General features: G+C 44.7%; 3 protein-coding genes and 1 non-coding gene across 8 annotated transcripts; 2 read left to right on the top strand and 2 right to left on the bottom strand.

Moving 5' to 3' along the window:
• Window positions 1–166,878: 166,878 nt before the first annotated feature.
• On the bottom strand, window positions 166,879–268,651 carry LOC126293502 (uncharacterized). 5 transcript variants are annotated; one of them, XM_049986754.1, is made up of 9 exons: window positions 268,439–268,527; window positions 267,723–267,897; window positions 248,699–249,176; window positions 241,335–241,533; window positions 223,682–223,989; window positions 210,315–210,500; window positions 187,528–187,707; window positions 182,160–182,384; window positions 168,109–168,674 (listed from the first exon to the last, which is right to left on the bottom strand). In XM_049986754.1, exons 3-9 carry the CDS (start codon window positions 249,088–249,090, stop codon window positions 168,467–168,469), a joined length of 1,698 nt encoding a protein of 565 aa, XP_049842711.1. In that variant the 5' UTR covers window positions 249,091–249,176; window positions 267,723–267,897; window positions 268,439–268,527; the 3' UTR covers window positions 168,109–168,466. The 5 variants fall into 5 exon arrangements, with proteins under 5 accessions (XP_049842710.1, XP_049842711.1, XP_049842712.1 ...); XM_049986755.1 differs by having other exon boundaries at window positions 248,699–248,791; XM_049986752.1 differs by lacking the exon at window positions 267,723–267,897 and having other exon boundaries at window positions 268,439–268,651.
• Window positions 243,300–243,374, bottom strand: Trnal-caa (transfer RNA leucine (anticodon CAA)). Its single transcript has one exon. It is a non-coding gene; the product is annotated as a tRNA-Leu (tRNA).
• Window positions 268,652–268,799: 148 nt separating the features above from the next.
• On the top strand, window positions 268,800–270,905 carry LOC126293504 (uncharacterized). The gene is made up of 3 exons (XM_049986757.1): window positions 268,800–268,964; window positions 269,231–269,389; window positions 270,291–270,905. The coding sequence occupies exons 1-3, from the start codon at window positions 268,896–268,898 to the stop codon at window positions 270,705–270,707; spliced, it is 645 nt and encodes a 214-aa protein (XP_049842714.1). The 5' UTR covers window positions 268,800–268,895; the 3' UTR covers window positions 270,708–270,905.
• Window positions 270,906–273,773: 2,868 nt separating this feature from the next.
• Window positions 273,774–287,190, top strand: LOC126293501 (U6 snRNA-associated Sm-like protein LSm5). Its single transcript, XM_049986751.1, has 3 exons — window positions 273,774–273,904; window positions 274,094–274,290; window positions 287,062–287,190. Exons 1-3 carry the CDS (start codon window positions 273,859–273,861, stop codon window positions 287,092–287,094), a joined length of 276 nt encoding a protein of 91 aa, XP_049842708.1. The 5' UTR covers window positions 273,774–273,858; the 3' UTR covers window positions 287,095–287,190.
• Window positions 287,191–288,358: the final 1,168 nt, after the last annotated feature.

Below are 288,358 nucleotides of genomic sequence, written 5' to 3'. Positions count from 1 at the left end.
TACAAGCGTGGGCCTATGGCTAACAGTGCGCAAGTTACAGGAGCCATGCTCAACCCTTCACTGCCACTCAGCGTGTGACCTGAAGACTCCTCCTCTCCCCTGCATATTTTGATTTTCTCTATCAATAGAAGATGTGGTGGCGAAGGTTATTGTCTGAGCACATTTCCTTCACTAATTAATAACGTAGTTTTGTGGTGGCATTCTATTTATGCCTCTAACATTTTGTGTAGCTTAACAGGTTTATGCGCTTTTCATCTATTTTCTTCCTTACTGCGGGGGAGGCAGAATAGCTGCTGCACGACAGTTTTGCCACCTCCAGCAAGTGGCAGTTGTTGATATCAATGTGTGAAGCTGTGTAGTGACAATTTTGCTTTTCTCCAACACCATCACTATCAGTGGCGCTGTACACGACAGTTTCACCAGTTTCCAGCGCCCTTAGTCGCGCTGGCGCGGGTGGAAGCGTTGCACTAGTGTCGGTGCCGCCTCGATCATCTTCCCCTGTTGGCACGTCTGTGCGGCTGCCTAAATGCGTCCTGCAGATCTCGCCGCTTGCGCATGTCCGCTCTGCTCCGCCTCGAGTGTTTATTTTTTTTTCTCCATCTTTCATTTCTTACTGGAGAAGCGTATTACAGTATGGGGGCGAACAAAAGCTCTGTATGTGTAGATCAAGGTTTCCTTTTTGGCTCCGTTTGTCTTGCCTCTGAGTAGGTGGAGTAAGTTTAGTCTCGTTTTGGCTTTTGTTGTAATGTTCCCAACGTGCGCTTCCCACGGCATATGTTTGTCAAGGGTAATACCCAGATACCTCACAGTATCTTTAGCCTTTATCGTTCGTACCCAAAGCTGTAATCTGCAGCCTTCTGGATTCTGTTGGCGTGTGCAAGCGCGTTTATGTTTAAAAAGAATAAGTTGTCTTGGCAGCGTTTGGTTTGATCTTCCTTAGGTTTCTAGTAGTGATACGTATTCCTGGGTTTGTCTGGTGGTTTCCTGTGTTGTTGGTGCATGACACCAGTGCGCTGTGTCGTCAGCGTACAGCATCAGACCCTCATTCCACATGTTGGGTAGTGGGATATCTGCCTTGTATTATGTGTTTAGCAGGGGAGAGATGATGGCTCCTTGCGGGACTCCTGCTTTTGGCATAAAAGGGTCTGATTCCGCGTCGTTGATGACGACCTTCGATGGGCGGTTTTCATGGATGTTCGACAAGAGTATGGTGATCTTCGCAGGTACGCCCATTTTTATAAGCTTGTAGTGAAGGCCTTTGTGTCACACGTTGTCGAACGACCTTTCGATGTCTAAAAATATAGCAGTGGTGCAGTCCAGGAGGTTTAGGCCTTCGGTGACGCCGCTGCATAGCTGCACCATTGGCTCGATGGTGGCATGGTTTTTTTCTGAACCCTGATTGGCAGTCAGGTATCAGGTGGTTCTTTTCTGCAAAGGTAACTAGTCTGTTTTTGATTGTTTCAAAAACTTTCCCTAATACCGGAAGCTGAGTGATGGGACGATATGATCTGGGGTCATTGGGTGGTACATCACACAGTACATCGAAGACGGCTATCAGAGAGGAGAAGTAACTGGGGTCGCATTCCTGGATCTCAGTGCTGCATATGACACAGTTAACCATAAGATGCTTACCCAGAAAGTGTATAATGTCACTAAGGACTACACCCTTTCTCTGTTCGTGCAATGCATCCTACAGAACAGACGCTACTATGTAACTTTACAATCTAAAAACAGCCGATGGAGGACACAGAAAAATGGACTTGGACAGGGTAGTGTCTTGGCTCCAATATTATTTAACATTCATACCAATGATCTTCCCATCAGCCACCAGACACGAATGTTCATACGAGGGTCAGTCAAAAAGTAATGCCTCCTATTTTTTTTTCTACGTTTAATTGTCAGGAAATTTAAATGCAATTACATAGGTTGAAAACCACAACATTGAGGATCATTTTGTAATTTTTCAATGTAATCTCCGCCCATCTCTACAGTTTTGGTCCATCTTTGAACAAGGGCATGTATCCCAGCACGGTAAAAATCACAGCTCTGCTTCCTAAGCCATTGACGCACGGATGTTTTGACGGCCTCCTCATCTTCAAAATGAATCCCACGATGAGCTTCTTTTAGTGGCCCGAACAGATGGAAGTCTGATGGTGCCATGTCAGGGCTGTATGGGGGATGAGGCAAAACTTCCCATCCAATTTTGACAATCTCGTCAGAGTGTGACGACTGGTGTGTGGTCTTGCATTATCATGCAAAAGAACAACATCTGCCATTGATTTTGTTGGGCGAACTCGCTGAAGACGTGCTTTACGTTTTTTGAGGGTTGTGACGTATTGAACAGAATTTATTGTGCATCCCTGCTCCAAAAAATCAACCAGAATCACTCCCTCTGTATCCCAGAAAACTGTTGCCATAACTTTCCCTGCCGATCGCACAGTTTTGAATTTTTTCTTCCTCGGCGAGCTTGTGTGACGCCACTCCATTGACTGCCTCTTTGATTCGGGTTCAAAAAAATGCACCCATGTTTCGTCCCCAGTCACAATTTTTTTCAGAAACTCATCTCCCTCCAAACGGAAGCGCTGCAAGTGTTGGGAGGCTATTGTTTTCCTTGCCTCTTTATTCTGATCGGTTAACATTCTTGGAACCCACCGTGCACAAACTTTTGAGTACCCCAGTTGTTTAATAATCGTGATCACACTGCCTTTACTAAGAGAAATAATGCGACACACTTCATCTGCAGTCACCCGACGGTCACCACGAATGATGTCATCAACTTGCTGAATGTTGTGTGGAGTCACTGCACTCACCGGCCTGCCGCTCCGCTTTTCGTCAGTCAACGGTGTTTGGCCTTCAGCTTCCTTACAACGACGAACCCATCGTCTAACAGTGCTGACATCCACTGTCACAACACCATACACCTTCTTCAGTCTTTCATGAATGCGTATGGGCGTTTCACCTTCTGCATTCAAGAATTCAATCACACAACGCTGTCTCAAACGAACATCGATGTCGGCCATCTTACAAACTTCTGCTGTGCTGCCACCTGTTGACACAGAAAGTTACTACTGCAGTGGATTGCAGAAGAAGGTTTGAGGAATGGCGCCAAATTCAAATTTTTCACTTAACTTAATTTTTTTAAGTAGAAAAAAATGGGAGGCATTACTTTTTGACCGACCCTCGTATATGCTGATGATGCAGCAGTGGCCACACAGGATAAAATCTTTGAACAAGTGGAGGAGAATCTCACAGGAGCCTTAACAGAACTTTCTACGTATTACGACGGCAATAATCTCAAACCAAACCCTAGTAAATCTCAAGTATCCGCCTTCCATCTTAGGAACAAACAAGCCAAACGGAAACACCGAGTCATGTGGCAAGGGGAAGAGCTGAAACATACAAACAGCCCAAAATACCTGGGAGTAACATTGGACAGAGCACTTACTTTTAAGCAGCACTGTCACAACACTAAAAAAAATGTCTGTGCCAGGAACAACATACTGCGGAAGCCAACAGGTTCATCGTGGGGAGCTGAACCACATGTTTTGCGCACCACGGGTCTGGTGCTGAGTATCTCAGCACCGGAATGTGCGGCGCCAGTTTGGAGGAACTCTGCTCACACTAAGCAAATTGACGTCGCCGTAAACGGAACTGTACGTATTGCCACAGGATGCCTCAAACCAACTCCCGCAGACATACACTCCTGGAAATTGAAATAAGAACACCGTGAATTCATTGTCCCAGGAAGGGGAAACTTTATTGACACATTCCTGGGGTCAGATACATCACATGATCACACTGACAGAACCACAGGCACATAGACACAGGCAACAGAGCATGCACAATGTCGGCACTAGTACAGTGTATATCCACCTTTCGCAGCAATGCAGGCTGCTATTCTCCCATGGAGACGATCGTAGAGATGCTGGATGTAGTCCTGTGGAACGGCTTGCCATGCCATTTCCACCTGGCGCCTCAGTTGGACCAGCGTTCGTGCTGGACGTGCAGACCGCGTGAGACGACGCTTCATCCAGTCCCAAACATGCTCAATGCGGGACAGATCCGGAGATCTTGCTGGCCAGGGTAGTTGACTTACACCTTCTAGAGCACGTTGGGTGGCACGGGATACGTGCGGACGTGCATTGTCCTGTTGGAACAGCAAGTTCCCTTGCCGGTCTAGGAATGGCAGAACGATGGGTTCGATGACGGTTTGGATGTATCGTGCACTATTCAGTGTCCCCTCGACGATCACCAGAGGTGTACGGCCAGTGTAGGAGATCGCTCCCCACACCATGATGCCGGGTGTTGGCCCTGTGTGCCTCGGTCGTATGCAGTCCTGATTGTGGCGCTCACCTGCACGGCGCCAAACACGCATACGACCATCATTGGCACCAAGGCAGAAGCGACTCTCATCGCTGAAGACGACACGTCTCCATTCGTCCCTCCATTCACGCCTGTCGCGACACCACTGGAGGCGGGCTGCACGATGTTGGGGCGTGAGCGGAAGACGGCCTAACGGTGTGCGGGACCGTAGCCCAGCTTCATGGAGACGGTTGCGAATGGTCCTCGCCGATACCCCAGAAGCAACAGTGTCCCTAATTTGCTGGGAAGTGGCGGTGCGGTCCCCTACGGCACTGCGTAGGATCCTACGGTCTTGGCGTGCATCCGTGCGTCGCTGCGGTCCGGTCTCAGGTCAACGGGCACGTGCACCTTCCGCCGACCACTGGCGACAAAATCGATGTACTGTGGAGACCTCACGCCCCACGTGTTGAGCAATTCGGCGGTACGTCCACCCGGCATCCCGCATGCCCACTATACGCCCTCGCTCAAAGTCCGTCAACTGCACATACGGTTCACGTCCACGCTGTCGCGGCATGCTACCAGTGTTAGACTTTTTTTTTTCACTTGCTGCTTTATATTTAATGACCCACCGCCTAATTTCTTATGGTGGGTCTTATATAGCCTCTTGGCCGCTGTGGCTGGGTCCGGGGTCCGGAGTGGCTGATTGTGCCATCACCCCGGCTCCCGTCCCCACCCACACCGTTGCCCGTGTCCCGCCACGTGGAGGCAGGCTTTGTATGGTTCTTATCTTTTTTTTTATTGTGCAGCATATTAAAATCTTAAAACTAATATAAAATAAGTAGGATACAGACAGACAGACAAGTATACGAAAGAATTAAGAAAATAATAATACGAAAACTTAATAATTAATAGGATGTTTGGAAGAAGTAGAGAAAAGGGAAAGGAATAGGGAAAGGAATGGTGTAGTATGGGCCTGTCACCTGGTTGTGGGCAGCGTCCAGGGTCTGGGAATGATCCTCAAATCGCTGGACGTCGCTCACCATTCCTTCTAATGTCTGCCATTCTAAGTACTTACTTAACTATGGAAGGTTGAGGTACATTAGCCAACTAATCCTCCATGTCTAGTCTGCAAAGCTACCTTGTGATGAATAACAAATAATGCCCAGCTTTATGATCTGGCTCAGAAGTTATTGGTGGAAAGTTGTTATGGTAATGGTAATAGAGGTGAGATGGAATGTGGCTGTTTATTTCGGGCTTGCATGGCTCCTAATAAAGACTGTTCGGTTGTTAGCACCTCCCGGCCCCGCCGACAACACGGCCTGAACGGTGGTTTTCCCCGATCTACAAGATGTATCTGTCGGGTTGGGCTCAGTCAAGAGGAACCACAATTAAGATCCTTCCATCCAGGCCGTGTGCCGCCTCTTACCAGGAGGCGTAGGTCCCTTGAGGAGGTGCCTACCTTTAAGCTTTGGCTTCGATGGTATTGGTAAAATAGTGGTTATGGTAGCGGTTGTACAGGTGCATTAAAACTGACAATTTGTATTGAAGCAATAAGGCTTATGATACTGCATAATGCGTTAGTTAGCACCTCCCGGCCCCGCCAGCAACACAGCCTGAAAGGTGGTTTTCCCCGATCTACAATATGTATCCGTCCGGTTGGGCTCAGTCAAGAGGGACCACAATTAAGATCCTTCCATCCAGGCCGTGCGCTGCCTCTTACCAGAAGGCGTAGGTCCCTTGAAGAGGTGCCTAGCTTTAAGCTCATGTTAGACATGGAGGTACTATTAACTATATACATATTTACATTTAGGTGCAATCAGTTTTCCAGAATTTGTGACATATGCACCATTTGTCGGTCTTTCGGGAAAAGTCTTTGAGGCCACTTTAGTTGACACTATGGGTCATACGCGCTGGACGCCTCAATATCTGTGTTGGTGCCTTGGTCTGCATCTGTGTCTTCTTCTTCACTCGATGTATCAGTAATGTCTGTGATCCCCTGGGCATCCTGTTTGGTTGTGCCGACTTGCCTTCTGTATGGTCTGTTGCGTAAATATTCAACATGTTGAATCTTTGAGATTTCGTCAGTCAGTGTATTTAGTTCAGTCCACCTTTCAGGATCGCGTACTATGGCATGTAGTTCATTTTGTGTGTTCAAGTGGTCTACGTGTACTGTGTGTCTTGTGATCGTGCGTTGTCCGCAGAAAAAGACGATGTGTTCAGGGGAACCTTCTTCCCCGCATGTGCATCTGTTAGTCTGCTGCAGACTCACGCGGTTCAGGTGCGTGGGATAGGGGCCGTGTCCTGTGATGAAGTGTACCATACCGCGGCTGGGATCGATATGTTTCAGTTTTAGTCTTTCCCGGATGTCAGTGAAGAAGTTGTATACTCGGCGGCCCTTATCGCTGTTGTCCCACTCGCTCTGCCAGGTATCCACTAGCCATGTTTAAGTTGGCGTGTTGACTCAATCGGTACACCAGTGATGTGCCGAACCTGGTCTATTCTCCCCATCCTAAGCCAGTACATTGCTGCACGGTACCTGATTGTGATGTCTATTGGGAAGATTCCCATGACCACACATAGTGCATCAATTGACGTTGTGTTGAAGGCCCCAGTTAATCGAAGTAAAACACTTCTTTGTCCTCTACGTACGATGGTTCTGTTGGTTGAGAGACTCAATCTGTGGGCCCATGTACTGGCAGCAAAGCATAGTACTGACTCGAAGAGAGCACAATGGTATGTTCGTGTGACTGACAGGGGTAGTCTAAATTGTTCCGAATTTAGCCTTGCCAGTTTGTGTAGTAGCTTTTCTGCTTTGTTTGTGCATATTCGCATGTGTTCGTGGAAGTTCAAACGTTCGTCAATGTATACTCCTAGATAGCGTGTAACCGCGAGTCTTTTTATGTTTGTGTCCCCTATTTTGACTGTTGGGTTCCTGCGTAGGATGCCCTTTAACAGTGTGTATGTTGTTCTGGTTTCTGCTATCTTTAGTTTGTTCTTAGCACACCATTTGGTTATTGTATGAAGTGTTCCATTGGCTCTTTCTTCTAGCTGGGCCCGGTTATTTGCTGATACAACCACGAGTAGATCGTCAGCATAGGCGACAACTCCATCTGTCAAAGTGTGCTCCTCTAGTAACTGTAGGAGCGGTTCAATCACTATGTCCCAGAAGATGGGGCCGCAGATCGACCCTTGTGGACAGCCTTTTGTAATACGTTTGATTACTTTCTGATTGTCCATGTGCCAAACGACTGTCCTGTCTTTGCAATAGTCGATGAAGCTATTGTACAGGGATTCCGGCACCTGCAGGTGTCTGAGCCTCTTGAACAAGGCCGGCCACCACAGGTTATCGAAAGCACCTGATATATCTATCATAATGGCAAGTGTGTATTTGTTAGGTGTGTTATGTACTATTTGGAGTGCTCTGTTTATTGCGTCGTCTATAGATTTCCCTTCCCTGAAGCCGAATTGGTGTGGTGTTAATCCCCGTAGTGTTCTATGTGCTCGTAGTCGTTTACAAAGTAGTTTATCTTGTATTTTACCCAGTGTGTTGATGAGGCATATTGGTCTGTATGACTTGGGATCTGAGGGGTCTTTGTCTGGGGCTTTTTTGATGATGACCGCCTTCGAGGACTTCCACACTGCAGGCACTCGACCCAGCCTTAACGCGTCGTTTAGCAATGTTGTGAGATATGGGGTGATCTGCGGTGCAATTTGTTTTAGTACCTCAGAGTGGATACCGTCTGGTCCTGGCGCCTTTTTGTTTTTTAGTTCTGAAATCGCTATCGCGACTTCTTCCTGTGCAAAAGGACAGACGACAGTTGGTGTAATGTATGCTGTGTCGAGTTCGCGTCTCAGTGCTGCTTGTTCTGGTGTGTCAGTGTCAGCGATGTCATCAGGCAGGAGTTTGCTTAGCAGGAACTCCGCTGTGCGTCTCCAGCCCTTAGTCATCGCGCCGTCTTCCTGTCGCAGCGTTCCCAGAACCAGTGGGCTCTTTACTTTTTCTGTCACTATTTTGTATGGTTCCCCCCAAATGTTTAGTTGTGTTTGTGCTGCTACATGGCTGTTCCAGTGGTCTTTCCTGGTCTTATTCAGCTCGAGTTTGTACCTGTCCTTGGCAAGCCGGTAGTCGTGTAGTCGTATTTGTCTTTCTCTGTCTGAGATTGCTCGTTGATAAAGCTTACGCTTACGTTTTGAGTCCTGTTTGAGTCGCGTTAATTGTGTGGTCCATGGAATGTTTTGGTGTTTTATCTTGCTTTGTGTAGGTATGCAGGTGTTCTGTATTTTTGTGATGATGTCCGTCAGCATGTGTGCTCGGAAGTCAACGCTACCGGTGATGTCGTGCAATGTGTGCTCATGTATTGTTCGTCTGACCCTATTCCAATCCGTTTTGTTAAATAAGTCTTTTGGGTTGTGTGACTGAGTTGATGTTGGATGTACCATTTAAGGTTAGTGTGATGATGTTGTGGTCGCTAGCTGTGATCTGATCATGTACAGTCCAGTCTCGTACATGGTTAATGGCAGCATTGTTGGCGATGGTAATGTCTATGTTTGATGTGTAGCCGTTGTGTCCGGTGTAAGTCGGGTGGTGTCCTTCTTCGTTGAGTATGTGGAGTCCATTTTCATTAATGATGTCTTTTATGATTCTGCCTCTGTCGTCAGTTCTGTCTGAATGCCACAGGGTGGATCTGGCATTTATGTCTGCACAGATAAGTAGTTTCTTGTTGCCAGCATAATTTGCAAGATCTCTAATGAGGTCTGCATATGGTATAATGCTGTGACAGAATTGGGCGTACAGCGACGCGATGATCCACGTATCCCCCTTGTGCGTGACTTCGACTGTAGCTAGGTGTTCAGAACAGAGTTCTGTGGTTTTCACTGGGTATATTTCTTTGTTTAGAATTGTGATGGATGCCTTGCAGCCCGCCCCCTCCGCAACTGTCACCGCGCCTGGAGGGAGATTAGGGATTTGACCTATTCTGGTATATGGCTCCTGTAAACACAGAATATCACTTCTTAGTTCACGTAGGGCTTGTGGGAGCTCCGAGTTGACGAGTATACTCCGCATAGCATTAAGCTGTGCTAATAGCAGTTCGGGTGTTTAACAGTGGCGTAGCACTTGCTGCCAGTTTGACTATAATCGAAGTATGTTCTCCCATGAGCCCTAACGTGATCCTTATATAGCTTATCTAGGTCGAATGGCTCCTCCCTGCGCGCGCACACCTGCATGAGCAGATTAAGCAGGCTGTCAGGATCCGTCGGAATGTTTTCTGTTTTGAGAATGAGTCTGTCGGTTTGCTCCGATGTACGAAAACAGACCGAATCTCCATATGGATGTAGGGTGCGAATAAGCATCCGTTGTGCCGTCTCTAATATGTCCCTCTTTTCTAGCCTACTTAATTTTACATTTAGGTCTAACTTATCGTATTTAAAACTAGTGGTGGTGGTGGCGGCGTGTGTTGACGTGCCCGCTGCCGTGTCGTGCCGTGGTGGTGTAGTGGAGTCGTTGTGCGCCTCTGCGAGAAGCGCTGGATGGGTGCCCATGTTGGTCGTTGCGGGGGATTCCAATGGCGTTGACGTTGCGGTTGTTGATTTGGGAACTGAGGGTGTGTTTACACCACTGGGGGGAATCACTATTTTGACACAAGGTGTTGGAACAGCCGGCAATTGCCGCGGTTGGTCGTCACACGCTTTCACTTTTTTAACTCTCTTAGGCTGTTTAGGTTTATTACGTGGGTTTAGTTTCTTGAAGGCTGTGATTATTTTTGTGTGTTTCATTTGTGCTATCTTGTTGTGTTTTAGATGTGTTGGGTGAGTGTACCTTAGTTCTAATTCGGTCTGACACGAGTTGGTTCTCACAGGTCTGCTCTTCGTCATTATTTGCATCGGTCGTATCAGCTTTGAGTATGATATGCGCACTGTCAGCTTTAGTTGCGGTTGTTGCCCCGACTTTATGCGTGTCATTTGCGGTGTCGGTCAGTGCTGTGGCCTGTTCAAGATTGGCATTGGGATTTGGTGGATCATTTTTGTGTACGCTACAATCTCTGGCGTAGGGGCAGTGATAGACGTCATCTTCTTCCTCTGCCGATGAGTGTGAGTTATTATTCGTTTGGATTGAATGCAGCCTGGGGTGTCTGATTTGTCTGTGTCTTTCGTTTGAGTTCCAGTTTCGCTGGCTTGCATAACGGTAGGGTTCAAAGTCTCACCTAAAACGAACTTAACTGGTTTGATATATCCTTCGCATTTCGTGGTATCGTATGTGCGTCGTTGCGTTGGAGTAGAAGGGCCTCGTTGGGTCGTTGGTGGTGTTGTTTTGCATGGTTGCTCTGGTTGGTCATATGTGTTGTAGCATCCTGATCTGTCAGTGTCGGAGTATGGGGTTACCATGTCTAATCTTAGTAGTTCGTCTTCAAGTTCGTCTATCCTGTTAATGAGGGTCGTCTGAAACGTCATCCAGTACCTTATCTGTCTTTTAATTAGTTTGGCGGGTTCTGGTACTATTTGTCCTGTCAATGTGAGATCGTCAATGTATTCGGTAACTGCGTAAAGGCTGTCTTCCAGGTTTGTACTGTTCATCAAGCCTGGGATGTATCCATTGTTGGGGTAGTCGTCTGGTAACAGTTTTTGCCTCTTACGCCAGAGTATTGCACGTAGGTGGTTTCGGTTTTTTGTCGAAGGTGACTTGTATGACTTCGTTTTAGCAGGTGTGATTTGTGGAGCAGGTCAGTTGACGCAGGGGGGTGTTCAGTTGCCATAGTCAGTGCTGTCAAGCAGTTGTTTGTAGGTCTGGCAGACCCCACCCCCTACTCTTATTGCAAATTCTGTTTCTATTCCTACAGGGAATACAATCGATGGGTTCTGATGCACGGCACTCTGCGCGTTTGTGACCCTTCTTGCCACACCTTGAACAGGTCGCACTTGTGTCTGCGCAAGCTTTGGTTGTGTGGCCTAGGTCACAACAATTGTAACACTGGCTTACGGAGGTAAAGTCTTTGACGGTTAATGATTGAAAGTCTATGTACACCCTTCCTTTTTTAGTGAGATACCAATAAATTCTGAGTGTAACCTCCAACACCTGATGGTTATATCCCTTTCCTTTTGGACCTGTGCGGAATCTGATTTTGACGTCTTTGTCAAATTCGTCTTTTGTGAGATCGTCGCTGAGGTTCTGCTCGTACTGACACTCCAGAAATTCTCTATCTGAGATAGTGTCTGTAACTCGGTGGACTATCACCAGAGGTTGCCGTTTTCTAGGCCCTTCACACGCAATGTTCTCTATGTCTTTCGTCTTTTCTATGATTTTACGGCAGTCCTCCTGTGTTGCTGCTTCGACAATAACGGCTGTCTTCGTGTTTCTTATCGATTTTATATGTAAGTTATCACGTTTTGGGTTTATTTTTTGTGTCAGTGTTTGTTGTACTGTTTTTGTGTCTTGATTGTTTGTTGATTTTATGAACAATGTTGTTGTCTGTTTGGCTTTGGCCGCCTCAATGCGTTTAAGTTCTTTGGGTGCGGTGGATAGAGCTGCAGCATATGTTAATGTTTTGGCCTGTTGCTGCGCTTGTTCAGTGACTTTCCCTGTCAGTTCCCTGATCTGGTCTCTAAGTTCCTGATTTATTTCAACAAGCTTGGAGTTGTCCTCCTCTAGTTTATTAACCTGTTCGGTGAGTGTCTCAATGCGTAGGTCCTTTACTGGATCTGCTGAGTATTGCAATTCTCGCAGTAGATCTTTATTCTGTTCTTGCAGCAGTTCGACCTTGGCTTCTGCTGACGTAAGTTGAAATGCCAACGGGAATATTTTATTCCGTATTGTGTTCAGTACACTACTAGACACGTGTTTAGCCTTCAGTTCCGCTGCAATGTCATTCAGTAGCTCGTCAATTGCAGCGATCTTTTGGCTCGGCGACATGACGGCATATTCGTGAATACCAGACGCCATGCCTATTTGCGACACTTTGTTACTGATGTTAGCCTTCCAGGTGGCCCTCTTGTCGATGTCGGTGTGGTGCTTGCACCACTAAGTTGTCGTACTCGATCCAGGGTTGCGTGTTTATGTGGTGACTACTCGGTTGCCGCAAGGGCGCTACACTGTTACATGGCCGGCGGTGGAAAAAAAAGTCTCCAAAGTGATATGCCAAGGCGCTGTGCTAAAGCGATACGTCGTGCTGCGCGGCTGAGTGCGGATAAGGTGGTCACGCACGCGCGGGCCAGCTGATACTGCGCCTCGCGGTCTGGCTTCGCTCGGCAGTCGGCCACGCAGTTCACGCGCGTGAATAGATGCCGATTGTGCAGTTGTGCAGTTCCCGTGCGCTGCTGCCTCCCGCGGCTGGGCGCAGGACTACGTGTCGCGCTTAGCAACACGGGCACGCGTCGGCCAACGCACTATAGCCCACTTTCGGAACTTGCACGCAGCGCGCCTCTGCCAGCGCCCGGCGTTCTACTTACGGGACTTGCGTTCCGTCACTGTGTTCGGTATATCGGTTTGTGTCTTTCGTGTTTGTCAAAACTGTTTTCTGCTAAATCCGTTAATATTATAATTACCGAACCGAAACTTTTGCAGGAGCTTTGCTACACTGTCGTATGTCTTAGACTCGCTTTTGGTAGACTTTCATCATCCTAGAGCAGAAAACACTCCTGCCATATGTTATGGTCTTGACTCGCCACACGTGAACTTTTCCGTTCGTGGTTTTTCCAACACTTCACAAGCTATGGTTAGTAACGTCAATTGTTCCTAGGGGTGTTAGTAATGTTTCTCGAGTGTTAGTTGAAGGTGGAAATACCTTTGAAGAGGTCCACTGTAGTCCAATGGGTGCAGATGCGACGTCACATTTAGCACCTTTTCCCCCGTAAAACGCGAGGAAATTTCACTGCACTATATCACAGCACACTTAATCGATGCCTTGCACTGTTTTTAGGCACACGCTGACGCGATTTTCCGCGAAAAACCCGACACGAATACTGTAGAGACGGGAGCGCGCGCGAAACACGTCCGCTCGGCTCGGCTCGGCTCGTCTCGGCCGACTAGCGACTGCGATGGAGCTCCGTATGCCACGGCAAACTGGCTGACACTGACGGCGGCGGTGCACAAATGCTGCGCAGCTAGCGCCATTCGACGGCCAATACCGCGGTTCCTGGTGTGTCCGCTGTGCCGTGCGTGTGATCATTGTGCAGCCCTCTCGCAGTGTCCGGAGCAAGTATGGTGGGTCTGACACACCGGTGTCAATGTGTTCTTTTTTCCATTTCCAGGAGTGTATATAAAGGTTTTGCACAAATAATATGGTCCGGTATGGAAGTCCCTTGGTGGTTTATAAATGTAGTCTTGTTGTAGGGCAGTCTGATTCAATTCTCGATGTTTTCCAGGTGTGTTGTTAGTGTTATGCCGTTCCTGTTGTTTCTGGTGTCTTCAAATGTTTCCGATCTTGCGTTGAAATCCCCCACGATTATGAAGTCGCCTAGGTTTTCGATATAGTGTAGAAATTCGGTTGGAGTTAGTCATCAGGTGGGATGTATATAGTTACTAGATGTAGGAATTTGGCTGCACGTGTTCGTAGGTGGATTGCCCTGATGTGTAAGAACTGAGGCGGTAGTTAGATTCTTATTGCTGGGGTTATCTTATTGTGGAAAACCGCCACGCCGCCTTTCGGAGTTCTCCTGGGTACAGGGACGGCCTTTTAGTTCATGTGTGACGAAGTCGTGCAGGCGAAGAGGGTAGTTTGTTGTTCCCGTTTCCAGGATTCTTAGAATGGCTAGTTTCTCTTTGGTGGCTAGCATTTCCAGCATTGGGTGCTTCGTCCTGAAGCCGTTGGCGTTTACGAAGCCAATGTTTATATCGCGTCCTCCATCCTGGGTGTGCCTTCTGTCTAGCGTGTTTCTCTGGTTGCAGGTGTGACGGCCTTGTTTTGAACAAAGACGCTTCCTGTGCTTGTGGTGCCGTTTGTTGGCTATCCGAAATGCGTGTTGTGGGCTCCTGAGTTCTTGTTTCATTACTGGAAGTAGCTGGGGTCGGGGCGTCTTCTGATGTGGATGGTTGAATGATGAATTGAGCTGAGGTGTAACCAGTCTCTTCGACTGGCCAATTGTGGCGAGAAACAGTTTTCTTCGAGGTCTGCAGGTGGAAATGTACTGTTTCCTACCGTACATTGCTCTCTGATCAGAACCCGGATGTTTGGTGTGAGTTCCGAAGTGTTTCTTGATCCAATGCGGACCGCGCGTTCCAATTTGTACCCCATTGTGGTGAGTTCCTCTTCTGTCTCTGTGGTGGTGATATCGAAGTCGATGTTTTTGATTACCACGCACATGCATGGATAAGCGTTGGCCTTTCTTTCGGTGTGCGGTATTCTTTGGTGGTGCAGCTGGCTTCTGGACGGTGGTGGGTCAGGAACTAATCGCTTTTGCTTTCGTGTCTGGGTGTGTACTGTGTATAGTTCCGGACCTGTTTCGGTGCACCACTACATCAGTTATGCACTGCGGCGCGTGCAGCGCCTTCAGTGAATAGCAGAAGGATTTTTTAGTTTCCTCTGCTGCTACGTTTTGCACTGTCAGGGACATGCTTTTAGTGTGGAGTGTTTTCGGCTTTGCTCTCTTCTGTTTTCCTCTGGTTTGGATGGCTTTCTTTCGGTCACGACAATGTTCGTTGCGTTTGGTGTTAGCGTTTGCTTCGTATTTCAGGGTTTCGGCTCGTGGTGTTGTCGTTACATCGGTATATGATTTTCCCGCCGGTGTTGTTTGCACTTTTGTCCCTTTGGGGACTGTTGTAACTTTGGCGCGTATTCTCGGTTTAGTGGTCTTTGTTCTTTTATCCATGGCTGGACCGGAAGTGGGGTTGGCTGGTGCACAAAGGCAGCCCGGGGAAGGGAACGCGGTACGCGTCGTTCGTAACTGCTGTGTGATCGAATGTGTTCCTCTTCGCCTTGCTGCTTTGTCTTTGCCTCTGGGAGCGCGGGCTGGTTCGACGTGAACGGGGCCCTGGTTCGCGTATACCCTATCTAACCGCTCTATTTCCGGCTATCCGGAATACTGCCGTGTCTCTGACTCGCCCTAACGGACATGACAATTTGCTTTTCTGATAGACAAGATAAATTTGTCGAGTATGCTGTACGCTTGCTCGCTTGTCGAGAGCGTGACTGTGTAACAACCTGCTGCTGCGGAGTCTCTCTCTCGATTGCCGAGTGGGGGAGTTTTAGTGACGCTGAGGATGTACAAACGGTCTTTGGCCTTGGTCCGAGGTGCAGGAGTTTTGGCTTAGGTGGCAGCCTTTCCTCCTATTCCTTGCGATGTGCTGTTGTGGCCTGGCTTTATGATGAGTGTTCTCGCGTGGTCCGGTTGTTAGTCCTGGCCGCCAACATGCAGGCATGCTAGTGGTGGACTTTGTCTTCTTTCACCCGCGCGAGACGCTGTGCAGTGCTCTCTCTAGCTCTGCTGACAGCTTCCTCTCGCCGTCGCGAACCTCCTCCCGTAGCCGCACGACAGCGTCTTAGAGGATGCAGTCCCAGTCGCACGGCGAAAGGACGGGGTTCGCGTTGATGATGTGCCGATGCTTCTTATTGGTCGACACTTCTCCATAATAAGTTGCGAGACGTGAAAGCTCTTCCCTGTGCTTGGACCTCTTCCTCCCGAACGCGTCGTCGGGAGGAGGTAATTTTAACTAGACTCCGGATAGGGCACTGTCTTTTTAGCCATCGACATCTTTTAAGCGGCGATACTCCCCCACTTTGTCCCCACTGCTCTCAGCTGTGGACAGTAAGACACCTTTTAATTGAGTGCCCCTATTTTACTCCGTTACGCGCCCGTCTACAGCTGTCACCTGATATATCGTCCATTTTTAGCAGATGACACCCACTCGGCCGATCGCGTTCTCGCGTTTATTAGTGCCAGTGAGATGACGTGAGTCATTTGAAGCTCTTTATGAGGACAACCACCCCCTGTCTGTAGTGGATTTTTAAGCTTTCCTTCTGCTTTTAGTTTCTCCAATTTTTTGAGTTACGTTCCCATTGCTGCTGCTTTCCATTTTCGTTTTTTACCGTTTCCTAAGTCACAGACCGGGCGCTAATGACCGTAGCAGTTTTGCGCCCCAAAACCAAAACAAAAAAAGATCCTTCTTTGTAGCGAACTGGAGCATGACCGCCCGAAGTCCGCCACGTAGCTCGTACGACCTGTGCGAGAGCGATGGCTGCTGTTCCCCTTCGACCTGTGCGAAGAGATACGGGTTCTTGTGGGCGTTGTAGCGCCCATCCCGCGGCATAGTGGCTATCTTCTTTAGCACCTCCGGCATGTTGGTGCTCTCTGGGAATGGGTTTACGTCAGCACGTAGTTTCCCAGCCTGCAGCCACATCCGTTTTGCGGCGCAACGTTCGTCTGGGTCGCCGCGTCCAACCCTGCTTGTCGACCACCGTAGAGGTGGCGTCGTGGGCGGGTGCCTTCTTCATCGCCATTCTCTGTTCTTCTCGCAGGTGTTGAAGCTGCCGGTGAACGGCGACGAGCTGCACCTGCGTGGCTGCCCTCTCTGCCTCCATTGCAGCTTTGAGAGCAGCCACTGCGTCGTCTGTGGCGGCGCTGGGCGGGACTCCAGCCTCGCAGACTCCTCGGTGGCGCGGTCCTTTTCCCCCGGTGGAGTGGGATTTGGGGCCGCAATCTCTTCTCGGTGTGCCGCTTTCTCCCTTGCGGCGGCGTGTGCCCGCTTTACGGGATATCTCATTTAAACTTTTTATTTCAATTCTTAAGAATATTGCCATACTTCTACGCACTAATGCTGTCCATATCCATTCTCTTCCTTATCTTGCTGGGGTATTCTCTCTCCCTGTTTCCTTTGCCTAGTCATCTTTTGGATATTGTCCTCTGCTGCCTGGGCTTTGTCAAGTCGCACTTCGATGCTTCGGAGTATCTTCAGTGTGAATGCACCTGGATGGAAGCCTAATCTCTGCAGGTACTTAATCCTGACTACATTTCCAGTGTTGAACACTAGACAGGCATAACACGCAGTTATGTTCACAACGTTCGAGGACACACACACTGTTTTGGGACAACGCATCCATATAAGGTGATTGTAGCTCTCATTTGAATTTCGTGTTTTCCCACGTACACATTTTTTCAGCAGTTCAGGATTGGCTAGATATATGAAAGTTAAGACAGCAAGTGGCAAACCATGCTTATGGGTGTATGGCTTTCCACTGGCTTCTGCCTCAGGATATTTGCACCACGAAATGTCACAGAGGTAGTGTTGAGGAGTCTGATATGTGGAAAGTTTGTGGAAGAATATTGCCCACACTGCTTGCTGCATTGTTTTCACATTGTGTACATTGTCCTTGATGGCTTTCCCATAATATATTTGTAATGTGCGAATGTGTTTGTCAATCTGTTAACACCTCCCAGTGGCCTTTCATCTTCTAATTTTTTGCCCTTTTTTCTTTCTTAAGTCTGAGAAGTCTGCCACCCATTCGCTTTTGAACATGTCCCACACATTCAAACACTAGAATCTCCATCACCTAGGTACTTCACATACATAACTCCATATTGTTCTACTGACCTTTGGAATATTAGTTTCATCCCAGCTGCCTCCATCCCACCACTGGACCCCTGATAATTCTTCCAGCAGACTTTCTTGTGTATCTCTTAACACCTTCCTTCTTCACTGCTGTCATAATTCTTTTTGGTGTCACAATAAGTGCAATATTTGCTCGTTACTTGGAAGTCCAAAATTTTTCCTGTGTCAACACTGACGACAGATGACACACCATGAAGTGATGTATAGCCCCTTTTCATCCACGTTCCGTCACAGGAGACTCACAGATCTGTCCTCACATCACAATTACCTTCTGTCCCTTCACTGTTAACGTCTACAGCTTCCTCAACAGCCGCTTGCATTTTTTCCTTGCACTCAACTTCAAGAGCTCTGAGGAGTGTTTTGTTGTACTCATTTGTCAGTGAATCTAGCCACTGGCGGAGGCATATTCATCAAGCCACAAAACAAATTCGTGCCTTCTCTTCCTACACCCGAGCATCTCCTGGCATAACACAATCTTGTATTAGCTTCATACATTTTCCCATGGAGAGCAGAAGTCTTAAATTGAGCATCATATTTGCAGACGTCATAGAAAAGATGTATATTACTTACAATGCCAATTCTGACATTGTCATCATACAGTCTGAGGCCCTTGGACCCACAATTACCACATGCGCATAAAACATTAATCATATGGGCAAGAATTTCTAAGCCAATTAACCTAAATCCACTACAAAATTCATCTTTAGCACTGTACACTGCATCATTAATTCCTTCACTGATTTTCTTCTTCGACGAACTTGGCGATTTCATCGAAAACTGTTCTTCAGACATACAAGGAACATTTACATTATTATTATTTAAACATTATGTGCTCCTTACACGTGAAATTCGACACTTTCTCACTCTTTTGAATACACGGCCACTGTTACGAACCATTTTAAGCAAAAAAAGCTAATAAATTGCCAAACAACAAACTGTAACACGCACTATTCAAAAACAAATCATGTTAATAACCAAAGGAACAGGCATGTATAATCTTTGTCACAGCCTTCTAAATACGTCTGCTGCTTGTTTAGATTGTGTGACTGAAAAATAACACAAAAATATATTTAGTGTCAAGGAGTGAAGCACACCACTGATAAAGATGGGGCAAGCGCAGACGGTCAAAGAATTTTTTTTAAAAAATAGTTCTAGCCAGATTCCGATTACGAAAGTTACAGATGTTATTCTTTAAACATCAACTCAATAAATTATGTAATTTAAAAAATCGAATTTTTCACTATTTTTCACTATTTTGCCCTTAAGCGGAGTGCTGACTGTCGTGTGTTTGACGGTCTGCTGATGCCGCTTTTCTCAGACTGGACTTTGGAATAGGGTGCAGTGCTTTCCTAGAGCTTCCTTCGTTAGGTGGGATCTGGTCGGGTTGTGTGGTGTCCTGAGTTGCGTCTGTGGGTGTCTGGTTGTCCTCCACTGCGCCCGCCGCAGCCGTCAGGGGCCTATTGTATTGCTGCCCTGTGCCGACGGCGACGTTTGCATGGGTCGCGCCATCGGTTACGTACCTGGGTTTTGCCCGATGGGCCAGCCTGTTTGGTCTTGTTTGGTTTTCAGGCCAGCTAGTGGGCTTGGCTCGGGGTTTGTCAGGCGGTTTTTAATCCGCCTTCATTCCTCTGGCGCGTTAGACATAGTTTTTGTGCACTTTGCAGCCCAGGTAGCTGGAGACATGGCCTTCGCCGCAAAGTGCACACTTGATGCTTGGGTCGCCCTTTTTTACTGTGCATGTTCTGGAGTCGTGCCCCCTGCGCATTTCCTGCATGGGGGCGGGGGCGGGGGGCATGTCACTGTGTAGCGATGTGCCCTAGTCCCTGGCACTTAAAGCACTGTATAGATTTATTTTCCTTCCGTAGCAACTCAGTGGTTACTGGCACGGAAAGAACTTCTGTGATCTGTCTCCTGTTTTGTGGTGTGTACGGTATAACTGCTACATATAGGGGCCATTTGTTATCTGACCCAGGTTGCTTCATCTGCATTACCGATTTGACCTCGCAATCTTGGCGCATCAGGTCGTCTTTGATGGCCTTGGTAGAGAGTTTACGTGGCAGGTCTCGGATTACAATGTTAAGGTTTCGTGTTTTTTCGGTGTAGTGCGGTATTCTTTTCTCGACTAACACCTGTTTTACCTCCTTGTAATCCTCGAGGTTGTGGAGGACTAACTTGATTTTTTCTTCCCTCCGCGGATTTGGCCTTAAATGTTCTGTCTCCTAGTGTGTGTTTCATGAAATAGTACAACTCTTTGTAGTCTGTCGTACTAGGCAACTATTGGGGACAGTTGGGCGCGTTTCTGTTTGTGTCCCACTTGTTGGTTTTGTGCCACATCATCTGCGGGCTCGTCTGAAAGACTCGAGAAATGGCTCGTCGTAGGGGCTATCTCCCTAGCTGGTGGAGGGGAGGGGGTTGGCGGACAGTATTTCGGTCTAGTTGGAAACCGTCTTCGTCGGAACCGTTTTTTGCTCTACAATATCGCTTTCCTTCTAGGGCCCTGACTCGTCGATTATCAGGGCGCTCTCTGAATGGGAGTCACGTTTTTGTGACTCATCTTCAGTGGCCTTGGCGCTATCGTGGATCTTGGCTTTAAGGCTTTTGCTCCTGCTCCTATTTTTCTTCTGAGTCCTCGACAACTTGACGCGGGGGCGAGGGGGTGCGAGTGAATTTTACCTTCCTGGAGAGTTTAGTGGTGGGCTTGGGTTGCACTACAGAAGATGGTTTGGGGAGAATTTTACGGGAAGGTGGCTATTTTATTTATTTATTTATTTATTTATGCATTTATTTTACCTGGCAAGATTAGGGCCTTCAGGCCCTCTCTTACACCTAACCAGGCATACTCAGATTGAACGAGTTACAGTTTCTACTTAACATTAAGGACATATAGCCTATTATGCAGTATTGATGTTAAAGAAAAAAATAGATATTATAACAGTAGTACAATGATAATTATAACAATAAAAATAATTATAACAATCAATAATAATAATAATAGTAATAATAATAATAATAATAATAGTAATAATAATAGTAATAATAATAATAATAATGACTATGTATATGAAAGTAAACATACTTTTCTTTTCTGAATGTCAGTCACATTGTTAGTTGGGAATTTTGTCGTTATGTTCTTGCAGCTTGTGAGTTATTCTCATCGAGCACAGACATGAGACGATAGAATGGGGTGAATGAGATATATAAGAGGTAGATAGGTTAGAGGAAGAGAAATAGAACGGTAAAATTCGAAGCTGTGATGGAGAGGAGAAAGAAAGAGATGGGAGGGGCACAAGAATGGTGGCTATACCGTCCCTAATATGTATGTTTTGAGTTCCCTCTTGAATGTTGAGTAGTTCTGGATAAGACGCAGATCACAGGGGAGCGCGTTCCATAGTCGTATGGCTGAGATGGAGAATGACACGGAGAAAGATTTTGTGTTATGTAAAGGTACAGCCAAGATGATAGACGTATCCGATCTGGTGTTGCGATTGTGGAATGATGATAGGTGTTTAATGTGAGAAGATAAGTATTGGGGGCACCAGTGGCTAAGAAATCGATGAAGTAAGCACATCGTGTGGAGATCGCGTGCCGTATGTGGGCGTATCCAACCTAGCTGGGAGTATGAAGGACTGATATGATCATACAACCGAATATTGCACACGTATCTAACGCAAGCATTCATCACTAGCTCGAGGCATCTAGAATTTTCACTATTTGTGCCGTGTTGAACTACATCGCAGTAGTAAAGATTAGGCAAGACTAGTGTTTGGACTAATTTTTGTTTAACATGGGTTGGAAATATTTTTCTAAATTTTTGAATTGCATGTAGGGAGGAGAGCGATTTCCGGCAAGCTGTGACTGTTTGTTCTTCCCAGTTTAGGTGTTCATCCAAGATTATTCCAAGGTCTTTTAATGTTTTTTGGTATGGTAGTTGGGTACCATTGAGGAGTATTTGAGGGACTGTTTCGCGAAAGTACCGGCTGATTAACTTTGGATGAGATATAAGTATGACCTGGGATTTCTTGGGGTTTAGTTTCAGACCTAGGTTCTGTGCCCATCGAGAAACAGAGCAAAGATCTGCGTTCATACTCGCTACTGCGCCAGCAATGTTCTTGGGGCTTGCACTTATGTACAGTTGGATGTCGTCGGCATAAAGATGGTAGTTGCAGGAGTGAATCACTGAAGAAATATCATTAATGTACAGTGAGAAGAGTAGTGGACCAAGGACGGAGCCTTGGGGAACTCCAGAGCGCACGCTTTTCCATGATGACTTTTCCGACCCACAAATGACTTGTTGACTTCTGTTTTTGAGGTAGCTGTCGAACCATTGTATTGCGCTGTTTGAGAAATTCAGCTGTTTCATTTTAATTAGTAATATATCGAAGTCAACTGTGTCAAAAGCCTTGCTAAAGTCAAGCAGTGTTAGGATAGTAGCTTCACGTCTGTCCATAGCATGTTTAATGTCATCAGTTACTTTGATTAATGCGGTTGCTGTACTATGGTGCTTTCGAAAGCCTGACTGATATTCGTCATGGATGTTATGAGTTTTGAGGTAATCCGTCAGTTGTTCATGGACGACGTGCTCCAGGGCTTTAGAAATTGCAGGTAGTATGCTGATCGGCCTGTAGTCACCTGGCGACTTAGGGTTGTCAGTCTTGGGTATAGGCTTAATTAAACTTTGCTTCCACTCCGTAGGATATGTACTACTGACAAGAGACAGGTTGAAGATGTCTGTGATAACTGGAATAATACTGTCTACGACGTTCTTAATCATGCCAATGCTCACTCCATCATTTCCTACTGCCTCGGAAGAGATTCTCATAATTGCCTTGTGTACTGTGCCGGTAGTGACATGTTTTAGGAAAAACTTGTCTCTCGAGAGATTGATATCTTGGGGCTGGTAATTTGTCGCTGCGTGGCAGTTTGCAGCTGTTGAGAAGAAATCGTTTAATTCTTCTGCAGACGCTTGATAAACAGCGTCAGATCTTCGCTTCCCTATACCGAAACTGCGCAGCTTTTTCCACAGTGCAGCAGGTTTTGATATGCCGCATACGACAGAGCGGGCATGTCTGATTTTGGCATTCCTCACGCTTTGCTTGGTTCTGTTTCGGAGTTTCCTATAAGCTTCGTACGCCTCGGGAGTTGGGTTACGCTTGAAGGCCCTATGTGCAGCATCACGTTTATTCATTAACTGACGTAATTCAGTGGTGAGCCACGGAGCGGGAGCTCTCTTTACCTTAACAGTGCGTTGAGGAGCATGTTTATCATACAGTGCAATAATTTTGCGACATAATTGCCGAATTTTTTCGTCTAAAGTCGGTTCATCGCTTATATCATGCCAAGGGATGTCTGAGAAATCCTTTTGAAGAGCGTCATGGTTAACATTTTTTAAGTTTCTGTAGGTTACCAGGTGAGATTTTTCTTTGGTAGTATGCACTGAGTAATTTAAAAATATCACATCATGAGCAGAGAGTCCAGGAGCGGATGTCTGATTGGCGCGGATTATTTTATCTGGTCGCTTTGTTGCTATTATATCTATGATTGTGTGGCTGTGTGGCGTGTGATGAGTTGGGTCCAGCGTTGTTAAACTCATATCATTGGAGTGGAACAGTCGCCTTAGTTTTTCGGCAGAGGGAGATTTTAACTGTAAGTCGATGTTTGTGTCGCCCATAATGATTATGTGTTCATACTGTGTCACGAGTGAGGACAGGGCAGACTGAAAGGAGGACATGGCACCGACGTTTGGAGGTTTGTAGATTACTCCAATTAGCAGTTTCTGATTTGATGTATTTATTTCGCGTTTGTGCTTGAGAAACGGAATAAACGCACCTTGCTCGTTTGCTAACAGGACTTCAGTCATGAGTGGGGAGGGGTCGGCGATGGCACTGCACTTGCTGACGACGTAAGTCGCTGCGCTCATTTTCTGCGATATGGCGTTAGGTGCTGTAGTAACTTCGCTGGATGAGAAGACAAAGTCAAAGGCTGCCAACGGGGTGCAATCACTGCCTTAGTTGCCGACACCGTTAGGTTTCCGGCAGACGACCCTGGCCCCATCAAACTAGCATGCGTGGGTGACTGGCCAACGACCAGGTCCTGACATGCAGATTGCGTATCACTGGGAGGAGCAGAGCATGGATCCGCGGCAGCTGTGGTCCTCGACTCGGCCGGAAAAGCCGCCCGCGACAACAAGGAGACGACACGGTTGCCGCCAGCAGCAAACTGCTTGGGCCCCCGAATCGTCACCGAAACGTCTAATCGTAGACAACGATTTGCTCATGCTGCACTTGGCTCGTGTTGCGCTTTATTAAAAGTGAAGCCGAGGTCACACCTGGTTTTTCACCCATACAAGCAGGGGCCTATCTCTGACAGTGTGCGAGTAAGAGGAGCGATGCTCAACCCTTCACTGCCACTCAGCGACCGTTTTAGTGCTGCTGCTGCATATTTGATTTGATTTCCTCTGTCAATGGTGGATGTGGCGGCGAAGGTCCGAGGGCATTTCCTTCACAAATTAATTACGTGACTTTGTGATGGCATTCTGTTTATGCCCCTAACGTTTTGTATAGCCTCACAGTTAATGCGCTTTTCATCTATTTTCTGCCTTATTGCAGGATGTGTAGGAGTCTCTTTTAGTAGTCGTTGCCTACTAGGTAATTTCCCAGCCCATTTATTAGTGTGTTTTGTGATTTGCTCGCTGTTGTATAGAATGCTTCTGCGAGTTCTCTGAACCTATTTTTCAAGCATTCTGTACCCGCTGCCTCGTAGGTGTCGGCAGTGGAAAAGTGGAGGGAACATGTAGTGCTCTTCTGAGAGCCTTGTTTTGTGTTTTTTGTAGCCTGTTAATGTGGGGTTTTGGCTGCGTTCCGCCAGACAGGACATGCGTACTCGAAGATCGGTCTGATCAGTGTGCAGTAGAGCCACACTCAAGTTGTGGGATCTAGACTTCTTTCTGCGTTTAGTATGGGCTATATTTCGTTCATTCTGACGCTTTCTTCCTTCCTTAGTATCTCTATGTGGTGTGTCCATATGAGGTGTTGATCTAACGTTATCTCTAGGTATGCTGCTGTGTTGTTCCAGGGAATCTCCCTTCTGTGTAGCCTGAGGGTGGGTTCTGTTGCGTGCTGTTTTGGGGAAGTCGTTTCCCACATCGTTGCGTCATCGTCAGAGCTTCGGTTTCATCACTGTTTACTGTGATTCTCCACTTTTTGGCCCAGGTATATGTGTTGTTCAGGAGATTTTGGTAGTTTCCTGGTCACTAGGCGTCGATTGCTGCTAGTGGCAAAAAAATGCAGTGTCGTCCGCGTATTGCACCACTATCCAGTATTGCACCACTATCCAGTATTGCACCACTATCCAGTATTGCACCACTATCCAGTATTGCACCACTATCCAGTATTGCACCACTATCCAGTATTGCACCACTATCCAGTATTGCACCACTATCCAGTATTGCACCACTATCCAGTATTGCACCACTATCCAGTATTGCACCACTATCCAGTATTGCTATAGTTACATATCTTGCTAGTGTGAGTTTGGTTGTCATTACCTCATACATGTTCTTTTCAAAAAGCAGCAAATTTATGCGATAAAAAGCATGTATATCGCAAAATTGTGGATTGCGTTGTCTTGATGCTTGAAAATAGATTGAAGCAGTGCCAAATCCAAGGGTCCAGGGTTCATGTCCCTGTTCGGGCGACAATGTAAAATGACTCTTTTTTTTTTAAATATTATGAATATTTATATATGCGTTTGGAGAGAGAGAGAGAGAGAGAGAGAGAGAGAGAGAGAGAGAGAGAGAGAGAGAGAGAGAGATTTTTACTTTAAGTCGTAACTGGTACCTGAATTTATGGTTGCTGCCTCCTTGAATGATCAGCTTTTGCACCAGTTGTTGACATATTGCAATTTGGAGGAAGTTATTGTTCTTTAAGGTTTAAAATACGACTCTGTTAGTTACTTGGCCGTATTGCGGATAGCTTTGAGCCCAAGTTATCGTAGCTTTTCATACCTATGGGACCACTGTTGTAAGTAAGAAAAATCAAACAGCACTCTGCTTTTCGTGAGAAAAGGAGATTGCTTGACACACAAACTTCCTTCAAACTACACATCCTGCTACATCCAAATAGGTCAGTGGAGTCCAGCACCATACTATTGTACAAGAACATAATCCAGTTACTGTAATTAAGAAAGTGAGTGTTTGTTACTTATCGAATGAAAACTATAGAGAATGCATTTATTTTCCTGTATTTTAGTGAACTTTGTACACTTACAATTCTGTCAATTGATAAACGGCAATGGCAATGAAGTCCCGCTCCTTTTCCAAAAACAAGATATTTCTAGTCTTCACTTCCAAAAAATTTTGTACAAATGTTTGGCAGCTCTTACACATACTTCACTCGGTTTTATCGCTAGAATATTACAGTACGTTCTGAGCGACGGCCTAGCTACACATCCTGTTACCACAAACTACAGATTAAATCTTTTTTTAATAAAATCCATTGGTTTTTTAGTCCATACGCGAAGATTCTCTAATACTATCGTTGCGGGGATAGCGCGCTAAAGTGTGTCTTGCTGTCCAGCTGCCCTTTACTTAAAGTACTTTTTGAATCCAATTTACATTTTTGGTATTTACATACATTACTGAGCTTCTCAGAATAAAATCAGGCACAAATTAGTTAAAGGGAAAAAGCAGTGAGGCACACACAAGTGTCTGGGTGGCGGTCCAGCTCTGATGTGCCACTTAGTGGATTTGGTGGCGTCTGTTTTGACGCAGGATGTGCGGTTGGCTAGGTAGCTCTTCAGGAGCTTGTTGACTATATGCCCGAGGAAGCCTAATGTGTACAGTTCATGGAACAGTCCTGTGTGCCACACACTGTCGAAAGCCTTGGCTACGTCCACTAGTTGTAGGCCACAGTACCCTTTCCAGATAAAGGCTTCTGTGGCAGCTTCGACGACACTCAGTTTGCTGAGGCGCTGAATGCTTGTTCCGAAATCCAAATTGAAATGGGGGGGGGGAGAGCATTTCTTCACTACCAATGTATCTTTCGATGTGGACTAGTAGGCGCTCATTCAGTTTGCTTAAAGTTGGGAGTAAGCTTATGGGGCGGTAGTTCTGGGGAAAGATGTGGACTTTCCCAGGCTTGGCGATCGCCACCACTTCGGCATGTTTCTACGATTGCGGCAATTGCTTTTTGCGAGTGATCTCGTTGAAGGTGTTTCTGAGTATCTCGACCGCCGGTTGGGACAGGTGTTTAAGCAGTTCACTAGTGAGGTGGTAGTGGCCCGGGGCTTTCTTGTTAGGCAGTGATGGCTTTGGCTACCTCCTCTGTTGAGAACATAGGTGCGTTGTCATCGTCGTCGTCAGCTGCTAGGAATGTGGTAAGCTGTTGTCGGGCCATTCTTTCATGTTCGTGGTCGTGTGCCTCTGCTGGTCTGAACTGTTTTTCGAAGACGTCGGCGACTGCGTTGGCTTTATCATTTGTGCTGAACACTAGTCCTCTCACGCCGTGCAGGGACTGCGTCTGTTTGTGAACTGCTTAGTGGCTCGCCAGAGGCTTGTTATCCTGCACATTTAGAGTTGCGAGACGGTCTGACCATTGCTGGTTTCTGTGCTCAGTGAGCGTGAAGAACTGCCACATTGGGGTAGTGGCCGATATTAAACATGAATAAAATATATTAATGTGACAGTGACGGCTAACTACTACTAACTACTGAATCAAGAGCGATATTGTAAATAACTTGTATTTATTGTAAATATCTCACCATAGAAATTAGATCATATTGAACACTCATGAATGAAAACAAATTGTACACCGTTCTTAGATATGCTACACTGGCAAGATTGGCTCTCAGCTCTTAATGTTATTATGAAAAAGTTTATTTAAATAACCGCTACCAGTCACAAAATTTGTTACTACTGTATTATTTATTGAGCAACATGTTTCGGGGAATACCCCATCTTCAGGCTCAAAGGCCTTACAAAAACATATTTTAACATTAAAGTCATATTAAAGCCTTTTATAAGAGCTGTTGGTGTCCTGTGGAGGAAGAGAAATCTCAGTAAGGGCGATGTCACTTCGGAAGTTGCACTGATGTTTGTATGAAAATGTTTTGTAATGGTCACTCACTTTGTTCTTCAGGCGTCGCAGTCTCGTTGTGCTGGGATGAGGCGTTTCCATTCCTGTGGTTCTCTTGGTGTCCTTGGTCACTGGTCACAAGTATTCACTGACGTAACAGTAACTTGGAAACACGATCGCAAAAGCAAGTTTGTTTTGCGGTGGACAAGATGGCGGTCGAGAGTACAGCTGATTTGGATTTGACTATCGATCTGTCGATCTATGTGCTGTCGGATGTTTACATGCCTTCTGCGCGTCTTGTTATCGTATTACAGATGTATGTTGATGCGAAATTAGATTTAATGATGCCCTAGATAAGCAAATGGTGAATGCGATCTGACTGCGTTCCTATAATCTCTTTTTGTGTCTGAAATAATATGTACTTCGGAGAACACCACTAGCAAGAATCAAACCAAACAACATTCAAAAAAACAAATAACCAATAACGAATCGTAACCAAACTTGCACGGATGCTCAGTGGATGGCAAGAACACGATCCAACAACTATTTCTGAACTTTACTGCCGCTGCTGCAAGTTTTACAACACCGTCTATCAGCGTGATGGCTCCGTCGATACTGCTGGGGCGACGACTGCAGCTGCGAAGTCGCTGAATTACGATAAATCTCTCAAATATCTTGAGCAGAATAAACTACTCAGAAACTGCTTATACCACAAGCCCTATCTTTCCTCTAAATGGCATACAACGCTTTCAAGACAGGCTCAACAACCTTCAAGGTGCAGCCCAGTGTGTCTTGTACTAACGTGGAATACCAGTATGATAGCTCTGTGCACTGGTTGACTACCTTAAATGGTGACTGCCAGCCTATAAGACGGAATCAACAGCAATTATACTAGTAGTCAATGCAATGCCTATCGTGGACGCTGATGTCCTATTGTAGCTGCAGACTCTAGATCATACACAGCACAGCATTCAGAATCTAAGTCCCTATCTCAGAGCTACCGAACTTGGCCGACTGTCCGCTTTCACGGCACAACCCGCTCTCCTTTCTGCCTCGCTCTGCATGATGCTCTTGTGAAAGTCTTGCCGCCAAACTAATCAGCCAATCCCGACGCTGCAAAGGCGAGTTAGATGTGGGATCTAACTCGCTGAGTGATACAATTTCTCCACCTATCCAAAAATTTCTGTGTTCAAACAGCGGGCGTTGACCCTCAGCATTTCCCGCACTTTCTATGAACTGCCGAATTAGAGCTCGGCCCATTTGACGCTAAAACAGCGCGCTAGCGGGCGGCGCCAGCGCGTATGTTGGGCGCTCTCTGTCTGCTCGACATCCCCCCCCCCTCTCTCTCTCGCTCTCGCTCTCTCGCTCTCTCGCTCTCTCGCTCTCTCGCTCTCTCGCTCTCTCGCTCTCTCGCTCTCTCGCTCTCTCGCTCTCTCGCTCTCTCGCTCTCTCGCTCTCTCGCTCTCTCTCGCTCTCTCTCGCTCTCTCTCGCTCTCTCTCGCTCTCTCTCGCTCTCTCTCGCTCTCTCTCGCTCTCTCTCGCTCTCTCTCGCTCTCTCTCGCTCTCTCTCGCTCTCTCTCGCTCTCTCTCGCTCTCTCTCGCTCTCTCTCGCTCTCTCTCGCTCTCTCTCGCTCTCTCTCGCTCTCTCGCTCTCTCTCGCTCTCTCTCGCTCTCTCTCGCTCTCTCTCGCTCTCTCTCGCTCTCTCTCGCTCTCTCTCGCTCTCTCTCGCTCTCTCTCGCTCTCTCTCGCTCTCTCTCGCTCTCTCTCGCTCTCTCTCGCTCTCTCTCGCTCTCTCTCGCTCTCTCTCGCTCTCTCTCGCTCTCTCTCGCTCTCTCTCGCTCTCTCTCGCTCTCTCTCGCTCTCTCTCGCTCTCTCTCGCTCTCTCTCGCTCTCTCTCGCTCTCTCTCGCTCTCTCTCGCTCTCTCTCGCTCTCTCTCGCTCTCTCTCGCTCTCTCTCGCTCTCTCTCGCTCTCTCTCGCTCTCTCTCGCTCTCTCTCGCTCTCTCTCGCTCTCTCTCGCTCTCTCTCGCTCTCTCTCGCTCTCTCTCGCTCTCTCTCGCTCTCTCTCGCTCTCTCTCGCTCTCTCTCGCTCTCTCTCGCTCTCTCTCGCTCTCTCTCGCTCTCTCTCGCTCTCTCTCGCTCTCTCTCGCTCTCTCGCTCTCTCGCTCTCTCTCGCTCCTTTTGATGCTTGTCGGTCAGTGGCCCCATCCCCTGCGACTCCCCGGGCCCTGCACAATGCTCTTCCGGCACTCGCCACCCTTCGCCTCCTCCCTTAGCTGCTCCCTTCCACTCCTCACCTCCACTGGCAAATTTACTTTGCTTACACCTACAAGTAAATATTATCATTACCAAACCCCGTATTATTTCAGACATGTGTTTAATCATCAGGTATCTCTCTTTCTAATCCACCTAATAAGACTAATTAAAAATTACATGGGTTTATTTACTTCAGACATGCAGAATAATCTGCGAAATGAACGTCACAAATGAAAGCCACCTTTCAAGATACGCCTTCAGCTCTCTGTAACCTATTGAGCAACCTTCTGGTGTTCAAATTTGTGGTGAGTTTTCATTCCTTCGCAATCCTGTTTTTGTGTTTAATCCGGTCAAGCAACTGAGATGACAGTCGCAGTGTTTGTGGCAGGGTGCGTGGGTATTCTGGTGTCCCTTTGCTGCTTGCAGGATCGTATCGGTGAGGCTTTTAAAAGTTTGTTCTACATCTTCAGTGGGGGGCGGGGTCTTTTGGATTTCTGCTGTTACTTGTTCTTTGAATTTGTCCCACTCAACGCGTTTGTGAGTTGTGGGGTGTTTCGTGGGCGGTAGACACCCGCCCACGTTTATTTGGAAGATGACAGGATTGTGGTCGGACGATAGTTTGTTCAGTGAACTCGCGGTCACGAATCTTGCGAAACCTTTCGTAACTGCTACGTCTAGTATGTCTGGCCTGTTGCCGTTTTTGGGAAAATGTGTGGGCTCTTTTTGGTCCCACACGTGTAGCTGGTGTTAGCGCGCGATGCGTTTAAAGGCAGGTCCACACTGAGCGCGCCGCGCTGCTACACCCCGCGCACAGCTGTATCAAGAGACTAGTACGCCGTCCGCGGTGCGCTTTTGTGCGTCACGCAAACCGGGCCAGGCTTATCTTGTTGCTGCGCTGAAAAAATCGAGACGCGCGGCCTGCAAATCTTGGTCCAACGGTTTTACAGAATCTGTTCCGCAAAGAACAATTTATTTCCGAAATACTTTTAGCTTCATATGGCAGCTTCATGATGAAGTATCGATCATTTCGATAATGGTCATAACTACTGTGGTATTTCACATATGAGTATCAAATTTTAGAACGTTGCCATCAAAAATAGGGGTCGCTATGAATTTGTTTTTGATGCATATTATACATTCTATTGCTGAGTATGAAATACAGATGAGGTTTTGAAATTTTCGTAAAACTTTGGATCAATATCTGCTTCCAATATCGAAAATGTTGAGCATCTACAGCAAGCTCACTTCCGATCCCAACGCGCGGGAATGAAATATTCATAACGCCTCTCATATCTCGTAAACCGCCGGAGATAACGAAACTAGATTCTGGCAAATGATACCACGCAAAGAGGAGAGTATTCCGTATGGTTAAAATTCGAACTTTATCCATCGCGATATAGCAGAAGCTATAGTTCATAATTATTTTTTACCGGTGATGTAATTGCTTAAGACATATCAATAGCCAGTGAAAATGTACGACTGCGGCATGTAAATAATATTGCGATATATATGATAAAACAGGGTACATTTGTGAAAAATGCACTGTGATAAACTACATTCTTTCTGCACGAAACTACTATTATTTACACTCACTTGAAAAATTCTGCACTAATACTGTGTATAATATTAAATTCCTCTACCTTCAGTACCGACAAATCTATATTTCGTTTTCAAAATCAAAAGAAAGCCACTTGAAAACGAATATTACTTATTGCGGACTTTTGCTCACAATTTTAGTCAAATGTATCAAAAATTCAAGATATTACACTTGAAAAAATAATAATTGTACTAGATATATTGTTTTTACATACCTTCGTGTGCTCAGTGGGTTGGAAATTGTCCCGATGAATCGCTGAAAGCCATTTCCGACGCATATTCGCATCTTTCGGAAAGGAAAACATTACTTTCGGTCCAGTTCCGTAATTCCCACGACACCTTGGCACACAACTTGTAAACCATGTTCACAGTAGCTTCACTACACGTAAACACTGTAATCGCTAGTTTTAAGCACGAATGTAGCACTCAATCCAACAAACGAGTAGATACACAAAAGCTTCGAAACACAACATGGTGACCCGCTCGCAGTGACCCACTACCTGCTATGAATTTCGCGCCGCGGCCTTGTCTCTAGGTGGTAGTACTCCGAAGCGCGCACTGTGTTCCAGTTGGAGCGCGCGCATGGTCTGAACATGGAGCGAGCTAAGATTGTGAGTGCCGCATTCATTGTGCTGTTTGTTGTTGTAGTCTTCAGTCCTGAGACTGGTTTGATGCAGCTCTCCATGCTACTCTATCCTGTGCAAGCTTCATCTCCCAGTACCTACTGCAACCTACATCCTTCTGAATCTGCTTAGTGTATTCATCTCTTGGTCTCCCTCTACGATTTTTACCTTCCACGCTGCCCTCCAATGCTAAATTTGTGATCCCTTGATGCCTCAGAACATGTCCTACCAACCGATCCCTTCTTCTGGTCAAGTTGTGCCACAAACTTCTCTTCTCCCCAATCCTATTCAATACTTCTTCATTAGTTATGTGATCTACCCATCTAATCTTCAGCATTCTTCTGTAGCACCACATTTCGAAAGCTTCTATTCTCTTCTTGTCCAAACTATTTATCGTCCATGTTTCACTTCCATACATGGCTACACTCCATACAAATACTTTCATAAACGACTTCCTGACACCTAATTCTATACTCGATGTTAACAAATTTCTCTTCTTCAGAAACGCTTTCCTTGCCTTTGCCAGTCTACATTTTATATCCTCTCTACTTCGACCATCATCAGTTATTTTGCTCCCCAAATAGCAAAACTCCTTTACTACTTTAAGTCTCTCATTTCGTAATCTAATACCCTTAGCATCACCCAATTTAATTAGACTACATTCCATTATCCTCATTTTGCTTTTGTTGATGTTCATCTTGTATCCTCCTTACAAGACACTGTCCATTCCATTCACCTGCCCTTCCAAGTCCTTTACTGTCTCTGACAGAATTACAATGCCATCGGCGAACCTCAAAGTGTTTATTTCTTCTCCATGGATTTTAATACCTACTCTAAATTTTTCTTTTGTTTCCTTTACTGATTGTTCAATATACAGATTGAATAACACCGGGGATAGGCTACAACCCTGTCTCACTCGCTTCCCAACCACTGCTTCCCTTTCGTGCCTCTCGACTTTTATATCTGCCATCTGGTTTCTGTACAAATTGTAAATAGCCTTTCGTTCCCTGTATTTTACCCCTGCCACGTGAAGAATTTGAAAGAGAGTATTCCAGTCAACATTGTCAAAAGCTTTCTCTAAGTCTACAAATGCTAGAAACGTAGGTTTGCCTTTCCTTAATCTTTCTTCTAAGATAAGTCGTAAGGTCAGTATTGACTCACGTGTTCCAACATTTCTACGGAATCCAAACTGATCTTCCCCGAGGTCGGCTTTACCATTCGTCTGTAAAGAATTCGTGTTAGTATATTGCAGCTGTGGCTTATTAAACTGATTGTTCGGTAATTTTCACATCTGTCAACACCTGCTTTCTTTGGGATTGGAATTATTATATTCTTCTTGAAGTCTGAGGGTATTTCGCCTGCCTCGTACATCTTGCTCACCAGTTTGAAGAGTTTTGTCAGGACTGGCTCTCCCAAGGCCGTCAGTAGTTCTAATGGAATGTTGTCTACTCCCGGGGCCTTGTTTCGTCTCAGGTCTTTCGCTGCTCTGTCAAACTCTTCACACAGTATCGTATCTCCCATTTAGTCCTCATCTTCATCTACATCCTATTCCATTTCCATAATATTGTCCTCAGGTACATCGCCCCTTTATAGACCCTCTATATACTCCTTCCACCTTTCTGCTTTCCCTTCTTTGCTTAGAACTGGGTTTCCATCTGAGCTCTTGATATTCATACAAGTGGCTCTCTTTTCTCGTAAGGTCTCTTTAATTTGCCTGTAGGCAGTATCTATCTTACCCCTAGTGAGATAAGCATCTACATCCTTACATTTGTCCTCTAGCCATCCCTGCTTAGCCATTTTGCGCTTCCTGTCGATCTCATTTTTGAGACGTCTGTATTTCTTTTTGCCTGCTTCATTTACTGCGTTTTTATATTTTCTCCTTTCATCAATTAAATTCAACATTTCTTCTGTTACCCAAGGATTTCTACTAGCCCTCGTCTTTTTACCTACTGGATTCTCTCCCGCCTTCACTACTTCATCCCTCAGAGCTACCCATTCGTCTTCTATTCTATTTCTTTCCACCATTCCTGTCAATTGTTCCCTTACGCTCTTCTTGAAACTCTGTACAACCTCTGGTTCTTTCAGTTTATCCAGGTCCCATCTCCTTAATTTCCCACATTTTTGCTGTTTCTTCAGTTTTACTCTACAGGTCATAACCAATAGATTGTGGTCAGAGCCCACATCTGCCCCTGGAAATGTCTTACAATTTAAAACCTGGTTCCTAAATCTCTGTCTTACCATTATATAATCTTATCTGATACCTTTTAGTATCTCCAGGGTTCTTCCATGTATACAACCTTCTTTCATAGTTCTTAAACCAAGTGTTAGCTATGATTAAGTTGTGCTCTGTGCAAAATTCTACCAGGCGGCTTCCTCTTTCATTTCTTACCCCCAATCCATATTCACCTATTACGTTTCCTTCTTTCCCTTTTCCTACACTCGAATTCCAGGCACCCATGACTATCAAATTTTCGTCTCCCTTCACTATCTGAATAATTTCTTTTATTTCATCGTACATTTCTTCGATGTCTTCATCTGCAGAGCTAGTTGGCATATAAACTAGTATTACTGTAGTAGGTGTGGGCTTCGTATCTATCTTGGCCACAATAATGCGTTCGCTGTGCTGTTTGTAGTAGCTTACCCGCATTCCTATTTTCCATTTCATTATTAAACCTACTCCTGCATTAGCCCTATTTGATTTTGTGTTTATAACCCTGTAGTCACCTGACCAGAAGTCTTGTTCCTCCTGCCACCGAACTTCACTAATTCCCACTATATCTAACTTTAACCTATCCATTTCCCTTTTTAAATTTTCTAACGTACCTGCCCGATTAAAGGATCTGACATTCCACGCTCCGATCCGTAGAACGCCAGTTTTCTTTCTCCTGATAACGACATCCTCTTGAGTAGTCCCCGCCCGGAGATCCGAATGGGGTACTATTTTACCTCCGGAATATTTTACCCAAGAGGACGCCAGCACCATTTAATCATTGTGCTGTACCATCAGTTAAAGGAGAAGAGGAAAAATCGTCGTCATTGGGTAACTCCAGTGTTAAAGAATAGGTCATTGTACGGTGGAAATTATCTATTTAGTGAACTGCTTGCAGGCAGAAGTGGGCAGTTCGAAAACTTTTATCGAATGTCTTTCGAAGACTTTGAACATTTGTTGAATGTGATCGAACCCGACATAATGGAGGACACAAATGGCAGACGTGCTATATCTTGCAAAGAAAGACTGGCAATTAGGGGAGAGTGGGGGAAATACACGCACCTAAGGAAAAAATCGATGCGAACCATTCGTTACGTCATTAAAACCTACGAAAATAAGTACATTCCATACAATGGACATTTCTCCACATATTCCAATCGTCTGTAAATAGTTATAAACAGTACCTTAATTTTGAACATTAAAATGAAAGTGCAAATGCGTGGTATTCCCCACCTCTGAGGCTAATGACACGCAAAGTACTGGGTAATAACACACAAAACAAACCAACCATAAAAATGTACAATACTTGGTATTTTTATTTGCTTATTAGGTACTACAAATAGTAAACAGTATATTTAAGAACGAAATAATGTAATTCTACAAAAAACTCTTATAATTTTCGTTTTTTACATTTTTATTGATCTCATACAGCAAAGATCGCACTTGTAACCTTTTGGAATGTTCCAGCCACTACATTCTTCATGATTCCATCTGCTACAAGAAATTCATCGGTACCATAGTTCTCCATCTTTCCCAAACTCTCCACAACTGAAATCGCCAATGGATCAATATCATCCATTTCATCGTCATCACAAGTGTTCTGCAAGTCCTGATTTAGGTCATCCTCGCTGCTACTTTCACTTTCCTTGTGATGTTTCTTCTTATATAATGTCTGTTTCTTCTTCGAGACTCTTGTAAGTTGCAGACTTCTGCACTTCTCTGCTTTACCCTTAAGATTTCTTTTCTTGTTTCCTTCAGCTTTCTTTTTTACGGCTTCTTTTTGTTCCTTTATTGATAGCTCCGTTAGCAGTTTATTCTTCTCTGGAGTTGCTGTAAGGATCACCGACTTTCCCTTACGCTTTTCCTTGTCATGTTTCGTCTTAGGAAGAACTTGTTTTGGAATAGGAGATATGTCAAATACATTAACGTACTTGACACATGCACTTACGAATGCACTAAGGAATCAAATGTATTTGCAAAGGGCTGCAAAACCGTATAAGTTGAAGGTTCTTGGAGCAGAGCTGAATCGTGTAGACGGAGCGAGATAGAATCGTGTGGTTCACTGCTACTGCACGGTTGATTAGGAGCAACTGTTTGATGTGAGACGTGCACAGGTGACTGGGAGTGACTCGACGGAGAAGTTGCGCAACAGGACTGCATTGGGGAGAGGAGCAGCTCTTGAAATAGGACTGCATTGGGGAGAATGGACGACAGAAGTAGTATCTGATGTGAGGCACTCTGAATACAAATCAGTCTCCACATCGAAGATCAAGCGATTTAAAGTGCTTTATGGGTTTTTCCTCACTTTGTCTTGTGGGTTTGGAAAGGAGTTTCCTTTGTTGCAGGTGGAATTGTTTCCTCTCCTGATCCGTACACGTATCTGCTCTTTGTTCCCTACGTTTCTCCGTCCTAATTACTCTTGCCATGATTTTCCTCTCTTTGGGGTCTATGTGGGGGAGGATGTTGTGGATTAGTGGCTTGTTTAGGATGGTTGCTAATCCTTTGTGGTCGTTTCGTTCTATAGTGAAACCTGCCCTGAGGACCATGTAACCTCTAGTGTCACCGTGTCTTCCATGTCCGGCTGCGGATATAGGGCAAGGCTACCAAAGGAGTGTTGGGTTTAGATTAGATTTACTTTCATTCCAATTGATCCGTAGTGAGGAGGTCCTCCAGGATGTGGAACATGTCAGAAAAACAATACATTACAAATATTTACAACTAAAACAAATAAGCTATTGTACCATTCCACAGGTCCCAAGTGGAATGATCATTTTTTTAAGAACACTATATGAAAGTCATTTTACAAATACTAATGCACTGAATTTGAAATCAGTTTTTTTATTTATTTATAAGGTAATAAACATGTAATACAACTACTGTAATATTATTTACAATGAACACATTACTGCACTGAAATGGAGCAGAAGTTAGATTGTACTTATATACAAATCAGTTGGTTTTACTGAGAAATTCATCAATGGACTAGGAGGAGTTGGCCATCAATAAAGCCTTTAGGCTTCTCTTAAACAGAATTTCATTGGTTGTTAAGCTTTTTATGGCTGCTGGCAAGTTATTGAAAATGTGTGTTCCTGAATAATGCACACCTTTCTGTACATGACTAAGTGACTTTAAATCCTTGTGAAGATTATTCTTAATTCTAGTATTGATTCCATGAATTGAGCTGTTGGTTTGAAAAGGTGATACGTTTTTAATGACAAATTTCATTAAGGAATAAATATATTGGGAAGGAGTAGTTAGTATCCCTAGTTCCCTAAACAGGCTTCTGCAGGATCTTCTTTAGTCCACACCACATATAACTCTCACTGCACTGCCTGGAAAACTTTAGCTTGGCTTGATGAATTACCCCAAAAAATATTCCCATATGTTGTTATGGAATGAAAGTAAGCATAGTATGCCAGCTTTTTCATTTTTATATCCCCTATGTCTGACAATTGGCATTGCAAACAGAGGTTTGTTAAGACGCTTCTGCAGTTCTGTGGTGTGCTCCTCTCACGTTCAATTTATTATCAAGCTGTAATCCCAAGAATTTAACACTGTCCACTACTTCTGTCTTCTTGTCATTGTATGTTAGACATATACTCATGAGACACCCCTTACAAGTTCTGAACTGCATGTAGTGTGATTTTTAAAAGTTTAATGACAAAGAATTAGCTAGGAACCAGTGATTAATGTCCACAAATATTTTATTGGCTGATCTTTGTAAGACTACACTTGATTTGCTATTTATTGCAATGTTTGTATCATTGGCAAACAAAACGAACTTGGCATCTGGTAATGTTACTGATAAAAGGTCATTGATATACACAAGAAAAAGTAAGGGCCCCAAAATGGAACCTTGTGGGACCCCACATGTAATTGGTTCCCAGTTGGATGATGCCTGATGGCTTGATAAAGGTCTCGTTCCTAATAACACCCTTTGTTTCCTGCCAGAGGTATAAGATTTGAACCATTTTGCAGCATTTCCTGTTACACTATAATATTCTAATTTACTTAAAAGGATATTGTGATTTACACAGTCAAATGCCTTTTTGACAGATCAGGGGGCTGCCTTCGTTCGCACCGTTATTCGTACCCAGCAGCGCACCAACTCTAACGCGTCACACGTGCGGGTATCTGGCCAGAGACTGACGTGTTCAGTTCCCTAACACTCGGAGGAGCAGAGATAATGTCCGCGGCAGCTGAGATGCTCGAGGAGGCCGCAAACGCGGCCCGCGGCAGCGAGAAGACGCGCGCCAACGCACAGTTCGCAACACGCGACGACAATTTTGCTCACAAGCTGCTGATAAATCAGCCGCCTGCGCCTGTCTTCTTGCAACTCCGCTCCCGATTTAATAAAATCAGGAGCTCGGAAGCCTAAGTCCAAGTAAATGTTCGGCAGATCTGCGCAGACAAACGAGCAACTGATCCCGCAAGCGGGTTCCTATGGCTTGGTGCAGTACCGTATGCGCTCCTGCAGGACAGCACGCGATCACCGCACAGTACGGCTGTCACCAAGCGACTGTGACCAAAGAGCTGCTGCTTTCACTAGTATTTGGCCTCGTACTTGAGAGCCGGTTTAATGTGGAGGGTGTTGTCTGTAGACATTTCCTCCTGACTAGAGTGGGTTTTGTTTGACTATTGTTGGGCTACTTGGGGTATCTCCTGTATGTGCAGTATAAAAGATTCTTGTACACTACTGGCCATTAAAATTGCTACACCACGAAAATGACGTGCTACAGACGCGAAATTTAACCGACAGGAAGAAGATGCTGAGATATGCAAATGATTAGCTTTTCAGAGCATTCACACAAGGTTGGCGCCGGTGGTGACACCTACAACGTGCTGACATGAGGAAAGTTTTCTCATTGACAAACAGCAGTTGACCGGCGTTGCCTGGTGATACGTTGTTGTGATGCCTCGTGTAAGGAGGAGAAATGCGTACCATCACGTTTCCGACTTTGATAGAGGTCGGACTGTAGCCTATCGCGATTGCGGTTTATCGTGTCGCGACATTGTTATCGCGTTGTCGAGATCCAATGACTGTTAGCAGTATATGGAATCGATTGGTTCAAGAGGGTAATACGGAACGGCGTGCTGGATCCCAGCGGCCTCGTATCACTAGCAGTCGAGATTTATCCGCATGGCTGTAACGGATCGTGCAGCCACGTCTCGATCCCTTAGTAAACAGATGGGGACGTTTGCAAGACAACAACCATCTGCACGAACAGTTCGACGACGTCTGCAGCAGCATGAACTATCAGCTCGGAGACCGTGGCTGCGGTTACCCTTTGACGTTGAATCACAGACAGGAGTGCCTGCGATTGTGTACTCAACGACGAACCTGGGTACACGAATGGCAAAACGTCAATTTTCGGGATGAATCCAGGTTCTGTTTACGGCATCATGATGGTCTCATTCGTGTTTGGCGACATCCCGGTGAACTCATATTGGAAGCCTGTATTCGTCATCGCCATACTGGCGTATGACCGGGCGTGATGGTATGGGGTGCCATTGGTTACATGTCTCGGTCACCTCTTGTTCTCATTGACGGCACTTTGAACAGTGGACGCTGTATTTCAAATGTGTTACGACCCGTGGCTCTACCCTTCATTCGATCACTGCGAAACCCTACATTTCAGCAGGATAATGCACGACCGCATGTTGCAGGTCCTGTACGGGCCTTTCTGGATATAGAAAATGTTAGACTGCTGTCCTGGCGAGCACATTCTCCAGATCTCTCACCAATTGAACACGTCTGGTCAATGGTGGCCGAGTAACTGGCTCGTCACAATACGCCAGTCACTACTCTTGATGAACTGTGGTATCGTGTTGAAGCTGCATGGGCAACTGTACCTGTACACGCCATCCAAGCTCTGACTCAATGCCCAGGCGTATGAAGGCCGTTATTACGGCCAGAGGTTGTTGTTTTGGGTACTGATTTCTCAGGATCTATGCACCCAAATTGCGTGAAAATGTAATCCCATGTCAGTTCTAGTATATTTGTCCAATGAATACCCGTTTATCATTTCTATTTCTTCTTGGTGTAGCAATTTTAATGGACAGTAGTGTATGTCCTGTGGCTCAGATTGCCGGTTTTCGTGTTTTTATTTGCTTTTGCTTTTTGTCTTTTTTGTGTTTTGAAAGTGTTTTTTTGTTTTTGTTTTTAGTTTCTCGTGTTTTTAAAGTTTTATGTGTTATTTTAGACATAAATTTTATATTCTATGTATTTTTGTGGGGTTTTTCTTGTGTTTTTAATCTTCATCTAGTGCAAGAATTTTAGGCATCCTGCTCCTAAACTGTACGGGGTCGTATTGCCCTAGACCGCTGATACACTCATTTTGTGAGTGGTGGGCTTGCCTGTAAAATGCTATAGTGTTCTCTTTGAACCGTTCTCGTAAGAGTTTTTGGGCCTGTCGTATCGTGCAGACCTTTTGTAGGGAACAGAGTGTCAACGTGTATGGCTCTTTTAAGTGTTCTATTCTATATAGTTTGGCGCTTCTTCGGGTGGTATTTTGCGGCATAACCCCACACTGGACACTCGTATTGTAATATGAGCCTGACCAGGCTGCAGTATACCCTCATCCCTAGGTCGCCAGAAAGACCGCTACTAGTTTTTAGGACTGGATATAGAATTTGCAGTCCTTTGCTTGCCTGTTTCCTCAAGTTAGCTATATGAGTTTGCCAAGTGAGGTGTTTCTCTAACGTGACCCCAAGGTACTGCGTTGACTTCCTCCACAGTAGATTCCTGCCTTGGAAAGTCAGCACAGGGGGAGGTCTATATCTGGGAGGTCTTTTCCGTAGCTTGTTCGTAATCATTATTGCTTGAGTCTTGTCGGCGTTGAGCGTGATCCGCCACTTTTTGGCCCATGCCTCCATTTTGTTTAGGATACACTGAAGGCGTGCGGTGGCGACATTGCAATTCCCAGTGAGAGAGAAGGAGGCGTTGTCGTCCGCGAACTGTGCATATTTGACAAGCAGGGCTGTGGGGGTGTCTCCTGTGTAGCAGTTGTACAGGGTGGGCCCTAATAGTGATCCCTGGGGTACTCCCGCTCGTATGTCCCTTTTGGTGGAGCGTTAATGGTCGATTTTGACTACAAAGGTTCGTCCTCTAAGGTGACTTCTTTGTAGTTTTATCAATGCCCCAGGGAAACCCTGGGTATATAGCTTATACAGTAATCCTGTGTGTCAGACCGTATCAAAGGCTTTTGCTACATCTTGCATAACCACTCCACAGTAGCCTTTGTAGCTGTATGCTAGGGTACCGGTCTCTACTACCCTAATCATCTGTTGTGTTGCAGAGTGCTTTCTTTGCAAGCCAAACTACTCTTTCGGTATTATCTGTTCCCTACTGAGGTGCTGCTGAATAGGGAACAACAGTAGGCGTTCATATACGTTGCTGAGGGTTCGGAGAAGACTAATTGGCCTATAATTCTGTGGGAAAAGGGGTCCTTACCAGGTTTCGCGACCGCAATTATTTCCGAATGTTTCCAGGCTTTTGGAAATCTGCGTGACCGCGTGATCTCGTTAAAGATGTGCGTTAGGTGCTCGATTGCAACGGACGGTAGGTTTTTTATATTTGTGAGCACGTCGTGGCCAGGCGCTTTTTTTTTTTGTGGGTAAGGCTTTAATGGCGCCTACTACGTCTTGTACTGAGAAGGGTGGCAGTGCGTCATCTTCATCGTCTTCTTCTGCTGCGAAGAAGACCCTGAGTTGTCTTCTGACGATGGCTTCATGGACCCTATCCTGTGCTTCTGCCATTTGGAATTGCCTTTCAAAGACGTCTGCGAGTGCGTTTGCCTTGTCAGCAGCGCGAAACGCGCGGCCGCGCTCGCCGTGCCGAGGCGGCATTTTTGCGCGTCTTTTAGTAAATTGTTTAGTTGCCTGCCACAAGCTGTTGTCCTCCACCTTAAGGGCGGACAGACGAGCAGACCATTCGTTGTTTGTGTGCTGATCGAGCGCTGCTCTCAGCTCTCGTTGCAATCTATTTAGTAGTCTCCTAGTACCTGGATTTCGGGTCATTTTTCATTCTCTCGCGGTGTTGTATTTGCGCAAGCAGGTGTGGGGCGAGTTGCCTACTTCTGGGTGCACTTTCGGGGGGCCTCGGGAGTGGCCACTTCCACTGCTTGCAGGATCGTTTGAGTCAGGTGTTTGAGGGCATGTTCTGTGTTGTCCCTGTTTGGAGGCGGTATGTGGGCTATGTCCTCCGTTAGTCCATCTCAGAACTGTTCCCAGTTCGCTCGTTTGAACGATGGGTAACCGTTCTGGACCGGAAGCCACTCCCCCACGTGTATTTCGAAGAGTACGGGATCGTGGTCGGATGACATTTTGTTCAGCGAACTCGCGGCCACAAAGCCCGTAATCCTTTTCGTTATAGCTATGTCTATAACGTCTGGGCGTGCTCCGTTTCGAGGGAAATGTGTGGGTTCTTCGGGAGCCCACACATTGAGTTGGGGGGGTGAGCGCAAGTCTCTGTAATTGGCGGCCAGCTCTGTTGGTTCGCCTAGAATGCCAGTCAGTGTTTCTCACTGAGGTCTCCTCCAATTAGGAGTTTACCTCGTAGCTGGGTTAGTGCCGCTGTGTCGGATTCGTGGAGGATGATACTTGGTTGCTTGTAGACTGCCACTACCATGAGGGGGGCCGGTGGCAGTTTGGATTTCTATAGCCACCGCCTCCATTGACTGCGTGTCAGGGAAGATTAACTGGTGGTGAGGATGCCACGTTTTACGTGGATAGCAAACCCGCCTCCGTGTGTTTGCCTATCCTTGCGGTAGATTACGTAGTTAGGTGTCGAAGCTTTCACCCCCGCTTTGAGGTGGGTCTCCGACACACACACGTCTGCGACCCCGTCTTTCAGGAATTGCTTAAATTGCTGTACCTGTTTGTGAATACCTCCAGCGTTGAAGACGCAGATGGTTAGCCCTTGGATATGTAGGCGCTTATCCATGAGAGGGGGGGGGGGCGAGTGTTCGGATTGGTGGTTTTTCGCGGCTAGTTGCGAGGACATTTTTGCCATAGTGGCTGATATTTCGGTGAATTGCGCTGTTAGGTTCTGCATCATGGAGAGTGTTGTTGTGACTGCCCCCAAGTGGTGGTTCATAGAACTGGCTAGCAGTGCAATATCGCCTTGGCTTGCGGGAATTTGGCCACTGCATGTTTGCTGGCCACTGGCGGCGATGAAGCAAGTTTGCTCTTTGTTGAGTGGTCGGCTTATCATGCTTTCTGCAACCCGTGGCTGGCTGGCGGGCTCAGGTCCTTCCGGATTTCTGGAGTGGTGCCTATCGACGGTGAGAGGGCTGGTCGGATCGGTACTGGCTTGTTCTGGGGTATCGTGGGTTGGGCTCATTGCGTTAGAATATTGGCGACTGTCGACTACTCTAGTGTTGCGGCGTGTTGGAGCTACGGTCTTGCGCAGCGTTCGCTCTTTCCTGTTCTGTTAAGTTGACTTGGTTGCCTGGGGTTGGCCCCTCCAACCGTTTCTCGTACCTTTCCTACCTTTCTGTGGCTGCTGCTGCGCTGTGTGAGCCAGTTGCTTCTCTATAGCTCTTAAGGTGGTGGGGCAGCCGCCATATCTGGCGGGGTGAGGGCCCTTGCAGTTATAGCAGACTGATTCTCCTTCATCCTCTTTTTTTTGACAATCTCTGGACTGGTGGTTGCCTGCACAGCGCACACAGTGTGGGGGCATTGTACAGTCCCTAGCTACATGTTCACTCCCTGGCAGTTATAGTATTGCCTGTATTTGTTCTTCTGCCGAAGCTTTTAGACAGTTACATTGATCGACGTAAAGTGCTAGCCCTTCGTTCCTCCTGGTGGGTTGTGGGATGTCGTATGTGTATAGAGAGTAGAGCAATGGTGAAAGTATGGCTCCTTGTGGTACCCCTGCCACTGGATAGATGATGTTCGACGGTTTGTTTTTGAGTAGGGAGATAAGATTTTGAGGTAGTCCTATTTTCAGCAGCTCATAGTAAAGGCCAGCGTGCCACACCTTATCGAAGGCCCTACTGTGTCGACGCGATGTCGCATAGGTTTAGTCCTTCTGTGACTTGGTTGCAGAGACGTTGAATGTTCCTTTCGGAAGCCTGCTTGGATTTCTGGGATGAGTTCGTTTTTGGTGCAGTATTTCTGGATTTGGTTTGTGATTATTGTTTCGAAACATTTTCCTATCACTGGGAGTAGTGTTATTGGCCTGTAAGATAGTGCGTTATTATGTGGTTTTCCGGGTTTGTGTAGCATTTTCACTTTTCCTGTCTTCCACTTTTTCGGGATGGTTTGTGGCTTGATTGCTCCGTTGAATACGCTTTTCATTGCTGTTGTTAATTTATCTTGTGGGGCCAATCGAAGTTGTCTAGTGATTGTGGTATCCTGGCGCGTTGTTTTTGCCGTTTCCAATGGCTTCTGTGATGTCTTTGCTGCTCATTCCTTCCATGAGTCTTGCTTCTTTCGCATTGCATACCGTGGGGATGGACACTATGGTTTGTAGCTCCATGTTCACTATATTTTCGTGTTCTAGGTCGAATCTTTCATCCTCCGGGAGTTTGTGGATGTTCTCTAGCACATTTTTGAACACCTCCGCTTTGTCTTGCGTTATGATGCTGCCGTTGTCTATAATAGGTGGTTCGGATGAGCGTGCGTGGCCACAAATTTTTTTGAATGTTTTCCGGAAAACTCCCGCTGTCTTCCGCAGGTTTGTGTCCATCTTTGGTTTCCATATTCAGCGAGTTGTTGTCTTACGAGGGTGTTGGTCTGTTCCATTCTGTTTTCTGTTCGTCGTATTGTGTTTTTTTAATTTTATTTTTTTAGAGTTTGTATACTTTTCGCTTTAGCCTAATGTTTTCGAGTATATGAGAGGGGATTTGTTGGTATCCTGGGCGTATTATTTTTTCAGGTGCTGCTTCTTCTGTTGTTTGCGTTATTGCAGAGATCAGTTTATCGTTGTATTCTTAGAGTTTTTCTACTGTATTGATGTTGATGGGAGCTGGGAGGTTATTGGTATTTCCCTGTATTTCTGTTAGTTCATCTTGCTTAGGTCATGTATTGTCTTGATTTCGTTTCGTTTTGGAGTGGCTGCTTCTCTTTTTGTCCTCTTCCTTAAGAGGGAGTGTTGGTGAAGGTTTTTGTCGCGTTTGGACATTTCCTCCTCTTTTTTGGGTGATGTTATATGTGCTGATCTTTTGTTAGTTGCTGTTTTTTGAGAGTTTTACTTTATATTATTCTGTTCCTGTAGGAGTAGCGACTTGGGTCGTTTGTTTCTCCCTTTGTTGCTCTTATTGCCCAAGGGTGTTGAGTTCATTTTGCGAGTTTCGTGCTGTGGCGTAGAAGGCTTCTGCCAGGGCACGGAAACGTGTTGATAGTGGCTCAATGTCTACAGCTTGATGTAGGTCTGCCGCAGGGAAGCGCGTGGGGACGTCTAAGGCACGTATTAACTCTCTATTTTGTACTTTTTGTAATCGATCTGGCTGCTTAGCCCCATTTTATGGTTTCATTTGTTTGTAAACTGTTGTTTCCGTACGTGGCTATTTGTTCAACAAGTCTTTTTTCCATAGTCAGTCCTCAGCGTGGTATATAGTGTGGCTGTTCGTTCATTTTGCCTATCGACCTCATCATTCTCCCGTCGCAAGATTTGATTCTGTTGCATTGGGTTATGGTTCCGCACCATGCTATTGCGCCATATTCTAGGATCGGTCGTACATAAATTTTGTATAGGTGTAGTGCCACGGGTGTAGAGGCTCCTCCATTTCGATATTGGTGTAGTCGAATCCTCGTTAGTTTTGCATTCGCTATTCCAATTTTTTGTGTGCTGTTTCTCTCCAAGTTGAGTAGGTTGTCTTTCTAGTCCAAGGTACTTGCCTGTCGTTGTTGGTTCGAGTCTCTGTCCCCATAGCGTTATTTGGGCGTTCTTTGGGTCTTGCTTTTTGTCTTTTGTTAGATGTCTATGCCATATTATTAGTAGTTGTGATTTAGTTGGGTTAGGGCGGGTTCTCCAAGTTGACATCCATTCTTCTAGTGACTGGATGTATCTGTGTTTGTAGCTATTAGTGCTGTAGTAGCTGCTTGGCACCAGAAAGCCGTGTCATCGGCGTAGAGGGCTATTTCCTCGTTCAGTCCTATTGATTTTGGGATCTCAGCTGTGTATAAGTTATAGAGCAGTGGCGATATGATTGCTCCTTGGGGTACGCCTGCCTTTGGTTTGAATTTTTCTGACAGTTGGTTCCCTACTTTGATTCTGATGTACCGCTCCGTTATTACGTTCTGGATCAGCTTTATTGTTTCGATTGGGATTTTGCATCTGATGAACTTGATCAGTCCTGTATGCCACACTTCATCAAAAGCTCTTTCAATGTCGAGTAAGAGCGATGCTGCCGCGTTTCCGGTGTTTATTGCCTCACCGCTACTACTGATCATTCTCATTATTGGGTCTATTGTACCCCTGTTTTTGCGGAAGCCTGCTTGTTCATCTGACTGTATGTTTTTCCTGTGGGCGAACTTTCGTAGTCTGTCGGAATGCTTTCAAATTTTTTGGAGATGACTGGTAGCAGTGCAGTGGGTGTGTATGATCTGGCGTCGTGTTTTGGTTTGTTTGGTTTTGGCAACATTCTAATCTCAGCATTTTTACATTGCTGTGGTTTTTTTTTGTTTTAATGCTGTGCTGAATAGTATTTGTAGTGCTGGTATTATAATGTTTGCTGGTATTAGTCTCCGGTGTCTACGTGTGATGCCATCAACCTTGTTGATAAGGTAACCTGAATCCACCCAGCTTTCTCTCCCATACAACAAAGTTGGTCGAAAGATTGAACGGTGCACAGATAACTCAGTCTTGGTACTGACTTCCTTCTTGCAGAAGAAAGTAGATCGTAGCTGAGCGCTCACTGCATTGGCTTTGCTACACCTCGCTTCCAGTTCTTTCACTATGTTGCCATCCTGTGGGAATATGCATCCTAAGTACTTGAAACCGTCCACCTGTTCTAACTTTGTTCCTCCTATTTGGCACTCAATCCGTTTATATTTCTTTCCCACTGACATTACTTTCGTTTTGGAGATGCTAATCTTCATACCATAGCACTTACATTTCTGATCGAGCTCTGAAATAATACTTCGCAAAATTTCAAACGAATCTGCCATCACAACTAAGTCATCCGCATATGCAAGACTGCTTATTTTGTGTTCACATATCTTGATCTCACCCAGCCAGTCTATTGTTTTCAACATATAATCCATAAATAATATGAACAGCAGTGGAGACAGGTTGCAGCCTTGTCTTACCCCTGAAACTACTCTGAACCATGAACTCAATTTACCGTCAACTCTAACTGCTGCCTGACTATCTATGTAAAGACCTTTAATTGCTTGCAAAGTTTGCCTCCTATTCCATAATCAAGTAGAACAGACAATAACTTCCTCCTAGGAATCTGGTCATATGTCTTTTCTAGATCTATAAAACATAGATAAAATTCCATGTTCCACTCGTAACACTTATCCATTATTTGCCGTGAGCTAAAGATCTGGTCCTGGAAACCTCTAAGAGGCCTAAACACACACTGATTTTCATCCAGTTTGTCCTCAACTAATACTCGCACTTTCCTTTCAACAATACCTGAGAAGATTTTACCCACAATACTGATCAGAGAGATACCTCTGTAGTTGTTACAATCTTTCTGTTTCCGTGTTTAAAGATTGGTGTGATTACGGCTTTCGTCCAGTCTGATAGAACCTGTCCCGACTCCCACGCCATTTCAATTATCCTGTGCAGCCATTTAAGACCTGACATTCCACTATATTTGACGAGTTCCGACTTAATTTCATTCACCCCAGCCGCTTTATTGCACTGCAATCTATTGACCATTTTCTCCACTTCCTCAAATGTGATCCTATTTCCATCATTCCTGTCCCATTGTACATCGAAATCTGAAACATTACTGATCGTATTTTCACCTACATTGAGCAACTCTTCGAAATATTCCCTACATCTGCCCAATGCATCAGCAGGATTCACCAGTAGTTTTCCTGACCTGTCAAAAATACTTGTCATTTCCTTCTTACATCCCTTTCGAAGACTGATAATTGCACTCCAGAATGGTTTTCCAGCAGCTTGACCCATAGTCTCCAACCTGTTTCCAAAGTCTTCCCAAGATTTCTTCTTGGATGCTAAAATTATCTATTTGGCTTTGTTTCTTTCCTCGACATAACTTTCTCTGTCTACCTGAGTTCTAGTATGTAGCCATTTTTTATATGCCTTCTTTTTCCTTTTACAGGCTGCCTTGACTGTGTTATTCCACCAAGCTGTTTGCTTCACCCTACCTTTACACACTTCTGTTCCAAGACCTTCTTTGGCCACTTCTAGTACTGTGTCCCTGTACCTTGTCCATTCCTTTTCCAGTGACTGCAATTGACTACATACAACTAACAGGTACCTTTCTGTGATCGCTGTTATGTACTATTGCCTGATCTCCTTGTCCTGAGGTTCCTCCTCTCTTATCCTCCTACACATGGACCTGACCTGCACTTTCGGCCTCACAATCCCAATTTCACTGCAGATTAAATCATGAGCAGTGTCATCAAAGAATCCCCTGAATACACGTGTGTCCCTCACAGCCTTCCTGAATTCCTTATCTGTTATTATAGTCAATGACAGATGCGGTTCCCCTGCCTTCCCAAGTATACCGGGTGATTCTTATGTTTAAAAAAAAATAAAAAAAATGAGAGTTTGTGATTACTAAGCCCATACTGGCACAGAAATCCAAGAGTTGTTTCCCGTTGCTGTTGGCCTCCATATCCTCTCCAAATTTACCCATAACCTTTTCATACCCTTCTGTTCGATTTCCAATCCTGGCATTAAAATCCCCCATGAGCAGAACACTGTCCTTGTCCTTTACTCTAACAACTACATCACTGAGTGCGTCATAAAAACTATCCATCTTATCTTGATCTGTCCCTTCACAATGCGAATATACTGACACAATCCTAATTTTCTTGCTAGACACTGTCAAATCTATGCACATGAGTCGTTCGTTTACATACCTTACGGCAACTACGCTGGGTTCCATTTCTTTCCTGATGTAAAGCCCTACACCCCATTGTGCTATTCCTGCTTTGACTCCTGACAGGTAGGCCTTGTAGTCTCCCACTTCCTCTTCTTTCTCACCGCCTTACCCGAATGTCACTAACAGCTAAAATGTCCAACCCCATTTTACTTGCAGCCTCTGCCAGCTCTACCTTCTTCCTAGTGTAGCCCCCATTTATATCAATAGCTCCCCATCTCGTTACCATTGGTTTGCCAAGTCGTATCTTAGGAGTCCCTGGTTTGTCAATTAGAGGTGGGACTCCTTCACCTCCAAAGGTCCGAGGCGTTTTGCTCTGATTGTTGGCAGCATAATATTTATAGTACCAGGGAAGCAGGTTGCTAGCCTTACTTGCCCCGGGTCCAATTGAGTTTTACCCCTAACGGTTGAGGGACTAACCGGTAGATTTGGTAGTCTTTGTCGTCTGAGCACAAAGGTGACCACGACTCGGAATACGTCAGAGATGCCCAGCCTTATTCCAAAGTAACTGGTATCCCGACTGTCAGGACCACTAACTTGGCCACTCATACGTTGCCTGTGGTTCATGAACTAGGACATGACACCAGGATCCCACACCATGTCCCCCTCTGTGGTTATTTCTGCGTCACTTATTGTGAGATGTTGCGTTATGCGTTGAACATATCTTATTATGTCTATATTTTTCCTGTCTTTATACGTATTTTCTTCTGGTTTAGTCGTTTCGGGATGAAGTAGCGTTGTTTTCATGAGTATTGGTAGATGGTCACTGCCGACGCTTTCTCCCATTATGTCTCGTATGTGTCTCGCTATGTTGGTTGTAATAATTACGTGGTCCGGTATTGAGGTTCCCATGTGGTTTGTTAATGTTGGTTCCTCATTGGGGAGCTTTATAATGTGATCGTTCTTCCTATGATCTCCCAGGTTAACGGATCTGGCATTGAAGTCTCCAAATATGATACTAGGCCCCAATGTGATTGTGTGTTCAATCAGGTCTTTCGAGAGTTCTTCGGTTGGCGGCACATAGGGCATAGCTACGTGTACTGTCCTGATGTTGGTCGCCACTTATGTAACAATTATTTGTTGGCTGTCGTAGCATTGTGGGAGCTGTACCTATAGTGCTGGTACGAAGGTCAGTCAAAAAGTAATGCCTCCTATTTTTTTTCTACGTTTGTCAGGAAATTTAAATGCAATTACATAGGTTGAAAACCACAACATTGAGGATCATTTTGTCATTTTTCAATGTAATATCCGCCCATCTCTACAGTTTTGGTCCATCTTTGAACAAGGGCATGTATCCCAGCACGGTAAAAATCACAGCTCTGCTTCCTAAGCCATTGACGCACGGATGTTTTGACGGCCTCCTCATCTTCAAAATGAATCCCACGATGAGCTTCTTTTAGTGGCCCGAACAGATGGAAGTCTGATGGTGCCAGGTCAGGGCTGTATGGGGGATGAGGCAAAACTTCCCATCCAATTTTGACAATCTCGTCAGAGGTGTGACGACTGGTGTGTGGTCTTGCATTGTCATGCAAAAGAACATCATCTGCCATTGATTTTGTTGGGCGAACTCGCTGAAGACGTGCTTTAAGGTTTTTGAGGGTTGTGACGTATTGAACAGAATTTATTGTGCATCCCTGCTCCAAAAAATCAACCAGAATCACACCCTCTGTATCCCAGAAAACTGTTGCCATAACTTTCCCTGCCGATCGCACAGTTTTGAATTTTTTCTTACTCGGCGAGCTTGTGTGACGCCACTCCATTGACTGCCTCTTTGATTCGGGTTCAAAAAAATGCACCCATGTTTCGTCCCCGGTCACAATTTTTTTCAGAAACTCATCTCCCTCCAAACGGAAGCGCTGCAAGTGTTGGGAGGCTATTGTTTTCCTTGCCTCTTTATTCTGATCGGTTAACATTCTTGGAACCCACCGTGCACAAACTTTTGAGTTCCCCAATTGTTTAATAATCGTGATCACACTGCCTTTACTAAGAGAAATAATGCGACACACTTCATCTGCAGTCACCCGACGGTCACCACGAATGATGTCATCAACTTGCTGAATGTTGTGTGGAGTCACTGCACTCACCGGCCTGCCGCTCCGCTTTTCGTCAGTCAACGGTGTTTGCCCTTCAGCTTCCTTACAACGACGAACCCATCGTCTAACAGTGCTGACATCCACTGTCACAACACCATACACCTTCTTCAGTCTTTCATGAATGCGTATGGGCGTTTCACCTTCTGCATTCAAGAATTCAATCACACAACGCTGTCTCAAACAACATCGATGTCGGCCATCTTACAAACTTCTGCTGTGCTGCCACCTGTTGACACAGAAAGTTACTACTGCAGTGGATTGCAGAAGAAGGTTTGAGGAATGGCGCCAAATTCAAATTTTTCACTTAATTTTTTTAAGTAGAAAAAAAATGGGAGGCATTACTTTTTGACCGACCCTCGTACTTTTGACTGTTGAAAAGTAATGTAGATGGCTGCTAGCGTTATTGTCGCGCAACGGCTGACGCAATATTGTGACACCAGTCCAGACAGGCACGCCCCTTTTGTCTCGCTCCCACTCTCCACGTCAATCTTTCTTGTTTGGCTAATATGGCGACTGTCACAACCGTACCCTGGCACAACCGTAAACCAGTTTACCCTACTGTTTAGTGCTGTCTGTAAACGTCTCGTGACCAGGTTCCTGTTCGTGGAGCAGGAGAAGAAGGCAGTGTCGTCTGCGTATCGCGCTGTTTGGACGTGCTGCGTGACAGGAATGTCGGCAGTATAGAGGTTGTACAGGGTAGGAACCTGGTTTGGGTCAGGTGGTTGGGGTGGTTTGCCGGGATCGCAACAGTTGCGGAGTATGTGCATACACTCTGGTTGCCATTTGTTTTAATTGTAGGTAGGTGGGCGGTTTTTGAGGTGCGGTCGTATTTGCCGTTCTTAAAGGGCAGTCGCCGTGAGTTTGTTTCCCTCTGTGGCGATCCCTGGCTTGTCAGTATGCAGGGCACCCTAGGTAACTGGCAGGGTGTGCTCCTCTGCAGTTGCAGCACATTTCTTGCCTTCTCCCCTTGGTACCCTGCATTTGTCATAAGTGTGGTGCTCTCCACATCTGACCCATCTCATGGGCATTCCGCAGTGCCTTGCTAGGTGCCGTATTTCCTGGCAGTTGAAGCATCTACCTGGCCTGGATTTATTTTTCTGTTTTTCAGGAGTTACTTCTACTGCCAGGATTTCATCCACCTCCCATATCTTCCTGTGCTGAGCTGAGTCGGGGAGGGTGACCATGTGGAGGTTCCATGGCCTTTTTGGGTGGGTTTTTACTACTGAGCATACCTCGAAGCATTCTTCCTCGAGGAATGTTTTGATGTCTGACGTGTTTGTTTTGTGCGGCATGCCGTGGAACACTATCATGATGGGTTTCCTGGCCGCTATTGGGAATGTGTATAGTCCGTGAGACGAGTGATTGGTACTGACAGTTCCGGCGGGCAGACGGCGCTGTTGCCGAACGTGGCTCACAGCACCCACGGCGCCCTGTCTGCTACACGCATTCTCTAGCAGCAGAAATAAAAGCGAGACAAAATACAAGTCGTATTGGTACGCGTGAATTTATTTAAAGTTGATGCTTGAAATATATTAACTCGAAAATTGATACGAGCTATTTAGTACAAGTGTCTAAGATGCTGAAACATAATAAAGTTATTTGTTAAACTTCACAACTGAAATGAAAACTATTTTCGCAAGTTGTTGAACATTAGCAGTTTTGGTTTCCATTGTTAAGTAATTCATTCTACTACAAGCTACAGAATAATTGGGCAGTGTATTAAGAGTTATAATCTGAAGAAAGTACTCACAATATAATGATCTGGTTGTAGATCGATAGCAAACTCCCTCCTTACATTACTGAATACATTGTAGTTACTGTAATGGAAAAACACCACTCACATCACTGTCAGAATCTGATTTGACATTGTCTTCCTCAGCACTACTCGAACTATCACTGCTCTCTCCCAGATGTATAATTAAATTTTCGATGCATTCTTCCACAACCCCTCCAGGTTTGGCCGTCTCTCTGATGGCACTTGCAATTTTAGCCCACGTCTCGCTTGTCACTTTATTGATAGTTGCTGGAAGGAGAGTTTCCACTTCAGAGATTGTGAATTTTTTATTGTTTGCAGCAATGGAATTTTTTATCTGCGCCCATACTCCTTCAATTGCATTGAAGTGACAGTGGTATGGAGGAAGCCGAACGATTTCATGCCCGTGCCTTTAGCAATCTCGTCAATTACATGTGTTGGAAATTGGGGTTTATTTTGTGCCACAGCTTCGAGCAGTTCCGCCTTCTTTAAATCTTCTCTGAAATCTACTTTTCGCCGTTTCAACCACTGAATGATATCGTCTATTTTTGTTGCCAAGGTTGGTGCCTTACCGTGAACAACGGAATGATAAGGCGCATTGTCCATAACAATGACTGATGGACTTGTCAGATTCGTCATAAGCGATGTCTCGAACGATTCTTGAAATACTACACTGTTCATTTCTTCATGGTAATCTCCCATCTTTTTTTGACCGAAACATTTTCAAGCAGTTTGGCACAAAACCTTTCGATGTTCCTGCATGTAAGACAATAATACGCCCTCCTTTGCCAACAGGCACTGCCATTGTCCCCTCGGGCGTTCCATCATTCCAGCCTCTACGTAAAGAATGGCTGGCATTGACCCAAGTTTCATCTAACCACACTATACCTTCGAATTCCACACCCATGATCCTGTGCAGAAATCTGCACCGCGATGCAACTACATCTGTTCTTTCCATTAATATTTTGCGTCCGTTAAACAGTGAATACAAAATTGTTAAGACTTTCGTGGCCACTTGTTGACAAACTGCTTATTTGCTTCTGTCTCGGGTTCTTCGGCCGACGTTCGTGTGATGATTTTGCTGACGTTTCGCCAGCACGAGTGGCTGGCATTGTCAAAGCTTCACCCTCCATTGCCGGAGGTGAACTGGAGCCGGGCTCGCGGCCGCAGACTATATGTACCTTGCGCGCCAACGTCCGAGGGCTTCTCCGCGGTCATTTCCGCGGTCATTTCCGGAAATGACCGCGGAAATGACCGCGGAAATGACCGCGGAGAAGCCCTCGGACGTTGGCGCGCAAGGTACATATAGTCTGCGGCCGCGAGCCCGGCTCCAGTTCACCTCCGGCAATGGAGGGTGAAGCTTTGACAATGCCAGCCACTCGTGCTGGCGAAACGTCAGCAAAATCATCACACGAACGTCGGCCGAAGAACCCGAGACAGAAGCAAATAAGCAGTTTGTCAAACAGTGAATTGCTGAAGCCTATGTCTTTCAACACTGTACGCAATGAAAATTTGCTCCCTTTAAAAAAATCGTCTTTCTGAAGCGACACCAGTACTTTAGATAGTGGGATGTTCCCTTCTCTTATAATAGCTGTATATACGACGACGAATAGCGTCTTTCTGAAAATCGTCTGAAGCTGTCACCTGCTTATTTCTCGGTCGCTTCTTTCCTGGTGTGTGCAGCTTTGTTGTGCCACTCTCGTCACAATCTACACTATACTGTTCTTTCCCTATCTTTACAACAGTGTTCTTACTTATTTTCAATGCTGCTGCAGTTCTCTTCACAACCTGAACAACAGGAATTAAGGGCCTACCTTTGTCCTTTTCTTTCTCAAAGTAATCCCTCACAGAGCACACGAATTCACGGGCCTGGGTGTGTAGCACACTTTTCTTCCTCCGTTTCACTTCTTGTGTTGGGCTGGTACTACCCGCCACACTAGACATTGTTTACAATGAAACATAAACACTAAAAACAACAAAAACGAAATAAACTGCGAATTCAACTTCAGACAAACGACGAACGACCGCACCGCCTGCACGCGAGACACTGGGTAAGTTTCATAAGCGCGCGACCGGGTTTCAGAGCGGCAACGTGGCCCTTGCTACCCGCTCAAAGTCAGGCCGTCATTGGCTGCCTGCCTGCGGTCGCTAGGCAACGGAAAGACGCTACCGAGCTGTCAATACCAAAGACTCGTTTCCCAGACCATAGTAGTGTACTTTGTGATTCTGTAGCATTTCTTTTACTTGTTTACATTCGTCAGCTGTTTTCAGGGTTACTTTTATTCTATCCTCCCCTGTGGTTTTCACCGTGAATTTGCCGCCTCCTAGGGCTTGTTTGATTAGGTCGTAGATAGTTTTGTACGACCGCTCGTAATGAATTACGAGCGGGGGGATTCTGTATTTTATCACCTCTTCCTCTGTTCTTTTGGTCGTGTTTGTTGGTGTTACGTCACGTGCCGCTGACTCTGTGTTGTGTTCGTCTATTGCTTCGAACCTTGTGTGTGTGTGTGTGTGTGTGAGCGCGCGCGCGCGCGCTCCCATCCTGTACGTGGTCGGGGGACGCGGCTGGCTCGTGCAGCCGGCCACATACCTGAGTGCTTTGTTCGCGTGCGCGACCGTCCTCTCCGCTTCCGGAGTGGGCTGCCGCCTTTGTGTGGTGTTCAGCACTCGCTTGTGCGGTCTGCTGCTCCGCGCTCAGGTCTGCTACCAGCTGCGAGATTTTGCGTTTTTGTGTTCGTGTTTGCGCCTGTTTCCTGTGTGTTGGAGAGCTGCGCGATTTTTTAGTGGAAGTATTTTTCTGCCGCGCTCCGCTATGCTCGGTTTCGGTGGTCGCGTGGGGGTTGGTGACTGTTCTTCCGCTATTTTTGCTTTTAGCGCTCTTTCTAGATGCTGTTCGTATTTTTTCCTGTCTTTGCCCGTAAGTCCCGCGATGGCGTTGGCAAGCAAGAGGAGGACTTCGGGCTGATTTGGACCTGGCAGTCCGTGTGGTCAGTCCTTTGGACCGCGTAGCTGCCAGGCGTCTCTGCGTTTCTCGTGACCGTGAGGACCACTGGGGACTGTGTCAATTTCTCCATATCTGGACGGAAACGGGAGGCTGCCAAGGGAATGCCAGTCACCGCCTCGGTTGGCACCGTTAGGTTTCCAGCAGGTTGATCTGACCCTAACAAGCCTATCACGCCCTGGCGTGCAGTTTGCCCTAACGTGGAAGGAGCAGAGCTAGTCTCCGCGGCAGCAGGAGCACCTGTGCAGCTGAGGCACTCGACAACAGGAATGCGCACCAAACCGCGCCAAGAACAGCTCGCGAAACGCAACGACAAGTTTTGTCCACCAGACGCCGTCTTAGGTGCTGGTGCCAATTCTTAGTGAGTGCCCATCTACGTTTTAATAAAAACGCATCCGAGAACACCCCTTGTTTGTCTCCCGCACAAGCGGGGGCCTGTGGCTTTGTGTGACAGACTGACGGAGGCGATGCTCGACGCCAGACTGCCAAGCAGCGAATGTGTGTGGTGTGCCGGCGCCGGACTCTCTCTTCTCTCTCTCTTTGTCCTCTACCGTAAGAGGGGCGTGCTGGTGGAGGTTCTTGTCGCATTTGGACATTTCCTCCTCTTTCCTTGTGTGGTGTTGTTAATGCTGTTCTTTTGTAAATTGCTATTTTTTGTGAGACTTGTTAATTTATCTGATTCTCCTTCTGCGGGAGTAGCGACTTTGGTCTTTTGTATCTGTCCCTTTGCTGTTCATATTGCCCAAGGGTGCTGATTAGCTCGTTTTGTGAGTTTCGCGCCGTGGCGTAGAAAGCTTCTGCCAGGGCACGGATACGTGTTGATAATGGCTCGATGTCTGCAGCTTCATGCATGTCTGCCGCGGGGAAGCGCGTGGGGGCGTGTAAGGCACGTCTTAACGCTTCTGTAATCGATCTACCGTCGATCTGGCTGCGTAGCCCCATACAGGGCACGCATATTCCAGTATCGGTCGATTTAGACTTCGATAGATCGCTACCCGTGTTGCGGGGTCGAGGGAACTGGTGCTGTTCAATACAGGGTACAGAACTTGCATCCTGGCGTGAGCCTTTCTGCGAAGCTCCTCTGTGACACTTCCATGTCAGGCGCCTGTCCAGTGTGACACCGAGGTACCTCGCAGAATTTCTCCATGGCAGGTTCTGCCCCTGCAATTGCAGAAGTTGGTATGGCTGTCTTGGGGGTCGGCGTTTGCCGTAGCGTCTGGTGAGCAGCATAGCTTGTCTTTCGTCTGAGTTTATTGTGATGCGCCTCTGATTGGCCCAGTTATCCGTCCTGTTTAGGGCGGTTTGCAGACGCCTTGTAACCAGCTTCTTGTTTGTCGACCAGGAGAAGAATGCAGTGCCTGCGTATTGTGCAGTGTGTACATGCCGAGTCGTAGGGATGTCAGCAGTGTAGACATGGTAGAGGACGGGTCCCAGGACCGAGCCTTGGGGCACGCCTGCACTGATTCTTCTCCTGGTCGACAGGGATCCATCGATCTTAACTGAGAAAGTCCTACCAGAGAGATTTTTTTACGATTTTGGCGATCTTTCCGGGGAAGCCTAGGGTGTACATCTTATGTAGTATTCCGGTGTGCCACACTGAGTCAAAGGCGTTTCCTACGTCTAACAAGACAAGCCAGCAGTAGCCCTTTCGGTTGAAGCTGTCCGTGGCTGTTTCAACCACCCTCATGATTTTTTGGGGGCGGAGTGTCTTCACCGAAAGCCGAATTGGAATTTCGACAGTATCTGCTCTCTTGTGATATTGTCCTGTATGGGGATAAGTAGGAGGCGCTCGTAAAGTTTGAGGATAGGCAGCATACTAATTGGCCTACAATGTTGCGGGAACACTAGGTCTTCTCCTGGTTTCGCGATCGCAATGACATCTGCGTGCTTCCACTGCACCGGGAGTTTTTGTGATCGCGTCAGTTCGTTGACTATGTTGATCAAGTGGGTGATTGCCGGAGGCGGGAGGAGTTTCAGTAATTCATAGGTGACCTGGTCTTGTCCTGGGGTCATCCTGCTGGGCAGGGACTTGATGCAGCGCGCCACGTCTTCAGCACTGAAGAGTGGTATGTAGTCATCATCGTCGTCTGCTTCGAGAAAGACCATCAGTTCTCGGCGGACTGTTGCGCCGTGTTTTCTGTCCTGTACTTCTGCTGGTCTGAACTGCTTTTCGAACACGTCAGCTAGCGCGTTAGCTTTGTCGATTGGACTAAACTGTTGTACACGTTCACCATACAGTGGTGGCATTTTCGGGCGTGTTTTTGTAAACTGCTTGGTGGCTTGACATAAACTGTTTTCTTCTAGATTGAGAACTGAAAGCGTTGCAGACGATTGTTGGTTGCGATAGTCATTGAGATCTGCTTTCAGCTCTCTGTAACCTATTGAGTAGCCTCCGTGTATCCCTGTTTCTGGTGAGCTTCCACTCTTTGGCGATCCTGTTTTTGTGCCGTATTTGCGTAAGCAAGTGCGGAGGGAGTTCATGGAGCTGGGGCGCCCCGCAGGAGGCGGTGTGGCTCCCTCAGCAACTTCTAGGATCACTTTTGTGGGGTCGTCCAGCGCCTGTTATGCGGTCTCTGCAGTTGGAGGCGGGGTCTGGGCAAGTTCAGCAGCTACTACGTTGCTCAAATGCTCTTTATTGATGCGCTTGTACGTCGCGTGCCGTTGCGGGATAGGGAGCCATTCTTCCATGTCGACCTCGAAAATCACGGGACTGTGGTCCAACGACATTCTGTTTTCTGATGTCGCGGATACAAAGCCCACCATATTCTTTGTAATGTCTATGTCGAGGGCGTCCGGTCTTTCTGCGTTCTTTGGGAAGTGTGTCGGTTCCTCTGGGCCCCATGTTTTTAACTAGTGTGTGTGTGTGTGTGTGTGTGTGTGTGTGTGTGTGTGTGTGTGTGTGTGTGTGCGCGTGCGCGCGCGCGCCGTTGCAGTTGTTGATCGCCTTGATCTCGGTGTCTTGAGTTCCAGTCCGCGTGTTTGGCGTTTAGGTCCCCTGCTATTAATAATTTGTTTCTAATACCGCTTAATGCAGCTTGTAACTAACATGTTACACATGTTATTACGTTAAGAATGGGAATGGAAATGCTTATTGATTGTGGAATTAACGTGAGAAGATTAGGGTCGCCACCGACTCAAACCATACAACTAATGAAAGGTTTGGCCGAGTCGGAAAATAATTAAATTAGAACATAGACCAAAAACTCATAAAAATATGTACGTGATATCGCTCATAGTGGATGCGATATAATTAATAGTATTTCCCGTGCACTGTCCACGAGAATCAAAAATATAAAATAAAATAGCACCTGCATGAACACACTGCAGAAGATCAGCTCCCAGCAACACACCTGAAAATAAGACTAAATCTAAAGTATTTCTTTTAAAATAAAAGGGGAAACTAATCACTGGACCTGTCCGTAAGGAAATGCGTTGGATGTGCTAACAGGAAAGCTACGAGGTGAGTGGGTTAGGTGCAAAAACGTAACCTCGGAATGCAAGAAGAAATTGTGTATAAAATCATTTATTGCTAAGATATGGATGTGAGGCATGTACACAATTCGTGGTGACATTAATTCCTAAAACATTAAACAAAAGCATCGATACATACACCGTTATAATGTACACCTAAAATCATTGGTGTTAATCATTCATACAACAGCTGTTGTCTGATGACTGATCTCAATAACTCGTGAAACGGTACAAGTTTAGCAGTACACCCGCGTGCCCACGTGGTTTGTGGAGACCCAGTTTCTAGGTATCGTGGCCAAGTTGCAACAATATCATATATATAATATATCATGAACAGTTAACATTCTTTAAAACAAACATGGGACCGGACAGTTAGTAATGACAGTAGCCCAACAAAGTCTAATGTTCAACCATGTGGTCGGCTCCCCACGGACGAAAGATACATAAAGCAAGGAAAATTTTCGAGAAGGCAAAGCTATTCATATTTAGAAAAATGAAAGCTTATACAGGCACAGCTGAAGGCAGACACATTCATACAGAAGCGAGTGCTCACTTCTTATCGACACCTTTGTGTGCCGCTCTTCCGATGAATCCAAGTCTGCTACAGAAATTTACTAAAAGAAAAATCTGCCAAAGTTTTGCATTCCTTGCTGCGACAAGACAAAGCAATCTTTCAGAGTTCAAAAGCGAGACCAAAAAGTAAAAGCTCTCCCCTCGCCAAGTAACAACACGCCACGCGGTCAGTCTAACTCGCCCTCCTTTGACTGGAGCACAGCTGTGGACGCTTCCCATACCAGCGGCAGACTGCCTCCCTTTTTCATCTGCAGCCTCTTCCACGCTCTACGTGGCCTGGAAAACCCAAAGATGCCATTTCCGCCATCAACCTAGCACAGGTGGATTTCTCACAGGTAGTGCAAACCTCTTTGCCTACTTGACCACTACAAGAGTTGGCTATTCTGTACAATTGCTACTGAATCTGTATCACTATCGCAGACTGTCTGCAGCAGACTACGCCACTGTCTAGCAGCGTGATGCACAACCACATTCATTCAATCACACCACTATGAGAGTTGTGAGGAAAGGGAAACAGGGAAAAGAAAGAGAAATGCTATTGAAAATGGGCTACCAGACAAATAAAAGGTGGCCACAGGACCTTTTCAAGCTATGTCGTCCTCTTCTAGTCTGTGGGAAGGGGGGGCGATACACTGCAACGACTGTTAGGTGGCTGGTGACTGTGGCCACTTCTGTTGCCGCCGATTCTATTTCTGCTGTATTGGGGGGGGGGGGGGGGGGGTATATTTCGTGGTGAATGATTCCTTTTTTGACATATACCTTGATCCTGCCTCCGCGAGTGGGTCGGTCGTTTTTGTAACAATTGTAGTTTGGTACAGAAACTCTTAGTCCTGGTTTGAGGAATGTTTCTCCCACTAGTCATATGTCAACGTTTTCGTCCTGCATGAATTCTCTAAACTCCATGGGTTGGCGAGTGAGGTTGTCTGCGTTAAACGCGAATATTTTGAGAGCTTGTATATTAGGTCTTCTATCGATGATGGGGGACAAGCTTTCCTGTGGTTGTCGCTGCTACAGGCGACTGCTGTGGTGCCGATCTGTGGTAGCCGGGGAGCTGGGTCAGTGTTGCTAGAATACCTACTGACTGGGTCATCTGCGGCTGTAGCAGTCGGATGGATGGCGTGAGTTGTTGGATTGCAACAGACTCGGCTGCCTCTCACGGCCTGGTCTGTGTGGGACAGGGAGGACGGACTTCGCTGGGACTTTCGTCAGTTTGGAGAACCTGGTTACTGCTGTGTTGTGGTGGAGGTAGGTGGTTCGGTGGGTCTGGTTGGTCACCGACAAGTGCACGAGTATAGCTGGAGGAGGCGAAGACCTGTGTTTTGAGTGTCGTTTTGTCTTCTCTGGGGTCTGGGGTGGTGGAGGAGGTGGCCTGGATGCTGGTGTGTGTTGTTGTAATTCGGTGTTTTGTTGTTGTTTTTACCCTTTTGCCTGTCCCTTAAGGCTCTGTACTCGCTACATCCTAAGTAGCTTGCTGGGTGCGCTCTGTTGCAATTTGCGCACTTCTCTTTACCCTCCCCCTTTGGTAGTTTGCACTGCCCATAGGTGTGTTGTTCAGTGCATCTGACGCACACCTCTGGCATCGTGCAGTCTCGTGTGATATGCCCTAGGGCCTGGCAGTTGTAGCAGCGCCCTGGGCCCGATTTCTTTTTAAGTTTTTCGGGCGTGACTACTAATCGTAATATCTTCTTGACCTCCCAGATCTTTCGGTTTTGTGCAGAGTCTGGGAGGGTGACTGTATCGAGGGGGTCAGGGTCGGTTCAGTCACGTCACGACAACTGAGCTAACCTCGAACCCTTCCTCCTGCAGGAATTTTTTGATGTCTGCAGTCTCTGTGTCTCCAAGCTGCGCGGGGGAAAGGATTTCAGTTGCTGCTATTGTGTTGGGCACATACAGTGCGACGCCGCCTCTGCCGTCTCTGTCCTTGTGGAAACAGTTGCATTTTGGTATGTTGCATTGCTTTCCGTCAGTCACGTTTCGGTGATGCCGGCTACGTGTATGTTGTTGCGCAACGTCGTGTGTGTAAGGAGTGTCCGCCTGTCTTTACCTCCTCTCGCATTGGCGAAGTGCAGATTCAGCTGTTGGTGGTCGGCCATGTTGGTTCCGCGACTTAGCTGGGGAGAGTCTTAATGTGTCTTGTTTTTGGTTGTGCATGCATGTGTGTGGTGTGTTTTGTGTGATGTTTTATGTTCGTACGGGCGCATGTTGCGGTTGGGGTGTTTGTGTGGTGGATATCTGGTGCTGTGTGGCTGTTTGTGGAGTGTGCGTTATGTCCAGCGGTGTTGCCGGCCTGACCCTGTCTTCCACTGTAACATGGAGGCAAACTCCCGACTGGGTTGCCTTGACACTTTTGTGTAGTAACTGTTGTGACACCTGATTTTGACGATTTCTTCTCGCCAGTCTTGAAAAAGACTGACGAGTGCTCCAGTGTGTGTGTGTGTGTGTGTGGAGGAAGTCGTTTTTCAGGACGAACTCCTGTTGTAGGTTTTCTGCAGGTGGGACGGGTGTAGGTTCATCCATAATCTTGATAGGTGTCTGAGTTCTTCCTTTTCTGCAACTTTAGGCCGTTTGGGGCATTTGTACGACAAGGCCGAGTGGTCATCGTCGCAGTTGGAGCACTTCTTCGGGTTTTTTGTGTCGCACCGGGTAAGTTCGTGATTTCCACCGCATTTTTTTTAACTTTAATTCCTCCACCGGAAGGGTGGGTCGGGCTCATGGAGGGCTTAATGCCACTTTGGAGCCTTAGTTTATCCTTATGTTATGCTGTTGTGGCACTTTTTATTTGATAAATTGGGTAGGTTTGGTTTTATTTTCTGTTTTCAAATCCTATTATTTTATTAGTTTGTTTGGATTTGGGGACTATGCACAGTCCTGACATTTGTCTTACAGCTGAGCGAAACCCCATAAAACCTCAGCCAGGGGTGGGTGTCTTTTCTGTTTCTTTCTGTCCCTTATTTAGTCTGGTGTGCTGTGGAATTGCAGGTGCTCTGGTAGTTGTTTTCCTGTTGTAATTGCTTTTAAATCCTTGTGTTTTCCGGGGTGAATTTGTTCTGTTGCTATTTCGGCGATTTGTGGTGGGTAAGGATACTTATAGCGTGGTAGATTGCGGTGGAATTGCGGTTTGATGATTGTCTTTTATGGTCTCGTTCGTGAGAAGTCTATTTTCACCATATGTAGCTATCTGCTTTATTAATCGCTCTTTCATTGAGTCTGTATCGAGAGTTGTGTGCAGAGTTGTTCTTTCTCGTGGCTTTCTTGCTAGTGTTCTTAGCATTCTTCTATCTGTAGATTTAATTCGGTTACATTGTGTTATGTTTCCGTACCATGCCATTCCTGCATACTTTAGTTTTGGCCTTACGTACATTTTATATATATGTAGCACGATTGGTGTCGTGGCGCCTCCGTTTCTGTGTTGTAATAGTTTGATTTTGGCTAGTTTTGTGCTTGCTATACCTAATTTTTGTGATGTTGGTTTTCCAATTGAGTAGGTTGTCAATCTCTAGGCCTAGGTATTTGGCTGTTTACTTTGGCTCTACTTTTTGTCCCCAGAGTGTTATTTCCACATCTTCAGGGTATTGCTGTTTATGTTGCGTGAGGTTTCTGTGGTGGGTTATCAGTAGCTGTGATTCGGCCGGGTTTGGTCGAATTCTCCACGCCGACATCCACTTTTCTAGTGATTTTATGTATCTGTGGTTTTTTCTGATATCATTTCGGTTGTTGGGGCGTGCACCAGAACGCCGTATCATCGGCGTATAGGGCAAGTTCTTCATTTAGCCCAACTGGCTTTGATATATATATATATATATATATATATATATATATATATATATATATATATATATATATATATATATATATATATATAGTAGTGGCGATATAATTGCCACTTGTGGCATTCCTGCCAGTGGTCTGAATGTCTCTGATAGTTTGTCCCCTACTTTTACTTCTGTTTCTTTCTGTAATGATGTTTTGTATTAGTTTTACTATTTCTACTGGGATGTCGTTTTTGATTGGTTTGTTAATGAGCCCTATGTGCCATACTTTATCGAAAGCCCTCTCTATGTCGAGCAGCAGCGCTGCTACTACGAGGGTCAGTCAAAAAGTAATGCCTCCTATTTTTTTCTACGTTTAATTGTCAGGAAATTTAAATGCAATTACATAGGTTGAAAACCACAACATTGAGGATCATTTTGTCATTTTTCAATGTAATCTCCGCCCATCTCTACAGTTTTGGTCCATCTTTGAACAAGGGCATGTATCCCAGCACGGTAAAAATCACAGCTCTGCTTCCTAAGCCATTGACGCACGGATGTTTTGACGGCCTCCTCATCTTCAAAATGAATCCCACGATGAGCTTCTTTTAGTGGCCCGAACAGATGGAAGTCTGATGGTGCCAGGTCAGGGCTGTATGGGGGATGAGGCAAAACTTCCCATCCAATTTTGACAATCTCGTCAGAGGTGTGACGACTGGTGTGTGGTCTTGCATTGTCATGCAAAAGAACAACATCTGCCATTGATTTTGTTGGGCGAACTCGCTGAAGACGTGCTTTAAGGTTTTTGAGGGTTGTGACGTATTGAACAGAATTTATTGTGCATCCTTGCTCCAAAAAATCAACCAGAATCACACCCTCTGTATCCCAGAAAACTGTTGCCATAACTTTCCCTGCCGATCGCACAGTTTTGAATTTTTTCTTCCTCGGCGAGCTTGTGTGACGCCACTCCATTGACTGCCTCTTTGATTCGGGTTCAAAAAAATGCACCCATGTTTCGTCCCCGGTCACAATTTTTTTTCGGAAACTCATCTCCCTCCAAACGGAAGCGCTGCAAGTGTTGGGAGGCTATTGTTTTCCTTGCCTCTTTATTCTGATCGGTTAACATTCTTGGAACCCACCGTGCACAAACTTTTGAGTACCCCAATTGTTTAATAATCGTGATCACACTGCCTTTACTAAGAAAATAATGCGACACACTTCATCTGCAGTCACCCGACGGTCACCACAAATGATGTCATCAACTTGCTGAATGTTGTGTGGAGTCACTGCACTCACCGGCCTGCCGTTCCGCTTTTCGTCAGTCAACGGTGTTTGCCCTTCAGCTTCCTTACAACGACGAACCCATCGTCTAACAGTGCTGACATCCACTGTCACAACACCATACACCTTCTTCAGTCTTTCATGAATGCGTATGGGCGTTTCACCTTCTGCAACAAGAATTCAATCACACAACGCTGTCTCAAACGAACATCGATGTCGGCCATCTTACAAACTTCTGCTGTGCTGCCACCTGTTGACACAGAAAGTTACTACTGCAGTGGATTGCAGAAGAACGTTTGAGGAATGGTGCCAAATTCAAATTTTTCACTTAACTTAATTTTTTAAGTAGAAAAAAATGGGAGGCATTACTTTTTGACCGACCCTCGTACATTTCCTGTGTTTGTGGCTTCGGTGCTATTGCTGATAAGACGGAAAACTGGATCTATTGTACTTTTATTCTTCCTACATCCGCTTTTTTGTTAGGTAGATTTTGGCGGTTTTTCTGTAAACTTTTGTAGTTTATTAGTGAGTATCGATTCCAAAGTTTTACGTATTATTGGCAGTAATATCATTGGGTGGTATGACTTTGGGTCATGTTTTGGTTTTAGTAGTTTCGGCAGCATCTTTCCACTGTTGTGGCGTTTTCTGCAGTCTGAGTGCGACGTTGAATAGGTTTTTGAGTGGTGGTATGATGATTTCCTGTGGTATCAGCCTTAGGTGGTGTCGTGTGATGCCATCCACGCCGGGTGCCGTTACTTTCCCGCATGCTATCGCTGTTTCTATTTCCTTTGATGTGATGTTTGGATGAGTGTTGTTTGATCTTCGTCAAATACAGTGTTTTGCGGCTCCTCTAGTATTCTTATTGTTTCGGTTTCTATTGTATTTTCTGCCTCGTCGTTAAACCTCTCGTCTTGATGTATATATATTTCCTTAAGCACTCTCATGAATTCGTTGGCTTTCTTCTCTTCGCATGGTATAATATCGCTGTTTATGATCAATAGTGGCCCTTGGTTTTGGTTTCGTTTGTACTGCATTTGAATTTTTTCCAGAAATTTGCTGGTTTTTTGGATCTAGTTTCTGTATCTTGTTGTTGAGGGTTCTGAGTCTGTTTTGTCTTACCAGGAATTTAACCTGGTCATTTAGTCTGTTCCACTGGTTTTTTATTGTTGGGTCCTGGTTTTGTTAGAATTGCGTATATACTTTTCGTTTTTGCTTTATAAGTTAGAGTATATTTGCGGGAATCCTTTCGCCTCCTTCTGTAACTCTTCGTGTTGGGGCACTGGTTTCGATGGCATCACTGATTACTGTTTTGATGTGATCGTTCAGTTCCTCCATTTTCTCCTGGTTTCTGATCTCTTCATGTGTTATCCTTATGTGTTCTTCGATGTAGGTAATGTATTTATTTTTGTCTAAGTTTTTTCTGTCCTTGTATGTCATTGTTATCGGTTTCATTCGTTCTGGGTTTATTGCTGTAGTGGTCGTGAGGAGTGGGACGTGGTCGCTTCCTACGCTGTCTCCGATTTCTATGTCTCCTATGTGTCTTGCTAAGTCTGTTGTGTGTAATATGTGGTCTGGCGTCGAGTCGCTTGCGTAACACCAAGCCCACCTTCATAAATCAAACATTTTCAGAATGTGTGTATTTTCTTCTAGAAGTTCTTCCAATTGTCTTCCATTTCTATTTGTCCGTGTGTCTCCAAAGTTAATTGACCTTGCATTGAAGTCTCCTAGAATTATGCTGGGCCCTAGATTACAGATGTGTTTTGTTAAATCTTTTGGGATTTCTTCCGTAGGGCGGGCATATATAACTGCGATGTGAATTGTTCTAAATGGTTTGGCTGCTACTTTAATTACTATTACTTTGTGTTTGTCGAAGAACCTTGTAGTTAAACTTCGGCAGTCGCTAACTTTTTGTGATGTACAGTGGCTATTCCGCCATGTGCCCATCCTCTGTGTCTCGCCTCAGTCACATATTTGCGATAGCATGTATAATCCAGTATGTTTATTGGGGCTTGCCCCCCTAGTTTCTGTCATTTGTAGTAGCTGAATCTTTTCTCTCTTGATTAGTTGCTCGATTACTGGCTTTTTGGAAAGCAGCCATTCGCATTTACATACCCTATTTTGGTACCCATCCTATTGATGCTGGCGAACTTGGTGTTTTTCAGTTTGTTTGTTATCCTCCCCTATGTTGTCTTGGTTGCTCCCTGTACGGGAAATACTGAAATGGATGAGGTTCCATGCTTGAGACACATTCATTTTGCGTCTGAAAAACAAGATGTTTTCGATCCGGAAGTGTGTTTGAGTACCAGCGTTGTCGCTCGGGGGAAGTCCTCACACACTACCATTTGTATTTTTTGCTTGTGGTCTGTTATTTCAACCATTGGTTCATCTGTGCAGACAATCTTAGCTGTGGCTTCTTATGACATCGGTGTTTTTGGGCGTTTTGGACACTGAATGCCCGTTGAGAGATGTTGTCCGCCGCAGTTGACACAGGTTGGTTTGTTTGTGTCGTGTTGGCAGTTCACTATGGTGTGTGGCCCTCCGCATCTGTTGCACAGCGGATTGTTTTTGCAGTTTTCGGTAGCGTGTTCAAACGTATGACACCTTGCACACTGAGCCGGTTATGGTGGTGGTACGTGAGACTGTTCCACTAGATGGAATTTGTGGAAGATTCTGAAGTGATTGTCGAGCAGATTGTCTACTGTTGCTTTGTTGCGGGTGATGACCCTTACTTTTTGTATAGGCTTCCCATATTCTCTGGAAGTGATTCTCTTTACTTTCGTAAACTCGAGCTCTTGTTTTGTTAGTTCGTCTTCTGTCCTTTTCCGTGACATAAGTTACCTTCGTTATCACCACACTGAGTTATGGTTCTGTGGTCTGTTTCATTTGTGTTTGTCTGTTGGGTTTTTGTAGTGTCGTTACTTTTGCTTGTGGTCTGTATTGTGTCCAGATGGTCCTGTGGGTGATTGCTTCGATATCAGGGTGGAAGCTTGTTATTATTGCTGTGTGGTTTGAGTACACGGCCATGTCTTGCACATGTTGCAGCACATTTAGTATTTTGAGCTGTTCTTAAAGTGACTTCTGCGTTTCTCCTGTATTGGAGTTTTCAATTTTTAGCTTACTTTCTATTCCTACTGGATTATGGATTAGTCTGGGCTGAATGTGTGTGTGTGTGTGTGTGTGTGTGTGTGTGTGTGTGTGTGTGTGTGTGTGTGTGTGTGTTTTATGACGTCGAGGTGCGTCTTGGTTTCTTGTTTTGTACGGTTTGCCACTCGCTGTCATCATCGCCATATTAGTTTGTGTTGATGACGTCGTGAATTTCCTTTGTAGGGGCTTGTGTGTGTTCACTCCCTGTGTGGTCCTGAAGTGTGTCCTCTCCGCGCTTGGTATGGTTTATGCATTCATCAGTTGAGTCTTTTCGTGTTGCGGTTTTCTCCGTGCTGGGCCTGGTCTTGCGGATTTAGATTTCGTTTCGGTTTTGCCGGTGCTGGTTTTCTTTGTCCTGGGTTTTGAGCTGGCTGTTGTTGATTTCTTTGCCGCTTCCGATCTCCGGATTGGGAGCTTCGTCGTCGGTGGCGTCAGTGAGCTGGTTATCTGCGGGGGCCGGCCGCGGTTGCCTCGCGGTTAAGGCGCTCAGTCCGGAACCGCGTGACTGCTACGGTCGCAGGTTCGAATCCTGCCCCGGGCATGGATGCGTGTGATGTCCTTAGGTTAGTTAGGTTTAAGTAGTTCTAAGTTCTTGGGGACTGATGACCACAGATGTTGAGTCCCATAGTGCTCAGAGCCATTTGAACCATTTTATCTGCCGGGTTGAGGTCCAGTGTTTTGGTGTGCCGTGGGGGCGTGGCCTGCTGGTCTTGCGCCGCTAACTGTGCTTGTGTTGAGCCTTGTATGGTGCTTGTTTGGGCATGCGTTGACATGTCGGTTTCCGTGTAGTGCCCAGGGTCGTCTTGATTAATGTGAGTTTGTTTGCTTGAGTTCTCAGCCCTACCTTTTAGTCCTTTGCGCTGCAAACGCGGGCTGGTCTGTACGCAGACAGGGCCCTGGCTTGCGACAATCCCTAACTACAATGTTCCCTACGTTCTGGCTTTCCAGAACATCTCGCCTATCCTGATGTGTAGAACACGACAATTTGTTTTGCTTTTTAGATTTCGGTAGGCGTGAGTGTGCTTACACACGTGTGAAAGACATTCCCGCTTTAAAAACATGCGTATGTTAAGGGAATTTTCATTCACAAAGCAGACTTATCACATTCACACAGTTCAATACTGTTCTATCCTGATTAAATTGAGCTTGACTTAAATTCCGTAAGGCAGTGAAGCAATTTCGAAGTCTCGGTGCGACGAAAATTGTCAGTCGGTCTCCTGAAAACATTTGTAATAATTATTTACTTTCGGTGATCACATGGGGAAGACCGGAGATCTGCTGGTAAGACCGTGTTGGCCTATTTATTTGAAGTAACTGGATATCTTGAGCATACAAAACGGCAGGTTCGTCCAGTATAAATCAGACGTTCCCCATACCGCGCAACACAGCGTAGTAAGCAGACACTGTCAATAATGACCAGTTAAATAATACGCGAACACACTTACTTCAGTTTAGTTCATGTATTAAAATTCCTTCTCATACAGAATTTCATCAAGATGGCGACTAGCTCAACAATACATACATATATACATCGTCCTTCTTTCACGACTAATCGGCAAGAATTCCTTCATTCTTTTCATAAGAGAAAATATAGATAGCAGAGAAGCTATTCCATGGAGTAAATGGAAGCTCCAAGGAATAATTGGGCTTGAAACTACTTTGCATTGATAATCGGTAAGATAAGAAGAGATATTTCGAGATATGTACTGAGTTATACAATTTATAAAATTTCTGAAAATATCGCGGAGAGACCGCTGCAAGAGACATTACACTTTGTCGGAAGATCTCGAAGTACAGTCCGCTCTCAGCAACTGCTGCTGCTGCTGTAAAACACTGGCAACATCTGCCAGGTGTGGGGGCAGGGTAAGCAGCGTACTGCTTTTGCTGCTTAGACCTCAGTGTTAGGTTTAGGTTCCTAGCTGTTTGATCTGTCCTCAGGGAGTGCCTCTGATTAGGGAGGCTCCGTAAGTGGCGTGATAGACACCGCGGGAGTTTGGCTATTCCCGCAGGAGGTCGGCCCAACGTGTTTTCGGCCTGTGGTGGACCTGGCTGCCAAGCCCAAGAATCAGGCGGCTGCCAGAGTGTTCTGCAGCATTGTAGAACACTCTGGCGATGTGCCGGAAGCGGTTCCGCAGTATAGTCTGTCTGTAAACTCAAGAGCGAACAGCACTTTTCGTGGGGGAAGTGTCCTTTCCCGGAAGAGCCCAGCCACTGGCATACATAGCAACCCAAAATCAGTTGCCCGTTACCTACTAGCGGTGTAGTTCGGCGTGCAGTGATACACGTCGTTTCTGTTCGTGGGATCTTAGTTGCCAATCTCAGTCAGTTGACTCTGTGTGCTCACTGATATACTTCAGTATCCGGAAGTGATGGATAATTGCCTTGCATTGCAAGAAAATGTGCAGAATACAAAGAAGATACTTGCGCAGAACGAGCGTTCGATCGTCTCTAACGTTATTACAGTTTGTGTTAAGGAGGCTACACAAAAAGAACGGTTGGCTAATATTACGTCACACTAAAAGGGCTGCAGTTAATGCAAACGTCAGCGTCGCCAAAATAGGACGCATAAGGAAGGTACGCGAAAACAAGGCGCTTGGTTTACTGGAATCGCCGCGAAGGAAAACTAACAATTTAGGGAGGAAACCCATCGTTATAGAGTTTCACAAAATCGGTCATTCGACAAACGATGGAGGACTTCTACATAAACCAAAAAATAATGCCCACATTACGGAAATTAGTCACCGGCGTGAAACAAAAAATACATTTTCGTTGCCGAAAGATGTTTTACACAAGACATTGCGTGAAATGGGATTTACCTGGAAATACTTTTCAGACATGTTTACGAAGACAATGATAAAAAAAAGCAGTGCCAATCGAACTAATACAACACACGTAATTATAAATTTCTGGTTACTTTTTAAGCACTCTTCGTGTTGCAAGAATTATTAAGTTCTAATGCAGCCCTTCAAAGAAAACTTCTACCTTTTGGTAGAAACACAAAGTAAGAACAAGCCTTACATTCTACAGACTTATTGCGCTATATCTGGTTCGTCTTAAGAATAGAGGAACATACATTCATAGGAATAGGCATTCGGTTCTATGTTTGTAGTAGAATCCTGATTCCGTTATCATGTTAATAATATATACTCTATAATGTTTTGTTTCGAAGAAGCTATCCTCTTTTGTTTTCCTTTTAATCTCAACGCATTTGTCTACAAATAAACGCAGACGGGACGTATCTGTACACGGCGTCGTCACATTTAAAGCGCGCGCCGCGGCTGGGAGGTTACTACGTTGTGCAGCAGCCTGTAGGTGTGACGTAGGCAGAGTGGGGACTCGCGCGCTCACTCTTCAGTTTACCGACAGACTATAGCGGGCCTCGTCTAGTAGCCTCGTTGGAGGGCAAGGCGCAGCGCCCTGTTTTGGACGCGCTGAAGCACCGCGATGTGTGTGGCCGGCAGGCAAGACTCAAGGTTCACACGGAATTTGCAGTCTCCCCTCCACAACGGTCACAGGCCGGTCACGTGATTCCACCTCCACGCGAACAGGAGGCGGGGTGTGACTGCCAGCGCTCCTGGTATTACTTGAGAGTACCAGAGATGGGCAAACTGAAACACGTAACTGTTTCGAAACAAATGAAACAGTACAATGTAATGTTTCGATACGCTGTTTCGAAACAGTGAACCAGTTTGTGTTTTGTTATCTAATAAAGTTATACATGTTTTCATCTTGAATGTCCATATAAACACAAATGAGGTACGAGAACGCTAATCATATCGCAACTATGAAACTATCGCTTGGGCGTCTTGGCAGTTTCGTATTTCCTGCAGCAAATGCGCTGCTTTCGTGTCGTGTGACTTTCATACTTTTCGGTTCGCTGAGGACAGCCATAGCCTGAGACAGAAGAACCACAACGAACGGAACTGGAGAACTGCAGAAACAACGGATATGCTACTCGGATTCCCACATTCCATTAGTATGGGTAATGTTCCCACCCTGCTGATTTCCATGCACACAAAGGGAATCATTGTGGATAATAGGCACAGTGACTATAGTCTCACAAATAATGCCAAATAATTCGAATAAATAACAAAATATAACAGAAAAAAATTGTCTTTCAAGGTGTTTCGAACCGTTAATATAAATTCACCATGCTTGCCAGCCCTTCCCGTTCACCATTACACTATCAGTGATATGTCAGACAGTTTGCTTGCAATTATACCTACATCAAATTTATGTATATGTCTAATAACTCTCATTACGCCTTTTTTATTCGAAATATTGTAGGCTTACTTGCGTTTCTTAATATGATTACTTTACATGAACAGAGAAGCGTATGTTATAAAAAAGTGTAATTTAAGTGAACGATTTTCACATATTATTTTGAATGTGAATAGTATGCGTTGTTTTATTGTTTGGTTAGTGTTTATAAAAAGATGTTACGCCATGTCGGAATAGGACAGTCAGCTAGAAACGAAGCTTTATTTTCGGATATCTTAAGCTTCATGCTATTCCTTGTCAAAAAGATTTCGACACTGTTGAAAGTGTTTCACGAAGTGGTATGTTGTGGTACAGTACCTGTGCCGAGCCCGAATCTCGCCCGAGCGGAATGAAACATCACTGTTTCGATACAATTAGTCCGTTCCAAGCACAGGTGGACTGAAACAGCCTTATTTTGAAACAAAGATAGAATTTCTGTGTCTGGCTCGAGATCGAATCTGGTCCAGTTATCAGAGACAGGGGAGGAATGAAACACCACTGTTTCGAAACAGTGAACCACAGCCGTTCCGAAACACTGAAACAGTTCCACGTATCGATACACTGTATCGAAACATTGAAACAGTGGCCAAGTCTAGAGTGTACTATGTTTCCTTTCCCGCCAGAAAACACACACACACTCGCCTTCTTTGTGTATGTAAGCAAAACCAGCAAAGTGCACTACAGCCAGATTGCACAGATTCTTTTCATGTTTTTGCTACGAGTTGTTTAAAAACGTACAGCCCAAAAAGAGCCTAGAAGATTAAGTGACCTAACAAGAGTTTGCACTCTTTCCGTTTTGTTTCACAAAAGAAACCTCTTCCTTATCAACTTTGGTGTGTAGCGAACGTGAGTTTCTACTGTGATGTTTTTATTGCTCAAAATAAAATGTCTGTGAAAAAATTGCCGAAGGAGTCGGCTTCAATTTCATGTACGGCAATTAAAAAGGCTTAAGTTCGTGAAATTTTCACTTTAACGTGCTGTAACGAGTTGGCTATTTCTTTGTACATAAACATATAGCAGATGCAAACAGTTCATTGTTCGTTTCTTTATTAAAGTTGCTGTCTACTGGTGTTCTTGTGAGATTTTATTTCGCATACTTCAAGCATTATGTTCATAATATATCCGTGTCTTAGGCTGATATAACATTTAATGCTTAGTTTGGCAGTACATGGGATATGACTTTTCAGAGTTTTACAGCTGGCTCAAGAATGATTTTCCTACGTTTTATCCATTTGCTGCTCAAATAGGATACAATAATTATTGAACTGTCAATATTTTCCATACAGTCGTCCTCGGCAAACTGCTGAATGGATTTAAAGCTTTGTACAATAACCACATATATTTGCTGCCATGAGAAACTCTGTTGCCATTATTATGAATTACCTTATGTATCTATTGCATATCCAAAATATGTGTGTTATTAGTTTCGGAAACTTGTTCTTTTGAATAACATTGCACAGAAGGTATGTTGCTCCTGGCTTCACAGTCAAGAATTTTATTCACTGTAGATCATTTCACAATGATATTGACTTCGTCATACAAGATGTACTAGTAAATACAGAATAATAAAATAAACTTCTGCCAATACATTATAGAATACATTTGAAGGATGGCATTATACCAGATTACAAAGGATAGCTTTTAAAAGTTAACGCAACAAGCTATCTTATAATCTAATACAATATGGTATTTTATTGTTTATAGTATAAACTTTGTAATTACACACGATTAACCACAGCACAAAATATGTTCAACTACAGACAACTTTTAAATGCTTATATTCTCATCAGGCATCTCAAAGAATTCTTTAATGTCATAGAATGGATGATCTGACAGCCAGCTGTACCACTTAATTTTAAAAGAATTTGTATCCATAGACTGAACATGAACTGGCAGTTAATTGAACATTTTGAGTGGGTTTACTCTCTGGGAATTTCCTGTTCTCATTAATCTGTGGCGCAGTATGTCTAAATTACCGTTAGCCCTTCTGGCAATAAATTCTGAAAATTTTTTAATATAGAGTACTGACACATAGATGTATAAATTTATAATTGTAAGTATTCTGAGTCTGGAAAAAAGAGGTCGACAGTGCTGCCTATGACCTCTTTTACATATTACACGTATGACTTTTTTTTTTGTAATTTCAATACGTTTTTGATGTGAGGGGAGTGCTCCCATATAATCAGACCATATGAAATATGTGACTGGAATAGCCCAAAGTATGTCACCCTGAGGTACTCAAAGCTCACTACCTCCCTTAGTTTCAAGAGAAGGTATGCCACCCGAGATATTTTTTCACATACATGATTGACATGTTCCTCCCAATATAGTTTTGAGTCAATGTGAATACCTAAGAGTTTGACCGACTTATTGCCTGCTTCATTTGATGTTCCCATTAAAAGTTGTTGTTGTTTTGTCAGGGTTGCATAGGAGCTTATTAGCTGCAAACCAGTCCAGGGCCTTATCTAGTGTTTCTTTTGTTAGGTTATTCAGATCTGAAATGTTCTGGTGTGTGGTAAGTAGTGTTTCTAGTACATACTTATGTTTATTTAAAGACATTGAAAATGCCTTGTAAGCAACATGTTCAAAAATTGTAGACTTTGACAATTTTAAATTCAGTTATTAAAGCTCAGGTAAAATCATGATGAAGGCAAATAACATCTGTTTGTAGTAGGTCTAAGACTGAGCACTGGCAGTTCGTGTGGAGGTGGAATCACGTGACCGGCCTGTGGCCGTTGTGGAGGGGAGACTGCAAATTCCGTGTGAAACTTGAGTCTTGCCCACGGCAGCATACTCTAGTATCGGCCGAACCGGGGTCAGGTATAGAGTGAGGCCGTGTCGTGGTGGGAGTGTGGAGCAAGGGTTGAGCAGTGGGTACAGCGCACGAAGACGCCCCACTGCTCGCCCCCCCCCCCCCCCCCCTGACGTCACGTACGTGGGGCAGCCACGTCAGGTGCCGATTGAGCGTCACCCCGAGGTATTTTCCTGTCCGCATCCGTAGGATGGGGCCTCCCACGATCGTGACTGGTTGTAGGTTCGGAGGCAGCCTTTTTCTGCTAAAGACTATGGCCTGGCTCTTTGCGGCGTTAAATTTTAGTCTCCATTTAGTAAGCCAGGCACCCAGGACGTCACATTCGAGCTGGAGGCGACGGTGAATCTAGGCCGCGTTCACGCTACGGGTGAACAGCGCCGTGTGGTAACTCCACGCATGCCACCCACTGAGCGTCGGTTGTGTAGAGGGAGTACAGCAGGGGGCCGAGATCTGCCTTTCGGTGGAGATGCCTCCGTCTGCTCGGACGTGGAACGTTCGTCCCGAGAGATAGGAGCGCAGCAGGACCGCGTGTGACGTCGGTACCCCATGTGCAGAGTTTGTACACGAGGCCGTCATGCCACACGAGGCTCTTGACCCGTGCTACCCACGCCATCCCATTGTTGGTGCCATCCAGGGGTCCATTCACGCTCTTGAACAGCGTGGTCGTTGGATGCCGCAATGGCTCTACTGAGGCGGCGATGGTTGCTGGAATCTGGGCGATCTGTTTGCTGACTTCAGCGAGTGAGTTTGCCACTTGTGCAAGAAGTGCCATGATGGTCGCATAATCTTGTTGCGGCGGTGATGGTGCATGTGTGGCCTGCTGCTGGTGTTGCCTGGGTTGCGCCGGCGGCCTCTCTGATGACGTCGGAGGAACTGTTGCTGTCGTCGACGTGTACGGTTGAAGCGACTTCTTCAATGCTTCTGCCACGGTCGAGTCGTCCCGAATGCGGGCGGCGCGTCGTTCCATCAGCGTCGGCCAAGTTCGTCGTTCGGTAGTCGGTGATGGAGGTGGTGGTCTGCTGCGATTTCTGTTGTCGCTGGTAGGTGTCTTCATAAGTGCTGGCAGCCCTCTCTGGCGTCGGCTCTCTTGTTTATGCTTACTGCAGGAACGGAAGTTGGCTGGTTGTGCTCCCCCGCACAATCCGCATTTCGCTGGTTCTTCTCTTCTTTCTGTGCACTGGCGACTGTCATGCTCGCCACCACATTTAACGCAGCCTGGAGGCATCGTGCAGTGACGTGCGATGTGTCGAAAGCCCTGGCAGCGAAAGCATTGCACAGGACCACGAGATTTTCTGAGCTTTTCAACAGTAATGCTGAGGTCGTAGAATCTGGTTAACTGAAATATTTCACGATGAGCAGGTGTGTCTGGCAGAATCACGACACGATGTCCTGTCAGCTGGTTGGTTCCAGGCATCCGATGGAAGTCGACGTGTGTAGCGACGAATCTCATGTCCTCGAGTTCTTCTTTCAAATCGGCGTGATTTAAACTCTTGGGCACGCCTTTGAAGAGCGCCTTGATCGTTGGTGGGCGCACTGACGGGAAGGTATAATTCGGAATACCCATGCGTCCGAGCTTGTCCATTACCATGGTGTAATCTTCTGTGCAGGAAAGTGTTAGCTTTAGAGTCTCTTCTCCGGTCTGTTTTACTGTAAATGGCTGCTTACAGTTCTCTTTCAGCCAGTTTCTAAATTGCTTGTAATCTTCCTTGAATTGAAGGACGATCGGTGGTACTTTCCTATGTATTGGAGGCTGTGCTTGTTCCTGTTCTGGCAGTGGGTCAGCTTCCATGTCCCCTGTGTGTTGCTGCACGTCATGTTGCGTACGCTGCTGCGCCTCGCGTGCATTCTGCTGTCTGGCAAGTGAAGCTGCGGCCTCGTCCAAAGTGGCTCCCAACCCTTGGAGCGGTTGATACTGGTTGGTGACGTAGAGTTCTCGAGCGACGACGAGTTGTTGCTGTTTCGCCTGTTTCTTCTTGGGCGGCAGCTGAAAGCCATCTTCTCTCGCGTCATCGCGGAAATGTCTTGCTGGAGGACGGTCGCGGGTCGGTCTTCCCTCGCGCCTCTCCCGTCTTCTGCTCTCTACGAGCGCTGCGTCAACACCCTCTGCATCGATGTCCGAACTGTAGTCCATCTCGTGATGTGGAAACTGGCAGTTGACATGGTAGACTGTGCGTAATATTTTATTTTGTAAGGACTGTAGTCGTTGAATATGTGTTTTAGCAGCAACGCCCCAGACTTCGCATGCATAGTCAAAGGGCGGAGGTACATCCGGTAAATAAGGAGTCCGTTCGAGATAGATAGTTCAGACCGCTTGTTGAGTATAGGATACAAAGCCCCTAAGCGCTGGTGAATCTTCTTTCGAAGGTCTGTGGTCTGTGCTGGTACCACGTAAGTTTCTTGTCCATGATGACGCACAGGTATCTCACTGATGTCAGCCAGGGTAGTTGTGTTCCGTAGAGTCGTAGTTGTCGTTGTGGCATCGTCCTTTTCCACGTAAAGATGATGCATGGTCTGTGTCTTCGTCGTGTTGAAGCTGATCCTCCAGCGAGCTGCCCAGTCTTCTAGTCTGTTGAGGGCACTCTGCAGTCTTGGTACTAGTACCTCTCTCCATCGGCTGCTGGAGTACAGCATGGTGTCGTCAGCGTAGTTAGCCTTCTCCACCCTGGGTACTGTTGGCATGTCGGAAGTGTACATGATGTACAGAACCGATCCAAGGATCGATCCTTGGGGTACGCCGGCGTTTATGTTGCGCGCACGAGGGACTGAATTTTCGAGTCGTGCCACAAACGTCCGATGCTCGAGGTAAAACGTATAGTCTTGGCAGTCGCAGTGTGTTTAGTTTCCAAAGTAGTCCGTGATGCCAGACGCTGTCAAACGCCTTGGTTACGTCTAGTAGACTGCACCACAGAATTTTCTTCGGTTGAAGGCGTCTTTAATATACTCAACTGCTCGGAGAATTTGTTGTAGTCGAGTGTCCGCGTCGAAAACCGAATTGCTCCGGCGGTAGGATATCCAGTTGTGTCGGCAGAAGTCTTTCGAAGAGCTTGCTAACGTGGGGAAGCAAGCTAATTGGTCGGTAGCTGTTGGAGTGTTTCCTGTTTTTGCCCGGTTTCGGTACTGCGACGATGACAGAGTGCTTCCACGCCGCAGGAAACGTAGCTGTCGTAAGAATCCAGTTGAACAGTGCAGCAACATGAACGATCGCCGACCAGGGTAGTTGCTTAAGTACTTTGCTGGTGATGTCGTCCGATCCTGGCGCCTTGTTATTTGGAAGCATTTTGATGCCCACTTGCACTTCCTCAGGTGTTATTGGGGTGATCGGTTCCTCTTCTTCAACGTCTTCTTGTAGTAGTGCGGTGACGTCACGTTCGATATCAGCAGTACGCTGCAAGTCGACACGATCTTCAAGCGGCTGGAAGTTGGCTTCGAAGACGTCTGCAAGCATGTCAGCTTTTTCTTCGGGTCGATAGGCTGTTCGGTTATCAGCTGTCAGTGGTGGTGTTCTCGTCTTCCTGTTAGTGAAGTGGCTCACTGCCATCCAAGTGGATCGGGAGTGAAACAACGGAGCTTGCCTGCCCATCGTTGGTTGCGGTGTGCAGTAATACCGGCTCGTATTTCTCTTCTGAGTTGGTTAACCCTAGCATTACCAACGTATTTTTTGTTACATGTAATACCAACGGGGGGCCTCAAAGGCCCATAAAGAATACCACAATTTATTTTATCATAAATCAAGTTTATTTACTTCTGATACCTCTAATAACAATTCAAAATGCTTAGACATTGTTTTTGTATACTGGATAATAAAAGATGTTATTATAATAGGAATAAAATGAACAAATCACGAGATTCAGTTTATATATTTTTTGGACTAATGTTTCAAAATAGTGTTTTCTTATAAAAACGACTTTTTTTAATTCGATACACTACATGAAGCAAACAAAATTTACTGTCTCATTCTCCAACGCATTTTTCACACAACACTGTCTTCCTGCAGTGTTTCCCACAGACGTGTTTGTGGCACTGAGAGCAGGTAACAGTTGACTTTCCCAGCTTGTTGTACTTGATCTTTTTAGATGCAGCTTCTTGGCAGCATAGGTGGCACCGTCCACGTGTTCCTGCTTCTGCTGTTGAGGATGATGGTTCTACAGAGCAGCTGAGCTTCCGTTGTGTGATGCTTTCCATTGCCATTATTACTGGGTTCTGAAGTCAATACAAATTTTGTGCCCGTTTATCTACTTGAGATCTTATTAGTTCGAGACCTAAGTTAGTGATAAAAATCCTTCTGCGGTTTAGCAAATTCTTTTTCCAATTCGGAAAGTTGAGGAGGAAGAGTGAATATGCATTTGTTGCTGCTATGTCAATGAGTGTGTAGAAGAGGGACAAAGGCCATCTTCTTGTTCCTCTCTTTGTGCTGTAGTGTCTTGCCATCTGGTCTATGGTGTCCACCCCTCCCTTTGTAGAATTATAAAAGAGATTTATGTTAGTCTTTTTTGAGTCTTCATTCAACACCCCTTCTGAGTGATAAGTTGAAAGCATCAACAGCAGTCGCTTTGGCTTCTCGCGGACTAGCGTTGATGCAAGAGTAACTGGTGGCCTCTGTGTCTGAGGGTCAGTATAAGCAAAGATGGAAGAGTGTAAACTGCTGCCAGTTGTAGTCTTCAGCTCTTCAGGTATGTGTCGTCTGTTAGACTGTAGGGTGCCAACAAGTGTGAGGTGAAAATCATTCCATAGAGTCTCAGCAAGCTCCACTGAAGTATAGTACCGATCTGTGGTAACATTACAGCCTGATTTTTCAATAGGTTTTATTAGTCTCTTTACAATTTCCATCGGTCCATTTGAATGCTGTGTATTTCCTGACTTGCCTGTACAGATGTCCATGCTGATCACATATCTAGTCTCAGAATCAGACAGCATTCGAATTAGAATGCCGTATTTTCCAGGTTTTTCTTTTAGAAACACCTTGAATGGACAGCGACCACGGAACAAAGACAACATCTCATCCACTGTTGTAAGTAGACCAGGAATGAAATACAATGGAAGTAAAGAATTGAAGCTTTCAAAAATTTCCCTCATTGGAGCAAACTTGTTAGTCTGGCGACGAATTTCTCTTGTGTTCTTATCATCAAACCTCAATATTTTAGTCAATTCGAAAAATCGGGTCCGACTCATTGATCCATAGTACACTTGTCGGCCCTGAAGCAAAGACCATAAATCTAGGACAGGTATCTTATTGTCATGATTTGAACCCATGATTAGCAAGAGTCCTATATAACAAAATAACTCATCTTCATCTGTGTGCTGAATACCTAGTCGAGAAGCCTCTTCATTTGAGTGTAGTTTTATTAGATTCATAATTTGAGGTGTAAAAAAGAGCTCTATAGCCTCTTTCGGAGACGCAATTCTTCCTTGTTGTCCTAGCCCCATTCTTTCTCGCACTATATTTTGTACAGAACGCCGATATTGTCGAGATGGCTTCGTAATATACTCTCGTCCACTTTTTGCAATGAATTTATCACATTCCGTATCATTATCATCTGGTGGATTGGCTTCAACCTCGTCTTCATTCTCAGACGATGAATCAGTTCTAATTTCTTCCACATCATCATCCACTTCACTTTCCTCTAAATCTGATTCGTTCAAAACTACTTCTAGCACTCTTTCAGTGGAACTATCACGTAAACGTTGTCTACTAATGTTGCTGGTTCAACAGCAGCAGAAACACTGAAAATAACAATGGTCCGCTTCATAATAATATGTCTGAAGGCAACAATGCCAAAATTCGTTTCATGGTAAGAATTTGAAACGAAAGACTCAACCTCATAAATCTTTCCTTGCTATTACCAACGGATGGGCTTCTAAGGCCCACGGAGAATTAAATCAAGTAAATGAATTTTAATTACATTTTTATTCCGAAATTCTGTAATGACTAAATAGTACATTCAGTAACGAACAATTACCTTTGCTTTCAAGTCCATATATCAAAGGGTGTGGATACAACATAGAAAAACTGAGTCAGTGGGCCTACGAGGCCCCCCGTTGGTAATGCTAGGGTTAATACGTCTTTTGAGAGCTGCGTTGCGCGTAATGCGCCATTCTCTACACAGTCGATCCCGCGTTCGGATGGAGGCGAGTATGTCCTGTGGTAGACTGGGCACCACCGGTGAGGCGGCTGCGGCGGCGGTGTGGCTTCATGTAGGGCGTCGGTGACAATGTCAGTGAGTCTGTTAAATGATTCTTCGGAGATGTCTTCGTCTTCGTTGATGTCGGTGAATGAATGCAGAGTCTACATGCTCGCGGAAGCGGTCCCAGTTCGTTCGTCGTAAATTCAGTCGTCCAGGTACGTGTTCTGCTGTTACTCGTAAGCTGAAGAGGACAAGCCGTCTTTATTCCGAGGAATAACAACATATAAATACAATACATTATATTATTACAAAAGATGACATGTGTACGCCATGTCCACCACCGAGGTAGGGACTTACAGGGCGAATAAAATAACAACAAATATAACGTATTGAGGAAAAAGGAAGAAAACAAAGATAGACAAAGAGAAAGACAAAGAACAAAGAACAAAGACGGGTATTCCTCCTGTGGATAGGCCCCAGGAGTCAAGGCGAAGAAAATATCCAGCAGTCTATCCGACGCCGGCTCGTGGCATCGGCCTTGCGGACGTCATTCGTTCGTAAATACGGTAACTCGTGTAGCAGCTCTGCAGTACTCTCGTGCTGAGTACCGCCAGTTCTCGGGGTCGAAATCCTAATGCGCAGAGATCCTTCGCCGACGCTGGAGACCATACGCCCCTCCAGTTCAATGTCGCGGTGGACACAGTCACCTCCTCGACGTCACGGTGCAGATTGGAGATGGCACGCCGGATGGATGGCGTGTCGTAGTAGGCCGCCTTCTGAGAGTGACACCAGTCGACCCGGAGATGGTCTCCGACTGCCTGGGCGTCGATCACGCGGGCGGTGCCGTCTTTGACCGCCACCACGTCAGGCTTGCGTATCCCCTCAGGTGTACGGAGGTGGAGCTCCACAGAAACATTGAAGCCCCTCTGCGCGAGTCCACGAGCGACATAGCGCACAATTGCGTCATGACGCTTCACTCGGGACCCGTGCGTTCTGTAGCAAGCCTGTAATACGTGGTTGGCGGTCTCCACGGCCTGGCAGCCCGCGCGGCATCTGGTGTCTGCTTCCCGCCCCCGGCTACGCCGTGCCCTCGTCGGGAAGGCGTTGATGCGGGCGCGGAGAGCGTCGATGTAGTTACGCCCAGATAGAAGACGACTGGTGTCGGCGACCCACTGATGTTGCCCTTTGACGGCGGCGGAAGATGACAGCGCTGCGCCGTCGATGGCAACGTGTAGGCGTGCTGCCCACATTTCTCCAACCTGCGTTGACGATTTGAGGAGGTGGCCCTCCCACATAAGATGCCGCTCCAGTACCTCGATCTCACGCTGCACCTCATCCATGCCTGCACCGTCGAAGGCTGGCCCGACCTTCTTCAACGCCAGGAGACGGGACCGACGAAGGTTTGGCCCCATCCAACGGCACGATGGAATGCCGAGGCCCCCCTGGGCAACAGGAGCGTGGAAGTAGCCCAGGGGAGTGTCCGCCGGGAGGCGGAACCATCTCCTGACGGCGGCTCTGACGGTGATGTCTGCGGATTTTAGCGCACCCAAGCGGGTGCGGCTAAGTGCCAGCCCATGGTACAGGCCAGGAAGGAGCACATTCGTGAGAGCATAGAGGCGCTGTTGCGGCTTGAGCGGAGCTCGCGTGATGACATCCATCTGCTCCCCCAGATGGCGTCGGGGGTTGAAAATGCAGCGACCGGCGGTGGAGAATTGCAGCCCCAGGTACCGGAAGGTCTCACCCACGCGCAGGGCAGGCATGGTGGTGTTGCCTGCCCTGAAGGTGATGTCCCCGTCCACCTTCACCTTCTTCTCGCGTCCTGACGCGACCAAGGCGAGGGTGAAACATTTCCGGGCGTTGACCTGCAGCCCCAGATGTGCGAGGGCTGCGATGGCTGCGTCGATGAGGGACTGCAAGCCCCTCGCGGTCGATGCGAAGAGCAGGATGTCATCAGCAAAGGCCGCAGCGTTGATTCTGTGACCAAGTATGCGAGCTCCGATGTGGGAGGGCAGTTGTCCTAAAACATGGTCCACCGCAAAATTGAAAAGGAGGGGGGAGAGGGGATCGCCCTGACGGACGCCCCGTGACGGCTGCACAGACACGCCCACGCCGGCGCCGCCAGCTATCACCGTCGCGCTGCCCTCGTAGCACCGGTCGACGTATTCAATAAAGCTCTCCGGTAGGCCATGAGCCCTCAGCACAGGGCGAAGGGTTGCATGATCCACCGAATCGAAGGCTTTAGAAACGTCGATCGACGCCACAAAGACAGAGCGGCAGGAGCGGACTGCGTCGGTGAGAGCAGTGTCCAGGATGAAGGTATTCTCCAACATCCCATCCCGAGGGACGAATGCCCGCTGACGTTCGTCCACAGCACATGCATGCATCAGGCGTGACGCAAGAACCTTATGGAAGGTCCGCGCCAGCACCGAGCAGACCGTGATGGGGCGAAAGTCAGCAGGGGATGTTGGTGCAGCCGTTTTGGGGAGGAGGGACGTGCGTGCGCGAAGCAGACGCTCTGGAAGGGCACGGGCCAGAATGAAGAGGTTCATCAACTTCACGAGGACTTCGTGCGGCAGGCGCCGCAGCTCGACGGGAGTAAGGCCGTCCGGGCCGGCTACTGAACCTCTGGGCGGCAAGGCAGCGGCGACCTCCTCATATGTGACCGGCCCCCACAGGCGCTCAGGAGCAACAGGCTCTGAATGCGGCAGGAGGCGGTCACGGATGAAGCCCGCGGTGGAAATGGGCTTCTTCGTGAAGAGGTCCGCCCAGAAGTCCAGCAGACCGGGGATGTCAGGCGGCGGCTGCAGCAGGGTGCCATCCAGAAGGCCACGCACGCAGCGCGCGCGCGACCGCCGGAAGGCACTCTGCGTCTTGGCGTACTCCCATCGGCGCCGTTTGCGCCTCTGCTGCGGCGGAGCAGCAGGAGGCCGCTTAGGTGGTTGGCGCGGCCTCTGTGTCCTCGTGGCTGACCTCTCTTCTCTGGACCCGACCGACGCAAGGGCGTCCGGAAGCATGCCCAGGATGACTTCGGGCAGCGCTCCCGGCCCCAGACCGATAATTCGGTCTAGCGCCGAGAAGCGCTGAGCGGAAGCGGGTAGCCCCGCTAGATGCTCCCAGACGGCGGCGTCAGTCGGCCCCTCCAGCGGCGGCCCGGTGGTGTCGGCCGCGAAGTCCGTAGCTGCGTCATCGGGTGGCGCAGCGCTATCGCCCGCGTCTGGCGGCGGCCTCACCGCTCCCCGGCGGGACGCCGGCTCTTCCCCCCGACCGACTTCAAGCGCCTCCATGAATTGGCGGACAAGCTGCTTGTGGGCAGCCTTCCGCCTCTGGCACTTGATCGCCTCAAGCGTTCGGTCGGGGAATATCCTCGTCAGCTCTTGATTGACGAAGAAGAACCGTGCGTCCCTCTCAAGGAAAAGTTCGGCCTCCGCTTTGGCGAGCGATAGGACCTCTTCTTCCGTCCACCTCGCGCGATGCCTCTCCGTGATGATCTCCGCGTTGGCGGCCGCAGGATGTTGGCGGCGGCGATGGACCCCGAGACCGTTCTTGGTGGTGAAGCTGCGGTGGCACTCACTGCAGGCGTAAGAAGCTACACAATTTACCGTATTTGCGTCACGGCCGGTTGGCCGGATAGATGCTGGGGAAGCTGGGGTGGCTCCTTCAGCGGAAGGACCACCACTTGTATTATCGTATAAACTGCCCCCAACTAAAAGGGATAATGCGAGGGGGGGCTGGTAACCCCCCCAGGCCCCTGGTGCGGTCTTCTGCTCTGCGAAATCAGCGGGCCCACGTGAAGGGGAGAAGACCGCAGAAGTGGAGAGGCTAAGTGAGCTAGGCCCATGTGTTGCGCTTCACACTCCCTGTAACTACAACCCAAGGAAGGGACCTCGCGGTAGCAGCTAGACTACAGCAAAACCCTGCTTCGAGAAGCCGAGTTCGGATGCAGCCGCGCCGCCGCCACTTGATCGCCTTAAGAGAGTCATAGTTACTCCCCCGGAAGGTGGTCTGAATTGAGTCCATGGATGACATCAGCCTCTAGGAATTGCGGTATTCCTTTTTTTATGGCTATGTCGATGACATCTGGCACACCTCGTGAGGGGTAGCAGGTGGGCTCTTCAGGGCCACATGCGTGAGCATGGGCTTCTTCAACTGCCTGGAGAAGTATTCGTCCACTCCAGTTAGTTACTGATGAGTTCCATGCCGCGTGCTTGCAGTTCAAATCTCCTGCAATAAAGAGTTCGCCTGGCACACGTAGGAGCGATCTTGAGTCTTCAAGGGTGATGATTCTTCGTGGGCTGCGGTAGGCGGAGATAAATGTGATGGGTCCTGTTTGTGTTTCGAGAAGAACTGCTGATGATTCGATGTGTTGGGTGGTGGGTGGGTGAACTTCATGATGATGCTGGATGGAGTTACGAATGAAGATGGCGGTGCCCCCTCCGTGAGTCGGTCGATCTCTTCGATAGCAGCGATAATTGACAATATTGCTGCGTATGCCTGGTTTGAGAAACGTCTCCTTAACGAGGCAGACATCAACGTTGTGGTCATGCAGGAACTGCTGCAGTTCAGTAATGTCTGGGGTAAGGTTGTTTGCGTTATACGCAACAATCCTTAGGTCTTCCAGCCTTGGCGCTCTAGGCATGCTGGTGTGTTCTTGAAGCTTCAATGGCTGCCGTGACGGCTCTTGAGACCGCCGTGTCGACTGCGGCGGCGATGGTGTTGGGCAGCTGTGTTAGTTGCTTTGTAACGTCGGCTAAGGTGTGACAATGGTGGTCAGTAGTTTGATGATATCTGCATGATTCTGCGGGGCTGTTTGTGGCTGTTGACGCTGTCTTTGAGATGCAGGTATTCTTGGTGGTACAGAAGGTGCAGCTTCTGTTCGCTGGGCAGAGGCTGCAGCAGCGTAGGCTACTGTGAGTCGCGCCTGGGCCGGGTTGCGAGTGCGTAACGTAGGCCAGGAGCGTCCATCAGCAGGAGGCGGTGGCGGTTGCCGTCGCTGTTGGGTTGTAGGAGAGTTCGTGAGTGTGGTAATCCTCCTCCTGTTGTCTTCCTTGTGCTTCGGACATGACCGAAAGTTTGCTGTGTGAGGACCGCCGCATAGTCCGCACGTCGGTGTTTTCCCCTCTTCAAGTGTGCACGTGCGGCTGTCGTGTGCACCGCCGCATTTGACGCACATCAAGGGCATCGTACATTAGCGGGCAACGTGTCGAAGCCCTGGCAGCGGAAGCATTGGATTGTGCCTCACGTCTTTCGTAATTTTTCAATTGTGACAGATTGTAGAATCTCGTGACATTGAAGATACTGCGATGTTGCGGAGTGTCTTGTAGGATGACAACTCGATGGCCAGAAAGTTGATTAGTGCCTGGCATGTGGTGGTAGTCGACTTTGGAAGCGACGTATCCCATCTCCTCCAGTGCTTCTTTCACATCTTCGTGTGGTAGTCGCATTGGGATTCCTTTTATCAGTGCTTTGATGGTAGGCGGTCTGTCCGCCTGAAAAGTGTAATTCGGGATTCCTTGCTTCCCGAGTGTCCATTACTAGTATATAATCCTCTGTGGACGACAGTATCAACTTTAGTAGGTCTTCCCCAATTTGTTTCTCTGTAAACGACTGCTTGCAGTTGTGTTTCAGCCAGTTACGTAACTTATTGTAATCCTGTTTGAATTGTATGATGATTGGCGGAACTTTTCTTGAGGCTGCAGTTGGCGGCGCTTGATCGGTGTTTTCGCCGACGTCGTCTTCTTGATGTTGTTGAGCTTCCTCAGGGCGCTGCTATTCATCGCGGCCGCGCTGGTGGGTTGCCAGAGATGCAATGGCTTTATTTAAAGTTGCTCCTGTTCCTTGTAGAGGCTTGTACCGATTGGAAATCTCTAGTTCTCGGGCAACAATGAGCTGTCTAGGACGCGCTTGTTTCTTGGCCGGAGGCTGCTGGAATCCGTCAGTGGGCGGCTCATCCCGCACAAATAGTCTGTCAGTTGTGCGTGGGCGAGATCTTCTCTCGCGCTCCTCTTCACGACGACGCGCAATGCGTTCCGCTGCTGCATTGTCGGCAACCATGTCACAATTGAAATCCATCTCGGCGTCCTGCAGCTGCTCCGCAGCGTGGGTACTATTACTTCCCCCCGCTGCGGGTCGGTCAGTCATCGGTGTGTCGGCTGGTGGCAGGGCGGCCGATGGGGCGGGCCCCATCGGACCGCGGCCGGCCGACACGTGCTCGCTCGCTTCTCGCGCGCGCGCGCGCGCTGACACCCCTTCCGTACTGTGCGACATCTCAGTCGGCACTGCCCCTGGACCTCTACTTCCACTTCTTCTTAAGGCTGGAGAACAGCTATGGGGTGAAGGGTTTACCGTTAGGCATTGCCTTCTTCTTGAGAGGTTGGGGTAAATTTGTTTTCTTTATTTTCATGTGTTTTACTGGAGTGTGTGGGCGGGTTTAGGATCTTAATTTATTTTGGGCGTTTCTGTCTTCAGTTTAGTTCAATCTTAAGATTGCATTGCCTTAGCGATCGAGCAGTGCAATGGGTCGTCGATGTCTTTCTCTTGGTCTCGGCGGCGCTCCCAGGTTGCGAATTAGTTGATTTGCGGACGTTTGTGTCCTCTCGTAGAATCTCCGGGCGATGTCCTTGTGTCGTTGCAGCACTTCCTGCTCTTCAGCAGCGTCCTGAAGGTATCGGTGCGGGAACTGACTTTGCCCGTGGTATACTCTTCGTAATATCCTATTTTGTAGCATCTGAAGGCGCTGGATATGGGTCTTGGCAGCAACACCCCAGACTTCACAGGCGTAGTCGAACAATGGGCGAAGGTACATTCGGTATATCAGTAGGCCATTTGCGATGGAAAGTTCGGACTTCTCGTTGAGGATCGGGTACAAGGCTCCGATGCGCTGATGGATTTTCTTAGGAACGTCGGTGATATGCTGATGCCAGGTAAGCTTCTTATCCATTGTGACTCCTAGATAACGGACGGATGTCTGCCAGGGAAGTTGGACTCCGTAAAGACGCAGTTGACGTTGCGGCATGGCTCTCTTCCAGGTGAAGATACTCGCCTGTGTCTTCGTGGGGTTGAATCCGATACGCCAACGGGCCGCCCAGTCTTCTAAACGGTTAAGTGCGCTCTGCAATCTCGGGACGAGGACTTCCCGCCATCTGCTGCTGGAATATAACATGGTGTCAACGGCATATATCGCCTTTTCTACTCTTGGTACTGTAGGCATGTCGGACGTATATAATGTGTAGAGCACTGGTCCAAGGACCGATCCTTGAGGGACGCCAGCGTTGATAGTCCTTGCTCTGGAGACAGCATTGTCAAGTCGCACCACAAAAGTTCTGTTCTGCAGGTAGGACGCTACGAGTCGCACATACACTTTCGGCAGTCTGAAGGTGTGCAGTTTCCATAATAGTCCGGAATGCCAGACGCTGTCGAACGCTTTGGTAACGTCTAGCAAAACTGCGCCGCAGAATTCACGTCTGTTGAATGTATCTTTGATGTACTCCACTGTACGTAGAATTTGCTGTGTAGTGGAGTGCCCACTTCGGAATCCGAATTGCTCCTGAGGTAGAATTTCGAGCTGCGTGTTCAATCGTAGGAGACGTTGGAGTAGGAGACGTTCAAAGAGCTTGCTGATGTGAGGGAGCAAGCTAATCGGTCTGTAGCTGGCTGGGTGCTTCCTATTTTTACCCGGTTTCGGCACTGCGACTATTATTGAATGCTTCCATGCTGCAGGAAAGGTGGCTGTCTTGATGATCCAATTGAATAGGGTTGCAAGGTGAATAATGGCTGTCCACGGTAGCTGCTTGAGAATCCTGCCGGTGATGTCATCTGTCCCTGGTGCTTTGTTGTTGGGTAGCATCCGAACGCCCACTTGAACTTCTTCTGGTGTGATGGGAGCGATTTGTTCCACTTCGTCATCGTCTGTCTGGAGAAAGGCAACAACGTCTCGCTCAATGGCAGCAGTGTGTTGCGGGTCGACCCGATCTTGAAGTGGTTGGAAGTTGGCTCCAAACTCGTCTGCCAGCATGTCTGCTTTCTCCTCTGGGCGGTAAGCTGTCCGGTCTCCAGTCGTCAGTGGTGGTGTTCGCGACTTCCGGTTCGTAAAAGAGCTGACGGTCTGCCACCCTAGAGGGTCAGGTGTAAAGCTGCGTAACTTGTCAGCCCACTGAAGGTTGCGGTGCGCTGCGACACTGGCCCTGATCTCTCGTCGAAGCTGGTTAATGCGGCGTTTGAGGGCTGCATTGCGCGTGAGGCGCCATTCTCGGCAGAGTCGGTTCCGCGTCCGTATGGAAGCAAGTATATCTTGAGGCAGGCTGGGCGTCACAGGATGAGGCGTCCGTGCTGGTGGAGTGGCTTCATGGATGGCGTCCGTGATAATGTCAGTGAATCGGTCAAAAGTATCTTCAGTGATGTCTTCGTCGTCGGCGATGGCGGTGATTGCGAGGTCAACATGTTAACGAAAACTGTCCCAGTTTGTGCGTCGTAAGTTGAGGCGTCCAGGTCGATGTTCTGCTGCTATTCGAAGGCAGAAGAGGACAGGAAGATGATCTGAGTTGAGTTGATGGATTACTTCAGCGTCCAGGAACTGCATGATCGCTTTTGTGATCGCGATGTCGATGACGTCTGGCACTCCCCGCGTGGGGTAGCATGTCGGCTCTTCGGGGCCGCACGCGTGGGCATTGGCTTCCTCTAACGCTTGCAGCAGAATCCGACCACTCCAGTTGGTGACGGCGGAGTTCCAGGCGGCGTGTTTGCAGTTTAAATCTCCAGCAACAAACAGTTTGCCTGGGACGCGAAGTAATGTTCTTGCGTCTTGGAGACTGAGGACCCTCCGCGGGCTTCTGTATACTGCTATAAATGTTACAGGCCCAGCTTGCGTCTCTACGATGACTGCTGTTGTCTCAATATGGGTAGTAGCAGGCGGATGTACTTCGTAGTGTTCTATGGAGTTACGGATGAATATAGCAGTTCCTCCCCCATGGGTTGGCCGGTCCGTTCTATAGCAACGGTAGTTTGCGACGTTACTGCGGATGCCTGGCTTCAGAAATGTCTCGTTAACGAGACAGATGTCAACGTTGTGTTCGTAGAGGAATTGCTGCAATTCAGCGACATCTTGGGTAAGGTTGTTAGCATTGTATGCAACAATCCTCAATTCGTCCAGCCTGGGCAGCCTAGGCATGGCGAGCGACGGAAGTGGCTTCTATGGCTGCCTTTACGGCTCTTGAGACCGCCGTGCCTACTGCAGCGGTGATGGTAGCAGGCAGCTGCGTAAGCTGCTTCGTGACGTCACTTAAAGTGGTGACGATGCTAGTGAGGAGTTTTATAATATCAGTATCGTTCTGCGGCGCCGTGGAGGGCTGCTGTCGCGGCCTCTGCGACGCTGGCAGCCTTGTTTGTCCAGTAGGGCGTCCTGCTGCTGCTGCAGTAGATGTATCTTCCATTTGTTGCTGAGACACAGCTGTAGCGTATCCCGTCGTGAGTCTTGCCTGCGCGGGGGTGCGGGCACCTAGTGAAGGCCAGGAGCGTCCCTCAGTCGGAGGCGGCGGCGGCGGCGGTTGGCGCCGTTGCCGTACTGTCGTGGCGTTCCGAAGAGGCGGGAGTCCTCGTCGCTTCCTGCTGTCTTCTTTATGTTTCGGGCAGGATCGAAAATTGGCCGTATGAGGGCCGCCACAAAGTCCACAAGTTGGCCATTTTCCTTGCTCGAGGGTGCACGTTCGGTTGTCGTGTGCACCGCCGCATTTCACACACATCAGTGGCATGGTGCAAAGTCGGGCGACGTGCCCGAAGCCTTGGCAACGAAAGCACTGAATGGTGCCTCGTGTTTTTTCGTAGTTTTTCGATAGTAACAGTGAGATTTTTTTTTAGTATTTATTGTACATACAAAAACCCACTTACTAACAATTATGCGTTGGCGTACTACAGACTACACACAACTACTGTTACAAAAGTGGTTACATTTATGAAACAATAACAACTAAAATGAGCATTCTGCTCTCTAACAACATAATCGGCCTCTTAGCCTCCCTGGGCTATTCCCAGGGAGTTGCCCGTCCCTAGCCACGAGGAGGCGGGCCGCTACTATCTACAAAAACCACTACAAGAGACACAAACTTCCCTCCACCAACCCTTCTGATCTACTGTCTCTGTGTTACATCACTATCTACAGTCTTAAGATTGTAATTCCACCACAACTTGTTGCACTTGCATTCACCATCAACAAACACATCTCTGGTGTAGGTGGTGGCTGCCTCTCGCTGACAGACACATCCCTCTGACATCCACAAACATACAACCACATCCATCTTACCTCTCGCCTGCTCTTCCTTCTTCTCTCAGCGGCCAAGCCCCAGGCGGTCCAACAATTGTCGCCATTCCTGGGGAGGACCAGCTGTCGCCACCTTGATGTCAAGTTTAAATTGCTGTTTACCATGTTCAAGCCAGGAAATTTCGCTGAGCCTCTTTGGACACAGCATTAACCAACTTAGAAAAAACCTTATAGGTGTCAGCATTGATTACGATGTTGGCTAAGTCCTGCGTTGGTAGTAGCTGCCTCTCCACTGAGGCAGCTTGCTCATACATAGGACACTGAAACACCACATGCTCCGGCATACCTTGTGGGGACCCACAGTCGCACCCTGGTGTAGGTCTTTTCTTCCCAATCCTGTGTAAGTAATCAGGGTACGGTCCATGACCAGTCAAAAAGTGAATGACTCCCGGAGATGGCACCATAATCTTATTCTTAAGCCGTGCCCTTAACACTTGGAATGAAGCCATGCACTCGCCGTCCAGTCGTGGAGTGATCCCACTCCTCTTGCCATAGATTCAATAGCTGTTCCTTGATCGCCTTAATACTTGCAAAATGCGCACCCATAATGTCACGAACTCGTTCTACATCTCCCTTCCGCAGCCAGTAAATGGCAGCTTGCTGGCGAATTATCAAGTCTAATGGACACAAACCCATAATCACTAACAAAGCATCTGTAGGACTGGTGCCAAATGCACCAATACATCTCAGAAGTACATTCCTTTGGACTCGCCTTACCGCCATTGCTGGCCTCACCAGAGCCAACCTGTGGGCCCACACACTTGCTCCGTAACCAACAATTGGAGCCAATAAACAGTTATGATACATTTGGATAGCCTTCAGCGGCAGATGAAAACGCCGCTGCCCAATAGTTATTAACTTGTTGAATAACGCCAACGCCTTTGCAGCAGTCTGCTGAATGTGTACCCCAAAATTCCAGTGTTCATCCAAGTACACACCCAGGTATCTAGCTGAGCCACACCTAGCTACCATCACATCATCGATTCTTATGGTTGGGTCTCTATTGAGCTTACCCTTCAGTAACATATACAAGGACTTCCTAGGCGCTACCATTAATTTGGAGCGACCGCACCATGTCTGCAAGAGCCCAACAGCTACCCTCGCACGCTCTTCTATTATAGCTCTACTGTTTCCTTCCACAAGTATGACCAGGTCGTCCGCGTAGGCCACGGCACCCAGGACTGAAGCATCCCCCTGCAAGATGTTCAGCAGCGGTTCCATGGTAATATCCCAAAAAACCGGACCAAATACTGATCCCTGGGGACACCCCCGAGATATCCTCTTAGACACCACAGTCCCAGGAGCCGCAATCCTAGCCAGTCTGTCATTACAGTAGGCCTCCAGACAACGATACAGCAGCCCAGGGCACTCCATCTCCCGCAAGCGGGAGAAGAGTGCGGGCCACCACAAGTTGTCGAAGGCCCCTGAAATATCCACCATAATACCCAGAACATACTTCGTATTGGCTGAGTGGACAATCCGAGAAACCTCGTTGATCGCGTCCTGTGTGGAGCGACCCTTCCAGAATCCGAACTGTCGATCACTCATGCCATACAAAGTCCTGTGGCTCAAGAGTCTGTCAGTGAGTAACTTCTCAAAAGTCTTACCAAGTACATCCAAGAGACTGATCGGTCTATAAGACTTGGGTGATTGAGGGTCCTTGTCAGGACCCTTCTTGATAATAACTACATCTGCAATCTTCCATCTGGTTAGATAGACTCCATGGTGTAAACACACGTTGAAAACTTTAGCCAGATCTGGAGCCAACTGGGGTGCTAAGTACTGCAGAATCTCGGCCGGCACCTTGTCAGGACCAGGCGCTTTCCTCTGTGCAAATGTGTGAAGTGCAGCCACCACCTCCTCTACGGAGAAGGGGTAAACGTGCACCTCATTCACATATGGCTCCAACAATGCTTGTCGTATTCTCCGCTGCTCCTCCGTATCCTCTTCTTCAACATCATCTGGTAGCAAAACGTTCAACAGTACATTAGCAGTCTCCTCCCACGTTGTAGTACACCGACCATCTTCCAACCGCAAAGTTGACAGCATCCCAGGAGATCTGATCTTCTCTCTCACGAGCTTGTATGGAACCCCCCATGGGTCCAGACCGAGCTGCTCGTTAACGAAGTTCTGCCATGATTGCCTCCTTGCCTGCTGAATAGCATGCTGATATCGATCCTTCAGGCGGCGATACCTCCTCAAGTGAAACTCTCTCTCTTCATGCCCAAAGCTCCTTTGATAGTTACTCCGCGCCCGCCTGACAGAACGCTTGAGCGCGGTCAGTTCTGGGGACCACGGAGTAGCCTGCGTGCGAACATACCTCGCCACCCGGGGAACTGCTGCAGCAATAGCCGCCTCAATGGATGCCAGCAGATCAGCAACCACATCATCCACATTCTGTATTTCCGCCTCAGAGCCCAGCCCTGGAGGACGAAACTCCTGTGCTAGTCGGTCCCAATCAGTTTTCCGATAATTATACCTTTCCTCCCAATCCCCAGTATCTTCCACAACCTCAGTACAATACTCAAAGAATATGCAATTATGATCACTCACTGTGAGATTGTCAACAACTCTCCAGTCACAAACGTGCGGTACCGAGCTCTGAGTTGCCAACGTCACATCAATATTAGAAACAGCACCCGCCCTCCCTGAAAAGGTAGGTGGGTGTCCACCACATCAAGATGCATTTGCATAATCAAGTTCTCGAGCTCGACATCCCGCTCATCCTGCTACGCACTGTGCCACAGAGGAGACTTGGCATTCGCATCCATACAGACTATTACAGGCTTGCCTTGTAAAGTTCTGAGTATCCAGTCCAACTGATTCAAAAATCCAGTTATATGCTGCCGAAATTGACAGTATACATTAACAATGAAAACTAAATTCATCAACAAATTAAGCTGTACCACAATCACATGTTTATTACAAAATTGTGTTAAAACAGTGGTCTTGATCAGTTTATACAGCACTACAATAGCAGTCATGGGATTCTCCCCTGAGGACACCACTTGCGCGGACGCAGGAAATCCGGGAATCCGACCAGCACAGGAGGCCGGCTCTTGGATCACAAGAATATCCAGTAATTCTTCCTCCGCTACCTTTCTCAGCTCTTGCGCAACCAGATGGCTACGCATGGCATTAATCTGCAGCAACCTGAATCGCCCCATTAACTGGGGGGATAGAAAACCTGAAGGCGGCTAGCAGGCCAAGGCTTCGAAAAATCCGAAACATTTCGTCCATACATCTTGACCATATCTCTGTAAATTTTCTCTATGTCAAATTTCCGGCCCCTTCTAGCAAACACCTTCTCCACCAAACGTTTTAGTTCATCAGGTTGCGTTGGAATATTAGCAGCATGCAAATGAATGCAGTCAACATCCTCCAAGGCTGGGTAAGTAATATCTTCCCCACCCCTATGCACTGTTCTAACAAGCTGCCTCAGTGCAACAGTTAACAATGCAGGCTCTTCAAGCCTTGACAATCGCAACTTGAGGTCGAAATTATCATAGGTATCACCTGGACCAACTGCATTGTAAGATACACCTCCACCATCACTATTTACACATTTTACATAGGTTACATTATTCACAATATTTACATCTGAACCTCCACCACCACCACCACCACCACCGACTTCAGTAGGGACTAAAGACACACCATGTTGATCTTGCTTTGAGAAATCTTGCGTCGCAGGCCCCTCCACACTGGCACTCAATGGCCGACAAGTTAGCCGACCCATAGCTTCCTCCAAGTCGACCTCCGTCTGGACGCCGACCTCCACCACCAGACTGCCCGTGGAACCCCGAACAACGTCGGGGCAGAGTAAAGAACCTGTGGACAGAGCCTTATGAATTAACCTACCCCTCTCTGCGTCCCTCTTTTCTTTACTAGGTGACTTCTTCTTTGGCGCCTTATGGGTCGCCATAATCTGTCCTCTGTACAATCCTGTCTAAGAACATTCGGTAGGTGGGGCAATCCTTCGGTCCTCCACACTTCCTACCACGTTTCTTACACGGTATGCACACAGGAGGTCTGTCCTTATTAGGGCAGTCCCTCATTTCATGCCCCACCAGCCCGCAGTGGGCGCATACAGCCTGATCTTCACTACAATATTTATTTGTATGGTTTAAATCTTGGCACTTGGTTATTCTGCATTAAACATTAAGGATTACTTGGCGGTACCACGATGCACCAACATATAGCCTCCCGATTCTTGTTAATGGCTTCCACAATTCGGGTGAGACCTCCACCACATGATGCACAGTTAGCTTCTCCCTCGGCCCTACTTTAAATCGCAATCTAAACTGACTATCAAACTCCTCCCTCGTCATAGACACGTCAAAATTCTGTGTATAGATCGCATCAAGTAGGCTGTCCGCATTCATGTAAGTAGGAACATCATACAGGCACATCAAAGGCCTGCGTTTCCTTGGCGGTTCGCACTTAACCTTTTCCATCAATTCCTGATTCGCCATTATCCTCTGACTGTCTTCTTGCGTAGCTGTCTCAACTATCAGTACATTCTTAGCAGTCCTTACCGTGTTAATTTTGATTTTGTCACGTTTGGGATCAATACATTTCTCAAAAGCAGTTTTAACAGCACGAATATCCTCGCCTGCCTGCCTTCGGTTTAATAAATACAGTCGGGTACGTCTTTTTGATGTTTTGCTCAATAGTTTCCTTTGCCGACGGCGCTTTAACCACAGGGGCACTCGCAACCGCGGCATAAGACCGTGCCACTACTGGCTGACCTCTAAGACGCTCATTCTCCTTCTCTAACTCTAACAACCGACCCTCAAGTTGAGAGTGGGCCATCGCCCATCGAGCTACACAATCCCGAATATGGTTGATCGCGTAGTTGCTAATCTTTCCATTCTTAACACTGGAATCTAGCAACTTCAAAAACCGCGTGTGTCGCTCAGCGACAGTCAAATTTTCCTCCAACACCGAATCACCCTCGAGCGCATTATCACTCTCTACGTTATCATCCATATTGACGAATGAGAGAGTGAGTAACAGTGAGATTGTAGAACTTCGTGATATTGAAGATTCCTCGATGTTGTGGGGTGTCCTGAAGGATGACAACTCGATGTCCTGTGAGTTGGTTCGTGCCGGGCATGTGGTGATAATCGGCCTTGGTCGCAACGTATCCCATTTCTTCTAATTCTTCTTTGATGTCTTCATGTGGAAGCCGTTTTGGTATTCCTTTTATTAGAGCTTTGATAGTTGGTGGTCGGTCAGCCTGGAACGTATAGTTGGGAATGCCCTGCTTCCCGAGTGTATCCATCACTAGGATGTAGTCCTCTGTTGACGACAAGTTAAGCTTTAGGAGGTCTTCTCCGATCTGCTTCGCTGTAAAGGGCTGCTTACAATTTTCCGGAGTTTCTTATAGTCTTCTTTGAACTGTAGGACGATCGGCGGCACTTTTTTGTTTGCCGCAGCAGGCTGTGCTTGAGCTGGCGTGGAAGGAGTGTCAGCAATGTCTTCTTGGTGCTGCTGTGCTTCTTGAAGGCGCTGTACTGCAGCGCGATCACGCTGATGGCTCGCCAGGGATGTGATAGCCTCGTTTAAGGTTGGTCCTGATCCTTGCAGTGGTTGATACCTATTTGAAACTTCAAGTTCCCGGGCGACAATAATGTTTTGGCCTCGCTTGCTTCTTGGCAGGGGGTTGCTGCGCCGGCAGGCGCTGGCTGCTCTCTCCGCCGTCCGCTCCCCTGGACGTCCGTGGGGGGGGGTCTCTGGGCCGGTCTCGTCGTCGGTGCCGCAGATGCAGGGGCAGCCGCCGCGAAACTTTTGCCCGCTTGCACAGGCCTGGAAGGCGCTGGTCGCCCCCTGGCCGCTGCTCTCTTGAAGGCCTTGCAGCCTCTGTAGTTGGCGACATGCGCCTCCTTGCAGTTGCAGCAGATCGGGGCGTCCTTCCTGGGGAGCGGACACTCCCTGCTGGCGTGGTTTCCTGCGCATTTCACGCAGCGCGGCATCATTTGGCATCATTTGACAATAGTTGGCAATATGGTCGATGCCTTGGCAGTTGAAGCACTGTGGAGGTCCTCTTCTGCGCCGCAGTTTCTCCACAGTGACTTCAGCACTGCCCACCCTCTTCTCCTGGGAAATCTTCCGATTAACAGGATTGTCATCCAGGACAGCGAGGAAAAGGGGCATGTCACTGTTGTCCCTCGGTGACTTCATCCGCGATGTGCTGCGGATGACATACCCCTTCTCCTCCAGTAGCTCTCGTAGGTAGCCGGGATCCATGTTGAAAGGCAGCTTCCTGAAAACTACCTTGAGTGTTTTCACGGGTTCCGACGAGTACGTGAAGGAATGGAGTCCCTCACGCCTCGCCAGTTCCATTACACCACGGTAGTCGTCCGCGGTGCGCGTGATAACGCGATACAGGTCGCGGCCTGCCGTCCACGTTGTGAACCTGCCTTTCACCACCTGCTTGATCTTCGTTTCGAATTCTTTGAAGGCGCCCTCCCACCGGATGACAACCGGCGGGGGAGGGAGTGCCCTCTTCTGCTGCTCAGCGTCGGTCGCCTCCGCTGCTGCGTCAGGGAGGCCGCTGTATCGGTTGGCAGTGTTCACTCCGTCTGCTGCCGCTGCTAGCACGACCGCCCTGGCCGTGTGCTTCCTTGTGGGCTTTGTAAACCCGCCTTCATCCGTCTCGGGCGGGGTCCTGGTCTCCTTCCGTGACGTCTTCTGCTTAGTGCGCATTTCCGGTGCGCTGCTGGAGGTGCCGGCGGCCGGGCGCTTTGCGGACGCATCGTGCAGTGTATCAGCGCGACGCTTCCGGCTGGAGCGCTCCAGGGTCGGGTTTTCTGCCTGGTTTCCCGATTTTTGAGCTCCAGGGATGAGTCCCATCAGAAATTGGAGGTGTTTGTCGGCCTCCGTCTTAGCTGTTGCGCCCCCATTTTTGCGGACCGTCGGGCGCCGTTGCTGGAGTCGTCCACAGGTCGTCTGGCGGCGGCTTCTGTGGTCTTGGTGGAGGTGGGTGAGGGTGTTTGCGGCCCTCCCACGTCCAAAACACGCGCTACCGTCGACGACGGCAAGCCGTCGCTTGTCGTCAGGACGCGCCAACGTGTCGTCTTGGCGCCACTCTTCGTTCGCCGATTTGCCGTAGGTGGCGGGCGGGACGGGCCCGCCGCACCACTCGCCTCGCCAGCCAAGGCTGGGTCCGCATAACGGCTCGCCGACTCTGTCGGAGTGTCGCCAGTCTCGGTGTCCGTGTCCTGGTCGTGGTCCGTCGTAGGTGGCGGACAGGAAGCGGCTTCTGCCAGAGCAAGCTCCAACGACAGCCGCCACCCCGCGCTACTCGCTTCAGTAGCGTGAGCCACCTCAGCTTAACGACTTCCCACTACAGGATCGTCATCCAGCTCATGTACCTCGTCCATGTGCCGGGTTGGGCCGCCGACCGAGCAAGCTCGGCCGGACAGCGATCCGCCACACCCTTCGCTCCGTCGCTGCGGTCCGCACGCGATGCCATCTCAGCTCGGAATGCTTCCCTCTCTCGCCCAGCGTTCTTACCTATAAAGCCGCGGTGCGGACGGCTAAGGGAACGCCTGATCAAATCTGCTCTCCCGACTAGCTGCTGGGTTAGTAGTGCACCACTTCAAGTTATCGAATAAATCATTGCTTCCTTTGCTGATGAAGCTCTCAATTTAAATGTGCAATCAGCACACAGATAAGTAATCATAATAAAAGTCTGACGTGGCTAAGTCAAATATTTTGGGCGAGAGAATTAATTTAATTACACTACGCGCAGGAGACGAGCTCTGAACTTGCTCTTTGGAGATACGCTATAGCTATACTTTTATAGTTATTCTGTTGAATCTTCTCACATTCGTTCTCCCTTCTACTTAAATTTAAATATCCTCGCTTTATTTATTTGCCTACTTAATCTATCTTGCTTCCTTAGTTTCTAAGACAAAAACCAGAAAAATCATGAATTTCAACAAAAATTTTAATTTGTGAGATCCAAAATACTGTTTCTACTAAATTATTATGCAAAAGGAATCTAAATATAAATTTTTAAGTTTCTAGCTCTTTTCTGTTGCGCCAATGATTTTTACAGAAAAACATCCAAATTTCGAAAGTGGTTAAAGTTATCGAACTGATATCCAACACACAATGATTTTGTGTTCCTCCTAACATACTAGAAACGTTTCAGGTTATTTACTTCATATTAAAGTACTACGCAATATTTATGACGTCAGAGCTAGTTACAGCGGACTGGCTGGTACAAAATGGAAAGAATGGTGTGAATTTTACAAGGTGTGAGTAGGCTGCTTCCCTACAGTGTCTACGAAGGAAGCGCTTGGCGGTCCGCCACGGGATGCCGTCCGTCGTCGTGAGGGTGGCCACAAGGCCCGCCCAGTCTCGGATCCTGTGTCCGTCGATGGCGGCCCGAATCTCACGCCGCACCCTGTCGAGGCGGCGTTTCGTTTCCGGCGGCCGCGTCAGCTGCCACTCCCAAAAGAGGCGATTTTTGTCGATGATCGCCTCCAGGATGTGCGGCGGGAGTTGACGCGCGCGCCGATGACGTCCGTGTCCAAGACGAGCGGGAGGTGGTCAGACAACAGGGCGCATCGGACGGTGGTAGATCTGAAGTGCCCAACACCTTTCAGTACAGCGGTGTCGAGCACGTCGGACTGGCCTCTGTGGGGGAAGATCGTGCCATGCCGTTGCGTAGCGCGGAGGAGGCGGCGGCGGCGGCGGCCACTGGTGTTGATGATGCGTGAGTTCCATTGCGTGTGTTTGGCGTTAAGGTCGCCCGCAATGAAAATATTCCCGCGCAACGCCAGTAGGGCATAGAAGTCAGCCTCCTGGTGCAGTCCCCGCGGCGGCCTGTAGGCGGCAACGAAAGTGATGACCCCTGCCGTAGTGGTAACAGACACCCCAGAGGCTTCCACAGCGGCGAGGGGCGGAAGCTGGACTTCGTGGTATTTTAGGGAGACCTCTATGTACGAGGGTTGTTTAAGTACGGGCCATTTTTATGTTTAAAAAACGATACAAATACTTTTGTAAAAAAAAACTTTTACTTTCTGATTCTACACACACTTTTTACCTATTTTGCTACATAGTTGTCTTGTTTATTTAAGCACTTGTCATACCGTACAACTAAGGTTTTAATTCCCTCTTCAAAGAATTCGGCCACCTGCTCCGACAGCCGAGAGTTCACGGCCGCTTTCACTTCATCGTCGTCATTGAAGCGCTGGCCGCCGAAGTGGTGTTTCAGGTACCGGAAAAGGTGAAAATCGCCAGGAGCGAGGTCGGTGCTGTATGGTGCACGGTCCAAAACTTCCCAGCCAAAAGAATCGATCAAATCCCGAGTCTTTTCAGAGGTGTGAGGCCTAGCGTTATCGTGCAGGAGCAAAACTTCTTTTGTCAGTATGCCGCTTCCTTTTGTTTTGAGTTGCTCTGCGGAGCTTCTTTTAGAGTTGGGCAGTAGGGATCTGAGTTGATTGTCGTTCCTCGTGGCATAAAGTCCACTAGCAAAACACCGCGCCAGTCCCATAACAGAGTTGCCATAATCTTGCGCTTTGACAGCATCTGTTTGGATTTGACCTTGACGGGTGAGGTTGTGTGTCGTTATTCCATCGATTGTCGCTTGCTTTCGGGAGTGATATGGGATACCCGTGTTTCATCTCCAGTGACAATTTGACTCGACATGTCATCCCCTTCTTCCTCGTAACGAATCAAAAAGTCCAATGAAGTGGCAAATCTCTTCCCTTTGTGGTACTCTGTTAGGAGTCTGGGTACCCACCGAGAACACAGTTTCTGAAAGTTTAGTTTTTCAGACAAAATTTTGTACAAAACTGATCTCGAAACCTTTGGAAATTCCAAAGAAAGAGTGGAAATTGTGAGTCTTCTGTCCTCACGAATCTTTGTTTCGACTGCAGCCACCAAATCATCAGTGATCAGAGGGCCAGCCTGAGCGTTCTTTGTCACGGACCTTTTGACGGCCATTTTTTTAAACTCCCTAACCCATTGACGCACTTTACCTTCACTCATTGCATTATGTTAACTGACTATGAATTTCTGCAGCTGATAGGCTTCTCGCGGTCAAAAAACGTAGCACTGACCGTATCTCACACGCGGCGGGCGATTCAATAATCGTAAACATTATAAAGTAGCACAGCGTACACGTCAGCTACATAGCTGCAACTTGCATCAGTTTGAACGGGAAGGATGCCGGCAAGTGGCGCGGCGGCTTGTTGTGGCGTCCGCGCGAACTACGGGACTATCCGCGCGAACGGCCCGTACTTAAAAAACAACCCTCGTAAACGGCCGTCCCTCCGCCATGGGTCAGTCTGTCAGTGCGGTAGCACCGATAGTTGACCACCTTTACATGCACCCCAGGCAAAGATCTATTGCCTCATCGCGCAAGAACGCCCCGAATCCCCCTTGCTGTGGGAACAGACTTTTTTAAAAATTCTTTATTTCATAACATAATAATTATACAAAATGACCCACCACCTTAATGATTAGTGGGTCCTATAATTCTAGTTTTATAATAGCAGCTTCTACTTGACTACAGACAGTACTATACTTATTACTAGGTAGACTACATCTAATTTTACTAGTGTTAGCATAATTTCTAGTTTCTACGAAAGGTTAGTATTAACTGCCTGCAGTGTTACAGTTGTGCCAGTGTTAATAATATAAACCTACTTGGATGCCTCGCCCATAGAGCTAATCCCTATGAGCATGCCCCTGGCACAGGGCAGGCAAGATGTTATCTATCGCTGCAGGTTCCTATTCTAATTGACTAAATCTACTTCCTATCCTACGTCATAATCGGTGCGTTGTCTCAGTTCAGGGTCACCCCAGTCTCCCTGGTCTTGCACGTGGCAGATTCCAACTGTAAAGTCGACCTATACACTAACAGGCGGTACGGGATTGGGGAAGTGGTCACAATCGTTTGACGCTGACGCTGTAAAGACGAGCCGATCCTTGGCTCGAGAATGGTGCAGTCTAGACAGATTTGTCATTCCTGCGGTTCCTATGGAAGAGAAGAGAAAAATACATTAACACACTTGTCGAATTTTCCATGCTGGTGTGACCTGTAAGAGAAAAATAACACTCTCTGCTGGGGGATTAGTAAAACTTATACCCTCAGCAGGTCAGGCCAACGCGTGGTTGGCCTGTGATGCGGTTGTTGGCCCAGTCCTCGGATGAGCCGGTTGCGGGAGTGACCCGCCTTCTCGTAAAACTTCTTGGCGATGGTGCGGTACCTATCTCGGAGATGCAGGATCCCGGTGTCCTCGTGGAGTTGGCGCGTCGAGTATCGCCTCGGAAGGTGCATGGCAGTCTTCAGAGCGCGATTCTGTATCCTCTGCAGAGTCACAAATGTGAGCATCTGCGGCTTTCCCCCAGACCACCGCCGCATACTCTAATAGTGGGCAGACCACTGTTAGGTACAGCGTGATGCCGTGTTGCGGCGGCAATGACGACTGCGGGTTTAGCAGTGGATACAGGGCGCTGAGGCGTCCTATTGCTTTCCCTTTCACATCACGGATGTGATGCTTCCAGGTCAGCCTGCGATCTAGGGTGACCCCTAGGTATTTCGCCGTCCCACTCCATGGGATAGGTTCTCCCAGGATTTCGAGCGGCGTAAGCCCTGGCGGCAGAAGTCTTCGAGTGAAGACGACTGCCTGGCTCTTTGTGGCGTTGAATTTCAACCGCCACTTTGTTGCCCATGAGCCCAAGGCGTCGCACCCGCGTTGGAGGCGGTTTCTCAGCACCTGGGCATTCATGCTGCGCGTGAACAGGGCTGTATCATCAGCGTACAGCGCCAGTTCGACTCCTGCCACTTTCGGCGCGTCTGCAGTGTACAGGGAGTATAGCGAGGGGCCGAGAACCGACCCCTGCGGCACTCTCGAACGTATCTGCCGGTCTGTGGACGTACCGTCGTCGGCCCTCACGTGGAAGGTTCGTTCAGACAAGTACGACCGCAGTAGCGTCATGTGGGACGTCGGTATCCCTTGTTCAAAGAGTTTGAACTCGAGACCGTCGTGCCACACAGTCAAACGCTCGGGAGACGTCGAAAAACACTGCCCCAAGATATTCTCTTGTTTCCAGTGCCCTCATTGCCGGTTCTACCACCCGCAGGAGCTGGTGAGAAGTGGCATGTTCTTCTCGAAACCCGAACTGCTCGTCCGGGATTATGCCCTCCTGGGTGACGTGCCGCATCAGTCTTCTCGGGTACAGCCTCTCGAAAACCTTCGAGAGGGACGGCAGCAGGCTGATGGGGCGGTAGCTGGATGCCTGGCGTGGGTCCTTGCCGGATTTCAGGATGGCCACAACCTCCGCGTGTTTCTACGCAGTGGGGTATACACCTGATTGGAGGATCTCGTTGAAAACGTCGGCAAGTTGCCGGTGTAGTTCCGGCGGAAGGTTCTTCAACAGGAGGTTTGTGACGCCATCGCTGCCTCCAGCCTTCTTGGGGTTAAGCGAGCGAAGCTGCACGTCAACTTCTTCCTCCGTTATCGGCTCGATAACGTCGCCTTCTTCCCTTGCGGCATGGAAGGTTGGTGGCTGCTCGTGGACCTGCTGTATGTGCTCCACGTCGATGACGTCAGCCACCGGTGTGAAGTTCGCTGCGAACGCGTCAGCCAGAACGCTGGCTTTCGCGTCTGGGTCGCTGGCGAAGTCGTTCCCGACCTGTAAGGGTGGTATTCGCTGTCGCCGGCGTAGGAAGGAATTTACCGTCCTCCATGCCCTACCGTCCTCAGGATTGAGCGTAGACACAAGGTCTGCCCATTCCTGGTTCCGGTGTTGCTCGACTGCTGCCTTGATCTCCCGTCTCATGCGGTTTAATCGGCGCCTCGTGTCTGGTTGGCGGGTGAGCTGCCATTCACGAAACAGTCGGTTCTTCTCGGTGATCGCGTCCCGAATATGGCGCGGTAGCTGTCGCGAGAAGTCTCGTGGTCCTTGGCGGTGTCTCGGCGTGGCTTTGTCGGCTGCTCGGAGTATTCTTCGGGTGAAGAATGCCAGGGCGGCGTCTGCCCCTACGTCTGTGGGGTTTGGCGCGTCCTCGAGCAGTTCGAGGACGACTACCTGGAAGGGAGGCTCCGACCACGTCGAGGCCAAAAATGACCGGCACGTGGTCGGAAGACAGAACGTTTCGCGTCTCGGCGGTCGCGAGTTGCCCGATGCCCTTGAGGAGAGCAATATCGAGCACGTCTGGTTGTCCCCGTACAGGGAAGATCGTAGGGTCAAACGGGCCCACAGTGATCGCGCCATTGCGGTGAACAGCGCGACAGAGGCGGCGCCCGCTGCAGTTGACAGTTCGCGAGTTCCATTCGGTGTGTTTCGCGTTGAAATCCCCGGCAATGAAAATTCGCCTCTCCAACGACAGCAGGGCGTCGAAGTCGGCTTCGTCTAGCTGTCTGCCAGGCTGCCGATACACAGACACGAAAAGAATCTTTCCGGCCGTGGTGCTGACTGCTACTCTTGTAGCCTCTAGCGCATTAAGCGCCGGCAGTTGAACCCGGTGATGGCGCAGTGACTTCTTCATGTAGATGTCAGTACCGCCCCCGTGGGTGGCTCTGTCGTCTCGGTAGCAGCAAATATTTGCCGCTCGCACGTTCACCCCGGGTTTGAGGAAGGTCTCCTCCACAAGGCAGATATCGACCGCCTCGTCCCGTAGGAACTGGCGAAATTCGTGCAAATGGTTAGCCCATAGATATGGACGTTATCCATTTTAAGGCTGGCTTCTCCCGGCGGTGGCCTGGAGGGCCGCCGTCACTGCTCCCACGAGCACCGGTAGCTGAGTCATCAGCTGGTTGAGCGACTGCAGAAGCGCGGCCAGCTCGGTGGTGTCATCCTTCACTGTTTCGGGAAGGTTCGACTCCATCGCGACGTTTCCCGTAGTCGGCAGCGGAGCGGCGTGCTGAGAACGCCCAGCCGACACCCCCGACCGCAGGCGGTACCGCCGGCGAGGGCAGCTGCGACGGCTGCGGTGCCGGTGCGGCCTCCCCCGCGGGCGGCCCAGGCCGCTCGGAGGGGGCGGCCGGCTTCCCCTTAGCTACGTCCGCAAAGCTGCGACCCGGGTTTACGCGGCTGGCGCGCTTCCCTCGCTTGAAGGCGACGCACCCTCGGTAGCACGTGACGTGGTCCCCGCCGCAATTGCAGCACGTCGGCCGGTCTTCTTTGTTCTTGGGGCAGTCCCGCGACTGGTGTTGCTCTCCGCATTTGCAGCAGCGCTCCGGCATCCTGCAAAATTTAGACACATGGTCCATGCGTTGGCAGTTGAAGCACTGGGCTCGCCTGCCTTTTGCACGGAGTGGTTCGACTTCTACGTCGAAGTCGGCAATGCTGTCAACCTGAAAAACTTTCCGGTTGTCAACGTTGTCAACCAGAACCACTAGGAACAAGGGCATGTCCCTGTGGGTCCTGGGTGGCTTCATCAAGCCGATGTGGCGGGTCTGGAAGCCGATCTCTTCCAGCTGCCGCTGTAGGAACTCCGGTTCCATCTTCATTGGCAGATTGCGAATGACTACCTTCAGCTGCTTCAGCTGATCGGTGCTCTGCGTAAAGCAGTGCCACTTTTCGGATTCGCAGAGCTGCATGATTTTCGCGTGGTCCTCTATGCAGTCTGGTCGAACCTTGTACGTGTCGTTGCCCGCGATCATCTTTCGCGGTTTTGCGACAGCGTACAGCTTGTCCCTCAGCTCGGTATAGCTCCCGCGAAACTGAATAGAGATATGCGGCGGGCGGCGGGGCGGTTTCGTCGCCGTGGTCGGCTGTGTCCCGTCCCCGTCGGTCTCTGCTACTTCCGGCAGGACCGCGAACCGGTTTGCAGCCTGGACCGCTTCTGGCGTCACCAGTTCGAACGCCCTGGCTCTCGCTGTGTGGCGCCGGGGAGGCGCGATGAAGCATTCTCCATCGGGGTGCCTCGGTGACGTGTCGTCCTACGGCGCGCCCTCTTCTTCCGCCTGGCGCGACCGGAACTTGCCTGGGGGGAGGGAGTGTCCTCTACGGCCGGGGCTGGGCGCTTCTGTGAGGTTTCACAATCGGTGATTTCTATTTGTCATAAGGTCTCTCAAAAAAGTTTTTAATACTTTTTGTGATACCTCGTTGGCTAGCGTGTTCAGTCTCTGAAAGGTCTCCTCTTATCTTAGGTCATAAGTGTTTGTTCTTCGTAGTTGTCTCAGTGTGTAGGCTACATCATCGAAAAGGAGGCACTCGTAAACCACATGGTCAGGAGTACCCTCCGGTGCGCCACAGTCGCACGCAGGCGTCGCCCTTTTCCGAAACCGACATAGATAAGCCGGATAGGGGCCATGACCAGTGAGAAAGTGGAACAATCCCCGAGTTGGCTCGAAGTATTTCATTTTCAATCTTTCCTTAACATCTGGTAGGAGCTGAAAGGTTCTTCTACCAGTTTCGTTTGACTCCCATATCTCCTGCCATAGATCTTTACCACTTTCCCGTATTTCCCCTTTTACCTAACTGCTGCCCCCATAATTTCCTCTACTTTGGTGATATTATCTTTTTTGGCCCAGTACCATGCAGCCTGTTATCTTTATATCCAGGGGACAGAGCCCCATTATAATTAACAGGGCTCCTCCCAGAGAAGTTCTATATGCTCCCACAGACGCTAGTATCATGTTTCTTTGTACTCTTCTCAGTGCATGGAGCAGTATTTCGAGACATGGTCCAGCCGCTGGCAGGCCCTCTTGCCTTGACGCGACCGACCCGCTGCACCTGGAAGATCTTCCGATTTTCCAGGTCGTCGGCAAGGACACCTTGGTACAGCGGCATGTCGCGGTGGGTCCGAGGAGACTTCATGAGGTCCGTGGACCTGATGCCGAAGCCCATATCTTCTAGTTCAGGGATCCCCAAACTATTTTGGACAAGTGACCCCTTTTCCAAAATGAACTGTTACCTCAGACACTCATGGCCAAATTACCTACTTTTAAGATCAACCCCCTTATTCATAATGCTAGGCTAACTTAAAACAGCTGCTACAGTGTGTTATTTTTCGTTCTGACTTAGGTCCATAGAAGAGTGAGAATTAGCAGTGCTTTACGTTAGCAGACTATTATGAATAAGGGGGCCTATCTTTAGTTTTTTTCCCACTGATACAAAATACCTAGGTACTAAGTAACTATAGTAGGCAATTAGGTATAGAAAATTCGTATTAGGTAAGTAGGTACTTATCAGCATAAGAACGAAAACCAAAGCAAACTGAACACTTCTAAGTTTAGGTACCTACCTACTTAACAACTTAAGTGTAAGTAATTTTTAGAAACACTTTTATACCTACCTATTTAAAATATGTTGTATGTTGTGTTTACCACTTCTTCAGTCACTTTACTTCACTTAATTTAGCTATGTAATAAATTTGTAATCTCTTGTAATAAATGAGTACTTATGAGTTGTTATCGTTCAAGCTTAAACGAATTCCAAAACGCAAATGAACTTTCAACTTAAGTGCAAGCTCGTTAAATAGTAAAATATCAGGAACATGTTTGGACTTAATCCTGAATTCGTTCGTGTTAAATCGCGCAAGCGTCAAATAGAGAGCAAGTCAAAACGCGCCTGAAAGACGTACCCTCGAACTCATCTTGCACAGACTTGTCCACACGGACTTGCCGAGTTTTTCATCTTGTACGAACTTGAGACTTTACATTACTATAAAAATGCTATTTCCTACAAAAATATTAATTAATCGTAGTACACTAACATAACATAAACAATACAGTACCTACCTGTCTTGAAAGTTTTAAATAAGAACTTGTGTTAATTTAATAGGGGTCGATTTTTAGACCTCGTCGATCAGTTTTTGTTCGTCGAGACCCCTAGGAAACGGATATCTACCCCAAGGGTAGCACTTTGGGAATCCCCTGTTCTAGTTCCTCGCGGAGGTAGTCCGCACCGAACTTGAGGGGAAGGTGGCGGAATACCACCTTCAGGAGTTTGAGCGCCTCGGAGGGGTGAGTGTGGCAATGGAGGCCGTCCTTGCAGATGGCGTCCATCACCGCACGGTACTCTTCGTGTGTCGCGACCTCGGGGTTCTGCCGTGAAAATATAAAACAGAAAATCTGATTGGGTTTTGAATTTTGGTGGAATACGTTACGGATAAGGCGGACTTCGTATTACTGATTGAGATCGTGCTGTAATTTGACCGTGCATGACAGACCGGACTCTACGGAATAGCGTCACAACTAATTGGAATTTATCTTAAAATCTCGTTATAAACGCAGTACTAATTACAATATAGTCTTTATGGCTGTCCCCCTAATTCCCTTGTAGGACGACGCGTCTTCCACTTTTCTCCGTCTGTTGCAAACCTCTTCAAGTTGTCACTGTCATGATCAATTTATAAATTTGGCGATAACCCCACGAATCACTATTTAAACAACTTCGTTTCGTAATATAATTTTAATTTCCACCCAAAAGCATATTTAAGACAGCGCCGAAAAATACACATTTTACGTATGAAGCCAGGAGAGAGAGAGAGAGAGAGAGAGAGAGAGAGAGAGAGAGAGAGAGATCAACTAGTTGTTAAAAACAAACACCTACGCAAAAGTAAAAAAGACGAACAATTATTTATAAAAATCGGTCGCTGGCGCAGCTCTTTTGCGTGCGCGATCGTAAATTATATCTTTGACTACCGCGCCTCCGCCAGTACAAAGTACCATTACACCCTGCGAACGCATTTGTGGTCGGCAGCGGCTGCAGTGCGGCAGCCTTGGCGGTGTGTCTCCTCGGTGGGGCAACAAAACCGTCCTCATCAGGCTGCCTGCAGACAGCATTTGCCGCAGTGGGCCGCTGTGGCCTCTCCGAGTGTAGCGCCTTGGCGGCACTTTGTGAAGAACTAACTTCAGTCCTCCCAGCCGCTGCAGCGGCAGTGCGGGAGGCTCTGTGTGCCTTCTTCCTCGGCCTTGCGGAGTCAGAGGTCGAGGAGTGTGTGTCAGAGTCGTCGTGAGTCGTAGCCCGGCGCTTCCTGGGCGCTCGGGCGTTGTCGCTCTCTCTCTACGCATATTTGACGTACTCGGACGATGAGTAGTCTTCTGGTGGATGTCCTTTGACATTTCCTACAAACTAGTATGTTAAATTTTGCATGTGACTTGCACCTTACTTTTTGTTTTACCCTTGCTTTTTATGCTGAATTTTGTGAACCGCTACTTCCTGTTTATGTTTAATTTGGTTTTTAGTTTAGGATGCACTTTGGCCTCCTGTATTTTAGATTGTCGGTGGGGTAATTCCCTAAGTTATTTATCAGTTGGTTTTCAGAGTGGCTCGCGGTTTGGTGGAATGCTACCGCTAGTTCTCTGAACCTTCTTCTTTCGAATAACCCATTTGGAGGGTACGATGAATCAACTTTGAGGAAATCTAATACAATGAAGAGTAGCCAGTTTCCAAATTTTCTTCACCCTTTTAGAGTGTTGTTCCCTTTCTTCTTGAGTCCACTTTCGTCTAGTTATTTTCTTTCTCTCCTGAAATTCTGCCTTTCTGAAATGTGTTCTGTTTTCTATTGTGCGTATTGTAACTCCAGCATTTTCAATGTCCTTTGCAGTCGCTATGAACCATGCTGGCTTGGATTTGTAGCTATTGAGTAATGTGAATATCCGCTTGGTTAGTCTGTTGTTATCCAATCTGAATATATGTCCAAAAAACTGTAGTCTCCTCTTCCTCATTACATCAGTTAGTTTCTCCGTTTTCAGATATAGCTCTCTGTTTGGTCTTAACCTGTATTCAGCATTATCGTTTCTTTTAGCTCCCAGTATTTTCCTTAAAATTCTTCTTTCGACCTTCTCTAGTTTCTCAAGATTTCCATTTCTTGTTAGTTTAAGCGTTTCTGCCGCATAGAGAGCTTCAGGTCTGGCCACTGTTTGTCCTGGAACACGAAATTAAGACACTAACAAAGATTTTTTATTATAAACGTTTTTGGTCATATGAAACGCTCTTTCCATTTTGTGCACTCTAGTTTCTGTAGCTATCTTTTCTTTGGCATTGTATGTAATCCACTCTCCTAGGTATTTAAAGGAATCTGTTTTGTGCATTGTGTTGTTGTCAACTGCAATATTTTGAGGTGTATCACAGATGTTTGTCATAAACTTTGTTTTTTTCATAGGATATTTGTAGTCCTACTTTGGCTGCTTGTTTTTGTAGTTCTCTTATTTGTTGTTGGGCATTGTCTAGTGAATCTGTAATCAATGCCATGTCATCTGCGAAGGCTAAACAGTCGACAGTGATCTTGTTAGGATTTCTCCCTAGTTGAAGCCCTTTAGTATTGATGGCCTTCCTCCATTCTCGAACTACCTTCTCCAAGACACAATTGAAAAGCAGTGGTGACAGACCATCTCCCTGTCGAACACCTGACTTTATTTCAAACGATTTTGAGAGCTCTCCCCTAAATTTTACTTTCAATTTTGTATTTGTCAAAGTACCTTTAATTATTGCAGTTGTTTTAGCGTCGAGTCCCAATTCTTTTAAGATATCAAGCAGTGCATTTCTGTCAATTGAATCATAGGCTTTTTTTAAAAATCCACAAAAGTAATTACATATTTTAAGTTCCTGATTTTCCTCATTTCTTCGAGGGTCAGCCAAAAAGTAATGCCTCCTATTTTTTTTTCTACGTTTAATTGTCAGGAAATTTAAATGCAATGACATAGGTTGAAAACCACAACATTGAGGATCATTTTGTCATTTTTCAATGTAATCTCCGCCCATCTCTACAGTTTTGGTCCATCTTTGAACAAGGGCATGTATCCCAGCACGGTAAAAATCACAGCTCTGCTTCCTAAGCCATTGACGCACGGATGTTTTGACGGCCTCCTCATCTTCAAAATGAATCCCACGATGAGCTTCTTTTAGTGGCCCGAACAGATGGAAGTCTGATGGTGCCAGGTCAGGGCTGTATGGGGGATGAGGCAAAACTTCCCATCCAATTTTGACAATCTCGTCAGAGGTGTGACGACTGGTGTGTGGTCTTGCATTGTCATGCAAAAGAAGAACATCTGCCACTGATTTTGTTGGGCGAACTCGCTGAAGACGTGCTTTAAGTTTTTTGAGGGTTGTGACGTATTGAACAGAATTTATTGTGCATCCCTGCTCCAAAAAATCAACCAGAATCACACCCTCTGTATCCCAGAAAACTGTTGCCATAACTTTCCCTGCCGATCGCACAGTTTTGAATTCTTCCTCGGCGAGCTTGTGTGACGCCACTCCATTGACTGCCTCTTTGATTCGGGTTCAAAAAAATGCACCCATGTTTCGTCCCCGGTCACAATTTTTTTCAGAAACTCATCTCCCTCCAAACGGAAGCGCTGCAAGTGTTGGGAGGCTATTGTTTTCCTTGCCTCTTTATTCTGATCGGTTAACATTCTTGGAACCCACCGTGCACAAACTTTTGAGTACCCCAATTGTTTAATAATCGTGATCACACTGCCTTTACTAAGAGAAATAATGCGACACACTTCATCTGCAGTCACCCGACGGTCACCACGAATGATGTCATCAACTTGCTGAATGTTGTGTGGAGTCACTGCACTCACCGGCCTGCCGCTCCGCTTTTCGTCAGTCAACGGTGTTTGCCCTTCAGCTTCCTTACAACGACGAACCCATCGTCTAACAGTGCTGACATCCACTGTCACAACACCATACACCTTCTTCAGTCTTTCATGAATGCGTATGGGCGTTTCACCTTCTGCATTCAAGAATTCAATCACACAACGCTGTCTCAAACGAACATCGATGTCGGCCATCTTACAAACTTCTGCTGTGCTGCCACCTGTTGACACAGAAAGTTACTACTGCAGTGGATTGCAGAAGAAGGTTTGAGGAATGGCGCCAAATTCAAATTTTTCACTTAACTTAATTTTTTTAAGTAGAAAAAAATGGGAGGCATTACTTTTTGACCGACCCTCGTATTATGTTCTTTAAATTTAGTACTTGTTCTGCACATGACTTTCCCTTCCTAAATCCAGCCTGATACTCTCCTAGCTGTTTGTCAAGTATCTCTTCTGCTCTTTTAACCTATCTTTTAACATCTTTACTTCCGTTGCCTCGTGGGTGCCGGCAGTGGGGAAGCGCGTCCTAACGTGAACTGCCCGTCTGAGTGCCCGATTTTGGACTCTGCAGCCTTTGCAGGTGCGTTTTGGCTGCATAGCCCCAGACTGGGCAGGCATATTCGATGATAGGGCGGACAAGCGTACAGTACAGCCTCACTCCTGTACTTGCCGCCAAGCTGCTTTCTGTGTTTACGACATTCCCCCCCTTCTATAGTCTGGCGCTGGCCTTCCTTCTGATGTCGTTGGTATGTACGCGCCATGTCAGTCTTCTATCAAGGGTGACACCCAGGTATTTGGCCGTAGCCCTCCATGGGATGTCGCGTCTTTGTAGTCGTAGTTGTCTGTTTTGTCGTGGGCGGTGGGCAGGATTGCGTTTGCCTCTCCTTTGGGTGAGCATTATCGCTTGTGTCTTCTCCCCATTTATTGTAATCCGCCATTTCCTGGCCCAAGTTTCACTATCCTCCTCTTTGTACTAACGGCGAAGAATGCCATGTCATCGGCGCATTGGGCTGTCTGGGTCTGTGGATTAGACGGTGTGTCGGCCGTGTACAGGTTGTACAGTATTGGGCCTAACACCGAGCCCTGTGGTACTCCAGCTCTGATAGTGCGCTTTGAGGACCTCGCAGTGTCCACTTTGACGCAAAATGTGCGGTTGGCAAGGTAGCTCTTCAGAAGCTTAACGACATGGCCAGGGAATCCTAACGTGTAAAAACCGAGCGAGGTGGCGCAGTGGTTAGCACACTGGACTCGCATTCGGGAGGACGACGGTTCAATCCCGTCTCCGGCCATGCTGATTTAGGTTTTCCGTGATTTCCCTAAATCGTTTCAGGCGAATGCCGGGATGGTTCCTTTGAAAGGGCACGGCCGATTTCCTTCCCAATCCTTCCCTAACCCGAGCTTGCGCTCCGTCTCTAATGACCTCGTTGTCGACGGGACGTTAAACACTAACCACCACCACCACCACCTAACGTGTAAAATTTGTACAGTAGTCCAGTGTGCCACACACTGGACTAATGCTGCTAGACGTAGCCAAGGCTTTCGACACAGTTGCCTTTCCGGTTAAAGGCTTCTGTTGCGGCTTCGACCACTCGCGTGAGTTGTTGGGGTGCTGAGTGTTGGTTGCGAAATCCGAACTGGAATTTGGGGAGCATTTTCTCTCTCCTTACGTGCCTATCTATGTGCACTAGGAGGCGGCGCTCGTACAGCTTTCTCAGTGTTGGGAGTAGGCTTGTGGGGCGATGGTGCTGGGGAAAGATGGGATCTTTTCCAGGCGTAGCGATCGCGACCACTTCCGCGTGTTTCCGCTGTTTAGGGAATTTTTGTGATCGCGTGATTGCGTTGAGCGTTTGTCAATTTTTCTATCGCTAGCTGGGGAAGGTGCTTAAGCAGTTCATTGGTGCGGAGATCGTGACCTGGGGCTTTCGCTACCTCCTGCGTTGAGAAGGCAGTTGGATCGTCATCGACGTCGTCATCCGCTGCCAGAAATGAGGGTTGTTGTCTGCGGACCATTGTTTCATGTTCGTGATCCTGCGCCTGTGCTGGTGTGAACTGTTTCTCGAAGACGTCGGCGAGTGCGTTGGCTTTATCTTGGGCGCTGAACACTAGTCCTCTCTCGCCGTGCAGAGGCGGCATTCTTGCGCGTCTTTTAGTGAACTGCTTGGTGGCTCGCCAGAGGCTGTTATCCTGCACTTCGAGAGCTGTAAGGCGGTTTGACCATTGCTGGTTTCTGTGCTCAGTGAGCGCTACCTTAAGTTTTCTCTGTAACCTATTAAGCAGCTTCCTGGTGTCCGGATTTCGCGTGAGTTTCCATTCCTTCGCGGTCCTGTTTTTGTGCCTAATCTGGGCAAGCAGCTGGGGCGGCAGTCGCTGTGTGTGGAGAGGGGGCGGAGGTGCTTCTTGCAGGACCGTGTCAGTGAAAGTGCCCAGCGTTTGTTCTGTATCCTCTGTCAGGAGCGGGGTGTTCGTAAGTTCTTCCATTACTTGTGTTTCGAATCTTTCCCAGTCGATGCGTTTGTTCGAGATTGAACGCTGGTTGCGCGGCAGGCAGCCGCCCATGTCAATCTCGAATGTGACAGGATTGTGAGCGGACGACATTCTATTCAGTGAAAGCGCCGTCACAAATCCTGCGAGACCTTTGGTGATTGCTACGTCGATTACATCCGGGTTGTTTCAGTTTCTGGGAAAGTGTGTGGGCTCCTCGGGGTCCCACACGTGCATGTGGTGGATGCGCGCGATGCTTTTTATTTGTTGGCCGGCTTGGTTCGTCGTCCTGGAGTTCCAGTCGGAGTACTTGTAGTTAAGGTCTCCTCCAAGTACCAGCTTGCCTCCAATTTGTCCTAATTTGACGATGTCGTCTTCAACTAACCTGTGGTTTTTGGGTTGTCGATATGCTAACACCACAGTTACCGGTCCTGTAGATGTCTGTACCTCTAGTGCTACTGTTTCCAACTGCGTCATTTCTGGTGTGTGAATCTGGTGGTGCGGAATCCCCTTTTTATATAGATTGCTACCCCGCCCCCTGCAGTTAGTCGGTCTCGTCTGTAGCAGGGGTAGTTTGGTGCAGAAACTCTGATTCCCGATTTCAGGTTGGTCTGTTTCTTCTTCCGCCAGGAATTGTCTAAATTCTAGACTCTGAGGGAAGAGGCTCATGGCGTCAAACGTGCATAGTTTAAAATCCTGAATTGCTGGCCTAACCATGTTGCAGTGTTGTTGCACTTGTTGTCGCAGTGGACTACGAGGTCAAATTTCTTTGCCATGGTCTGCATCAGCTTGTCCATGAGCTTGATGACTTCCGTCAGGGCTTGGGAGAAGTGGTGTATGGGTGTGTTTTGTGTGCTGCTTGTTTGTGTTATTGCTGCTGGGTTCGTATTTTCTGTTGGGGGGGGGGGGGGGGGGGGTCTGTGCCGGTGATACTCCACTTGCGTAAGAGCGTGTGTCGTCCTGTGTTCGTGTACTTTGTCTGGAAGTTTGCGTGTTTGTGTTGTCTTCTTTTTCTTTGTTTCGTGGTTTTGTTTTAGTGTCTTCTGTTTGCGTTTTTTGAGTGGTGCTGGTTGGTTTGTTAGTGTTGTTTCGTGTTAGTGCTTGGTTTGTGTTTCTGTTGTTTGTGATGTGCCCTGTTTGTCGGGCCTTGGCCCTCTTGTGTGCTGGACAGCCTTGCTAACGGGCTGTGCAGGCGCCGCTGCAGTTTGCGCATTTTGGCTTGTCTTGGGGCGTCATTCGGCACTCCCTGGACGTGTGGGTGCCAGCGCACCGCACGCAGCGTGGTGGCATGTCACAGTGATAATGAAAATGCTCAATGATTTGGCAATTGAAGCACTGAGGTCTTGATCTCTGCTTTAGTGGTTCTGTCGTTATTCCAAGGCCCATTAGTCGGGTTTCCTGGAACAGCCTCCGGTGCTATGGGGTGTCAGTTAGTGTGGCACAGTAGAGTGGGTCTCGGTTGTTTGTGCCCTGTTTGCGTACCGATCTTACGTATCCTTTCGCCGTTATATCGGCGGGATCGGTGCGTGTGGGGAAGCCTCTCAAAACGACTTTCAGGGTCTTCTGTGCGCCTGTTGGGTACGTGTAGTGTGCTACTTTGTGTGTTTTTAGAGTGTTTTTGATGGTGGTGTAGTCGTCTAGGGTTTTTAATGTGATTTTTATCTTATATCCGCCGGCAGATTTTACGTGGAAGCGCTCGTCGCCTATGGCGCCGGTGATAAGATCGTACATCTTTTTTTAGGTGTCAGGAAATGTGGCAATTATGGGTGGCAGTTTGTGTGTGTGTGTGTGTGTGTGTGTGTGTGTGTGTGTGTGTGTGTGTGTGTGTGTGTGTGTGTGTGTGTGTGTGTGTGTTGTTGTTGTTGTTGTGCGTCTTCATCGAGCGCGGCGAATTTATTTTGTGTGGCGCATGCAGTGCCGGCCGCGGCTGGCGGTGGCGTAGCCTTGGCCGTGCGCCGCGCCAGTTCAAAGGTCCCGTTGGCTTCGGTTCCTCGGTTGTGGCGGGCGAACTCTATGCTGCAGCGCTGGTGCCTGTGTGTGCCGGCTCTGGGGCGAGTCAATGGCCGGTGTGTCGTGTATGGTGTTTTGTGTGTTTGGGAGGACGTGCCTGCTTTTGGTTCGTCATTTGCGGTCTCGTCTGTCACTAATGCGTCTGCGGGAGGCGCGTCTGTCCCAGTCGATTCCCTCACAGATATGTTGGTTGGGCCTGGAGTGGCCGTCCCTGCAACTGTGTCCGCCCTATCTGTGTCTGTCTGTGTTTGGAAAACTAGAGAAGGAAGCACGGGCGCCCCTGCTTTGTGCTTTGGTGACTTGGCGCGCTTCTTTTTCTCCCTGACGAGCAATTTTGCTGTCGTCTTTGGGAGAATTTTTTTTTCTGCTTTCCTCTCTATTTCCCTAGTGTATTTTGCGTCTTGTCTTGCCTGTTCTTACGGTGTTCTCTCCTCCGTTCCCTACGTTTTTCCGTTCTAATAACTCTCTGCATCAGCTTCCTCTCCTCTTCAGGGCCGAGGCGTGGGAGAACATTCTGAATTAAAGGGCTATTGAGTATAGAGCCCAGTCCCCTGTGGTCCCTCCTTTCTACCGTGAAACTCGTCCCTGCTCTCGCCACGTGGATCACCACCGAATCCTCCATCTCCGTGCGCGGGGTGGGGACAGCAAAGTCAACGGCTGCCCAAGGATTGCTGAGTGTGGCCATTGTTGGCACCGTTACACGTTTCCGGCCAACACTCAGCCCTAACACCTGACGTGCGCGAGTATACTGGCCGGCGAGCAGTTCCTGGCGGATCTGGTCGCCTTCCAGGCCCTGACACGCAAATGCCCTATCACCCTTCTCGGGGGAGCAGGGAGATACCCCGCGGCGCTGGGGCGCCCGAACCGGGCCGCAAAGCGGCCCGCGGCAACAAGAAGACGCGCCTCGCGTCGCGGCGGTAATAACTGCAACGACTCCCAAGGTGCTGCTCCAACTCGCAAAACACAACGACAATTTGCCCAACGGCTCCCGCTGACGCTAGAAAGCTCAGGGTGCCGCCTTGCACGAGTCTAAATGAGCCCGCTGGCCCTACAAGGCGCGTTTGCGTCCTAACAAGAACGCAACCGGGACACTTCTCACTCGGGGCTGCACTGGAATTCACCAAATGCCCCCGCAGTGTTCCTCGCAAGCGAGGTTCCTAAGGCTTCCAAGTCAGCGCTGTCGGTGGAACTAGCGTAGCCTAACACGGGTGTGTTCGCACCGGCTGCTGCTCATCGTCTCGGGCGTTGTCGTCTCGTCTCGCTAAAATCACGGACATCCTTCGTCCGGAGATGGAGGAGGCTAAGCAGCAGTGCTGCTATTCCTCCTTTATCAGCTCTGTTGTCATATGTGTGGCCTCTCGTGGGAATGGGCCTCTGGCTACCCCGCTGTGTTTAAAGTAGCGAAGTAGTTGATTGCTGGTAGGTCTTCTGGGGCAGGCTGACACCTGCCGGAGCGCCACTCTTCCTTCACCCACTTCTCTGTGGCCTGGGAGGTGTGGTCCCAGTCCGAAGGGGTGAAGATGGGGCGGCTGTTCAACGATATAAGCTCCTTCCTCGTCATTGCCTCGCGCGACATGCCACGCGTGTGGCGAAGGTCGCACGGTTCGTGAGGGAGTGGTGGTTTCGCGTGCGCCGGTGTCAAGGGTACGTCCCGTCCTTCAGCGACGCCACGATCCTCAGGAATGGCTGCACACTCCGCTCGTCTGGGAGCAGCCCTTCGTCGGTTTCCGCTTCTCCGGCTTGCGAAGAAGCGGTCGGCATCTCTTCCTCAGATGATTCTTCGGCGTCTGTCTCCAGGTGAGAAGACAGTGCAGGCGTCCCTACGTCGACTTCCATGTGAGACGCCGCCTGCATTGCTGGTGCACGTCTGGGTGGCGGCGTCTACCCCCTCTGGCTGCCTCTCAGGGGCGGCGGGAGCAGGGACAGGCGGCGCCTTCTTGAGAAGCCGCAGCTCCTCCCGCAGCTGTTGAAGCTGTCGGTGGACAGCCACGAGTTCGTCCTTCGTTGCGACCCTTTCGGCCGCAATGGTTGCTTGTAAGTCGGCCAGCGCTTGGTCAGTGGCCGCTTCGACGCGGCACGAAGCGGGCCTGTCGCCGGAGCCGGGAGGCAGTGCGACCGACGTGGCGGCAGGCACCTCAGAACTTGGTATGGTGTGCTGCCGACGGTAGCTACAGCTACGCGAGTTGGCGGCGTGAGGACCGCCGTAGTTAGCACATCTGCTGGCTGCTCCGCCTGGTTTGGGGCAGCTACGGGTGTCGTGTGCCGCCGCGAATTTCAAACACGCGACTGCGTTCCGGCAGACACCCGCCACGTGCCCCAATTGCTGGCACTTGTAGCGCCGGACACGTTCCAGTGATCGCTGCTTGCGCTTCGGCTTCTGTTGTCGTCTGCGGCCGCTGCCCAAAACATTGATGAAGAGATCCAGCGCGGCTGCTAACTTGTTGCCCTTGCGTCCTGCCATGACTTGTGGATGGAACAAAGGCGTGCGCGAGCGACGGTAACGATGTGAGCCGCAGCGAGTCGAGCAGCGGAGTGCGTTCGGGTGTCGTCACTCGACTACTGCATTTGTGCTGTCCTCACTTTCGAGGAGAGCGTATGTGATGGAGGGTGTTGTCCTCCGGGACATTTCCTCCTCTATGCTGTGTGTGTATTTTGTCTTCGTGGTGTGGTATGTCATTTTATGGTGCAGTGTGTTTGGTGTATCTGTGCTGCGTTATAGGCTGTCCTAATTTGTTATCATGATTTCTGGTCGTCTCTGTCCATTGTTGAGTCGTACTGTCCCAAGTTTTTGATAAGTTGGTTGTCTGATCTGGCCGTGTTTCCATAGAAACTTTCAGCCAGTTCTTTGAAGCGCACGTGGAGGGTTGGTATGCCAGCTGCTTCGTGTAGGTCAGCAGTGGGAAAGCGGAAGGGAAGGTGTAATGCCCTTTTAATTGCACGGTTTTGTACAGACTGGAGTTTGCGGAGGTGCCAGTGCGCTGCATATCCCCAGACAGGGCAAGCGTACTCCATTATTGGTCGTATTAATGAACAGTATGTTCTGACTCCTATGTCAGCCGCTAGGGTGCTGTGGGTGTTTAGGATAGGATACAACATTTGCATCCCACCACTAACTTTGCGGCGCAAGTCCCCGATATGAGCCCTCCAGGTGAGCCTGGTGTCGAGAGTGACTCCAAGGTACCTGGCGGTACGTCGCCACGGAAGTACTTGGCCGTTCAGCTTAAGCAGTAGCGTCTGACGGGCGGGAGCCCGCTTGCCCAATTTCCGGGTGATCATTATTGCTTGCGTTTTGGTCTCATTAATTGTGATGCGCCATTTTTTAGCCCAGCGGCCAGTCTCGTCCAGCGCTGCTTGCAATAGCTTGTAGAAGCCTGGTGTGCCAGACAGAGTCAAAGGCAGCGGCTACGTCAAGTAGCACTACCCCGCAGTAACTTTGGCGTCCGCCGCAAGGAATGTGGCGAGCTGACGTCGAAAGACGGCTTCGTGGTCCCTGTCCTGCGCCTCTGCAGCGCGGAATTGTTTTTCAAAGGCATCCGCTAGTGCATTTGCCTTGTCTGCTCAGTGAGTGCGACCTTGAACTCTCTTTGTAGGCGGTTCAGTAGCCTCCTAGTTGCGGGGTTTCTAGTGAGCTTCCACTCTTTAGCGATCCTATTTTTGTTTCTAATTTGGGCGAGCAGGTGCGGCGGGAGTTGCTTAACAGGGGAGTGCCGTCCGGTGGCTGTGGTGTGGCCTCCTTAGCTGCTTGCATGATGGTGTTAGTGAGATCTTTGAGCGCCTGTTCTGCACAGTCTGCAGTTGGAGGCGGGGCCTGGGCAATTGCTGAAGTTACGTCAACTTTGAATTGCTCCCAGTAGGCGCGCTTGTATGAGAAGTGTTGTTGTTGGAAAGGTACCCAGTCTCCTACGTCCACCTCGAGAATCACAGGATTGTGATCGGAAGACATTCGGTTAACCGATAGCGCGGTCACAAATCCTATTATTCTTTTGGTGAGCGCTATGTCGAGAACGTCCGCCCTACCGCCGTGTCTGGAGAAGTGGGTGGGCTCCTCTGGACCCCATATGTGAAAGTGGTGGGTGCGCGCGAGTCGTTGCAGTTCACTGACCAGCTCTGTTTGAGTTTCGCGAGTGCCAGTCTGCATGTTTGGCGTTCAGGTTACCGCCAATGAAGAGTTTTCCTCTGATTTGGCCTAGGGCTGCTATGTCTTCCTCTTCCAGAGTGTAGGAGGGAGGGCGATATGCTGCAACGACAGTGAGGGGCCCTGTGACAGTGTCAATCTCTAATGCCAATGTTTCTATTTGCCTAGTTGCTGGTGGGTGTAACTGATGATGGGGGATTCCGCGTTTGACGTATGTTGCTACCCCCGCCTCCAGTGTTGGGCCGGTCGGTCCTGTAGCAGTTGTAATTGGGTACCGACACCCTTACACCTGGTTTTAGGTGTGTCTCGGCCACCATACATACGTCTATGGTTTCATCGCGTAGGAACTCAAGGAACTCGTTTTGTCTGACGATACTGTTTGCGTTGAAGACGCACATTCTAAGCCCTTGGATGTGGGGTTGTCTATCCATCACTGGGGGGAGGATTTCTGTGCTGTAGTCGCATTGTTATGCGACCCTTGGAGTACCCAAATTTATAGCGGTTAGTATTTGGTCGTTCTGTTGCCTGATTTCGTGAAGCAGTTGCGTTAGGATGCCTAACGTTTGCTCCACGACTCCTGAGGGCCGTAGGGGATTTGCACTCTCTTCAGAAGTGCTGGGCTGAGTGCCTTGTGACGTGCACTCAGCTGCCGCTACTGGCTGCAGACTGGACTTGGGAGTTTGAGGGGAGGAGGCTTCCCTGGACGTTTCTCCGTTAGCGGGGAACGGCTGCTGGGCTAAGTGTATTGTGGGAGTTTTTATTGACTCCTGTCAGTGCCTGCTACGCTCGCGTAGCGTGCGCCTCCTTGCGGTCTCGATCGGGTTGTCGGTCGAGTTTGACGCGGTTGTGGGTTGGTCGGCGCCCAAGAGATCGTAGGGCGGGCGCTGCGGTTGGTTTTTAGTGTGGCGGGTGTCTTGGTGCCTTGTGCTCGTTGTCGATATTCTTTTTGAACTCGGCAGCCTTGGTAGAAGGCGCCGTGTCCAGATTCGCCGCACTTGCTCTTTGGGTCGCCCCTCTGTAAGTAGACTCGGAGGTGGGGTGCCCTTCTGCGCATTTCATGCACCGAGTTGGCATGTCGCAGTGCTTGGCAACGTGCCCTAATCCTTGGCAGTTGTAGCACTGCACGTTGCCACTTTTCCTGCGAAGTGGTTCAATTGTGACAGGCACTGACAGGACGTGTGAGATGTGTTTTTGTCTATTTTGTGGAGTGTCAGGCAAATCGGCTTGATACAGTGGCCATTTGTTACCACTGTACACTTCCTTCATGTGGGTGACGCTGTTTACTTCGAAGCCCTGCCTCTGCAGGTCCTTCTTAATAGCGTCAGTGCCAACTTTACGGGGTAAGTCCCTGATTATCATTTTCATGATTCGTTGCTTGGCTGTGGGGAAGGCGTAGTGGGGGACTTTGTGTTCAGAGAGCAGGGCCTTCACAGCGGTGTAGTCGTCCAGCTCCCTGAACATAAGTTTGATTTTGTTCCCCTCCGGCGGACTTTGCGGTAAACTGCTTCTCGCCGAGGCAGTTACTGATGAGGGAGTGAAGCTCCTCGTAGTTATTATTGAACTCAGCGACTATGGGAGGGAGTCTGTGTTTTGGTGTGTGTGAGTGAGTGTTGTGGCGCATCACTGCTCGCGGGTACCGCTTCGTCTTCGTCGGACAGCGGCAAGAACTTATTGCTTGTAGAAGCAATACCTCTCGCTTGCTGTGGCGCGGGTAGGCGGGCGGTTTTTTGAGCTTTTTGAAAGCCATCCTCGTCGTTGCCAGGTGTTCGGGGCTCACTTGTGTTTCTGGACTCGTCGATGACGAGGGGCAGTTGACTCGTCTCCGCTCCCTGAAGGGGAGGGAGTACGTGGCTTGCTGGTGGGCGGTGGGACTGGTGCAGTTTTCTTTGGTAGCTTGCGCTTGACTGTAGTTTTTTTTATGCTTCTTAGCACTTTTCACTACGTCTTTAATGCGCTTAGATGGAGCGGATGGGTGTTGCGTCTTGGATTGTTCGGGAGGTGAGGGTTTAGGAGCGGCTTTTTTGGGTTTGCCTTATTCCGGAGATCGCTTATATGCGTTCTCCAGGTAAGGCGCTGGTCTAAAGTGACCCCCAGGTACTTCGCAGTTTTTTTTTTTCTACGGGATTTCACGCCTGTGGAGCCTGAGTGTTGTGTTCTGTCTGCGTCAGTGTGTAATGGATCGTTTGCCTTTTCTATGTGTAAGCATGATCGCTTGTGTTTTGTCGCTTTAACTGTTATTCTCCATTTTTTGCCCATGTTTCTGTGTTGTTGAGGTGGTTTTGTAGTCTTCGTGTAACAAGTGTCCTGTTGGTGCTGGTGGCAAAAAAGGCCGTGTCATCAGCATACTGGGCTGTGTGGGTCTGTGGGGCAGTCAGTGTGTCGGCTGTGTACAAGTTGTACAACACGGGGCCTAGCACCGAGCCCTGTGGGACACCAGCCCGTATGCCTCGTGTGCTCGACTTAGCAGTGTCTACTTTGACACAGAATTTACGATCAGCTAGATAGCTGCGCAGTAGCTTAACCACCTGACCAGGGAACCGTAATGTGTAGAGTAGTCCAGTGTGCCACACACTGTCAAATGCCTTGGCTACATCGAGTAGCACTAGGCCACAATAACCTTTCCGGTTGAAGGCGTCTGTGGCGGCTTAGACTACTCTCATAAGTTGTTGGGGTGCTGAGTGTGTGTTGCGAAATCCGAACTGGAATTGGGAGAGCATTTCTTCTCTACGTATGTATTGATCGATGTGAACCAATAGGAAGCGGTCGTGAAGTTTACTGAGAGTGGGGAGTAAACTTATGGGACGGTGGTGCTGGGGAAAGAGTGGGTCTTTTCCAGGCTTAGCGATCGCGACCACTTCCGCGTGTTTCCACTGCTTCGGGAATTTTTGTGTTCTCGTGATCATGTTGAATATCTTGTCAGTTTTTCTATCCCTAGCTGGGGCATGTGTTTTAGGAGTTCATTGGTGAGGAGGTCATGACCTGCGGCTTTCTTTGTGGGTAGAGATCTGATGGCTTTTGCTACCCCCTCGGTTGAGAAGGTAGGTATATCGTCAGTTACGTCATCTCCTGCTGCGAGAAATGCAGTTAACAGTTCTCTGACTGTTCTCTCATGTTCTCGGTCTAGCGCTTCTGCTGGAGTGAATTGTTTTTCGAAGACGTCGGCCAGTGGGTTGGCTTTATCTTGGGCGCTGAACACTAGTCCTCTCTCGCCATGCAGAGGCGGCATCCTAGCGCGTCTTTTAGTGAACTGCTTGGTGGCTTGCCAGAGGCTGTTATCCTGCACTTTGAGAACCGTGAAGCGGTTCGACCATTGCTGGTTTCTATGCTCACCGAGCGACACCCTGAGCTCTCTTTATAGGCTGTTGAGCAGCCTCCTGGTTATCGGATTTCGCGTCAGTTTCCATTCCTTCGCAGTCCTGTTCTTGTGCCTAATCTGGGCATGCAGCTGGGGTGGCAATCGCTGGGAGGGAGGTGGACTGGGAGGGGGGTTGGGTGTAGCGCCCTTTGCTGCTTGCAGGATCGCGTCGGTGAACTTTCTCAGCGGTTGTTCGCTGTTGTCCAATGGGAGCGGGGTGTTTGTGAAGTCTTCTGTTACTCTTTCCTTGAATTGTTCCCAATTGGTACTTTTGTGTGTGAGTAGTCGCTGGGTGGGCGGCAGCCACCCGCCCACGTCGATTTCAAAGATTACAGGATTGTGGTCGGATGACATTTCGTTCAGTGAACTCGCGGCCACAAAACCTGCGAGACCTTTCGTAACAGCTATGTCGAGGACGTCCGCCCTGTTGCCGTTCAGGGGGAAATGTGTGGGGTCCTCAGGGCCCCACACATGAAGTTGGTGGATGCGCGCGATGCTTTTCAGTTGTCGGCCCGCTCTGTTTGCACACCTGGAATGTCAGTCTGTGTGTTTTGCGTTGAGGTCTCCCCCAACTACGAGCTTGCCCCTGATTTGGCCTAGTTTTACGATGTCGTCTTCCTCTAATGTGCGGGTGGGAGGTCGGTATGCCGCAACCACAGTTACCGGACCTGTGGTTGTCGCTACCTCGATTGCTACTGTTTCCAACTGCTTCATGTCAGGTAGGTATACTTGGTGATGCGGAATCCCCCTTTTAATGTAGATTGCTACCCCGCCCCCTGCAGTTGGTCGGTCTCTTCTGTATCTGAGGTAGTTTGGTGCCTTTACTCGAACTCCTTACTTGAGATGAGTTTCAGACACCATGCATACGTCAATGTTTTCGTCCGTCAGGATCTGCTTGAATTCCAGTGCCTGTTGGACGAGGCTGTTGGCGTTAAACGTACAAAATTTGAGTCCCTGCACAGCTGGCCTAGCCATCGTGAGGTTGAGTGCGCCCTGACTTAGCAGCTTGCTGCGAGGGCCTAACTGCCGAACTGATTTCGGCGGACAGTTTTTCGAAGTTCTGTGTCATCGTTTGCATTAGTCTATCAATTTGATGACTTCTGTGAGGGATGTGGTGAAGTGTGTCATGGGTGAATTTCCATCTAAGTTTGCCTGTATTTTGGGAGCCTGTTGTTTTGGTTCTGTTGTTTTTTGTGGGGCTGGGTTCTGGTGTTACAGCTTACACATATGACTTGTGCTTGTCTGTTTGGGCTGTGTTTGTGAGTGTTTGTGTTTTGGCGCGTGGTCTGGTGTCTGGAATGTTTTGTTTTTCTAGTGTGTGTTCGGTGTTGCTGTGTCTGGGGTCAGTTGTTTTTGTTGTGTTGCGTGTTTTTGTCCTGTTTTGGTTTCCTGTGCTGTCGTTGGTGATTCTGCCTTGTCTTCTGTCCCATGCCCTTTTCTGGACGGGGCAGCCGTGGTAGTTGGCTGTGTGGCCGCCTCCGCAGCTCGCACACATCAGGGGTCTCCTGGTTTCCGGGTACAGTCCCTGGATGCGTGGTCCTCCGCACAGCGGACGCATTTCGGCGCATTTCGCAGTCAGCGTTAACGTGTCCTATGACCTGGCAGTTAAAGCACTGCACTGCCCTTGCTCTCTGCTTTAACGTTTCGGGCGTGACTGTGAGGGACATTAGGCGTGTTTCCTGGAGTAGTTTCCGATGTTGGGGCGTGTCTAAGAGTGTTGCGAGGTACAACGGGTTACAGACGCTTGACCCATGCTTCCGCACTGTCCGCACGTCGTAGCCTTTTGTTGTTATGGCCTCTTTGATATCAGCGGGGTCTGTGCGGGCGGGAAAGCCTCTGAACACAACTTTGAGGGTCTTTATTGTTCCTGTTGGGAATCTGTAGTGTGGAATTTTGTTACTTTTGAGTCTCTCTTTGATTTTGGTATAGTCGTCTAGTGTCTCGTGGTGATTTTGTCGCCTCCCGCTGATTTGGCCTCGAAATGGTTCCCCCCCCCCCCCCCCCCCCCCCCCCCCCACAGCGGCTGTGATGAGGTATTATAGTTGTATGTCTCTGTGAAGGTCGCTACTATGGGGGGTAGTTTCGTGTGTTTGTCTTGTTGTCTGTGTGTGTTTTGTGGTTGGGGGTGATCAGGGGTTTCTTCTGTCTCCCAGTAGGGAGAATCTGTTGTCTGTGGCGCTTAGACCGGCCGGGGGCGGGGCCGCCGTGACGCGCGCGGTTCTTCCGTGCGAGCTGGAATTCCCCGCCCTCGGTCAGCGCTTTTCCTACACTCGAATTCCAGTCACCCATTACTATTAAATTTTCGTCTCCCTTCACTATCTGAATAATTTCTTTTATTTCATCGTACATTTCTTCAATTTCTTCGTCATCCGCAGAGCTAGTTGGCATATAAACTTGTACTACTGTAATAGGTGTGGGCTTCGTATCTATCTTGGCCACAATAATGCGTTCACTATGCTGTTTGTAGTAGCTTACCCGCATTCCTATTTTCCTATTCATTATTAAACCTACTCCTGCATTACCCCTATTTGATTTTGTGTTTATAACCCTGTAGTCACCAGACCAGAAGTCTTGTTCCTCCTGCCACCGAACCTCACTAATTCCCACTATATCTAACTTTAACCTATCCATTTCCCTTTTTAAATTTTCTAACCTACCTGCCCGATTAAGGGATCTGACATTCCACGCTCCGATCCGTAGAATGCCAGTTTTCTTTCTCCTGATAACGACATCCTCCTGAGTAGTCCCCGCCCGGAGATCCGAATGGGGGACTATTTTACCTCCGGAATATTTTACCCAAGAGGACGCCATCATCATTTAATCATACAGTAAAGCTGCATGCCCTTGGGAAAAATTACGGCTGTAGTTTCCCCTTGCTTTCAGCCGTTCGCAGTACCAGCACAGCAAGGCCGTTTTGGTTAATGTTGCAAGGCCAGATCAGTCAATCATCCAGACTGTTGCCCCTGCAACTACTGAAAAGGCTGCTGCCCCTCTTCAGGAACCACACGTTTGTCTGGCCTCTCAACAGATACCCCTCCGTTGTGGTTGTACCTACGGTACGGCCATCTGTATCGCTGAGGCACGCAAGCCTCCCCACCAACGGCAAGGTCCATGGTTCATGGGGGGACAATGACATAGGGTGTGTCTTTGTCTGCCTGTGAGTGTATGTGACAGACGAACATCAAGACGTCGTTGCTGGTGGGCTGAAGATGCGGAACAGGTGCTGAACACACAACCTTAAGAAATTCTTAGATTGCAACCTCCTACATCTATACACAGTACCGTGTAGTTGCGTTTAAAAGTGGCAATGAAACAATATTGTGACATGGTTTGCAATTATTATAGTAGCTTCGCCTGTCTTTTGGAGCTTGCATTACGTGTTTTCCATCCACTGCTCCAGTAGATCGGGGAAAGGTCATGTTTTCTTCAAAATCCGTTGCCACTTCCAGGCATTCACTTTGTTTTAGGAATTTATAAAAAGAAATTGATTGGTAAATATTACATTATTTTGAGTCTGCTTGTTTTTTTTCATTTTATGGATATTTTTCTTAACCACAGCCATTTAGTGTAGTAAAAATTCAGTTAACATTCAGTGCTGAGTATTTAGATATTTTCAAGTAAATTTCCCTTAGAGAAATAGTGCTTCAGGAATGCCAGTAAACTATATCAGGTACTTGGAGTAGCCACCTACAAAGATATGTCGATATCCACAATTTATAAACACACACACATACACGATAAGTACTGTTCAGCCGGCCGCAGTAGCTGTATTGTGGTTTTCTCAATATCCAGTCTCTAGCCCAAATACTTTGCTTTTTTCGCAATAATTAAGAGCTGCAGTATATCTGACCCACCTACTCGTGATTTGCCTTGCACTCGCGTAGGCACTGAAAGCGCGTGTAAACGGTAATCTGCAAGTTGACATTTTGAAAAAAAAAAAAAAAAAAAAAAAAAAAAAAAAAAAAAAAAAAACGTGGCTTTTGCCGGATGTTCGCGTCGTTCTCGCGCGATATTTCCACGGCGTAACTCGCTGTCTTCAGGTGCTGCCCGAGAAAGATGCCTGGACCGTCCCCCCCCCCCCCCCCACACACACACACACACACACACACACACACACACACACACACACACACACACACTGGCTTCGCCGGTTTGACGTGTTATCTAGTGGAGGTATTTGGTTTTAGTGGCGTGGTGGCATCTTTTATTTGAACTTTTGGGGACAGGATCGTGAATTTCCCAATTTAAAAGTTCGGGTGGGGCTCTGCGCCTCGTTGAGGTGAGGTTTTGGGTCCCCCCCTCCCTCCATGCGTTTTCTAGCGTTGTTGTCGCTGGGTCAATGTTCCCTTGTTGTCTTGGTGTGACATATCCAAGATGATTACTTGAGATGTCCTAATCTTCTGGCTTGGGTTTGTAGAGAGCCTATTCTAAGTGATAATGTACCATGAAATTATCCTACATCCTACTGATGTAATGTGAAATAGTAGATAGCCTATCCTGGGTGATAATATGAGACTGAGGTGTCTTACGCTGTTGGTGGGCCTAATTTTAGGTTGCTTGTACTATGATGCTTCGTGGGACTCGTTGTTTGGGCCATGTCTTGGCTTGGATTGTGGCGATGTTTTTGTAGGTGTCTGTTTTCGCCGTACATATCTAGCTTTTTGTAGACTGTTGTCAGCTTTTTTACTGTAGTTTTGACTGTGTCCATCTCCAGGGCTTTATGGAGGGTTGTTGTTTTGGCCCATAGGGGTGCATCTAGAATCCATCGAAGGACTTGATTGTGGATCGTCTGCAGTTTTGCATCTTTTGGTTTTGCTAACTGTTCCCCATGATGTGCTACCGTCCGTCATGGTGGGGAGGAAAGTTGTTTTGTAAAGGGCCCTCTTCGTTTCATGTCTCATATTTTTGCTTTTAAAAAGTGGAAATATGGCTTTAGCGAGGTTGAGCGTTTTTGTTTTCTTTTCGTTGATATGCTGGTGGTTAGTTTCCTATCTATTGTAACTCCTAAGTACTTGACTTCATTCCTCCAGGGCAATTCTTGTGGACTCAGGTGTAGTGTCTTGTCTCGGTTGTTCGCCATGGTGTTGTCGAATTACTTGCATTTTCATTTGTGGCTGCTCAGTTTGGTATGCCCCTCGCAGTTCGAATTGTTCTTGTGTAGGTGTTCCCCTAGTGAAGGAGACGGCTGTCGTCTTTCCTGCATTGAGTGATAACTTGTTTAGGCGGCACCATATTGAGTTGCCGTTGAATTTTTCTGATACTAACCAGGTGTCGTTTTCCGCTTATGCTGGCTCGTCCGGACGTCAACGAAGGAGTTTGTCGTCGGTAGCGGCGGCACCGACTCGAGCCGTTTGTCCCGAGCAGTGTGCCGCCGCTTCGGGACTACGAATCCGTCGTCTGGCCCTGGTCTGCCTCGATGGTGGCAAGAACTTCTAGGATCCTCTTCTTCTTCTGACTCCGCCTGTGGACAGATTCAGAAATTGCGGGGAAGTCGTCGTCCTCCGTTGCAGCAGGCCTCTTCCTAGAGGGCTGGGACGTGTCCGTGGCTCTGCCTCCAGCTTATCGCCAAGGTTCGCCTCCATAAAGTCCTCCTTGTTAGGGAAGGCGGTGTCGACCAGGAGAATAGTGATGTCTTCTTTCGTCACGCCATGGTACTTTCATTTTTACCTTAAAACATTTTCAGGGACATTGAAGTTCTTGTTTATGTATACTACAGACAAAACAACCTGACTAGCATATGGACAAGAGGAAAGTACATTTTAATAGAGCTAATATAGGAATTTTACGCGCGCCCCTTTTGTAAATAGTGCGATTTGCGAGCCGGATACAGCCGACAACAGCCGCTGGAGCGCGTTGCGATCGCCTATAGCCCGTACCGTATGCACAAGTCAAATTGTTTCTGAGGTTGAACTCTGACCGTGGTGTCGAAAGCCAACGTTGAGTGTGCAGTGTGCCGACGGCTTCAGCTCGGCTGACGATTCGCGACGCGTGAAGTAGCAGTACAAGGTGTGCCTGGAAAGTTCGATGATCGGCCTCAGGAAATAAAAGTGACAAGAGTTAGAACCAAAATACCTTTACTGGCCTTAAAAGTAATCACCATTAGCTGTAAAACACTTCTGACATCCGTTGTAAAGTTGTTGGAAACTGGCAGCAAACGCTTTTTGCGGAATCACTCGAAGCGTCGTGGTAACGCTTTGTTGGATACCCGCATCGTTGAAGTTAATGAAACCTGGTGTTCCAAATACAATCCGAAGACCAAGCAACAGTCAATCGCATGCTACCCTTGGGTAGAAATTCATGAGGCACCAAGCCCTTGCTGTCGAAAACGGTTATCAGTGTCCTCTTAAACTTGGGTTTTGTCAGACGACTTTACCTGGGCGGCAAGGAAGACGATGAGCACAATGCCATTGACTGTCACTTTGTCTCCGAATCGTACTGGTAGCACCAGGTTTCGTTTTCCTGTAATTATGGGGATATCCAATAACGCTTCACCTTGGTGCTTTAGCGTTTACTGACAGTTTGCAATAGCCTTACAACCGCCTTCAGGAGTTTGTTGTACGAGGGCTATTCAGAAAGTAGGGAACGTTTTTGACATAAACAAAAACTAAGTACAAGAAATATATTTTATTATATGCACGTGAAAAAGCGACTGACATACTGGATGATCAAAAAGTCAGTATAAATGTGAAAACTGAATAAACAACGGAATAATGTAGATACAGAGGTACAAATTGACACACATACTTGGAATGACATGGGGTTTTATTAAACCAAAAAAATACAAAAGTTCAAAAAATGTCCGACAGATGGCGCTTCATCTAATCAGAATAGCAATAATTAGCATAACAAAGTAAGACAAAGCAAAGATGATGTTCTATACAGGAAATGATCAATATGTCCACCATCATTCCTCAACAATGGCTGTAGTCGAGGAATAATGTTGTGAACAGCACTGTAAAGCATGTCCGGAGTCGTGGTGAGGCATTGGCCTCGGATGTTGTCTTTCAGCATCCCTAGAGATGTCGGTCGATCACGATACACTTGCGACTTCAGGTAACCCCAAAGCCAATAATCGCATGGACTGAGGTCAAGCATGACGAAAGTGGCGGCTGAGCACACGATCATCACCAAACGACGCGCGCGAAAGATCTTACACGCGTCTGGCAATATGGGGTGGAGCGCCATCCTGCATAAACATCGTACGTTCCAGCAGGTGTTTATCAGCCAGGCTGGGGATGATGCGATTCTGTAACATAAGGGCGTGTATCTCTCCCGCCACGGTAGCAGTTTCCTGGAAGAAAAAAGGCCCGATAACGGTAGATGTGGTAAATCCAACCCATACCGTGACTTTCTCGTCGTGCAATGGAGTTTCCACGACAGTTGTAGGATTTTCGGTAGCCCAATTTCTGCAGTTGTGGGCGTTGACAGACCCTCGGAGCGTGAAATGAGCTTCGTCGGTCCACAATACGTTACTCAACCAATCGCCATCTTCCGCCATCTTTTGAAACGCCCACACCGCAAATGCCCTCCGCTTCACTAAATCGCCAGGTAACAGTTCATGATGCCGATGGATTTTGTACGGATAGCATCGGAGCGTACGCCTAAGTGCCAACCAAACAGTAGCGAATGGAATGCCGGTGCGACATGAGACTGCACAAGCGCTAACTTCCCCGTGCATAGGCGAACCCGCTGCAGTCTCCATTTCTTAGTCAACTGTCTCAGCAGCATTACGCCTTGTGCTCGGTCGACCACTACGCGGTCTGTCGTCTAAACAACCCGTGGCTTCGAACTTCAAAATCATTCTCGCCACAGCTGCATTTGTCAACGGACCCTTACCCGTTCGAATCCCCTTCCTATGGCGATATGATCGTAACGCTCAACTAGCACCTTTCCCATTCTGATAATACAGCTTCACTAAAAGCGCCTTTTAAGGTAACGTCAACATGCTGCGACTGCTGGCGCATCTGATTCTCTCTCTCATTACAGCTCGTTTTATACACGATTGTCATGCGCAGTCACTGACGCTTTGCTGTCCAGCGCCATCTGTCGGACATTTTGTGAACTTTGTATTTTTTTTGTTCTGGTAAAACCCCATGTCATTCCAAGCATGTTTTACCTCTCTATGTACATTGTTCCGTGGTTTATTAAGTTTTCAAATTTATACTCACTTTTTGATCACCCGGTACTACTGCTCCACACAGCCACCAAACACATTGACGCACTTATCGTAGCGGTGGACAAGCTTTGAAAGACCTTCGTCGTAAACTCCTGCCGCCTGAGACCTCAGCCAGTGGGTCACGCCCGCCTAGAGTTCCGCGTAGTCATCAAAGCCCTGCGTTGCAAGCCACTTCTTCATCTTGGGAAACAAGTGGAAGTCGCTTGGTGCATGATTGGGGCTGTAGGGCGAATGAGGGAAAATTTCCCATTTGAATCAATTAAGGAGTTCTTTAGTGCGGTTTGCCGTGTGAGGTCGGGGATCGTCGTGCAAAAACAAAATTTTGGACGCAAGTTTTCCTCGCTCATTTTTAAACCGAATGCACCATTTCCGGAAGGAATATTCACTAATTACGTTGTTTCAATACACTTCACACAGTTCACAACAAGTGTCTATAGGTTTTATGTTTTTGCCAACATAAACCTTATCACAGACTGCACCTCACAACTGCCGGGATTTTCGATTGCAGTGCACATCTGAAATTCGAATATCGAAAAAACCAGACGCGCGGAAATGTTCCCGCTGTCACGGATGGACGCCGATTGAGCTGCCGAGCATGCACATACCAAAATGCAGGGTGATTCAAAAAGAATACAACTTTAAAAATGTGTATTTAATGAAAGAAACATAATATAACCTTCTGTTATACATCATTACAAAGAGTATTTAAAAAGTTTTTTTCACTCAAAAACAAGTTCAGAGATGTTAAATATGGCCCCCTCCAGACACTCTAGCAATATCAACCTGATACTCCAACTCATTCCACACTCTCTGTAGCATCTCAGGCATAACAGTTTGGATAGCTGCTGCTGTTTCTCGTTTCAAATCATCAATGGTGGCTGGGAGAGGTGGCCGAAACACCATATCCTTAACATACCCCCATAACAAAAAATCGCAGGGGGGTAAGATCAGGGCTTCTTGGAGGCCAGTGATGAAGTGCTCTCTCACGGGCTGCCTGGCGGCCGATCCATCGCCTCGGGTAGTTGACGTTCAGGTAGTTACGGACAGATAAGTGCCAATGTGGTGGCGCTCCATCCTGCTGAAATATGAATTATTGTGCTTCTTGTTCGAGCTGAGGGAACAGCCAATTCTCTATTATCTCCAGATACTGTAGTCAAATTACAGTAGCACCTTCGAAGAAAAAGGGACCAAAAACTTCATTGGCTGAAATGGCACAGAAAACGTTCACCTTAGGCGAGTCACGTTCATACTGAGTTGTTTCCCGCGGATTCTCAGTGCCCCATATACAGACATTGTGACGGTTGACTTTCCCGTTAGTGTGGAAAGTTGCTTCATCACTAAACACAATCTTTGAAACGAAAGATTCATCTGTTTCCATTTGAGCAAGGATAAAATCACAGAAATCGATTCTTTTAATCTTATCAGCTGCAGACAGTGCTAGAACCAGTTTGACGATAAGGTTTCATAACTAACCTTTTTCGTAGGACTCTCCATACAGTCGATTGTGGAATTTGCAGCTCTCTGCTAGCTCTGCGAGTCGATTTTCCTGGGCTGCAAACAAATGCTTGCTGGATGCGTACAACATTTTCATCACTCATTCTCGGCCGTCCAGAACTTTTCCCTTTGCACAAACACCCATTCTCTGTAAACTGTTTATACCAACGTTTAATACACCACCTATCAGGAGGTTTAACACCATACTTCGTTCGAAATGCACGCTGAACAACTGTCGTCGATTCACTTCTGCCATACTCAATAACACAAAAAGCTTTCTGTTGATCGGTCGCCATCTTAGCATCAACTGACGCTGACGCCTAGTCAACAGCGCCTCAAGCGATCAAATGTACAACTAAATGAAACTTTATAGCTCCCTTAATTCGCCGACAGATAGTGCTTAGCTCTGCCTTTTGTCGTTGCAAATTTTTAAGTTCCTAAAGTTGTGGTATTCTTTTTGAATTACCCTGTATAAGCGATCGGCGCACTCCTAGCGGTGTCAGACGGAAACGTTCCGTACTTTGTGAATAGCCCTTGTACATAAGAAACAAACAAAACAAACCTCGAAGGCCTAACGGTACTGACCGGCTGCCTTGTCACCCTCAGCCCTTCGGCGTCACCCTCGGCCCTTTGGCGTCACCGGATGCAGATATGGTGGGGCACGTGGTCAGCACACTGCTGTCCCAACCATTGTCAGTTTTTGTCAATGGTGTTGCTACTTCTCAAGAAATAGCTCCTCAATTGGCCTCACAGGGGCCAGGTGCATCCCGATTGCCAACAGCACTCGGGCTTGGCAGTTCCTGATAGTGACCCGTCCAATTGCTAGCCAACAGTGCTCAACTCTGATGATCTGGTGGAAACTGGTGTTACCACTGCGTCAAGACTGTTGGCATAAATACAATGAGGAGAGAATGAATATTATTGATTCAGTTGATATAATCGTAATACACTTCATTTTCGAAACTTCCTGCCAGATTAAGATTATCTCCCAGATTGTTACTCGAATTCTTCCCCCAGCCCCTCATCTTCTAATTTCCAAGTTTCACAGAAGCATAACTGCATACCTTGTGGCACTAGAAACATTCTCCTATCCCATGGCTAAGCCATTTCTGTGTGACATTTTTTCTTTCAGGGCTGCTAGGCATGCAGGTACTTTTGTAGACTTTTAAAGTAGGGGAGAAGTTAACTTGCGGGGATATATTGGGAGAGGCCTGGCTCACCGTGAAGTTTTAGGGACAGGTCGTGAGTCGTGCCCGAGCAGCTCTGCTCACAAAAGTGAAGTTTTGGGTTCAGTTTCAGCTCCGGTGCATAGTTTTAATTTGCCAGAAAGCTACACAAAAAGGCACAGACTCTGTAGAAAATCTTCTCAATGTTCGGACTGTGTCAAATTGGAGTTGCAACTCGAGCTTTCAAAGAGTCGCACAGTCCTCTTTTTGGCTCCTCAGTCACGGCTGATCGGATGACGAGTAGGTAAACTGCCACATTATCAGTTTCCTGCATTTGTAAATGTGAATATTACTATCTTGGTGACATCACCCAGGTGATAAGTGCAGCTCCAACATCACTATAAAGGAAGTGGACACAGTTCCCGGCAGACAGTCATCTACTGATTAAGATAGTGTTAATTTTTGAAAGCTCATTTTGTAACTCCAATCTGATGTGGTCTGAAGAGTGAGATGCTTTGATACAAAGATGCCAGCACAAAAGACCTCAATGACGCAGCACAGACTCTTCTCCACAAGGCTTATTCTCATTCCTCAGTACTGTCTGCAAGTAGCATTGAATCATAGCTTCTTACCTAATACCATACTTTTTTTGAAGCCACAAAAGAGCACCCTGGGCCAGACTTCTCCAGCGAGTTAACACCTTCTGTAAAACTTTGTTTCTGCTGAAGCTTGCATATACAAGAAAATCTCCAGCATCAGTTCCTCTGGCAGGTCATCTACAGTAGTGGCCCTACTGTCCAGCCACTTGTAATGGACTGCCTTCTTTTTTCTGTTGTTCAGTTTGATGTTTGAAAGCGGTGGCATTCCTTATTCCCGTCGACAGTAAATGTATGGGAGACACTGCTGTTAAAAAATGTATTGGCATCATCTGATGTTCTCAAAGGCATATAAGGAGAGCTTGTAGCCATAACCCTTAACAACCAAAACAGAGTTCACATTTTAAAACGTGCACACAAACACCTTGCAGCGCCGCTGCAAATGAAGTTGTATTTAATCAATTCAAAACAAATGTGCAGTGGTACAGATTACATTGGTAGGAGATATCATTCGTCTTCCTGTCATACACTAAGGACTTTCTGGTGAGTGCATAATTTATCTCCAAAAGCTGATTTATTTACCAAGCATATATGCTTGACTAATATGAGGTTCATTCAAATGAATCTTGGTCAGTGCATCTACTTTTGCCTTACACGTAAGGTGGCACCACATAACTGCGGGTATGGTGGCGCCATCTACTGGTAGAGAGACTGATGCGTGCGCACCATTTGATGTTGCTTAGCGCCTGTGTAGTTTCGGGCCGAAAAGGAGGTGGTCACACAAGTTATCATCCACTACCGAACGTGCAGGCAAGTAAGCACGAATGATGAGGTGTGATTCAGTTTTTGGCGACGGAGGGAGATGGAGGCCGTGAAATGTATCGAGAGAAGAAGGCTGTGTACGGTGAGTTCAGTCTGAGTCATTAAAGTGCTGTGGAATGGTTCAAACGATTCCTTGAGGAGCTCATCACTGGAAGACGATGCTTGTCCTGGACAGGCTCACGGTTACGTCACACTGGAAATGGTTGTGGAAGTGAATGCTCTAGTCCTGACAATCGCAGAATCCCTGTGGACGAGATCCATTGATTACTGGGTATTAGTGTGGGGACCGGCCACACCATAATGCGCTAACCCTTGAACTTCCAGACCTGTATCCAACAGCAGCCACCTAGCTTCTTGAAGGATGGAGTCGACTGGATAGTGTCACAGTGGGATAAATTTTTAGTGTGAATAGCTATAATTTTGAGTTAATAAAATTGTTACCGTTACTTTACACTAGTGGAAATGAGGGTTTGGCATCATTGGCCTGCAGGCCTCTAGCGGGGCAGGTCCGGCCGCCTTGGTGCTGGAAGAATAAAACACTCGGAAACTTCCATTGAAGGGCTTAGCAAAATTGCTTCAGCCTTAACATGTAACCGCAGTATCGAACATTGCATTCAAATTTCCAAATTAGATTTAGTCTTTTGCAAAATTAGTTGTGAGTAAATGCACGGCGCATAACAGGCTGGCAGCCCTCCACTCGTAAGAATACCGGCGTGTACGCCAGACTGCTTCCCCTTCTCTTTTCCTCCGACATAAACACGACGGTGCTGCCACAGTGGCGAGGAATAAATTAATCCTCCTCCCTGCCCTTGTTCAACAGGGGTGGCCGGCAGGTAGTCGAGGTGCCATGCTCTCTTGGGCATGAAAGTTCAGTTTGTCCTGGGGGGAGGGGGGGAGAGCTGCTTTATATGCAGCAGGTGAAGGAGGACACTCTGAAAATCGACCAAAAGTACCTATTTCTAGTTTTCTTTCCCTTATTGGTGGCCACTATTTACTGTGTAATGTTTGTCTGTTGCGCAGATATCCCGAAGACAATGGAAAGAGCAATGCTTCATGAACAACTCTGGAGAGGAAGTTAATAAACCAATTAAACCAATGACCTTACGATCACCGCCTTTTCCAGATGGTCTTTGTATTAGAGGATGTTCAGTAAGCAGTGAAACATTCCTTTTTTGTCCTCCTGAAAGCAAGGTGGTTTTATTCGGGATTCCAATGTGCCATATTATTCCCCACTCTTTTGGCTACAAAACTCTATTTTTCTACATAATCTCCATTCAGTGCAATGGCCTTACATTACATTACTGGGAGCTCTCGTATGCCTGCACAGTACTATTCTACTAGTTGATATCAGACACATTGTCTTGCTCCATCGATAACCTCCCAATTATCCACATACTGCTTCCCACACAGTGCATCCTTTATCGGGCCAAACAGATGGAAGTCGGAAGGTTCTGTAGTGTAGTTGAGGAGGAAACAGTCCAGTGAAGTTCTGTGAATGCCTCTTTGCTGTGGAGCACTGCCAACAGAGATGTCCAGTTGAGCAGTGAGGTGTTATATAGTGATCCGTCTACCACTTCGACTGAGACTGTCCACACATACCAACATTGCAGAAGTCACAGCCGGCCAGCATGTGGGGCAGATCAAACAGGTTTCTACAACCTTGTTGCGATGACGACAGAGCCTCGCCCGACGACTCCCTATGATGTTGTTCACTGCCAAATCTCCAGAGAGATTTAGTCACTCATATGAATATCTGCATTGCTCTGATCTTGTGCCAAAATAAACTCAATGACAGCTCTCTTTGTGAAACATAACTGTTACAGGCCATTTTGAAGGCTTTGTGTAGTGCTGCCAAGTACTGGGACTTAATGAGATTATAGAGGCTGAAGTGAGAATATTCCATGTCCCACAACGAATTCCACATGTTTTCAGCTGAAAATGGCGGAGGAAAAAGTGTTGCATTACTTATTGAGGGATCCTCATAGTTAATAGCTTCAAATATGCAACAAATTTATGTAATTCTCTTCCATTGTCATAGAGTACCCTACAGGTACAGATTGAAACTTTTGCCATTATACGTTACAACCTTAAGGTGTCTTCAAGGCACCTATAGAAAAGTGCCAGTCTGCAGGTTGATATTAAGTTCGTTTCATTAAACATACATCATCACTAAAAGCACAAACATTGCTTACCCCTGTAGATCTGTATTATGTCATCTAAAGTGAGTAATTTTTGTTTCAGCCTGAAATAAGCCCCATTCCTGAAGATTTGAAGATAAATTGAAGCATGCTTCTTCGATAAGTATAAATCGTGAACTATGTCGTTCAGGTCTACTTGTGTCACTAAGTGTGGTCTTCGTTCTGGAGAAGACACTGTGCTTCCTCTGAGTTTGTAGATTCTTGGTCATGATGAGGAACTTTCTCCCACATGGATGGATGTGTAGGTGTTCATGATAGGGGGTGGCTCTAATCGTCAAGGTTGATGAAAAACCATTGACCAAACAGTAGTAACAAAATTGTTCTGAGGCATTTGCCAAATGGTAACGAATCTTTCTCTTACTGCCATTGTGTTAATTTAGAATTATGTGAGGTGCCCAATCAGTATCCTGATTTTCCATTTGGCATTTGAAATATAAGTAGTATGGCACCTTGAACAGGTTGTCTTTGTTTCCATATCATGAAAGCACCACTTGTCCATTACTGGCATATGTGGAATCAGTCTGCCCAGAGAAAGGGAAAAAATCTCTCTCCCTGTTTACCCAATAAAAAGCCTGATAAGAGAAAAGCCAGAGGTAAAAAGTAGGTATCAGGTTTCGGATTGGAAAACTGAGACAGGGCGTATTTTATTTGTGCAGAAAAAAAAATTTTTTTTTTCCAATGTAATAGATTAAAATCCAGTTTTAATACAAGAAGTGAACATGCGCGATGCAATTGTGAGACTCACATTTTATCATAAGGAAACGATAGTAATCATTGAAGTGTTTCCTGTGTTCTCCCTTAGCTAATTGATAGTTAGATCTATAGTTACAGTTGAAAGGGTGCAGCAAACATAACGCAATCACCTGACATTCCTTTTTGAATTTCTGTACTAGCACACCGTATTTACTCTCGTTATTGACTAAAATCTTGAGGCTGAGAACAAAAGTCCAGATTCTCTCGAATACACAAATTCTTCTAATTACCTGAAATTGCCTGATTTGTATGAGGTGATCTTTAAATACAGTGTTCCAGTCACATTTTGGAAAACTTTGCAATGGCCAAGATTGCAAGGAAGGATAAAAACATTACTAGTTCAAATGGGCATCATCAGATCAACAACCAATGCCGACACTACTTGCCATTATGTGAAGTGAGACACTAATCATGTTTACAGTTCCAAACTCAGGAATTGTAGTTACATGATTGTGACAAAGTGTCTCCTTTAATAATCATTGTAGAAATTGGTTTGTGGTATATGATAAGAAAATGATGATTTAACTGGTGAAAACCATTCATTGTTGTGTCCTGCTTGTGACCTTGAGGAATACGTTTTCCAAAGAAGACTGGAACACTGCATAGATTCTCCATGGATCGTTGTGTAAGGGGCAGTTAGGTGGGGGGAGGAAGGAAAAAAAACCACCCTCCACAATGGGACCACAGAATGATTCAAAACTAATCACCTCACACATTAAGACGTTATTCCAGTGGGACGTGAGCCTGCAGTTCGCTGGTAGTGGATCCACTTCTTCAGCGGACTGAAACCAGTGTCCTCGTATGTCTTTCTTCGGGTTGCCAAAGATGTGAAAAACTACACGGTGAAAGAACAGGGCCGTACGGAGGATGTTGCAGTGTTTCCCAACCAAATCACTGGACGGCAGCCTTCATCCGATTGTCAATGTGAGGACAGGCATTATCGTGCAACAGGGTGATTCCATCCAACACTTCTGGCAGCACTTGTGGGTGTTCAGACTTTGTGGTGCATCACAGTTCCTGCAAAGTGTCTTCTCAGTGCTGTGCATTGATTGTGGTTCTGTGCTCGAGAAACATAAGAGCAGAGGGCTCCTGCTGGTGGTGGAGGAGGAGGAGGAGGTTGTTATGGCCTTACCGGAACTTTTGCGAATAGCTTTGGATTTCTTTTCCAGTGTAAATGTGGAATGTTTCCACTGTTGGCTTTGCTGTTTGCCACTGGGCTGTTGGATTGCTGTCAATCGGAATCACACTGTTGCACAACAGCGCCCGCCTTCAAACTGCCAATTAGATGAAGGTTCAGCGTCGTCCTTACAGTCCGGATCTGTCACTGTGAGATTTTCACATCTTTGGTAACCTGAAGAATGACACACGTGGATGTCAGTTTGTCAGACAAGGAAGTGCAAGAGTGGGTGTGGTTGTGGACGCATTAGTAGCAGGCAGTCCTGTACAGAACAAGAATTGAGCTCATCTACTAGTGAGACAAATGTCGTAACAGTTGCGGTGGTTACTTGTAAGCTACCACTTCTGTTTTGCTCTTTTCTGCTGATGGGTAAGCCTGCGAGCCGAACGTATAAGTGGAAAAATTTTGCACAACGGATTTTATAACGCTAATTTGTCACCTTGACACTTCTACGCTCTCCAGAAGGGTAAGCTTATCCTTTGCTCTATATGTGACATCAACTGGTCTTAAGCAAATCTGGTTGATCTCTAACCAATATCCTCAGTATATGCTAGAATGTTCAGATGCGACTGCCTCCAGCAGGTGGTTGCAAACATGAAATACACAAATAAGGAGATAACAAAATGACAAAGGAAAGTTCTAACTATGAAATGATACTCAGTAGTGTTAAATTCTTTACTCTTCTGCAATTCACTCTATATAAGATTACACAGTACAAGCAACATTTTAGTTCTGCCTATTCACATTTGGTAATCACTCTGTCTGGCACTGTCCTGTGATATATTTGCGGTCATTAATTCGAGTGCGGAATACTGACATCAGCTATGGCAATTGCAATTATATTTAGAATTACACTCGCGATTAGTAACGTGAAACCTCAGCATAGAACGAAAAAGACACATGATCAGCAATTTACTTTACTTCCCTCACCGCCGTTGCGAATGCACTACCACTAGAGTGATCTAATGCTTATTGTTGCAAAGGTTCTCGCCTCAGCGAGATAACATAAATTCTACCTCACCAAAAGCTTCCGTAGGCACCTCCACGGCTGCCGTGGAACACCAGACGATCCTCGGGCTCTCGCTACAAGTACTCTGTCCCAGTAATGAGGTCGCACACCTCGCCAGGTCCAATCTCTTTCCTCGACGCCCCAGGAGCAAGTGTTTTTAGTCACTACGCTTTTTCGTAGCTCCTTTTCTTTTTTCTTCCCTCCTTTAATGTGCGTGGCCAATCATGTTGCTGGAAGGCGTTTGTTTCCGAGCACTGATCAATCTAATCTGTCTTGCAACTGATCGAAGCTTCTAGAAGCTTCCGCTCCGGCTGTTGGGAAAACCACCTACACGCGTTTTGTGAGCAAGCTCCTGTGTCTTCTCCTTGTCCTCAGCCATGTGGCTCCTGCTAAGCCGCGGTCCACTCACCTGGGGTTTCCAGGAGCTTACGGGCACTGTTGTCCTCAGCTCTCAGGCCTGCCTGCCTTGCTTACGTCTTTCCCGTTCTCCCGCCAGCCTCCCGTCTCTGTCTGCTTCACTATCGCCCGAAGTGCAGATATTCTGCTACAAATTAAGATCCCTAGCCGATGTCCGTATCGTTTATGGCTGCCTTTCTCGATGTTTATGCTATTAAAGGGTCTTCTTTCCGGAGTGGTAGTTGTAATGTGGCTCAAAATGATGACACGTTACATACTTTGCAACGGAATCATTCCATTGTGGTCAGTATTCAGTTTTAGTTTGACTACTCCTCGTAAATTAACTAAGTATTACAGCAGGAACACATTTCTCATTAAATATTAACATTCAGTACAGCAATTGAGTAGCATTTCCACATGAGGGGATGGATACAAAATGAGTCTTTCGCTGTCCTCATGCCATCATCCTTTCATTGTATTGAGGTTCAGCCTTTCTCTGGAGTGCTGCATGTCTCCGTGGGTGGGTGCACCTTTATGGAGGAACTGCCACCCGAGCAACTATCAAATTGTGGTAACCAGCTGCCAGAGCCACCAGATCTTGTAAAAATGCAGTGTCAAGCCTACATATTTAACTCGCATATAACAATATGTGTATTTGCATTTATTAATCATTTAATGAAGTTTCTATTTGCAGATGACAAACATCATTCACTGGTAAAAGACAATGTACCAGTAGTAACTTACCATTTGTATGAAGTGACATGTTACACTTCATCATATCACATAAAAGCCAGAACAGAAGAAATACATTAGAACATCTATAATTCAGCCAGACAACTTCTTCACTTAACCCAGGCCTCAAATAAATCCTTGTAAGAGCACTTATGGCCAAGAGCTGAAAAATGAGATAAGAATCATATTTCACAAGTAACCACACACAATTGATTAAACTAACATTTTCTTAAAAAACTGCAACTGGTCCACGGAAAGCAAACTTACTTAACATAACTTCATTTATATTTACTTTCTATGGGTGCCAAATGCAATTTACCCTAAGAGCTACAGTTACTAACTCTAGATGTGTCTCCATCAGACTGAAACAGTTTGTGTGATCAACGTGTTTCAAACTAACTGCTTGAACTTGGTTCCCATTCAGTTTGTTACACTGATGAGTCCCTCTTGGGTATACTCCATTCTTGTTTTCTAAACTTGAATTCCTTCTTTCTTTAATCTAGGTATTTTTATTTCCACCCATAACTTCATTTTTTTTTTGTATCAGTGTTAAGAACTACTCAGATGTGGTCATCTTCGCTTTGTGGGTCGACTTGCCTTCGGTTTTGCTAGGGGGTTGTGCTGTCTTCAACTTTTTTGGTAGTAGTGTCTCAAAATCTACTTTATTCTGACCTGAACTACATGCTGTTGGGCCAGGAGGGGTAATGTATGGAGCTGAGATGGCCCAGGCTTGTTTGTTACTGTATCTGCTGCTCACTCTTCGTAAGGAGGTGGAATGTCCTCGCGGCTAACTGACTGTAAGTCACTTTCAGCCATATAGTTTCCTGCACAATACTGTTCAAATTTTTGTAGGTCAGGTGTCTCAACTGGTTAACTTGAATGATCATATGGGTATACGCTCTTTATTGCAAACATTCTTGAACAGATGAAAAAGACTCTGTCTGGTGGTGGGAGGTCTGTTGCATGGGCTGGAAGCTTCAGTATTACAGAGCCTCCACTCCCTGTTCTCTGCTGTTAAGATGTGAACAGTGTCCATCAGAGGTGGTGTGGCCTCCTTCACAACAACAAAATTTCTCAAAATAGTCACTTCCAATTTTTCCACATTGAAGCAACTTTAAAAACTATTAATGGGGGCATGGCCTGTCAAGATCTAAACACACAAGGCAATACAGTTGTTACCTCTTCCTGTGACAATTATGTTTTAATAAAACTTTTGACTGATTCCAGCGAAGACGGGCGATGGGAAAAATGAGTCTCATCTGGATACCAGATGTGCTCTGGTTTGCCATGAAAATTGGACTCATTCAGTTTCCTCTAAAAGATCAAAAAATGGTATATTATATAAAGGTTGTCAGTTGCTTTTCAGCAATGGTACAGGTGTTTTTATTTTTATTATCATCATCATCATCATTAGGCTCTTTCCTGTGTTAAACTTCTTAGCTGCTGCTCTGACAGTGTTCTTTGCCACCTCCTTAGTTGCTTGTTTTAAATCTTCCTCATAGTACTATATTTTTCCCTTCTTGCTCTGGAACCACAATGACTGGTATAAAATATCAGTGTAACTTACAGCCTACATAGTTTATGATCGCAGTTAGTCTAATTTTTAGATAATTAAGTCTAAACTAGTACAGACAGAAGCCTGAAATTAAATGGTTTACAGTTGGACTCTTGTATCAGAATTTTTCACTACTTGATGTAGGTCTATAAGTTACAGATCAAATGACCTATAAAAAGTGAATTGATGATAATAACAACAGAAATTACATAACTTTAATATCTTTAAACCCACAAAATGTGTCCCCACCAAAATGTCTCACTTGCTGCCCATTAGTCAGATATATGCCTTTTTCCGCCATTCTAAATTCAGCCTCAAATACGTCAAAAGAAAGGTGGCTAACCTCTATTCAAACACCACCTGAAAAAATGATCAGTTGCACAGATGAAGTACAGAAGCATGTTGTGACACTTTTGTAAAGTTGAAGTGACTTTAGCTGAGAACAAAGTTAAAGCAATTTTCTCCTGGACTTTTTTTTTCTTACTGAAGAAAACTTCAGTATAGTGCAGACTAAGTATTCACATGTAGGATTTGCTTTGAGAAACAAGACCGTCTGATTTTTATTCTTGATTTTTCAATGCCTCGTATATACCCAGGCTGACTAATTGACAGCTGCATTTGCACTGAAACATGAATGGCAGGGTTGGGAGAGGATGAGCAGATGCTATCAAACCAACTGGCAGCATGTCGGCCTTACCTTATGCTAGGAACACCAGAACAGAAATAATAAATAGTGGACTAGAGCTTAGTTCTTCTTCATCACTACAACCTTTGGCCTCCTCGACAATCGTCCTCTGTACATCTCTGTTCTCTGCTTTTCTCCTCCATCCTTGGTTCTGCGTCTTATTAAGGTCTGCCAACAAATTGCCCAGCTGTCTAACTCTTGATTGCCGTCCCTTCTCGTGGAATACAATCTCCTTTTCATTATTCACTTGGGCATCTTGTCATCCGTCATCCTCTCTATATGTTGTAACCAGCATACTCTTTGATATTTAACAAATTTTACTGTATCTTTCCCTTTTATAAGGTGTGGAATTTCATGGTTGTTCCATATTCTTCAATCCTCAGCCTCTCTCACAGACCCAAATTTTTTTTTTGCAGGATTTTCCTTTCAAATGCCCTTGGATTGTTCACATCTTTGTCTGTTTGTCATCAACATTTCTGACCTGTATGTAACCACTGGTCAAGATGAATGAATAGTGTACTCTTGACTTGGTTAATCTTGTAATTAGTGATTCTTGAATACCCTTAAGTCTGCCTAATAGGTTCTGCTCCCTGCTTTAATACTTTCTCTAATATATTATCTCATGTTTTATTGCTGGTTAAGAGGGCACCTAAATAATGGAAGCTGCAGACAGCATCAAAAGATTTATTAGAGGCTTCCAGGTCATGCGGTGTTCTTCTTGTCTTAGAATTAGCTATTGCCATATGTTTGGAATAAACAGTAATTGAAAACAAGACCAGTTTTTGCCCCTTCTGCTTTCATTATTTCATACATTTCTTTAAGGGTTTCTCCATCTCTTTCCACAATCGGAGGTCAGTATTAAGTAAAATTTGAAGACTGTGTAGTGAACATTAGTATGTTCATAAGTAAATAAGTTTTACTATGATCATATTGTTGATAGTTGTAATGTTACAAACAACATAGTTTTATTGATGTTTCTGAGTTTTCAGTGCAAGATTTGCGACATCCGCTGGACATCGTGGTTAAGGGTTTCCTTAAATCACCCAAACGCTGGGAGAGCCCAATTCCTTTCTTCCCTTCTCCGATCTATGTCAGCAGTTCCGTCTCTGGAAACCTGGTGAACGGGATGGTAAATTCTGATCTTACTCCATTTCCTTTTTTCAATGTTCCTAATATAAATGTTCCACTTTGTGGGAAACCTTGTGCATTATGTGGCAAATACGCTGCATTATTTTTTTACATATCATGGGCCGTTAATGAAGTCTAAAAGATAAGTAGTTTCTACTGAATGGAAGAGGCTTTTTACAATATGTGGCTGCTAGTTTGTTTCACTAATGTATTCGTGTATAAAGTGCTTGAATTCAATAGGTTCCATGAGAAATATTGTACAGTTTACTAAACCCCAATAATATTGGAAACTACCACTTTGTGGCACAAGTTCAGATTTAATAGTGTTTTTAAGTCTTTGATATATCAAAATGTTCAGTTTTTTTGTTGCTGCTGAATAATGCAACTAGCCACAAATACTTTTAAAATGCTTTATTTAGGTACCATGCCCATCTTCAGATGGCTAATGTTTTCAGTTACATTAGAGTTTTGGTTAGCAGCATGTTCTCAGCATGTGGACTGCATAAGAATATTTAGAGGTACTTTATACATAGTTTTGAAACAATTACTAACAAAGAGATAGAGGGGCTGGCCAGTACTTACCTCAGCTCAGTACAGCCGATAGAAACACAAAAAACAACTGAAAATTTAAGTTCCTAGCTTTCGGAATAAATGTTTCTTCATCAGGGAGGAGAGAGGGGAAAGAAAGGGAAGAAGAGAAAGTGGATTTAGTTACTCACAACCCAGGTTATGAAGCAACAGGGAAAGGAAAACGGGGAGGGGCAACAGGGAAAGGAAAACGGGGAGGGTAGCAAGGATGGAGGCATGGTTGTCAGAGGGAAGCCAAAGATATTCTACTGTAGGTACTGTGCCAGCTTCAAACCAAAGAGGATGCATACAGAAGTAAAGAGGTATATAGTATAAAGGTAAACACAACTATGTAGGATAAAAAGATGCATGAATGGCTAAAGAGAAAAGGGAAAGAGGAGAAGACTGAAGAGTAAATGGGAGTGAGGTTGTTTAACGTAGGTTCAGTCCAGGGGGATGGCGCGATGAAAGGATGTGCTGGAGTGCAAGTTCCCATCTCCGCAGTTCAGAGGGACTGGTGTTGGGTGGGAGAAGCCAAATGTCACATACGGTGCAGCAGGTTCCTAGGTCCCTAGAATTATGCTGGAGGGCATGCTCCGCCACTGGGTATTGGACATCTCCTAGGCGGACAGTTCGTCTGTGTCCATTCATGCGCTCAGCCAGTTCAGTCGATGTCATAACAATGTAAAAGGCTGTGCAGTGCAGGCATGTCAGCTGATAAAGGACGTGTAGTTTCACACGTGGCCCTGCCTTGAATTGTGTATGTTTTACCAGTAGTGGGGCTGGAGTAGGTGGTTGTGGGGGGATGCATGGGTCAGGTTTTGCAGCAGGGTCGGTTACAGGGGTAGGAACCGCTGGATAGAGAAGGTAGTCTGGGAATATTGTAGGGTTTAACAAGGATGTTACGGAGGTTAGGGGGACGACAAAAGGCAACTCTGGGTGGTGTGGGGAGAATTTTGTCAAGGGATGATCTCATTTCAGGGAGTAATTTATTGATGTATTCGAGGCCAGGATAATATTGGGTGACAAGGGGATGCTTCTGTGTGGTCTGAGGGTAGGAATATTGTTGTTGGACGGGGAGGAATGTATTGCTCGGGAGATCTGTTTCTGGACAAGGTCTGCAGGATAGTTGTGGGCGAGGAAAGCACTGGTCAGGTTATTGGTGTAATTGTTGAGGGATTCGTCACTGGAGCAGATACGTTTGCCACGAATACCTCGGCTGTAGGGAAGGGAGTGTTTGATGTGGAATGGATGGCAGCTATCAAAGTGAAGGTACTGTTGTTTGTTTGTTGGTGGGTTTGATATGGACAGAGGTGTGGATGTGAGCTTCAACAAGATGGAGGTCAACATCCAGGAAGGTGGCTTGGGTTTTGGAGAAGGACCAGGTGAAATTCAGATTCGAAAAGGAGTTGAGGTTATGGAGGAAATTAAGGAGTGTTTCTTCACCATGAGTCCAGACCACAAAGATTTCATCTGTATACCTATACCAGGCCAGGGGAAGCAGCTGTTGGGTCTTCAGGAAAGCCTCCTCCATGCGGCCCATGAAGAGGTTGGCATAGGACGGAGCCATCCTGGTTCCCATGGCAGTTACCCTGATTTGTTTGTAGGTCTGGCCTTCAAAAGTGAAGTAATTATGGGTGAGGATGAAGTTGGTAAGTGTGATAAGGAACAAGGTTTTTGGAAGGTCTTCGGGTGGGCGTTGGGAGAGGTAGTGCTCAAGGGCAGAGAGACAATGGGTGTGTGGGATGTTTGTGTAAAGGGATGTAGCATCTATGGTGACAAGAAAGGTTTCAGGTGGGAGAGGAGTGGGAATGGATTTGAGGTGTTCTAGGAAGTGGTTTGTGTCCTTGATGTATGATGGGAGTCTGCGGGTGATAGGTTGGAGGTGTTGGTCTACCAGAGCTGAGATACGTTTTGTTGGGGCTTTGAAGCCTGCTACAATGGGACGGCCAGGATGGTTCTCTTTGTGGATTTTGGGTAATAGGTAGAAGGTAGGGGTACGTGGCTCAGGTGGAGTGAGTAAGTCTATGGAAGCCGTTGTGAGGCCTTGTGAGGGACCTTGGATTTTTAGGATTTTATTAATTATTTTATTAATAAAATTGAGCTAATAGGCATGCATTCATTTAGATAAATGTTGAAATAGTTTTAAGCATTCACATGTGTACAGATTAGTCTTGTTGTAGTCCTTACGGTTATCAAAGACAATGTATACACAATCGCAACGTGCAAAATGTTAATAAAAGAAAAATGCTTGTAGTCTGAGAGTGAACATACTATTTAATGGAAATTTTGATGAAAAATTGTAAAGCCATCAGATTGTATACTATAAATTAGTAAGTTCTATATATGTAAATGTGTGTACATATGTCTATGATCCTTAAAGCTTATAAGTTAACTGAGGGAAATACAAAATGAGGATGTGACTATATATTTCTAATTCCCCCAGAGGTCTATTATTTTGCGTTTATTTGTGGTATGTGATTTCTGTAAGTTATCGTCAATGTTAGTGTGTGTTTGTTAATCCTTGTGAGTGGGTGGTTACTGCAGATTTACTGGTGTTTAAGTTTTTGAGGTTAAATGCATCAGCATGTTCAGAGTATTTTATTGTAAAGCTTCTTCCAGTCTGCCCAAGATAGAAGCTGGGGACAATTATCACAATCAATCTTGTAAATACCTGAATTTTCAAGGCCGAGGCCGGTGATTTAGAAGCTGAAGAAAATGTTGCACAATGTTTTCAATTTTTTTTTGTCTGTTGTTTACTTACATGTGTCCCATTTATCTTAAAATACAGTGTTTTGGTTATTCAAATCACTTAACTTCTATTTATTTTTAATGCTGTCAACTAAGTACAGCATACGTGTGTGTGTGGGGGGGGGGGGGGGGGGTGGCACTTGTTTGATTTTGACATTCGGTTAAAGAAACTCATTTGTACTATTGTGTTGTAAGAAAGATAATTAGTTGTACACATACTTTGTAATCCCAGCTATTTGTCAGTGGAAAGCAGTCACTTAAGTATATGTACTCAGCTGTAATTGCAGGATATAGAGTCTACTGCTGTGGGAACAAGAAATACAACTACTTATGTATATTGTTCATGTTTTTCTCTGGTATAGTGGAGGTTATCAGGTCTCTAACCACTTGCAAATGGGTATGAAATAATTCTTCCCCAGCCACTTAGCTTTTAGTTGATTATTACAACACAAATAGTACTTGAATGAGTGGCATCGTATATTTCATGGTGCAGTAGTCGTAATGTGTAGCTGTGATAGTAAATTATAGTGTCAAAGGATTGTCTTATTGTTGAGTATCAGCATGAAGAGGAAGAATTATTTCATTCAGATATATTGTTTCTGGGACTCTGTATCACAATACTGACCTCATAATTCAAGTAGTTATGTCTGAGAAATAAATAGCAAAGAATGGAACAACAACAGAGGGATCCCGTATCCCAGTCATATAGGGCTTATAAAGTTGGATACATCTGTGAGCTTCCACTGAGTATTACCTTTCCTTTCCTTATTGATTCAATGGTTAATGTTAAAAATACTAAATACAGCAGACTTCAATACAAATATAGATTGTTACACAAGAAATTTCTGATTTAATTTCAACTGAGGGCATGTTCGGATAAGTTGACTGTGTAAATCTTCTAAAACAGCTGGAAATGAGCATGTAGCATGAAATGAAAGCAAATGTATGCTGTGTAGAGGTTTATTTCTGTTCTCCCAGCCATTTGTTTACTGAAGAACATGCACAATGGAATCAGCATCTCTACTCACAGTTTGTTGATGTGTATGTTTTATTCTTTGAGGCTGCTGTTTATGTAATTAAACAATGATGTACTTTATCCTTATAATGCAGGAGGAAATATACTTCATTTGAATCACTTTATGTACCTCTTTACAACAAGAAGTAGATTGTTGCTCACAAACTGTAAATATTATCTGGTAATTTGTGCCCTGTCTTTGAAAATTTTATAAATTAAGAGTTCTAGTTGTTGTAAACACCACCAGTATGTACCAATAAAAACTGGGAAGTGTAAAGATTAATTTTTATCTATAGGGTACGTTTGTAGTTATAATTTTAGAATGTTTCAGTATAATTAATACAAGTAAATTGTGTGGAGGATGATGATGATATCTTTAACTTCTGAGTCCCTTTCTCTCCAAAGCCCTGATAACATGAATGCTGTTCATGTTCTCAAAGTTAATGGAAAATGAAACCTTTTAACGCATTCTTGTATGGTTTGCATTGATCATCTCTGTGGAAAGTAACTATGAAATACCTAGGAAGTAGTGTACTTTGACTTACTGCACCTAAAATTGTTAAAAACTAGTATTACCTTTCTAAGCACACACTTCACTAGGAAGGGATATGCCTAATTTTGATTTGGCACTAAACATTTTGTAGTAGTCTGGAAAGAAGAGGTCTAAATTAGTTGCAGTATGTCTAATAGTCTGTACGACAGCTATTGTCCTAATTTTCTAGTTATTTCATGATATGTAGTAATTACAAACACGTGGAATGTGTTTCAAAACTTGTTTTTTATTTCTTTATAATGAAGTAAGATTTGACGTTTGACAGTTCATTTACTATAGTGCTATATGTTTATATATTCAAAATGTCATGATGACATGTGCTATGCTGTGGGCTCAGTCGAAAGAACATTGTGTAATAGTCACTAAAAGTTCAAACATCGCCCATTTAATTTGCTCTCTAAAGCACTTTGTGTATCATTCAAAGAAGTTAACACAGGAAACTTAAGTATTAAATGGTCACTTATTTTTAAAATATGCACTCATGTTTGTGTTCCTCAGAGCCTCTTTTCAAACCAAAGGGTCTTGTTGTAAACTACATTTTTTTCCCCTGTCTGATACCACAATCTATGAAAATGTATATTCTTGAAAAGCAGAGGTCAGTGAAATAACACAACAGATAGACTTGACACAAACACTCGTCATTCCATAAAGTGTTTCCATGCTGCTTCAGTTTCTATACTGTCCTATGTCCCTGATGAGGATTTGTCAACATGTGAACAGGATTCATTCTGACACATGCACAAGTGGAGGCACAGAAATTGAAGAACTCTATCTGTAAGGGACTGCAGTTTCATGACCATTACAATATCCTATTGTCATGGACACTTTAACAGAACTACACTGCAAAGGGGTCTGCTGAGGAACAATTGCAACTGAGACACAAATGGGGGAAAAGTGATAACTGTAAACCACACGTGTAGTGTTGACAGTGGTACTGGAAGTGAGGCTATGACTGAAACATTGAGGGTGGCTGTGTCGGACAAGTGTCAGACTTTTACTGGGAAGTGAGACCAGTTCATTCTCTGCCAGATGCTGTAGAGTCGCTGTTAAAAGGATGCAAGGCACTACATTTGTCACGAAAGAAGAGGTGCTTTCTTATTTGCTACTAAGGAAGTCACAAGTGTGCAACACCTGACCACAGCCTTGCAGTACTTCTGGCCACAACTTCTATCTGAGGTAAAGCAGCATTACTATGTTTGACAGCATCGTCCATCTCAGAGGCATATGCTAGGAGCTTGTCTCAGACACTGAAGCTGCAGCTGCTTGCTGGAATAGCGGACACCAAAGGCTGTGATTCAAGAATGCATCAGTGACATTCTTTTGGACTACCTCTGTGCTGCAGCAATTTGAAGGCCTTCAGGATGTTGTTTGCCACCAGCTGGATCCAATGGTATGACTTCATTGCTTGTGCAAGCAGGCAACTTGGGAATCTTGGAGTAGAAGATAGTCTCTGTCCTGTTCTCAAACAGTGGATGTCTCTTCAAACTCATAACTAATCAAGAAGTACTACTTCACTTGCCACTGTGTGTCCACGGATGAAAATCTTCGCTTCATCGGCCTTGACACGTTACCCACAGATGTCGGCTGACTTAGGTACATACCCAGTGAAGGCCTTCACATAAGTGTGTGGATACTCCACGTTGGGCACATGTTCGACCCTCTCACACGACCAACATTGCCAGCGATTGTTTCAGTGCTGCGAACAACTGAAGCTGCAGGACTTCAGTGTCTTCTGAGAACGGTACTGAGTCGTGCAGAAAGGGAGGGACACTATTGTTGTCAGCCATTTCTCTATTGAGAAATTTCAATACTTTTTGAGTTAGAAGTAAATTTGGCTACTGACCCAGTGATTCATAACGTATAAATACAGAAGGCTCTGTAGGTGCCCTAAACCTATTTTCACTTGTGTACTTTTGTTATACCCTTTTACATATTTTTGCTATCTATGTACATATATTATTGAGTAAAATGAACTTATGTAGTGAATGAAGACATAGTAATATTCTTTGGGTTTATATATTCAAACAAAATGTTTACATCAACTTTTTAGGGATTGTATACGGTATATCAGGGAACACAGTTTGTCTGAAATCATTATTACTAATATAAATATGTAGTGTGCTCAAGAAAATTGACGCTTAGCAATAAAAATAATTCATCTTAATTTTATATAAAGCAGTTTTTGATATGTTTTGGAATTTTAAAATAATTTGCCAATGTAGTGAAAATTTATTATCTACCAAATAACTATACTTAATTACCAAAATAATGGTTATCAAATGTTTTTCATCAATTAAACTGACGACTGTGCAAAGTAAAATGTGTGAAAATAACTCGCATCACCATGTGAACCACTTCCTGTCTCTTCTCCAAAAATTAATCTAACTAGAAAATTATTGCTTGGAAGTGGATGCTGATGACTGTAACAGAAATGTTTAACTGAAAGGTACTTATTCATATGTTCAGTTCAACAGCACAGTACAAAACCTTAATGAAACCCTGTTTACATTGTTTGAGTTTTTAATTGGGTGTGATATATTTAGCTACCACATAGTTTTAAATATAGTGCTTTGTTTTTCACATTAATTAGTTAAGATATCTGTTGCTGATAGTACAGGTCACTAAATGAAATACACTTTGTTCATGATTGGAAGCTGAAGTTACAGTTTGTAAATGAGTTGTTAGTATTGTCTTTGATTCTCTATTAGTGTAAAAGATTTAAACTTCTTTGTGTTGATTGTATATTTTTAGAACTGTTTTGTAAATGATCTGGTGTAACTTTAAAATATGTCAATGGTCTCCATAGAACAATATACCTTCAGAATGAAATAAAATATTCTCATTTTAAATGTGTGTTAATTGGTAACCCTTGAAATCTGTACTGAGATACAATAACACAATGAGGTAACAGAATGAGAACTTCAAATTTCTTAGGTGTCAATATTGATGAGAATTGAAACTCACAAAATCACATTTTAGAACAACTTAGTTAAGCCAAACTTGCACTTTCAATCAACACAAATCTTGGGAAGAACCAAATCAGTAAGTTGAAATATTTTGCATATTTTTATTCACTAATTTCATATGGATTAATGCTATATACTAATTTATCATTAAAAGTATCTTCAGTTCTCAAAAAGTACTGTAAAAAAAAAAGTGGTGCTCACACCATGATCATCTTGTAGACATCTGTCAGGCATTTTGACTACTGCTTTACAGTATATTTATTCCTCGTGAAATTTGTTGTAAAAGCTGACACCACAGTTCAATAGGAACAATGATGGACATAATTACACTCAAAAATGCACACTGAGGTGGGGGGGGGTTCAGAATGCTGCAACCATAATTTTTTTATCAGGCAGAAAATCATTATAAAATGGTCAGCATGTAGACATAATTACAAAATAATTTGAGATGTGAATACAAAATGACTTATTCCATGATTTATTGTGCATGTGCCCCATGGAACATTAAACTGAGCGCGCTCATCCCTATCTTTCTGTAATTTGACATGGTTAGAGCAGCTTGCAATGGTACAAATATAACAACTGTAGGGCAGTTTGTTCAGTGCCTTTGACACTCACCGAGAATTGTCAACGTAGAGTGCGTAGCACAACTACGCGTGTACAAAATACCGTTTAAGTAATAATGCTCTGAACACATTTTGCCAATTATAACTTTACAGTATGTTTAGAATTGATTTTATTGAACACACAACACATTTACAATAAAACATAATTACTGACACACATGATCACATGGTGTATACACTGATAACAAAACAAAAAAGCCCCAGATGTTTGTCAGTTAAAAACACGAGTTTTCCCTGGTAAAAAGATACTTTGTCCATGTTAAGTACACTTTACCTCATAAGTGTAAAATCCCTAAATCCTTTGAATGGTAAAGGTTTTATACACTATTATAGATCTTCCTGGCACTTTTGGAAACAAAACCCATCAGTAAGGACAATCCATATTTTGATATGATGAAAGTATAAATACAAATTCCATCAAATACAGCATGTTAGTTTCCAAAATATTGAAATAGAGATTCCAATGCGTTTTTGTCAGCCGATCCTAGGTAATGTCATGTGATCTTGGCTGCAATTCCAATAGATATTCAGAGCACAGGCCATGTGGTGTAGTCACCCAATAGCAACATCACTGTAGAGTAGTGCAAACACAGAAATAGGAAAAGTTAAAGGTTTAAATTAATATACCTACAGTAGAGCTACAAGAAAAGCTAAGCTTTCACACAGAACATTGGTCTTTTGCATGTGTTGTCCTTTAAGGTATATCAAACACAAATATGCTACAATTTTAAGTAATGGTATAACGATAGACAGGAAGCATAATACTGTATTCAACGAGCAAAGTTCAATGACATTTGTAATGAAAGAACTGGCTCAGTACGCACATCTACTCAACCATCACAGGAATGGAAAGAATATTCACACTACAGAATAAAGTAATTTGAATTATATTGAAAAAGAAGACAAAACAATCTTGTACGAAATTAATATTTTGATGTTTCTATCACTACATATTGAAGACCAATATGACTGTTCATCTGCATAACACAAGGAACAGAAAATAACTGCGGTACACTTCACACAGACCTCAAATTTTGAAAACGGACCTAAATATGCTGGTATAAAAGTAATAGAAGCATTGCTAAGGGACTTACAAAACCTCAAAACTTATATGATGATTTCCTGCATCCCTAAAAATTGTAACAGAAGAAGAATTCTACACAGTATCTCCCAGTGCATGAGCAGATGGGACAAAAAAGTTCATACTGTGGATGATAAAATGTTATGTACAATATTAACAAAAACCAAAATTAGAGATTAGTGTAAGGTACCAAACTAGAATTAAAACTACTCATGTACAATATAAGATTGACAAAAATGTGTTTTTAACTCTGGTGTGAATCATTTAGCATTATCTAAGTGACTAGTCCTCGAAGCTTTAAGTTTCGAATCAAGAGTCAATCATTCTGCAATGTAAGAAATTCATCGCACATTTTCACACACAATATAATTCATCTTTTGTAAAACGAAATTTACTTTGAAAGCAATGCTTCTCAAACCACCATTCACAATATTTCTTCTGCGAGCTGTAAGAAATAGGTTCATTTGGGCAATTGCCAGAGTGCGTCAGAAAACAGGTGTTACTGTGCATGTGCAGCTACGATGCCGTAGGAAGCCCGTACTTTGTGTTGACTCTACTCAATAAGCCTTTTGTCACATTTCTGTTTGAAATTTTGTGTGGGTAGTGGGGCATTACATGACCACGTGCAGCACTGCGGCATGTTGTTATTGAGGGACAAACGGAGTTGTTGTACTTACGGTAATTGTTTTATAATATTCTACGCAGATAAAGAATGCAAAATAAGGAAGCAGGCCTTGGCATAATATCCATTTCAAAACTAGACTCGAAATCACAAGGTATCCTAATATTTTGCTGTTTAGAGATATAACAATTTTTTTTAAAAAATTCTTACTCTGGTTTATTCACACAGTACAGCAAAAAGCTATTAAGAAAGAATACAAATTTCATGCAGATATAAAAACAGTTTGTACACACCAGTACTAGACTTTTTCAAACTCTATAAAAAATTAACAAGGTTATTTGTGAAGCCAAGAATCTGTGTAATTGATGGTTTATATTCTACTCCAGGAGTAAACATAAAGCCTTCTGGGGAGCTACAATGATAAAACACAGTGTGCTGCCAATCTGCAATTTACCTGAGAATGGCATTTTGTACATTCAAAAATGGTTCTGAGAACTATGGGACTTAAACCTAACTAACCTAAGTTCTAGGGGACTGATGACCTCAGATTTTAAGTAGTTCTAAGGACATCACAGACATTCATATCCGAGGCAGAATTTCAACCTGCGACCATAGCAGTCGCGCAGTTCTGGACTAAAGCGCCTGGAACCGCTCAGCCACATTCAAGACATAAACAACAAAAATTAAGAAATAATCTCAAGCCTCAACCACATACCACACATTTTTTGAAACATGTCTTGTGATCGAAAAACATTGTGTTTCTCCTAAAGCTGTCAAAACATTTTATTCAATACTACTGACCAAATTTGACTGCTTATTCATTTGTTTGTATGCATATAGCTTTAAGAGAGCTTACATTATGTCACAAAATAAACAGGACTAGACAATACTACTCCAAGAGCATTGGAATTTCGTAAACCATACTATAATGAAAAAGTCGGTGTAGGACCAGTTGTATAATTTGGGTTAAATCCGGGGATAGCTAACTGAGTAATAGGCTAACCATGGGTTAAATCTGTGCATGCCTTGTATGACACCATTTTATTCCCCAGTTAGTTATTAGGTTCGTTCGAGTAAACCTATCACAATTGAGTGCAATTGTTTTCGAACTCTCTCTACTGCGCATGCAGAGCTTCGTGGTATTTTTGACTACCGGAACCCTGTGGGTTTACTCGAACGCATGTTTCAAGTGTTTCGTTGACTTACCACTTGTAGCGTTAGTTGATACCACTACTGTCACACAAATGTTTCTGGTTTACATAATGAAACAGGGGAGAGAGAGAGAGAGAGAGAGAGAGAGAGAGAGAGAGAGAGAGAGAGAGAGAGAGAGAGAGAGAGAGATTTCACAAACAATATGAATAATGGTGGCATAATGGAAAAGGCACAATTTTATAATCACAAAAGACGGCTACAATGCAAGACAGGTAGCACAACACACAAATGCTAATGTAAATATTTGATCATGATGATCAGAAATTCTTGAAACTTTGCCCAAAGCATGAAAAAATACGTTAAGTGGTGCACTGTTTCACTACAATATTTAAAGACTTAATGACAGTTTCAGGCTTTCAAAAATGTCGATTATCATGGTCGGCCCCTCTTGGAGAACCAGTGATACAAAATGTTAAGTGAAGACATTCATAATTATTCGAGACACCACTTTTCTCATCAATATCTTGTTTTCTTTTACATATTGTGATAGAACGTGTATGATGAAAACAATTGATCAGTTTGCTTCATTGATTTTGATAACACAAATTTTGTTACTAATTGAAAATACATTACAGATTAGTATGAATGTTAATAAACCACAAGGTAGAAAATGCCCAAACATTACATATGCCAGAAATTATTTAATTTGAAGAAAAATTATCATTGGTTTAGTTGGTAGGGACTGGCTAAAATGCGTCCACTCGTTAAGAATCTGGTATGCAGCTTAATTTCACCAATATGTGTGTAACAGCATAGCATGTTAATTTCTATCTTTTCCAGATCCCCTCTTTAAAGTGAGACAACTTAATGTGCCCATTGTAGCAATGGGTATTGATTGTGATTGGATCCTTTTATGAAAGAGAAATTTATTCATTTTGATAGTGACATTAAAGGACACTGAGATCCTTTTACTTTTGATACCCCAGGCCATGTATGTGCAACAGATTTCTACAGAAAAACACCATCAGGGAATAAAATTACACTACTATGTATTAAATTATCACAAGTTTGAGATATACATTTCCTTTAAAAGGCTAGTGGGAACCAGAACTTATTATCTTCAACAAGAATGCTACAAGGCTTAACATAAAAAGCTCTGCACGTGCACATGGTGATATCTTTGAAGCAAACTTATTAAAGGCTTTGGAGCCAGTCAGAAGAATTTCCTCTGATCAGTCGCAACTGGTTGCAAACGTCCATGGGTCAACTCGAACAGCTTTCACCTTGTCACGACCCACTGGACTTGGGAGACTGACTGCGTTGAATGCACATGCGTGGTTGCAATTATATCTCAAACGAACCTTCCTGTAATAACGTTCCCATCCAGTTAAATTGGCAACACCTGAATAGCACACTGGGGATTTTCGCGTACATCATTTCATATTAATTTTAGTCGTCATCTGCCAAAACCGTGTGACTAACGTGAGCGATAAGTGTTCCAGACCACAAAATTGTTTGTGTGAGAATATTTTGAGGCTGGTAGATACTGCGGATGAGTTCAAGAGTGTAGTAGGAAACACGTAAACTTCCGGGTTGAGAGGCCGTGGACAATCTATAAAACTACTACTTCCTGACGTTTCGTTGCCAACTGCAGGCAACATCTTCCAAGGTGAGTCAATGACCGGCTGCCAGGCCGCAGAGGTCCCATTTGTATGGAGCATATAGAGGGCACCAGCATACATCACATGGGGCCGACTGTACATCTTCCTCTGCCTAACGGCATTATTCTTGATTGAAGGTAATCGACTGTCACATCGTTGGTGCAAAGTCGACTTCTATGTCTTGTCTAACTTTAAGCCTTCCTCTTTTCTATAAAAATTATTGTGGTGCTTCCCTATGCATACATGCATAATAATGCGATGCCCTGGCTAGCACGCTCGTCTCAGTTTTATTTAATGCTCACCATCTTTAAACACATGTTCTTCTACAGCCGATTCGTTGGTATGTCCTTGTAGACAGTTCCTTTGTGTTCGGTTAACTGCGTATTGACAATTCTTTTCAATGTTCCGATATAAACCTTCCCACAGCTACGTGGAATTTTATACACACCAGGAGTTGGTAAGGGATGTCGTGCACCTTCGTCGATCTTGCACACTCACCAACCTTCTTGGTGGGTCTAAAGATTGTTTCAACTTCAAACATGGCCAGAGCTTTCCCAATACAGTCCATAATATTGCGAATAAATGTAAGAAAAACTTTTCCAGCTAACAGTAGTTGTTGCTGAATGTTGTCAGATGCTTTCCTTCTGGGATGCAATGCTCAATCTATCTCGTTGTCAGTGTATCCAAAAAGAGGATGGCTTAAACTTAGACACGATATGGCAGTCGACTTTGCACCAATGATGTGAAAATCGATTACCTTCAATCGAGAATAATGACGTTAGTCATAGGTAGACTTACAGTTGGCCCCATGTGACGTATGGTGGTGTCCTCATACAAACGGGACCTCCACAGCCTGGCAGCCAGTCGTCAATTCACCTCGGAAGATATTGTCTTCAGTTGGCAATGAAACATCAGGTAGAAGTAGTTTTACAGATCGACCACAGCCTCTCAGCCTGGAAGTTTCAACTAATGGAAGATGCCGGCTGCGAAAGCCTGCACATTAAGATTCTGCGGCCTCATTCAATCAAAACATTAAACTAAATTTTTAGGGTACTTGCATGTATGGCAGTTTAATGATCTATCGTAAAATTAGTTAAAGGGTTAAGTATTTGTTGTGTGACCAGTAAGAGATCTCTCTAGATCTCTGAAAAAAAAAGTATGGGAAAAATTTGCAGCAGTTTCCATTTATAAAAAACTTCACAGAGATAGATAGAGCAGCTACAACAGGCATATGATTGATCCCCCCCTCCCTTCCTTCTCCACAAGAGAATCACATAAATATTATGCCAAGAAGAGGTAGTAGAGGCTACAGATCCGTTGCTGAAATTTAGAATTTGATAAAGTTGCCAAGGGCAGGACGCCACAGTCCAAGTAGGGGCATAATATAAAAGCAACTTTGAAATGTGGCCTGCTTTGTAAAATAGGTGGTCTTTTCAGGGTCTCCAACTGTGACAACACACAGACACCATTGACAGTGATTTGACTGACAATCCTGAGAGGTGTTACTGGTTAGCTTGTTGTTGTATGTGTGTTAGAATGATTACAGCGAAAATGAGTTTTTACAGAAAGTACCTTCGCTTTGGTAACACCGGTTCCCATCAGATCACCGAAGTTAAGCACTGTCGGGCTGGGATGACCATCCAGACTGCCGAGCGTTGTTGGCAAGCGGACTGCACTCAGCCCTTGTGAGGCAAACTGAGGAGCTATTTGACTGAGAAGTAGCGGCTCCGGTCTCGTGAACTGACACACAGCCGGGAGAGCGGTGTGCTGAACACATACCCCTCCATATCCACACCCAGTGATGCCTGTGGACTGAGGATAACACGGCAGCTGGTCAGTACCATTGGGTCTTCCAAGGTCTGTTTTTATAATCCTGGGGCATATCCAAACTAAAGCTGTTATATTATACCACCTGGAAGGGAAGGGGAAGTAACTGGAGGCATGACACCTTCACTGGAGTCATCTCAGCTTAAAACTGTGAGCCAGTATTGCCTCAGGTGTTCCAGTATTTCTATGGAATCCAAACTGATCTTCCCCGAGGTTGGCTTCTATCAGTTTTTCCATTAGTTTTTGCAGCCGTGACTTATTAAACTAATAGTCAGTAATTTTCACATCTGTAAACACCTGCTTTCTTTGGGATTGGAATTATTATATTTTTCTTGAAGTCTGAGGGTATTTCGCCTGTCTCATACATCTTGCTCACCAGAGGGTAAAGTTTTGTCAGGATTGGCTCTCCCAAGCCTGTCAGTAGTTGTAATGGAACGTTGTCTACTCCTGGGGCCTTGTTTCGACTTCGGTCTTTCAGTGCTCACTCAAACTCTTCACACAGAATCATATCTCCCATTTCATCTTCATATATATCCTCTTCCATTTCCGTAATATCGTCATCAAGTACATCGCCCTTGTATAGACCCTCTATATACTTCTTCCACCTTTCTGCTTTCCCTTCTTTGCTTAGAACACAGTCATAATAAACCATCAATATCAGAAAATGGTACTTCATAAAAGTGCAATATAAGATATTTCAGTTTAAATTACTTTCAGTTGGCTACAATCTGAAATAGAGGAGGACACTGAAAATAGCTTGATATCCAAGGAAAGATAAAAATACAGCATTCCAGTCACTGCTTCTGCATGTTACAACTATGTAGATTCATCAACTAGATTCCTATTCTGTTCCTATAACATACATTTATAGCCATTATTTTATGATAAATATGGATGGACTTGCAATTTCCTGTAGCTGAGAAGGCATCACCACTTTTTTAAAAATATTACCTTTCCCGTTCCTCTTATTGTGTTAAACTTTGGTTGAGTAAGCACAGATAGTTCAGAGGCTTCAGTGAATAATGCTGGGTGGGAGACACACTTGCTCTGAAGCATTACTGGGCCTGTAATCCTAATATTTTCACTAAAAGGCAAAAGCTGTTCTGACACTGCTGTGATGTTTACAAAAAGGGTCATTCCTAAGAGGAAACAAAGCAGAACAACATTTTCTGCTATTGAAGTAATGTGGCTCAATGAAACTGGAACACTACTGTTTTATAAAAGATTTTGTTATATGAAGAATCAATCAGTGTTTTTGTCTGAAACAAACAGCTGTTAATACAAATAGTACCCATAACTGGTGTGGTTCTTAGATTTGGTTAAGTCTGTTACGGCACTGCTAAATAAAACAAAACAGTCCTTTCCACTGCTGCAGAAACTGTAACACACGTCAGATAAATAAGACTATTTTGGCACAAGTCGCCATTTTAATGTGCCTGGTTCACATAAATAATATGATGCAATTAACGACTACTGAAATCAAATGCATACTATTACAAATACTATTATTTTAGAAAACAGAGAAATAGTCTCAGCTGTCCATCATATGCTCCAGTTTGTCACTTACAAAACTGAAAAGACAACGTACAGCTTCCTTTGATATGTGAAATACGAATATAAATTTGGAATCTGTGTTGTCCCGTTTTTTCTCCTTCCTCATTCTCATGAACAGTTCACACACAATCTTGTCACTGGTGTCTGAAACTTCATCTGTCACTATTCCTGCCATCCTAAAAACTAAACTCCCAGTTAAGGTCGCAAACCAGCCAAAAATCACCTTCTCATCCTGTACGGTATCTCCCCTGACCTGTGATTCTGTGTGACTTTCCCGAAATCTATTCCTTTTCCTAGACCTCTCCAGTTCTCTTCCTTCACCCTTCTTCGTTCCCCTTCAACCCTTCTGCCTTAAGAAGTAGTCACTGGCTCCCAAAGCTTACCGATCACAACAGTCTTGTGTGTGCGTTATGCCGCCACTTGGTAAGTAGATTTTTTACCTAACCAATTAAATAATCCCTTTCTAGTGTGCAGCAGAAAATCAAAGCAAGAAGAAGACCAATATTATGAACACTCACTACACGAAAAAAATAACAATTGCAACAAAATACATTGGGCTTCCTACTGTGGCTTTTTTCTGTTCTTTTGACTCATAAAACTATGGCAATAAAGCCAGTGACATATTGCTGGAGGAGTAATAAAGACATATTCACTGAGCAAAATACCAACCAAAATACACAAAAGTTACAAGCAATGACTTAAGAGTTTTGATATCGAGCAAAATTCACTGTGACTGTCTAAGTGCCACCTTCAGTTTAAAATCTCAGAGTGATGAACTCTCAGTTGAACAAAACCAAATTATGAAGTACTACCCATTACTGAGAAGAATGTATGCAAGTCAAGTATGCATAGTGATGGGCTGTGCAGCAGAACTGTACACACTGTACTAAAAGTATTTTCGTGAGTGCAATTACATCAAATTAAGAACTGTGATCGAACCGATGTGGTCCGAACGTCGCAAATATAATTATCATTCAGAAAGTAAAGAACATTTTTCCAACAAAATTTTTTATTTAATATAATTAGACAAAACTGTATTTTACATACAATTTGGTACCCATGCTACTTTTCAATGTAGCCATTGTTCAAATATAGGCAGCTGTCATACCGTTTTACCAGCTTTTCTATGCCTTCTGCATCTCAATTACTGCCAAGTTGTTGAACCACTGACTAAAGGCTTCTACAAGTTCATAATCACTTTGGTAGCACTGACCACTAAAATAATAATAATTCCGTTTGGGGCTAATTCTGACCTGTATGGCAGATGTTGAAACTGCCCCCACTGAAACAGCTGCAGGAAGTCCTGTGTTACTCCTGCTGCATGTGGACATGTATTATTGTGAAGAAAGATGACTCCACTGGTTAACATTCTGTGCCACTTGTTTTTAGTGGCACTGCAAAGTCACCAAAGCATCCTACAGTAACTGCTGGAGTGCACAAATTGCAGAACACTTATCTTCTGGGATTTTTGTTTCAGTTCTTGCTTTGAGTCAGTCAATCACCACTGCAGACCAGCCGGAGCATTCTTCATTGCGAACATTAAACGTGATATACGAGTCCCGAACTGATGCTACTTTAATCACATTACTGTAAAGCTCAGTTACCTGTCAATAAATTTCTGTGTGTCGCATATGTTGTGCATTTAAAAAATGGATAATACTGCACACCTCACACTTGATGGTATTGTCAGTTTTAGTCACACAGCTAAGCAGTAATCAACTGTATCTGAATGTAACTGCCAACACATTGTAGCAACTGAGTAGAAATGTCAGTGGGTGGTGGTGGTGGTGGTGGGACGACGTGGTAACGTGTGAAAACAAAACGTTCTTTACTATCCAAATGACAGTCATATATTAAATGATTTAATATCTTCCGAATACTGACGAGACCAGTTTAATATCAGTCTAATTCTCCAGTTCTGTGTGTCAGTAGCTGAAGGATAAATAGTTTTTAATACTGTTACTGTGTATGCAACTACTGAAGTATGTCTTTTGTCACAATACACATTATATTCAGTTAAAACATTGCAAATGGTAGGGTTTTATCATCAATTTCATGCTTACAATAGAGGTTCAGTGCCTGCATCTACATTTCACTACAATCTTTCTGTTTGGCACTGATACTGTACATAGAAAGTGGAGAAACTGGGAGAACACTAACAGCATACAGTGGAACACAACAGGCATGACAATGTAATCTACTGTAGTAGTAAAGCAATATTTTTTGGAAGACCAGTAACACAGCTGCTACCTATTCTAGTGGTGCTACAATTTTATGGCCACATCTGTGGAGTTCTGCAGCAGCCACTGGTAGCTGGTGAGCACAAGGTGTGTTATTTAGGTTATACCAACACAGCAGTTGATTTATTGCAAGACCAGGCTCATCTCCATGACACCTGTTGGTGCAGCTGAATTGCACACTAAAGGCAATGGTGATTTCTCCACCAATGGGACCAATGATGTAGCTGAGAATGTCGCTAGAAGTGACAAATTGGCATAGCAGGTGGATTCTTATCTTGTGTAAACAGCTATCATTTTGATACCAGTTTGATTCAAAGTCCAGCAGTTCTACTATCACGTGGGAGCTACACCAGTCAGGGAAACCACACGAGCTACCAGCAGCAGTCACGAGTTTGGCTCCCTTGAGGTACCAGCTTCCTGCACTAAGATCCTGCAGCCTACGTAAGGAAGGGAGGGAGGGAGGGGAGATAAAAATGTCAGTGATGTTAGGTCCCCCCCCACTCCTAGTATATATCAGAGCATACATGAAACGTATGTGTGTGATACGCCCAAAAGTATTAGTATGGAAATGTGTCTATGAACTAATACAGACCTTAAAAAAAAAAAAAAGTTCAAATTTTTATAACTCAGTGTAATCATACTGTGTGAACGTAGACATCAGGCTACAATAAAATCAATATTTTAACAAAAATTTTGCATTCATATTTGTTGGCTTCATGAACTTACATTGTCATTTCACAACCTGAAGTAGAACTTGGGTTATACTGCAGGTGATTGCCACTGCAAGCAACATTTCCACAAGGGGGCAGGGGAGGGTGAAGCAACTATCACTATTGCATAAATGTGTAGTGCGTGTTGCCTGAAAAGCTCTTTTGCAGTTTAATTTTCAGTCTGAGATATAAAGTTCAACAGCTATTGGTTTGTGTAGATATCTGGATTATGCTACATTGTTAGAATTATTGGTTACATTGTTAGAATTATTGGTGTAATTCTTCCTGCACTAAGTTCGGATTCCGGGGGCTGTCCCAGACCCACTTTATTGGGTGCCAAACTCCTGCTCCCTGGACAGCCGTCTTTCACCATCGCAGAGTGCGTGCCGACGCCCACTGAGATGAGTCATTCACTGCGGAGCTGGCTGTGTTAGCGAAATTCGCAACTGTCTCTGTGCATCGCTGATATTAAGTGTTTGAGGTGCGACTCAAATGACAGGTACGTGTGCCACACACTGAGCACAGGTGTTAGCAAAGATGGGAACACATGTGCAGGACATGGTCACCACCCCGCAGTGACGGAGTGTAAATTCACAAGTAAAAAAAGTGATAATTTAAACAGCTGAGTCTCTTTGGCCTTCACTAACATACCATCCTGCCTTGACCCTCTGCTGCCTTCCATCCTGCAGTGTAGCCACCTCCATTTCCAGGTTGGTTCTGCTAAGTCTGTTAAAGTTATTGAAGAATTGTTACCTTGCTGTTTTATCTCTTAAAAATTGACAGTAACAATCCACTCTCATTACAACACGAATTCAAATACAGTAAAAACCCCTTTTCAGCAGACTGACTCATAAAAGTGTAAAATGCAATATTTTTCCCATGTGGAAGTTTCTTTCTACTTTATTTACAAATGCAATAAAGTGTAAGATATAGGAAATCTTAGGAAACACAAGAACAGAAAATGAATGAATTACTCCATCAGTCTCTATATTTTTCAAAATATGAAGTTAACATGACTTAAACTTTGTCTATTTAAAAAATCTGAAACATGCAAGCCAAGTTTTTTACAAAACCACATTAAAAAGATATTCATTTTCTAATGCAAGACTTATTATTGATATTAATTACAAAATTATGCTAAATAACACTTAACATAATATTATTTAAAACACTGAAGTTCTCTGTTTACAAAGACTGAGTACAATAGGCACAAAATCTGAAGCTTGTTGCTAGGGTCACTCGGCTCAAGGATGTCCTGGGTGAGAACGGGTGCAGAAATTGTCATCATGTTACGGAGCATCTTTTATTACGCCCGACATCACGTCGTACCAACCGAGGACCATGCACTTAGTACGGATTAGCATATTTCCTGTGGAAGTAACAATGAGAAAACCAGAGATGGCTGTCTTCACAAGCAGTTTTTATTTACTGTGAAATTAAATTAAATCTGTTGTAGTCAAATGCAACGAGCAGAAGGAAGGTTGTTAGCAGAGTCACTATCATCAGATTACAGTTATCATTAATGCAGTGATTCAGCATGCTTTCCACCTATATTAAAGGCAGCCCTGATCCAACATGCTGACAATGAAATCTTGCTTCCTGTTGTAACACTACATTACATGATGAATAACTTTGAAGAAAACTTAAAAGTGGAAAATGTTGCAACATGGAATCATTAACAGGAAAGCATTGTATTGAGAGAACAGAACTTCTATTGGGACTGACAAAAATGCATGTAAAAAGTGGAAACATAAAAATGCGGTTTTACTGTAATATTATTATTAGCTACTGATTTCCAAAATAATCTGCAATTTCCTTCCTTCAAAACAAAATGTTCAAATGTGTGTGAATTCCTTACAGACCAAACTGCTGAGGTCATCGGTCCCTAGAGTTACACACTACTTGATCTAACTTATACTACGCACAGCGCACACACACAGCCTTTAAATATGTCTGCTTGTGTGTGTGTGTGTGTGTGTGTGTGTGTGTGTGTGTGTGTGTGTGTGTGTGTGTGTGTGTGTGTGCGCGCGCGCGCGCGCGCGTATATATACCTATCCCTTTTTCCCCCTATGGTAAGTCTTTCCGCTCCCAGGATTGGAATGACTCCTTATCCTCTCCCTTAAAACCCACATCCTTTCATCTTTCCTTTTCCTGACGAAGCAGCCGCCGGTTGCGAAAGCTCGAAATTCTGTGTGTGTGTTTGTGTGTTTTATTCATTGTGCCTATCTACTGGCACTTTCTCGCTTGGTAAGTCTTGGAATCTTTGTTTTTAATATATTTTTCCCATGTGGAAGTTATATATACGCCCGAGAGAGGACTCGAACCTCCAGTGGGAGGGGCCACACAAACCGTGACATTGCACTTCCAACCGCGTGGCTGCTTCAAAACAGTTTTTGCCTTTGTTAACATGAAATTACAGCAAAGCCAGTTTAGCAAAAATCTTACAAAAATTTGACTGTTCAATAATGAAAGGTGTGATCAAGTTACATAGTTCGAGCCAAGATGTTACAAACTTGTATATGTATGTTACAAACTTGTATATAAATATCATATCACTTTTATACATCCTCTTGAAAGAGAACAGATATGTTGCTTTCATCATTATCGCTCTCACGATGACTGCTGCTGTTGCTCCTGCTGCTATCATCACTGTCACTGTCTGGCTCCTCGTCTTCAAAGTAGCCGTGAATTTTAAGCTTGGGCATCTGCTCAGTCAGCCCATCTGTGGCTTTAGGATCACCTCTGCACCAGTGTACAGTCAGCTCCCTGTGGTAAGAGTAGAAACCCTGCTGTTACTGCCACAATATCACCATCCACCTGTGGTATCTCTACACAGAGAAAATGTTTTACAATGGTAAAAAATGAAATGAACATATGGCATTGCTGGCCAGGAGGTCCCATCCGGGGACATTCGGCTGCCAAGTGCGAGTCTTATTACGGTTGATGCCATATCGGACAGCTCGTGTGCCGGTGATGAGGATGAAACAATGACGACAGCAGCACGACACCCAGTCCACACACTGAGGAAATCTCCGACCCGGCCTGGAACCGAACCAGGGCCCGCTGCACGGGAAGCGAGCACATTACCGTCCAGCAAGCATGCAGACTTCACAATGATATTACTACAGTATTTTAATTGTGTACATGCAGGCTCCCGTACACACACAAAAAAGGATTAGAAAAAAATGAAGAGATAGCCCAAACAATGAAGGAAAATTAGGGAAAAAAATTATTTACTTGCAAATTTCTGTGCAATGACAGGAGGGAGTCTCACAAACAACATATTAAAAATCCTGACTGAGGGTTGTGAGTGTTGGGATGCAGTGGGGGGAGGGGCACTTGTTGGCCACTTTTTAAGGCCTTTCTTGAATAACTCAAAAACTATGACTCCTAATACAAATGTTTTGCAGTGCAAAATTAAACTACATTAAACTTCCTAAAATAATGTCCCCTTCATTGTATCTCTATGAGTAATAGTTTCCACATGGCAGTGGATGGAAAAATCACATAGTATTGTTGTAATGGTATAAAATAAATGTTTACTACTAAATTGCATGTGTACTATGTCTAGGCACAGTAGAACAACATTAAGGGATAAACTGTGTTCTGGGGATCTAATAGAATGGAGGGGGAGGGGTCAGAAGGCAGAAGGGCGAGGAAGGTAGGTCGCCGAATTATGATCGTGCATTTCCCTCCTTCACAGATCTGCAAACTTTAAGAGCTAGCACACGAGTCCACACTATCTGTACCACTCTGTCACAACAATCAACTACAGGGTGTTTCACAAAGCTATACTGACCTGCACAGCGTGCGTTACAAACCACTAGTGATGTGGTGCACAGATGTGCCCAGGTGTGTTTATTTTTCAGAGTGTATTAACACTATGTGAAATACAGATAGGAGTTAAATAGTAATAATAGTAACACAAGAAACACACATGGGCAGAATATACATAAATCTCTGCACACTGTTCTACAGTGCTAGAACCGAAACTGATTCTTAGTCATCTTGTACGGCATTGACACTCATATGCAGCAGGATTTTGGAACATATATTATGCTCAAACATTATGAATTACCTCAAAGAGAACTGTCTACTGACACAAAGTCAACACAGATGTCCTCTCTCTCTCTCTCTCTCTCTCTCTCTCTCTCTCTCTCTCTCTCTCTCTCTCACTCACTCACTCACTCACTCACACACACAAAATACATAAATATAGTAGTACAAATACTGTAATGTAGCATGGGTTGTGTGGTAAGTGGTTCCAATCAGTGCAGCCCAATCTACAAGTGCCAGGTGTTCCTAAATGGAATAGACTTATGCAGTCTAATAGTAACAAAATGGTGAGAGAAGTGCTGTATCTTTCCAATCAATCATTAATTCACCACAAGAACTGACTACAACACAATTACACTGCTTCACAATATGCCGTGAATGAAAGACAGTAGCGAGATGCCACATTTATCAATCCAATACCTTTCCTACCAACACTGCGAAGGTCTCTGATAACATCAGACTTACAAATTATACAATTCTCATGTACTGTATATAGGAATCTATTTTACAAAAAAAGGTCACTAACAAATGCAGTAAGCATTCAATGAACTGAAAATAACTCCACAACACTAAATAAATATGAGCACATAAGAGTTATTCTGTCTACTCACATAAGAGAGAAATGGACAGGAAACACAGGGGAGATAGAGCCTGTCTGCAAAATGAAAATCTAGCAGCACTCGTGGTGGGACAAGTTGCGTTTGCCAGAAAAATGCTGCAGCTAATGCACAAAATGACTACGAATCAGTTTCCCTTCTAGCACCGTAGGACAGTGTGCGCAGATTTACATAACATCTGTCAATATGCATTTCTTGCATTACTACTACTGATAGCTCTTATCTGTATTTCATGCAAAATTGATGAAATTTGTGAAAAATAAACACCCATATGCACGTCTGAGTCAGTGACTCATAAGGCGTGCTGTAGAGGATCGGTATAAATTCATGAAACATCCTATAGCTGCTTTCTGTGATAGGGTGGCAAATCACCTGCTCTGTCTTAAGTTTGCACACTTATTAACGAGGCAAGTGCACGACCACAAACCTGCGACCTACTTTCTGACGCCCTTCTACTCTCTACCCCTTCCCCTTCCACCCTATGACATCTCCAAAGTGCAATTCATCCCTTAATACTGTTCTACTGCAGGTACACACACACAATATTTGTTCTCAGCCCACTTCATTTAGCAATACACATTTATTTTGTACCATTAAAATACTTTTTTTCAATAATATGTGATGTTTTTCCAACTCATGGAACACAAACTATTAGTACTAGAGATAAAATGGATAGGAAACTTAATGTATTTTAATTTTGTACTGTGAAATTTTTTTTTCTAGAGGCTACTGTTTGAGTTATCCAAAAACAGCATAAAAAAGTGACCTTTAACCTCCCCCTGCCAAAATCCCAGTGCTCGCAACCTACCACTTAGGATGTTCTGTATTTTGTTCATGACAGTCCCTCTACCAGTGTACAAAAATTTATGACTACACAAAATTTCCCCCCTATTCAACCTTTTTTTGTCTTCATTGAATGGCCTAGAAGGTGACAAAATTTATCCCTTAACACTGTTTTATTGCAGTTAGATGTGGTACTCACATTTAATATTTGTTATCAACCCACTTCATTTAGTAGTAAACGTTTATTTTACACCATTAAAGCAATATTTTTAAAAATATGGGATTTTTCCAACACCTGAAACACAGAAATTATTACTCCTAAAGATAACATGAACAGGAATTTTTTTACAAAACTTATGTAATTTTATTTTCTACTGTGAAAATTTTTTGATAGAAGCCACAGTTTTTGAGTTATTCAAGAAAAACATAAGAAAGTGACTTTTAAACCCTCCCCTCTCCCCGATCACAATGCTCACAACCTACTAGCCAGGATTTTCTGTATGTTGCTCGTGACAGTCCCTCCACCACTGCACAAAAACTTGTGACCACACAATGTTTTCTTCCTCTTCAACCTTTCTTGGTCTTCGTTGACTGAGCTAGAAGATGACAAAACAGAGAGTAACAAAAGGAAAAGGAGTGAAGGAGGGTAAAAGGGTGCAGAAAATACTAATGTTATAATGTAAGACTTCTGAGACTACAGGGTGAAACTAAATTCTCCCACTGAAGCAGGACATTAAAGAGTGGCAATCTGCAACACTGTAGTCACATGTATGGTACTACATCTGTCACCATGCATGTATCATGTCGTACAGTTGATGCAGTGGACAGAGTTTTGGGTTAGCATGCAGAAGGTCAAGGGTTCGATACTGGGTCAGGGTGCATTTTTTTTATTTGCTTATTTCACTCTGACATTTCATACTGTAATATACACTGTTTCTTAGGTCACACGTATCCTAAATTTACATCATTTTGTGATGCTGAATATAAGAAATACGTGGTTGGACAAATAAGAAATAGACAGTTGAAACAAATGACCTGTCGTAGGACAGAATAACTACAAAAACAATATTGATTTTGAGATGCTAAAGATGATAGCACAGTACAGTAACACAACATCTACTTGTCATTTACACTACATGTAATATGAGCACTCAGATGTGACACATTAGCAACCAGTGACAATAATAATGTCCATATTAATGACTGCATGACATTCACAAAAGAATATGTTGTCCTCAAACCAACAGATGCTCAAAGCGAACTTCCCGCGCATCCAAACATTGCGCAACCCATCACACCGCACGGCACTGGACCCTTCACAGCAAAGCTGCATCCACAGTAACAAGAACAGCATGAACATGTGCAACCAATTCTTCCACATTCGACAGTGAAGAAGCGAACATGTGCTCCTCAGGTGTCCCCACAGGAAGAAATCCAGGGGAGTTAGGTCAGGTGAACGCAGTGGCCATACAACTGGACCTCCACATCCGAGCTGTGTCCCTGGAAATGTTCTGTCCAAATACTGTCAGAGTGTGAAGGTGCACCATCATGTTGGAACCACATCCTCTGCTAAACATGTAGTAGAACATCTTCCAGCTCATCAGGCAGATAGTTTGAGAGGAATGCATGATACCTTCATGGAGTCAACTGGTCAGGGCACATGTAGGGGCCCAAACACCTGTCCCAATATTCTGGCCCAGACGTTGATACCAAAGTGAACTTGATATCCACAGTCACAGGTGACGTGCAGGTTAAACTAACACCAATGGTGGGCACTGTGCATACCGAAGACATCCTGGTGAGTGAGGGTGTCTTCAAAAGGGTGTTTACAAAGTTGTCGTTTGCTTCTTGTTGTTGTTGATGGAACCATTCACAGACCTGCATCCACTGATGGCAATCTGCAGGCTGCAGGTGTTGCATAAAAGCATAATGATAGGGGTGCAGCCCACGCTCGTGTAGCATGTTAACGACTGTGCATTGCAAGACACACAGCTGCCTTGCTACACTACGTGAACTTCACTAAAGTTCTTGCTGTATGACCTCCAGAATAGCTTCCTCAGTAGCTGAAGTACAGCGAGTCTGTGGACGACCACTCTTACACGACGGTGTAAGGAGAGAACCTGTCTCCCAATGGTACAGGTCCAGACAACAAAACACATTTTATTTGGATGGCATCGACGAGGATATCTACCAGCATATTCACAAGCGGCAACACCAGCCAGGTTATCAGACGCACTTAGGACCAGAAGCATATCCACATATTAATCGTTTGTGTATGCCATACGTCTGCCACACTTGTTTTAGAGTTTTACAATGTGAAAATTCGAAACATATATGCATGTATGTTGGAGTATGTCATGAGCGCGTTACTCCACTCGCAATTAATCCCTGTCTCATGGACAGTGCATGCAGTATAAACACGCTGTCAGTCCTGCACACTGTTCCACGTAACATGCGTTACCCATCTGACAGGTACTGTTCTGCACGATTCATCCCGACACTGCTAATTGTGAAACATTCAGTTTTGAATTACACTGTTTTCCTAAAGTAATGGACATGATGTTTCCACAGTTCCATTGATAAAATAATAATAATAATAATAATAATAATAATAATAATAATAATAATAATGCATTGAGATCTGTGCTAAACAGGATGCAGTTACCAGACGCAATTTTGAAAGGCATAATTAGTGGGCCCATGGTGATAACGCATGGTAATCGAGTTTGGACATTATTTGTAAAGCATGTTACTCATTCTACTGGTAATGTAAGGCCTTAACAAAAGGTAATGAGCCTGAACATGGCAAGAATAATAACTGGTACAAATCTATGGGACTATCAGAGGAAGGTACAAAGAAAACAGATTTCGCATCTAGTAGATGAAGTGGTGTGAACAAAGTCACACCTACAATGTGGAAAAGGCTTTTTTCAAAGCTGAACAATCTTCTATGATTGTGTGAGGAAAATCCCAAAGGTAAGGTCTCCTATATTTTTATAAGTACATAGACCTGTTCATTTCTACAATGGTTTAAACAGCTTTAACATTTAGCTATTTTTTGACATAATCACCTTTTCTGTCTATGCATTTTTGTAGACGATGTGGCAGTTTTTGTATGCCCATGTCATACCAGCTTGCCACCATGCTGTTCAAAAAGTTATGAGCCTCTTCTTTCACCTTGTCATCGGAGCTGAATCAATTTCTGGCCAAATGTTCTTTTAACCTAGGGAACAGGTGATAGTCACTGGACTATATGCTGGGTGGGTGATAATGTTCCACTGAAACTGTTGCAGGAGAGCAACGGTTTGCCGAGCGATGTGTGGGTGAGCGTTGTCATGGAGAATGTGTACGCCCTTGCTCAACATTCCAGTTCTCCAGTTCTGAACTGCCTGTTTGAGTTTTTTTTTCAGAGTCGCACAGTACCTGTCAGCGTTAATTGTGGTCCCAGTGAGTCAGCTCCGACAACGAGGCGAAAGAAGAGGTTCATAACTTTCTGAACAGCATGGCGGTGAGCTGGCTTGACATGGGCATGAAAAAACTGCCAGAGTGTCTACAAAAATGCATCAACAAAAATGGTGATTATGTTGAAAAATAGCTAAATGTTCAAGCTGTAAACTGATGTAAACCATTGTAGAAATAAACAGGTCCTTGTACTTGTAAAAAAAATAGTAGACCTTACTTTTGGGATTACCCCCGTAGTATGTAAGTGCAAATGTTTTATAGAGGACCTGCTACAATCACTGTTGATGATTAAGATGCCAGATACCGTACCACCTGGATTATATTTACCAAATAAAAAACACGTGCTTCAACCCAGGATTTAAACCATTGACCTCCTGCATGCAAACTCAAAACTCTATTCACTGCACCAACTGTACAGCACAATTAACATGTGCCGACAGAGGTAGTTACCATACATGTTGTTACATTGTTGCCAGATTGCCACTCTTTAACGTCCTTTTTCTGCCAATGTACTCATAGGATGAAATTTTGAGAGAGAGATTTTTTTAATCACTGGCATGTGGGGAGTCGCACTGCGAAGTCTGAGTGCACGAATTTTGTTTCACACTGTATAGTTCTGTGCAATGTAGCATAGAACCATGTTACCCATGCTAGGAGGATTGCAGAATTCAAGGTCACCTGCACAATTCAATTGGGGCAGGGGTTGCGTGGTCACCTCTTAAGTCTAGCATGTTATGCTCAGCAGCAAGCTCTGGAACTGGGTGGTCAGCTTTGCTCTACAACACAGTAGCTGGTGGTCATTCATTCAGGGTGGTGGGCTGACTGCTGGTCAAACCCACATAAAGAGCTGTGCAGCAGCTACGTGACCCAACTGCTTTCACACGTGGCCCTGGCAGTGACCGCATACTTTTCTATATGCTACACATATGACCTGTTCAGGAAGAGGAAAATTTTAATTCACCCTGGTTTAAAAAATATACAGAACACAAACAATTGTTTATTCATTGATGACAAGTTAATTATAAATGATGGTGAAGATGAACTGCAAACTACTGTCTACAAGCTGAGCTTGCTGTACCAAGAACATAATACAAAGATCTCTACTGACAACACAAAATAAATGGTACTGAAAGAGAGTCAAACATATAAGGAAAGAAATATTTTTCCTGGCAGGATAATAGAACAAGTACAATATTTTAACCATCTTGGAAATAAAACAAGCTATCCAGAAGTTCTAGATGGAGGTAAAATCTTGGAAAATTTCAATATATATCTGGCACTGTAAACAGAACTTAAAAGAAAAATAACACACAATGTATGGGATGAAAAAAAATTAAACTTTATAAAATTATGGCAGTTCTTGTGCTTCTCTCTGGCAGTGAGACCAGAACACTTAACAAATTAGAGATAAATGAGAGTAAAGTCTCTGAAAGGAAATGACAAAGTGCTGTGAATGGAGTACAAAATTAGACAAAATAAAAATATAAACATTAGATGCAGACACAAAGGCTCAATCAATAAACGGTGTAATACATGAATGTCTGGTAAAGGGAAGAACTGTGTTAAAGTCTGTCAGAACAGTCATTACTATTCCAAGATGTGAAATATGTAAAACACGCCAAAACAAGTCTTAGAAGGCCCAAGAAGAGATGGCACAAATAAGGGTAACCCTTTAAGATACAACAGGCATCATGCATAATTTCTGAAAAAGAAGAAGAAGAAGAAGGAGGAGGAGGAGGAGGAGGAGGAGGAGAAACGATGATACGTAACTGAGCAGCAGATGCTAGCATTGAAGCTGCAGAGTTACGATTCCAGCTTCTGTCAGAAGATTGTCTAGGGACTCATACTGAGCCTTACTACACAATGATGAGCTGGATCAGACAGTTCAACAGGATGGCATACCAATCATCTGGTGTCCATAATCCAGTATGTATAAAACAAGTGCCCTACAGAAGCTTAGGATGATGGAATGACTCAGAAAGTGGAGAGCATGAAGCTTCTGCCTAAATTTGTTTTAAGGTAACAGATATGGGGTAAAAGCACCTCTTCTCAGAGAGGAGTCCAGAAACAGAAATGTGCACCTCAAGGTGTTTGTATTCCACACGGAGTATGGGACACTGTGTGGCAACAAAAATAAACATTCTGTGTTTTAGTGAGGAAAAATTGAGAGTCACGGTATGGGACCCAAGAAGAGGATCTCTCCAGAGCCCCTTGTAGTTTACACTCAGCTAAGACCACAGAGAGAGAGAGCTAAACCGAATGCAAACGTCTTCAACATAAACAGCAGGGGTAACCACCAGACTGACAGATTCCGTAAGTCCGCTGACAGCCAAAAGGAAAAGTGTGACACTTGACAAAAATTCCTGACTGGTTCTGATCTTCTGGGCCCAAATCAAGGAAGTACCTCTGAAACCCTAGCCTTGGAGTTTGGTCACAATATGGTGACACCAGGCAGTATTGTGCAAATTTATTTGAGCAGAAAGATACATCAGTAATGTATAGGTAGCATCTGTTGGGAAAGGAATGAAACAGTATTGTCATCTAACCGTGATGTTATTTAATGCGTACGTAAGAGCAATCTGTGAAGAAAGCCAGGGAGAAATTTGGCAAGGGAATTAAAGTTCAGGAAGCAGAAATAAAAACCTGGCGGTTTGCCAACAACACTGTAGTCAGATCAGAGATGGTGAAGTACTGACAGCTGAACGGACTGGAGAAAATCCTGAAAAGATCTTCCAAGATGAACATCAAAGGTAATGGAAAATTTGAAGTAAAAATAGTCTTGGTTGAAAATTATTCTTTTAGTAACACAAGTATTTTATACACTTCAGCAACTTCATTTGATCATATAAAAATAATCAGCAATCTGCTGCATAAAACAAATTTAATTTCTTAACAAGTTTCAGGCACAAAATGCCCTTTTTAAGAAGTTTGTAACTATAACACAACAGTAATAACCTACTGAAGGAGGTCACTAAGTGTCTGAAACTAGTTAAGAAATTAAATTTCTTTAATGCAACCGGTTGCTGACTATTTTCATATATTTTAGAATCAAGGCATTTTACCTCCAAAGGGCAATTTCAGATTATACGTTCGGATAACAAAATAAGCAAAAATTAGGGTATGGGCATAGCATGCATGATTCTAAATGTGAATAAGGAATTGCTATTAACCTTAAAATTTTCCTTTTACAGAATTTTAAAAAACTATAAAAAGGCACGGTGCTAGACTGAAGCACCATCAAATCAGATAAACCTGCAGAAGCCTAGTCAAAGCAACTAATATATCATCATGTAACAGAGGGATATAACATTAAATAAATAATCAAAATGAATGAAACATACTTTAATAAAGTCGTACCAGCAGGTGACCATGGTGTAGGACCATACTCACAAGTAAACATATTCAAACAGAAAACACAGAGGTGCTGCCGCAACCTCACAGCAGGAGCGTTAAGCAGGCACAGAGGTGGTCAATGGAATGAAGCTTGCTTACAATGACTGCACTCAAAGCAGTTCCATGACAGTCAGCATATTTAATGCTTACAAAGAACACCTAAAATGGTTGAATCAGAGTTATTTAACATTCTATCACTATGTTATGTGATATTACGTTAGCTGTTTCATGGTTTTTAGGAAAATTTTAAGATTAATAACAATTCCTTATTCACATTTAGAATTGTGCATACTAGGACCATACCATATTTTCTGCTTATTTTGCTATCCCAACAGATATGAGGCAACAGCCTTGCCGCACAGGATACACCGGTTCCCATCAAATCACTGAAGTTAAGCACTGTCAGGCGTGGCAGGCAGTTGGACGGGTGACTATCTGGGCCATCACACACTGTTGCCATTTTTCGGGGTGCACTCAGCCTCGTGATGACAATTCAGGAGCTACCCGACCAAACAGTAGTGGCTCCGGTCACAGAAAACCAATAAATCGACAGGGAGAGTGGTGTGCTGACCACAAGCCCCTCCTATCCGCATCCTTATCTGAGGACGACACGGCGGTCGGACAGTCCCGATGAGCCACTTGTGGCCTGAAGCCAGAGTGCTATAGATATGAGGATGCTACATGAAGACAAAATGTGTTGTTAATAAATGAATAAATTGCAAGCAAAACTGTTTTTATTAAAATATTCTCATCACAGTTGCTATACCAGAAGACCTATTGAGTCGAGGACTAGTGTTTAAGAAGGGTAGTAGGAGTAATCCATCTAACTACATACCCATATCATTGACATTGGTTTGCAGTAGGGTTTTGGAGCATGTATTGTATTCGAACATTATGAATCACCTCAAAGAGAACAATCTATTGATACGTAATCAGCATGGTTTCAGAAAACATCGTTCTTGTGCAACGCAGGTAGCTCTTTATTCGCACAAATAATGGCCGCTATCGACAGGGGATCTCAAGTTGATTCCGTATTTCTAGCTTTCCGGAAAGCTTTTGACACCGTTCCTCACAAGCGACTTCTAATCAAGCTGCGGAGCTATGGGGTATCGTCTCAGTTGTGCGACTGGATTCGTGATTTCCTGTCGGGAAGGTCACAGTTCGTAGTAATAGACGGCAAATCATCAAGTAAAACTTAAGTGATATCAGGTGTTCGCCAGGGAAGCGTCCTGGGACCTCTGCTGTTCCTGATCTATATAAAAGACCTGGGTGACAATCTGAGCAGTTCTCTTAGGTTGTTCGCAGATCATGCTCTAATTTACCGTCTAATAAGGTCATCCGAAGACCAGTATCAGTTGCAAAGCAATTTAGGAAAGATTGCTGTATGGTGTGGCAGGTAGCAGTTGACGCTAAATAACGAAAAGTGTAAGGTGATCCACACGAGTTCCAAAAGAAATCCGTTGGAATTCGATTACTCGATAAATAGTACTATTCTCAAGGCTGTCAATTCAACTAAGTACCTGGATGTTAAAATTACGAACAACTTCAGTCGGAAAGACCACATATTTATTATTGTGGGGAAGGCGTTTCATTGGCAGGACACTTAGAAGATGCAAGAAGTCCACTAAAGAGACAGCTTACACTACACTCGTTCGTCCTCTGTTAGAATATTGCTGCGCAGTGTGGGATCCTTACCAGTTGGGATTGACGGAGGACATCGAAAGGGTGCAAAAAAGGGCAGCTCGTTTTGTGTTGTCACATAATAGGGGGGAGAGTGTGGCAGATATGATACTCGAAATGGAATGGAAGTCATTACAGCAAAGACATTTTTCGTCGCGGCGAGATCTTTTTACGAAATTTCAGTCACCAACTTTCTCTTCTGAATGCGAAAATATTTTGTTGAGCCCAACCTACATAGGTAGGAATGATCATCAAAATAAAGTAAGAGAAATCAGAGCTCGAACAGAAAGATATAGGTGTTCGTTTTTCCCGCGCGCTGTTCGGGAGCGGAATGGTAGAGAGATAGTATGATTGTGGTTCGATGAACCCTGTGCCAAGCACTTAAATGTGAATTGCAGAAAAGTCATTTAGATGTAGATAATAGCACCAGATTATGGAGGCAATAAAGTGTATTTCTGTGAACAGGTATTTGTGAACACTGAATATAAATTCAAGTGTTAATAAGTCTTTTCTGAAAATATTTGTCTCGAGGACAGCCTTGTATGTAAGTGAAAGAGGAATATTTAACATTTCAGACAAGAGAAACTTTTGAAATGTGGGTCTACAGAAAAATCTAAAGATTACATATGTAGACTGAATTTATAATGAGGAATTACTGAATCAAATTAGGAAAAGGAAAGAAATTTGTGGCACAACCTGACTAAAAGAAGAGATTAGTTTATAGGACACATCCTGAGATTTCAAGCAATCATCAACTCTGTAACATGGGGGAGGGAGGGGGGGGGACGGAGAGGGGGAGGGAGAGAGAGAGAGAGAGAGAGAGAGAGAGAGAGAGAGAGAGAGAGAGAGAGAGCATGGTGGAGAGCACTTACAAATATTATAGAGGGAGACCAGCTCAAATAAGTGGTTGGTAAAAACCTGCCAAACTGCCATATCCAACTGGACCAAATGATCAGTTGTGGATTGCCCCATCAGTGTGTCAAAAATATTATACTTCATGGGCCATCATCTCCAGTAATGTTTACAGCAGGTTAGTCTATAGCTGTTAGCGGAAGCTGAGGTTTGGCCTGGGTTCAAAATTGAGATGAATCCACATTTTGCCTCTGCAAGGGAAATTCATTTTTAAGCCATCTAGAATAGCAGGTAGTTTTTATAATCCATATTCAGGTGTCGAATCAGGGCCTTTGGCATCGTTGCTTGATAACTTGAGCACGATAATCAACACTCTTTCATTATTAATAGACAGGTAGTCAGGCAAGTCACCTTCTGTTTACCATTTACGTGCTTGTTGAAAGTTATGGATCCAGGGGAGGGGAATGGAGGCGGGTGGGGGGTGGGGGTGGGGGGGTGGGAATTCTCAATCAGTGTACATTTCTAAGTTTCTCAGCTAACTGTAGAGAATGAAGGGTCTCAAAAATGACAAGGAATTCTCGAAGTTACAGGCTGTGTTTAGCTCTGACCTCAATCACTAAAATTTACCCCTGATTTTTCCAAAACCATACATACAAGCTGTATAATATTGTGATTTCTTGGATTAATGAAATACAATACAATATGTAAGGGCATGTGGTCCACCCATCACTACAGGGCAACTATTTCTCATTCGAACGACCCTTCAGTCTGTCTCTAGAAGCTATGTGCCTTCCATTCCAGCCCCCCAAAAGGAAAAATTCTCTGCACTTTTGGGAATCAAATGTGCATCTTGTACAGCAATTTGACATGCTGGTCACCTCCCCCCCCCCCCCCCCCCCCCCTACAAATGATATCAGAATAACTATCCTTGCACACATTTCCTCACTTTTCAAGCTACATCAACAAACTGAAATCTGGAGTGACACAGTTCAAGATCTGAGAACACTTTATTCACTTATGCTGCCACAAACAGCTCAGAGGACACATAGCTAGCCTTACATAAAGATATTCCGACTGCCGATCACACTCGTCATGGATGCAGTGTGCGAGTTGGGACAGCAATAGTTAAAACAGAGGCATTTTGCTGTGACAAGATCTCTTCACAAAATTATGGTAGTCAACGTTCTCCTTCAAATTTTGTAGATTGCAACCTACACAGGGAGAAATGGCCACTGCACTGAAATAAGAGAAGTCAGAGCCTGCAGGGAAAGATTACAGTAGTCATTTTTGCCAAATGTTATCAAAGAGTGGAAAGGCACAGAAAGGCTGATAACAGTTCTATGAACCCTCTGCCAAACACTTAAGTATGAACTGCAAAGTAATCATGTAGATTTAGACATTTCCTCACCTGAGACTGACAAGATTTCCTGGAAATCTATCAAATGGCACTCCAGAAACAAGGGACCAGCTGAGTGACAGTGCGCGCAAACCGGACAATTCGAGGATACTGCTCAGACCCGGTAGCAGCTTCGGAAACTCCAGTTCTTCCATGACCAATGTGTGAAGTTGTGGTAGCCTGACGAGGTAGGGGACAAATGTCCCGCCGAGACCTGTGCAACCTGACACGTCCAATCTGGAACAAACCACAAGGCCGTTATCATTTATCAAGGACCAAGTTAAGAGAAAAAAAATGTAAGGAATGACACTCCCAGTGGTCATCTGTGAAACAGAGCATCTTTGACGTACATCAAAATGCTCTGAACACCTTCAAGTAAAAGTATCACAAAATTAAACTCCCGTCTAATATAGACTAGGAGGGGTGGTTGAGGACAAATGTACTTATGAACTGACTTGACAGTCACACACACACACACACACACACACACACACACACACACACACACACACACACACACACACACCAAAAAAAAAAAAAAAAAAAAAAAAAAAAAAAAAAAAAAACCATACATGTCCAGAGGCTCTGAAGCAAGGAGAATAACTGTGTCTCAATTTGAAGCATTAATGTTGTTATGCAACTCCTATAAATTGCATAAATATCAGGATTCTTGTTAACATAATGAGAAAAATCCAATTGTAAATAAGCCACTGTTTTACAGTGAGAAAAGCTATACTGTACGCTTGTTCCATAGAGACAAACCACTCTCTGTACTAATCTCAATGCTTCTATTTTGTATACGGTTCTGTATTACAATATTGGTGAAGTAGTGCCTAAATTGCATTTCACACCACCATTTGCTCTTCCACGACAGAAATGATGCAGCTACGAATAACTCAAACATTTAAACTTATGCTACTTAAGTGTGCTCATTTTGAGATGAATTTGCTGCAGCTTAATATGCCGGAGCTGGACTTGAACCTGGGACCATTGCTTTTGCTGGCGAGTGCTTTATTGCTGAGCTATCTGAGCACGATTTAAGATCCATGCCCACTGCTTTACTTCTGCCAATACCTAATTTCCAACCTTCTGAAATTCACAGAAATTCTCCCACATAACGTGTGGAACTAGCACTTTGAAAGAAAGGATATTGTGGAGACACGGCTTAGCCATAGCCTCGGGGACTTCTTTTGGAATGGATATTCTGTTTGCAGATGAATATGCACCAATTTGCAACTTTCTGGCAGGTTAAAACTGTGAAGTTTGCGAAGTAGGTCAGTGGTACTGGTGGTGGTAAGGCTTCGACTGCGGGTCACGAATCGTGGCCGGATGTCGCAGTCAGTAGAGCATTTGGAAGCGAAAGGTGAAAGGTGAAAGGTGAAAGGTGCCAGGATAGGCACAAATTGCAAACAAGTACACCCCAATCCCATATGCACACACTACTCTGGAAACTGTGAAAGTCCAAGCATAGTATTTCGACATCTAAATGTGTACAAAAGAATGGAACCCTTACATTGTATACACATACAGTTTGGTTTCTTAGCAGTCTCTCTCTCTCAAGCTGGCAATTTATGCGTCACAAGGACGAGGGCATGAGAGAGACGACCATTGCCTTGCTCCAGTATGACTTGGCCTTACTTTTTGGTTTGTAAAAATGTAATGCACACTTTTTGTGTGTGTATTTTTCTTTTATGTATTCATGGGAACCATCCATGTATAGGCTTTCTGACAAACATCAACGAAAGTGACAAAACGATAGTGGTAGATGTGGATATGAAGGCACAGTGCCCCACATTGTTTGGGGAGTTCTGTCAGAAAAAGTAACATTAAAGTAAGAGAAGTATTGTCACTCACCTGGAAAATCACTAGTCAGTAAACAAAATTGGAACACGAGGAATGATAGCAATTTTACTCAGTGTGCTCCTACAATATAGCTGCAACAATACCTGATTATATTTTTAGGCATTTTGACAGTATACAAGGTTCACAGTTTGGTAAACATAGTTGCCATTTCTGGCAGCAGCAATGGCTTCAAGCTGGCTGAGCATCAAGTCAAACTCAGCTTGGATAACAGATAGAGTTAAATAATTCCCAGGTTCAATTTTATGCCAGAGCATCAATTGTAATGGCAATACGCTAGTCTCTCGGCGATCTGCGGCCAGATGGGTGAGAGGTTTGAGGAATGTCTTGGCCAGGGCAATGTTCCCTCTATTGAGATGATTCATGTCTCAGTTTATGTCATTTAGATATAGCATCAATGAGATCTCTAAGATACGCCATGGACAATGGTCTTAACGTGTCAGAAGTTTAATGCCTGCTGTCCAAATTCCCGGCCACCCTGACTGAAGATTGTGATATCCAGTACCCCTGTGTCGCACAAGGTGCTGCGCCTGTGTGTCAGTGTGAACTTTAATCTGGCAACATTCTTTCTGCTCAGAGCATCCGTACGGACATACCTATCGTGTACCACAGCCAGAACGGGGACCCATCTGATAAGATGGTACGGTGCCACTCCAGTGTCCAGTGCCATTGTCAAGTACAGAACTTCGTCTGGCCGACAGCTCGTACACTCCAGATGTTGTCACACAGCTTGTGTGGATACTCATCTCATTGCAAATAATGTTTTTAACCCATTTCCTGACATGCTGTAGATGGCATGCTCGTGCGATCCTACACAGCCGAACAAACGATGTGTGTGTCCTCTCAGGTGCTAGGCGCAAGGCACTGTCAAAATTCCATATCTGGTTGAATACGGCCACCCCGAACTTGCCAATTCCAGAACTGCATGAAGGTCTCAATACCTGCCCGATGCCAGCAGCAGTACTACAAAACGATAAACTGGCATCTCGACAGGCGACAATCCTGTCACCAAAGAGAGCGTTAATTGTCCTCTGAGCTACTTTAATTATGTAAACAATTGAACTTTAAACTTTCTACATCCATATTTTGTTTTATAACAACATAATCATCTGTACCAAGAGAGTTGACCAACTGCCTTAAACATACATAGCTGGTGCAAAAGGAAGAGAAAAAATAAATTTTAAATAAGCAAATTCGATAGTCATTGTTCACGGCGTCAGCTGCAGCTGTGACCTTTCCTCTTTTTGTCCTCGTCTTCTAAACACCTTCAAAGCTTGCCACCAAGGAACAGGCGGCCCACACAGCAGATGGAGATGCTCACTCACCATCTTGTCTTGTGGAAGTGTCGGATTCAAGTCTTTCCCATATTCTAATAACAAATCAAATTAAGAATGCTCCTATCATAGCACAAAAAAAGCGCACGTCCTGGGCAGAGTTACGGATATAAAAGAAGAGATCTAGCTTTTTGACTTGTCTGGCAGCTTCAAAGACATTTCAATGAAAACATACTGACATATTTGTGCTTTTGTACCCATGTAACATAATATAATGCACAGTGTCAACTAAAGCAACATGTACAAAATCCACCCCCCCCCCCCCAAAAAAAAATGTTTTAGCCATTAGATGTAAGCTCTTCAGCCATATGATATTAACAGTATTTACTGGTGAATATTCTAGATTTTGGGCAAAAGATCGGGGACTTTAGCCTACACACTGCAAGGTGCAGTGTGCCACCACATTGCAGATAGGACATCTCACTGCACTGAAAATTGAGTTAACTCGTAAAAAGCATAAATATGTAAAGATATTTGATTTAAATGTCTCGGAAGCTGCCAGTTAAGTCAAAAAGCTAGTTCCCTTCTTTACATCCCCAACTCTGCTCACAACACATTCGCTTTTTTTGTGCCATGACAAGAGCATTTTACATTCTGGTTCTCAACTTTTACTTTCCCATAATTTTGACATTAGACCACAACAGCTTGGCAGCCAATGCAGATTTCTGTTGACTATGACGACTGATCTGATATTGGTTTTTTAATTGTCTTTTGAACCGTTTTTCTTAGAAATTTGGAGAGACTGAAAACAAAAACGCACAGTCTCTGGTTGTTGAGACCAGAGGATCTGGCCACAGCAGGTTGTCTATTTCCAATGAAGGCCTTGTTCGCTGAAAGCTCACTTTCTGACCGTCTTTTCGTTGTCCACATATGCGACTCAGCACGTCTGCTATTTGATGAGTAGCAACTACACTTTTCACAAAATTGTTACATTCCATCCTGGATTTTCCATTGTTTAATTTTAAAATTGTGTGTAATGGCACTTAAAAATGGCATTAATGGTTATAAAACTATTTTAAACAGAATAAAGTAACATCTGTAGCAAAAAGATCATGTGATAAGTTATTCGCTTGTTACACCAGATGCTGATGAAACCAATTCAATTTTTAGGATCCATTACAACTTCTGAAGAGGACAGTTTGAAAATTGTTGAAACCTAGGTCAAGGGTTCCAATAAACCTTTATTTGCAATTGGTTTACTATTTCTTTCAACCTCTCCTAGTTTACTTTCACACAGTTGCTGTTTCACAAAAGTACAGGACAACCATTAATTACATGTATTTGTCTACATTCTTAAATTTATTTAACTGATTTGCAGAAGTTTGGAACACAGATGTGACACACACAAGAAAACTCACAAAAACATGTTTTTGCTAGTAAAATCCAAATGACGATAGATCTTTGACAGAAAGTTTTCAATTTTATTGTAAGAATGCATGTTTTAATTATTTGATTCACTTTAAACTGTTTTCGTGCATTCAGTTCCTGTTTGTAAGAATTTTACATGCTACATTTAACCTATGTCTTGACAACAGATAATGATTACTGGATAAAAATAATTTTGTTTTAACTTCATCCATTTATCTACATTCATGCAAAGTTGGAACTTATTCATACAAGATTAAAATATACAAGTGGCGACTTCAAAAATCTCCCAGAAAAACGTGTTCCTTACATGTCAAATCCAATGGAGCAAGATTTTTTTTCAAATGGTTAAAACTTATTTTTGATTAAGGTCTGATATACCAGTAGACCAAATTTGAACCATCAGCCTCACCAGACCAGTCATTTAAAGGTGATTCTTTTTGCACATGAAATATGAACAGTGTGTATACAAATGGTGCCTTTTGCTGAGCATTAATTCAGCCCAATTAAAATCTTTTGCAAGAGGAATTTATTAATTTGCACAATTTCTCTGTACACTGGCTCCGCTTCATCATTCAAACCTTGCTTAACATACTGTAACAACAAGAGGAAGACAGATGTTTGAATGGCTATACAAATGGCCGCTGGTCCAGACTAAAGCAAAATCCTTTTACCTCATGTTTACATTTCCAAACTGTGATTCTGCATGTGGCCTTTTCATGAATATTTGTTACAGTTCCTTACTGCTACAAGTCATGAACTGTCAACTGCTTCAGCAATTACTTTGTTCACACTACATTCCAGTCAGCAACAATACTTACATTTCAAGGTGTTCCAGATGGCAGATCTGTGAGAATGCAGTGTCAGACAGTAGTTCAGAATGTCTGACGCAAAGTTCCCGTAAAGTGGGGAAACCATGGCTGATGGCAATTACAGTGCTATCGTCCAGGCTGCGACCCGCTCGTAGATTCAGAAGCCTCAGTTTTGGCAGCCCACCAGTCCTTAAAAACACAGATGAATAAAAATTTTATGTTGTGAAAGATTCTTTCTCTATGTAATGGAAAAAATTAGGGAGAGAAATTTGAAATCACCTGATGAATTGGTGACACATCCGTCTTTTGATTTTGATGATTTTGGCATCCTAATTAGGTGCCAACCCAAACTAAATGTCACAAAAAGATTTATTTATTTAACTCAATCTCATGAGGGCCTTCAGGCCCTGTCTTACACTGGACCAGTGTTTCACATGTAGAATACTTTTTTTTTACTTTGGAGACAACGTAAATAAATACTGTTGATTACAAGCTAATACAGTTAATACTGGCAGTATTTCTATTACTGCTGCTTCCAACAACAAAATAATAACGATGGCGACAATAACAGTAGTAGTAGTAGTAGTAGTAGTAGTAGTAGTAATGATAGTGGCAAATACAAAAGAATTTATAAGTGTACATAATAAACATTTTCTGACATAGCGAGCTGGGCAGAAGGACGTAAAGGTGTAATGAGTGAGTACAGGGGCAATTGCAGTTATGGAGATGTTATTCAGTTCTCTAACACAATGCGGGAGGTTGGGTCACTATGCCACCTTTTTTTGGGGATATCTAGGTCACAGATCACGATGTACTATCCAATTTCGACCAGACAGAACTGTTAGAACACTTGCACTTTGTACATTAGAGGTCCAAAAGATGATAGTTTTCCAGATATCAAAGATGTAATTTTTATTTATTATTTTTGAGCTTTTCCTCATTACAGAGGCTTATCTCCAACATAATAATTTACTTGGAAATTACAATACAAAGAATAAACGTTCTTAAACTATATTTTCAAAATATTCCTCCAGGTGTTTCTATCTTGTGTGTCCTCTTCCTGTGCACCCATTCTCTCATTGTAGCTGTACATTTTGGAGCCAGGTGGTCATAGGTTGTCGTCTTCTTCTCCCCTCCAGTTCCCACTCCAGTATCAATTTTGGCATTCTGGCTTTCTCCATTCGTCACACATGCCCGTACCACTGTAATTTCTTCCTATCCATTACAGCATATATTCTTACCTCAGCTCAGTACAGCCGATAGAAACACAAATAACAACCGAAAATTTAAGTTCCTAGCTTTCGGAATAAATGTTCCTTCATCAGGGAGGAAAGAGGGGAAAGAAAGGGAAGAAGGGAAAGTGGATTTAGTTACTCGCAACCCAGGTTATGAAGCAACAGGGAAAGGGAAACAGGGAAGGTAGCAAGGATGGAGGCATGGTTGTCAGAGGGAAGCCAAAGATATTCTACTGTCAATATATAGTAGAATATCTTTGGCTTCCCTCTGACAACCATGCCTCCATCCTTGCTACCTTAAATTTTCGGTTGTTTTTTGTGTTTCTATTGGTTGTACTGAGCTGAGGTAAGTACTGGCCAGCCCCTCTATCTCTTTGTTAGTAATTGTTTCACATCTTTGTATGAGATTTTCCATTAATTAGTTACATCATATATTCTTTCTTTTATTTCCATTCTCCTTATTATTTTGGTGTTCCTTATCGTTTCTTTCCTGGAGATTCTTGCCTGTCTTCTCCAGAAGTCCATCTCTAGAGCTTGTAATTTTTTAATGTGCTTCAGGTTAATTGTCCAGGTCTCCGTTCCATACAGAACTACACTCTCTAATATGGATTTGTATATTAATTTAACAAAAAGTGTTTATCTTTTTATTTTCTTTCCTTCAATGTATTGCTCGTCTGAATCATTAGTCAAGTATTTGGTTTTTTGCTAATTAATCTTCAAACCCCAAGTTTTGTGTGCTACTGCTAATTTTGATCAGTTTTACATGTCACTGAACAATAACCAAGTGTGGACCCTTAAAATATGAAGATGATCATTAAACAGAATGTGGGAAAAATCAACCTGATGATAGGCAAGATTACATAGAGAAAAATTTCCCAAATAGATACAGTCAATCAGTCATGTACTTAAGTAAATCTGTGCAGCAATTGAACATATTTGGATTTGCCTGCAGACTGTTGTGTCCAAATAAACTGTTATTGCACCTTTTTATAGTGAGTTCTCTGTACATCAGCAAAAACTAAAATATCTGACCTTTAGACACTGCATTTTACAGTACCACATATTCTTAACACAGTGCTATTTTCCAGTATAGATCATTATCTTAACAAAGTAATAACACTACAGTTATATTAGCACAGTCAGTTTAACAGCTGAGCTTTACTTGGCAAAATTCACTGAAAATCTGCATCTAATGTAGGATGCCACGGATAGGAGATGAAAGTCCGCCTATTCTTTGACTGTTCACCTAGATCGTTACTTTCAGCTAATTTAACTGGTACTTGCGCTCTTCAGTGTAACAGGTGTTAGATGGTCCCCTTTAAAGTGTACAGACTTCCCCACAATCGTTATCGATTAGTAGCCGATTTGTGACCTTAGCTCCACAACAGTGCTTTTCCGATCTACAGTTATCAGGGAATTCTGCGTCACTACCATGGTCCGACCTTATTATCAGATTATTTTTTTCCATATTACGTATAACCAAAACTAGTCAGTAGTCATGTGTGTCTTACACTGTGAAAATAAATATTTCTAAAAAAAAGATGCCAATGCGATATCTCTAATGTTGAAGTGTCATTCATTATCAACGAGAGACTTTAGGAGCATAAAGAAGCCAGCTGGCGAGGGACCTGTGTTCACATCACACTAAAGAGCCATACACAGGCTTCAGAATATTCCTGTTTGCTACATCTTTTACTCTTCGGCAAGATAGTGAAAGCTGTCATAAAAATTATGTATTGTTTCAAATTGAACAAAGTTTACTGTTAATGAGGAAAAAGGTTTATCAGCATACTTAACTGTGGACTTCAACAACTCCTATTTGATATTGCAATATTCTGTGCACACTATTTAAAAAAAATTGTTCTGTGTTTTCTCACAACACATGTGGTTTTCTTTCTTTCTCTATGGGTAGGGTGCAGTGAAGTATGAACACAAAAAACTCATCAAAACTATTTCTGTGTGTGTGTGTGTGTGTGTGTGTGTGTGTGTGTGTGAGAGAGAGAGAGAGAGAGAGAGAGAGAGAGAGAGAGAGAGAGAGAGAGAGAGAGAGAGAGTGTGTGTTCCTCAACGACTCAATTATTTTCTTCCCGCCATTGTAACCATTCACAATATGTCACAAGGTATTCATTCAAAAACACAGAAAGCAAAGAGATCCTCTGCACCCAGCACAATTGATCAAAGCTATTTTCTTGCACATACACATTACCGGCCTGATTTGATGATGATAATTATGATGATGATGTCAGTTTGCAGGGCACTAAACGTTGTGGTCATCAGTGCCCATTGAAGTTCCCAACCTTTCCGGTTCCAATCTTGTCACTTCCAAAATGATGATGAGGACAACACAAACATCCAGTTCCCAGATGGAGAAAATCCCAACCTGGCTGGGAATCAAACCCAGAACCCCGTGATTCAGAGGTAGCAATGCTAGCCACTAGACTACAAGCTGTGGACCCCTGCCTGATTTGCACAGGAAAACCAACTCCTTTTTTTTCACTCATGAAGACACTACTCTTGGCAGTTAACTTTCTCATCTATCACATTACACTGATACAGTGTGAAATATTGGGGCTGTCTACTGATAATGTAAAAGACTAGGCATAGTAATGAAACTGGGCACTATACCATATTTATTTTGTTGTAAAAAAATTATTTTATGATAGATTTTTCAATGTTTGTTAAGAAACTGTCATCTGGGCTTAAACTGCATGTCTACAATCCCGGAGTCCTGTGGCACTATTTATGTATCCACATACCTTATTTGCTGTTATGCTAAGAAAAAGTTTCACTTTCTTTATTTCAATAATCATAAGCTGACAAAAAAATTAAGCATTGAGAAGAAATGGTAAGATATCATTGTAACTTCATACATATACACACCATTGGTGGGTATGTAAATGACTGTAGTTGCAATTCTCTCAGACAGGCAGGACAATCACCAGGGCGCATTATTGTTATATGTGTTTAGTGTTCTTACCAGGCCTGGTAGCGAACTTTGAGTCATCAGTTTTTTGAGTAATCAGTCTTCTGACAGGTTTGATGTAGTTTACCACAATATCCTCTCCTGTGCCAGCCTTTCCGTCTCAGAGCAGCAGTTGCAACCTACACCCTCAATTATTTGCTCGATTTATCAGTCTCTGTCTTGCTCAACAGCTCCCTCGATTACCGTAAAAGTTATTTCCTGATGTCCTAACAAATGTCCTATTATCATTCTTTCCCTTCTTGTTGTCAATGTTTTCCATATATTACTTTCCTTAGTGATTCTGCAGAGAACCTTCTCATTCCTTACCTTATCAGTCTACCTAATTTTCAACATTCTTCTTTAGCACCACATCTCAAATGCTTCGATTCTCTTCTGTTCCAGTTTTCCCACAGTCCGTGTCTCACACGCCATACAATGCTGTGCTCTAAACATAACATACATTCTAGAAACTTCCTCCTCAAATTAAGCCCTATGTTTGAGACTAATGGACTTCTGTTGCCCTTCCTATCAGCACTAGTCTACTTTTCCTGTCCTCCTCCCTCCATCCATCATGGGCTGTTTTGCTGACTGAGCAGAAGTGTACCTTAACTTAATCAACTTCGTGATCATAAGTTCTGTTGTTAAGTTTCTCACTGTTCTCATTTCTGCTACTTTTCATTACTTCCACCTCTCTTTGACTTACTCTCAATCCATACTGTGTACTCATTAGACTAGAATGAGATTTTCACTCTGCAGCGGAGTGTGCGCTGATATGAAACTTCCTGGCAGATTAAAACTGTGTGCTCAACCGAGACTCAAACTCGGGATGGTAGAGCACTTGCCCGCGAAAGGCGAAGGTCCCGAGTTCGAGTCTCGGTCAGACACACAGTTTTAATCTGCCAGGAAGTTTCATATCAGCGCACACTCCGCTGCAGAGTGAAAATCTCATTCTGGAAACATCCCCCAGGCTGTGGCTAAGCCATGTCTCCGCTATATCCTTTCTTTCAGGAGTGCTAGTTCTGCAAGGTTCGCAGAAGAGCTTCTGTAAAGTTTGGAAGGTAGGACACGAGATACTGGCAGAAGTAAAGCTGTGAGTACCGGGCGTGAGTCGTGCTTCAGTAGCTCAGTTGGTAGAGCACTTGCCCGCGAAAGGCAAAGGTCCCGAGTTCGAGTCTCGGTGGGGCACACAGTTTTACTGCCAGGAAGTTTCACTCATTAGACTGTTCGTTCCATTCAACAAGTCCTGTAATTTTTCTTCATCATCACCAAGGACAGCAAAGTCGTCAGCAAATCTTAGCATTGATATCCTTTCACCTCGAATTTTAATTCCACTCTTGAAGCGTTCTTGTATTTCCGTCATTGTTTTTTCGACACACTGATTGAACAGCAGAGGCAAAAGATGACATCCCTGTCTTACACTCTCATTTCTGGGCACTCGTTCTTGGTCTCCCACTCTTATTATTCCCTCTCTGTTCTTGTACACACTGTACACGAGGGCTGGAACTTAAATAGACGCAAGTATTTATTCACAAACAATACAAAAGAGTCACATGTTTGCACCTGTTACTGTCCTTCAAAGCAGTCACCACATTGTGTAGAACCCGTTGCCAGCGATGTGGAAGGTGAAGTATACCGTTAGAAGATCCTGTTCTGTTAATGCTGCGAATGGAGCAGTTTACTGCTTGCCGAATCTCTGGAGCACTTCTGCAGCGAATGCCACAAAGTGGTTCCTTCACCTCTGGAATCAAATTAAAGTCACAAGGACTTAAGTCTGGGGAGCATGGTGGATGGTACAGTACTTCCCAGTCTCATCGACTGAACAGAGCAACCACAGCTTGCACTGTATGCGCCTGTGCATTGTCGTTCAAAATGATGGGTGGGTTGTGCAGAAAGTGTTGATACTTCTTCCGCAAAGATGGTTGCAGGTGATGCTCCAAAAATAAACAGTAATACTGTGCACTGATGGTCTGCCGTGGAGGAACATACACCATCACAGTAGGACTTTGATGGTCTTTCGACTTAAGTGGTAACCCAGAATGATGCTATTCATCGGTTTTGCTTTTCAGTTTTGGCTCGTACAATGTGGCCCATGTCTCATCCAGTGTTTCAATATGGCTTAAGAAAGCCTCTCCTTTACGCTCCAAGTGCGTCTGAGCAGCACTATAACGCATCCATTTCTGCATTTACATCAAGTCACGTGGAACCCATCGTGATACTATTTTTCGCATGCCCAGGTATTCCCTCAGGATGCAAAGCACAGTCATATGCACTAATCCGGTTTTGTGGGCGAGCTCACGAATCATATGGCGTCTATCACTGTCCACTAATGTGGCAACAGCACTTCTTCAGAGACGCTAGGACGACCTGCCCGACGCAGTTTGCCGACCTTTGTTGCAGGCTTTTACATAATGTGCCACTGTTCTGTACGGCAATGCCGATTCCCCACACACCTCTTGAAGATCTTGATGACACTGTCATGCTGCACGACCTTTGGACATTCAATCTTGATCCAACTCTGTTGTTGCTGTTTCTAAAAAACAGTGACACCATTACGTTAGACCAATCGCTCACAACTGACTGTGTTTCCCTTGATTGTGCGCACGCCGCTAATGTGGGATAGGCAAGTCCATTTGCTCGGAGATAATTTAGGTATGTCAACAACATGTGCTATCAGTGATAATAGTAGATTCCATTGCATAGTGTCTCCACAGCAGTGTTGCCACTATTTAAGTTCCAATCTACGTATTACCTGTCTTTCCGTATGGCTTACCCATATTTTTCTCAGGATTTCGAAAATTGTGCACCATTTTATGTTGTATGTTGTCAAATGCTTCCTCCAGGTTGACAGAAGGGTATATAAGGGGTGTGAACAGTGCCAGTGTAAGTGGGCACTGTCAAGGATAGAAAGGCGTTGCGTAGTCGTCTGAGACAGTCTCATAAGCACCTGACAGAGTTTCAGGTTTGACAGGAGCCTCACTGTGGTTCTCTACATTTGGCGAGAAGCAGGTCAAATCATTCAGTATCCAGATTTGTGGAGCAGCGATGTGACAAGGGTCAATGATGGACTGCACGGGAAGGTGGTCGCAGGTATACATCTACATCTACACTACTGGCCATTAAAGTTGCTACTGCAAGAAGAAATGCAGATGAGAAACGGGTATTCAATGGACAAATATATTATACTAGAACTGACATGTAATCACATTTTCACACAATTTGGGCAGAGATCCTGAGAAATCAGTACCCAGAACAACCACCTCTTGCCGTAATAATTGCCTTGATACGCCTAGCCATTGAGTCAAACAGAGCTTGGATGGCGTGTACAGGTACAGCTGCCCATGCTGCTTCAACACGATACCATAGTTCATCAAGAGTAGTGACTTGTGTATTGTGACGAGCCAGTTGCTCGGTCAACATTGACCAGACGTTTTCAATTGGTGAGAGATATGGAGAATGTGCTGGCCAGGGCAGCAGTCGAACATTTTCTATATCCAGAAAGGCCCGTACAGGACCTGCAACATGCGGTCGTGCATTATCCTGCTGAAATGTAGGGTTTCGCAGTGATCGAATGAAGGGTAGAGCCACGGGTCGTAACACATTTGAAATATAGCGTCCACTGTTCAAAGTGCCGTCAATGAGAACAAGAGGTGACTGAGACATGTAACCAATGGCACCCCATACCATCACGCCCGGTCATACGCCAGTATGGCGATGACGAATACAGCCTTCCAATATGCGTTCACCGCGATGTCGCCAAACACGGATGCGAACATCATGAAGCTGTAAACAGAACCTGGATTCATCCAAAAAAATGACGTTTTGCCATTCGTGCACCCAGGTTCGTCGTCGAGTACACCATTGCAGGCCCTCCTGTATGTGATGCAGCGTCAAGGGTAACCACGGCCTTGCTCTCCGAGCTGATAGTCCATGCTGCTGCAAACATTGTCGAGCTGTTCGTGCAGATGGTTGTTGTCTTTGCAAATGTATCCATCTATTGACTCAGGGATCGAGACGGGCTGCACGATCCGTTACAGCCATGCGGATAAGATGCCTGTCATCTTGACTACTAGTAATACGAGGCCGTTGGGATCCAGCACGGCGTTCTGTTTTACCCTCCTGAACACACCGATTCCACATTCTGCTAACAGTTATTGGATCTCGACTAACGCGAGGAGCAATTTTGTGATACGATAAACCACAATCGCTATAGGCTATAATCTGACCTTTATCAAAGTCGGAAATGTGATGATACGCATTTATCCTCCTTACACGAGGCATCACGATGACGTTTCACCAGGCAATGCCGGTGAATTGCTGTTTGTGTATGGGAAATCTGTTGGAAACTTGCCTCGTGTCAGCACGTTGTAGGTGTCGCCACGGGTGCCGACCTTGTGTGAATGCTCTGAAATGCTCTTCGTGTTGGTTAAATTTCGCATCTGTAGAACGTCATCTTCATGGTGTAGCAATTTTAATGGCCAGTAGTGTACATTTACACAGATACTCTGCAAGCCACTGTATGGGGTGCCCTGTACCACTACCAGTAGTTTCCTTTCCTGTTACTTTTGCAAACAGAGCGAGGGAAAAACAACAGTCTATGTGCCTCCATATGAGCTCTAATTCTTCGTATCTTATTTTCCTGGTCCTTACTTGCAATGTATGTTGGTGGCAGTAGAATCGTTTGGCAGTCAGCTTCGAATGCCAGTTCTTAACATTCTCTTGATAGTGTTCGCCGAAAACAAAGCCACGTTACCTCCAGTGATTACCATCTCAGCTCCCATGCCGTCTCCATAACACATTTTTTGAAACTACTGGTAACAAATCTAGCAGCCCGTCTCTGAATTGCTTCATTGTTCTTTCAATCCAACCTGTTACAGATCTCAAACAATCCAGTAGTACTGAAGAATAGGTCGTACCCGTGTCCTACATGTTCTATCCTCTATAGGCGAACTATCAACTTTGACAACTAACCGTACACCACAGCATCGTCAGCAAACAACCGCAGATTGCTGCCTTCCCCGTCCGCCAAATTCATTTATGTTTATAGAAAACAACAGCAGCCCTATCACATTTGCCTGGGGTACCCCTGACGATACCCCCATCTCTGATTAACTCTGGCTGTCGAGGACAACATACTGGGTTCTGTTACTTTATAAGTTTCAAGCCACTCACATATCTGTGAACTTACTCCAATTGCTAGTAACTTTATTAACAGCTTGAAATTGGGCACTGTGTCAAATGCTTTCCAGAAATCTGGAAATACAGAATCTACTTGTTGCCCTTATCGATAATTTGCAATATACCATGTGAAAAAAAGAGTTTTTCACTAGCTATGCTTTCTAAAACAATGCTGATCATAGAAGTAAGCTTCTCAGTCTCAAGAAAATTTGTTATATCCACACTGAGAATGTGTTCATGGATCCTGCAGCAAATTACGAGGGCTATGCCGAAAGTTTTTAGCAGCCCATAAACCATAAGGCGGAAGACAATGGGGTTGTTTTCATTTGAAAGAGCGATGTTTTTCGACCTCGGGACGTGCGCACGCAGCCCCTGGCCAGCTGTGATCCCCCCCACAGCACGATAAGAATGCACAGGCAGTGCTAAGTCAGAGACGGTGCAAGATGGAGCTGTTGCACCGCGACTTTCGCGCCATGATTTTTTACGATTATAAAAAGGGTTTAAGTGCCAAAGAATGCCATTCTTCTGTGCTGCATGTTGTTGGTGAAGCTTCCCCTTCTAGAGTCACAGTTGGAATTCGGTTTCGCGAGTTTTCGAGGAGTCGGCAGTCAATTGAAGATGAACCTCGTCCCGGTCGGCCAGCAACAGCTGTGAGTCCTGAAAACATTGATGCTGTGAGGAAAACGATCGAAGAAGATCCACATCTTACATTTTGCGACATTGAAGGGATCCTAAATATTGGATCCACAGCAGCACAGACCATCGTTCATAGTCACTGAGGCCTTACTAAGAGGTGCCCGTTGGGTGCCACATTCCCTGACAGAAAGCCAAAAGGAGGCGAGAGTGGACTGGTGTCGTTTCATGCTCGAAAAATTCAATGGAGGGAAGTCCCAAGACACCTTCAATATCATCACAGGTGATGAAACGTGGGTCTACCATTATGACCCTGAAACGAAGAGACATTCGCCTGTGTGGTGCTTTCCAGGGGAGGAACCACCCAGAAAAGTTCAATGAAGTCGGAGCTCTGGAAAAAAGATGGTGGCAACTTTTTTCACAAAGATCGCGCATCTCACCTCTGTGACCTTGGACACACGTCGTACAGTCAATGCTGAAAGGTACGTGAATGATTGTCTTCCTAAAGTCATCGTCACAAGGAAGTCACAGCATCCAAAGTCCAAGAGAGGGTACCTTCTGCTGCATCACGACAATGCATCTGCCACAGGGTTGCCAGAACGATGGACTTTCTGGAGAAGGAAAAAGTGCAAGTGTTACCCCATCCCCCCTGGCCCCCTGTGACTTCTTTCTGTTCCCTAAGACTAAGGAAAAAATTCGAGGGCAGTGGTTTTAATCAGATGAAGAGGCCATTGCAGCGTAATAGAGTGCACTAAGTGACATCCCAAAAGAAACTTGGACTGACATTTTCTAAGTGGTTTCAGACAAAGGAAAAATGTACACATGCTAATGGAGAGTATTTTGAAAAGTTGTAAACTTACTTTTTTTTCCTTTTTTTTGCAAATAATTTTTTTTTCACACATTCCGCTAAAAACTTTCAGCATAGCCCTTGTGTAGTTAGGAATATGGTCTCTAATTTTGTAGGTCCATTCTTTTACCCTTCTCATATACAGGAGTCACTGGCACTTTTTTCAATCACTTGTGACTGTGCTAGGCAAGAGATTTGTGATAAATGTGAGCCAGGTAATGGGCTAATACCATAGGGTACTCTTTGTAAAACAGAACTGTGTTTCACTTATTTGTTTCCAAATCTTTCAGTTGTTTCTTGAAGTCATTGATGCTTATTACTATGTTGTCCATAAAGGAGTCTGTCCAATGGTCAAATGATGGTGTGTTTGAACTTGAATGATTTCTTGAACGTGAAATTTAGAACTTTCATTCTGGTCCGGAAGCTGGAGCTGGCATTTGTGTGTGCATGAGATGTGTTTGCTTGCTTGTGTGCGTGTTGGTTCAAATGGCTCTGAACACTATGGGACTTAACACTGAGGTCATCAGCCACCTAGAACTTAGACCTACTTAAACCTAACTAACCTAAGGACATCACACACATACATGCCCGAGGCAGGATTCAAACCTGCGACTGCAGCGGTCGCGTGGTTCCAGACTGTGTGTGTGTGTGTGTGTGTGTGTGTGTTTGTGTGTTTACTGACGAAGGCTGTGGCCAAAAGCTATATGTGACTGTCTTTTAATCATGCGTGTCTGCAACTTGACATGTCCTCTTTACGATAAGAAAGTAACCTACCTTTTCCTCCATTGTTGATATTCATACCTGGAACATCCGTTGTTTAATTTAAAGCTTCAACTTTCGTTTTGTTATCTTCAACTGCCACCCAAGACTGGTCAACAAGGGACTGAATGGAAGCCTTAGACCCACTCAGTGATTTTACATAGGACCAGAATTTGGTTCTCTGCCCACTCTTTTGCCAAGGTGTGCCTGTGGTAGTTTTTATATGCTTTGCACATGGACCTTTTCACAGCTGCAAAAATCTCTACTAATCTTTGTTTATCATCATTTTTGCATTCTCATTTGAATCTAAAGTGCAACAGCCTCTGCTTCCTCAACATCTTCCAAATTTTGCTATTAAATTGTGGTGGGTCTTTTCCATCCTTTATCCACTTACCAGGCACATAACTCTACAAACCACGATTCACAATCTACTTAAGCTTTGCCCATAATCCCTCTATGTGCATCTAACTGGAAGTAAGTGATGTCAATTCAGTCTCTAAGCAATATAGTACTAACTGCTTGTCTCCTCTATCTAGCAGAAACACTCTCATAGTCTTCCTGACTGATTTATTAACTTCCCTAACCATAATTGCTATTATTGTTGTTGTTGTCGTGGTCTTCAGTCCTGAGACTGGTTTGATGCAGCTCTCCATGCTACTCTATCCTGTGCAAGCTTCATCATCTCCCAGTACCTACTGCAACCTACATCCTTCTGTATCTGCTTAGTGTATTCACCTCTTGGTCTCCCTCTACGATTTTTACACTCCACTCTGCCCTCCAAAACTAAATTGGTGATCCCTTGATGCCTCAGAACATGTCCTACCAACCAGTCCCTTCTTCTTGTCTAGTTGTGCCACAAGCTCCTCTTCTCCCCAATTCTATTCAGCACCTCCTCATTAGTTATGTAATCTACCCATCTAATTTTCAGCATTCTTCTGTAACACCACATTTCGAGAGCTTCTGTTCTCTTCTTGTCCAAACTATTCATCGTTCATGTTTCACTTCCATACATGACTACATCCCATACAAATAGTTTCAGAAAGGACTTTCTGACACTTAAATCTGCACTCGGCATTAACAAATTTCTCTTGTTCAAAACACTGTTCCTGGCATTGCCAGTTTGCATTCTATATCTTCCCTACTTCGACCATCATCAGTTATTTTGCTCCCCAAATAGCAAAACTCATTTACTACTTTTAGTGTCTCATTTCCTAATCTAATTCCCTCAGTATCACCCGACTTAATTCCACTACATTCCATTATCCTCGTTTTGCTTTTGTTGATGTTCATCTTATATCCTCCTTTCAAGACACTGTCCATTCCGTTCAACTGCTCTTCCAGGTCCTTTGCTGTCTCTGACAGAATTACAATGTCATCCGCGAATCTCAAAGTTTTTACTTCTTCTCCATGAATTTTAATACCTACTCTGAATTTTTCTTTTGTTTCCTTTACTGCCTGCTCAATGTACAGATTGAATAACATCGGGAGAGGCTACAACCCTGTCTCACTCCCTTCCCAACCACTGCTTCCCTTTCATGTCCCTCGATTCTTATGACTGCTATCTGGTTTCTGTACAAATATGACATCATATCACTAATCCCCGTTTCCACACTGACATTGTCAATAAGATCTAGCCTATTTGTAACTATGAGGTCTAAGATATTTCCATTGTGTGTGGGCTGCCAAGCTAGCTGCTCAAGACAGTTTTCAGAAAACTGTGTTCAGAACTATTTCACACAACTGTCTGTTACAACATGTGTTCAATATTATCTTGCTCTTGCAAAGCTGGAATCAAAAATTGCACAAGGAGGTCCTCACAACACACAGATACCGCTGTACAACTAACAGGCTCAGGAGGTGTCACCACCTCGAAGAAAAATGGACCGAGAATAAGGAGCTCTGTACAACATGCGAGCGGAGTCGAACCCCATATGCGATAGTTCTGGATATCCACGGTGCCATGCAGAGTAAAATGTTTTTCACCCATCCAAAGAATGTTCCCGGGCCACAGGTCATCCACTGCCATGAATGCCAAAAAACAAAGCACAAAGTCAGGGTGTCGTAGCCTACCTTGGGGCTTAATTTCGTGCACACATTCTGAAATTGTATTGACACCAGGTTAAAATGCCCTGCAAAATCTTTTGAAGTGTTGAACTGGGGAGAGAAGTTTCATGATGCAATTCATGCACTGGCTGCAGAATTTAATGTGTGTCCTGCACGCTTGGCTACAGGAACTTCATCAACAATTGCAGTGGGAGTGGGCTGCCTTCCTCTTCCTGCTGCACTGCCTAATTCACCCGTTTCTTCACATTTCTGTATCATATTCTTTATCCCATTCATTAACATGGGGCCTCTTCTGACAGCAATATTCCTGCAATGCAATGCTGCTACTGCTGCCATTCTTATGTAACAACTTTAGCAGCAGAGCACAGTCTCTCTTCTCAATGGCAATTGTGTTTTGTATGGAAAGTGTCGACCTCCTTCTCCCTTTACACTGACAGTCGCATCAGAAAAGAAATCGACACACGTCGCAAAGCAGCAAACGTCACACTGACTTTAAAACAGAAACCATTTCACATTCTGATTGCTTACTGTGCCACATTTTCACCTGGTGGCAGAAAGTGAAACTATTATTTTTTGCAGCATACCCTGCGAGAACACCAGTAAATGAACATACCTACGCCATTCCAGCATAGAGCAATATATAAATCCCGCACTGCTGCATACTGGTACCATACACTGTCCATTTGTATTAGTACAGTCAGAAGCCTGTATAACCACATTTTACAGCACGGGCTGCTGCGAGATGTGCAGGAAGAAGAATCAGTGTGGTTCTGGAAGCTACTGACATGGATGTGGAGCCATGTCGATTCCAGTGCTGTGGCCAGCAGTGCTAGGTTTCTCGGTTGAGGATCTGCGATGCGAACAGCCTGATCGAGGTGCTTCCATAGAGTCTCTATTGTGTTTAAATCCAGGGATTACGATAAACCCATCCCGGTGCTCTTCGAGCCATGCACATATACTATGTGATCAAAAGTATCCGGACACAACCTAAAACAAATGTTTTTCATATTAGGTGCACCGTGCTGCCACCTACTGCCAGGTACTCCATATCAGTGACCCCAGTAGTCATTAGACATCTTGAGAGAGCAGAACGGAGCACTCCGCATAACTCACGGACTTTGAATGTCGTCAGGTGATTGGGTGTCACTTGTGTCGTACGTCTGTATGTGGGATTTCCACACTCCTAAACATCCCTCGGTCCACTGTTTCCGATGTGATAGGGAAAGGGAAATGTGAAGGGATACGTAAAGCACAAAAGCGTATGGGCCGATGTCGTCTGTTGGCTGACAGACCGCCGAAAGTTGAAGAGGGTCATAATATGTAATAGGCAGAAATCTATCCAGACTGTCACACAGGAATTCCAAACTACGTAACGATCCGCTGCAGGTACTATGACAATTCAGCGGGATGTGAGAAAACTTGGATTTCATGGGCGAGCGGCTGCTCATAAGCCACACATCACGCGGGTAAATGCCAAATGTCACCTCACTTGGTGTAAGGAGCATAAACATTGGATGATTGAACAGTGGAAAAACAGACAAATCATAGTACATCATGTGGTGATCCAATGGCAGGGTGTGAGTATGGTGAATGCCTGGCGAATGTCATCTGCCAGTGTGTGTAGTGCCAACAGTAAAATTTGGAGTCGGTGGTGTTATGGTGTGGTCGTGTTTTTCATGGAGGGGGCTTGCACGCCTTGTTTTCCGTTGCACTATCACAGCACAGGCCTACATTGATGTTTTAAGCACCTTCTTGCCTTCCATTGTTGAAGAGCAATTTGGGGATGGCAATTGCATCTTTCAACACAATCGAGCACCTCTTGATAATGCATGGCCTGTGGCGGAGTGGTTACACGGCGTTAACATCCTTGTAATGGACTAGCCTGCACAGAGTCCTGACCTGAATCCTATGGACCACCTTTGGGATGTTTTGGAACACTGACTTTGTGCCACGTTACATCAATTGACATCGATACCTCTCCTCAGTGGAGCACTCTGTAAAGAATGGGCTGCCATTACCCAAGAAACCTACCAGCACCTGATTGAAAGTATGACTGTGAGAGTGGAAGCTTTCATCGAGGCTAAGGGTGGGCCAACGCCGTATGGAATTCCAGCATTACCGATGGAGGGAGCCATGAACCTGTAAGTCATTTTCACCTGACACAAATTGACTAACGTTTGAATGAGGTTTTGTTGACCACGGTCCAAGCTAACTGCCTGGCATCTGCGATCCGTTTCTTTTGACCACTACTTACCATTGGCACCACCTATCGGCAAACAGCGGAACAAAAATTTTACACCTTGTACATGTTCATTTGTAGAAAGTCTGGAATTTGTTGAGTCTATCATATTTCAGCACAAACGCAACTGAAGCGCTAACGAAGTTGCTCAAGCTGAGCATGCATGGTCCCAGGAGGAAATTTTATTACAGGTGCAGCTGTTCAGAGTTTTGCAGATAACAACAAATCTGAACCTGAACATGTATATACACTAGCAGAAAAAAAAACTGCAACACCTAGAAGGAGTTGTTTGACATAAACAAAAGTTGAAAGGCTTGTTTCTACATCTGAAAGATGATATCTATTCAAGTTTCATGCCAGTCGCGTAACAGTGACACTAGTAGAGCCATTATGAGGATGCAAATCAGGTTTGCTTTGAGTACATGCTGTACTTGTCATGAGCATCAAGTTACCTTCGAGAGTGGATGTGGTGGGTCGATGCTAGTCAAGAATGTCTTTAAGGTGACAAATGCACCATTATCAACAACCCACTAAATTTCAGCAAGGACGTGAAATAGGGCTAGAAAAACTGGATGTTCTTTCTGTGGGTATTGCACAAAGACGTGACAGGAATGTGGCCACTATATGTGACTAATGACAGGGGTGGTCGCAGGAATGTACAGACTCCGAATGACCACGTGGCACTACTGAGAGTGAAGACCATTGTGTTTGGCATATGGTTCTGGAACATTGTACTGCATCTGCAGCACCGCAAAGACACAGCGAACTGTTACAAATTGGTTACTTCAAGGACAGCTCAAAGCAATCATTCTACTGACTCTGAACCACCAACATTTGGGACCTCAGTGGGAAGTCATTGGAGGGCAGGCTAGAGGTCTGCTGTGTTTTCTAAAGAAAACTATTTCTGCCTCAGTCCCAGTGATGGCCGTTTGCTGGTTAGGAGGAGATCAGTTGAGTGCCTGCAACCAAATAGCCTGTGTGCTACAGACAGTGGACCTACACCTGGAGTTACAGTACGGTGTTCGATTTTGTATGACAGCAGGGAGCAATCTCGTGGCTGTCCCAAGCACCCTGACTGCAAATTTGTACATCAGTCTGCCGATTCAACCTGTTGTGCTGCCACTCATGAACAGCATTCCAGGTTTGTTTTCCAACAGGAGAACACTTGTTGTGACGCAACATGCTCTACAGTGTCAACATGTTGCCTTGGCCCACTCGATCATTGGATCTGTCTCCAGTCAAGCACATATAGGACATCATCGAACGACAACTTCGGCACCATCCACAAACAGCATTAACTATCTCTGTATTGACCGAACAAATGCAACAGGCGTGGAACTCCATCCCGCAGACTGACATATGGCACCTGTATGACAATTCCAGCACATTTGCATATTTGCCTTCAATATTATGGTGGTTACACCAGTCACAGATGTGCCAACATCGCACTATTACCTAGACAGATGTACTGTTGAAGATGTGATGATGTTTGGTTTGTGGGGTGCTCAACTGCGTGGTCATCAGCACCCGTACAAAGTCCCAATTTTTACACAGTCCATTTTCTTTTAACAATCCAATCTAGTCACTCTCACAAAAGATGATGATGATGATGATGAAATGAGGAGGACAACAAACACACAGTCCCCAGGCAGAGAGAATCCCAAGCCCGGCCGGGAATCGAACCCGGGACCCTGTGATCCAGAGGCAGCAACGCTAGCCCCTAGACCATGAGCTGCGGATGATGTATTCTTGAAATTCCATTACTCTACATTAATTATTTACTGGTGTTGCACTTTGTTTTCCTATCAGTGTGTATTTAAAGGAGACCATCACAAACTACAGTGTCATTATTTCTTCTCCCTAAACTTCTCCTTTTGCAAATTTCTCCAAGCTGTACTTCACAGTCTGATCGAAGTACAGGCTGAATAACATCGGGGAGAGGCTACAACCCTGTCTCACTCCTTTCCAACTCACTGTTTTCCTTTTATGTTGTTCAACTCTTGTAACTGCAGTACAGTTTCTGTAGAAGTTGCAGTTAACCTTTAGCTCCCTGTATTTTATCCCTGCTATCTCCAAAGTCCCCCCCATGAACCATGGACCTTGCCGATGGTGGGGAAGCTTGCGGGCCTCAGCGATACAGATAGCCATACTGTAGGTGCAACCACAACGGAGCGGTAGCTGTTGAGAGGCCAGACAAACGTGTGGTTCCTGAAGAGGGGCAGCAGCCCTTTCAGTAGTTACAGGGCCAACAGTCTGGATGATTGACTAATTGGCCTTGTAACATCAACCAAAACGGCCTTGCTGTGCTGGTAACTGTGAATGTCTGAAAGCAAATGATGATGGATCCTCTTGGATAAAATATTCCAGAGGTAAAATAGTCCCTCATTCGGATCTCCAGGTGGGGTTGCCACCAGGAGAAACAAAACTGGCATTCTACGGACTGGAGACTGGATGTCAGATACCTTAATTGGGCAGGGAAGTAAGAAAATCTGAAAAAGAAAATGCATAGGTTAAAGTTATATACAGTGGGAATTACTGGAGTTCGGTGGCAGGAGGAACAAGATTTCTAGTCAGGTAAATACAGGGTTATAAATACAAAATCAGATATGGGTAATGCAGGAGTTGGTTTAATAATGAGTAAAATAAAAGGAACGTGGATAAGCTACTATGAACAGCACAGTGTACGCATTATTGTGGCCAAGATAGACACGAAGCCCACGGCTACCACAGTAGTACAAGTTTATATGCAACTAGCTCCACAGATGAGGAAAAGACTGAGAAAATGTACAATGAGATAAAAGATTATTCAGATAGTTAAGGGAGCCGAAAATTTAATAGTCATGGGGGACTGGAATTTGATAGTAGGGAAAGCAAGAGAAGGACAAGTAGTAGGTGAATATGGAATGGGAGAAAGGAATGAAAAAGGAAGCCACCTGGTAGAATTTTGCACAAAGCATAATTTAATCATAGCTTTCACTTGGTTTAAAAATAAAGAGAGAAGGTTGTATACATGGAAGACACCTGGAGACATTGGGAGATTTAGGAACCAGATTTTAAATTTTAAGACATTGCCAGGGGCAGATGTGGACTCTGACCACAATTTATTGGTTATGAACTGAATTAAAACTGAAGAAACTGCAAAAAGGGAGGTATTTAAGGAGATGAGACCTGGGTAAACTGAAAGAACCAGATGCTGTAGAGGGTTTCAGGGGGAGCATTAGGGAAGAATTGACCAGAACAGGAGAAAGGAATACAGAAGAAGAATGGGTAGCTTTGAGCAATGAAATAGTGAAGGCAGCAGAGGATCAAGAAGGTAAAAAGAACAGGGTTAGTAGAAATCCTTGGGTAACACAAGAGATATTGAATTTAACCAATGAAAGGAGAAAACATAAAAATGCAATAAATGAAGCAGTCAGAAGGGAATACAAACATCTAAAAAAATGACATTGACAGAAAGTGCAAATGGCTAAACAGGAATGGCTAGAGGAGAAATGTAATGAAGTAGAAGCATATATAACTAGAGGCAAGATACATACTGTCTACAGGAAAGTTAAAGAGACCTTTGGAGGAAAGAGAACCACCTGCATGAATATCAAGAGCTCAGACGGAAAACCAGTCCTAAGCAAAGAAGGGAAAGCAGAAAGATGGAAGGAGTATATACAGGGTCTATACAAGGGCGCTGTACTTGATGGCAATATTATGGGAATGGAGGAGGATGTAGAGGAAGATGAGAAGGGAGATATGATACTGCGTGAAGAGTTTGACAGAGCACTGAAAGACCTGAGTCGAAACAAGGCCTCAGGAATAGAGAGCATTCTGTTAGACCTACTGATAGCCTTGGGAGAGCCAGTCCTGACAAAACTCTACCATCTGGTGAGCAAGATGTACGAGACAGGTGAAATTCCCTCAGACTTCAAGAAGAGCATAATAATTCCAATCCCAAAGAAAGCAGGTACTCACAGCTGTGAAATTTGCTGAACTATCAGTTTAATATGTCACGGTTGCAAAATACTAACACAAATCATTTACAGAAGAATGGAAAGGAGCTGACCTCAGGGAAGATAAGTTTGGAGTCCGGGGAAATGTAGGGACATGCAAGGCAATACTGAGCCTACAACTTCTCATAGAAAAGGCAAACTAATGTTTATAGCATTCGTGGACTTAAGAGAAAGCTTTTGACAATGTTGACTAGGATACTCTTTCAAATTCTAAATGTGGCTGGAATAAAATACAGGGAGCTAAGGCTATTTACAATTTGTACAGAAATCAGAGGGCACTTATAAGAGTCAAGGGGCATGAGGGGGAAGCAATGGTTGAGAAGGTAGTGAGACAGGGTTGTAGCCTATCCCAAATGTTATTCAGCAAGCAGTAATGGAAACAAAAGAAAAATTTGGAGTAGGAATTAAAATCCATGGAGAAGAAATAAAAGCTTTGAGGTTCGCCAATGACATTGTAATTCTGTCAGAGACAGAAAAGGACTTGGAAGAGCAGTTGAACGGAATGGACAGTGTCTTGAAAGGAGGATATAAGATGAACATCAACAAAAGCAAAACGAGGATAATGGGATGTAGACAAATTAAGTCGGGCAATGCTGATGGAATTAGCTTAGGAAATTTGTTAATATCAAGTACAGATTTAAGTGTCAGGAAGTCATTTCTGAAAGTACTTGTATGGGGTGTAGTCATGTATGGAGGTGAAACATGGACAATAAACAATTTGGACAAGAAGAGAATAGAAGCTTTTGCAATGTGGTACTACAGAAGAATGCTGAAGATTATATGTGCACATCACATAACTAATGAGGTGGTACTGAATAGAATTAAGAAGAGAAATTTATGGTACAACCTGACCAAAAGAAGGGATCTGTTGGTAGGACATGTTCTGAGGCATCAAGGGATCGCCAATTTAGTACTGGAGGGAAATGTGGAGGGTAAAACTCATAGCGGAAGGCCAAGAGATGAATACACTAAGCAGATTCAGAAGGATGTAGGTTGCAGTAAGTACTGGGAGATGAAGAAACTTGCACAGGATAGAGTAGCATGGAGAGCTGCATCAAACCAGTCTCAGGACTGAAGACAATGACGACAACAACAACAACAACAACCCCTGAGTTTAAAGAGTATATTGCAATCAACAGTGTCAAAAGCTTTTCTCTAAATCTACAAATGCTATAAATATAGGTTTGCTTTTCTTCTACACTTGCTGTAAGATTAAATGTAGGATCAGTATTGCCCCAACTACCTCTACATTTTTCCAGAATCCGAACTAATCTTTCCCTGTGGTTGGCTCCAACCAATTTTTCCTATTCTGTGAATACTTTGTGTCAGTATTTTGCAACCGTCACTTATTAACTGATGGTTGAGTAGTATTCACACTTATAAGCGCCTAGCTCCTTTGAAGCTGGATTTACAGGACAGACCCTAGTACACAAATTAAAACAACACAATATAGACAGGGCCATCAGTTCTATACAGCACGTGACCAAACCAACAAAGCAGACTCATACTGAGGTGAGACGAGTGATGCGGTAGCGACTTGCACATACACAAGTGACAGTACCATCTTGTGCACAAGGTATAAAAGGGCAGTGCATTGGTGAAGCTGTCATTTGTACTCCAGTGATTCATTTGAAAAGGTTTCTGTCATGATTATGGCCACCCAATGGGAATTAATGGACTCAATGTGAAACTGGTAGTTGGAGCTAGACGCATGAGAGATTCTATTCTTGACAGCTTTATTCCAAGATCCACTGTATTAAGCATTTGCTGACAATACCAGATTTCAGGCATCACATCTCACCAAGGACAACACAGTGGTCGATGGCCTTCATAACTACAGAGAGCAGCGGTGTTTGCATAGAGTTTTCAGAGCTAATAGGAAAGCACTGTATGAAAGAACTGCAAAAACCAATGTTTGATTTACAATTAATGAAGCCATTTGGACAATGTGGTAAAATGTGTCATTAATGGGTTACAGCAGGAGACAGCCACTGTGAGTGCCTCTGCTAACAGCACACTATTGCCTGAAGCACATTTCGTGGGCTCGTGACCGCATCAGTTGGACCCTGGATGATTGGAAAACTGTGACCCAGTCTGCAGAGTCCCGATTTCAGCTGGTAAGAGCTGACGGTAGGGTTCAAGTGTGGCACAGACCCCACAAAGCGACGGAACCGAGTTGTCGAAAAGGCACCGTGTGAGCTGATGGTGGCCTCCTAATAATGTAAGCACTGTTAGCAGGGAATGGACTAGGTCCTCTGGTCAAACTGAATAGATCATTTTCTGGAAATTGTTTCAGCTACTTTGAGACCATTTGCAGCCATTCATGGACTTCGCAGTTCCAAACAACGATGGAATATTTATGGATGACACATCACCGGGCCACAACTGTTTGCGATCGGTTTGAAGAACGTTGTGGACAATTTGAGCGACCACACAGATCACTCGACATGTATCACCTCAAACATTTATGGGATACAATCGAGAGGCCAGTTCATCTATAAAATCCTCCACCGGCAGGCAGCATGGTTCAATACTTCTGCAGGGGACTTGCAAAGTCAGTACCACATTGAACTAGTGCACTATGCAGGGCAAAAGGAGGTATCCCATGACTTTTGATGACTCAGTGTAGCGTAAAGAGACTTCTCTGTGGCGGAGGTGAAGCTCTGACACAGCACAGCTCAACAGCAGTGGTGCTCTAGAGGTCAGTAGCTACTACTTGTCAATGGCTGGGGAACAAACGAGATGAAAATGTGCCGCATTTGAACCACTTTAATTGGACAGAAGCCAAAGAAATTTTAATACATTGCACCTCGAATAGATTACACACTAACTCGAATAGATTACACACTAATGAAAATTGCATGTGTCCACCACATAAACTTACTTAAATACCATAGTAATTTTATCAAGCGGTTCAGGACTGGAGACCCACATCTCAAGTTCCTGCAAGTTCTTTAGACTTCTCAGTGCAGTAAATGCCTCCCTCACCTCACTGTGGCTTAAGTCTAAATCATAAAGATGCAGCCGTTCCAAGCTGTCAGCACAGATTGTCAGCAATGGTAGGACACACCTGTGTAAAAACAGTTCACAGACAAGAAATCAAAATAGATAAGGCACCACTTATTCTAACTCTAAATTAATTATGCCTATTCTTAATAGTAACATTACCATATTCAAATGTGACTTGCTACTGAAATATTGGATCATAATTATTATATTAATCTTGATCAAAAGTGAACCCACTATTAACTACAATAATAATAATAATAATAATAATAATAATAATAATAATAAGAATAATTATAATAATAATAAACCCCATGGAGGCCCAGGAAAAGAACAGGCCTTCGGTATGTTCTGCCAGTCGTAAAAGGCGACGAAAAGAACAAACCACCAATAGCGCTAACCCCCCTTTTAGTGTGATTAGTTGGTTCAGGACAGAACTAATGAAGCCTCGGACAAGCGCTGTCATGGTTGGGAACGACGCTTGAACCCTATGTCCGTCCACAATGGTAACGACACTGCTAGCCACACGGAAAATGATTTAAATCCAAATAGAGGTGTTTTGCAGGACATGCTTCCTGTAACCACTCTAGAAGGAAAACAAAACAGAGGATGAGATAGTCAGATGAAGTTAACCGACACCTCACATTCTGTTATTACCAAGCAACAAACCTAGGAACCAACACAACTGGATACAGATCACAAGTATACACAACATTTATTACCAGATATCCAGAATTAAAATTTTTAACAGAACAATGACTAGCTGATAAGAACAGTGCAGTAATAAAAAATAACAGGTTACCCCAGTCAGAATTAGAAAACATCAAACAACAAGTACAACAAATACTGGAACAAAATAATGTGCAATCAGAAGAAGAAGAAAATGCAGTAATGGACTCAAACATCCCAGAGCAAACAAACAAAGAACAACACGCATCAATTAAACAATCAGAGGAAAATGAAATCTTAAGACAGCCACCAGAACAAGCACAAATAAAACACAAAGTGACACGCATGTTAGATATAGAAGAAAAATTTCAGCTGACACATATAGAATACAAAGACACAAATACAGACATTATACCATTCTTGCATAGACCGCCAAATAACCCACTAGTCGAAACAACAATAAAAACTATCAACACAATCATACACAACAAAATAAATGAAAACACAACTATGGAAGAGTTGCAACTACTGGTTTATATAGGAGCACTCACTACACTAAATATACACACTAGGCACAGATCAGAACCAACCAACATACAGAAGAAACCCACAAAACCAGCATGGCAACACAGGCTACAGATCAGAATGGAAAAACTGAGAAAAGACATCGGACAGCTAACACAATTGTAAGACATCAAATGTCAGAAAAAAACGAAAAAGGTTAGGTAAAATCTCACAACAAGAAACGATAGAGCAATTAGATGAAAAGAAGCAGAAATCACAAGCATAGGCCAAATGACTTAGAAGATACAAAAAAAGTGAAAATTGAAGGAAACAAAACCAAACGTTGAATACAAACCAAAAGAAATTTTACCAGACAATAGATAACACACACATTAAAATAGACAATCCACCAAACATAACAGACATGCAACACTTCTGGAGCAACATATGGTCAAACACGGTACAACATAACAGGCATGCACGGTAGATACAAGCAGAAACAGACATACAAGATGATACCACAAATGCCTGAAGCAATAATTTTGCAACATGAAGTCACCCGAGCAATTAATTCTACTCACAATTTGAAATCCCCTGGAAAAGATAAAATAGCAAATTTCTGGCTAAAGAAGTTCACCTCAACACATTCACATCTAACTAAATTATTTAACAATTACATTGCAGACCCATACACAGTCCATGATTCACTTACACATGGACTAACTTATCTGAAACCTAAAGATCAAGCACACACAGCAAACCCAGCTAAATATCGTCCCATAACATGCCTACCAATAATATACAAAATATTAACTTCAGTCATTACACAGAAAATAATGGCACATACAACACAGAACAAAATTATAAATAAATAACAAAAAGGCTGTTGTAAAGGAGCATGAGGATGTAAAGAGCAACTGATAATAGATGCGTAGGTGACATATCAAGCTAAAACTAAACTACACTATGCGTACATTGATTACCAAAAAGCTTTTGATAGTGTACCCCACTCATGATCGCTATAGATATTGAAAATATACAAAGTAGATCCTAAATTGATACAGTTCCTAACATAGTAATGAAAAATTGGAAAACCGCACTTAATATCCAAACAAATTCAAATAATATCACATCACAGCCAATACAGATTACGCGTGGAATATACCAAGGAGACTCATCAAGTCCTTTCTGGTTCTGCCTTGCTCTGAACCCACTATCCAACATGCTAAATAATACAAATTGTGGATACAATATTACTGGAACATAACCACACAAAATCACACATTTGCTATACATGGGTGATCTAAAACTACTGGCAGCAACAAATCAACAACTCAACCAATTACTAAAGATAACAGAAGTATTCAGCAATAATATAAATATGGCTTTTGGAACAGACAAATGTAAGAAAAATAGCATAGTCAAGGGAAAACACACTAAACAAGAAGATTACATATTGGATAACCACAGAGACTGCATAAAAGCGATGGAAAAAACAGATGCCTATAAATATCTAGGAAACAAACAAAAAATAGGAATAGATAATACAAATATTAAAGAATAACTAAAAGAAAAATATAGACAAAGACTAAAAAAAAACTGAAAACAGAATTGACAACAAGAAACAAGACAAAAGCTATAAATACTTATGCTATACCAATATTGACCTACTCATTTAGAGTAGTGAAATGGAGCAACACAGACCTAGAAGCACTCAATACACTTACACGATCACAATGCCACAAATATAGAATATATCACATACATTCAGCAACAGAAAGATTCACATTAAGCAGAAAGGTAGGAGGAAGGGGATTTATCAACAACAAAAAAAAACCTACATTATGGACAGGTAGACAAATTAAGAAAATTCTTTCTAGAACAAGCAGAAACTAGCAAAATACACAAAGCAATCACTCATATAAATACATCAGCTACACCACTGCAGTTTCATAACCACTTCTACAACCCTTTAGATCACATAACAACAGATACGAAGAAAGTAAATTGGAAAAAGAAAACACTACTTGGCAAGCACCCGTATCATCTAACACAGACATACATCGATCAAGACGCATCCAACACATGGCTAAGAAAAGGCAATATATACAGGGAGACAGAAGGATTCAAGATTGCAATACAGTATCAAACAATAAACACCACATATTACAGCAATTAAAGATCTCAATACCACAACAGATAAATGCAGACTTTGCAAACAACAAATAGAAACAGTAGATCACACCACAAGTGGATGTACAATAGTAGCAAACACAGAATACCCCAGAAGACATGACAATGTAGCAAAAATAATACATCAACAGCTTGCCTTACAACATAAACTTATAAAACAACACGTTCCCACATACAAATATGCACCACAAAATGTACTGGAGAATGATGAATACGAATTATACTGGAACAGAACCATTACAACAGATAAAACAACACCACAAACAAATCTGACATCATACTCAGCAATAAAAAGAAGAAAGTAACAACTAATCGAAATATCCATACCCAATACAACAAATATACAAAAGAAAACAAGAGACAAAATTGAAAAATACATCCAACTGGCTGAGGAAGTCAAGGACATGTTGCATCAGGATAAAGTTGACATTATATCAATTATACTATCAACTACAGGAGTCATTCCACACAATATCCACCGGTACATCAATGCAATACAGCTACATCCAAACTTGTGTATACAACTACAGAAATCCGTAATTGTTGATACATGTTCAATTACCCGAAAGTTCCTAAATGCAATATAACATAAACCGTACAGTTAAAAGGAAGTCATGCTTGATCAAGGTCCGCGTCACTTTCCATTTTTGACCAGACATAACGTCTGAGAAAAGAAAGATAATAATAATAATAATAATAATAATAATAATAACAATAATAACAGTTCTGTGAGGCTCAACTGACAGGTGCAAGTTGACATGCTACTGCAAAGATGTTAGCGACAGTGTTAGATTACTCCCCTGCACATCCGTTTCCCCATTTGTGTTCCATCGGTAGCATATTATGGAACTATCTATGCAGGATTTAATTGACAACAATTAATGACAGATCACAAAATGTATTATTTATTACTGGAATCATTCCTTATTGAAAAGCCAGATCAAACTACACTTTGATTCAGAAAAATCCCATATGGCTAAACACACACACACACACACACACACACACACACACACACACACACACACACACACACACACACACACACACACACCAAAAAATGTTTCGCATCACCTTGCTTCCCAGAACTTCTGAAGATACACGTTGACTGTGGATATTGCATCACAGACACAGAGACTGACTGTTCAGAGATGTCACTAAACCCACTCAAAGATGTAAACAAACATGTGTGAGCAGTGTCTATTAACAGAGAGGGTCCAACAGCCGATTAGTTCCAGTCATTCCACCAAGGAGGAGATACACAGATTGTGTTGCCTGTATTTTGACAACGCCTAGACAGTCAATACCATGTTTTGATCACATCCACATTGTTACTTTGTGCCAGGAAGGGTTCTCAACAAGGGAAGTGTCCAGGCGTGTCTGAGTGAACCAAAGCGATGTTGTTCGGATATGGAGGAGATACAGACAGACAGGAACTGTCGATTACATGCCTCGTTCAGGCTGCTCGAGGGCTACTACTGCAGTGGATGACTGCTATCTATGGATCGGGCTCGGAGGAACCCTGACAGCAAAGCCACCATGTTGAATAATGCTTGTCGTGCAACCACAGGATGTTGTGTTACGACAAAGACTAAAAAAAAACTGAAAACAGAATTGACAACAAGAAACAAGACAAAAGCTATAAATACTTATGCTATACCAATATTGACCTACTCATTTAGAGTAGTGAAATGGAGCAACACAGACCTAGAAGCACTCAATACACTTACACGATCACAATGCCACAAATATAGAATATATCACATACATTCAGCAACAGAAAGATTCACATTAAGCAGAAAGGTAGGAGGAAGGGGATTTATCAACAACAAAAAAAAACCTACATTATGGACAGGTAGACAAATTAAGAAAATTCTTTCTAGAACAAGCAGAAACTAGCAAAATACACAAAGCAATCACTCATATAAATACATCAGCTACACCACTGCAGTTTCATAACCACTTCTACAACCCTTTAGATCACATAACAACAGATACGAAGAAAGTAAATTGGAAAAAGAAAACACTACTTGGCAAGCACCCGTATCATCTAACACAGACATACATCGATCAAGACGCATCCAACACATGGCTAAGAAAAGGCAATATATACAGGGAGACAGAAGGATTCAAGATTGCAATACAGTATCAAACAATAAACACCACATATTACAGCAATTAAAGATCTCAATACCACAACAGATAAATGCAGACTTTGCAAACAACAAATAGAAACAGTAGATCACACCACAAGTGGATGTACAATAGTAGCAAACACAGAATACCCCAGAAGACATGACAATGTAGCAAAAATAATACATCAACAGCTTGCCTTACAACATAAACTTATAAAACAACACGTTCCCACATACAAATATGCACCACAAAATGTACTGGAGAATGATGAATACGAATTATACTGGAACAGAACCATTACAACAGATAAAACAACACCACAAACAAATCTGACATCATACTCAGCAATAAAAAGAAGAAAGTAACAACTAATCGAAATATCCATACCCAATACAACAAATATACAAAAGAAAACAAGAGACAAAATTGAAAAATACATCCAACTGGCTGAGGAAGTCAAGGACATGTTGCATCAGGATAAAGTTGACATTATATCAATTATACTATCAACTACAGGAGTCATTCCACACAATATCCACCGGTACATCAATGCAATACAGCTACATCCAAACTTGTGTATACAACTACAGAAATCCGTAATTGTTGATACATGTTCAATTACCCGAAAGTTCCTAAATGCAATATAACATAAACCGTACAGTTAAAAGGAAGTCATGCTTGATCAAGGTCCGCGTCACTTTCCATTTTTGACCAGACATAACGTCTGAGAAAAGAAAGATAATAATAATAATAATAATAATAATAACAATAATAACAGTTCTGTGAGGCTCAACTGACAGGTGCAAGTTGACATGCTACTGCAAAGATGTTAGCGACAGTGTTAGATTACTCCCCTGCACATCCGTTTCCCCATTTGTGTTCCATCGGTAGCATATTATGGAACTATCTATGCAGGATTTAATTGACAACAATTAATGACAGATCACAAAATGTATTATTTATTACTGGAATCATTCCTTATTGAAAAGCCAGATCAAACTACACTTTGATTCAGAAAAATCCCATATGGCTAAACACACACACACACACACACACACACACACACACACACACACACACACACACACACACACACACACCAAAAAATGTTTCGCATCACCTTGCTTCCCAGAACTTCTGAAGATACACGTTGACTGTGGATATTGCATCACAGACACAGAGACTGACTGTTCAGAGATGTCACTAAACCCACTCAAAGATGTAAACAAACATGTGTGAGCAGTGTCTATTAACAGAGAGGGTCCAACAGCCGATTAGTTCCAGTCATTCCACCAAGGAGGAGATACACAGATTGTGTTGCCTGTATTTTGACAACGCCTAGACAGTCAATACCATGTTTTGATCACATCCACATTGTTACTTTGTGCCAGGAAGGGTTCTCAACAAGGGAAGTGTCCAGGCGTGTCTGAGTGAACCAAAGCGATGTTGTTCGGATATGGAGGAGATACAGACAGACAGGAACTGTCGATTACATGCCTCGTTCAGGCTGCTCGAGGGCTACTACTGCAGTGGATGACTGCTATCTATGGATCGGGCTCGGAGGAACCCTGACAGCAAAGCCACCATGTTGAATAATGCTTGTCGTGCAACCACAGGATGTTGTGTTACGACTCAAACTGTATGCAATAGGCTGCATCATGCGCAACTTTACTCCTGATGTCCTTGGCGATGTCCATCTTCGCAACCACGACACCACGCAGCGAGGGAGAGATGTACCCAACAACATGCCGAATGGACCCCTCAGGATTGGCATCGCATTCTCGTCACCAACCAGACAATTGTCAGAGACGTGTTGGCGGCAACCCAGTCAGGCTGGACACCTTAGGCATACTGTCTAGCAAGGGCAGCAAGATGGAGGTTCCCCATTGTTTTGGGGTGGCATTATGCCGCTGGTGGTCACTGAAGGTGCCGTAACCGCTGTACGATACGTGAGTGCCATCCTCCGATCAATAGTGCAACCATATCGGCAGCATATTGGCGAGGCATTCATCTTCATGGACGACAGTTTGCACCCCCTTCATGCACATCTTGTGAATGATTTCCTTCAGGATAACGACATCGGTCGACTTGTGTTGCCAGCATGTTCTCCAGACATGAACCCTATCGAACATGCCTGGGATAGATTGAAAAGGACTGTATATGGACAACATGACCCACCAACCATTCTGAGGGATCTACGCCGAATCACCGTTGAGGAGTGGGTCAATCTGAACCAACAGTGCCTTGATGAAGTTGCAGATAGTATTTCATGATGATAAAAGCCATGCATCAATGCAACAAGATATGCTACTGGGTATTAGAGGTTCCGGTGTGTACAGCAATCTGGACCACGACCTCTGACTGTTTCGATGTATGGTGGTACAACATGCAATGTGTGGTTTCATGAGCAGTAAAAAGGGGAGATATGATGTTTATGCTGATCTCTATTCCACTTTTCTGTACAGGTCCCGGAACTCTCAAAATTGAGGTGATGCAAAACTTTTTTTGATGTGTGTAATTAACTACTTCATGTGGAAGCTTAAGATACAATGGAAATGTAGTGGAAACAATGGACTGACGATATTCTTGAGAAGGATGCAATTTTATTCCAATTATATCTAAGCACATACATCTAAATGCAACTGTGTCTCAAGAATGCTGCCGACCAACTGGGGTGCCTCAAATATTATGCCCAGCACACACATGACAACAATAATAAATCACAAACTTGTGTCAACAGGCAAAGATTATTCTTTTCCTTCTAGACAGTGTTTAACTAGTTGTTGATGTGAACTCTCAATACAAGATCTGCAGTAAAACTGTACAATAAATTCAGAAAATAATAAATACAAGCAAATATTATGATATGTGAGGATATAGGACCTCCTCAAAGTCTTGCAATTGGACTCATATCCCTAAACTACCCCAGAACTACTGCAAAAAGAAGTTTTATGTGGAATGCATAAAATTTGTCATTCCTGGAGAATCTTAAAATCTTCGATAATGACAGGAGTTGAAGTAATGAATTAAAATTTGTGCTAAGGCTGGGACTTTAACCTGGGTCTACTCCTTACTAGGCCAGTATGATATCATCTACATCACCCTGGCATTGTGGTAACACAGCTGCATGGTATACCCTAATCCAATGCACTCCCTAGAACTAACTTCAGTTCACACACCAGCCCATCTTGATTTTCCCTTCTTTAATTCATCAGTATTGCCAAGGCTCTCCAATACTGGCATAATGCCCCAGCTTGGTACATAATGGGAAGATCCTGCCTGTACTTCTGGTATAGGTGAGCTATTGATCTTATGTAATTACATCAATAGAGAGCCTTGCCAATATTGAGTTAAAAATGGGAAAATCAAGATGTGCCTGAGGTATGAATTTAAGTTTGTGTTAGGAAGGACACTGGACTTGGGTATTCCGTTCAGCTGTGTTATCCAATGCTATGGAGGTGTAGTGGATAGCATGTCTGTGCAGTGAGAAGGAGACCAGGATTAGAATCCTGCCCTTGGCACAAATTTTAATTCATAACTTCACCTCCTATTCTTGTCGAAGATAAAGTTGAGATGCAATGTGTCTCCAGGGATGTATGATACGTCATTTTAAAGAGGAAACTTGGCAGAATATAATGTGTCAACAAAACGAAAATCAATTTTTTAACCCAAAATCTGATCCGTATCACCTTATGAGAAAAGGAGCAGCTATATGAATATCAAGAGCTCAGATGGAAAACCAGTCCCAGACAAAGAAGGAAAAGTCAAAAATTGCAAGGAGTATACAGAGTGTCTATACAAGGGAGATGAACTTGAAGGCAATTCTGTAGAAATGGAAGAGGACGTAGATGAAGATAAGATGGGAGACACAATACTGCATGAAGAATCTGACATTGCACTGAAAGACCTAAGGCGAAACATGGCCCCGGGAGTAGACAATACTGCATTATAACTACTGACAGCCTTGGAAAAGCCAGCCATGACAAAAATATTTCGTTTGGTGAGTGAGATGTGCGAGAGAGGTGAAATACTAACCAACTTCAAGAAGAATAAAGTAATTCCAATCTCAAAGAAAGCAGGTGCTAACAGTTGTGAAAATTACCACACTATTGGTTTAATAAGTCACAGTCACAAAATACTAACTCAAATTCTTTACAGATGAATGGAAAAACTGGTAGAAGCTGACCTCGGGGAAGATCAGATTTGATTCCAGAGAAATGTAGGAACATGTGAGGCAATATTAACCCTACGACTTATCATAGAAGATAGGTCAAGGAATGGCAAACCTACGTTTATAGCATTTGTAAACTTTGAGACAATGTTGACTGGAATACTCACAAATCCTAAAGCTGGCACGAGTAAAATAAAGGGAGCAAAACACTACTTACAATTTGCACAGGAATCGGATAGCAGTTATAAGGGTCAAGGGGCATGAAAATGAGGCAGTGGTTGAGAAGGAAGTGAGACAGGGTTGTAGCCAATCCGCAATGTTATTCAATCTGTACATTCAGAAAGCAGTAAAAGAGACCACAGTAATATTCAGAGTAGGAATTAAAGCTCAGGGAGAAGCAATAAGAAGCACTGAGATTTGCCAATGTCATTGTAACTCTGTCAGAGACAACGAAAGACATACAAAAACAGCTGAACCAAATAGTCAGTGCCTTGAGAGGAGGACATAAGATGAAGATCAACAAAAGCAATTCTAGAATATTGGAATGTAGGCTAATTAAATTGGGTGTTACTGCGGGAACTGGATTAGGAAACAAGACACTTAAAGTAGTAAATGAGTATTGTTATTTGGACAGCAAAATAAGTGATGAGGGTCGAAGTAGGGAGGATATAAAATGTAGGCTGGTAATGGCAAGAAAAGCATTTCTGAAGAATAGAAATTTGGTAACATCAAATACAAATTTAAGTTTCTGGGAGTTTTATAATTGCCCATTGTCTAGTTTGGTCCCCATCCAAAGCTACACGTAAATTATTTCCAATCTATAAGGATGTAAGAAATTGGTGCCTAATATAGGTTCGGGCACACCGGCCAGGGAAAAAGTCCATTCTAATGGTCACAGAAACTAGAGTCCACTATAATTCTACATTCACTGTAAGAGGATATAGGTGAACTATTAGCTAAGGTTAGTAATCTGTACGATAAAGAGTCCATCCCTGTTGCTGCTGCATTGGCTGTAAAGTACTCACAGCAGAACAACAGTAGGCCCACACGAGGTACATATGATGCAATTGGCTGTCATTTATGTACAAGCACAGGGACTCTTTACAAACACTAGTATGATTTATGTCCTCCATGCTTGCTGCTTTGAGATTTCCACAGGAGGGCAAACATAACTGTGCATCCACACTAAAAGGTGGTTGATTCATTGCCCATTGAAGCAATGTTTGTTCTTCGATTATATGAATACAGGGTGTTAGTTCTTTCGAACATGCTTAAAAGAACAGACACCCTACATTCATATAAATCTGTTTTTTTGCATTGTTACTGTTGACCCCATTTGCACTGTTTCATGTGTTGACCAGTAGCTGCTTGTAAACTTTTGCTGTGGCCTGTCATGCATAATACAAGTAACCATTTACAACTGGGTAAACACATGCACTTTGTAGGGCATGCACCAAAGCGGTTGCCATACCAGCACACAGGTGAGTGTTGCTTCACATACCATTTTTTACTGCCGTGGGGTCCAGAGCAGAATTGTGGAATGACGGCACCTTCTCGTGTGGTGTGGGATCATCACTTGTCTCCCTTGTCAGTAATATGTTGTTTAAGTGTGTCCAGGCCACGATTCAAAGTCCTGAGTTGTTCGGAAACTGTCAGTCGGTAATCCTTATTGATGGCGGAGGCCATATCATCATCTTGGGATTGTGTCATTTTACGCGCTTTTTTTGTCTAAGTGTACGGCAGACCTTGTCTGAAACTTCTCACTGTGCAATAGTGTCATTTTTGTCACTCATTTTGTTTGAGTTTTAAAAGGTTACATCAGTTAGTCGAAGCAGGCACAACGTAATGTCAATTCTGTCATCTCCGACTCGTTGACAGTAGCGTGTATATGGGCGATAGCAAACAGACGGTCCTTTCTCACCAATATGATTATTGTTTAATGCTTGCTGAATGCATTGAGCATGTGAGTTACAGACTCTCTTTAATGAGATAGTTTGTAAATTCTGGTACCCATTTTGCACTGCCATTTTTGTAATAATGTCCAACACTAAAACCAATGTATGAGAGTATGAAATGCTAATGGCAATGGTGAGCACACCATGAGGCTATGGAATGTAGATGAACTGCTCAATCAACAAGTAATTCACAGCAGTGCTAGTGGTGTTGGTACAAAGCACTTTAAATGCGGTATGCAGCAGAAGTACGTTCCAACACACGAAACCCTAAAGCCGGTCGCTGTGGTAAATATGGCGGGATATCCACTTCGCTTTACGGTACGGTCGAACACTGGACACGATGGACAGACTGTCTGTCACTGGTATGGAAAATCCTGAACTTTGAAGAAATGTTTGTCCTTCACTATTTGAAGTTGCTTGGAAGTTAGTGCTCAAAGTCGAAAACAAATTCCTTACTGAGCAATGGGATTAGTTTGTTTATCTCATCTACAAATTTATGCCCAATCCTGCAGTTTGCTGTGTATCATCAAGTTGACGCTCTGTTTCAAATTTCGTTGCCTTGTCTTCCAATTACGAAGCACTGTTTGAAATTATGGAACTATACAATGCTTCCCTTGAAATCACTGTAATGTATGTTACATGTGTTTGATGTGCATAGCGCAGAAGGTAACTATTGTGCGCATCCTGTAAATTGTATCAAGCATCCTTGAAACGCACAAACACCAGTTTATGTAACAAGTTGTCCTCCATTGAATATCGATTGTTTATCTTATACACTAAATGGTGATGTTGCTGCAGACTTATTCAAAATCTATTCAGAACTGCTAATTTTATTATGCTGTGGATGATCATCCATGGACATAATTATGTTAGTTCTTGCTCCTAGGACAACAATTGTCCTTTACTACCTTTCACTGGGGACAGGATTTGTGGCTCCTTGTCTGACAAGTACAATACACTACATACCTCGACAACTGTTTCAATATCAGTTTCACTTGATAGGCACGTATTGTCGTCATTGTACTACTCACGTACATCGTCCGCACAGTCTAGTGTATGCGACACTGCACATTCCATTGACTCACCTTGCAGAAATATCACTTCTTTCTAACTCTGCTAAATTCCTTGGGCTCCTTTCTTACGAAATGTAGACTTTGGCAACTGTTGTACGTATAATGCAATGTTTACTTTTCTTATCATTGCCATTCCTCTGCTTTGTACCAACACCACTAGCACTGCTGTGAATTACTCGTCAATTAAGCAGTTCATCTACATTCCATAGCCTCATGCTGTGCTCACCATTGCCATTAGCAGACAATATTGTGGCTGAATGGTAGACAATACATCAGGCATCAAACGACTTTGACATCATCGGCCTTTAGCGACCTTGTAATCGAGGTGTTTCTCATCTGAAATACTTTTTATGGACTTGCGTCACTTGTTCCAAATGTCGCATTTATAGGTCCTCACATTTTGTATTTAATAAAATGTGTTAAATGTCCAGTTACCAAACAGGAAACCTCGAGATACGTACTGTGCAGTGCGAAAACACTGACTGTGTGAGCCAAAAGTCTACGAGAAGCCAGAAAATCACATGAGGCAAGGTAAAATACTCACCGTTTTCCAATCACTGCCTCCGAATTTATACGTATGCGCTTCAGGGTGTTCCTCTTGGCGTTCAGGAAGTATTTCAAATCGTCCATATCGAAAGTTGTGTACACAAAGTCAACCTCTGCTAGTCGCGGGCACCCGTCACCCAAAGGCCACAGCACAGGAATGGGTTCCTTTAAGTTCATTGCCACCTCCAGCACCCGGAGGTCCTGTAGGCGTGACACTGTGTCCGAAAATTTCTCAGACTTCAGCAGTTCGTTGGATATCCGTAGTGTGCGTATTCTGGAGCACTTCTCAACTAAGTTTTCCAACACCTGCAACGAAACAATAATTTCTGTACTATACAAATGCCTCCAAACAAATGAATGGGATACCTTGAGAGGAAAGGAACTCAGTTAGTAGCAAAATATCTGCTACCAGTCACAATAAAGGGTTGTTTATTCGTCACACGATCGGTTTCGAGCTTGCGCCCATCTTCAGGTGTTTATACATTCACTTACATGTTTGTACTGTTGGAGATCACTGTATAAATACAAAAAAATTGCTGGTGACTACACAAATACAAGTGTGACAATTTTAAGTGGTATGGCAGCATTTGATGAAAATATGTCTGTACTTACAAAAAGGTGAAGCACCATTATTACAGTTATGCTGTGATGATAGTTTTGCCACTTAGTTACACACTTAGGGTCATCCATATATCAGGTATAGTTCCATATTACACTATAGTGATATATGGACTTGAAAATGAACATAAGTGTGTAACTAAGTGGCAAAACTATCATCACAGCATAACTGTAATAATGGTGCTTCATCTTTTTGTAAGTACAGATTTATTTTCATCAAATGCTGCCTTACCACTTACAATTGCCCCACGTGTATTTGTGTAGTCACCAGCAAATGATTTCCAACAGTACAAATATGTAAATGAAGATGGGCGCAAGCCCGAAACCAGTCATGTGATGAATAAACAACCTTTTATTGTCTCCAGAATGAGATTTTCACTCCGCAGTGGAGTGTGCGCTGATATGAAACTTCCTGGCAGATTAAAACTGTGTGCCGGACCGAGACTCGAACTAGGGACCTTTGCCTTTGATTTCGAGTCTCGGTCCGACACACAGTTTTAATCTGCCAGGAAGTTTCAACCTTTTATTGTGATTGGTAGCAGATATTTTTCTACAACCCCATAAAGGAACAGTGATGGAGTTGGACAGCATCCACTATGGATAAAATTCATTCAATTACTAGCTGTTTAAATGGAGACACACTGTCAGTTCTGAAGCATACAATCATTTTCCACGCTGTAGCCTGACAGATGGACGAGTCCAGAGAAGGGAAATAAGCCACACATTTCACAACCACCAGACTGCTCTTGTTCGGTAAGAACAGGATGCAGCACCATCTAGCGAACTGACGGTTCTCACTGTGAATGTCGCAACTGCTCGCTTCCCACTTGTCTGTGCAATGCGAGTAATTGTTCTGTTTGAGTGACTTCAGGACAATCAAACTCAATTTTGTTTCTCTGTTAACTGACTACATATCCTCACAGTAAGTGTAAGAATGTTACTAAATTTTTATGCAGAAAAAGTTCAGAAGCAGAGTGGAAACTTATCTGAATTCCACAGTTCAGAAGACAGTTGTCAGGGGCGGGCATAAAATGTTTACTGGCTCCTTCTATCGCCCACCATATTCATCTCCTGATGTAACCGAAAACTCTAGAGAAAACCTCGATTCACTTGTACATAAATCATCCAGATCATTGGTGGAGTCTTAAATCACCCAACAATTAGTTGAGAAAATTACAGTTTTGTTAGTGGTGGGTGTGGTAAGACATCCTGTGAAGCTTTATTAAATGCCTTCTCTGAAAACTACTTAGAACAGATGGAAATATAGTGGATCTAATGGCAACAAATTGGCCTGACCTCTTTGAGGATGTCCACATCAAATATGGTATCAGTGACCATGATGCCGCTGTGGCAACAATGATAACCAAAGTACAAAGGACAACTAAAACAAGTAGAAAGATATACATGTTCAGTAAACTAGTTAAAAAAATAGGTAGTGTCATATCTCAATGCAGAATTTGAAACTTTCAGCACAGGGCAGGAGCATGTAAAGGAAATCTGGCTCAAGTTTAAAAGAATAGTCAATCATGCACTGGATAGATATGTACCCTGTAGAACAGTTCATAATGGAAGGACTCTCCATGGTAAACAGTCACTATTCGGAAACTTCTAAAAAAAACAACGGAAGTTAATACGTGTAAAACAAAATGTAGGGCTATAGATAGAGAGATGTTGATTGAAATGTGTTTAACTATCAAGAGAGCAATACATGATGCTTTCAAAGACTACCTTAGCAGAATATTGTCAAATGACAATTCACTGAACCCAAAGAAATTCTACTCATATGTAAAGGCTGTTAGTGGCATCAAAGTTAGTGTCCAGCCCCTAACCAATGAGACAGGAACTGAAATTGATGGTAACAAAGCAAAAGCTGAATAGCTGAAATCTGTTTTCAAACATTCCTTTACAAAGGAAAACCCAGGAGAATTGCCCCAATTTAATCCTCTGAAAAGATGAATGAAATGAGTATTAGTGTTAGTGGTGTTGAGAAACAGCTGAAAGTGCTAAAGTAAACAAGGCTCCAGGCCCCAACAGAATCCCTGTCAGATTCTAGATTGAGTTTGTGGCTGACTTAGCCCCTCTTCTAACTGCAATCCATCATAGACACCTTGAACAAAAAGTCATGCCCAGTTCTTGCAAAAAGGCACACCCATCTACAAGAAGGTTAGGAGAAGTGATCCACATAATTACAGTCCAATATCCTTGACATCAATTTGTTGTAGAATCTTATATTCTGAGCTCAAAAATAATGAGGTATCTTGAACAGAATGACCTTCCCAACACCAAACAGCACGGATTTCGAAAACATCGATCATGTCAAACCCAACTCATATTTTTCTCACATGGGAAAGCTTCGGATCAAGGCAACCACGTAGATGCAGTATTTCTTGATTTAGTAAAACCATTTGACTCAGTATCACACCTACACTTATTGTCAAAAGTATGATCACATGTAGTATCGAGTGAAATTGGTGACTGGACTGAGGACCTGTAGGGAGGACACAACATGTTATCTTGAATGGAGAGTCATTGTCAGATGTAGAAGTAACTTCAGGTGTGCCCAAGGCCAGTGTTTTGGGACCCCTATTGCTCATATTGTGTATTAATGACCCTGCAGACAGTATTAGTAACAAAACCAGGCTTTTTGCACATGATGCAATTATCTATAATGAAGTACTATCTGAAAGAGGTTGCATAAATATTCAGTCAGTTCTTGATGAGATTTCAACGTGGTGCAGAGATTGACAACTTGCTATAAATGTTCAGAAATGTAAAATTTTGCACTTCACAAAACGAAAAGACATAGTAACTTATGACGATAATATCAGCGAGCCACTATTGGTATCTGCCTCCTCATACAAATACCTGGGTATATCACTTTCAAGGGATATGAAACGGAATGATCACATAGGTTGTCGTAGTGTCAAGCAGATGGTAAACTTCAGTTTATTGGTAGAATATTGGGGAAGGGCACTCAGTCTACAAAAGAGATTGCTTAAAAATCACTTTAGTGACCCATCCTAGAATATGTATCAAGTGTGTGGGATCTGTACCAGATAAGACTAACAGGAGATATTGAACGGATACAGAGAAAGGCAGCACGAATGGCAACAGGGTTGCTTAATCTGTAGGAGAGAGTCACAAAGATATTGAAGGAACAGACCTGGAAGACTCTTGAAGACAGGTGTAAACTATCCAGATAAAGTTATACTGACAAAGTTTCAAGAACCAGCTTTAAATGATGACTCTAGGGATTCTGTTACCACCCCCTATGTATCCTTGACTTAGTAATCGTGAGGATAAGATTAGAATAATTACTGCACGCACAGAGGCATTCAAACAATCATTCTTCTCACACTCGAGACGCGAATGGAACAGAAAGAATCCCTATTTACTTGTGCTATGGGACATACTCTCTGCCATGCATCTCATGGTGACTTCCAGAGTGTAGATGTAGAACAAGGAAAGGTTTTTAGTACTCAAAAGTATTGATTTTGATGAATGGCAGTGTATTTAATGGATCTTATAAAGTTGACTTAAGCTTCAGTATTGAACAATGGAAAATCCAGGATGGAATGTAACAATATTAGAGAAGGAAAGTTGCTACTCAGGAGATACTGAGTTGCGATACACACAACAAAAAGATTCACACAATTATAGCTGTCGGCCCTTAAGGACACACACACACACACACACACACACACACACACACACACACACCTGCAGTCTCAGATAACCGAAACCGCACTGCGAGCAGCAGCACCAGTGCATGATGGGAGTAGTGACTGGGTGGGGGTAAGGAGGAGGGTGGGACAGAATGTGGGAGGGATAGTATGGTGGGAGTGGCAGACAGTCAAGTGCTGCAGTTTAGACGGAGGGCAGGAGAGAAGGTGCGGAGGGGGGGAGGGGTAGGTGGCAAAAAGGGGAGAAATAAAAAGAAATTAAAAGACTGGGTGTGGCGGTGAAATGATGGCTGTGTAGTGCTGGAATGGGAACAGGGAGGGGGCTAGGTGGATGAGGACACTGACTAACTAAGGTTGAGACCAGGAGGGTTACGGAAACGTAGGATGTATTGCGGGGAAAGTTCCCACCTGTGTAATTCAGAAAAGCTAGTTTTGGTGGGAAGGATCCACATGGCACAGGCTGTGAAGCAGTCACTGAGATGAGGGATATCATGTTTGGTAGCGTGTTCAGCAACAGGGTGGTCCACTTGTTTTTTGGCCACAGTTTGTCGGTGGCCGTTCGTGCGGACAGACAGCTTGTCGATTGTCGTGCCTACATAGAAATCAGCACAGTGGTTGCAGCTTAACTTGTAAATCACATGACTGGTTTCACAGGTAGCCCTTGCCTTTGATGGGATAGGTGATGTTAGTGACCTGACTGGAGTAGGTGGTGGTAGGAGGATGTATGGGACAGGTCTCGCATCTAGGTCTATTACAGGGGTATAAGTCATGAGGTACAGGATTGGGAGTAGGGGTTGTGTAAGGATGGATGAGTATATTGTGATGGTATGGTAGACAGCGGAATACCACTGTAACAGGGGTGGGAAGGATAGTGGGCAGGACATTTCTCATTTCACGGCACGACGAGAGGTAATCAAATCCCTGGTGGAGAATGTAATTCACTTGCTCCAATCCCAGATGGTATTGAGTTAAGAGGGGAATGCTCCTCTGTAGCCGGACTGTGTGACTTTGGGAGGTGGTGGGAGACTGGAAAGATAAGGCACAGGAGGTCTGTTTTTGTACAAGGTTGGTAGGATAAGTGGAGTTTGCATGTTGAGGGATTTGGGGAATGATGACAAGGCAAGGTTCGAGGTTAAGAAACTCTGGAAAGTTAGCAGGGGTTGGTTAGGAGGCAGTGCGGGTGGATCACAGTTGGAGGAGTGAACTGAGTTAGGCAAGGTTCTATATTGGTCTTTGAGTGTGGTTGGAGGCAAAAAAGTGTTTCCACTGTAGGGACTGGGAAAAGGAGAGAAGGTCTTTAACAAGTAATAGATGATTGAATTTGGGAGTGAGGCAAAAGGTGAGGCTTTTGGAAAGGACTGATATTTCTGTGGGACTTAGGCTTCTGGAGGAAAGTTTCACGGCTGTGTTGCGGGTCTCTTTAGTTTCTGGGTTCTGTGTGGTGGTGGGAGGTAGTTTTGGAGGGTGGGGTAAGTACAGTAGGTCTGCAGGATTGGGTTTGTCAGCTATGAGGGGTCATGGGGAAGGTTTGGAAGTTGTTGTACAGGTGGTGGACAATGGTACTCCGAGGCAGGAATAGGAAGTGAGCAGGATGGAGAGCCTTTAGAGGTGGTGGTGTGCATGTTGCTCAAGTTCCTACAGGTAAAGTGTTTCAATGTGTGTTATGGGTTCCAGAAATTTGGGATGACATAGCAGATGGAGAGAAGGTACTGCAAGGAGGGGTGGAAACCAGATATGGGTAATTTGATGGTAAGGTCATTAGGGGGGATTGCATGAGCCAAGCAACAATGCAGGAACAGTATGTGGGACTGGGATCTGGCTAGGGATAAGGAAACTTTTCTGTATTGACGCAAACAGAAGGAGCAAGGATCCATGGTGGTGCAAAAAATTAAGTAAAAAAGAAGAATTACACCCGAAAAATTATGCAAAACATCCACCCAGATACCTGCGAAAAATCACGGAAAGGATGAAATGGATGCACAAGGGGAAAAGACGAGATGAAATCTGATGAAGAAGACCACAGCGGAACGCCACAACTCACTAAAATTGGCGAGAAGCCACAAGGATCAAAATAGAGAATAACTAACAATTAATAAAAATATGAATTTTACTGTGGGTAGCAGGTTAGTGGGCGGATAAGTGGGAATAAGGGGGATGGCCGATGTGTCTGGATAGGGTGGATTTAGTGAGTGCGAACAGGGATAGAATGGAGAAAGTGTAGGGGGTGGGGAGGATTTTGTAGGTAGAGATACAAGATCATGTGACGCCGAAAAGGTGCGGGAGATAATAAGCAAGAACACGGGAACTGACGCAGGGAGAGTGATTAGTTTGGAAGCATAGGATTAATTATATCGGCGCCAGTGATGTGGGGCAAAAAATGCTACACCAACAATAAGCGTGGTGTTGAGGCCATCTGTAGCGTGCAGCTGAGACGGTTGATACAGTGTGGCTCGTAAGTAGAGTGTGCAGTGTGGTCTGTAAGGCAACAAGAGAAACACAGGAAAGGAAAGAAAGAAAGAAGGATGGACATTGAGTGTAGCGACGCAAAAGAAAGTAGTGACAAAGGAAAACAGCGCAGGGTTAGGATTGAAGAAAAGCCGTCAGGCAAAAATCAACAACATTAGAAAAAGGAAAGTTGCTACTCGCCATATGGTGGAGATGCTGAGTCACGATAGGCATAACAAAAAGATACACAGTCACACGCACACAGTCACACGCACACAGTCACACGCACACAGTCACACGCACACAGTCACACGCACACAGTCACACGCACACAGTCACACGCACACAGTCACACGCACACAGTCACACGCACACAGTCACACGCACACAGTCACACACACAGTCACACACACACAGTCACACACACACAGTCACACATGTCTGCAGTCTCAGATAACTGAAACCGCACTGCGAGCATCAGCACCTATGTATGATGGGAGTGGCGAGTGGTAACTGGGTGGGGGTAAGAAGGAGGCTGTGGTGGGGAGGGGGAGGTATAGTATGGTGGGGGTGGCAGACAGTCAAGTGTTGCAGTTCAGATGGAGGATAGAAGAGAAGGTGCAGAGGGGGGAGAGGTAAGTGGGGGAAAGGAGAGAAAGAAAAAGAAATTAAAAGACTAGGTGTGGCGGTGAAATGAGGGCTGTGTAGTGCTGGAATGGGAACAGGGAGGGGCTGGATGGGTGAGGACAGTGACTAACAAAGGTTGAGGCCAGGAAGATTACGGGACCGTAGGATGTATGGCAGGGAAAGTTCCCACCTACGCAATTCAGAAAAGCTGGTGTTCGTGGGAAGGATACATATGGCACAGGCTGTGAATCAGTCATTGAGATGAGGGATATCATGTTAGGCAGCATGTTCAGCAACAGGGTGGGCCACTTGCTTTTTGGCCACAGTTTGTCGGTGGCCGTTCATGCGGACAGACAGCTTGTTGATTTTTCATGCCTACATAGAATGCAGCACAGTGGTTGCAGCTTAGCTTGTAAATCACATGACTGGTTTCACAGGTAGCTCTGCCTTTGATGGGAAAGGTGATGTTAGTGAAATGACTGGAGTAGGTGGTGGTAGGAGGGCAGGAGAGGAATCACTCAGTCCTCTTTGTCGACTGATTGCACTTTCCCAGTATTCTACCAATAAACCAAAGCCTATCACCCACTTTACCCACAACTGAGTCTATGCGATCATTCCATTTCGTATCCCAACAAAGTGTTACACCCAGGTATTTGTGTGAGTTGGCACATTCAAACAGATACTTGTGGTTTTTAAGCATTGTTTTCTTATAATCTTCTCTGTAGTCTGAGTAGCTGCTATTTTGTCATTCTCAAAATTTGTTATGTCGGTAATCTGTTTTAATGTGGGGCAGTTTGCAGGTGTGGTGTTCTAGAGCTGCTTGGAATATTGGGTTTAATATGAGACAATAACTAATCCCCAAGAGTGGCCAAAACTGAAAAGTGGGTCCCTGAGGCACCTGAAGTGGCCAGAATAACAATGAGAAATAAGAAAAGGAAGAGAGGAAATGAGAAACATGTAAACTAAAAAGATTATGCAACTGGAATGTGTTAGGAACAACAGAGGTGAGTCATAGTTCAAATATAACTGAAATTTTTGGGATGTTTATTGATACTATTTGGAGGAATGTAGACTACAGACACTAAACGTACAATCAACAGGATTAATTGTAAAAACTGAAAACTAAAATTGTAATTTTCATTATCGTATGTAATTATTTCTAAAATAAAAACTTATGGCTGAAATGACATGATTGTAGCCTACTTTTTAAATAGGCATGTAGTTAATCAGTACTTAAAAGTTTCAGCAGGTCAGTAAGAGAGGTAGTCAGTGCACAGATTCCACATATGGATCTGCAAATAAAACTGTAATTTACTGATCTTCACAAAAAATTGTAATAAAATCAATGTGAGAACTAAAGTAATCAATTATATATCAGAATGTTCAGCAAGAAGCACACCTACTGTTCTACAATTTTCATACTATTAAGGGGTAACATTTTTTAGTTAGAGCAGTGTAGGCTTCATAAAAATTATTAATGTTTTTCCAGACATTTACAGGTGGCTTACCTTAATCAGAGCACTACCACTCAAAAGCAAAATAGTGTGTGGCCGGAAAATGGGCTAACCACATCTGAAAGCAATTAAAACAGAGTGAAGAGGGACGAGGCAACTGGCAAAGGAGGTGGCATCGAGAGCCCCCCCCAGGCCTGGCACGTGGTGGGAGATGACTTGACCCCGGCCACACTGCCATGCCCCACAATATTCCTGGGTGCATTACGTGTCCCCACCTCTCACAACATGAATATACACCAGCATAGTCAAACACGATCATCTGACGGACCAGTGGTAAGGTGTGGAGAGGTATGATGTTGCATGAGCATACTGACCTCCAAATCTCCGAACACTGTACACTCACAGTTTGTGAGAGCACATGTTGCTTTCCAAGGTAGCAACATGTCCCCCTTCCTTACTGCTGTGCCAATGAAAGACGGTAGTGTGGGAACCTTAATTTACAGTAGAAGTGATAGGGGAAAGACCAAATGTGTGTGCATTTTTTTTATTTATGCGCAGATGTTAAACACAAATGTAAGCAGCGTACAGCCACAAGGTGCAATGGAGGATGTGTGTTTTACTGGTGGGAAGGAGCCATCTACATTCTGACGTCTTCACTCAGCGGTACTGTGGACACCAAAGAAGACGAGGCTGGAATGACAAGGGCTTAAAAAAAAAAAAAAAGAAAGTGTGTGGAATTACTTACTTCTTGACTTAGAAATACTAATGATCCATATGTTGACAAAGTTGGTTTATTAAAAGCTTAAATGTGAATGTTTAAGCAATATGTTTAAAGTATTTTGGTAACTGTTAAATACAGAAAGATTCTGAAAAGAAGTCGTTACTTGATTTCATAGCTAGTGTGTAGCAAACACAATCTTCCATTATCACAGCATATTCCTGCAGATGGTGAAGAAGTTCAATATAGCTACGAGTGGCACTGCATAGCAGGAATATTTCAAGGTACAGGAGGAACAGGTAATTACTAACTTATGATTGACAGATCACATTCACAGAAGGTCACCATTTTTGTGACACTACTCCTTCCTCATCTGCATCTTCTCAGATGTATTTTGCCCCAGATTTCATTATTATGGATGACCGCATCAAACTGCACAAGTGAATGTGCTCGCTGAACGAGTGGATATTCAGTGAAAAAACTGGCCTGTATGTTCCCTTGACCTATATCCCAACCCTTGTAAGAACCACGTCTTACCTTTTGTATCACAAATCATGGTGACTTCAGCGAAATTATTGTCTTTCAGTGAATGTGTCATTTCTATTTGTCTCAATGGGTGTTTCTTTCAGTTACCTTCTGTAATATACTGTAGCAGTTCTTTCTACATACAGTCCAAGTTTCATCGAGGTATTTTGCTTGGAAATGACACATAATGTGAAAGTTACTTCTGTACTGATTTTTGCGCACACCAGTATATGAGGCGCATTGAATAAGTAATGCAGCACTTTTTTTCTTGGCCAGTTTCAGTTGAAGAAGTGCTTAATTTGTTGTGGGACATTATGGAATGTTCCCACATCAGCCCCTATAGTTCTGATAGATGGCAGCGCTATTTGTAGCCTTCAAAAATGGCGTCCATAACGGAGGTGTGTTCCAAGGTGAGAGCTGTCACTAAGTTTTTTTGACAGAAAACCATAGCATCACAGATATTCACAGGCACTTGCAGAATGCCTATCAAGACTCGGCACTGAACAAAAGCACGTTGACTCACTGGGCGAAGCATCTGTAATCATAGCAACAAGGTCACACAAACCTGTCCAGTCTCCCACGTGCCGGCTAGCCACACACAGCTGTGATTCCCACAATGCTGGAATGTGCAGACACTCTCATTTGAGGTGATCAATGGACCACAATCAAACACATCGATGCACAACTGGACATCTCTGTTGGTAGGGTTGACAGACACATCCACCAATTCGGTTTCCTCACCACCAAACAAAAGGCCATAAAGAGCAATGTAGGACCATCTGTAGGGAATTGCTTGCCTGTTATGAGGTTGTTCCGGACAATTTTTTGTCAAATATTGTCACAGGAGATGGAACACGGCTTCTTCACTCCGAACCAGAAACAAATCAGCAATCCACGGTGTTGCAACTCACCACCTCTTCTCCACAGAAAAAGTTCAAAGCTGCATCCTCAGCCATTAAAGTCATGGCAACACTCTTCTGGGATGCTCAAGGGTTACTCTGCTTGATGCCCTTCTTCATGGTGCAATGATTAACTCTGAAGTGAACTGGCTACCCTCAACATATTGAAAAAACGAGTTCACCATGTTCCTAGTCACAAAAATGCAAATAAAATTCTCCTTTTCCCTGACAACACAAGGCCTCTGTCACAAAACTTCATGGGACTGTTCTTCCTAATCCACCCTACAGCCCGCATCTTGAACCTTCTGACTTTCATCTGTTTGCCCCAATAAAGGACGCACACCAAGGGAAGCAGTAAGTGGATAATGGGGAGGTTACTGATGCAGGAAGACGTCAGCTGCACAGTCTAACAGTAGAGTGGTACCATTTAGGCTTACAGGCTCTCACACTAAGGTAGTGTAGGGCGGTCACACTGAATGGTAATTATGTTGAAAATTGGGGTTTTGTAGCCAAAAGAGAGAGGAATAATACTGTGGAATAAAACAGTATTACTATTTTGTATAAAAACCAATCTGATGTCAGGAAAAAATGCATTGCATTACTTTCTGAACGTCTCTCTTACATTATGTAATGCAGCTCGGTTCTGTGCCCATACACTATGTGATCACAAGTATTGGGACACCTGGCTGAAAATTACTTACAAGTTCGTGGCGCCCTCAATCGCTAATTCTGGAATTCAATATGGTGTTGGTTCTCCCTTACCCTCGATGACAGCTTCCACTCTCACAGGCATATGTTCAATCAGGCACTGGAAGGTTCCTTGGGAATGGCAGTCCATTCTGAACAGAGTGCTGCACTGAGGAGAGGTATCGATGTCGATCGGTGAGGCCTTACATAAGACGGCGTTCCAAAACATCCCAAAGGTGTTCTGTAGGATTCAGGTCAGAACTCTGTGCAGACCAGTCCATTACAGGGATATTATTGTTGTGTAACCACTCCACCACAGGCCGTGCATTATGAGCAGGTGCTCGATCATGTTGAAAGATCCAATTGCCATCTCTGAGTTGCTCTTCAACAGCATGAAGCACGAAGGTGCTTAAAACATGAATGTAGGCCTGTTCTGTGATAGTGCCATGAAAAACAACAAGGAGTGCAAGCCCCCTCCATCAAAGACATGACCACACAATCTAACACCACCGTCTACGAATTTTACATAAGCTGGCAGATGACGTTCACCGGGCATTCGTCATACCCACACCTTGCAATCGGATCACCACATTGTGTACCATGATTCGTCACTCCACACAACGTTTTTCCACTGTTCAAGCGTCCAATGTTTACGCTCCTTACACCAAGCATGCCGTCGTTTGGCATTTACCGGTGTGATGTGTGGCTTATGAGCAGCCACTTGACCATGAAATCCAAGTTTTCTGACCTCTTGCCTAACAGTCATAGTACTTGCAGTGGATCCTGATGCAGTTTGGAATTCCTGTGCGACAGTCTGGGTAGATGTTTGCCGATATCATCTAGTCAGTGAGCAACAGACACGGATATAGTTAAGAAGCCAACTGGATGACTTAGGATTCATGGTGATTTTAGTCTACCATTAGTTCTCAAGCAATTGTTTTTCAAAGACAGACCCACTGATGCCTACTTTCAACTTCCTGGAGATGATCACTGAAAGAGTTTCTTGTGATTAATGTGTCATTTGGCATGTAACATTACAACAGACTGCCATTTGGGGTTGCAAGTGCTTTCGTGATATATGAAAGGTACCTTGAGCAACTCATCCAAGGTATCCCCAACCTCACAACCTACAAATATTATTCAAGCAGCTACAAATGCTTAGCCTGTGATGTCCCATCAGTAAATGTGATTCCTTTGAGCCAACTGTAAAGCACCTGGGACATGTAGTGCATAAGAAAGTCTCACACCCACACAGTACAGACGACACAATCACAAATTTATCTGCTCCTAAGAACCAGGAAGACCTACAGTTGTTCCTGGGAAAAAAATATTATTACACAAAATTTATTCCCAATGCAGCCCACTTACCCCATCCACTTAATTTACAAAGAAGTGCCAAGGAAACAGGTATTGGCATGTATATTCAAGTACAGAGATATGTAAACATTTAAAACACGGCACTGCGGTCGGTAACACCTATATAAGACAGCAAGTGTGTGGTGCAGTTGTTAGATCAGTTACTGCTGCTATAATGGCAGGATACCAAGACTTAAGTGAGTTTGAACATGGTGTTACAGTCGGCATGCGAGCGTAAGGATACAGCATCCCCGAGGTAGTCAAAGTAGAGATTTTTCCGTATCACCATTTCACAAGTGTATTGTGAATATCAGGCCAGAAAAAGATCCTGCAAGAACGGGACCAACGACGACCGAAGAGAATGGTTCAACGTGACAAAAGTGCAACTCTTTCACAATTTGCTCCAGATTTCAATGCTGGGCCATCAACAAGTCTCTGTGTGTGAACCATTCAACGAAACATCAACAATATGGGCTTTCGGAGCCAAAAGCCCACTTATGTACCCTTGTTGACTGCATGACACAGAGCTTTACGCCTCACTTGTGCCCGTCAACACAGACATTAAACTGTTGACGACTGGAAACATGTTGCCTGATTGGACACATCTCATTTCACATTGTATCAAGTGGATGGATGTGTATGTGTATGTAGAACCTCATGAATCCATGGAGCCTCCATGTCAGTAGGGGATTGTTCAAGTTCGTGGAGGCTCTGAAATGGTGTGGGGCGTGTGGAGTTGGAGTGATATGGGAGCCCCACTAGGTCTAGATACGACTGACAGGTGACACATATGTAAGCATCCTGTCTGATCACCTGCATCCATTCATATACAGTGTGCATTCCGACAGACTTGGGAAATTCCAGCTGGACAACGCAACACCACACACCTCCAGGATTGCTAATGAGTGGCTCCAGGGACACTCTTCTGAGTTTAAACACATTTGCCGGCCACCAAACATTACTGAGCATATCTGGGACGCCTTGCAACGTGCTGTACAGAAGAGATCTCTACACCCTCATACTGTTACGGATTTATGGACAGCTTTTCAGGATCCAAGGTGTCAATTCCCTCCAGCACTACTTCAGAAATTAGTCGAGTCCATGCCACGTCGTGTTGCGGCAGATGTGTGTGCTTGTGGAGGAGGGGGGCTACACAATTTAGGCAGGTGTACCAGTTTCTTTGGCTCTTCAGTGTTTTATTCAAGCAGCTCCAAGTCCTTAGCCTGTGTTGTCCCACTGATAAATGTAGTTCCTTAGAGCCAAGTGTAAAGCACCTGGGACATGTATTACATAAAGAAGGGCTCACGCTCATGGAGAACCGTGGATACAATCACCGATTTAATCACTTCAAAGAATCAGAAAGAACAAGTCATTCGAGGGCAAAATATATTATTATGCAAAATTTATTCCAAATGCAGTCCACATTTCCCATCCACTTTATTATATTAAAAATTCCAAAAAAGCTTTCTTGCAATTTAAAAAAGCCTTAGATTGTCCCCTTGTTTAGCAATGTTCCATCATGACAAATGCTGAACACTAGCCACTGATGCATCAGACTGTAGCATTTGTGTCAGTTGTCCCACAAATACATCAATAGCATGGAACAGCCTTTTGTAGTTGCATCTCCAATATTAAATGCACCACAGGGGAACTCCTCAAAAATTGAGAAATGGGCACTGACTACCAAATATAGTGCCAGGAAGACTCTCATATAATTTTCATCTTATCACTGATCACAAGCCCCTGACTTTCCTGTTCAGTCCCCATTTGAAACTTCCCGATAGATGCAGTGTTTGACAGTAATGAAACACTGTGTCCTGCTTTAGACGCAAATGACTGGCACACCCTCAACGAATTTTATTACTACAGTACACAAAGTAGCAGCAAAAACAAGCCATTACCCCCTACTCTGCAAGGTGTTTTCTGCTGTAAAGTGAGGTTGGCCACAGCTGCCTAAGGGCACCACATAGGAATGTCACACTTTTGTTTCATTACAGCAAGGTCTTAACATAACTGATGGTGTCAATTCTGAAAGGCAGTTCCTCTCATGCCCCACCCCACATACTGAAGGTCCTCCTCACTGCACAAGGTGAATGCGCAGAATGAAGCTAATTGTGCAGCGTAACATGTACTGGTCTGGCATTACACCACCACAGAAGACACCATCCGGAATGTCTTGACCTATGCCCACTTTCAGTCAGCCACAGAACAGCACTACAACTCCTGGCCACGACCTGACCCTACACATTTTGATGAGTAAGTTCACAATTATCAAAATATGGCCATACCTTTTGGCTCCACTGACTTAGAAGCTAACATTTGTTATACTACCAAGGGACTGTAGATCTTAGTATGCAACATATATTTCATACTTGCACCATCAGCCAGTTCCTGAGAAAAATGGGTCTTAATAGAGGGACAGATAGACACATGATCAGTCTGATAACAAATGAGAATTTTATTTTGTTTCCATGATATATAATCACAGATTTACAGTTTTCAGATTTTCTTTTACATTAGTTGTACTGTGATATCTCGATTCCTGACAAATTTCACGATTCTGGGCCAATGTGAAGTACCCTACATGTTTTGGAGCAAAATGCAAGCATCAAAATATGTGACGTAAATGGCTGTAGCTTTTGGTTGCACTGACTTAGAAATTTACTTTGTATTACAGTGCCAAGGGCCAATAGAATTTAGTATGTGAGATAAATTTCAATTTGGTATGTCCACTTGCTCCTAAGAAAAAGGAGACTCAACTGATGTACAAACGGACGAAGTCAGATAAGAAATACAATTTCTTTCGTATGATATAATTACAAATTTACAGTTTTTGGATTTTTCATTTGGCTGTACTTTGAAACATTCATTTCTGCCAAATTTCACAATTCAGGTCCAATGGTAAGTAGCCTATAGGGTTTGACAAGTGTCTTTGTGAGTAACAAAATATGTGACATAAATGGCCATATCTTTTTACTGCACCGTCTTAAAAGCTTCAATTTTTTTCATCACCAAGGGACCATAGGTCTTCTACATCTACATCCATACTCTGCAAGCCACCTGACGGTGTGTGGCGGAAGGTACCTCGAGTACCTCTATCAGTTCTCCCTTCTATTCCAGTCTCGTATTGTTTGTGGGAAGAAAGATTGTTGGTATGCCTCTTTGTGGGCTCTGATCTCTCTGATTTTATCCTCATGGTCTCTTCACGAGATTTACGTAGGAGGGAGGAATATACTGCTTGACTCCTCAGTGAAGGTATGTTCTCAAAACTTCAGCAAAAGCCCGTACCGAGCTACTGAGTGTCTCTCCTGCAGAGTCTGCCACTGGAGTTTATCTATCATCACCGTAACACTTTTGTGATTACTAAATGATCCTGTAATGAAGTGCGCTGCTCTCCGTTGGATCTTCTCTCTCTCTTCTATCAACCCTATCTGGTACAGATCCCGCACCGGTGAGCAGTATTCAAGCAGTGGGCGAACAAGTGTACTGTAACCTACTTCCTTTGTTTTCTGACTGCATTTCCTTATGATTCTTCCAATGAGTCTCAGTCTGGCATCTGCTTTATCGACGATTAATTGTATATGGTCATTCCATTTTAAATCACTCCTAATGCCTACACCCGGATAATTTATGGAATTGACTGCTTGCAGTTGCTGACCTGCTATATTGTAGCTAAATGACAAGGGATGTTTCTTTCTATGTATTCGCAGCACATTACACTTGTCTTCATTGAGTTTCAATTGCCATGCCCTGCACAATGCGTGAATTCGCTGCAGATCCTCCTGCATTTCAGTACCATTTTCCATTGTTACAACTTCTCGACATACTACAGCATCATCCACAAAAAGCCTCAGTGAACTTCCGATGACATCCACAAGGTCATTTATGTATATTGTGAATAGCAATGGTCCTACGACACTCCCCTGCGGCACACCTGAAATCACTCCTACTTTGGAATTCTCTCCATTGAGAATGACATGTTACGTTCTGTTATCTAGGAACTCTTCAATCCAATCACACAATTGGTCTGATAGTCCACATGCTCTTACTTTGTTCATTAAATAACTATGGGGAACTGTATCGCCTTGCAGAAGTCAAGAAACATGGTATCTACCTGGGAACCCGTGTCTAAGGCCCTCTGAGTCTCATGGACAAATAGCGCGAGCTGGGTTTCACACAATCGTCTTTTTCGAAACCCGTGCTGATTCCTACAGTGTAGATTTCTAGTCTCCAGAAAAGTCATTATACTCTAACATAATACGTGTCCCAAAATTCTACAACTGATCAATGTTAGAGATATAGGTCTATAGTTGTGCAAATCTGTTCGACGTCCCTTCTTGAAACGGGGATGACCTGTGCCCTTTTCCAATCGTTTGGAACGCTACGCTCTTCTAGAGACCTACGGTACACCGCTCCAAGAAGGGGGGGCCAAGTTCATTCACGTACTCTGTCTTAGTACAAGACAGAAATTTCAACTTTATATGTCTACACTTTCCTGAGAAAAAGGGTTTTTAACCATCAGATAGACAACAAGACAATCCTATAAGGGTTCCATTTTTACCAACTGAGGCACGGGACCCTAAAAAGGTAAACAAAAGAGAGAGCCTCCAATATTGACCGTCAGCACCGTGACACTTACCGAGTAGCTGAGCTTCTGTGCGGCGTGCAGGCGCAGCGTCGACAGTCTGCGACACCTGTTGTAGAGCGCACGGAAAACACGGGATTTGGCAGGGCGAAACACGCGAACATTACGCAAGTTCGGGAGATCGCAGAAAGTCCGTATTGCCTCCCCGTCAGTCTTTACACCCTTCCACATGTCATCGTAATCACTGCTGTACCTGTCACACAGTAATATGCTGACAGTGTAATGAACCTAGTTTCCCCAGAGCTTTCACAAGTTAACCAAAATTTTTGATCTGTATAAATGCTGTCCAGATTTGGGTTAATTTTCTGACTTAAATAATATATTTCTCATCTGTAGGTATATTTGAATGTATCTTCTTGCCAAAAAAACTATTTTCCTATTAATATATTTTTATTATTCATGCTGATCTATTTCGTAATATCAATCTTGTACCATGAAAATTAGTAATCACATTTGTCAACTTAAAAGATCTAAAACAAATTTCCAATACATATAAGAATGTTATGATTCTTCATGCAAACAAAATTTCTGTCTTCAGTTATAATTTCTCTAATTTTACTATCAAAAATAAAATCTATTCTATAAAATAACAGGAAGCTATTTTTCATATCAAAATCTTCATCAACCATTGTTGTTAATCATGAAGGCTATAATTCTTCACTTGAATAATTATTTTCAGAAAACAATGTATAAATTAAATCTGAAAAACAATTTCAATTAAGACAGCCATGTTAATTCTAATTTAGACTAAACCGGTTCTAGAGGGTACTGGAAGATGGACTCTCGAAATATAACGTATTTTTGACATCAAGAGGGAACGTAGCTGCTTCAGTCAGCATTAGGTAGTGTTAAGACAGTGAAAGGTGTGTTTAGCATCTACAAACTTTGATGGCTGTTGTTCTCTGATTGGCTATGGTCTTTGTATGGCCGAAGCAAGTTGCTCAATGTGTTAAAGTATCATATATGTGATAGTAAATTACGTTTGAAGTACATGCGATTAAAGAAGAAAATGATTAAAAGCAATACAATATTCCAGCCACTTGTCATTTCTGCAAATATAATGCATTCTCTCTCCAATATATTTTGTCGTTTTTTAAATTACGAGTTTGCTATTACTGTAACAATTGTGCTTCATAATATATGGAAATAAGTAAAAGGAATTTGCATTGTACAATGGAGACTAACGTGTGGGAAAGTCAGCTTCTCTTCAAATTGTCAACACACTGCACCAGCCTGCATTTAGATTCATCTACATGTGCATGGTTACTCTACAATTCACCCTTAAGTGGCTGGCAGAGGGTTCATCAAACCATTTTCATACTACTTCTCTACCATTCCACTCTCGAATGGCGCGTAGGAAAAAGGAACAGCTAAATCTTTCCGTTCGAGCTCTGATCTCTCTTATTTTATTATGATGATAATTTCTCCCTATGTAGGTGGGTGTCAACAAAATATTTTAACATTCGGAAGAGAAAGTTGGTGATTGAAATTTCGTAAATGGATCTAGCCGCAAAGAAAACCATCTTTGTTTGAGTGATTGCCACCCCAACTCGTGTATCATATCAGTGACACTCTCACTCCTATTGCGTGATAACACGAAACGAGCTGCCCTTCTTTGCACTTTTTCAATATCCTCCATCAACCCTACCTGGTAAGGATCTCACATAGCGCAGCAATATTCCAGCAGAGGACAGAGAAGTGTAATGTAGGCTGTCTCTTTACTGGGTTTGTCGCATCTTCTAAGTGTCAATAATCAAAGTTACATCACACATTAAACCAGAAGCAAACAAGATAGAAAAACTAAACAATTACAAACACAGACAGAAATTAAAAAAAAAAAAACAAGAAAGAAATTGGAAGGATAAACATGACCATTAACTTTCAGAACCACTGGCTCTTTCACATGGCAACAAAAGGAAAGGCTCTTAAAAGTTAAACTTCCTGGCAGATTAAAACTGTATGCCCGACCGAGACTCGAACTCGGGACCTTTGCCTTTTGTAGGCAAGTGCTCTACCAACTGAGCTACCGAAGCACGACTCGCGCCCAGTAATCACAGCTTTACATCTGGCAGAGCCGCTGCAGAGTGAAAATCTGCCTGCGAAAGGCAAAAGTCCCGAGTTCGAGTCTCGGTCGGGCACACAGTTTTAATCTGCCAGGAAGTTTCACATCAGCGCACACTCCGCTGCAGAGTGAAAATCTCATTCTCTTAAATGTTATTCGCAAACCCACTGAGATTTATGTGATAGTCAGCACAATCACCTTGAGGAGGTGGTTACAACAAGTAACAACATACACTGAGTGATCAAAAGTATCTGGACACCAACAAAAACATACTTTTTCATATTAGGTGCATTATGCTGCCACTTGTGTAACAGAATCGGCAAGAACTCCAGCTGACTTACACAGACTGGGGTAATCAACTGCTTTGTGTGTTATAGCATGCCAAATAACCGTTCACAAAACCCAAAGAAATTCTGGTCATATGAAAGGATGTTAGTGGCACCAAAGGTGCCAATCCCTAACAAATGAGACAGGGACTGAAACAGAGTAGCAAAGCAAAAGCTGAAGTGCTGAACTGAGTTTTCAAACGTTCCTTTACAAAGGCCCCCAGGAGATTTACCCCAATTTAATCGCTGACCCACTGAAAAGGTGAGTGATGTTAGTATCAGCATCAGTGAGGAGGAGGAGGAGGAGGAGGAGGAGGAGGAGGAGGAGGAGGAGATTAGTGTTTAACATCCCGTCGACAACAAGGTCATTAGAGACGTAGCGCAAGCTCGGGTGAGCGAAGGATGGGGAAGGAAATCAGCCATGCCTTTTCAAAGGAACCATCCCGGCATTTGCCTGAAGCGATTTAGGGAAATCACAGAAAACCTAAATCAGGATGGCCGGAGACGGGATTGAACTGTCGTCCTCCCGAATGCGAGTCCAGTGTGCTAACCACTGCGCCACCTTTCTCGGTATATCAGCATCAGTGGCAATGAGAAACAGCTGAAATTGTTTAAACCAAAAAAAGATTCAGGGGCCAATGGAATCTTTATTAGATTCTATTTGAATTTGCAGCTGAGTTAGCTCCTTTTCTAACTATAATTTACCATAGATTCGTTTGAGGGGGGGCGAGGGGGAGGGGGGAACTTGTGTCCGGTTCTTGGAAGGAGGCATAGGCCATACCTGTCTACAAGAAGGGCAGCAGAAGTGATCCACAACACAACCACCCAATAACCTTGACAGTGATTTGTTGTAGACCGTCAGAACATATCCTGAGCTCAAACAAAATTATGTATCTCTAACAGAATGACTTGCTCCATTGCAACAAGCACGGATTCCGAAATCTTTGATTATGTGAACCCAACTTCCACTTTTCTTACATGAAAGCTTTGGATCAAGGAAGCTGTATGAATGCAGTATTTCTTGATTTCCTGAAAGTATTTGACTTAGTACCACACCTATGCTTACTGTCAAAACTTTGTTCATATGGGGTATCAAATGAAATTTGTAACTGGATTGAGGACTTTTTGGTATGGCAGACACAGTATGTCACACTGGATGAAGAGTCATCGTCAGATGTAGAAGTAACTTTGGGTGTGCCCCAGGGACGAGTTTTGTGACCCTTGCTGTTCGTGTCGTATATTAATGACCTGGCAGACAATAGTAACAGTAACTTCAGACTTTTTTTGCAGATGAGGCAGTTGTCTGAAATTAAGGTGGTAGACATCAGTTTATCGGTAGAGTACTGGGGAAGTGCAATCAAAAAGAGACTGCTTACATGCCATCTGTGCGACCGGTTCTGAAATATTGCTCAAGTGAGTGGAAGCTGTACACCAAACAGGACCAACAGATTTCTTTGATTCATGAGAGAGCATCACAGAGATACTGAAGAATCTGAATTAACAGACTATGAAAAGCAAAGCCCTACTGAATGAGATTTTCACTCTGCAGCAGAGTGTGTACTGATTGAAACTTCCTGACAGATTAAAACTGTGCGCCGGACCGAGACTAACTCGGGACCTTTGCCTCTCGTGGGCAAATGCTCAACCAACTGAGCTACCCAAGCTCGGCTCATCCTCACAGCCTCAATTCTGGTAGAGCACCTGTCCGCGAAAGACAAAGGACCCGAGTTCGAGTCTCAGTCCCGCACACAGTTTTAATCTGTCAGGAAGTTTCATATCAGCACACACTCCGCTGCAGAGTGAAAATCTCATTCTGGAAACATCCCCTAGGCTGCGGCTAAGCCATGTCTCCGCAATATGCTTTCTTCCAGGAGCGCTAGTTCTGCAGGTTCGCAGAAGAGCTTCTGTGAAGTTTGGAAGGTAAGAGACGAGGTATTGGCAGAATTGAGGCTGTGAGGAGAGGTTGCGAGTCGTGCTTGGGTAGTTCAGTTGGTAGAGCACTTGCCCTCAAAAGGCAAAGATCCCAAGCGTCGGTCCGGCACACAGTTTTAATCTGTCAGGAAGTTTCAAAGCCCTACTGGCTTATAGCATCACTGCGCAAAAGTGACATCTTGCTTAAATATTCAACTCTTCCAGACTTTTATATACAGGGTGTTTCACAATTCATATTGCGAGGTTGTAGAGGGGACTTAGTAGATTGCTTTTTAAAAAGGAACCCATGCCCGAAATATAATCCAATGATGCTACAGAGCATCAAAGTTACAAGTGTCAGCACCTGTAAATGTATGTATATACAGGGTGATTCTGTGATGATGATACGAACTTTTTAGGATCATGTAGAAGGATAAATGTATCAAGTTGAGGTAAGGATCCCTGTATCGGAAGCGAACAAGTCAAAAGTTGGAAGAGAGAACTGTTCTGATACCTCTGACAGTGGAATACATGTACTGGTACTGTTGCTAAGAATGTAGGCTAGGCAACCTTTGGAGGTGGTAGTATGGGGCAACAGAAGAAAAAATGTCCAGTGAACATGGGCTGTAAAATGCATATCTCAAGAGCTGTGAGCAGTTGTTCAATAGAGGAGGTGTACTTGACAACAGTAAAGATGAACAAGTGCTCATAGCTCCTCAAATATGCTTTTTGGAGCCTGTATTCATTGGACATTTTTTCTTGGTTTGGTCCATAGTACCACCTCTAGAAGTTGCCTACCCTACAATCTTACCAACGACCATACTACTAAATGTATTCCACTGTCAAGAGGTATCAGAACAGTTTTCGCTTATAGCTTTCAACTCGTTTGTTTCCGGTACAGGTACCAATATGTGAGAGGCTCGAAGACTTCTTAAGAAATAGAACCCAGTATGTTGTCCTCGATGGTGAGTGTTCATCGGAGGTGAGGGTATCATCTGGAGTGCCCCAGGGAAGTGTGGTAGGTCTGCTGTTTTCTATCTACATAAATGATCTTTTGGATAGGGTGGATAGCAATGTGTGGCTGTTTGCTAATGAAGTTGTGGTGTATGGGAAGGTGTCATCGTTGACTGACTGTAGGAGAACACAAGATGACTTGGAAAGGATTTGTGATTGGTGTAAAGAAAGGCAGCTAACTCTAAATATAGATAAATATAAATTAATGCCGATGAATAGGAAAAAGAATCCTGTAATGTTTGAATACTCCATTAGTAGTGTGGCGCTTGACACAGTCACGTCGATTAAATATTTGGGCATAACATTGCAGAGTGATATGAAGTGGGTCAAGCATGTAATGGCAGTTGTGGGGAAGGTGGATAGTCTTCTTCGGTTCATTGGTAGAATTTTGGGAAGATGTGGTTCATCTGTAAAGGAGACTGCTTATAAAACATTAATACGACCTATTCTTGAGTACCGCTCGAGCGTTTGGGATCCCTATCAGGTCACATTGAGGGAGGACATAGAAGCAGTTCAGAGGCGGGCTGCTAGATTTGTTACTTGTAGGTTTGTTCATCACGCGAGTGTTACGGAAATGCTTCAGGAACTCGGGTGGGAGTCTCTGGAGGAAAGGAGGCATTCTTTTCGTGACTCGCTACTGAAGAAATTTAGAGAACCAGAATTTGAGGCTGACTGCAATACAATTTTACTGGTGCCAACTCTTGTTTCACAGAAAGACCACAAAGATAAGAGAGATTAGGGCTTGTACAGAGTCATATAGGCAGTCATTTTTCCCTCATTCTGTTTGGGAGTGGAACAGGGAGAGAAGATGCTAGTTGTGGTATGAGGTATCCTCCACCTCCCATCGTATGGTGGACTGCAAAGTATGTATGTAGATGTAGAATACCTCAAATGTACATTTATCCTTCACATTCATCCTAGAAAGCCTGCAACATTATCATGGAATCACCCTGAATACTGTAGGCATACATTTACTGGTGCAGGCACCCTGTACTTTGATGCTCTCCAGCTTCACTGGATGATGTTACTGGATGATGTTTCTGGACATGAGTTCCTGCATAAAACTTTTTCTTCTAAGACCCCCTCTACAACATCTAAAACTGTGTAACATGAATTTTGAAACACACTCATTATTTGCACCAGATAACACTTCAGTTGCTACACCTGATTGTAGACTCCTTCAGAATTTTCTAAAACTTCATCAGGATAAGAATGGGGCAAAGAGTGATAAAAATGAATAGGTACATGAACAAGTACAGGAGACATGAAGGAACACACACACACACACACACACACACACACACACACACACACACACACCTTAATGACAGGTTGAAATAAAATGTGAACACTATTAGATGATAATCAACAAATGTAACTGGACAGTACCATTGTATAAATAGCTGTAAGCTAGACTATATGAAATTGTTAATTTTACTGATATTTTGGAAAAAAAGACATTCATTAATCTCATGAACAGAAGCAATAAATTAAGTTTAAACATATTATCAGTAAGTAATGTGATGGTAATTTGTATGGACTAGCTTATATGAACGCTTTAATGTGTACCAGCACATCAGACGAACAGGCTAGTGGCCTCGAAATCTATCATGTTATCATATAAAAAAACACTGAACATCAGATAATTGCATTCTGAGAAAAATTCATTTTTATTCTTAAAGTATAAGTTTACAGTTAACCTCAGTTAAGAGGTGACATGGGCCAGAAGATTAATAATCAAGAAAAAAAGTTTTTCATTAATAGGACCTACACATTAAGTATCACAATAATGTTTACACAACACAAAGTCAATCAAAAAATACGCCGAATACAAAATAAATTTTGGCACTGGTACACGATTCTAAAAGTGGAATACATTCTGAAAACAAAATCAAAATATTCCAATAATTTAAGCTGAGCTGACAGTGCTTTCGAATCCAAGTTTTTCCACATCCATTTTAGACTAATGAAAGTAAAGATACACTAGCAAATTTAATGCCAAACAATTGCACAACACACATTTTATATATTAGTAGATTTCTTACTTGATACGGAATTCCATATCAGTCCACAACTCCGCTTCTTGGGACAACATTTTCCAACGACAGCACACTTTCTGCACCACATCTACTAGCTCTCTGAAAGACAGGTGAGAGAATATCTTTATCAGTATAACATCGGGCAAGTCATCGATGCTCAAGTGCCAGGCGCCCGTGCCGTGCGCTACTCTCTCAGCCTTGTAGGAAACTGCAGTTTCTGATTGCTGTGTGTTCAAATTAGTAGCAGACACATACGACTGGGGAATTGTGTCACTGTCATCTCGTGAAACAGAAGTGACAGTGGAAGCAGGAGCTTCAAGCATCTCACAGCTCCGATACTCTGCGATTTCTTCAGCAGTCACGAGACACCCGCCTCTGCACTCTGATTCTGATGCCATGTTGCTGTTGTGTGTCTGCCTCCAGACTTCTGGCACTTTGAGGGTTCTGGGGGATGTGGTTATCTTATGGATCTCTCCTACATATACTGAAAGGAACAAACTGATGTTCAAATAAATAAACATTTGGACTTGGACACACACACACACACACACACACACACACACACACACACACACACACAGGGACTTGTCCAAGAAAGGCAAAGGTTCAAATCCCAGTCTAGCATACAGTTTTAATCTGACAGTTTCAAAGAACAACATACTGACATTATAAACAAAGCATATGATCAACAACTACAACTGAAAAATAAAAAAATATCCCTATTGCCACTTATGTAACATATGACATTGCACTTCAAAGGACGTACCGATTGCTCTCGTTTTTCACTAGGCCCAACATTATTATTTACTATACATGATGCACACGCTATGCCTGAACTTGTATGGGACTTTGTAGATTAATCTGCCACGAGTAATGAGTATGATGGGAAAACATTTATTAGGCGCACTACGAATGTAGTGGTGTGGACATGTTGGGATGTGGGTGTCACGGGAAGCGTGCAAGGATACGTCCCTGCAGTCGCACTATCCTCTGTGCCCTCAGTGGCTCAGATGGATAGAGCATCTGCCATGTAAGGAGGAGATCCCGGGTTCGAGTCCCGGTCAAGGCACACATTTTCAACATGTCCCCAATGAAGTACATCAATGCCCGTTTGCAGCTAGGGTGTCCATTTAATTATCATTTCATTATTATTTATTCAACATTAACTTTAAATCTACACGTTGAACTTATCCCCTTCTTTTCCCCACCTTGTATTGCCATATCAGTTTACAGAGCACTGTTCAACTACTTATCAGTGACGACCACGCTACTTTCTGTACACAACTTTCCACAAACAACGGATTAGTGTAAATCCTGTTCTCCTGTTGCTCTGTGACAGACAGGAATAGGAACACTGAAAATCTTGATCTTCACTTTAGTTTAGTAACAGCTCAAGCTCAACTGACCTTTAAAAAATGTGCAACAACGCTCTTACAACTTTTTCTTTAAATCTCCATTTTCCTTCATCCCTTTTCCTTTACTCTTATATGTTTTGATGCCTATGTCATCATCTGTGAACCTCTGTCATTTCTGAAGAGACATCGTTTAAAGCTTCAGTTTTACAGGAAAAGGGGAGGGGGCACCACTTACTTTGCAATACACAATGTATTGGGTTGGTTCACAAGTTGGTAGTGTTTTAGTTTTGCTTGTTGGTATTTCAGTTACTATGGGTATATTTATTGATTGTCATTTTTTATTTGTATTTCACTGTCGCTATTAGAGTTTACATGTTGTCAATTGGAGATAGGGAGTGGAGATGTGTTGGCTTTGTTTTGCTTCAGGACGCTAGAAACAACTGGTATCATATAAGCCCATGTCAAAACTATAGAACACAAAGACAGAGAAGAGTTAAAAAACGACTGTGTGTCAGTCCCTATTGACATAATAGAAGACAGCTAAGAACAGGCACGTGGAAAAAGGGCTAAAATGAGACACCATACTGAAATGAAGGTCCAAAACTAAAAATTAAATGGCCTTCGCCATATTGCTTTGGCAGATATAAAGTAAGATGTGTTCAACAGCCCGCATGTCATTTGCTAAAACGGCCGATAAATAAGACAGCAAACCCAAGCAGAAACATGTTGTTGTTGTTGTTGTTGTTGCCGCCTTCAGTCCTGAGACTGGTTTGATGCAGCTCTCCATGCTACAGCAGGAACATAAAAAGGTTAAAAAATGGACATTCCATCGGGAAGTGGAATACAGTTAAAACTTGGGCACAATGTGTACATTGTGGTGGGGTGCGCCACTTATCAAATGATGATGGCTAAAAAGGCACTGCCCAATATGCAGCCTAGTAAAAATTATCTCCTCCTAGCAGGAGAGACAAGAGGAGGTCGTCCAAGCCGCCAGGAGAGGCTTAATAAGTCTGAGCTTATTCCCGTGAAGGGAGGAGCACTGGTGATGCCAAAGGGACACCACCTCCTGACAGACGCCAACACAGATCATTGGAGGGAATATAGGATCTTGTGGGCTGAGGTACGAGGACTGCAGCCTTGGCAGCAGCATTTCCTGGCAGACCAACATGACCAGTGCTGTGGCCTTCTCCACCAGACATCACTGCGCCTATAGTATCAGCAACCAAACTGACAGCCTGCAGCCACAGGTTGCCTGCTTTGCAGGCACACTGAAGCACTACACAACTGACAGCGAATATTGATGAACGGCCACAACAACAACAACAACAACAACACAGCAAAGACACAGCAAAGACACCGGCGGCCATCAGGGGCCACTACCGGCCCACATAAACATAAGGAAGAGGTCACTGCAGATCCCGGAACTATTTTCACATGTCTAACCACGTGATGGAAAATAGTTCTGAGGTACTCTTCCGCCGAAGCGCTATAAAGGCCGGCGCTCGGCCGCACATCGTCAGTTCATCGAGCGCCAGCAGATGTGGATAGCTGCCGCCCCGGCAGCATGGCTTGGATCTTCTCACTGATCTCTTGGATTAGGCTCGGTATATCGGAGAAGTCTCTGGCGGAGACTAGTAGGAAATTATTTCTGTTGTTTTCTATATTATTCTTGTATGTAGCTGTGATTCGAAGACGGATCACTGTTTTACTTTGGTGTTATACTTGGAGAATTTGTTTTGGTTAATTGAACATTCAAATAAATTGTTTTCGGACTTGGAGCATTAGTTTCTTCTGCCTAGGAGGCGGCATAGGATGGATGGCCACACATGGCAGACAAATGGCATGCATACCTGCTGAGGAAAAAGTCACGGCAGTAAGACAGTAGTAGTTCAGTAGCTTCAGCATACAGACTCTCAACTGGTCCAGAGTAAAAGGTGCCCATGGCCAAACAGGGGGCACAATGGTGGATAGTGTTGAGATGACGTAAGAGGGATGGACGTTCAGCTGCACAAACAAAGCACCAATAGTCGAGTTTCGAAAAGACAAGGGACCGGTACAAATTGAGAAAGCTGGTTCGATCTGCATGCTAGGAAGTACCATTGAGGACACACAAGACACTGAGGAACCGAGTACACTAGGCTGCCAGGTGAAACATGTGGGAGGACGACGGGAGTTTCCTATTGAGCATGAGCCCCAGGAATTTCATAGTTTCAACAAACAGAAGGGCAACAGACCCAAGCTGTAAAGATGGTGGGAGAAACCATTTGTGCCGCCAGAAATTCATACAGACGGTTTTGTCAGTGGAAAAGCTAAAGCCATTGTTGGTGCTCCAGGAGTGAAGATAATCAAGACGGTACTGGAGACGCCACTAAGTGAGGCAGGTCCGTGGAGAACTGAAGTAGATGGCAAAATCGTCAACAAAAAGGGAGCCAGAGATGTGTGGTGGGAGACAGATCACTACAGCGTTAATGGTAATAGCAAAGAGGATGACGCTCAGGCTGGAACCCTGAGGCACACCTTTTCCTGGATAAGGGTGTCCGCCAAGGCAGATCCCACACACACCTTGAAAACTTGGTTTTGACGGCTCCCAAACCCAAGGCCTTCGGCGGGTCGTTTGGGGCAGCCACCACAAATTGTATAAAGCGTGGGTAGTGGCCAGGATTTGGCTATGTCTGTTGGCCGAAAAATAATGACAAGAATTGTGCCAGCTAGAATGAAGAGATAACTTATCTTTATTCCTGACAAAACGTGCACCAGCAATACAAGTCCAAGTAATATCCAAGAGTAATCTTTGTACTGAGCCTAGTCGAATACAATATCAAATATTACACTGCAATGGCTCCGCTATGTTGTTGTTGTCTTCAGTCCTGAGACTGGTTTGATGCAGCTCTCCATGCTACTCTATCCTGTGCAAGCTGCTTCATCTCCCAGTACCTACTGCAACCTACATCCTTCTTAATCTGCTTAGTGTACTCATCTCTCGGTCTCCCTTTACGATTTTTACCCTCCACACTGCCCTCCAATGCTAAATTTGTGATCCCTTGATGCCTCAAAACATGTCCTACCAACCGATCCCTTCTTCTTGTCAAGTTGTGCCACAAACTTCTCTTCTCCCCAATCCTATTCAATACCTCCTCATTAGTTACGTGATCTATCCACCTTATCTTCAGTATTCTTCTGTAGCACCACATTTCGAAAGCTTCTATTCTCTTCTTGTCCAAACTAGTTATTGTCCATGTTTCACTTCCATACATGGCTACACTCCAAACAAATACTTTCAGAAATGACTTCCTGATTCTTAAATCTATACTCGATGTTAACAAATTTCTCTTCTTCAGAAACGCTTTCCTTGCCATTGCCAGTCTACATTTTATATCCTCTCTACTTCGACCATCATCAGTTATTTTACTTCCTAAATAGCAAAACTCCTTTACTACTTTAAGTGTCTCATTTCCTAATCTAATTCCCTCAGCATCACCCGATTTAATTTGACTACATTCCATTATCCTCGTTTTGCTTTTGTTAATGTTCATCTTATATCCTCCTTTCAAGACACTGTCCATTCCGTTCAACTGCTCTTCCAAGTCCTTTGCCGTCTCTGACAGAATTACAATGTCATCGGCGAACCTCAAAGTTTTTACTTCGTCTCCATGAATTTTAATACCTACTCCAAATTTCTCTTTTGTTTCCTTTACTGCTTGCTCAATATACAGATTGAATAACATCGGGGAGAGGCTACAACCCTGTCTCACTCCTTTCCCAACCACTGCTGCCCTTTCATGCCCCTCGACTCTTATTACTGCCATCTGGTTTCTGTACAAATTATAAATAGCCTTTCGCTCCCTGTATTTTACCCCTGCCACCTTTAGAATTTGAAAAAAGAGTATTCCAGTCAACATTGTCAAAAGCTTTCTCTAAGTCTACAAATGCTAGAAACGTAGGTTTGCCTTTTCTTAATCTTTCTTCTAAGATAAGTCGTAAGGTCAGTATTGCCTCACGTGTTCCAACATTTCGACGGAATCCAAACTGATCTTTTTCACATCTGTCAGCACCTGCTTTCTTTGGGATTGGAATTATTATATTCTTCTTGAAGTCTGAGGGTATTTCGCCTCTCTCATACATCTTGCTCACCAGCTGGTAGAGTTTTGTCATGACTGGCTCTCCCAAGGCCGTCAGTAGTTCTAATGGAATGTTGTCTACTCCGGGGGCCTTGTTTCGACTCAGGCTCCGCTATAAACTCCATGAAAGGCTAGAAATGGACAATCGACAGTAGACTGTCTTGGGGCCAGCGCTCCTTATATACAAAAGGCAGAGGGTGCTGCAGACCCTATCTCAGCCATGGTGCGACCTCTTCCGTCGGCGGTAACGCCCTGAGATGCTGACGGCTGCAACAGGAACTGTGGCCAGCGATGTCACGGTCTGGGCGCGCATGTGCGAGTTGGTTGGGTTCGTGATTACAACATTTGGTCTTTTAAAAATACCTGAAGGAAATAGGGCAGGCAGCCACAAAAGCCCCATGTGTAAAGAGTACAGAGGTTACCAGCTCCCAGCAGGTGTCTTAGGTCTTCTCTAAATTGAAGAACACTGCCACAGTCTGGGATTTCCACAGAAAACCATAAGTCACATGGATGGACAAAGCAACAAGATGGTCAACTGCAGAACGTCACACTAGAAATCCACAATGTGCATTAGCCTGTGAATTGCGAGACCTTAGCCACCATACCAGTTGGGCACGAATCATATGTTCCATCACCTTGCAAATGCAGCTGTTAAGAGAGATGGGGCAGTAGCTACAAGGTTTTTGTCCTTACCAGGCTTAGTTCTGGGTATTATGATGGCTTACTGCCAGTGTCCGCAAAATGTGCCCTCTGCCCAGATCCGGATGTACGTGTTAAGCACAAAGGTCGTGGTAAATAAGACTGGAATGTTCTGCAGCGGTAAGGATGATGTTTGTAAGATACTCCACCTGGTCATCACAATTGGGGAAATCTTGTTCGAAAGTAGCCAGGGAAGAGTAAAACTACCAGTCATCCTAAGGAAGCTGCCATTTCGGGCGTGCACGCGAATGGGCTTGGAGTCAGCAAACTGATAGCACACGGGAAATGGTGGCTCGAGTAAGTGTCAGAAAGAATGGACCGCTGGAGGCGAGGGGGGAGGGGTGCGGCGGGCTGGAGACGACGGGGGAGGGGGTGCGGCGGGCTGGAGACGAGGGGGGAGGGGGAGGCGGCGGGCTGGAGACGAGGGGGGAGGGGGGTGAGGGGGGAAGGGGGGGCGGGCTGGAGACGAGGGGGGAGGGGGGGACGGCGGGCTGGAGACGATGGGGGAGGGGGGCGGCGAGCTGCACACGAGGGGGCCGGGGGAGGGGGGAAAGAGGGCGGCGGGCTGGAGACGAGGGGGGAAAGAGGCTGGAGGCTGGAGACGAGGGGGGAAAGAGGGCGGCGGGCTGGAGGCTGGAGACGAGGGGGGAAAGAGGGCGGAGGGCTGGAGGCTGGAGACGAGGGGGTAAAGAGGGCGGCGGGCTGGAGACGAGGGGGGAAAGAGGGCGGCGGGCTGGAGACGAGGGGGGAAAGAGGGCGGCGGGCTGGAGACGAGGGGGGTGAGGGAGGGGGGCGGCGGCCTCGGACGAGGGGGGAGTGGGGCGGCGGGCTGGAGACGAGGGGGACGGGGGAGGGGGGCCGGCGGGCTGGAGACGAGGGGGACGGGGGGGAGGGGGGCCGGCGTGCTGGAGACGAGGGCGGAGGGGGGGGCGGCGAGCTGGAGACGAGGGGGGAGGGGGGCGGCGAGCTGGAGGCGAAGGGGGGGGGCGGCGAGCTGGAGGCGAAGGGGGGGGCGGCGAGCTGGAGGCGAAGGGGGGGCGGCGAGCTGGAGGCGAAGGGGGGGGCGGCGAGCTGGAGGCGAAGGGGGGGGGCGGCGAGCTGGAGGCGAAGGGGGGGGGCGGCAAGCTGGAGACGGGGGGGGCGGCGGCGAGCTGGAGACGGGGGGCGGCGGCGAGCTGGAGACGGGGGGGGGGCGGCGGCGAGCTGGAGACGGGGGGGGAGGGGGGGCGGCGAGCTGGAGACGAGGGGGGAGGGGGGGCGGCGAGCTGGAGACGAGGGGGGAGGGGGGGCGGCGAGCTGGAGACGAGGGGGGAGGGGGGGGCGGCGAGCTGGAGACGAGGGGGGAGGGGGGGGCGGCGAGCTGGAGACGAGGGGGGAGGGGGGGGCGGCGAGCTGGAGACGAGGGGGGAGGGGGGGCGGCGAGCTGGAGACGAGGGGGGAGGGGGGGCGGCGAGCTGGAGACGAGGGGGGGAGGGGGGCGGCGAGCTGGAGACGAGGGGGGAGGGGGGGCGGCGAGCTGGAGACGAGGCGGGAGGGGGGGCGGCGAGCTGGAGACGAGGGGGGAGGGGGGGGCGGCGAGCTGGAGACGAGGGGGGGAGGGGGGGCGGCGAGCTGGAGACGAGGGGGGAGGGGGGGCGGCGAGCTGGAGACGAGGGGGGAGGGGGGGCGGCGAGCTGGAGACGAGGGGGGGAGGGGGGGGCGGCGAGCTGGAGACGAGGGGGGAGGGGGGGGCGGCGAGCTGGAGACGAGGGGGGAGGGGGGGCGGCGAGCTGGAGACGAGGGGGGAGGGGGGGCGGCGAGCCGGTGACGATGGGGGTAGTGGGGCGGCGAGCCGGTGACGATGGGGGAGTGGGGCGGCGAGCCGGAGACGAGGGGGGGGGGCGGCGAGCCGGAGACGGGAGGGGGGGGGCGCGGCGAGCCGGAGACGGGAGGGGGGGGGCGCGGCGAGCCGGAGACGGAAGGGGGGGCGCGGCGAGCCGGAGACGAGGGGGGGGGGGCGCGGCGAGCCGGAGACGAGGGGGGGGGGGCGCGGCGAGCCGGAGACGAGGGGGGGGGGGCGCGGCGAGCCGGAGACGAGGGGGGGGGGGGCGCGGCGAGCCGGAGACGAGGGGGGGGGGGGCGCGGCGAGCCGCAGACGAGGGGGGGGGCGGCGTGAAGGACACGAGTGGGGGCTGGCGTGAAGGACACGAGTGGGGGCTGGCGTGAAGGACACGAGTGGGGGCTGGCGTGAAGGACACGAGTGGGGGCTGGCGTGAAGGACACGAGTGGGGGGCTGGCGTGAAGGACACGAGTGGGGGCTGGCGTGAAGGACACGAGGGGGGGCTGGCGTGAAGGACACGAGGGGGGGCTGGCGTGAAGGACACGAGGGGGGGGCTGGCGTGAAGGACACGAGGGGGGGCTGGCGTGAAGGACACGAGGGGGGGGGGAGGCGGCGTGCTGGAGACGGGGGGGGGCGAGCTGAGGACGATGGCGGGGGGGGGCGACGAGCTGAGGACCATGGCGGGGGGGGGGGGGGGGGCGACGAGCTGAGGACGATGGCGGGGGGGGGCGAGCTGACGACGATGGCGGGGGGGGCGAGCTGACGACGATGGCGGGGGGGGCGAGCTGACGACGATGGCGGGGGGGCGAGCTGACGACGATGGCGGGGGGGGCGAGCTGACGACGATGGCGGGGGGGGCGAGCTGACGACGATGGCGGGGGGGCGAGCTGACGACGATGGCGGGGGGGCGAGCTGACGACGATGGCGGGGGGGCGAGCTGACGACGATGGCGGGGGGGCGAGCTGACGACGATGGCGGGGGGGCGAGCTGACGACGATGGCGGGGGGGGGGCGAGATGAGGACGATGGCGGGGGGGGGGGGCGAGCTGAGGACGATGGCGGGGGGGGGGGCGAGCTGAGGACGATGGCGGGGGGGGGCGAGCTGAGGACGATGGCGGGGGGGGGGGGGGCGAGCTGAGGACGATGGCAGGGGGGGGGGGCGAGCTGAGGACGATGGCGGGGGGGGGGCGAGCTGAGGACGATGGCGGGGGGGGGCGAGCTGAGGACGATGGCGGGGGGGGGGGCGAGCTGAGGACGATGGCGGGGGGGGGGGGGGCGAGCTGAGGACGATGGCGGGGGGGGGGGCGAGCTGAGGACGATGGCGCGGGGGGGGGGCGAGCTGAGGACGATGGCGGGGGGGGGGGGGGGCGAGCTGAGGACGATGGCGGGGGGGGGTCGAGCTGAAGACGAGGGGCGAGCCAGGCAGTGCACAACGATAGATCCAAATGGGTGCTCAATTGTTAAGGCAGAAGAGGTTAAGTTGGCTAAGTAGTTCAGCCAAGAGAGCACCTCTCTGACAGGTTCTGGGAGAACTTCAAAGGGGATGATGCACATTAAAGTCACTGAGTAGCAAAAATGGGGGAGGTAGCCGCCTGATAAGCTGACGGAAGTCTCCCCTGGTTACACACAGAGGGACATAAATGGTACAGAGGGAAAAAGTCAGGTGGGGAAGGAAAAGGCTAACTGCAACAGCTTGAAGATTGGTAGTCAGGGAGATCGGTTGACTATGAATGTCATCCCACATAAGCATTATGACAACTTCAGGAGGAATGCCGAACTCAGAGGGAAGGTCAAAACCTATCGGTAAGAAATGTGAAAGCTCAAAGCCGCCGTAAGGGTGCAGTTGTACGCTAAAATCAGCTGTAAATCACTCTTTATGTAACTGAAGGTCGCAAACTTTCCATTGGAGCAGAGTCACGGTCAGGAAGAGATTTAGGGTTGTCACCTGGGTGGCTGCCGAGTGACAGCCAGGGAGGAGTCACTACTGCAGAGCACAGAGGCAGGAGGATCCGCCTTCATGGGGTCCACAGAAGCATCGGCTCGCTCGTGCAGTTGGTCTGTGCACTCTAATGCCGAAAAAACGGTTGTCGGTGCGCACCGGCGACACGGAGGCTGGCTGGACTAAGGTATCACGTTGGTGACACCATCTAAAGGGATCTGCGATTCGGTGGACTTCTTCAAGCCTTTGCAGTTAGAAGAAGACTAGGGTGTCGTTTGGCTGGGGGGACAGAGGAAATCTTTACTGGAGTAGTCCTTCTGTCCTTCCAGCCTACCAGTTATGTAGCTGGTGGCTTAGCTCCTCGAGGCGAGAGTGACAGTTTGTTGCACAGCCGGATGGGGCGATGGCGATGCTACCTCGACACTGGGCCATTTCACAACCTCACAGCTGAACTGGAGATCGTACGTCCTTCACGGAGCGAGATCTTTTCCTTTACCCCGATCTCTTGAACAGCCTGCTGATCAAGATACACAGGACAATCCCCGAGAGCTGGCAGCACGGTGGCCATTGCAGTTGATGTGATGGGGAGAAGGAAGTGGATAATTGCCCTCATGTGCATTCCTACCACAGGTGACATATTTGGCTGGGTGTCGACAAGATGTTCTAGTGTGGTTGGAAGAATGACACAGGTAGCAGCACATCGAGTTTGGAATGTACGGCTGGACTGTGATAATTTCATAGCCTGATTTGATCTTGGATGGAAGTACCATTCTGTCAAAGGATGTAGCCACCTTTTTCATTACACGATGGACAGAAATGACAGCCTGATGAGAGAGGTGAGATTGGATTTCTGCTTCAAGCAGGCTGGTGTAAATTACCTTACGGGAAGAATTCAAAGTTTTATGGGCCTCGACACAAACAGGGTAACTGTGGAGACGTGAGGGCAGCAAGAAGATGTCATGTTTGAGAATCAGAAGTGGTCTCCAAAAGGGAAGTGCCATTCCATAAACGAGAGTAGAATTTCACATTGCTGGCAATTGCATTGACACCTTTCTGAATAATAAAGGAATTTACCTTGGTGAAGGACTGTCTTCAGTACGTGAGACCACGAGGAACTGCGGTGCACCGGGAAGCGTCTTTGAATCGTAAGCCTCATTAAGTTTACATTTTGTAGACGCTGAGTGGGAAGATGATTGATTCATTGTGAGGAAATTCCCCACGATTGCCAGCGTCTCCGATGGTGCACTCCTTCCAACTGGAGACCCTTTCACAAGGGGGCGCACCCGCCTTAGGTGATTGTTCACACCTCAGGTCACATCTGACTGAGGGACCAACTGTCAATTTGGGAAATTTACAGCTCGGGCAATCAACCCTCTCTGGGCCTGGCCTGTACCGGGGGTACGTGCAAACCCTACCTGTCAACCCAGGGCTAGAAATTACACGTTACCCAGTCACCTGTTGTGTGTCAGACTTGTGGGCCGGCCTTCAGGAGCACACAGGGAGAAAGAAGAAGAAAAAGAAGAACCTCAAACACTGAAGTGGAGGAATGAGAGAAGTGAAACAAAGAAAGGAAAAGGGAGTGAAAAACAATGGTGAGACAGTACTTTGTCAGTTACAGAATGCAAAACATTCCCAAAATGCACCCTAGACATGTCCCCATGGGAGGGGGAAAAAGAACAGCAAGAGGATAGACATGCAGCACGGAAGGGGAAAGGTGCTGCAAAGGCTGGGGCCCCGTGGTAACCAAGCACCAACCTGCCAAAGAGGGGTGAACCCTCCAGGGAGGGGGCAGGGACGGGAGAGTGGAAATGAAAGGAGAAATTTGAACATTTCTAACATATTCTTCCGTTTGCGTTCAGAGGAATGGCAGTAGCGGAGGCAGCCAAAAACATTTGCACTGTGTAGGGGGATAATGTCACCGAAAGGAGCATGGCAAGAAAATGGTATTCTCATAATAAGGACACTGATGACTCTCCAGGATCAGCAAGACCTTCAGGGTTAAATGAAGACTGTTTAAACACATCAATCCACAATATCCATCACAGTGCACTCAATAACTGGCAACTCTCATCATTCCACGAAAAACTTCGTCCCACCACCATACAGAATCCAGAAACTAAACAAAACGCAGTCATGAACCTTTTCTCCTACAGAAGTCTCAGTCCTCTCCAGAGACCTTATCTTTGGCCCCACTCTCAAACTCAATCATGCTGGACATGTCACAGACTTTCTCTCCTTCTCCCAGTCCCTACAGTGGAAACACTTTTTCGCCACCAACACTACCAATCAGAAACAACCAAAGACTAATGTTAAACCCTGCCTAACACAGTTCACTCCTCCTTCCAACCATGATCCACCCCCATTGCCCCAAATCACATACTGTTAACTTTCCTGAATTTCTTAACCTCAAACCTTGCTCACCATCATTCCCCAAATACCTCTACATGCGAACTAACTTTACGTTCACAGAGAGAACTGCAAACCATCACCTGAAATCTGATCCCAAACCTATAATTCCTACCTGCTGCTCCACCACTGTTGTTTTGAACCACAAGGACAACCTGACAGACTCCTCCAGTTGGCAGCTTCATTCACCTACAAACCACAGCACAGTGATCCAATTCCAGAAATCCAATACGATCTACAGTCTCTCCTAAACACTCTCTCTCTCTCTCTCCCCTCCTCCTCCTCCTTACCCCTACCATCCTCCCCCCCCTCACTCGTATCTCCCATCTCCCACATGCTTTCTAAGTCCACAAACACTGTGGCTGCTTACTGTGTCCCCACTACAAGACACTCTGCTCTCATTGGCCAACACCTTCAGTTTATTACCCACAATCTACTCTCCCATGTAAAAGATACTAACCATTTCATCCACCAGTTCCAGTTCTTTTACCACATAGCAACCCACTCATCACCACTGTTGCCACCACCCTCTATACTAACAACCGTAATGCCCACAGTCTAGCCACTATTAAACACTACCTTTCCCAATGGCCCGCACTTTACAAACCTACAGCTTGCTTCCTGGTCACCATGACCAACTACATCCTCACCATTACTTCTCCCTTGAAGGCATCCCCCACAAACAAACCTAGGGTATGAAAATGGTCGACCATATGGGGTCATCCTATGCCAATCTATTTATGGGCCATCTAGAGGAATCCTTCCTAACCACCAAGAATCCCTAACCCCTGATCCAGTTCAGATTCACTGATGACAACTTCATGATCTGCACTGAGGGTGAGGACACGCTATCCACATTCCTCCGGAAGTTGAACACCTTCTCCCCATTCGCTTCACCTGGTCCTCCTCAACCCAACCAGCCACATTCTTCAATGTTGGCCTCCACCTCAAAGATGGTTACGTCAGTAGCTCCATTCATATCGAACCTAAAAACCACCAGCCAGACCTGCACTCCGACAGCTGCCACCTGCTTCCATACAGCCTAGCCAGCCACGGCCACCATACCTGTAGTGACAAGCAGTTCCTCTCGAAACATACCAATGGTCCCTCTCAAGCCTTCACAAATCATAATTACCCTTCCAACCTAATAAAGAAACAGATCTCCCATGACTTACCTCTCCAGTCATCCACCACCTCCCAAAGACCCACCACCAGTTACAGAGGAGCATTCCTCTCTTGACTCGTTACCAACCAGGACTGGAGCAACTGAATCACATTCTCTGCCAGTGTTTCAACTACTTGTCATGTCGTATCGAAAGCAAGTGATACTTCGACACGTAAATTAGTCTACTTTGCTTATTTTCATTCACTTATGTCGTATGGTATTATGTTTTGGGGTAACACTTCCCATTCTAGGAGGATATTTTTGGCTCAGAAATGGGCAGTTCAAGCAATAAGTGGTGCGAGTTCACGAACCTCTTGTCGACCTCTGTTCACGAGTCTGGGTATTTTGACATTGGCCTCTCAATATGTATATTCCTTATTGTCATTTCTTGTTACCAACATTAGTTTATTTCCAACAATAAGCAGCTTTCACTCAGTTAATACTCAGCAGAAGTCAAACCTCCATTTGGATCGGACTTCCTTAACTCTTGTGCAAAAAGGTGTGCAGTATACTGCTGCATCCATTTTCAATAAGCTGCCACTCGTATTCAAAAATCTTAGCAGTAATCCACGCGCTTTCAAATCAAAACTGAAGAGTTTCCTCATGGGTCACTTATTCTGTCGAGGAGTTACTTGAAAAATTAAGCTGATTCTCATTGTATTGCTGATAGCATTTACTTACACTTCTGGACTGATTTTCATTCAGGTTCCTGAACATTTATTTTTGTGTGTTATTACTTTTATATTGTAAGTTCATGTGCTGACACGTTCCATGATCTTTGAGATATGCTCCTCAATTTGGTCCTACGGAACTTGGCATGTAAATAAATAAATAAAATAAATGTCCTGAAATGAAGAATGTCCTATAGAATATCCTACCCGCCCTTCCCACAGTGGTATTCCACCCGCAGAACCCACACAATATCGACAGAAGTTTTCTGGGTATTTTACCATGTCAATGTAAAAAAACTACTACTACTACTACTACTACTACTACTACTACTCCTGCTGAAAAACCAATGTTTCAGCCACAGTTGCAGCAGCCTTCTTCTGAGTCTAATGGTGCATTCTAACTATGCAGTGTCCTTTATATTGTTGTTACTGTTCACTGTGCATGCCATTACGTCATAATTTTGAAATGGTAGCTGGTTACATTGGTCACTTAAGGGAGAAGGAGAGGAACTTTATTTTAATAGGTTACTGTTGTGTAGGGAGAACATGACCACTGTTGTCTGCTGGCTCTTGCGTTATGTACCACGATTGGTGGTCACCGTCAAATGAGGAGTTGGCTGCTGGACGTCAGCAGTTACACGCCGGTAGTGCTCGTGCCTCGTGTTGACAGTGCGGTTTGTTGGGCTCTGATTGCTGGAAGCCCAGATGGGGCAAGCCTGAGTCCATCCTCCCTGTTCATGTTATTAGGCTGTTTAAGAATTTCGAAGGCCTCTCTGATTTTGCGTTTCGTTACAATTGGCTGATTGACAACACACAGGCTTCACTGAATTTTATTTTTTTCCCGCAGTCTTGCTGATGTTCTGCCACTGCGGATTTGTTGTGTTGCCCTAGACAAATATAGTGCTCGTTTTCCCAAACGCGTGTTGCTATTAGCCTACCAGTCCGCCTATGTATGCCTCTCCATATTCACATTCCACACAATATCGTCATCTGTCCCTACCCATCCCCTGCTCCCAACCGCTTGCCTCATGGCTCATACCCTTGTAATAGACCTAGGTGCAAGGCCTATTCCATACATCCTCCCACCACCAACTACTCTAGTCCAATCGCAAGCATCACCCTTCCCATCAAAGGCAGGGCTACCTGTCAAACCAGTCATATGATCTACAAGCTAAGCTGCAACAACGGGGCTTTGTTTATGTGAGCATGACAACCAGCAAGCTGTCTGCCCGCACGAATGGCTACTGACAAACTGTGGCCGAGAAATGGCTGGATCAGCCAGATGCTGACATGCTGTCCAAACAACATTCTTCATTTTAATGAGTGCTTCACAGCCTGTACCATCTGGATCCTTCCTACCAACATCACTTTCCTGAACTGCACAGCTGGGAACTCTCCATAAAATATATCCTACATTCTCGTAACCTTCGTGGCCCCAACCTCTGATAGTCACTGTCCTTTGCCCACCTATACCCTTCCCTTTTATTCCACAAGTGTACCCAAAGTCTTTATGACCCCCTCCCCACCCATACACTGCTCTCCCTCTCTCGTCCAACCCCCCCCCCCCCACTTCGTCCTCCTTACCCTCACCACCCAGCTTGCTGCTCGCTCGCATCATGCTCAATTGCTCACAGTCTGACCTCAACAGCCAGAGGGGAGAGGGAGGGGGGGGGGGAGAGAGAGAGGGGGGGAGAGAGAGAGAGAGAGAGAGAGAGAGAGAGAGAGAGAGAGAGAGAGAGAGAGAGAGAGAGAGAGAGAGAGAGAGAGAGTGTGTGTGTGTGTGTGTGTGTGTGTGTGTGTGTGTGTGTGTGTGTGTGTGTGTGTGTGTGTGTGTGTGTGTGTGTACACCTCACAAGGCCCCTCATATTTAGTTATAAGTTGGCACAGTGGATAGGCCTCTCGCATAGCCCTCACACTAAATTTTGCTTTGCATAATTTTCGTTTGCCTGCAAGGCTTCAGGTGGAAAGGGGAATTATATAAACAGGTAGATAGTGTAGCCATGTGTTCCCTCTCTCACCTATTGCACCAGATATCTTGGAAGCATTTGAAGAAATAGCACTCCTGTCCGCACCATTATACCCAGACTGCAGGTTCCAATATGTTGGTGACACCTTCACTATCAGCCACATGGAGAAGAGCTACAGAACTTCCACACCTCAATTGGCAGAACAGCAGCATCAGATTCAATTTGGAGATAGAGAAGAATAGGGTGCCACCTTTCTTGACGTGGACGTTACCAAAAGTCTTATGGTAAACTTGGGCATAAAATACATAGAAAGCCCACCACCACGGATAGGTACCTACTGATCTCACACCATCATCCTATGCAGAAGAAATGTTTTGTTTAACCAAGAGAACCCACAGGATCAGTGATCAACACCCGAAGGCTGAACTACAAAACTTCAGGTCCATTTTGAGAGCCAATGGGACAGAGATGACAGATAAAGCTATGGTGGGAAAGGATGAAGGCAAAAGGGAAGCCTAGAAGGAAGCACAAAACATCACACTTATGTTCAAGGGGTCTTTGAACGTGTGCTCAAAATTCTTCACCGAGCAGGTATCGAGCCGATTTTCTTTTTAAGCAGCAACAGAATAAAGCAGCTCATGTGAAGCAACACACTGAGGTGTGTGGGAGACCATGCATTGCTCAAAAACGTTCACATTGTCTGAAGTTCATTTTACTTTGCTTTAGCTGTGCTTGTGTTGATTTGATTTTCTTTGCCTTTGGACACCCTTCAGTTTTCTATAAATGGGTTCACTCAGAAGAGTTTAATACTTTCTTCTGCATAACATCAGCCAAAACTAACAATACTGTGTAGTCGAGCCAGTATACTGAATACTCATTTGTCTGGTTCGGTTACTTGCAAGGTATGGCAATTTGCATCAGACCCTTGCACTAAGTTCGTTTTGTGAACAAATTTGTGCCTCTAAGCTTACAGAAAGAAGGGGTGAAAACTGCCATCCCACTGCTAAATACACACAGTTTTTATGGCAATATTCACACTTCACAAGAAATGTTCAACTCAAGTGTTCATCCAAGATCATCATCATTCCACCTTAAGCCCTGAGATTCAATGCATTTTAGCAGCCAGTTTCTTGTGTATGGTACCAGGGGCATGGTCTTTAATGTAAAACAGCTACTTAAAAAGATATTCACAATACCAGAACATATATCCCAAAAGGATCTTTGAGCCTTGAGGCAGGTTGACAATGTCATTTTGTTTTTAAGTTTTTAAATTTGTTTGAAGCTTTGCTGGCTTTCAGAGTGTGAAATCATAGTTGCCATATGTTAGTAGTTTCTGTCCATCTGTTGAGCTAAGGGATATTGTTCAGGCAGAATGTTAAATACTGAATGTCCAGTATTAGGTACAAATATTTTACACTTTCACCGGTGGTAATTTTGGAAACCATCACAGGGAAATGACTCACCAACATTCTGCCTGAACTTTCACCAAATCATAACATGAAAGTGCTGACAACATTTTCAGTAAACATGCACTTTACCAATAAAATTGAGCACCGCATGTAACATAATTGATAACTTTCCTATAAAATCGAATGAAAAATATTTCAGTCTGTCATATTGTACAACACGGTTGCCTTGAAAATGTAACTAAGATCATAACTACTATGATCAGTTGATGTGGCAGAGGTGTTTGTAGTGATCACTGCACCTTTAAAGTTAGGACTTCTTTTTCCCAAACTGTGACTCGTCCACTTCCTCAACAAATCCATGCCGCCGCCCCCCCCCCCCCCCCCCAAGCTTACCCCTGTACTTAATGAACTCTGAACACACTTCCCGGCAAAAAGAAAACCAAACAAGTACACTCCTCTCACTCACACCAGTCTCATGCGCGCAAAAACTGTGTGGAGATCTATAACAAAAATAATAAGTTACCAGTACAATCTCGCGCATAACCAACCTAGACTTCTCGAACCAGGAACCGCGCCGTATGGAACGCCAAATGTCTTTTCGATAGCGTCACATATAACCGTCCCTGGTCCGAGACGCCGGCACTTTTGCAAACTTCAATTCTTCGCCACGAACAGGGCATTTCACAACCTCGGCAATTAAACCGAAAAGCTGCAAAAACTTGATCAGTTCCAAACGAGTGTTCCCATCACATCGCTCAGTCGCGCACTGTTAATTATATCCGTCATATCCATTCCTGAACAAAAACAACCGATTAATTTTACTAAAATTACCACACGACGTACAGCGAACAACACTAAATTAACCTTCACACAAACTCGTTCTCACGAAAACGTATTCCACTACAAGCACAGCCGCCACTCTGACAATTCTGAGCAATGAGTAAGAGCAAACTGAGCCCATTACACCACACAAATGAAAGCCCAGAACATACCACCAGAGTGCCCAACAAACCATAACACGACGACATTTACAACACGCCACACTGACAAACCAAACTCCGCGCCGTCATGACGTCACACATAACACCCTTACGTCATGGGTCAAAGCCGACGCGTGGAATCGAACCCTTCTGTCGACCCTCAGTTATAATGTTACGAAACGCAAACCTTTGGCAACGGTAAATATCCATCACCAGTTATATTCATTAATACAAAGTTTTTGGATATAACGTCCGGACGAAACAGTAAACAAATCACTTCTGCCATTCTGCCTTAAGTTTCTGGCAGTAACATTCGGATTACGAGTTCCTTTTCAGTCGAAATTCTGATTCGTCAGTAAAGAACCGATTTGCCACCTGAACTATCTTGTCTCTTCCACAACTGCACTCGAAGATTTGGTAATAGTCTTAGGTAAAACAATGCCAGAAATAAAAAAATAGTGAGACAAAAATGGTTACATACGCACATTAAGAAATTATAGTACCTCACATCCTGCCACGTCCGCCTCATTGCTGCTGCTAAACTACGAGGCAATCAACCGATTGCTGAGGTGCATTTCCTTATAGGCCTATTCTTCTGGTTTCCCCATTGCTGTTCATTGCGCCACGTTGCTCTTGTCAGTCACGTCACTCCCGCTGACGTTTTCTACCAAACTTTTCCTTCGCGTGTTAAAAGGAAAACAAGAACTCAACGTTAGGAATACAGTACACACCTAACAAATATGGATTGGATAAGAATTTATTCTGTGTTAACACACTCGTGGCGACACAAAGACAACAAGTAGCTTAAAATTCTAACATTTTCCCTACAGATCCGACTTCAACGACTTTTCTAAAGCTGTCAAATTGTTAACTGAACCAACGAAGGACATGCAGAAGTCCAACAACGTTTAAGATATTTTTACTTGCAAATAATAATGCCACAATAGTAGCAATACTAATCCAATCGGTAAATACAAAACAGAGAAACAACTAATCGTCGGTTTCACCATTAAACAACAGATATTGACGAACTCAAGTTAACTCGAACTCAGCGGATTAGAGGTTATAATCTATGCTTACAGTTTCCAGTAAACATTTTGTCTATTTTAGATTTCGTATTAACCCCCGATTTCAGTCCACAGATTCATAACTATATTCCGATAATGGTATTTTCATTCTCAGGTTGCCACAAACTCACTCTTCCTTGGACTGAACTTACCAGTTTCTAGCGCTCTATATTTCGCGTACGAGAACGTCGGTCGATTTGACCGAATAATTTCATCAATTGTCGTCCGAAGACTGTACGTTTGGGAAATAAGTTCGGCTGTAGTGAGAGGGCGCCGTAGTGAAAAGACTGGCCGTCGGCGGAATCCGAATGATAACGGAGCCACTGTGACCGCAGCCATATGCCGTTATTACACTATCAAATTTCTTTGTCCAATACCTTTGTCAAAGAAATTTGATGGTGTAACAGGGAACTTTGTCTAATATTTGATCAAATCTACGGCCTGGCTGTAGACTTGATCTAAGAAGTCGCTTGTCTTCTGTTCACTGCAATGTGAATGTTACAACGTGGAGCGCTAGCATCGCTGTAGCGTTCTGTCGTCTGTTGTGTGTTTGTAAACATTGCCGGTAAATGCAATTGGTGTGTGGCGTCTACCTCAAAATTAATAGAGATGCTTGAAACTGATGAGGCGCTTTACAGTGTGAGGCACCCTGAGTATAAAAATAGATTACGAAAATTGGTGAGCTACAAAAATATTATTAGCCGTCACATACAACCTGGGTGCACGGCTGACGACATTAAAAAGAAAATTAATGGCTTCCGCATAAGTTACCCTTACGAGAAAGCAAAAGCATATTTCTTCCTTTTTAGTAATGCAAGTAAAGTTTACATGACATACAAATGATTAGCGTTAATTTGTTCACTGCAGCAACTTGAAGCATACGATAATGTTTACTTAACCCAAAAGTAGTTTAGGCTACATTATTTTCATTACTATTGTTGCAGATGCAAAAAATCAAAAGTGGAGCCAGTGCACAGGTGGCGTACACTCCACAAGTGTACTGGTTCCTCATGCTCAAATTTCTCGACGAGAGTGTGAGCAATATAGAGAGCACGGAAAGTAAAAGTGAACGTGCCACACCGACGTTTGAGGAAATGTTTGAGGTATGTACATTTGTTTACATTTTGCGTTGCTAAATGTGATTCTCTTGCCAGGGCACTTTCCAAGCGCCATTGCAAAATGTCTTAAAGTATTCTCTAACTGCTCTCCCGTGTACTGGACGTCCAGAAGCAGGTTGGCAAGCTATTGGTTCCATTTACTGTAGGTCCTCAGCGCTTTGTGTCTCAAGATAAGTGCAGTCTTCTACTACGGCAGACACTGTTTCCTGACGAGTGTACAAGTGTTTTCTTCTCTCAGTTAAGAAGTTCTGCAGTGTGCAGGCAGCCAGTGTAATTGTTGTAACTTTTTCTGGCGACAGATTAATGGTAGTAAGAAATATCCTGAAATGACTTGCAAGAAGCCAAAGCTCCACTCCACTAATCTTCTTCCTCATGACAGTCTGTAATTGAAAACCTTTTCTTCCTTTGTGATTCCTTTTAAGGGGTGTGGCTTCATAATATTGTAACTCAGGGGAAAAGCATCATCTGCCAGTACAACCATTGGAGTTGTAATGTTTGTGTTCCCAAGCTTCATGCCTTCAGGAATGTTGAGAATAGATCCGTCAATGAGACACTCCCGTAGTTTGGTTTTTGAAAACACTCCAACATCACCAATACGCCCATTAGTCCCTACGTCAACATACAAAAATTTGTAGGAAGCAGCTACCATGGCAAATAAAATGATACTGTTGAAGGATATGTAACTGAAAAGTGAGATCCACTAGCTTGTGGACAATTAATACGAATATGCTTTCCGTTCAATGTTCCTATATTGTTATAACAGTTCCACTTCTCGAAATCGTCTGCAATTTGCTCCCACTTTTCTGTGATTGTCGGTACCTGTAAATAAGATTTTTGTATGTGCAAGGAAGTATGTAACTAATGGCTTTCATCTCTTATTTTATAGTGTGAAATCCAGGCTCTACAAGAACCTTCTGTGGCATGCAGTGAGCCACAGCGCCGGCATCAAGAGCGACCTCCCAGAAAAAGAAGGAAAGGCACAACAGATGTTGCAACAGACATCATTGTGGAGGCCACCAGGACATTGAAGACTGTGGCTGATATGGCCAGGACTCTGCCCCGGCCTGTCCAAGAAGACCGCTACAGTGCCCTCGCCACCCACTTCACAGCTGAACTGCATAAGATGGATAATGTGAGTGGTACGGAATTTTTAATGGGCACAATACATAGTTTGCAGTGGTGTTTGATGGACAGGTGGGATTTTCTGCATGCAACAGCTCAACAAGCACAACTGTCTGCCTCTGCATATATCCAGGTTGCCTTGAAGTGGGCTGGTATAGAAGAGGACGATACCATACTATAAATTACATATATATGTATAATTTTTTTGTAGCTCTCCAGTCTTCTTAATCTATGTTTGTACTTAGGATGCCTCACATTGTAAAATGCCTAATCAGCTTCATACATCTCTTTTAATTTTTTTAATTTTGTAATTTCGGACGCCAATTGGTACATGCTGTGTTAATAAAATAAAATAAAAATTGTTCTTAATGAACATAAAGTGTACTGAACATTTATTTATCTTTAGACATTGGTCCTTTAGTGCTTTATAAATTGCTTCACATGTTTCAGGTATTATTTTACTTACTGTGCACTGTGGAATTCAGGTACTTTATTGTAAGCTAGAGTAACCTCCTGTAGCAAGGAATTAGTGTGTTACTGTGAGCCTGTCTTTTGCAGATATACCAGTTCTTAAGTGAGTATTGTGCTTTGAGATATGAGGAATCACTTCGCTGAGCACATACTGAAATGTATGCTCATCCATTCTTAAGTAATTGGTGTACGACCTGACGTCCTACACTATAAGCTCACGTAACAAGTTTTGTTGAATGCTTTTATCGTCTCGTTGTGAAACCCACGGCTTCACCCAAGTACATGTCCATTTTTTTCCCACTTCTGTATCACAAGTGCACACAGTGCAATTGTGGTACAGGCAACTGCTGTGGTTAATAAAAATTTGTAGTTTTCAGTCATCTTGAACTATGACGAAAAATATGATGACAGTGTAATACCCCTTCTACAATACCCCTTCTAGTGCTACATCAAAGATCTTTGTCAAATATATTTGACGAAATTTGATAGTGTAATACCGGCCTTAGTGGAAAATGAAAGATGTTGAACATCAAGTGATTTCAAAGGGACCATAGTATTATGTGACTTTTACTGCTTTTATGGAGTGATTCAAACTCTGGCATTTCTTTGTGAATGCTTCGGCAGTTAAGTAGTAAGTTTTTAATACTCTTGACTGAGGCGCATTCTTTTTATCTCCCTTCAGTAAAACACAGAATCCACCGAAAGTAAAAAGAAAGCAGCGAACCTATCATAGAACATACGCAAAAAATAGCATGGTAACAATTATAGTGTGCACTGTGCACAACTATTATAGGCCTAATCCCAAAAACTTGCCAATCTTAAGCTGGGTTCACACAGGCAATGATGCAACATTTGTCACACCACAAAAAGTTCTGCTTGGGTGTACTTCGTTATGCAACTTCCCTACCACCATTGCTCCCTGGTGGCAGTATTTCCAAACATGAGCATCCCGTCGCAGTTATTGAGGTGTAAATGCTGCTGTACGCCATTCGATTTCAGTGTTTACTAATTCATTTCTTAAAAGTGGAAACAGTGGTCAGCAGGTACACTTCTTCAGCTTCTAGAACTACAACAACAGCAACATATGTTTAATTTTCTGCAGCAGTGTGTGTGTCTGTGTGCAATATTTTCAAACCAATGATGTATTCCTCAGTCTAAAAAGACATTTAAATGAATAAAGAAACTGCATCACGAGGGTTGGATCCCCTCCTTCGAAGTCATCAGATTACAGAGCCTGGGCTAGCCTCAGGGTGAAATCTACACTGTCGAAGCGCCTGTTGCTATGAGTCTGTCCGTTTGTCTGTCTGTGTGTTTGCTTGCCTGCCATAATCTTCCGTCTGCCATTGCCGCCACCACTGTTGTCGTCTGTCCACCCACCCACCTACCTGTTTGCCGCTGCCCGGTGCTCACCACTGCCTGATGTCCGTCAGTCCATCATGAGCCTTCCCACCTCCACTGTCATCTACACCTCCCCCTCTTCTACTGTCGCTTCTTGAAGTGCCACCCCTGGCCTCCCTCCTTACATCTCACCTCCCCACCCTCCCCCTCACCCATTCCCCCATTTCCTCCCCTGCTGTGTATCCCCATATCTACACCCTTTCCCCAGCCTCCACACCCACAGTAGCTCCCACTCCTACCCCCGGCCTCATGTACGCCTCTCGGTTGTGAGCTCTGCAAGATCCATGATCTATTTTATATTAACGTGACAAACCCTAATTCTAGGGCTATATTTTACTTTTTGACACATGGATCTATGCGGACAATTCTAAAAACGGCAATGGTACATTAGTCCTTACTAATGTAAAATTGTTACCTTCTGAAGAAGACAAATTTATATTTGTCGAAACCTAGGTAAAGAATTTCTTTATCCATTGCAACTGGTTGGCTGTTTATAATTTTATTTTTTAAGGTTTTTGTCTCCATTTACAGTCGCCCCCTTTTTGTCTGTTCTCTTCCATTATGTTCCCCCTTTTTTATATTTTTATCCGCCATACTTTCTCCATCATAATTTTAAATGTTTTCTGTTGTATCATTATTGTCTTGTGGCTGAAGAGCAGCGCATATGCTGCTTCCAGCCCGCCCCGGATTGGGAATTGAAGTACTACAAGGAAAAAAAAAGAAACTGGATATATTTGACCACAACAGCGAGTCGTATGAACTTCGTAATTTATGAGACCAATAATTGTATAAATTGTGTTTATACGCAGGAAATAGTTTCAGAGTGTGATGTGACAAGTTTTAAACTAGAAATTAATTATTCGAAATGCCTGTGTCAACGAATATAATTAGATGCCAAAATCTTGGAATAATTGCGTATCTGCCGATGATATTTATATCCCAGCTGTTGATTAGTTTGCTATTGCAGACAGCATTTTCGTCTCTCAGTATTATTTCTTTTATAAATGTGTTTGTTTCCCCTGCGTTATCCCTGTGCGAAATTATTTTCGGATGCAACATTTAGGTTTCGTATTCCTTGTATTTTAACTCTTGTCACAGCTCTAAGGACATAATCTACCCGCCCATATGATTTCAATTGACCCATACTGAAAGCTGTGCAACTATGTAGAATTCATGGCGTCCTATGTGAGCGGTAGCTGACGATGCCACTACAGCAAGACACAAGCTGTGGTGCTACATTAGACGCGTATGTAAACGTCATACGTCAAATTACCAACAAGAACGAATATCACGTGACCCGTCTCAGGAAACAAAAATATTAATCCAAAGAGCGACGTCATCAGAGAAACCCTTCAATTCATTTTTTTCAGAGATACTACACCAAAACCGAGAAATACGATGTCGTTGGCAGTCGAGAACAGCTGAATAGTTGTGTTTGGAGTTAGAAGTGCGGGAGTTGTAAAATGTCCGCTTCGGTAGCAACGAATCCGTCTACTTTGCTTCCATTAGGTATGTGACGTACAAGAGAGTTTATAATATTGCTTTACCGAAAAAGTCCATATAATGATCCTGGAAAAAGAAGTAAAACAGCCCTATTGTGTAATACATCAGCTCACAGAGACCTAACCAAAAAGCTTGGAATAATCTGGCCCTAGAATGACTTTCCATTATTGACAAATTGATCCTTTTTTATTGCAGAACTTGTCGATAAGTGTATTGGTTCCAGAATACACATAATAATGAAGAATGACAAGGAAATAGTGGGCACGTTACTCGGATTCGATGACTTCGTTAACATGTTACTTGAGGATGTCACCGAATATGAGTCAACCCCAGAGGGAAGACGTATCACAAAACTGGATCAGATTTTGCTTAATGGCAACAACATAACCATGGTGAGACACACTTTTTGTAGTGAAACTGAATTTTCGAACATCATTTATATGTACTTGAAGGCAACATCTATGGGACGTTTAATCATTATTTGTGCTTTGATGAGTTTGTACAGTGACGTGCAGACTAAAAAAATGTTTGCAGTAGTTCCCTCTGTGACCAAAACAAGATAATTGCTTGCTCCATGAAACAAGTTGTATTAGTACACAGCAAAGGCCAGGACCAGAAAAGTATGTTATATAAACATAAAATAATGCTCTTTGCACTGCCAGCAATAAAAGAACATAGTTAAGGGAGATTTTAAAAAAGGTTCTAATAGAAAAAAGTGGAAGATGCTACTAAACATTCGTGCTGCTTCAGACAGAGAGAATAGCAGCAGGAACATTCATTGTTAGCATTGTCCACATTGTTTTATTACCACCTTTTTAAAAGTCTTTGTTAAATATAATGATGTTTTTAAATTTATTTTGCAGGCTTTTTTGGGTTTATGTATGCTAACATACTCTTCTGGTACTGGGCTTCATTGTGTACTGGTACAACGTCTTGTTTAGCGGAAGAGGCAGCTTTCTTGTTGTGATTACAGAGGACACTCGTGCCAACATTTCCTTGATCTTCAACTAATAATACTACTTTTGGAGTTCTTTCTTGCATTTTTCATATTGAGAAGTACCTTTTTTTATTTTTGTTGATTTTTTATCTTCAGTTATTAAAGGAAAAATTGTTTCTTCCACACATCATTCTTAAATCTGTCGAGTCTCGTAAAGCCTTTCATGGATCTTGGAATTCATATATATGATCCGTGTATTTTTCTAAAATGTATCACACTCATCAACCCTAACTGTGAGCCTTAAATCAAAACTGGTACAGCCATCATTCCATAATAAATCAGTCTTGTTTTGATTCTTATTTTCTGAACAGTGTTCTTTTGTTTGTGTCACAAATTGCTTGACCCTTTTTCAGTTTCTAATCATTATCATAAGTTGTGTGATGGCTAAGATATTGGTAAAGGGACATTTGCACAATGGGTATATTATATTTAGGTTTGTTTTAGTTCAAACAAGATATTTTTTCCTTGAAGCACATAGTCTTTGTCTTTTGTGCAAAGCTTTTATTATACACTGAGTAGACTTGTTGAAAAAAATTATTAAAACTAGTTAGTAGTAATCCTCATGCAGACATTTATGACAGTTGTTCTTTCCAAGCACAATTTGTCTATTGAACAGTGTAGTGGGAGGTACCTTCTGCCAAACACCGTAAAGTGTCTTGTGGAGTATAAATTGAGAGGTAGATGTCATTGAAAACTTGCGCCTAGCACTGAATGGGCCACGTAAAGATTACACCAATGTACAATGAAAGTAAAATATCAGCATTCCTGCTAGTGTCGTGGCATAGTTCAGTAGCCATTGTTCTATCACTAGAACAGCATTTATGAACAGAGTATAATGTAGTATGTTCTCTTTAAGTTACTAAAAATTTTCATACCCACAATTTGGAAACTATGCTGTCTTGACAAGTCAATGTCTTAGCTTGTCTAGGCTGTCTCAATTCTAGGTTTTGTGATGGTGAATTTGATGTTGTGCTTCAGCTTCACCTTCACCTTCACCTGAATTAGGCGGTTGAGACCGTATTGGCTGTAAGCAACTTGGTCCACTGTAAAAGCATCTTTACTAAGCCACATTTTTCAGCTCAAAAGGAAAATTCAGTATTAGAGATTGTCAACTTTGCCAGTGACGTAATCTTAACTGTTGCTGTGACATCACCTTTTGGTGCATATGTTCAGTTTGGTTGTTAGCTGGTGAAGCAAAGATTGTGAAAGCAAAGAGCCTCATTGCAATGACACCAATCTGTAGCTTAGTGCGAGGTCTCGGTTAAGTTGGAAGGTGACAGTTTGGTTGTAGGTTGATGAAGCCAATGAATTTTACAACAAAAAACCTTGTGGTAATGCACTTAACTATAGCTTAGTGTGTTCTAAAAAATCGTCACTAAAATTGTGGTAGTGTCCAGAGGCCACGGTGCCACATCAAGTCAGTACCAAAGGCATTGACAGTATCAGTGCAGTCCGCAGTGATTAATCTGAGGTCCTCCTGGAGACTGTGCCTTCCATCTCAGCACTGTAGCTCAGTATATACTCGAGCTAAGATGAACTCTGCCCCAGTTTGTGATCTCTGCTTCAGCAGTCATCATCGTGTAGTAGAACAGTGTCAGTCGCAGTGTGTGAAGCCTGTGGTTGTTTTACTGTCAAATGTTGTACTTCAAGGGAACAGTTTCTGATTTTATGTATCGAGTGATGCTTTCATAATCAATGACCATTGTAATTCTATAATCTCCTGTGGCAAAAAAGTGACACAAGTTGAGTAAATCTTTTTTTTCGACTTGTATAGTAAAGTGAACTGGTATTTAATCTTTGTAGTTAAATTGAGCTATCTCCCAGAGCACTTAATGAACCCATGGTGGTGGTCAGGCAATTCTGGTTTTGTCTAGCCACAAAAATATCACGTTAAAATTGCCATAATGGTTATGGCATTAGCAAAAGTTTAAAAGTTTCCTGTGTCATTCGTCAGGCCTGACAACTAGTGCTGAATATTCCTCTTTATCCCACTTTCCTTCTTTAGCACCATTCGACATCCTACAGAGTGGTCTTATAGCAGCAATCAGTGTCAGATTTGACTGTGACATAAAATATATTACTGTTAGTAGGTGTTGTTCTGCTATGATGCTTTTTAGTTTCCTCCGAAAGCAGAGGATTCGTGAAAGCTTGACGCACATTTGTGTGGTGCCATTTCTCAGAGTTAATTGCTTTAGATGTAAAGGCCCAGTTGTGTAACAGCCCCAACATTTCCCTTTGCTACATTGTCATTGAGGCAACATGTCATCCTTTGTAATTTGTTTTCCTTTATTTTCATCGTGTTTGCTTTAAACCACTCCTTGGCCTTATGGAAGAGAATATCCTTTCGTTTTATATCCAGCAGAATACTCTTCCCACTCACTCAAAACAATGTTGTTTTACCTGAAAACTGATACATGCACCCATATAATGTACATCATTAATAACAATCAGAAATAGCTTGTGCCCTGCTACAATACTCGTGGCACACCGTGTTGTAACTTCTCGTCACAATGAGCTACTCTTTGGACTGAAAAGATTTGGCATCTATTAGATAAGATTGAATGTTTTCCAGGACAGTTCCTCTAGCATTTTTACTTCTTAGGTAGGCCCCTTTGTGGAGTAATCAAAGGCCTTTATAAGATCACAAAGTACCTGTGCTGTAGACTCTGTCTTGAAAAGCTTGATTTACGTTTGTAATTATGTCCAGAGCTGCTGTCACAATGGACTTGTCATTCAAAAACTGTGTTGCTATTCAGTATGAGAGCATGCAGCTTTGAAAATATCTAACATTTGTCTTTTGACTATTGAACACACATTTATTAGTCTCTCACTTTTTTTTTTTTTTTTTTCTTTTTTCCCTGCAGCCCATGATCACCACTCTGTGATCTGTAGCTGTTGGTTCAACCTCATGTATCTCATTGTTCCAATTTTATCACCTCAAGTAGGTAAACTTTTCACAGCCGCTAATTATGGTGATGAAAGCTCTCTATCTACCTATCTCTCTCTCACTCACACTGTTCTCACCAGTACACTGTTGGAATGACCACACGAAACTACACTCATGCTCATAAATTAAGGATAATGCTGATACATGGTGAAACAATGCTCTGGTGGGCGGTTTGGGGGGTTTAAATCGCCTTGGGGTATGACCATACAGTGCATTTGACCTGCGGTCGTCACACGGTGGCGCTGGCAGAAGTCCACGTACGCAGAGGTGTGTTGGTGCATGTCAGAGTACGGTGCTGCAAGTAAGTGTGCAGATGTTTTCAGATGTGCTAATGGTGACTGTGTGTTGAAAATGGCTTAAAGAACACACATTGATGGCATTATGAGGGGTAGAATACTAGGACGACTGGAGGCTGGTGAAACACAGCAGGTCGTAGCACGGGCCCTCTGTGTGCCACAGAGTGTTATCTCAAGATTATGGCAATGATTCCAGCAGACAGGAAATGTGTCCAGGTGCTACAGTACGGGACGTCCACAGGGTACAACACCACAAGAAGACGGATATCTCACCATCAGTGCCCGCAGACGGTCACGGAGTACTGCAGGTAGCCTTCCTCGGGACCTTACCGCAACCACTAGAACAGTTGTTTCCGCGCGCGCGTACACACACACACACACACACACACACACACACACACACACACACACACACACACACACACACACACTCACACTCTCTCTCTCTCTCTCTCTCTCTCTCTCTCTCTCTCCACAGACGACTGAACAGACATGTTTTGTTTTATACACCCAGATACAAACAAGGTGCATTCCACTGACCACTGGTCACAGAAGAACCCGTAAAGTCTGGTGTCAAGAACACAGTACATGGTCATTGGAACAGTGGTCCCAGGTTATGTTCACATATGAGTCCAGGTATAGTCTGAACAATGATTCTGGCCGGGTTTTCATCTGCCATGAACCAGGAACCTGATAACGCACAGCCCCACTGAGCTGCCATCGTGGAGGAGTGCCTTGAAATGGAAGATATCAGGCCAGTGGAGTGGCCTGCCTGTTCTCCAGACCTAAACTCCATCGAGCACGTCTGGGATGCCCTCGGTCGACATGTCGCTGCACATCTTCAAACCCCTAGGACACTTCAGGAGCTCCGACAGGCACTGGTGCAAGAATGGGAGGCTATATTCCAGCAGCTGCTCGACCATCTGATCCAGAGTATGCCAAGCCATTGTGCGGCCTGTGTACTTATACATGGTGATCATATCCCGTATTGATGTCGGGGTACAAGCACAGGAAACAGTGGCGTTTTGTAGCACATTTGTTTCGGGATGGTTTTCTCAACTTATCACCAATACTGTGGACTTACAGGTCTGTGCTGTGTGTGTTCCATATGTGCCCATGCTAGTAGTGTCACTTTCATGTAGTGCCATGTTGTGTGGCACTACATTCTGCAGTTATCCTTAATTTTTGAGCCTGAGTGTAGTTTTGCTCCCAAATGGATTAGATAGCATAAATTTCCAACTGCATGGTGAAGTTTTCAAAATTCCTGTTTGGGGAAATGGAACAGTAGCTTCCCCATACCACACACTTAACACTTACATATATTGAATAGAGCTGTGGTATTCAGGTTCAGCTAGCCAATGTTAACATCTGAGCTGTTCAAAAAGTAATAGAGATATTTGAGTTTTGGGAATATATTTATTCATGTACATTAATGTTATCTCCTTCAAAGTGGTGCCCTTTCGGTACTTCAGTTATGCCAACGCTTTTTCCAGTCCCCAGAACAGTTTCAGTAATGTGTCTTTAATCTCATCTGTGCTTGTAAAACAACTGGCCTTTAAGGTTTTCTTTATTTTTGCAAGAGAAAGTGTTATGTCTGGAAAATAAGAGGTATGGAGCACCATTTTTGGCCAAAATTTCAGGAACAAAACCAAGTGTGAGCAGGAACACTATTGTGGTCGAAACATGATGAACTTGGATATGTATTATGTGTGGACAAACATCCTCCTGTTGAAAAAATGGCACAATGATACTGTCATGTGTCAGGAGGTAACTTGTGATGACCCAGTGTGTCTGTGACATATGGTTGTGCAATTGGAGACAATCTATGACTGTTAGTCCTACCCGATGGCTTCCTGCACTGTGACTTAACACCGCTGTGCCTCTCCAAAACATTGGATGAGTGGGACCTTTCCCCAGGTCACCGCTATACATCAGTAGTAGTGTGGAACAGAGGTTCATCGCCAAACACATTGTAATGCAATTTGTCAGTAGTTCACTTCCTGGTCACAGTGTCATTCCAAATGCAGTCGTTTATATTGTGGCAGCCTACACATGGAACAGGAATTCCTTAGGCCAACTGCTGTTTGTCTCTGACCAATGCTGCAAGATAACAGGGTGTCCATTATGTATGTGAGACGAGTGGTTGGTATTGACAGTGCAGGTGGGCAGACAGCAATATTGCTGATGTGGCTTACGGCCCGATCTCTACTTGCACGAATTCTCTAGCAGCAGAAACAAAAGCGTTGATAACAAGTAGATCATATTGGTATGCACAAATTTATTTACAGTTGCTACTTATAATATATAATCTCAAAAAATTGGAGAGATCTGTTAAGTATCTAATACGATGAAATATCATAAAATTATTTGTCAAACTTCGCAACAGATGAAAATTATTTGCTCAAATTGTTGAATATATGCAGTTTTTGATTCCGTTGTTGAATGTTAGCAATATTAATTAGCTCTAAAATGAACGACTGAATAATTTATCAGTATATTAACAGTTATCTGAATATGATGATAGGTTGGTGGCATGCTCACTCCTTAAATTCTTGAGTATGTTGGAGTTGTGCTGATGGAAAAATACCACTCACTTTACTGTCCCACAAAGACATTTCTTCAGTTTACCAAAGAGGTGGTAACCACAATTGCCAGATCAGTGCTGTAGTGTGGGTAGGTCAGTGTTGTACACCTGATCTCGATGGTGGTTTTCTCACCAACATGTGGTCACGCATTATCACATATCAGCCTGTCATGTTTTTGCCGATGTCGTCGAACGTGACACGTATTAACCTGAATTTTTTTTTTAGGGTTGCTACATACATATCAGAATCAATAGTGGTCTTTTGTGGCATGATGTTCAGATGCTACTGTCCCTCTTAAAATATGCTTTAGCCATCATCCTAGACCTCTGCTGCACTAAAGATTAGTCTATCACAAGAACTTTAACTTCAGGAAATAGTTTATCTTGCCAACTCACAACCCAATTATTACTGCCAGTCTAACCTAGACACAGGCTGCATGTGCATTCTAAAAATTACAGAAACAAAATAAATACTGCCATTATACTGTCTCACATCTGTCTGCACACCTATGGTGTTGCACCATGTCATTACGTCACATATTGTATTCTGCCACGTTCTGTATTGGTAAGTTAAATCCACCTTAGCTGGAAACATTACAGTGCAATAGAATCCAAGGATGTACTCTTGAAATTCTCCTTATGAGTAAAGCAAGCCTCCAGTATCAACATTATTGGTGGGATCGTGGGCATTCGACACTTTGTCATTCTATAATATGAAATTCACAGTATTCATCCGCTTTCCATAAGGAACTAAATTGTATTACTCGAGCCTCTGAAGAACAGTATAATGTTTGTCCAGACAGTAATGCCACTAAGTCAATAGAAACTAATTTATTGGCCAGACTGGTATAATTGGGTCAAAATAGGATTGACCTAAATCGATAAATTTTTGCGAGTTAAGCTGGCAAGTGTTGTAGGCATCCCAGAATGTCTGGATCGAATTGTCAGTAAGGATGTTCATAACTGCAGTGTTACAGTTTTGACTATCTTGAAACGGTGTACTTTTGATAGGTCTCAAATGGGGAACTGAAACTGTTTGCCAGAGTGAGGCTGGGACCATATGTGAACTGGGGCAGCATTGCCATGTCATTTTTGACCAGGTAAATCCCTCATTGGAAAGACGATGTAGCTGGGCACACAGTCTTGGCAGAGCTTCTGGGAATCAGCAGTGTATGGTCTGGAGTGTGCAACCATTTCTTTCAGTCTTTTGAGCACTTCTACTTTAAAGGCACAGTGGATAGTCCGACAGGTGCAAACTCGGCGAGGCTATACTGCCAGTGTTGTGGTTTGTTTGTTTTTTTTAAAAAAAAAAAAAAAAAAAGAGAGGCATTGCCTTCACTTCATATCTCCTTGTGTGTGCCTTCTCGGGGTGTTGTGGCTGCATTGTTTGCCACTCAGTGCTCTCTCTCTCTCTCTCTCTCTCTCTCTCTCTCTCTCTCTCTCTCTCTCTCTCTCTCTGTCTCCATCACCAGTTTTTGTTCAAAAACCGACAGCTTTTCTCCTTTTATAACATTGTCCAAAAAAGTAGCATAATTTCTACACAATTCCAACAGTGCTTCCTAAATAAGCACTTGTTTGGGCTTGCGGTTGTCGTTCAAAAATTTTGGGACCAATTTTGCCTCCATTTCCTTTAGCTACAATTGTTCAGTTCCAATCTTGTCAACAGTGGTTTTGGGTACATCCAGAGTCTGAGCAGTCAGACCGACATTCATTCCATGGTGTGTGTTCGAAAGTTCAAGCATGTAAGTCACACAATGTGTCTTCGCCTTTCTGGATCGAGTGTAGCCATCAGAGTATAACCCTCAGTCATCTTTGCCTTCGAAAATTCCTTATGCCTGTGAAACAATTGATATTTTACCACATATTCGTTCTCAAATACATGCTTAATCAGTGGAAATGTCTTGGCAGCAGACTTCCAAAGTTCATGCAGAATTTTGATTGCGTATCATTGTTAATGTGTATACAGAGTGGTGGCTGGGACCGGGCCACCAGAGGTTCACATAGGGACTTTTTGTGCCTCGCTTGGAGCTCAGAGGGAACTCTGTTTGGCCATATTAGGAAGCCAACTACTCCTATCAATTAGCCTGGCAGGTAGACTCCACCAATACGAGTGTCGGAATAAAATTGATGACACAACTTTCCAGACAAACCTTGAACAGTTTACTAGTTAACCATTGCCGGCTGGTATTTATCTTTAGAAGGTGAAATGTATAATTCTGCTGATATATGTAGATGAAGGCAAATCCCTGAGAGAGAAAGAGAAGAAGGGGGGGGGGGGGGGGGGGTAGGTCAGGGATTTTGTATTTGTAAGCCCAGCGCCAACTTCTATCCAGAGGTGATGAGAAAAAGGGGAAGATAAGGTCTATTCTCCTAGTTCCTATCCCCCTGCGGGTCCAGGGGTTAGAATAGGCCTTAGGTATTCCTGCCTGTCGTAAGAGGCGACTATATGGAGTCTCACACATTTCACCCTTTATGTGATGGCCCCCTGTAAGGTTTGACCTCCATTTTTCAAAATTTTCGAGGGGAGCGAGCCAATTGGGGAAGGGCACCTTACATGGTGCATCGTACCAATCATGCACTGCGACCTATCTCATCCTTCGTGGATGTGGATCTGCACTTCTGCTCATTCTCCAACCGTTGGGCGAGGTCACCCTCTAGGGTGTGTATTTTTCCATCAACTGTGCGGTATCATTTCCTATGCTGTCGATGAAACGTACTTGTTTGCTTGGTTGTGCCTGATATTCAGCATGGTAGCCAGTCCGTTGTGGTGGGGCCGACATGTACCTTGTTCATTGTTGCCCCCTGACCAAAAAGGGATCGCTGTGCTGATGCGTGCACTGTTAACTCCCTATATATGCCATGGGGTAGATGCCTGTCACCCTGTGGCATCGGGACTCCCAGCAATGGCCATCCTGCCAGGTGGCCTTTGCTGCAGCTGGTTGGTGCCTCTCGGAAGGGCCCCTGATCAGAGTGGGTGGCATCAGGGCGGATGACACGCAATAAAGTGTAGTGCATCTTCTCTTGCTGGTGGTCAAACACCAGCAGTCTCTAAGCGTTCACGGGCTCAATTCAATGCACAGAAGTACAACCCCAAATCGTTTCTCTCCCTGGCCACATCTTGGTAGGAACGTCAGGCTAAGGATGGCAGCAGCTCTTGTTCACCACGGTACCTTGTATGTTCGAGAGCTGATGAATAATCTTTCATGACAATGAATCCTCAGTTTTTTGGTGAGTGTAGCCATGTATGGAAGTGAAACATGGACGATAAATAGTTTAGACAAGAAGAGAATAGAAGCTTTCGAAATGTGGTGCTACAGAAGAATGCTGAAGATCAGATGGGTAGATCACATAACTAATGAGGAAGTATTGAATAGGATTGGGGAGAAGAGAGAGTTTGTGGCACAACTTGACCAGAAGAAGGGATCGGTTGGTAGGACATGTTCTGAGGCATCAAGGGATCACCAATTTAGTATTGGAGGGCAGCGTGGCGGGTAAAAATCGTAGAGGGAGACAAAGAGATGAATACACTAAGCAGATTCAGAAGGATGTAGGTTGCAGTAGGTACTGGGAGATGAAGTTTGCACAGGATAGAGTAGCTTGGAGAGCTGCATCAAACCAGTCTTGGGACTGAAGACCACAACAACAACTTAGGTGACATGTTTGGGGAGGTGGAGGGCTTGTCCAAAATGAGATCTTGGTCAATCTTGATCAAAGCAGCATCCTCTGCCCAGTCTCGATTATTCGCTTGTGACAAGCTGGGGGATGTTTCTGCAACTATCACAGCCAATAAGAGCTTAAATATGGTCCAAGGTATCATATTTCACAAGGACCTTCTTTTGCAGTCTGACGATGAGCTGTGCGTCAATTTAGAGCAGCAAGTCTACATTTTGTTCGGCGTGTCCACCGGGGTCCGAGAGATAATCAGGTTGCCACCGGTACGTTCATCTTTGTCTTGGAGGGTGATACATTACCTGAGAAGGTCAAGGTGATGGTCTACCGCTGTGATGTAAAGTCGTATATCCCTTCCCCAATGCGGTGCTTTAAATGCTGGAAGTTCGGCCATATGTCTTCCTGCTGTACTTCCAGCGTCACATGACGAGATTTCGAACGCTCATTACATCCCAATACTGTATCTGCCCCGCCTCCCTTCTGTGTCAACTGCGAAGAGCACCATGTGCCTTGCTCACCTGACTGCAGGATTCTCCAGAAAGAAAGGAAAATAATTGATTACAAGGTTTCTGGACAGACTGACCTGCACTGAGGCTAAGAGGAAATTTGAATGTCCACGTCCTATACGTATCCCTACAACAGTTCTAGCCCAATCAGCTCCACCAATCCCGGTCACCTCCCAGAGCTGGAAGACTACACCTGCCCCCTCCCTGTGGCTCCTGCACTACCTACTTCGGGAGCAACATCCCCCAACCATTGGGGACATCAGTCTCCACTTCTGTGCCAGAGAAGCATAAGACTTCTTCGGCTCCTCTCCCTAGGAAGGAGTCCCTTGGGTCACTCCCTTTCCAAGTTTCTGGTGGTGGGAAGATAACATGCACCAGTTGCTGAAGCACCCAAAAGGAGGTGGTCGTAGGGCTTCACACTCATCCTCAGTCCCAGAGACTGAATCAGTGAAGTCCTTCCAGCCAGAAGAAACTCAAGGAGCAGGGAGAAAAATCCATAAAGATGATCCCCAAGACCAAGGGAATTGCAGTGGCACCCACACCACTGCTACCTACGAGCTCTGCGTCTGCAGATGAGGTGGAGATTCTGGCATCTGCTCAGTACATGTAATCCAGACAGCAATGTCCTCTAACACCTCCACCTTATGAAGCGCCTGCAGTGCCTTGAAACTTGTTAATGGTACACTAAATTATACCAAATTCTAAAAGTGATTCGTTGTATATCCTTACATATAAAATTCTCGTGTCAATGTTAGTTGCCATACTCCTCAGAAACGGCTCTATGATTCTGATGAAATTTTACATGTATATTCGGAAATCTGAGACTCAGTTGTAATCTATTTTTCATATCCCTAAGTGATAAGGGTGGTCCACTCCAAAATTTTTTCTTATTTTTTTGGACAGAACTTTTTATTTTTATTTGTTATGATGTGGTATTAAAAAATACACACAGCCGTAAATTTTCACCCTTCTACCACCAACCCCTATTTTTTAATAACGATTTTAGTAATTTAATAATTTTCATTCCTGGTTGATAACAGATGAATTATCACTTGATCAGTTATTCCCACCAGGTGTCTACCGGTGATAGTCTTTCACTATTCGATAGATAGGTAATGGAAGAAAACGTACCAAAAGTAACAACTCGAATAGCCCTCTTTGAATTCATGGTACTAGACTAAGAAGTTTAACTAGGTAGCACGCATCATTCACCAAACCAACATTTAGGTCTAACGCACATGCATTGATTTAGATGTATCGTACGATCAAATTCTTTTAGTGGAACAAAGTAGTTCCTATGCTCTCCTTTGCTCCTCTAAAAGAATTTAATCCTATAATATTATTACGTACGAGAAAAATCGATGCGTGTGCACTTGGCCTTATTCATAATGCTGGCGAACATGTTTAAACACGAAATTGCCGCTATGTTTGTATGCCCATGGACTAGCTATGAATCGCCTGCAATTGTTAAATTCTCGCGATCTACCGTAGAAACGCTAGAACTATTAGTGGCCGATACTGCTGGACTTTGCCTAAGCCAGATCTCACTCCCTAGACAGTTTTCGGCCATTATTATTGTTTGTGTCATGAGCTCCCACCAACAATGGCTATTGTGTTACACATGTGCATTATTCTTATAGACTAGAGATAATGTATATGGCCAAACAATGTTTTCGGGTCAGCTATAACATATAAAGATTTTCAGAGGTGGAACGAAGTTTGCCGGGTATAGCTAGTAATCTACATAAAATGCTGAAGGACCTATTAGTTCTAAAAGCCAGCTCATACTGTTCCTTTGACTTTTATGTTATCTGTCGGCTCCACAGCACATTTTCCTAATTTCTTTCTTGGTTGACTTTTCCTCTAATACAGTGAACCGTGCAGCTTGTGTTACGCGTGCTCTCACCTGTGAGAACATGGAAATTTACTCTGTGCTGCCTTTGCTGAAATAAACCTCTCCACCTCTTCTCTGTGTAAAAAGCTGACTGACTAATTTCTCTGTACTACCACCACATTTTGTATCGCATTGTGTGCTGTCCAGGTGACCTCGACATCAGTGTAATGTAGTATTGCTTTGGTAGCATATTTTGTAAGTGTGTGGTATTTTACAGTAAGTTATTTACCTTATTGGAATTACTGACAGTTGAAATGCTGTCTGTTTCAGCTTGTACCTGGTGGTGATATGCCTGACGCATAGGACCAAGAGGACAACTGCACACTTGCTTTTTGTTGTCCCACATGTGTATTTGTAAATAATGGAGTTTTACGGTAAATATATAAATGATGCAAAAGACAGGCTGTTTTATGTTATTCTGTGATGTTGATTTTGTGCTAGGAATTATTAAATGTCGATCAATTTGACTTTCACGTATGTTTTATAATAAAGAGATAATTTAGGATGTCTTTCAGACTGATCTAAAAGATTGTGACAGCCATCTGAACAAAGTTTACTGTGTGTTTATTTTGTAATACTTCCTAGTTCAATGTTTATAGGTGTTAACAAACGGATAAAATGACCAGTTACTCATCTGGTCAGGTTTGTCATGTCTCTATTGTGTTCTTGCTAACATCCTTCATGTAGAGTGGCTCGAAGATCTCTTAAGTAATAGAACCCAGTATGTTGTCCTCGATGGTGAGTGTTCATCGGAGGTGATGGTATCATCTGGAGTGCGCCAGGGAAGTGTGGTAGATCTGCTGTTGTTTTCTATCTACATAAATGATCTTTTGGATAGGGTGGATAGCAAATTTATTAACAAAATACAGGCAGATATTAAAAACTCAATTTGTACACTACATTACATATTTGTAAACTTAAGAATACCGAAAGGTAAGTCTAGTTTCTAGATTGTCGCCATCTGACAGTGAAACATGGCTGAGGTTCTGTCATGGTCACCAGTTGTGTACTTTTACTGCAACACAGATTCCACCTTAAAAAAAACTTCATTGTTTATATTAAGTGGACGGAGCACTCCTTTCTAAACAGAGAGTAGATATAGAATAATAGTGAATGATTTAGCCAATGTGAACTTGCCAGTTTGTATCTGTTCCATCAATATTGTATGCTCCGTAACTACAAATATATTTGATTTGCTCACTGACATAGAAAAGAAGTGTTACATTCAGATTTTTATCATATGTATCATCAGGAAAGATAGCGACAACAATTTCAAAACTTACGCAGATAATTGGTTGGACCATTTGTCTGCAACAGTGAATACTACTGTGGTGATGGTAGCAGCCAATGGAGTCTTGCTTCTGACGGGGTAGGGATCCTAAAATGGTGTGCTTGTAATAGCAGGAGGTACATATAATAAATTTAAATGGTTGTCTGATTCATCAATGAAGGTGGTGAACATATTAGGGTACGGAACACCCACTTGAGAGGAACAGGGCTCAAATCCATCCAGCCATGCAAATTTAGGTTCCCATGGTTTCACTAAATAGTTGAAGTAAAGGACACA

This window comes from Schistocerca gregaria, chromosome 10 (assembly GCF_023897955.1).
Source record: "Schistocerca gregaria isolate iqSchGreg1 chromosome 10, iqSchGreg1.2, whole genome shotgun sequence".
NCBI classification, from domain to species: domain Eukaryota; kingdom Metazoa; phylum Arthropoda; class Insecta; order Orthoptera; family Acrididae; genus Schistocerca; species Schistocerca gregaria.
Note: the sequence above shows the minus strand (reverse complement) of the source record. Positions and strands in the feature narration are given on the sequence as shown.

Excerpts from the sequence above, each read along its gene's own strand:
- LOC126293502 (XM_049986752.1), bottom strand. The coding sequence starts at position 268,625 with ATGGCTGCGGTCACAGTGGCTCCGTTATCATTCGGATTCCGCCGACGG. Across the intron at positions 241,534-248,698 it reads GATATGGAATTCCGTATCAA|GTACAGCAGTGATTACGATG; the intron begins GTAAGAAATCTA and ends ACTGTGTGACAG. Across the intron at positions 187,708-210,314 it reads AAAATTACTATGGTATTTAA|GACTGGTGGGCTGCCAAAAC; the intron begins GTAAGTTTATGT and ends TGTGTTTTTAAG.
- LOC126293504 (XM_049986757.1), top strand. The coding sequence starts at position 268,896 with ATGCTTGAAACTGATGAGGCGCTTTACAGTGTGAGGCACCCTGAGTAT. Across the intron at positions 268,965-269,230 it reads AAAATAGATTACGAAAATTG|ATGCAAAAAATCAAAAGTGG; the intron begins GTGAGCTACAAA and ends CTATTGTTGCAG. Across the intron at positions 269,390-270,290 it reads CGTTTGAGGAAATGTTTGAG|TGTGAAATCCAGGCTCTACA; the intron begins GTATGTACATTT and ends CTTATTTTATAG.
- LOC126293501 (XM_049986751.1), top strand. The coding sequence starts at position 273,859 with ATGTCCGCTTCGGTAGCAACGAATCCGTCTACTTTGCTTCCATTAG. Across the intron at positions 273,905-274,093 it reads GTCTACTTTGCTTCCATTAG|AACTTGTCGATAAGTGTATT; the intron begins GTATGTGACGTA and ends TTTTTATTGCAG. Across the intron at positions 274,291-287,061 it reads ATGGCAACAACATAACCATG|CTTGTACCTGGTGGTGATAT; the intron begins GTGAGACACACT and ends TGTCTGTTTCAG.